The sequence below is a fragment of the Pseudochaenichthys georgianus genome, chromosome 13, assembly GCF_902827115.2.
Source record: "Pseudochaenichthys georgianus chromosome 13, fPseGeo1.2, whole genome shotgun sequence".
Taxonomy (NCBI): Eukaryota; Metazoa; Chordata; class Actinopteri; order Perciformes; family Channichthyidae; genus Pseudochaenichthys; species Pseudochaenichthys georgianus.
In genome coordinates this window covers 14,653,035-14,941,392 of record NC_047515.1, presented here as the reverse complement: position 1 = coordinate 14,941,392, position 288,358 = coordinate 14,653,035, and the positions used below count along the sequence as shown (strand labels likewise).

At 41.1% G+C, this 288,358-nt stretch overlaps 8 protein-coding genes across 14 annotated transcripts in view; 6 read left to right on the top strand and 2 right to left on the bottom strand.

Annotated features, from left to right (window-relative positions):
* Positions 1-119,933, top strand: part of tenm4 (teneurin transmembrane protein 4) — a 154,334-nt gene extending 34,401 nt beyond the window's left edge. The window contains exons 2-32 of one of the 5 annotated variants that reach the window (XM_034097618.1): positions 5,012-5,298; positions 6,336-6,608; positions 30,060-30,275; positions 38,166-38,409; positions 41,586-41,660; positions 41,873-41,971; positions 42,905-43,140; positions 49,296-49,460; positions 51,337-51,551; positions 52,615-52,825; positions 57,653-57,754; positions 58,375-58,569; positions 59,843-60,043; positions 63,797-63,982; positions 68,307-68,453; positions 69,332-69,548; positions 73,735-73,854; positions 78,742-79,003; positions 80,398-80,665; positions 80,769-80,912; positions 83,746-83,995; positions 84,405-84,425; positions 88,295-88,527; positions 89,361-89,515; positions 94,477-95,354; positions 99,444-99,616; positions 102,564-102,799; positions 107,071-107,367; positions 109,401-111,015; positions 113,491-113,633; positions 116,950-119,933. In XM_034097618.1, the coding sequence (XP_033953509.1) occupies positions 5,076-5,298; positions 6,336-6,608; positions 30,060-30,275; positions 38,166-38,409; positions 41,586-41,660; positions 41,873-41,971; positions 42,905-43,140; positions 49,296-49,460; positions 51,337-51,551; positions 52,615-52,825; positions 57,653-57,754; positions 58,375-58,569; positions 59,843-60,043; positions 63,797-63,982; positions 68,307-68,453; positions 69,332-69,548; positions 73,735-73,854; positions 78,742-79,003; positions 80,398-80,665; positions 80,769-80,912; positions 83,746-83,995; positions 84,405-84,425; positions 88,295-88,527; positions 89,361-89,515; positions 94,477-95,354; positions 99,444-99,616; positions 102,564-102,799; positions 107,071-107,367; positions 109,401-111,015; positions 113,491-113,633; positions 116,950-117,708 (8,559 nt within the window). In that variant the 5' untranslated portion in view covers positions 5,012-5,075 and the 3' untranslated portion in view covers positions 117,709-119,933. The remainder of the gene's footprint in view (positions 1-5,011; positions 5,299-6,335; positions 6,609-30,059; positions 30,276-38,165; positions 38,410-41,585; positions 41,661-41,872; positions 41,972-42,904; positions 43,141-49,295; positions 49,461-51,336; positions 51,552-52,614; positions 52,826-57,652; positions 57,755-58,374; positions 58,570-59,842; positions 60,044-63,796; positions 63,983-68,306; positions 68,454-69,331; positions 69,549-73,734; positions 73,855-78,741; positions 79,004-80,397; positions 80,666-80,768; positions 80,913-83,745; positions 83,996-84,404; positions 84,426-88,294; positions 88,528-89,360; positions 89,516-94,476; positions 95,355-99,443; positions 99,617-102,563; positions 102,800-107,070; positions 107,368-109,400; positions 111,016-113,490; positions 113,634-116,949) is intronic. The other 4 variants (XM_034097614.1, XM_034097616.1, XM_034097617.1 and 1 more) reach the window with 4 other exon arrangements.
* A 14,781-nt stretch (positions 119,934-134,714) lies between these two features.
* On the top strand, positions 134,715-139,679 carry nars2 (asparaginyl-tRNA synthetase 2, mitochondrial). The gene is given in 15 exon segments (XM_034097023.1): positions 134,715-135,039; positions 135,964-136,073; positions 136,184-136,304; positions 136,482-136,622; positions 136,700-136,780; positions 137,312-137,406; positions 137,542-137,566; positions 137,568-137,675; positions 138,179-138,277; positions 138,378-138,415; positions 138,511-138,577; positions 138,693-138,830; positions 138,960-139,057; positions 139,339-139,365; positions 139,455-139,679. Coding segments are annotated over 15 exon segments (1,488 nt in total). The 5' UTR covers positions 134,715-134,844; the 3' UTR covers positions 139,600-139,679.
* A 687-nt stretch (positions 139,680-140,366) lies between these two features.
* gab2 (GRB2-associated binding protein 2) lies at positions 140,367-176,637 on the top strand. The gene is made up of 10 exons (XM_034097022.2): positions 140,367-140,800; positions 154,001-154,301; positions 166,878-167,106; positions 169,887-170,479; positions 171,632-171,729; positions 171,866-172,145; positions 172,283-172,373; positions 172,618-172,720; positions 172,837-172,959; positions 173,629-176,637. Exons 1-10 carry the CDS (start codon positions 140,729-140,731, stop codon positions 173,770-173,772), a joined length of 2,034 nt encoding a protein of 677 aa, XP_033952913.1. The 5' UTR covers positions 140,367-140,728; the 3' UTR covers positions 173,773-176,637.
* Positions 176,638-179,195: 2,558 nt separating this feature from the next.
* maml2 (mastermind like transcriptional coactivator 2) lies at positions 179,196-213,621 on the top strand. The gene is given in 6 exon segments (XM_034097553.1): positions 179,196-180,094; positions 180,097-180,519; positions 205,984-207,189; positions 211,681-211,845; positions 211,968-212,076; positions 212,166-213,621. Coding segments are annotated over 6 exon segments (2,793 nt in total). The 5' UTR covers positions 179,196-180,037; the 3' UTR covers positions 212,999-213,621.
* Positions 213,622-217,013: 3,392 nt separating this feature from the next.
* On the bottom strand, positions 217,014-239,848 carry yap1 (Yes1 associated transcriptional regulator). Of its 2 annotated transcripts, XM_034097379.1 has the most exons (8): positions 239,122-239,848; positions 237,623-237,858; positions 228,374-228,492; positions 227,123-227,236; positions 221,941-222,098; positions 219,917-220,044; positions 218,729-218,841; positions 217,014-217,854 (listed from the first exon to the last, which is right to left on the bottom strand). In XM_034097379.1, the coding sequence occupies exons 1-8, from the start codon at positions 239,320-239,322 to the stop codon at positions 217,619-217,621; spliced, it is 1,305 nt and encodes a 434-aa protein (XP_033953270.1). In that variant the 5' UTR covers positions 239,323-239,848; the 3' UTR covers positions 217,014-217,618. The 2 variants fall into 2 exon arrangements, with proteins under 2 accessions (XP_033953270.1, XP_033953271.1); XM_034097380.1 differs by lacking the exon at positions 227,123-227,236.
* Positions 239,849-244,709: 4,861 nt separating this feature from the next.
* On the bottom strand, positions 244,710-255,467 carry cep126 (centrosomal protein 126). 2 transcript variants are annotated; one of them, XM_034096813.1, is made up of 11 exons: positions 255,160-255,467; positions 254,512-254,622; positions 252,714-252,859; positions 252,509-252,620; positions 252,159-252,330; positions 248,180-250,085; positions 246,478-246,587; positions 246,055-246,124; positions 245,561-245,764; positions 245,384-245,448; positions 244,710-245,312 (listed from the first exon to the last, which is right to left on the bottom strand). In XM_034096813.1, the coding sequence occupies exons 1-11, from the start codon at positions 255,192-255,194 to the stop codon at positions 245,229-245,231; spliced, it is 3,015 nt and encodes a 1,004-aa protein (XP_033952704.1). In that variant the 5' UTR covers positions 255,195-255,467; the 3' UTR covers positions 244,710-245,228. The 2 variants fall into 2 exon arrangements, with proteins under 2 accessions (XP_033952704.1, XP_033952706.1); XM_034096815.1 differs by having other exon boundaries at positions 252,159-252,327.
* Positions 255,468-256,290: 823 nt separating this feature from the next.
* Positions 256,291-268,881, top strand: trpc6b (transient receptor potential cation channel, subfamily C, member 6b). The gene is made up of 13 exons (XM_034097223.2): positions 256,291-256,563; positions 257,000-257,064; positions 257,967-258,735; positions 259,585-259,770; positions 259,933-260,097; positions 260,777-260,993; positions 261,485-261,712; positions 266,007-266,271; positions 266,424-266,619; positions 266,804-267,004; positions 267,646-267,702; positions 267,973-268,048; positions 268,120-268,881. The coding sequence occupies exons 2-13, from the start codon at positions 257,009-257,011 to the stop codon at positions 268,284-268,286; spliced, it is 2,583 nt and encodes an 860-aa protein (XP_033953114.1). The 5' UTR covers positions 256,291-256,563; positions 257,000-257,008; the 3' UTR covers positions 268,287-268,881.
* A 1,406-nt stretch (positions 268,882-270,287) lies between these two features.
* pgr (progesterone receptor) lies at positions 270,288-287,283 on the top strand. The gene is made up of 8 exons (XM_034097224.2): positions 270,288-271,430; positions 272,360-272,469; positions 273,242-273,358; positions 273,536-273,841; positions 285,485-285,629; positions 285,742-285,872; positions 286,385-286,542; positions 286,639-287,283. The coding sequence occupies exons 1-8, from the start codon at positions 270,703-270,705 to the stop codon at positions 286,792-286,794; spliced, it is 1,851 nt and encodes a 616-aa protein (XP_033953115.1). The 5' UTR covers positions 270,288-270,702; the 3' UTR covers positions 286,795-287,283.
* The last annotated feature ends 1,075 nt before the right edge of the window (positions 287,284-288,358 follow it).

The window sequence follows — 288,358 nt, the reverse complement described above, 5'->3', positions numbered from 1 at the left end:
GATTAGTAGCAGGGAGCGTGCTGCAGCAGCGGTCCCAGGCTACTTTTGTTTATGTTAAGGCTTTTACGCATTCTGTTTAACTCGCTGGCTGGGCTCGCTTTTGATCCCGGAAGGAGGCGGCAGCTGATACCCCCCCCCTTACCCAAACGATACTCCCCCCTCTCCTCCCCTGCATACATTAGTACTACAGAATTCAGATCTATTTGGCAAGCTGTTCAGCCCCCCCCCCACCCCCTCTACCCAAGTCCTTTTCCCTCGGTTGAAAACACACCTTTCTGTTGGCCGAGGACTCTTTTCTTTAGAGCCCAGGCATGTGAAATATTTCTAGAAAGGAAGTAAGTGGTGCCTGTATGGAGCTCTCCTTGCTCTCAATGGACCCTGTAGACAATGTTCTTGATATTTGCCCAAATGTCCTCCTGATGCTGCTTTTGTGTGTGGATGTTTGTCTAATGAATTGCGAGCAAACTGTCATTAATCCTTTTACTACGTGACAAGGTTAGATAAAACAAAACAAAAAGGAAATGTAGCAAACCAATCGCACATTTCAAAATGTTTTTAATCTATTTACTTTTACATTTTTGCTACATTTTAAATTGGGATTCTGGTTGGATTTACTGAATCATTTTCCCATTTATATTTTTATTAACATTGATGCTAAATTTAAATTGTAGGTATGTCTCATTAACTGAAAAGCTATAATCCTCCAAAAGATATTCAGCTCATGCACTGTGTATCAGCAGTCGTTTGTCTAAAAATGTCATCACTAATCAGCCACACATTATGTCTCAATCTTAGTGATAGTAATTAGTAATAATACTAAGTAATTAAGTGGTTTCACAGACAAGTAATCTGTAATCATTTTAGATTATACTCCAAGGGATTTGCCAGACATTGTGCACGAGTGTTACTTTTCAGTTCTCTGTGTTGCCCATGAATGTCAGTTGGTGTTTAGTCTTGGAATTTGCATGGGAAATCTGACATGTAAAGAGCAGCAAGCGGTTAATTATCATGGAAAGCAGGGCTGTGTGCAGATTGAAGGCCAGATTTATATGCAGCAGCACTGAATAGCGGTTCTCAGCACAGTGCTAATTGTTTGATGGATAGTACAGATCCATTTGCATTTATATTGTACCCCGTACGCCTCCCACATATTTAGATCCCATTTTTAACCAACTCTTGACACTGGAGCAACGGTCACAACGATATGCCCAGCACAAACCTGAAAGACTGTTTAACAGAGGCCGCCGCCCTCACTGCGGGTGGGTTGTTTTATGGGTTGGTGAAGATAAACAATTATCATTCTACCAACATTTGTATGGCTTTAAAGGTGCATTATTTAGCTATATTTGTTTCCAGGTAATTAAGAATCCAAAACTAATTAACACAATCATAAAACACCCAGTTTTACACAGGGGTGTGTGTGTGGATAGACGTTATACTAACACGTGCACTTAATTTCAAGCACATATAATATAACTGAATTGTCTTTCATCGCAATTGGAATATCTTTGTTTTGTTTAATGTCAGATAAAATAATTTCAAGATGAAACCGTGGCCTCTGGGAAGTCATAAAAAGCGTTAATAACTACCTATTTCTTGAGTTACCCTACTGATTGATAATTCAAATAAACCTTTGTTGCAGCTCTAAAAACTGTGCTTGTAAATCCTTTTAGTGTGTGTTTATGAGCCGCACCACTGTTAGACTGCTAAGATCAATAGTGAGTGAACAAAAGATAAAAAAAAATTGCACCACATTGTCACAACAGTAAAACACGATGCAAATAATAGCCCAAGTGTGTATGTGGATGAAGGCTGATGTTGTATATACAACTACTGGCAGCATGTTTACGTTTTTCACTGCAGCAGCATAAGCTCCGCCTTCTGTCTGAGACTATTAAACTATTTTCAATCTATGATCATAGGCGGTAAAATCATGCACACAGCAGTTACCTGTCAGCAGCAGACACATGCCATGTTACTGATCATGCTGTCTGTAGCTATCTGACTATGTGGTATACATGATGGTATTCTGTATGAACTGTGTGTGCACTCTCCTGTCACCGAAACTGACTGATCTGTGATGTCCTATTGAGAACATTGATCGGCTGACCATGTGTCTTTCTTTGTTGATGGATGCACCCTAAAGACGAAGAAGATGGTGACTTCTATCATGGCCAACTTTTCTCATGTTATTCACACATTGACTTTAGACATTGTTGTCCGGTTGCATTTCTGTTGATGATGCTTTTCGTATTCATGAGGCTGCACTCACTCCCTCCATATTTACATTTCAATACCCAACAAGGATCTTATGCAACGTGACTGTATCTGATGACACCAATTGACACTATTCATTATTCACTGCTCCCTGCATCACTTTCTCTGCAGAACCACATCATGTTTTCTGCTTACAGCTGCTATACATTTGCTTTACAAGCGCGGACAAACCTGACTCTACCGTGGCCAATTGTAGACAATGCAGTTGAAAAGTGTAGAGTGTGCACATGTTTTAGAGGGAAAACAGAAAATCCATCATTTCCTTTGTCTATCCAGAAAGACCTCAATTGATTTTGGATCATTGCATAGATATGCAGTTGGCTTCCTTTTGGCACTCTGCATGCTCTGCAGCTCTACAAAAACGTTGTCTTTGAAATGAAAGCATGTGATGGTTATCTTAGTTTCAGAGATTTCAATCCATGACAGTCGTTTTTCACCGGTCTTTGTAAATAACTTTTTCCTCTGTGAATGTACCCTCATTAACCTTCCTCTTCCGTATGTAACGCTGCTTCCCTTGTGTCTCACTATGAGATAATAACACTTTAAAAATAGTCCTCTTATCATGTCTTACTGTTTAGACATCTTCTGTTTATTATCTTCTAGTATATCAAACTATTACAACGGTGGCATTTTCTCTTTCTTTGGCTCCTTCTCCCAGGATTTAGACCTTGACAGATGAACAAGTAAAACAGCTTTTCTCTCTGGCGCTGAAACACAATGATAATGCCAGATGTAGCCTATTTAAAAAAAGAACAACGCGGTTACATTTTACAGTATGCTTTGTGTGAAAAGCCTGACAGGTGCACTTAAGGTGGAAACGTTTTGAGGAACATGTGCATCCCACATCATCTGTCATTGGGTAAGGCCTGTTGTTATTTTTTTATTTGAAAAAACTCCTCTGGGTTTCCCATGGCCTCAAAGGTACATCTCATTGCATACCAGCCGATTATTAATGAGGAGGAAGGGCTGAGGAGTGAGATGGCCAGAGCCCTGAGCCTAGCGCTTTGGAAACAAAAACAATGCACTTTAAAGAACATTCTTGAAACTTTAGAAAGCTGCTTGTTCTACACACTCACATTTACATAGCAACAAGGATCTTGAGCAAAAAGGTAAAAATTAGCAACTCATACAAGCTGCATCTGAAATCTTGGGGGCAGCTGAAGTGCTCTTGCGGCTGCAGAGTGGAAGCACCCCCCCGCCCCCCCATGTGGGGAAGGCCCCAAGTCATTAATCACCAGGATCTTTTCAGCTGTCAATACAAACAAAAAGAAACCCCCAAACCCAACAATGGTGTCTTCATTGAGACGTTTTCTTTTAAAAGCAGGGGCAAATATAGTTCACTAGGGATTATTTGTTATTGTTCTGTCTGGCATACATCTCATACAGTATTCATAAAGAGCTTATATTGTGGACAAATCCTTGTCTGAACAACATAGGCATACTGACAGTAAATCAGTAGTTTATATATTTTTTTCAAAGTGCCGCGTTCTCTTATCCACTGACTTATCCCATTTTGCTTATAGTGAAATACACTTTCCAGTATAGGAGCAAGTAATATGGAATCCTCCGGCTCACTATTGACGTTTCAATATGACATTGCATTAGGAAGAAGCAGGAACATGGATTATGTTGCTATTTTTGGCACACTTCTTCCATATGTTCTGCAATTGAGTTTCAAAATCAACAGGGACTAAGCTTTTAATCAAGTCCATATCCACATTGACATTTGCTAATCCAGTTCAATATCTCAACCACGTGAAACCTTTTGGTGTCATGGAGTGATTTCGCACCTGTAGGAGTGAGACAAATACATTGTTGCGTTACATTGTTAATAATAATAATTCCTTACATTTATTATAGCGCTTTTTCAATGACTCAAAGCGCTTTACATATACACACATTACACATATATCATACATGCAATGGTCAGAAACTGTGGACAATACCCACAGGAGCAAGTTCAGGTGAAGTGTCTTGCCCAAGGACACACCGGCTTTACAGACACAGCAGCGGCCTTTCATCAGTTTTAACAGCTTTAAATAGATTAAGAGCAGTACGTTCGTGCATACATTTTACCTTGGGTTACATATGCCTAAATAGGTTATACACTATACATATTCAAGCATAATTTTACTTCAATGTTTTGTCCTTCAAGGGAAGAAAATAAAGTATGACAAATGAATGAATAAAATCTCTCCTCCCTCTATTGATCCAGTACTCGGTGTGCTATTTGACAGTTGTGGTTTTATGTTACAGATTTTAATCATCTCTGGCTCCGTCTAGTCCGAGATTTGTTTGGCCCCTCAGTTTGCAACTTGTGATTTGCAGCTTATAAACAACACAATTCATGGAAGGACACCTGCCAGTTTTTCAGATGCTGGAGGCCCGACGTTTCTATACAACACATAAAAGGGAATATTTGTGGGAGACTTGCACCGTAAACTTTATCGGTGCAAGATTTGTTGTGCTGTATTTTATTAAATCTAATTCTAGTGGTTCTACGTGCTCCCCTGTGTGTGCTGAGCCACACATTGAGGTTGCAAATGAGCATTTTATTCCACAGTTACACTTGTGCCCGTGGTCTGTGACTTCTACTTTTGTTTTAATACGTGATCTGGCATTATGCATATATCGGACCGTATTTGATGACACATTTAAAAATCAACACAGCTGTCAAGGATTTTTTATATATCAACTATCCTAATTCCCCTTTCTTTTTGCTTTTCCTCTACAGAATCACTCATACTAAACAGGCAGTGTAACCCACATTTGATGTTGAAAATAGTGTGGAGGCAGCCATGGAAGTGAAGGAACGTAGACCCTACCGCTCGCTCACTGCCCGGCAGGACACAGAGCGCCGCTACACCAGCTCCTCTGCAGACAGCGAGGACGGAAAACCCAACCCCAAATCCTACAGCTCCAGCGAAACACTCAAGGCCTTCGACCATGACTCCAGGATGGCCTACGGGAGCCGTGTCAAGGAAATGGTTCATCACGAAGTGGACGAGTTCAGCCGGCAAGGTGGGTCTCAGCTGTGCCAATGTTATGAAATGCTTTAATGTCAATATAGGAGAATGTCATTTATATCAGTACACCTCATCCAGCAGTGCACAAAGACATACAACGGGCCTGTTATTAGGTTATAGGCATGGTACTGCCTGGTCTCAATATATGCTTCATTGCTTTTTAATGAGAAGTCTCCCGGTAATTCACATTCTGTCGCTGTAGAGGCCACACCACATAGCTGGACTATTAACCGAGGTGGCCAGGAATTGAATTCACCATGCAAGTGTTAAAAACTGCATGGAAGACATGCAAACCTTAACCTGCTCCTACAGATGTATAATTGATCGTCAAAGTTCAAATCAGATGTGCTTGCACTCTCGAAGAAGCCTTGAATCGAACTGGAGCTCAAGTCTACATTTTATAACTAAATACATGTGAGTATTTCCTGATAGACAGTTTCCTTAAAGTGGTGCACTGAAGGAAAGAAAAAAAAAGCATTTTTCTTGTCTTGGATTTTATTTTCAGCAGTTACAGATCTAATCATCAAGGACTGCTTTGCAAGTCTCCTGACTTGCGTGGTAATGCTAAGGACCTTAGAGGAAAACTCAGGAGAGGAAATGGAAGACAGATGTCTCAGTTTTCCAATACAAGATTTACATACATGAGAGATTGAAATTTGGTATTGGAACATTTTGTATTATGACAAAAGCCTAATGCAAAGCATCGACTGGATTTACTGAGCTCAAATGTTTAGGATAGTGTAGAAACCAGACTCGTATCTTGCATCAGGACACTGACATGAACACATTTTACATTTGAGGTATGCTAATGATGCTGTATAGGTGCTTAACTGTAAATACTAAATGTACCTGCATCCTAATTTCCACAAGCATTACCTGTGGAACCTTTGCCTTTTAATGATGACTGCACCTCTCAAGGGCAGGATATTGCTGTCATCTTTTTTTCGGTAATGAATACAGTTCATTATGTTGAGTGATGCAGTTAGTAGCAGAATGAATTACCACTGCTTTGTGTTTATTGCTTTGCTGCAGGGGCAGACTTTTCCCTTCGGAACCTCGGCTTTGGAGAGGGCCTCCCGTCCCACGTAGCCACTTACAGGACTGACATGGGAATGCCGCACCGCGAGTACTCAGTCAGTGTGGGCTCAGACGCCGACACCGAGACGGACGGCATCATGTCGCCGGAGCACGCAGTCAGGCTATGGGGCCGCAGCAACACCAAGTCAGGCCGCAGCTCGTGCCTCTCCAGCAGGGCCAACTCTAATCTGACTCTCACTGACACTGAGCACGACAACACAGAAAACGGTAAGGCTCTTTTTTCTCATACTTTTTCTGCCAGTCCTTATCAGGCAAGCTCATTTTACTCTGTGTACTTTGCCATGTGGATTTGATTTTGATGTCTTAGTGGGATAAGGTTGTGAGTAGTACTTCATGCCATGTCTTTGAGAGAAAAAAAAGCTCGGCTGGTCTGGGTGGTACAGTCTAAAGGATGATTTTGTTGGTTTGGATATGTTTTGTTTTTGACACTGCTCGACTAGATTATACAGCTTGAGTTGCATCTTTTCTTCCTTTGTTAATGTAATGGTGCGTTTGACCCTCTGGAACAATTTCAGTCCCACCAAACTAAAGTTTTTAATTAAGCTTTTGTTTGTATTTTTAGAATTTGGCAAAAGACCAACATATTTAGGATTATTTTTATGGAAGAGAAACAATTAACAGTGTTTCTGCACCGCCAGAAATCTTGAATAACTTTACATCTGCCCTTCATCAATTCATTTTGTTCTTCTGTTGTGGCAGTGTGTGAATCACTGTATTATGTGTGGACTTAGATATGAAATGGTTTGGCAGGTTTCTCGGTGAAATCAGTGCCAGGACTTGGGAAGTCAAATGTATTATTCTGTGGCCTGGTGTTTCCCCCTGCGGCCGGATGAGCCTGTGTGTTTGCTCAGAAGGTCACGAGAGCTCAGGGAATATGTAGCGATGAAACACAGCAAGTGCCGAAATATGCCAGAAAATAACAGCAGTTCCTCTTTCAAATTGTAGATCACTGTGCTATAATGTCATGATATTGCATGAAATGCTCTTGGAAGCAGACCTATAATTCGTACACCCAGCTCAGTCCCAGAAGTGCTCACAGTATTTATTGGTAGCTCAGTTACAACTTATTAATTTCTTGGATATTGTATACACAGAACAAACATCCTTTGAATCCAGTTCTGTGTGGAGGCACTACCTTACCTCACACCCTTTTTGTGTCCATAATTCCATCTCATTGCTGCAAATACCTGCATTTTTGCCAAGCTGGCTTCTTTTCCTGTATTTTGATCAGAAGGTGCTATGTGATGGAATTTGGTTCCTTTTTCACATGCAGAGTTTAACACAAAACTAAATCATTCATTTGAACTGGCAGATTTATGATACTGTTCCCAGGACACTTCACAGATAGAGGAACTCATCACGGGGCTAGCGGCCGGCAACATTGTAATTGCCCCTGCACAGCCTTGGCGAGAACCTTGTGAATAGTTTTGCATTTCAGAGTGTGTCACATTATGTATTAGCTCCTTATTATAACTGGCAGAAATTACTCTTGGAAGTGGAATCCATTTGCCCGAAATGACTCAGGGAGAGAACCTGGCCTCCCTCTGCTTGATCATATGAGATGCTAGAGGACTTAAAATGTGGCTGTCCTGTACATAATTAACGAGAATCTCCTTGGATGGCTGTTTAGGGCTTGGTTCGCTGGAATGTATTCCACCCGTTGCTGCAGCATCATGCTTCATCTGTGAGACGCAATTGAGATTCTAAGTAGCTTTTTATTCAACTCACCCAAGCAGAAAGAGCACTTGTATTCAGCATTTCATTTAGTAATGCCTGATAACATACCATTTATATGGCAAGTTAATTAAAATCCATCAAGCAGGCCTTGCTGTGCTTGTGTGTGCTTTAATCTCTTTAAATCAACAAACCATTTACTCTGCTTTAATGTATTCAAGCCGCCGGGCAGTTCTCCCCCTCTTCACATGTGACATACTTGACCCTGGTTTTAATGCATGCAAATAAGCGATTGCGATTTCAGAAACATTTTCTTAAGCTCAAGTGATTCTGAGGCAGGATGCTGATAATGACAAGGTATACTCAGATTCATTGCAGCTGTGATGTGATAATACAATTATTTATTTTGTGTCCAACCTACTTCATTAAGGGTAGTGACTGATCACTTACATTTTTTGAGTTTTGAGTTTTGTAATTACGCAATTATGTGCATGGGATTGTTAATGCGTGTACATGTGTGTCATGTCAACATGGCTAATAGATTTGCAGGCTACGCGGAAGCCCTGTCTATAAAGAAAAATATATTACAAAATCTATTGAAAATGCAAATAAATAAATAAAATAAATGTATTTGATAATAATAATAATAATTTGCATTTTATTAGTCCTGCTGGGGAAGATTGATTTTTACTCTGTTGGTTTTTTCACAATTGTCACACACATACCTGAATAACATGCCTACAAAGCACCATGAGACATGCATTAATGTAGAGAGATGTCAGAGTGATGGTGCTGTATCACAGTGTCCAGAACAGTTAAGGTGGTTGCCTTGCTCAAGGGCACCTCGGCATCGCCAATAAAGTGGATTTGCACCTCCCCAGTCCCCACCCTCTACCGACTGCATGGTGCTATATTTGAACCGGCTCCCCTCCAATTCCTAACCCCCCACAAGAGACTGATACCACCACTTGTGTATGGGCTGGTTAGCGTTTAAAGTGCATTCATGCAGTGTGTACAGGTATGCGTGTCTCCTAATCAGCATGCCTCTAGTCCCTGGGGAGCCCCTCCAGGACCCCTCCAGCAGCGATGACTGCTGAGTCACTGCACATCCTACTGAGGCTGAGCAGCCCAACACGCTGCGTTTGGGAGAAGACTGCTGCTCTCGGGTTTTACCCTTATACATCTTATCCAGATGTGTGCTCTAGTCCCAACCTTCCCCCTCTGCCATGGATAGAAGATTACGTTTCTGTAACCATAAGAACGGACACAGCAGATAGCCAGGATAGCCTGCTGAGTGACTGTTGTTGTTCATATGTTCCATAACCTGCGGAGAAAAAAAGAATGTGTCACAGGTCTACACAGCTCCTGTTGATGGAAAAATGATTGTGTGACTGACTCGGGCATTTTTCTACAAACAAAAGGTCATTTACGGTGCAAGACACCACAGCGTTTTACAAAACACAACAGCATTTTAGAAAACGCCGCAGCATTTCACAAAACGCCACAGCATTTCACATTGGACTGAAATGGTATTCCTTTAGGGAGAACACTTCTTGTTTGTGATTGGACAGAGCCAGCCAGAGAAGCACTGCTATGATTGGTTGTTTTAGCTGCCAGTCAAGAAATGACGCTTCGTGATTGGTCAGCACCCGACAGCATAATATGTCTTAGGTTTTTTGGCATCGCTCTAATCGCTCAAGTTTCACCGTGGATGTCAGATGTGTTTACTCCTGTCATTCAAACAAGACGCGCTGGAGAGGGGGCGGGGCGTGTCTCAAAGTAAATCCTATCGGAATCGGATCGATCAGGCTAAACTAACCTGTAGCTGCTCAGTCCACACTCACAACAACGTCATACAGACATAAATAAAGCAGCGACTGTATTCACCATGACATAGACAGTGTGTGGTTTGTACATGTTTAACTTTTGTCCAGTTTCTGAACAGATATGAGGAGCTGTGAGATCTGAGTGTGTGCCTACAGCTAACGGCTGATGTGTTGGGTTGGGACCATAGACTGTGGTTGGGACAAGTTGCTGTCGGGTGCTGACCAATCACGAAGTGTCAGTTCTTGACTGGCTGCAAAAACAACCAATCACAGCAGTGCTTCTCTAGCTGGCTCTGTCCAATCACAAACAAGAAGTGTTCTCCCTAAAGGAATACCCTCTCCGTCCAATGTGAAATGCTGTGGTGTTTTTTCTGTGGTGTTTTCTAAAATGCTGTTGTGTCTTGCACTTCAGGGCCACCGTAGTAATTAGTTCCAGTGGGCGGTTAGTTGTGTACTGGTTTGGCTTTTCCTTTTCCTACATCCTCCTGGGAGAGCTGTTCTAAATTGATTAAGGATATATAACTTATGTTTCAACTGTTGATCTCTATCTAAAGTGTGATTCCTGCATTCTCATATTATTCAGAGCAAAGTAGTTTTATTTTAATAAGTCTTTTTAAGAATACATTTTCTTTATGCCAATGAAAATCACACAGGACTGTGATATCTAGTTTATGGAGTTAATGCTCATTACTCAAACACTGGTAGCTGTTCTGTAGGCATTGCTTCAGGGCAAAGCCTTTAGCAACTCCAGTGAAAGAATCTTGTTAAAATGTCCTTACACAACCTTTCAGGTGCAGTTTGATTATCTGCAGTACTGAGAACTGCTGGAGGATTCTTTTGAGATCTCCACCCACTTCAGAATTCATCAAATCGGCTTTTATTTTTGTATAACTACTTGGAATTTTATGAAACAGCCTTGACATTCTGGCTTTACTTTAACTACAGTACAACAACATCATCACTTTGGTAGCGGTATTACCATCAGTATTACTACTACTATGACTGTTGTTATTATTATTAGTAGAATTTACCTGCTTTTTAAAGTGCTTTTATGTGCTTTTCAAACAGAATATGAAATAAAAACAGCTAATATTGCAATTTAAGAAGTCCCGATGTTACCTCTTCATCACATCTGAAGTGTATAATGGTACATAACAAGCATATTGGCAATGTTTGAGTTCTGGACACAGATCCAGCTGTTTAGTCTTATTCAGAAATGTTTTCTGAAATGTCTTGTTCCTGCACTTTGACTGAGCTGAAGAGTTGGTATTAAAGTGGGTTGGATGTAACAAACCTACAAATGAAAATGTCCTATTTCATTTTGAGAAGTGGACCAATTTGATATTTTAGTTTTTGTATTTTACCTTTATTTTACCAGGACAGGTCTCATTGAGATACAAAAAAATCCCCTTTTCAATAGAGTCCTGGCCCAAGATAGGTAGCAGCACAGTTACAGACCATTTTAAAACACACTATCACAACACAATCATACAACCACATTTTATAATTTCTCCTAAACTGAAATAAGCAGTAGAAAACAAAGAAAACAAAAACTATGACAAATATAAAACATATAGTAGTTTTTTCTTTTTTTATATTCACGCTGTCTGCTTGATGAGTAGTTTAGCATACTGTGTTAGAAAAGTGTTATCTCACTGAGCAAGTATGGGAACAACACAGTTGTGAGGCTCCCTCCACTGACGATTTGAATAGCAAGCAAAATATCCTTGAAGATGAATGATGGTCGGGATTCTTAATTGAATTCTGTTATTTGTTCTACATGATTAAATACGAGTCATCAATCAGCATTTTTACCTTCAAAGTGCAGTGGTTAAAGTGCTGATGTGATCACGCTGTTAGCCGGGGTTGGAGCAATATGTATTGATGTTGAGCTGTCAGATGAAAAGTCAAATCTTTTCATGTGGACTTACCATGTGCAGTCTATGTTCTGCATTTCCATACAGATCTGTTCGAAGCTGTCCAGATTACTTATTTTTTTGCTCTTGATGCTTCTGATGAATCTTACATTTTCGTAATGAGATTTAAAGTGCCTTACTCAGGTTGTGGTATGTTAATGAAGCCGGTGTTATTTGCACATAATTACACAGATCCTAAATGTGCAATTATGAATAATAGCTATGAAGTAGTATTCTATGAAAAACAAATAAACTCCAATTTCTGCGATTTCTTTCTTCTAATCTTGGTCACAACCTATTCTACTATTATGACTAGGGTTACAAATAAAAACAAATGTATTAGAATCATAGAAATTGCATTGCTTTTCTTAACTGAGTTTAAAAACAGACTTCTAAACCAACAACTCTCAAGGGAAATTCAAACCCCTCACTGACAATGATGTATTCCCTCGCTCGCAGCATCAGATACTTGTTAAAAGGTTCTAAACTCTGGGGAAACTTTGAACTGTGAGAGATTGAGGTTAAGAGCTCCAGGGCCGCACTTAGGTTCTGAATCTTTGAACATACCAAGACTGTCTTTGAGGGACCGGTGTTCCCCGTACACGTCACACCTCCAAAAGACAGAGGGGCTTTGAAATCTCTTACAAATTTGAATGTCATTCTTATTTGCCCCAGCCACATTTCTCCTGCATAGAAAGGCACCTACTACGAATGATGGTCCCGTTCAATTTCATTATTGGTCTTTTTGTTTTTGTGAAATTGACCCAGGCAAGGAAAACCCAGTGTGTGACTATAACATTAACGAACATTCCTCTGCACCTCCTCCTCTACAGTCCAGTAACAAATCATTGTGTTCTAGTTGGGAAGTGTTGGTCATTATTCACTCGACTACAGATGAGATACGACGGATGAATACAAATGTAAGAAATAGACTCTCTGGGTAATGATTCTAGTAATATCTTATAGTAAGAACATAACAAGTAGCATGCCCATTAATCTTGCACCTCCTAGATTGTGCATCCTGAAATACCAATGCTGTTGGTCACATCCTCCTGAAGTGAATCAGCACATTTCTTTGATATACACTCCGGTTTTAAGATGTGTTTTTATCTTTGAACTGATTCCCCGGAGCTTTGCCCCCACGCTGGGAGCCTGTGGGGGGAAGTGGAATCAGACGTCCAATTAGACAAGAAGTTTCCTGTATTACAGGGCAGGATTCATTAGGGCATGTTTTACAGCAGTGTGGTAGGACCACAGAGATGGGGTTTCTTATCGTGACCTTGGAACCAAAGTGGCACATTTTCATGTGTTCGCTCACACACTCATGATATGGCACATATGCAGAGCAGGCAGGAAAAATAACGATCATATGTGAGAGCAAGCAATATTTTTAAAAGTTCATGATTGTTCTTCTCTTATGGTCATTAAAGCCTTTCTCTTTTCGGTCATTTTTGTTTTTATATAGACATTTATTTGTCTTATTTATTATTATGAAAAAAAAAACATTCATTATAATTTGACATGAAACCTAACTGTGCATTCCAACTTTGTGCAAAATGAAAATAAACAAATGAAACATTTAAAAAGTGCTGGCTTACCAGTCTATATAGATTGATTATTCTTGGCTGCCCGACAGGTTTTTAGTATGAATCACATTCTCTGCTTGTAATTCTCTGTATACAGAATATTCTGTAAGATCACTTATATATAATTTCAGTACTTACATTAAGATCAATCTGCTAGTGTATTCCTGTATGTGTCGGAGGAAGCAACATTGAAAAGAAACAGATTGAAATTTGAGAATGTATGCACAATACTCTTTATACCTGTTTATTTGTAACAACTAATGTATGACACACAAATTAAAATCATTTCCCGCTATCTGTAAAAAAGCTGTTAATAAATGATGTATTCTTTAACTATTTCCTCCCAAATTATAGGTTGAATTTTTAAATGCATTCTTTATTGTCAAAGCGGATTTGTATTCATTTTACATTGCAACTTTTCATTTAAAATAACTAAGATCAAAGAGTATATCAGTAAGAGCTATTTATGCATACTGTACACTAATTCGCTCTCAAGACATGTTTTTAATATTCATTTATCTGTTAAGTTATGAAAGAAGTGGCAAATGTGCTCAGAATGTTGTGTTTTAAATAACCAGAGAAACAATTACACCATTTATACACTTGAATTTCTGTAGAGACAAATATAATCGCTTTTGTACTTTAATGCATCGTGGCCTTTTGGCATCTTTGCTACTCTGAGACTGTGATCATTTTCTTCGGGGGGGAAAGTGTTTTCTGTAATATTGGTATCTGTAATTTCACTGTGTCCACATCGAGCAGAACATGGAAGCTTGTTCCAAGTCAGAGCAGCAGAATATCAGGCACAATTATGCATCAAATAAATCACTAGTGGTTTCCCAGCTCACAGCCGCGCTCATTTCCACCCCCACTATTTCTTGTGAAGTTATTTACTTGTTTACTTTTTTGGCAGAGTCTCGGCTCAGATCATGGATTAGTGGAGATATTCTCTGGCTCATTTGCAGGCTAATTTGCTGGGTTTTAGAGGCCCTTGTGGACAGTTTTGGCCTGTTATCTGTGGAGTTGCATGCCCGCTCCCTGCCAGTTCCTCTGACAGTCTAAACCAACAGGACATCGGGGCCCATCTTACCACCAAGGCTCCGGGGCCTCAGTGCAGCTCAAAGCACGACATGGAGCAGGATGAGCCGTCCTCCATGGAGGATCATCCTAACCCAGTCTCACAACTTCTGTCCCAGCAAGGCTCATAATACATACAGCCAATTATCTATGTTTGTGTCATACTAATGTATGTTGAGAAAGTACATTCACTGCTTAGAGCAGGATACAAATAGCAAGGCATATGTTTCATATGCTGTATCTGTATCGATGCATATACTAAAGAGATCGCATATCAGCCAGATGCATTCTTCCCACATAAATACAGATTCTTTAAGTATTTATTATTTACAACACTATAATACATATTTTTAACAACTCTAAAACACATTAACAAACACTTCCACTTGTACAGTATGAACAGTTGTGTGTAGTTAAGAGTCCATTTCTACCTTTTTGAGGTACATTTTATTGTTGTATGTAGAAGTCAAATGTATTTGTATTGTTAATATCATTGTTGTCAGAATTATTATGTTATTATATTTATAATTATTCTAAGTAATGCACATAATACTTATAATTATGTATTTGTATCCCCTCATAACCCATTGCATGAGCACACATTGCAAGACAAAATAGTATCATGTCTTATCACATCAAACTGATCATCTCTTACCATATTTCCTTTTTAAGCGTTTTGCAAACATTGTGTGTCATCGTCTTGCACTAAAACTCCACATTGCTCAGAACAACCAGTTATCTCTGCTGAAAGCAATTAGCGTTTTTTATTAGGGCCATGGAGCAGAGATCATAACAGTAGCTTTCCTACTGTGAGAGAGAAATAATTACACTTCCATACTGAGATTCTCTCCTTACCTGTTATCCTCTGATAACTATACACCACTGATACCAATCAGTTTCACGATTTATAGGCTTGCTAAATAAAATAAAAAGATTAGTTAGTTAACAGCTCTATAATGTAAATGCTTAAAGGGGACCTATCATGCAAAATGCACTCTTGTACGTCTTTTATACATGAATATGTGTCCCCGGGGTGTCAGGGAACTCACCAAGTGTCAGAAAATACAACCCTCTCTCTTTTCCTCTATACCCAAATCTCTAAAAAAGAGGCTGTTACGGATCTGATACAGACTGATCCAGATTTGAATTATTTTCTACGTCACAAAAGGGGTGCTCCGCATAGTGGTCAATTCTCCACCTATCAGGGGAATGAGAGGTTGGCTCAAAAGCGCTGGAGACGCTGTAGTACATATGCCAGGCCTGTAAGTGGCGCTGTAGTCTGCCACAAAAGCAGCGAAGAAGACTTCTTCCCTTGCATGGTTGCCATGGTTGCCCTTCTGTTTATTCTCCGCTGTGGCTCTTTTTCTCCCTCCCCGAGGCAAGCGTTTGAGCCTCCTGCTTTAAAACAAATGAATAATGACTCTATATAATCATATGTAAGGGATAATGTGCAGTGACGCGTTTTATGCAATGTGCACATTATCCCGCTTATTACACGGCCACATTCTCAACAAAGTAACAATATGACTCTCAATATTAATTGGAATGCTTTTATGGATTTAGAAAATTATTTTATTGATTTAAAATAGTTGTATTGATTTAAATTGACATGCATCCGCTAAGAAAAGTAGTCCGTTGTTACTGGTTGAACTAACGTAGCAACGGCAGGAACTGCTTCGATAGCGTTTTTGAGGAGCTTTTTGATTACAGATTTGAAAACATCGCTGCTTGCTTTAAAAGTAGCACAATTCATTTTGTCAAACCTTGGAAAGTATCTAGATATCCCTGCCCTAATGCCAAAGTAACTGCACACTGAATATGTGTCGCCGTTTGATGTCTATGTCTGGACCGCTGCGTAAAAAGGAGGGTTTCTGCCCCATTACTTCTCTTCTTACTTCTATAAGAATAAAACACGAAGGACGGAGATCTCTTTTTGTCCCCCTCTTCTGACAGCCCAGCAGCAGATCTCAGAGCACGCTCCCCTCTCCTGCAGGGGGGCGTGGTCAGCTGCAGCTCACATAATCAGCCCCCTGCAAAACAGCGCTGGAAAGAGCAAATAGAGCGAAATGAGGCATGGCTAAAATGCAGGATCTGTTTCGTATTTTGAAAAAAGAACTATATTTATATACTTTATATAGGTATGGCCCTACAATATATTATTCAAATGACACGTCCCCTTTAAACTCTATTTGGCAACGTCATCTTCCAAAATTATAATACTTACATAAATACATGTGAAAACATATTTGTAATCATTGTTGTACACATTATCTTTGCATGTGCAGAATATTAAAATGCATTAAAGTAAAACAAATAAAACTACACATAACGAGAACATCAAAGTGTGTGCATGAAAACACACACTGACAGTTATCTCTATTTATTTACTTGAGAATAAGAACCTTAAACCACATACAATGAACAGAATAGTGTCTGTTTTATTTCTATACTAAATAATAGATATTTTGCAACATAAGAATAGGGATGTAGCACACTTCAGATTTCCACACACATTAAGATCCTGCAGTTCTAAAACCATGTTGTGCTGGCCGGCTCAGATTCCCCCTGGATTTCTCCTCTCCCAGTGAAACAGCTAGGCACGGTAATATTTCACAGAATGTGCATGTTGAATAAAATAGCTCAGGACATAAGCTTTAGATTTCTCCCCTTTTTTGCTTTCACCGGTTCCCTAAAGTACTGCTGTCACACTGAAAACACAAGTCTTATCTCAGCTGTGAGAATTGCCAGCCTCTGCAGCGGGTCACACTCTCTGTGTCTTCAAACCTCCGTGCTGGCACTCAGTGAAAGACTACGTATAGATAGAGACACTTTGAGCTATTGAAAACATTTAAACTGACTTATTACTAGCAGAGCACTTAAACTGGAGTACAATCAGTTGGATGTGTAACAGTTTAAGCTATTTTATTCAGTGCCAATTGTCCAGGAACATTTTTTTTTTCAAATGTCAAGTGAGACAACTTCATTCGGAAAATAGAAGATAAGGGAACTGCTGTCTGTCAGATAAGAAGGTTAAATAACATACATGCATTTGCTGTATTACTTAAAATAATATGAATATTGCTCTGAATACGCTTTACTGTGATGACCCTGGAAGTGAGGACATTTCTTGACTTCGTTTGAATTACATTTTTCAACAGCCTTACAATTGTTTGTTTTCAAGTCTGATCGATGATCCTGATGTCCCTGATTTCCCTAAAGTCTCCGGAGTAATTTTGGCTTTGCTGAAGTTTAAAAGTATTATCTCTTTATATTTCACAGAGCAAGAGGCTGCAGGTTACAGCTTGTAAGCCTGCCACTAATTGGATCCTTGGCTGTTTTCGATTTTGTCCGAGACTTGAATGTTGTGATTCTGTAATTGTTGCCATTGTAATGGATCACATTGTCTTTTTGATGTCAATATTGCTGGAAAGAAAATAAAAGAGTCTTATTTAGCTTAAGACTAATCCTGTAAAGATGTATTGAACACTTTTTGAAAACTTGAATAGTTGCAATTGCATAGCGATACAAAGTGATTTAATTAAGGGCTGAAAAATGCTACTGGGCAAGGATTTATTCATTTATTTGTTGCATCTCTATTTCACAGGGTGGTCCCATGAGAGATGTTGACTGTTGCGTGGGTGCCCTGTGTACACAGTACAATAAAGCAGAAGTCTTACATTCTGCATTTACGAGTGCAAACAAGACCAGCAAGACATATATTAAAACATGAAAAGGCATAATTAAAATGTAATATGAAAAAGGATAAAAGTGGGATAAAAATGATTTATTCTGGCTTGCCCACACTGTGCACATCCAAGAGAATTGTAAAATAATATAGCATTTTTAATGACAGAAAAAAACAACTTTGATTAGTCTCTCTGATAGGCAGACTACAATCCTTTCTAGGCATTCAGGAAAAATGCCTTAATTTCTTTAAAAAGACAACATTGTGTATAATGGGTGACAATGCACACCACAGCTGGAGGGGGATGAACAAAGAATTGAAAATGGTTCAGGCTTCATACAGCTGCTAACAATCAATTCAAATTGATCGGCCTCAATCGTGATCCTGCAGATCAGCTCAGGACATCCCGAGCACAGCTTTTATTTAGAAAAAGATCCAAAATATTGACACAAATTGGATGAAATTGATCGACTGAAGTCAAACATATATCTGCAGAGGGATACATTGTTTACCCGGACTGTCCTATTTATTTTTTGAATACTGTTTATAAAATAGTGAATGAAGCATATTGTTGCTTGCGACTACTGTCACCATTAATACAATTGTTAAAGAATGAATGTCCAGGGTTCAGCAATACAAATATATTTCTTTTAAATGTGCTCTCTGATTTAGCCCTGGTCTCAGTTTGGATGTTCACGTTGCCTCCCAACTCCAGTTGCTATGACATCCGCCCCAGGCAACTTGATTTCTATTTAACAACTCAATGGAAATCTAAAATTGAAATCTTCTACAATTACACTCCGGGAAAGGTATTTTCTGTCTTCATATGATACTGTTTTACTATTATATTCCTGCCACTCCGACTGTGTTAAATGCTTATTTATTCAGCTAATACGTTTCAGAAAGGAGATTTTCAAATGTTAATTAGATCAAGATTGCTATTTATTGTCCAGCCTTATCTTACCATTCTGTTCTTAAACTACCTCTATAATAAACACAGTTCATTTGCTCTTTTGTAAACTCTCAGTGGCTTTAGTTGACCATGGTATAAATGATATAAACACTTAGAAAACACAATCCGCTTGATAGCATGTACAGTATTTTAGATAACCCTTTGAACTGTCACACACTCAGTGAGAGCTGGGAGGCAAACACAAATCAAGTCTTTAACGGACAAACTGTCTGAAATGAAAAAACAGTGGGCTTTTATACAAGTTATCTGGAGAGCACGACGAGAAGAGGACATGGTTTTAGGATAGAAGTATGCACCTTTAGCTTGAAATTATCTATATTACTATGCAAATCTGCCTTAATACACAAATGTGGCAGCACAGAAGAAAGTTTGGAAAGTCTGAAGGATTGAACTTTTTTTAAGGTTGTGCTTAAACTCTTTACTGTCTCTTTATTGGATGTGTTTCTGTTTCTTATGGGTATACTTTAAAGTGTTATTAGGCCAGATCTAGAGTGCGCTGAGGAATGACAGGACGGGGATGGTGCCATCTTTGTTCAGCGAGGCCCCAGGCAAGCCACATGTAACCCTAATGAGTCGCTTACAATTTCAGGCTCCGCTTGCTCTCAAACACCAAAAGTAAACTTTTGTCTTTTCCCCCTCACTATTCGGGGACCTTAAGAGGATTGTGGGGTCATTATTTATTCATGCCATTGTGTTTATTCACCAGCCTCTGTGTGTAACGGGAGAGGGAATAGAGCAGCTAGCGCAGACGGAGTAAAGCTGATAATTATCCTCTATTAGCATTGTTTTTTCAGCCAAGCTTTAAGTCAGCTCAGTTGAAGATCGAGCTATGATAGAGGTCCAGAAACAGATTACCATGTGCACATCTTTGAAGTCTGGAATCCTCTGCAGAGGACTTGCCAGAGGGGTGTGGATGAATGTATAAGCCTGGGCCTGTTTTTCTTGGCTGTTAGAGAAGATATGCTGTCACCATGTCAGTAACAAACACTCGTGTTGACCAGAAGATCCTTAAGAGCAGCTATCACATGCCTGCAGCATGTTGTTAACAGCTAGAGGTGAGGAGATCGGAACCTTTACATTTTTATCCCAGAACAAAGAAAGCCCCAGGGAGCCTGCATGGAGGGATTTAGCAATGTCAGAGCACATTGAGTCAAAAGACTAGTGACATTTTAACTTGGAATGTAAACACTAAGGAGGATTGCAAATGGATGAATTGGTTATTAGTTCCAAAAGAACTGTTAGAAAACATTGTGTTCTCCCATTGAATTGGTCGTCCATGTGTATTTATTCTGGGTAATACTTAAACAGTTGCTCCTCGGGGACTTTTCTTTGAAGGGTTAGTGCAGCAGTAGTACATTTCTCCTCCCACAGAAGAAAGTTGAGTTGATTTCCAGTCTGATTAAGTCTTGTGTTTGTCACAGAGAAGTCGTAACAGATGGCGTGCTTCGGCGTGATTGCAGGGCACACTGTTTCTCCAACCCACAGAAATAGAGTGGACTGGATGGATGAGAGTGGCATAAGCCAGGCCGGGCTGTGTGTGGAGGATGATCTGGGGAGTGTGCTTTCTCTCGTCTCAGCCACTCTTGCTGCATTTCATCTTCCTAGGTGATACTCTGCAAAGCCACCGGCATCAGTACTAGTGGTTGGATATGTTCCTCCTCCATGCTGAGGAGGAGTGCGGGTTAGAGAGGTTTGATCTATCTGTGGCTCATGGTCTGTGAGCATCAACAACGTTTATGGGAGTGGTGATAACTGCTCATTTGATATTAATAACTTATTTACAACTATTTCTAACATCCAAACGGATCTGCTGGCAAGGTTTTGCAAAGTCTGCATTAATGACCAATGATTTGTTTTGCCTGTTTTCTGAATGTATTCAAACCCTCCATTTGTAATTTGGCATTCGATATCTCTTAAAGAGCATATGGAGTTGTAAGTAATGGGTTTAGAGTGCTGATATAAATGTTGTGCCTTCTGTGGTAATGCTTTTTTATCACACAAATATCATTTCCATTTCCTCAGTAATAGTCATGTCTATAAAAAAAACATTTATGGGTATTTACAATTCGTTTTCAACCTTATTATGCATTATGTTCACTCTCTGTTATTATAGTATTGATTCCTAGTAGGTAAACGGCACCGTCAGAGTATTTTTAATTATTTTTCCAATGTTGGTTCATAAAAGCTCTTTTCCCACTTCCTCTGCAAATTTGTCTGTGTCCGTTTGCGTTGTTCTTGTTGTGTAGTTCAGCGTTGGGTGTTAGACTAGTATATAGTGTAGTGCCCTGCACAATTACAGTTTGCCTGAAAAACTAATAAAACTGCATCACCTGGGGAAATCATGGTAATATTGCAGCAGGCATGCTTTTAGCATAACCTTGGGTAGACGTGTAAAATCAACAAATACCTTGATTTTGCTTAATTAAAAAGGTGAAAACCCAAACTCTGCAGATGACACATATAATTACAATGCAGGGTATCTCTTGCATTTGCAGCGTTAGGCTTATGACTCTTTCAAAACTGTCCCTCTGAGCTTTGTCTCATTTTATTTATTTTATTGTGAGATGAGATCACCTATCAAGTGGTAATTTCATAAAAGGCTAGTTATGGCTTACAGCTGTGCAATAGAAAACAATGTCAATTTGGGAATCATAATGCAACAATGAAAATGAAGCAATCTTGTTTGTACTGCCTGGAGAGATCTGATATGTATAATTATTACCGGAACACATACAGCTATAACTTGTGATGACAAAATATAGCAGTCAATTAGAACATGACATTTATCTTATACTGTACATATCTGGCAATATAGTGACTTTAGATGATTTTACAGCATCATTTCCTTTTTGTTAAGCCTCATAATGATAACTTACAGTCTGATATGTAAATCCTTTTGAAGTCCTTTTCCTTTATTGATCAGGTCATATCTTACAAAGAGTGTGAAAAGTATGCTCTGAGCCTAATGTAAAGGCATTACATTATATTTGTACTGGATAGTTGAACATGTTTTGTCTAACACTAAGGAGACCTTCAGATTTATAGTCACTCAGTTTCTGTATAGTTGTTTTGGCAGAAGTGTTATTATATATATTTTTTGATCAAATGTTTAATATATTTCAAATTCCAGGCTCATAGTTCACATCATGTACAACATTGAGTGACTTAAACCAACCCATTTGAGAGACGCTGTATTTATATTCTAATATAGTCCTATTGGCTGTCCTGTTGGGCTAGATAACCAGTACTATCTCAAAACTGAGGATTACAACTTCGAAAATGTTTCTTGAAATGTGTCTGAAACATTATTTAAAGATACAAAACAGATGAGAACCATTAAATGAAATACCTGAACATTCACGGTACTAAATGTACTACATGAATTACTAAATTACTGCCTTGCCCTCAATGGATATACTACATATCCTAATATCACATATGTATTTCGCAACCTTGTCCATCCTGACCTAATAGAAATTAGATTTTCAGATTTTAATATTGTTTTTTTAAGTATACTGTCTATCATCATCAACAATTCCTAGCCATTTTGTTGGTCTGTAATACTATTCCCATCTTACATTACAGGAATGTCACGAAAGGGCTTTTTTTCCTTCAGTCCCAAAGACGTAGAATTTCTAAGGCTGTCAGTGACACAAAGGCAGGACTTACCCTGCCTTGCCAGAGACTTTGAAGTTCAATCCGAACCAAGAGCAGTGATATAGAAGGCAAGAGGGCACATTTAATCAGTCATGGCAGAGCTCAAATACCGCCAGCCAGTTAGGAAAAAAAATCAAAAATAGCATCAAACCTCCTTTCATGGGTTTAGCAGCTCTAAAGCCTTTGTATCGCACAACATTTCTAGGACAACATGCTTCCCACTAGTGAACATGTGTGTTGGAAACTGTAAATACATGGCCTCCAGAACAGGACATCATTAGCAGGACAAAGTTGAAATTCTGAAAAGGGAATTGATGATGCTCAGGTAATTTAAAAGCTATTAGATATCCAATGAAGGCACGCTGTCAGCTAAAGTACCTTGTAGGCCCATATAACTCAATTAAATGGCCATTATTTGTATTAGGTTTGGCGTAATAGGCTTATTTAGAAAACCAACTGTTCTTTTCCCCTTTTCAAAGGACGTACAATACATCCTTAATGCTTGCTACAGTGTGAACTAGTTATTATGACTTTGTGTTCAAGACTAAGCAACTTGAAAACTCATGGCCCATTTTCACTGAGAACTACTAAAGTGCACTCTGCTCATGATTCATTATAATTGCTTTCCCGGTTTTACCCAATCAGTTAATATTACATGTTTAAAATGCGAACAAATAAGTGACCAATTTAAACAGCACGTGCACACAGAAAGTTGTGTGTCAGTACTAAAATGAGTCACTGGAGAAGGAACACCTACCCGTCTCCTCCAGACGTCTCTAAAGAGAGTTATTCAACTGAAAGAAGGCCTTCATACGTGAAAGCTGTCGTTTCTGACAGATGCTGGTAAGAATCAGACATTAATCTTAAACCTGCCTACCTGACATCGCTCTCATTATCTCCTTTTTTTTAAATCTGTGCAATTAGATGTCTGCTGATTAGAGAACGTATAATGAAAGTGAAGCACACTTAAAAGGCGTCTGATTTTTGTTGAGTAAGTCGAGTGAGGAACAAAGCCTCAAAGAAATACCATCATGTTCAATGTGCCCACACCAAATTACAGCCCTTCATTTCTCTTTGACGTCCACATGCCAATACAATGATAACAGTTAGAACAGGAATGCACAGCCAGGCCTTCGATGGCGCTGGGAACAGTCAGTACAAAAATCAACACAATCTAACAATCTGAAAATATAACAAAAGCTTTAAATATCCCATCTGGGAGTGAATTCCACTCCACCTACACTGTATAACAAAACTGGTACCAGGAGCAAGTTACGCAACATTTTACTGCTCTGCCAAACTGCCAACCTTTCACACACCCCTGACGGATGCTACTACGCAGCTGTCAGTGTAGTGTTACAGATTCTGTTGTTTGCCCTGGTGTCATTGTGGAATATTTAGTTTTGAATGTAGCATTTGCATCTAATAATGATACCGGTATATCTTGAATGCGTAAGTCCTTTGCAGACTGCCGTGCGCTTTGATAAAATAAAGATTCAATGCAATCTGCATTTTAAAACAAGAGTAGCTGTTTGATGATGACACTCAGCCCCCCCTGAGACTCTGAGTCATTCCTCTGCGTCCTGTGTGCTTTCAGTTGACGGTATAGGACAGGCACCGAAGATGTTTGTTTTTTTCTTCACCACTCGTCTGCAAATAAAGTACATATTTTATAGATGCTGCCTGCAGCTGTAGTCCTTAAGCAAACAGATAATTCCTGTTGTCACTGTGGAGTCGCACATCTGCTTCATCTTGCTCTCTGTTGTGGGTGTGCAGTGCATTTAAGAAGCTATGCGTAGACTTTATTTACAAGGTTGTGTTTTTGAAGAACTTTTCTCTCCTTGAGTATGTATATTGATTTCTATGTATAGCTTCGGAATGTAAAGCAATTGGATGCCAAATTAAAAAGATTAGCTAGGTTTAGGTAGGCAAAGAGAGGGGACTCTCCAGATGAAAGATGTTGACTCTTCTTACTCAATTCTCTTTTCACTTGACTTCATCCTTTCTCCAAATGATATTCTCTATTTACCTCGCTTAATTGACTCTCCCTATGCCTGACAACCATGCTCAAATAAAGGCATTATTTAAACATACCTCTGTATATTGGTGCAGTGATGAAGACGGATTCTGCCTCTCATATAGAAAACTGGATCACTGAGATTAGGCTTATAGTTCCGATGCGTGATCCTACATTAACAGGCAATTCTACATTAATGATTTCAGTTAGTGTGGGCGTGTATATATTAAACAACTGCACTGATGTTCCCTCCTGCCTCCACTGTTAGTCAACAGATGAACACGAGCAGAAGCACACAGACATGCATACGCAGATTGATCACATTAACATAATATACAGCGGCTGTCAGACCTATTTTGGAGCACAAGGTGTATCAACAAATCCTTGTGAAGTTTCTAATTATTTATTGACTTTAGCACTGAAACACTTACGGTAGGTGCTAAATTGATTATTTGACTGACAGAAAATAAATAACATATTTGAAGTTATTAAGCTTTTTAAAATGGGAGGATTTGCCTTTCCCTGTCTTTCTATAATTGTAAATCAAATATTTTTGTGGTTTAGACTCTTAGTCTGACACAGTCTAAGCCATTTGGACAAGTTGTCATTGCCAATATTGTTTATATTTATTCGTATAAATGACCGGGTAACTACAAGTTAAGCTATATTATTACTACTCAAGTGATACTGACACTGTAGATTAAAAAAATAGTTTGAAGACAAACTGTAGAAGCAAACTTAGATGAGAATGTGCCTTGACATGGTTTAAAGGCATAACTGTTACGATGTGTGAAGCAGGTAGGACCCAAATGCAGATTAAAGTAAAAATAATTCCTTTATTCCAAAGCTATACACAGACAGAACAGAACACTCACCGAGGACAAGTCAAATCACAAAACGAACCGACACTGAACACTGGGAGACAGGGGGATTTAAACACAGGGTGACTAGACACAGGTGGGAACAATCAGGGGCGGGGCCAACACTGATGAGCACAGGAGACACACAAGGAGTGACAGGTGAAAACAATCAGACAACTAGACACACCAGGGAACTAATGACGGGAGGAAAAACACAGGGAAAAAGACCAGACAAAATACAAGGAGGAAAATACCCATAACCAGACATACAAAACTACAAACGTGACAAAACATGAGAATCCTGACAATAAAATGTTTTATATTAATGCTTATCTTACCTCATAGTTTGCAAACATTCAATACTCTCTGACATGATTTTTCACTATGCAGCTTCACTGACGCAGCTTCAGGCTACCTTGGGACGTTTTAAATGTGTGAACCGGTATATCTTTATTTAATATGTTTCCCGTAAGCTGTCAATGTAATATATGTATTTGTTGTGTAGGACCGTACGATATGCTGCAAATCAATAAACAGGACTGTTTCCTGGATATATTGGATTTCCAGGATTTTTGCATGTGTGTAAACATTTCGGTCTGCTTATATTAGATCCAAATTGAATTCACAGAAAATGTACTATATTGCTATTTATTGCCACAATAATTCATTTTGATAAAAAAATGATATTTCTGAAATCAAATATATGTTTGTCATACTGCCCACCCACAGTTTAGGCTTACTCCCTTAGTTGCTTTGCAGTCAGTGTCTAGCTAAAAGCTCAGGGTGGTCCCATAGCAGGAGACCCCACCCTGGATCTCACGCTGTATCTCTGCAACAGCCGCTGTCTGCCTGTCAAAATGCATGTCTCCTCAAAGTTGTTGAGTACAGCATAAAACACCTAGTTGCTTATTTATTGGAAGTTGTCGCGATGATAACAACACATCTATTGATGCATAGCTGTCCGCCCACATGTTTCTGCTGCTCTTCTGCACCTGTCTCTCACACGACTACCACACTGTTATCGGTTCTCCCTTGTTAATAAATGTCACTCTTTGAACTAGGGTTTTGATGTAAGGTTTACATCTGGCACCTGAACCACTTTTGTTATGTTTTACAAAGTACAGCGTGGAAATGTTGAATGAATTTGGTTTATGATATCTGAATCCTTAGGAATTTCACTTAAATCACAGTTTATTACCAGGTAGGTTGACACGTACAAGGAATTTGATTTGGTGTTGTGGTGCATACATAAAAGTAAATCAAAAATTACTATTTTAAGAAAACTATAATAATATGACAAAATATAAAAAAATACAGTAAAAGATTGCAGTATTTACATTGAGATAGAATTGGAATAAAATATGTGCAGTAATGAAAAACAAGATATTGTGTACATTGTGTGCTTTAATGTAATGCATAGGGTCTATGATGTGGCTGAGGTACAGTGTCAGTGTCTCATTGGAACATCATGTATATTCCAACATGTTTTTGAGACATGCACTGTATTATTTGCTGTTATCCTAACATATCACAGGCACCAAGGTGTTTTACTGGGTCGCAGCTGAGTTAATTAAGACCTTTAATGCACTGGGTGGGGGTCTGTGTTTGCAGTCAGGTCAAACCAGGCAGTGATTGGCACTGAGACTGTCAGGAACTTAAGCACTGGCGCATGGTCCAGGGGCTCCTACGTAAAGGTCCCCTTTTGCTGCTGTAAAGTAGTGAGTGAAGGCAAAGGCAATGAACTCTGGCAGCCCGAGAAAGTTCTCTGGCCGTGTCAGGCTGCGGCACCTCGTCTGTAGAAGCCCTGTCTGTGGCTGCAGGTGTCTTAGGCATACCGAACAGTATTCATTTAACACAGCCAGACAGTAAAACCTCTGTGAGCAAGACTAATGGCTGCTGGGCATGAATACCTTGACCTCATTTAGGTTATGACATTGACCATTTTTAAATCTTCTCTTGTCTCATTGACGACATCTCTCTTTGCTGCTACATTCAGTCCAAGACGTGGTGCAGCTCATTTTAATTTCCGCACAGCTTTCCAATTTTCATATCAATACAGCACATATTTCATTTGATCATTTAAAATAGTTGTTATACTTGTTTTACCACTAACCCTGTCGCTCTTACAATTTATATTCTTTAACCTGTTAAGCACTGAGCCTGTTTTTCAGGTCTCAGGCTCGAAAATGACATTTCCAGAACAAATGACCATAACTACATTTCTAAAAGGGGAACATTAATACTCTTTTTTCTCAAAGTAAGTCAGAATCAATATAGATGTTTTTTATTTTAAAGAAAATTCAGATTGAACATAGTAAAAAACTGTAAATTATAGTGTCCGTCCAACAATTATCTTTTACTTATAGTGAAAACTAACCTTGGATGATGGTAAGGTAGACTAAAAGCTTTAGGAATCCAAAGAACAACATATAATAAGTACCCTGTAACAAGATTGATGCAAAACAAGTGACATTTGACCTTTTTAGAGAGGTTTAGCAAAAAAAACTCCACCTCTGAGGTGATTTGGGTGGAAATGGCCGTTTTTACCGTTTCTCTGGAACTCATTGGTCGATTTTGGTGATTGACATCTCTTTCGGACCGTTAGAGCCAATATAATCGAAGGGGAATTTCCACATACACACACACCTTACCATTGAGAAATGAGAGCTATGTGCATGCAGTTTTGCATGAGAGCGAACCTATCTCTCGCTCTGACATCTGGAAACGGAAAAGCAGGTTTATTGCTTATGGATGATCAGAAATCATTTCAAAGGGACACAGACACATTGGATTAACCTGTGTTTATATTTGCACCATATACACCAAGGAAAATTCCTCGTATGTGTAAACTTACTTTAAACCAGTTTTTGATACGGATATCTGATTTTATCTTTCATCTGAACAACTCTGGTGTATGGTTACTCTGTTCAGCAGAGTGTTGTTGTATGGAACACGCTAAATGTAGTTTCTTGGATCTATTAGAGGGATTATTGGAACAACTGTAATAATGCTCTTTTCAGCAGCTCTTCCTCTCCTGGTAGTACATTGCAAGCACAACAGTGTGAGGGTCATTAACCCCCAGCATGGCCACTGCACCTCTGCACCCATGATCTGCACCGGATTGGCAGAGAAATGAAGTGTGTGGTGTGTAATATATAGAAAGCACAAACGGTGACTCTCCGGGGCGGTGGGCAGTCTCTGCTAGTGTAGGGCTGTGCCTTAATATTACTAATTGTTTCCTAATTAGATGCGAGTCAGTGAGTCATATTTTAATACTCTTCAGGGATCATTACAGAGCGAGAGGAAATGTATCTCTACTGATGGATGGGGGTCCAGTCAGCAGGAATGTCGACACGGAGAACGACGGAGCGATGAGAAAATGGAGCGAGCCCCAAACCGATGGCTTTGTTCGCTGCAGTCATGTTACTTAAGTACTCAATTTTCGGCGTGGCGCAGAGCTGCATCAAAAGTTAATCACACATTAATAGGAGCTCTGTGGAGATTTAACATTCCATGACAGCATGGGGAATGGAGCCAATAAGCCCTGAAAGAAGAAATTGTATGATATTCATATGCAAGAATTAGGGTTGCATATTAAGGAGCTATAAATAATCACAATTGTAAAGTATTCAGATGCTGCTGTTAAGGTGAGCGGCCAGGCTGATCCTTTGCTATTTTAAATGACTGACAAGTAGCAGAGATGGACAGGGAAGAAATAGGAAGGATGATGCGGGTTGGATTAATTTCTTGGCTGGCAGGGGTTATATTGTTTCCACGGGAGGAGGCATTATTACCCAACCCCCATGTGGGAACATATTTGTCATGTTCCTTCTGTGCGGTCCACATTTCAATCTGCTTGTATAATTGTTGTAGATTGTTGAAGGGCAGTTCTGTTAGATTGTGTGTTTTGTTAGGGGTACTTTGGTAAATGTTTCTGATTCAACAAGCTCCTAAACTGTTTCTACAAACTGTATGCGTACACAATAACTGAAAAGCTCTGTTTCTTTTCTTCTTCTTTTTTAAAATTCAAGCATTTAACCTGGGATTGTTCTCCTTTTTTTTATTTAAAAAAACCCCAAAAGGTGTTTTGTTGTTTTTATTTCTCTAAACCAGTGCGTGGTGTTTTCCTTTTCTATTCTTTCTCGCAAAGTCATTTTAGTTGTTTGTATTGTTCTTCCCAGCTAGGGTAAGGTGTCAGAGACAAAGGCAGATGTTTGTTTTTGAAGTGTCAGAGCGAAGTCTTGCGTGTGTGTGTGTGTGTGTGTGTGTGTGTGTGTGTGTGTGTGTGTGTGTGTGTGTGTGTGTGTGTTGCCTCTTATGTGATGTTGCCTGTGTTTGGGTGTGTTTCATTCCCCCCCCATGTGTTGTCTCTGTTTGTGGTCCACAGGTCCTCCGCTGCATTGTTCATCCGCCTCCTCCTCCCCTGTTGAGCAGCTCCCATACCCTCCCCCTTCCATTGCAGCCAATGAGAGCCAGAGAGGGTTGCTAGGTAACTGTGCGGCTCAGCCAGCCCAGGACTCTGACTCTGAGGATGAGTTTGGCCCCAATTCATTCTTAGTTAAAACTGGCTCAGGGAACCTGTATGCTCCTGCAACTGCTGATGGTGAGTTGCTTTTCAAACTACTGTTGCTTTCTGGAGGTTAGCCTTCCCCTGCTCCCGGACATGTTGTGTTGTAGGTTATGCAGATGGCTATGGGCAAAAATATGTCCCATTTTTTCTTTCTTTTTCTGAGAAACATGAGAGAGTTGAAACTTTTGAGTCGATATGTAGCCTCAGGAAATGAACAGAACTCTCTGAAGTGAGGTCTTCAAAGTTCAGAGCCTCGCTCAAAGAGATGGACGATTTTGGTTCAGTAGGAGATATTTGTCACTGATATTTCTCTGCAGTTTCAAAGTGTGCTGGTGGGAGTAACCATCTATCATCCCTCTATAGAATTTTCAGAAGCAACAGCCTACGTGCATCCTCCGCACCTCAGATAGGAAGTTAGCAAGAAAGAAACACTTTATACCAGATGCAAGCCCCTGCTTTATTAACATATATCACAAGTATATATCACACATATTAAAAATAAAAACAATTCTGTCATTTTTATGTTGTCATTTAACAATGTTCTCCTGAGATTCATTAGTTTTGAAACGACGTGGTTTCTCATTAATTAATGTCAGCTTCTTATTGCTTTCTATAACAATCAGTGTTTCCTGCTGTAGAACACACACTCATTCAGACTGACGCTCACACTGCAAACATGCTGTCGACAGTTGAGAAAAAACCCACTAAGTTAGCAGTTAAAGTATGCTCTTTATCAGATAACATACTTATACATTTATTTATTGTGAAGATTTTATTTTGAATGTAGCTATCGCCACTTGTTTGGTTGCTCTATGGGTAAATGTGTGTTTGTTGCTGTCTAACCTGTTGCTATATATTCATAAACATCCTGTGGTATCATCACTGGCTTTGAAGACCTTTAAGCACACTTACATACTTTACCACAAACACTCACTGCATGGCACATGCAAAGTTCATGGGCATAAAACAAGTGTTTTTTCTCAAGGAAACTATTATGGTCACATGTTCACACTCGGATGTGTTGCAAGTCATATATTCCTGTTTATGATCCATCTACATGAAAATACCAAATGTTGTCATTCAAACTCAGCAATGTATGCCACATATTTCCCATAAGTCATCAATTTGCATGCTGAATAGGGTATTTCTTGATATTTGAATGCTAAAGCCTTTCAACTACAGCAGCTACTTGCTTCTCCCAACGGCACAGCCAACAAAAAACAAAATAAAATGGTCTAAATAATTGATCAAGCTTCAAAGTTAACTACCCAAAGGGTTGAATTACATCAAACTGTGCCCCTGCTGCCTGTTCACAAAACCTGGAAAATGAGTTATTAATCCCGTCGCAAATCTCCCCCTAATTCCACAGGAGCAACACGCCGGGCACCAACAGACACATGACTGTGCTTTGGGGACATGGGTGGAGGGAATGGCCTTCACCACAGCAGATTTGTCTCACAACAATGACACTGATTTGCATAGGTTAGCCTCAGGCGGTCAGAAAGCAGTAGGAGAGGACTCTGCAGTAGTTTTCACCTTAGTCATGCACAGGCTTTAAGATTCCTTTATAGTATAGCATGTTTCTGCTCGTGGGTGCAACGTCTTTACATCTCTTGTAAACTGCACAGACCTTTCACCATGTTGTAGTTGTGTCTAAAATAATAGACACAACTACTAAAATAAGTAGTTAATTGTGCAAAATACGTTTTAAATTGAGGTTCCTGCATTCTTCATCATGTAATTAAAGAGCACATCTGACAGTAAGGAGCCAATTACATAAGGAGGACATAAGACCCTCGACTGTTTGTTCACTTAAACCACCTAATGAGCCATGTAAGCTTGCTCTTTGCCTTCTTGCACATTTTCCACATCACATCCAAATACTTTATAAGCTTGCAGATTGTGTTTATTGAAATCTGCTTATTTTGCGTTTTTGCTTAAAATGTATTTGACTCTTCCACTCCAGTGAGCAACACAATGTGCTCCAATTTGCTGTTCTTTGAAACTCCAGCTCAAACGTAATGGAAAAGTGACTAATGCAGTTCATTCCTTAAACAAAATGCTTGTTGCATGGTTAATCCTGATTTATATTATATATTGTCTTGTATTTTTTTAGTATTTGTTCTTTTCTTTTCAAAGGAGTGATTTACAATGGCTCTAAATATTTCCAGCCCCACTGCTTTTGAGGCAAATAATAATATAAGACCTAATTCCTCAACTCAGGCTGCTTTCATCATTTCAGGAAATGGTACTCGTGTTAAAAGTGTAGTGAGACTGTTCCCTTCAGCCGCATGAACCTCATGTTCTCAAGGTGACAACATTAGAGTGAGCCAGGTAGGTTGTCTTGTAGATGTGGAATACAGAACCGGGCTAACCGCATAGCCAATGGGATTAAACCAAAGATCACACATTTCCTGAGTTGTCTCATCACATTTCTAGAAAAGGAATTCAAATGTTTCCTTTTTTATTTAGAGGTTGGAATTGAAAGAGGTAATGTTGCCAAATGCAGTCTTATCTGGAATGAAGTATGCAGCTCAGGTTTTCTGTGAGAATTACATGAGCCAAAAAAGGAAATGTAAAAGCCATCATTGTAGAAAAAAGAAGAGTGGAGTATCATATCAGATCTCTTTGAAATATTCAAATTCATAGTTGACACGGTGCAGGACAAATTGACTTTTTTACCGCCGGTAAACAACCATGTATCCTTAAAATAATTGGCTCACAGTGGATGTGTTGCACTGGAAAACAGGTGGCTTTCTATCACTTCAGATTGCATTTGCTCAAGGTCATATCCGAGCCTACGTACAAGACTTGAAATGTTATGCTGGATTTTGAACAAGTGAATGTTCTCAGCACAATATCGTTAATCACATTTAATAGCCTCCAAGGCTGGAGCATTTTATTTCTATTTTTCCGGATCTTGTTTTCATTTGGACGGACACTGAGCCAGAGTTCCTGTAAGGCTGACGAAGCTGCTCGCTGAAGCCTGCAGTCCTTTTGTGTTGCATGTGTTTCTCCGTGGCCCTGGGCTTTCTCTGAGGGGCATGGTCCTGGGGAGACTGCCAGTGGGAGCCCGCTGCCATGCTGAGACGCAAGATCTGAGACCCTGCAACCTCCCGGCATTAGCATGTCTTAATGCAAAACAGCATGGGGTCGGCCAGTGTTGGCTTTCAGTGCGGCCGGAGTCCCTGGTGAAAGGGCCCGCACACCACCACCTCACAGCTGACCAAGCAGGAATGCTAGGAGCCTCGGGGACGTGGTTGTGTGTGAATTTAAATAAGTCTTCATTTGAACTGCTTAATCATCCCCCCGTGTCTGCAAGGACGGGCGAAACGTGGTTAAAAGAGGTCACTCCACAAAGTAATTCATCCACCACTAGACACCATGTGGACTGAACTATTGGCGGCTGAATACTAATTGAGTGATTAGCACATGGCTTGCCCCTGTTTTTTTTTCTCTGAATAGTTGGTGTTTGGGTTGACATGTCAGAAAGGATCGGTTCCTCTTGATTCCGATGTGGAGTTATCAATGAACTGGAGCCAACAGACAATTTGTCCAGATCCATTCCACTTGCTGTTCGTCAGTGCACAGAGACCATGGGTGATGCATGTGGCATACCTACATATCTTCTTTTCATTGACATAAATTGAGATGCATTACTTTCATTCCTTGATAATTGCAGACCATCTGTGCCCTCTAACAAAATCTTCAACCGCTTGATGGATATGCAGCAGAGTGACACACAGAGCAGAGCACACATAACCACTTGTCTTGTTCTTGCTAAGACAGCTCAAAGAATGACAGAAAATCCATTTGATCTCAGAAAGGGAGAGAGGAGCCAGGACTAGTCCTAATGGATGAGGTTCCAATCATTGGTAAACCCCAGATGTCTTTTTTAAATTGTTTTTTATAAAAAGAACACTTTCATTCTGCCATTTCATATTTGTATGTTTGAATTCAGTTTTGCAATACCATTTGTCTTAACATATGCATTAGATATCTCGTATAAAAGTAGTTTTGTCTAGTTTCAGACTGTACCTCATTTGGTGTCCTCAGTGAAGGCTGGTGACAGGATGTTATTTGCAACAGCAGGTTGTTCTTCTTCTCTTAATGAAGGGGAGCTTATATTGTGATTCCAGAAGGTCTTTTCCCTTATTACCATGAGAGCCAGTCAGGAGCTGAGCGTACAGCTCGCCATGTGTTGTTTGTGATACCTGTTACCTCTCAAATGAGTCCGGGAAAGACAGCTAGTATTCCCGCATGGCTCTTCCCTTCAGACCTTCTCTAATGGTGCAGCAGGTCCGGCAGAGAGAACCAGCTTCAGGGATCTGAGAGAGAGTGAGGCTTCACTGCCTTCATGACAAATTCTATTAGTTTTTTTTATAGACAAATGCTACTCAACTGGAAATGTTGCTCCTATGATTAGCCGTAGGGGATGTGGCAGTAAGCAAGATGTAATGATTTATCTGGGCAGGGATAGCTTTTGATTAATTCTGTATCGAATGGTTCACACCTCAGTGCTTTGACCGGGTGTCCGCGGCATGTCATATAACTTTATTTCATCAGGTGTGACCATCGGTGCTGTGGATTTAATCCACTGTCCTTGTACAGAAATAGACATTTTCCCTGGACACCTCTCAGTGGAAAATTCTATCTGAATCCAGTGTTATCAAATGGGGCAAAGATGATGTCAGTGAAATGTTATTCACATGTAGATACCAATGCATGATGCTTCTCTTTTAGATATTGGCATCTTTAATTATCTCTTTTCTTGATTTCATCAGCTTTCATTACAAGTCTCTGAGAATCCACGCTGCAATTTGCATATCATTAATAAATGTAATAATCACTGAACTGTATAGGGAGCACGCAGGTAGCACATCTACCACACCTTTAGAATCCTCTAAAGTTGTCATTTTAATAATATAAGATATTTTTCAATGTTTATTCTTAAATACCCACTATCATGACATTCATCTGCTAGATCTTTTACATTGAATAATTCATCATGAGGTAATAGTGAACACACTCAGTATTTATTTCCATGCAAATTTGATAACAAATTCTTCTTTAAATCTCAGATTGAAAAGATTTAAAATTGAAATGTATTTTAGACTTTATTTTATAGTGCAGATATTGTATACCTCCCAAGTTGGTCAGTTGTCTCCCCACAATTATACATCTTAAAATAATTCAGACACATGTTATCTCGCATGGTAGGGGTTGAGGTCCCAGCTAATGAAGTGGATTTCCTTTCATTACCTAAAGTCTAGAATGGCGTCAGGAGGCTTTAACCAGCGCTTACATCTGTTCGGAAGAAAAATGAAAACCCACAGTCCCCGACTGAATGGATATCTTGTGGCTTCAGTTCTGAATGCCATCTGAAAGTTTAGCCATTGTAAGAAAGTCCTCCTTCTCTGTCTCTCTGATAACAAATGAATCTCCTTTTCGTTGTGCAAAGCCGGTCAATAGAAAGCCATTTATTTTTTCTGTCCTTTTGATAGTAGTGAGTAATTGTTGCTGAATCACCACATCTGCGGGGGTCGTCTTGCTTCTCGTCTTTCTGTTTATCTCTACAAGAATAACAGTGACTACTTACCTGCCTGTTGAAGGGTCATTGGTCGGGCAAGGGGAAAACATGCCTGCAGTCAGGTAGTTAATTTAAATCATGATGCATTGCTTGTCTAGTTCTGTACAACATGTTCTACAATGCATTGAAATGCCAAGACTTTTATGCAAATAGGCGAGTTTACAATAGTAACACTTTTGTGTAGACTTAATAGTATTTGGAGGGAACTAGATATACAGACTTCTCTTAAATGCTTTATAATAGTTAATGGGGAAAGTATTACGTAACAATTTATCTGTTTCTCTGTTCCAAATAATAAAATATCTCTAGCTTAAAGTAAATATTCCAGCAGATGATAGAAACAAAACTTGACTTGATCCTTAATCCGCTTTGAAACCTGAAATGGATTAGATTGTAAATTGATATTTGGGAACATTTTGTTACAACTGAGCAAACCTGTATAGCACTTATATGTTAAAATAACAACAGAGGAGTCTAAAATATGAATTTCCATACATTTTCAAGTAAAATATCTTGCTTTTTTTATCCAGTTTAATTTAAAATGAATTAATACTAATTATTTTTATTATTGCTCAAATGACATTGTTATATCTGACTATTGCACAAATTGTCTAGACCTGCTCAAATCACCAAACATTAGACAATAGAAGAGTTAATTAACAGTATATTAAGAGGCCACATACACGTGCAGTAAATAGTACTTTATTTTTGGGATCTATTTTGAGGTCTTAGCTTAGCCTTAAAATACATATTACAAATGTTCACTCGGTACCGCACTTTTGCTTGATCCTCATGGGAAGTAAAGTATTTGTTTACCGAGCAGTAAATGCATTCCAGAGCAGCAAAGCATTTGTCCTCGTGATATATTTCTCTGCAAACGTCTGTGCTGTCCCTGTATCGAATTAGCATAACCGTATTAATGGCTTTAGAGATCAGCTACATTACTGCGCAGGAGGGAGGTGATCAACAACTGTGTGGATCCACCTCATACCAGTCTATTGTTCATCGGGACCGCGGAGCGCCTCTCTCTCGGCGGCTCGGCTAATTACGAGGGCACCATTGTGCAAAAGTGCGCACAGTATGGAGCCATCCATCAGCGCGGCAGATTCATGATGTCACACTCAGTTTCTGTCAGGTTCCTCCTATAGAACAAGTGTATGGCAACGAGGCAGAATTAAAGTAGGTTGTGAAGGTGAAGACTTTGTTGTGAAGGGCTAATGAAACAAAAATAAAACTGTGCTAAAACACTACAAGGTGTGGAACCGGCAGACTTCCTGTGAAGCACATGCCTTCAAGGCAGAGATGTTAGCATATGCTAGACACTTGCAACATGATACTTTTGTGTCTTGTTCTTGCCCGCCGAGCCATTCGTTAGCACATTACCTGAGAACACAATAGGCTCTCTTTCCATGTTCCTAAAATGCCTCTTGCACTAAGGCTTAATGCTACTTTGTTCGCGGCAGAGACAGTTTTGTACCTCAACAGTTTGTCCATCCATCTATCTTGAGTGACACATTGCTGATAAAGCAGCCTCATGTTCCGACCCCTAGAAAATCTGATGTGACACAAAGCTTTTTCTCAGTATCGCTTTAATAAAGGATCTGATTATACACAATAAGCCACCGGTGTGTCTCTATTCCACTCTCTCTGCTGTAAATTGGCAATTTAGTGTTGTGGATATCTGTGAAATAAAGGAGGCTTTCTGCCTTAGAAAATCCACTCTTTCACTCGGTGTATAGCCGGCAGTTCATTGATTGATGAATGGCTTAACAGATGTGGAAATAAATGGATACACAAGGACATTGGTCTTCTGTCTTGTTGACAGAGTAGTGCATTCAGGACCACTGGGTACAATCTGTACTATAGTCTCTATTTCTAATATTTTCAAATTCCCATCATTTGTTTATTTTGAGCTGCTAAAAGCTCTGCTACCAAAATCATTGACCTGCATCTAATAATGGCAACCTTTTTATAAAACAAGTAATGATGTTACTGTGTGTTTATTTAAAGAAGACTAGTCCTGTCTCAAACACCCTTCCTCTGATAAATAACTGTTGGTCGTAAGGGCGCTGCAGCTCATCATTGAAATAAATCTTAAGGTGTTAATGTATCTTCGGGTGAAACTAGCTCATCATTCATCAGTCATAACGTCGCAGCTTAGGTAGTTAAAATAACTCCATGAGGCTCTTCTTACTCTGCTAGCACACTCACTCACACACTTTCAAAATAGAAATTAGAAAATGCATCCTCAGTGGATCTGCAGTAGTTTTGAAGCTCTGTATTTTTCTTATTCTCTAAAGTGTTCTCTTCTTTTCTTTCATTTTTGCCTCCAGACGGAGCCTTTCAAAACCATTCCCGGCTGCGGACGCCCCCTCTCCCGCTCTCTCACTCCCACTCACCCAATCATCAGCACCATGCGGCCTCCATTAACTCCTTGAACAGGGGCAACTACACACCGCGGAGTAACCCAAGTCCCGCACCGACAGACAGCTCTGCCCCTCCTGAGGGTCCGGCCAGTGGGCAAGACTGCACACAGGACAACTGGCTACTCAACAGCAACATCCCCTTGGAAACCAGGTACTGTACAACCCGTCTCCCTGACGATGTATAGAGATGTTGGTGAGAATGAGCTGGTGCTATTGCATTGAACCCAGGTTTTCATGTTGTCCTGCTCCGTATTAAATTACCACACTGCTATCGAGAAGAAAAGCAATATTATGTAACATAACCTGCTGGGGGCAAAGGCTTACATTTGTGATGAACATGATTTTGTGGCAGACAAGAGAAAAGTGCTGCTTTTGGGTCTGCGTCCTATGTTGGAGGCTATTGAGTTTAAACTGACATTCAGGCTCCTGTGATCAGGCTTCATCGTCCTCCACTTCAGCCCCAAGATGTATTTATTTCATATTAATCAGTACTTAGCACATTTCGCGATAGGAGGCCCTTGTGTGAAGTAGATCTGTCAAGTGTTATTGTAACAAATGGAATATCTGTTGGTATTTCTTTGGTTGGTCTTATTGCAAGTCGGTAGGAAATCAAGGAAACAAGGCTTGTTATTCGTACCCTCACAATTACCATATTACACAGCTTACAGTTGAAATACTGTACTTCTCTGTGTGATCAGGTTGCCTGCTGAGGAAATCAAAAATCGTACTAAACTAAAATGGAGTCTGTGTGTCCTTGTTCTTCGAGACACACTTTATTTCAATCCATTTCACAATTGGTATGTGTGCTGCTGAGGACCCAAGGACGTGCGGTGTTGTGTGAGAGCTCTCCAGATCTATGGGACATATTTGTTAGTAGTGAACCCCTAATAACAGTTTGTTATACTACCAAACGGCATGCTGTGCTCAGCTCCCCGTTGCCACATTAAGAAACAGAAAACAGTGAGACCAAACATCTACGAGAAATATTCATAAGTAAGTTTCACAGAAACCGTTAATTTGTTTGACTTAACATTTTGCGGACATATTGCTTAGGAATTGCAGCGTAGATGGCTAAGTTGTTTGAATGGTTCTCGAGACAGCTTCATGAGGAACATTTGAATAAAAAGCCATTGTGTAGCCGTGATTTCAAGAAGATTATTATAGATTCCTTTATTTAAAACTCTTCAATTAGATGTTTTCATTATCAGGACCTTTTGAAAGAATCCAGGGAGAAAAAGTTGGACCTCACTGTTTCATAGTATAGGATATATAGTAAACACCATGCCATGAATGAAACTGTTGTTGACAGGAGAATAGCTAACAGCTAATTTGGCATTGCGAAACACCAGCCATGAATTGAATTACTGTCTCTTCCTTCAGTTTTTGTGAGACGGTTCAGTCAACAGGAAAATGAGCATTAATTTTAGCAAGTAGAAGGACAGTTAGTAGTATAATGAATGATTACATGGCATCCAGCTCCAACGTTAATTCTGCACAGGTATTCCCTGTGGAGGGGAAGACAGATGGTAAGGCGAGTGAATGTACAACAGGCAAGAATGCTGCTTGAACCAGATTCAAAGTCTTTATGACGTATAGTCTTGAAAAATGGGCGACTACTAAAATTCCAATAACTCAATTGAAACTATGACTAAAATCCACAAGGACACACACATATTACGCCTCACCTTTGCTTTGGTAATAGTGTTACAATGACCCTCATTGTCACTTTTGTGAATTTCATTTTGTTAATTTAAATGGCCCTGATAAATACTGCACCGCCACTGGATGCCAGCAGCTGGATGGCACCATCCAGCCTCACAATTTCCTTTAGAATTTCTGCCAAGCATCTCTTTCTCTCTTCATTAAAAGTTGCATTCTTCCGCATAACACTAGCTTGAGCAGGGCCGGACTGGAACAATAAGTCAGGCCGGGAATTATACACCCAGCCGGGCCACTACCAGTTTTTTGTGCCATTTTGCTGGATTTATTTGTCAATATTTACAGCGTTGCTGCCCGTAGTGATAGCCCTCTAAATATACTACCCAAAAATAAACATATGGACATGGGTTACTATTTAAACAAATGTTCAAATTTATTTAGGAACCTATGTGAACATATTTTAAGTGGGGGTGGACCTCAAATCCTATAGGGGGGTCCGGTTTAAATGTTGGACTTAAATGCATCAATCTGGTGCATTTTGAGGGGGAAATAAAGAGACTACACCCATATGAAACATAACTCTACATTTAAATAATCATAAAATCATAAGAACATGGCCATAACCAATAACATCCCATATCCAATATGAAAAAACATTGAAACTTGTTTATTTATTTGTTTTTGGTTCATTTATAGTTGTGAGTGTGTCTGTGCTCCTGAACCAGCCTCTCCTGTCTCCCTCCTCTCCCCCCTGCTCCTCTTTGAGGCAGCAGCAAAGACTAGTTTTAATAGTGTATCTTACCTTTTTTCACCTAGTTAACATTTTTTTTTTTATTATTCATGCATATTTTACTAATCACTCCCCCCTCAAATGGAAATATGTGTTTACATAAATGGTGACCAAACCGTTTGAGACCCACAGAGAACTTAGACTAAGTTAACTATCTAAGCACTCTGAGAGTCCTTTACCTCACCTGAGCTGTAGTTATCAGTCTCTCAGTCTGACTGGAGAGGACTCTCCTCCACCTTGTTGTTGAAACAGCTCCTTATATCCGTTAGCGCAGCTAGCGAGCACCAGATGCTAACAACAACAATACACGTAACCGGTGCGCGTGCTTTATCTCACTCGCTCGCGCCACACATAACACACACCCTCCCGAGCTTGAATGACACACAGAGACCAATCGAGGGTATTAGTATGATCGGTATGAAAGTTGCGTTCACAATACATACGTATACAAAAAAAATTCTTGAGAGACCATGAACAAACTGACCTCGTAGGGGCAGTGCTCAAAAACAAGGCTTTTCTCTTGTACCACAGAACGTGTTCAGCCTGCCCATTGCATGTGCTCAGTTCATTTCTCCATTGCAGTGCTGCAGTATTTCCTTATGGAACAGAGCTCTCATCGGGGGAGTGCATTATGGGAGAAATGAGACATGCGTCTCTAGAAACTTTGCAATGAACTGAAAATGCTTGTTTTTTTTTAGTGCTGCAACCTTTAAATAGATCTCAAAAAACTGTATTTAATGAAATTATCCAGTGTAAGAACTTCAGTGACAAGCTTATTTGTCATAAGAAAAAGTGTTTTGTTTGAGACAAAGTGTTAGAAACCTTAAGGTTCTCATTTGTAAGTGATGTATTGTTTTCTTCCAATCACAACCTTAAAGGAGCCAGAATACTCTAATGTTTATTAGAGAAGAGCAAGCCGCTTGCAGAGAAGGGCAGGGCTCGTACAAAACAAGGTAACGAGGGGAACAAGAGAGCTAGATGTTATTTGTCTCACACTGTAGTAGAAGTAGTTCCATAAGGGCCTTGGTTTCTTTTCCCCACACTGTCCGTCCTGATCTCCATTTGTTTTTGATGTTGCTTGGTGATCACATTCTGTATTGGCATTTCTGTGTTTTGCACGCACATCTCACACTAGCTTCATATCCATCTTTTCACCTGTATGTAGAAACATAGCAAAGCAGACATTCCTAGAGACTTTACAGGACAACCTCATTGAGATGGACATTCTGGCATCAGCACGCCGCGATGCCTCGTACAACGACGGGTATGTTGCATGTTTGCTATCTGGCTCACACTACTGTCACAATCTGCTTTGCCATGAGCACAATAGTGATGCCTGCACTATTTTTCCATCGACCATCCTCTATTTAAAATGCTGTCAATCATCTGTGTATGTCCCCTGCAGCGCTAGAATCGCTGCTGTATGTGTCCCCTACCTGTTTGATACAACTAACAATCTACATTTAGTCACATTGTTGGGTTGTATTACTTTGATTAATGTTAAGCATGGCCGCTTTATGAAACACAGCTGCCCATGTATTCTCCTATTGAGAATAGGATCTGTCTGAGTTTTGTCCTGATATTCATAAACACAATATGGTCCCAGTGACTTTCCACATCACACATTGTAATGTTACATTCAATCACTTTCATGTCGCTGTCGCTCAGGAGCTTCTTGTAAACTAGTCGGTAACACAGCCTTGACGACAGTGCCTCAGCCACTGACTCTGTGATGGGCCGATGATACAGCTTTTGGATATGCAGCTACACATGTTTTCTGAGATAGCCAGCCATGCTCTTCAAGGGCGAATAAATCTGCTCCACTCCATGCTGCAACCTTACATACGGTATCTCTCATGTGGACAGCCCTGACACATAGTTATTGGGAATTACTCTTCACCATGCTGGCATGAATACGTAAACAAGAGCCAGCTGCGGTCACTAGTCCTGTAAATTAGATTTAATATTGATTCACAGTGTCGACTGAGCAAAAGCCAGTGTGCTTTAGCATGCCCACTAATCTAACAGAAGCGTGACTATGGTAACGGTATTAAAGATGCTTGGAAACAGAGATACTTACCAGTAGAAGGGACTGCACTTTGATACACAGTAACCCACAGTAATATGACGATAGAGATCCCTGAGAAATTTGCATTTTCTGTTCAGACTAACAGAAGAAATATGTTTTTTTCCCCAGGCACTTCCTGTTCAAACCAGGTGGAACATCACCAATGTATTGCACAACATCACCAGGATACCCTTTGACCTCCAGCACGGTGTACTCGCCCCCCCCTCGGCCCCTGCCTCGGAACACCTTCTCTCGACCTGCCTTCAGCCTGAAGAAGTCCTATAAGCACTGCAACTGGAAATGTGCTGCTCTCAGTGCCATCCTCATCTCAGTAACACTGCTCTTCCTGCTAGCCTACTTCATTGGTGAGTCACCTCTGATGCTCCTACACACGGGGGTGAGCACCTCCACCTCCACTCCCGGCCCCACCCCCACCCCTTACTTAACTGCAGACACAGTATGAGTCCATGGCCATTGTGCTCCCTCTATCATCCGTTTTAATAGCGTAGAATCCGCACACTGCGGCTCATATGAGCGTAGTTATAAAGCGACTCGTATATCGACTCCTCGCCCACAGACCACGTCCAAAATAACATTATCATTCATAGATTGGGTTGACTGAATCTGCAGGAAGACCTTTTATTGCTCTTGTGAATAGGTCAGATAGGAAATGAATTAAAAAGACATCAGCCATCACACAAGAGAGGATTTAGATTATTCATTTTATTTGGTGTAATATTTCCTGAACAGCATACCCAGGTCCCAGCTGGGCGAGGACTATGAGCTGTGATGTGTGAGTTAAGCTATTCAATCAGTGCTGCTCTTTTTGCCTGCCTCAGGGAATGATATTCATATTTGATGATATCTGAGCTCTTACTCGTCCGTGTGATCTATATACAAGACTGTTTACACTGAAGTGCACTTGTAAACGGTCAGAAGAAGCAGTTATAAGGACACAAAATAAAAATAGAAACTAGAAACGGATGTTCCTGCAAGTGGATTCTGAGAGTAATTGCTGTGATGTTTTTTTTTGTTTTACTGTATTTCTTGGAGATCACGTATTAAGCTGTGTTCTTATTGGATTTCATTTCAATGTTCTTTCTGGTAGCTTTACACATCCTGGCTATTACAACTAATGACTGCTACACTAATCCGAGCATGCTGTTGCTCTTTCAGTATTAGTTGTAGAGTATTTTGTGTAGCTTTTACAAAGGTTGAATCACTATTAGTAAATTGGTCAGTAAAAACATAACAAAACACAAATTTGTTTGTTACGTGGATGAAATTTTTAAAAAAAGGATACAAGAAAGTTTATCATTCATTTATGGCTACCAACAATAACAGCAGCATCTGCAGTAACAGTGCAGTCAGGTACAGTAGAAAAAGGGATGGGAAACAGTGAGGATTGTGGGTAAGTCAACGGTCAAGTAAATATCAAAAGGTGTAGGGTTGTTTGCATTTAGGATAAATAGAAACAGGCTTAGGGGTAAGCGTGGGGTTAAAGAAGTCAACCTAATTGGGGCTATGAAGGATTGGGACGAGGATATGAGGAGCAAGACCAGAGTAGGAAGGAGGAATAACACTGAGAATATTTTTAAAGGAATGAGTGACAGGTTTCAAGACAAAGGGTTCCTGTAGTGCGGGGAACGGAGAGCAGACAAGTTAAGATTCTGTACATGCAAAGTCAAACAGGGATGTTCAAGGTCTGGATTAAAATATTGTTTGACATCTTTGTCATTTTGATTGGCAGAAGTCCCATAGATTTGGTAGTCGACATGACAAGCGAGCCTCACCTTTTTTACGTGAATACAGCCTGATTTGTGGGAGTTGATTCCCACACTTCTTTTTTAATATATTTTTCCAATATGATATTCATTACATCTGATTGGCTGTTTTACATATAAATGGTTACAGTGAAGGATGGTAAGAATATTGTAGTTCATATGAATAAAGTCGGTGAAAGAATATCCATATCCTTCAGCACGGTCCTCATCAGTGAGATAAATGAATTCTTCATTGAAGACATTTGTTATAGATTTGCATTTTGCCGTAACAATCAAGAAAGCAATCGGTTCTTCTACTTCTCCTTGAGGCCAAACGAACTCAAATCTGATTATTCATTTTTTTTCACCAGAGCCATTTAAATTGTTTAATTTGAAATTCAGAAGAGTGCTGGAATAAAAAGAATCAGCTGGTTTCTGCTCATGATGATTATCTCCATATCGAGCAATTTGAGGGTAGGAGTGAGAAAGTTCTATTTTGGCCTGTTTAGGGAATCAGCTGTGTGGTTTAGCTGCAGAAGCACAGATACAGTCGTGTCTACAGCAGTTTACTGCTTTGACTTGGCCTAAAGCCAGAAAGCCCCATCAACCTGACAGTCTTTAATCAGGCTGTGTAATTATACCCTGCAAAACTCCGTCCATATCCCGATGCCCCACAAGTAAACATGTTGGAGACCAAGCCTCACCCTAAGATCGGAATTTCCAATCAAGAACGAGGTCCATATTTAATTAAAGGCTGATGAGAAAATACATTTAATTTCAAGTGCAATTCATTATTGAGGCCTGTAATTGGGAACTCTGGGTGGGATGTCTAATGAACCCAATTAAACATCATGACAGATGTTTTGACATGAAGCGTGGTTTTATTTTGTCAGAACTTTTAAAAATGGCAAATTTTGAGATTAAAAAAAGGTCAAAGTTTTAAGATGCCACTACTTTCTGTGTGGTCGCTCGCTCATTAGCACATTGTTATATATTCCTCATTTTAAGGTCATCAGTATCCTCCTGTGTTCACTTCTTTCCACCATGGGTGTGAAGCCAAGGACAAAGAGGTTGGGCCTTAGAAAAGATGTAACTGCATTATAATCCAACCCCAAAAGATCTTCTCTGAAACACAGGTTTATTTAGTTGATCTGTCTTTAAGTACCTCAGGATAATACTGCGTTGTTTGACTGAGGCTTTGTACTACACCTATGTGATATTTGCAGTTTATAGATTTGTCAACACTTATGTTACTCTGAATGTGGAACATTGCTCAGTTGGCTTAAGGAAATAAACACAGACATTTCATATAATGTGAAATCAATCATAAATATCACCTAAATGCAAATCTCATTAATGCAATGATTTACTTTAATGGCCAAGAAAAACACTTTTTATTGAAAACACTTTTTATTTATTTCAATTCTGCAATACTTACTATTTATTGGAAATGCTGCAATCTCATTTCATGATTTAATAAGAGTAATATTTATGCAGGCTAATGTGAGATCAAATGTTTTCCCACTAATGTGCCAACAGAACTTCATTATATCTATGCAGAACAAGTGGACCCAATGTGTGCTCTTGTGTCACCAGCACATAGACAGAGAGTTGTTAACAGCATCAACTCTAGTCAATTATGCTAAAAGTGTTGTGTTTAAAGCCAGAAACTGATTAATTTTCTACAACTATTTACATGGAAATATATCATTTCTTCCGTTTGATTATTTGCTGAAACTCTCAGTTGGTATCCAAGTCAGTCGCTACTATATTTACATTGTATTTATTCAGTGCATTATTGTAATAATGTGACGATGGAAAGACGGTTAGCTGTAAAAGCTATTTACCACAACAATGTAACTCTACATTTGCATTGTGTGCAAATGTATTCAGTGAGGATGAGCGGTGATTCACGCCTGAGACTGTGAAAGTAAGAGAGCTGTAAATATAGTCGGGTAACAAATGAGCAACCGATGCCTGCCATGTGTAACACCTTTCTTGAAGAAATTAATTGACCATATGGTTAAAAGATTTTTAAATCCAAGGTGTGTAGGAGACTTTATCTTTGCTGGCTCAAACCTAGAGATAGCTTGGCTTTTTTTAGATGCAGAAAGTATTTGATGATTTTGACTAGTAAGATGAGAAAAAATGAGTCTTCTCATCATAGCTTCCCTTGAATTGTGCACGAGTTGGAAAGTGCTCATCAGATCAAAAGATAGAAGCAAAGGAATGCTGGCAGATGACCCACAGCAATAAGTGCTGACTGCCTCAGCCTGACTACAGTAGCGCTGTTCCCTAATTGGCACATGACGTGACCTAACTTCCTGCCAAGAGATAAGCGAAAGGAGGGCACAAAACGTGCTCAGGACAAAATGGGCGATGCTACGAAGTGCAGTATTCTTGACAGGTCAGTGGCATCGCTGGAACACAGACACAGCTTGTCTCTGCCGGTGGCCATCTCATTAGAAGTGCCTGTTATTCCACAACCTGTCTTCCTTTCGCAGCCAATTGCGGCAATTTCCGAAGTGACATTCCATGATGTTTGCAAAGTTAGAAATGCAAGCAAAACAAAATCAGGGGGCTCCTCACTGGCTCGTGTCCAATACTCTGCATATCACAGATACCAAGAAGGCGTTGAAGTAAATCTCTGGATTTAGAAAGGGAGGGGGAGGCCTCTTCAACCATTTTCCATTAGAGGCCTCAGGGATGGATGGGATGAAGAATGGGGCTCACAAAGACGTGATTACTAGGACACTTGGAATGACACCGTGCTTGGTGACTTTGCGTTAGTTCTGCCAGCAACATGCACTGACTCTTTTTCCATTTCGCCAGCCGATGTAGAGCTACAAATCAAAAGGAATGTCTTTCTGGAGCTTACAAAATGACAAACATAGCCATCTGTCTCTTCACTGGTTGTCCTCTACTGACACAGTCATTTTCACCGCCACCAGACGGACACAGAACAGATGCTGGTATTGCTGTTGAACTTTCATCATCTCAGGGACTGTTTGCGTTGGGTTTAGCCTGATAAATACACTGTTTCTAGTGTTCTTCTTTCACAAACTATCTATTTCACTAAATATGCAGTACTTTGACTATGTTGACTATAAAGTTTTGTGGACAATGATCTTAATGTTAGGCCATCAAACGTATAGAGATCCTAATGGAGGAACCAGGCAGGATGGTGTTCTCTAATGGATCTACGTTTGATGCCGTTTCCTCTGGGAAGGACCCAATGTATTCCGTTCATCAGACACTATACCTTGGTTTAATATTCAACTTGTCACGTTCATGTGGGAATTTCTGTCAATTTAAAGTGAATAGCTGAGTCTGAGCAAGTAAACCTCCTCTTATTCTTAGGGGATCACTTTGATTTAGAAGTGGGGAGATATAATATGGTATATTGCGTAATTCAGCGATATACGGTCAGTATGGTATATGACTATTAATAAAGCCTGTTTTAGACTAATGAAGACACAGTAGTGTTGAAACATTGCACTATTAAAAGGATGCAAATCAATCAGTGTGTCCCAGTCCTTTCTCTCATCTGAAGTGTGCTGACCTTGCTCTGAGAAGCACCTGATTCTGCTGCACACTACTGAAAGATGAACAAAGAACACTTTTTTGTCATTTTCAAGTGTTTTTGTGAAAAAGTTGCAGTTTGGTGCAACATATTTTGGTTATAAAACTAATAATAACAGCATCATAATAAAAGATGACAGTTAAAGCGTTGATTTTCCCAGCCAAGATTTTAAAGAAATACAAATCTTGTGGGATGGTAAACAAGACCACATTCTGTTCATTTCACTTTTGTTTTGTATATGATCAATTGCACAATGGACCTAAATGAATCAAATACAAATAGTAAAAACGACTTTTGCTTTTCATGCAAGGAACTGATAATGATGGAAAAGTCATACTCGGTGTTCTCCGAACAGTCCCCGACCGCTTATTGGTGACATAATATAGATAAAGCGCCCTATAAAAGGAGAAAAAAACCATATTGAGAGGACTGGAGAGGTCTTATTCTCAGCTTCGGACTACGACTGGCAGATCATTTCACTCTTTATAATTGGATTGCGTGGTTATTTACTTGAGGAGCTTAAAAGAACCAACAAACCAATAAAATAGCTATATTGAGTCTCCGGGCTCTTTCTGCTGACGGATGACTTCCAAGGTGGCTTTTGCCTTGCTAAGTTTGTCTTGTCCATTTTCTTATTGGTGATCTGTCATGGTCAGCCCCTCCTCCTCTGTCCTGCACTCTGCTGCCATTGTTCCAGAGGACATTTATTTAGTCGACCTTGTAAAATATCACTACGCTCCCTCCACTGTGTTCACATTGAAACACCCTCGTGTCTCCGTGCTGATGTTTTTTTTTCTTTTGTCCCCTAGTTTTGCAAGGGAATGGAAAGGTAATGGAGTTGAGAAATGACAGGGCACTGGGGATGGTCCATGTCGATGTTGGGGTGGGGAGACAGATGTTGTCCCATGAGGTCAGGGGACCATTCATCTCCTGATCGCACTGCTCAGCACTTTTAAACAAAATGCTATTAACCATTAAACCACGTATTGTTCTTTGTTCTTTGGGATTTACTTCCTGTGCCTCTATCCCAGCTGTCACCTTTGGATAAGAACCTTTCCCCTTTAAAAATAATTTAGTTAGTTTAATTTAGAGAACATCACTTTTTGAATTGAATGCATCTGAAGTCACTTTTATATAAATCCATTCTGAGCTTGTCTTCTGTTGAACATTTCAGCCATGCACCTTTTTGGATTAAACTGGCACCTGCAGCCCATGCAGAGACAGATGTACCAGCTGTCAGAGGACAATACAAGTGGCCTACCTTTACCCACGGACCTGAGCTTGCCCCCCCTAGGCAACACAGGATTGGGATTACCTGATCGCAGAGGAAAAGATGAGAGTAAGTGCTTTTTTTTTTATATAGACAATGTCCTATTTTAAATGCATTATATTCTTTTGCAATGTATGCTTACATAACCCAAACTAAATAGTGATGTGATGTTTTTGGGGATGATTTTGTATGAATCTCAATTTGCTGGGGTATTCTGCACCAAATCGGAAAATAAACTGCATTGCGCAAGGACGCAAAATAAAAGTTGTTCAAATCTTAAAGTTTACAGATGACATTTTGGAGCTCAAGCAAGTTTATTATTGTGTCATCCAGTTTCACATTGTGTTCACTCGTCTCCATGGTATGCAAAGAGATCTGCATTGTAATCCTATGAAAGTTGTTGTAAGTGGGAAAGTGTTATTTGTTCCTGGAGGGAGAAAATGGGGCAGCTTAAGGGACTGAGTATCCAGGGGCTAGAGGGGGATTAGCCACTCTGTCCTCCTCAGAACGGATGTGATCCTTTCATCTCCTAGTCCGGGCTGCCTTTCCTGGCAGCCAAAGAAAGCATGCGCTCACCCCTCGGTACCAAGTGCTCGACTCCAGGAAACTTTGCTCTGTTCCATTCTCCAACAAATGGGCCCAGATTTAGCCATGCGATGTGTCGCTGGCAGATGACAATAGGTAGAAGATGGGGTCATTACCATATAGATGGATCCAGGGGTTGTCTTTTTCATTTACCAGACAGCAGAAAGTGTGTTTAGCTAACAACAAGCATGACTCCAGCTGAGCTGAGAGCCTGCGTGGCAGCTGTTGCTGATAGGAAATCAATAGCCATAGTTTTCTAAATAAGTCTTATTCTGCACTGCTGTCACCAGAAACACTGATGAGCTATCTCATGTTTTATCAAAGGGATGCAGAAGTGTACTCTGTTAACATTCAGTCAAGTTTACGTCTTTCTATGAGATGGCTTTCCTTCAACACATTATGCTGTAGTTAAGCTTGCAGAACAACATCCATTTATTTAACCACGAGGCCCATTATCACTGTTCTCGGCTTATGATTTATTTAAACAGCCTGATGAGTATGCCATTACTGTGTGGCATAAATTCAAGCACAGCCCAACATGTGGAAAATGAGTCTGTGTCGTCGCATTATGTAAAGCCCAGATCCTCAGACGGGGAGCGTGCCATGTTTACTCTGATAAAAACCGTTGCCATTGATGGACTTTTGAGAACACCGCCATCTGCCGTGCCACGTGTAACCTCAGTCCTGGGGGCAGTTTGTATGGACGTCTGCTTTAATAGACATCGGTGCGGAAATAGCTCATCTACATGGGCAAGCAGATGTTTCCATTTCCACATAGTCCAATGCAAGGTGTATTATAGAGCATATGGACACGTTTTGGCAGTGAATGTGCTATCACCTGAGCTGGGACTATCATAAGAGATCCCTAATTACAATTCTCACTTTACCAGTTTAAATTCACATGGAGATGTATTTAATCACAGCGTTTAAGCTGTTGCAATTTTCTCTATTTCTATCACTATGTATCACTCCATATGTTCACCATTAACGACTTTGATGAACTCTATTTATGATTAATGATTGATTTACTCAAATGCACCAGGTATGAAAGATTCCCGAGTATTACATTATTTTATTTTGAACCCAATGGTTGTGTTTGGCATGTCAGAAGAGTTGACAACACCTGAGCATATAACTGGAATTGTTTTTGAACCCCAGACTGATGTTCAATATTCTTCGTTAGTCCCCCCAGAATTGCTGCCAATCGTCAGAGGGGTCATTCATAATGTTTTTGTTCTTCTTCTAACTGTCAGGGATGTGATTGAATATCTGTGATATGGTCAGACTGACTCCCTCTGCCCTCCACATCCTGGATTAATGGTGTGATCTCTTTGACCGATTTGCTTTGTGTGCATTGCAGGCAAATTGGACAGCTTGTTCCCCGATGACAGCTATATAGATATGGGGGAGATTGACGTTGGGCGCAAGGTCGTGCAGCAGATTCCTCCTGGTATATTCTGGAGGGCCCAGGTCTTCATTGATCATCCCATGTACCTGAAGTTTAATGTGTCCCTGAGCAAAGATGCCTTAGTGGGAGTCTACGGGAGAAGAGGCCTACCTCCATCGCACACGCAGGTGGGAGATATTTGAATGTCACTGACATAGATGAATGTGTTACTAGTCTTTTCTGTTTTTAAATCTAAATGTTTTCAGGGTTTAATTGTCTTACCACTTAGGAATCTGTATTTTGTTGGTGAAAAACTATAGTAAATTGTAAATGAGAGTGTGTTAAATAATTTACAATCGATGTCTTCTAAGTATAGGGATTTAGCTCCTTTTTCCATTGTTGCCCTGCCACCAAATATAAATTGGGATATTGTTTGAAAAAATCTATCCAACCATATAGGAGTGTTTCATGAATACCAACCAATTCATAAATCTCTATATTATATTACGATTGACTTGCATAAGGGATTTATGGCACATTTCTTTTAGGTTCAATATCACCAATGAATCACACCACGACGCGGGCTCAGCAGGGGCCAAGAAAGGCAGCTTTTCCTCTACACTAATTGTCCATCTATGTGCAACACAGTCAGATATATAATGTTAGTAATCACAACTGACTGTTGCTTCACAGAGTTTAGATTCCTGCTCTAAATGCAACTGTAGTTCAACGATTTGTTCATGCCCGGATTCTTCTTAGCATTAATGTCCAATGCAAAGTATATTTCAGTCAGAAGATCATGCTGTCTCTTCTCTCTACTTTGACTTTGAAGAAAATATCCTGTGCTGCGTCAGATTGCACGAAGAGTAGCAGCTGAGTAAAAACTGTCTTCCTTATGGAGATGAAAATAATATGCCGGGTCATTGATATGCATCGAATCACTACTGATGTGAAGCAAATGGTTGCAGATGTTATTTAGTAAACTTACATTTCCCCCCATGTCTTCCCTCTTTTCACTTTAATACTTTCAAACAAGGCTTTCATATAAGATGTGTGGAGTAAGACATTATCTCAGCCCATCCAGCCGCCAAGATTAACTCAAGCTCTCCTCGAATGATGAGTTATTCATGCAGACCAAATGATGCTCTGCTTTAAAGAGGGCTGAAAGCACTCAAGTCTCATGTGTCACTCTAATGGCGTGTCTGCGGTCCGTCCATCAGTCTTTCTCACTTTCTGTGTGTCTGTCCACAGTTTGACTTTGTGGAGCTTCTGGATGGGCGGCGGCTCCTGGCCCAGGACGTCCGAGGTCTGGAGGGTTCCGTGGTTATGCAGAGGAGCCTGGCCCCCATCACCACACACGACACAGGCTTTATCCAGTACATGGACTCGGGCATCTGGCACCTCGCCATCTACAACGATGGAAAAGACACGGAAACTGTCTCCTACCTCACCACCGCCATAGGTGAGCGCCCCGGGCATGACCTGCTGCAGAAACCTGTAATAGCAATCCACATAATCCCTATAATACCAACCAGCAGCACTCTACCGAAAAACTTGGGGCATAAGTCAGTGACAATTTTTGGCAGATTTCAGTAACCAAGGAAAGTGCGGGTTAATCAAGGTGAAGTTTGAGTATGACAAAAATCAGGACATCAGTGCTATCCTGCCATGCCCCTGAGTGGGGCATTGAGAGATCATAATATCCTCATTAGCCTGAGTGTCTTCCGCAGAATCAGGGGTCCAGCTTCTGGGATCCATTTGCATACAATTCAAAGTATGATTGTACCCTCCTGCTAGTGCCATTTTTTTATCACGATTTGCTCCAATCTCCATCTACTTTCCATATATCAAAGTAGCAAAGATATTTCCCCTCCTCTGACTAAGTGTGTGTGGCACACTTAGTGTTCTCACATACGTCCTATGAGGAGGTGATTTTCGTTTTGTACGCTCCTCTTTGTTCCCCCTAAAGTGCCTTTGATTGGCACTGCTGAATCAGGCAAGGTGTGAGAGGGCCCGAGGTGTCGACTTTCACAGGGATGGCAGCTGGGAGCTGTTCTCACATGCTCTTTAATTAAAAGCTCCTGGGCCAGAGTCCATCTGTGACGAGGGGCTGTGCCAGGCAGCAGATCGATGAGGAGCTGTCCTCAACACCAATGTAACACCAAGTGGAGACAGGCAAGACACAGAGAGGGGGAGTCAGGGCAGCATGTTTAGTGTTGCTTATTTCTTCTCGACTGGGTGTGCACGAGGGCCTCCTGCGGTTCATATTTGAGAAAACACAACTAAATCAGGTATTGTGGGCAACACATGGGAACGGGGCGGGATGGGGTGTGGCAGAGTTAGTCAGCGCTATGTTCTGCCTCTGTTCATTTGTATCAGAGCTGATCTGCCCACAGGATCTCAGAGGGAGGCAGAGGGGCCCTTTCTAAAATGGGTCACCGGTTAAGTGCCCTTCAGCAGAAATTGAATCTCACCAACTGCCTGAATTGTATTGAGCCATGGAGGGATAGAGTTGACCTTCAGACAGCACAGCCCAGCCATATAAATATATGTGAACAATAACTAGAACAGGCGCTCTGAGAGACCATGCGGCATTGTTTATAAGACACTAACAGTAAAATTATTTTAGTGCTTCTGACAGTGTTGGAAGGAAAAGATGTCTCATTTTACTGTCAGCGAGGCCCGTTGTGCTCTTCGCATTCATTAAATAAAAGGTTTGCTTGTAGCAAATAACCATGCTATAATACATCTGGGGGGGTGGAGCGTCCCTGTGTTTAATGCTCCTCCTCATTACTTGGCGGTGGCTCCATGGCAATGTGAAATGTGTCCCCCTGAATGTTTTGTATCACAGCCCTCTGGAGCATGAAGCCATGTGTCCCTTGCTGCCTGGTGCCAGACATGTTTCAACCCAGACATGGCTTCCTTTACAGGCCAAGCAAAGCAAAGGGAATCAAAATGCCAGCCCCAACGTCTTATTCTATAATCCTGTCTCATTATATAGCCCAGGCTCTCTCTGTACACAACCACCCATCATTCCAAGGTGCTGAGCATCCTCTCAGAGTATGGCAAGGCGCTGATTAAACCTGCTGCCTGCTGCACGCTTCTCCGTCCTCACCCGCCGGAGAGACTCGCACAATAGTTAGCTCCCCTGATGTGAAAGGGTAATGAATTTCAATGAAGCTCTGCTTGAATCCATGATTTATGCGTTGGCCTATGTCGAGTATGTGGCTAAGAGATATTCATGGCCTTCCCTTCCTGCTCTCAGAGGAAACACGCCCAATAGACATGGGAACTGCGCAATCTACCAAACTGCGTCAGCGAGGGAGCACGGCAGTTCACTATAACTCAATTAAATACATTCTATTTGACGGTTTGTTGATCACTAAAAGAAATACCCGTGATGGATAAAGATAAGATAACCTATAATTAGAGACACATTCATGAATGCCTGCCCCCTTAATATGTCAGTAGATTGCAGATTAAGTTTGATCTTTCACTTCACTGACTTGGTTTAGTGAACAGTAAATTACAACCCTGCTTAGTTGTACTGTCCCTTTATACGTGAGCTGTAAAATTAAAAGCAAGAATCTCTCCTGAATAATTCTGCTTCTGGGAGGCATTTTAATGGCCACACATACTGGAGTCTTACTGTAGGTCAGGGGTGCCCAACCAGTCGATCACGAGATGTGTCTAAAAATAGAACAACAATATTCTGTTTTATCGTTAATGTCCTATAACATAATCTTCCTGTGCCAGAATAATGCACTTGATCGCATCAAAGCTTTGTGATTGGCCGGCGTGACCCCATGTGTCGGGGCGTGGCTAGTGGGCAGTGCACTAATTCACTAACGTTGTCCGTCAACAACAGGAGTGACAGTCCATGGTGACAGTCCGCACACAAACAAGACCGCAATTATGGCAGAAGCAAAACATATATAATTTTCACTCCGAGTGGGAGGATGATTATTTTTGTATCTATTCCAATTCAAAGTCCATCTGTCTCATCTGTAATGCGAGCGTAGCTTTATCGAAGAAGGGTAATTTAGGAGCGGCATTTCAAAACAGTGCACAAATGCTACGAGACGGAATTCCCTCCTAATTCTGCCCTACGCTCCCAAAAGGGGAGGGGCCTGAACGGACAGCTAAATGCACAGCAGTGCATTTTCACCCGGCCCAACAACCAGAGCAAGGCTGCTACCATAGCATCGTATCGTGTCAGTCACGTTCTTGCGAAACACATGAAGTCTTTCAAAGACGGCGAAGTTGTGAAAGAAGCATTCCTGGAGGCTGCCGATGCGCTTTTGGGGGACAGTAAAAAAATAAAAACTCAAGTTAGATACCGTTATTTATTAATCAGTTGTAAGTTTTAGTTTGTTTGAACTTATGCATTATAATTATTGTACAAAATGGTATAATAGTTGGCAGACTGGCAACTTTAAAAGTAGCTCTCGGTTCAAAAAAGGTTGGGCACCCCTGCTGTAGGTAGATATTCTTGTTAGAATCCATCTAAAACCCACCAACATGGGGATTTTCCTCCACCACCCTGGAGGAAAGTCTCCCCAGCATCCCCTCACTAACCCAACATGGCAGCACAGAAAGCATCAGCAGCATTTATATTTATATTTTCTTCTCTGCCTCCATCTCTTTCTCTCTTTGTCTCTTCTCTCTGTCTTGCGTTGCACCCTCACTGATGATTGACTCTCCAGAGTAAAGGGAAGCTGAATCCATGGCTCACATTTCTAGCCCTTTGTGGAGCACAAGAGAGTCTTTGTTCAGTAAGTTTTGCCTCAGAGCCCCGGCTGCCTGAAGGCAATGGACAAGATTGAATATTTGTCAGCACCATTGCAGGCCTAATTTAGTGAGCATCGTGTTTCAGAGCTTTGCTGCAGAGCACCTCAGTGGTCACTCTCATTTATAATAAAAGCCAGAACATGGTAGTAGAAATAATTATTTTGCAGATCTATTTGATTTAGTTAGAAGGATCAATAAAGAAAATAATGTGTTGTGCTGATTGTTGGCATCTCACAGAACTGCAGGAGAAAGAAAGATAATAATATGCCACATAATCAATGTGAGGCAATACATGAACACCATGAGGCTAAATGGAGTAAAACTGCGCTTTCAAAGGAATTGGCTTATCTTTATATGCAAAATATACTTATATACAAAATATATTTATAAAAGGGGGAGATATATATGCAATTAGTACATGATATTCTTGAAATGTCAGAGATAAAAATGTTTTAAAGTTGAGTTTACTGTAAAAGAATGTACACATTACAGTCACATTAAGATTTAAATAGTTCCAGCAATTCTTCATCATGTCTACATCACGGGCATCTTGTACGTACAATTTCATTTGAAAGATATATTTGTTTTGGTCTCATGGTTGCAATTGTCTCCCAAGCTTCTATTCATAAGGACATGTCAAAAGATAGCACTTGTATGTGTTGCATAGTGGCTGTTCTGTGATCATGGTGAGGTGTGCAGAGTCTGCTTTTTGGATCAGAGGGAATGACTGAGAGTCTGTGATCAAACCCCACATCATTTGATTTGAGCCCATCTACATTTAGATGAGATGCCAACATTCTTTTTCAACAACGCAGTGTTATTTTCCATTGTTATATTTATTTATTTATTTTTGAAAACAGAACTGGTTGTCAGATTTTTTTTTAAAAGCCCAATTGATGAAAAACAACTGTTGTCAATAACCAACAAAAGGGCATTCAACACTGTACATCACTATTATTAAGACCACACAACAGAAAAGGTAGATACAAAAGAAGTGTGATGAATAGACAAAACAGGAGCACAAAGCAGTCTCCCTGTCTGCTCTGGTACTGCCAATACCGAGAGCAGGCTAACCACAGTAGGTGGGAGTAGTGGGAAAAGGCAGTTTCCAGTGCTGCTGATGCTTCCAATCGCCCGGTTGCAGTGTGCCATAAAAGCATCAAATTGGGTTTGTCTAATGATGCATGCCACTTATCACATGCAGTGAGTTCTGGGATTCTGAGAATTAATTTTCTTTGTGACTTTTTAGTAGAAGCCCTGATGATCAGAAGTTGTTTACTCTTTTAGTTTCTCCCACCAATTGAGAGGGGGGGGGGGGGGGCATTAGTAACACTCCAAAATGTTTTTTGCACTTAAATAGAAATGTTTACAGGACCAGAGCCTCTGCTTATCACTGTCATTAGCAAAGGGGTAATCATCAGCCAAAAGAAAATGAGTGGGAGGAAAATTGTTTTTCAAAGCACATTACTCAGAAAGGCTCCTGATTGCTCTCTTGCAGAGTCTATTGATGACTGTCCCAGTAACTGCTTTGGGAACGGGGACTGTGTGGCTGGAACATGCCACTGCTTTTTAGGATTCAAAGGACCGGACTGTGGGCGAGGTGAGTCCATTTTCATTATGTATTTATCGATTCATGTCAGTCATACATTTGTTTTATTGGATATCGACCAAATGATGTTCACCAGGACCAGAACAAAGCCATTTTAATAACTTTGTATTATATTTCTCAAATTAGGTTAAGCAGTACTACTTCCGATGATTCATCTCAACCTCTCCTAATGAACTATTGCTTAAAATATATCTTGAAAAGTATATAGAGAAGTGAGATTTAAATTACAGAGGCTAGGCTCCTCGGCTGCATTTTTTCTCAGCAAATCACAAAAACGACTTTAGGAAATGTGTTTAAATGCTCGTCATTTCCGTGGACATATTTGAACACATACTGCCATCTGGTATCCATCTGCACAGATTTTTGTATTTGTATTCTCAACCGCCATTGTGCAGATATCTGTTGGTTGGTTTTGTGAGTCACATCTGCACTGGATGACAAAGTGCAGTAATGTGTGCTGCAAATTGTACCCTCCCTAGAAAGGAAACCTTTTACCATTTAGCTCAGAAGCTCATTGTCAGACGGAGACTTTCGCACACACTCACTATTCTTTGAAGCTATGGTTGAAGGGGTCCATTCAAATGGATGTATGCTGTCTGCTCTTTTCAAAGCTGCCTGTCCAGTGCTGTGCAGTGGGAATGGTCAATACCTTAAAGGTCGCTGCATGTGTCACAGCGGCTGGAAGGGCTCCGAGTGTGACGTTCCCACCAACCAGTGCATTGACATCACATGCAGCAGCCATGGGACGTGCATCGTGGGAACCTGTATCTGCAACCCGGGCTACAAGGGTGAAAACTGTGAAGAAGGTGATTGTTTTGATAAGTCATGGTAATGTATCCTACACGCATAAAGTCCTACACATAACGGCTGTTGTTACTGCCATCTTAACTCGTTAGTGCTTGACATTTTAATAAAATACTAACGGGTCATTCTTTATGAAGATCGTTATAGCTAGTTATTAACACTTCACAATATGGTGACTTCTCCTGTATAAATCATGGATATAAGGCATGAGGTTAATCGGAACGGCCCATTTATTGCCTGAAATTCACACGCAAAGTCTGATGTTAATCCATTGGGAAACTCCGCATTCATGATGCTGGATACAGCTTGACCAGATAACATCGAAGGAGCCATTGTGTTTGCCAGCTCTTGAAGGCTCTCAATTCAAGATGAAAAATGGGGGTTTGTGACATCCATAGGGGCCCATTCTATTTTGGGTGGAGCCATAAGGAGTGGAGGGGGAATGTGGACGAGGACCCTTTAACATTTTTACCTTTCTTCCGTGCGACCTTCAGCCACAATGATTAATTGCCAGGAGCGACTCTCTTGTCAGTTAGCCTATGATCTTTGTGCCTTGTGCCCAAACCATCTGCTAAGAGGCAACAGATCCTGTTTGTCTTCCTATGACGGCCTTTACACCCATTTATGTCATGGTAAAGGGGAGCTGCCGTGGCGCGGCCTGCTGCTCTCCGTGGCTAGACATTGCTCCTGCTCGGGGCCCATTGGCCATCTGTGTGTACCATGCTTGCTAGAAAGAATGTCATTATTTTAACTACTTGCTCCCACAACTCTTGTGCCTTACAAAGTAAGCGCTCATTTAGCAAGATGTCAAGGGAAGGGATGCCATAGAACCAGGTATTAATTAGATATTTGCATACTAATTAAACTCCACCAACAAGCAGAAGAGAGACAGTGTTCTTCAGATAGTGTGTAAACTAGAGTGCAGTGGCCCCAGGCCTTCCCTAAGTTACCCTGTTTTTTTCCAGCATTAAAGCACCCTCCCTCTTTTGAAGCGATTTTCAATATGAGTTGATGGAGCTGTGCCAGCAGGAGCGTTGGTAGTACCTGTTGTTTGATACCATAAGCCCTCGTGCCATTACATTAGTTTGACTGTAAATCTTGTCTCCAGTTTAAAGAAAGTAGGCCTCCTTGTGTCATTCTCTGTGTGCAGCTGAGCTATGGCCCACTGCACTTGTCATTCAGCTCGGCCTCAAAAAGAGACGCCAGGTTGCCTCTGAAAGAGGGAAACAGCAGGTGATTGGTGTGTCTGACACTGTCTCTTTGGAACCCTTTTAGTGGACTGCATGGATCCAACATGCTCAGGCCGAGGGGTATGTGTCCAGGGAGAATGCCACTGCTTTGTGGGCTGGGGCGGGCCAGGCTGTGAGAGCCCCCGGGCCTCCTGCATGGACCAGTGCTCCGGACACGGGGCATTCCTGGCAGACACCGGAACCTGCAGCTGTGATCCCAACTGGACGGGCCACGACTGCTCTACAGGTGAGTGCTTCCCTCTGGTCAGAGCAAACATGGGCAGGATTCCCCTTCACAGATCAGGGCTGATTTAGCTGTGATTACCAAATATAAAAAACAATGTATTCAGAGAAAATAGGGCATTCTCCTAATTAAATTAGCTTTTTAATAAACTTAATAATAAATCATTCAGCAGGTTATTAAAGATGGATTGTAATTTTACCAGTTTAAGATTAGGCTCTTAGATTCAATTAAATAAAAACCCCAGTCATAGCTTTATTTTGAGTAATACACTTCTAAAATTGTGTTATCTCTTAGACTTATCCTCAACAACTGCCAAATACTCCCCAAATCAGTACATATGTGTCAGTATCACTTAACTCTGAAGGCTTGCAAGTTTAATTGAATACCTCACAACTGACAAACTGCGACAACATGTAATAACATCTGGGTCAGTTTATCTCTGATAAAATCCTGGTCTATTTGTCGGAATGTTTCTTCCCTGCTTGACTCAATATAATAGATAATTGCTAGGCTCCTCACAGAAGTAAACAGTTGTGACTATGTTCAAATACAAATTGCTCACATACAAAAGCATCAATTATACACATCAGTGATTATTTAGAAGCCCACATCGAGCAATCACACTCTGGTAGATGTTGCTGTAAATACATTTCTTAACGAATGGTTTTATTCTCATGCTGCATGTGGTGAGCCAGAGAAAAGAGGGAAACGCTCATAGCAGGGATATTGTCAGAGGCATGATTTAATGCAAGTTAATGCTCTTTCTTGAGTTCTGGCTTTCTTTGCGTTGGCACAAGGCTTACAGCTGATGATAGCTCTTTCTGCTCCAGAGGATTGTTCCCATTGTGTTCATTTTGTCAATGGGGAATTTTCTCTCTTGGTAGTCAAGAATAGGCTGAGCAGAAGATACACTTTCACCGCTAGAATATACCTTCTTTAGGCGCTGAGGATAAAAAAAAGTCCCATACAATTTTGTTCAGCTCAGACAGCCATCTGTCTGCTCACATTTATCAGGGAAGTATTTTACTACAAAACCACAGTGCACTCTGTAGCGTATTGTTAAAGAGCTGTCAAGTATACTGTAGGTATCTAACATTACTTACTCTGTGTTGGCAGATTTAAAACTTCCATATATTTCATTTAAGTGTAGCCAACCCCAGAACTGTATATACGCTTACCAGGGCTGCGCAATATCAATAGTGATTTTGTAATAGGGGTCTTACATTTTGGATATCGTAATACCGCATCAGTATCTTTTCCTGGTTTTTAAGGCAGACTTTTTATAATAAATGTTTAATTTGTTTAAAGTTTCAGACATTATAACCACATTACAGCTGATTATTTAAAAAGTTATTTATGTAAATGTTTCGTGAAATCCCTGATAGTCAACCCTAAAATATCCTTCATCCCTTCATATGAGTGTATTTCATCAGAAATGTCATGATATTTGATTATATCACCCAGCACTATTACCTACACATATGAATGCTCTTATGAGAGCTATTCTCATGTTGGTTATTCCCTGGCAGAACAAAGCTGTAGCTCAGTTTGAACAGGCCTCTGATGTGGTGATAATCAGTACATCAGCTCTGATTCACTAGAAACTGATACAGTTGCTGCATTCAGCTGCTTTCCTTTGGACAACATAATTTGTATTCTCATCAAATATGTCTGAAATGAATCCAGCAGTCACTTGGATCCAGGAATCCTCTCATATTCCAAGCAGACACAATGACCTATTAGGTAATCCCCGGGATTTAGAGGGAAATGGGCAGTTAGTCTGAGTTTGCCTCGCAGAGAAAGAGCTCTGTAAATGATGATGAGTTGGCTCCTTATCCTCCTTCATCCCGCTCATTGTACAGCTTTCTGTGCTCTAATACTACACTAAGCCTGCTTGTGGGGTGCCTGTAACCTTGCTGTCTGGGGGGTGAACAAAAAGATGGCAAGCTTTCAATATATCTTTCAAGATTCTTGAACCCCCCACTCCCTGTATAGTTTTAGGGCAGACACTCATGTTCTCATGTGGCTGTGGAACTGTGAAACCTGTGTGTGCACAGTTGGTAGTAATGCGATTACAAACCATAAAACAATGCCCGAGGTTTATGTCCTTTAGTATGTGTGTTTTCTTATGCCATTCTCCCACCCAGAGGAAAGTTTGTTTACACGGCCCTTTAGTGCAAATGGTAACAGCCATCATGGGGATGGGGGTATTTCTCACTGCGGACTCCTCTGGCCACGGATAATGAGGGTTTGCCTTCGGGCTGTAATTGCATCTTTTTCACGTTAAAGGTTTCTCCTTTGTTCCGAGTGAGCAGTTGTCTCGCATTCAGTTTGAGTCTATTTTCTCTTACCAGTACAGTATGTATGCTAGAAATTCCGAGACAGGACCTAGCAGTGTCAGATTTAGCATTTTGTTTTTTCAACTTAATGAGATCACTCAAAGGGTTCATTGTATTCATTAGCGCCTCCTATTTATCTGTGTTAATATTGTCTTTAGAGGATAACTCAGAGTGGCATAGTTCAACAATAAATAATTACAAGAAATCGACTGATGAGAGGAATCCTGATATCCTGTGTTTGCATATGTACGGTTTTTTGTTTGTGTGTGTTTAAGCATTCATAAGGGGCACTGATTGAAACACTGCTAAAATAGTGATCCTCTAAATCAAAAGTCAGATGTAACATTAGCATTTGCATAGTTTAACAAAGTGCTGAGCTCTAATTAGCATTAGATTTTTTAAACGCTCTTTAAAAAACACTAAAATTAGATCGGTAGCAGTGACAAAATACCCGCTGTATATGCAGTAATTGACTTATTGAAAGATTTGACCTTCAGTCTTGTCCCCTGTGGTCATATTTAAATGGCTTGGCCAATAAGTCATGGATACAGGGCTATTGTTCCTCCTGCTAAGCCCCCCTCTTTTACATAATTCTTAATTAAGAGGTTAACATTTCAATGGGATTCATAATAAATATGTCATTGTTTAATTTATTTAAGCTTCCGTCATGTCATACTCGCTTTCGAGTCCATGAGACGGGGGTAATGTCCCAGTCTGTATCGCAGCCTGTCAGGGAGGTCTTTCAGCTGCCACACAAAAGCGCCGGCCAGGCTTTAATGTGCTTTCTCTGCCTCTCAGTTTTTCTCCATTCCATTAATGTAATTCTTCCTCTGGTACACAGCACTTAGGTAGAATAAAAACAGCATATTTTCATCTGAGGCCTTTAATCATGCCTTGAATAACTCTGTAGAGCTTGATGTCCTGCCTGTATCCCATATACATTTAACAAAGCAATGAACACAGCACGTACAACAAAGACACTATTTCGTTGTATAGTTTCATCAAAATGCTAGTGCTGATTTTTCAATTGTATTGAAAAAGAAGTTCCAGCTGTGTATGCTTTCCTATTTCCCCCTTGTGTGCCAGAAAGAGGTGAATTTACTAAAAGGAAACAAGGAGAAGAATAAGTCTGCTAAGGTCACCACAATCCATGTCTTCTCTTTATAATGGACTTATTAGATTTGTATTGTCAAACAGAATTGCCCCTTATGAGGTGCAGGAATTTCTTTTCAGCTGCCATTAGACAAGGTAGTGGAGCGTGGCCGCCTTGCCTTGACAATAACTCTTGGATTTGTCTTTTCTTCACCCTTGCTGCCTCGTCTTCCCTTTACATCCCACCTCCACCCCCCCTTTCTTCTTTCTGTCTGTCTTCCCCCACTCTCTTTTTTGTCTTTTTCTGTGTCCCTGTCTCCCACAGAGATTTGTGCAGCGGACTGTGGTGGTCATGGCATGTGTGTGTCGGGCACCTGTCGCTGTGACGACGGCTGGATGGACACCGGGTGTGACCAGAGGGCGTGTCACCCTCGCTGCAACGAACATGGCACTTGCACGGACGGCAAATGTGAATGCAGTCCGGGGTGGAACGGAGAGCACTGCACTATTGGTAGGGTGGGAAGAGGTTTTGGTTTGGGTGGTGGACATTGTGTGTGTGTGTGTGTGTGTGTGTGTGTGTGTGTGTGTGTGTGTGGTGTGTGTGTGTGTGTGTGTGTGTGTGTGTGTGTGTGTGTGTGTGTGTGTGTGTGTGTGTGTGTGTGTGTGTGTGTGTGTGTGTGTGTGTGTGTGTGTGTTTGGAGGGCCAACAAAGGCGTAGGCAGTCTGTATGTGTGTGTATGCAGCGCTGGGTGTGAGGGGAATGGGTCCAGTTTGAGAAGAGAGGGGAAAGCATGCTTAATTGAATTTGTGCAACTCAGTAAAGCATGAACAGGTTTACTCAAGGATCTGAGGCTTGCCTTCATGCATTTTAATGTGGGAATGTGCTAAGGTGTCCTTTTCCTCATCTCTCTCTTTTCTCCCTTTTCATTTGCTATGTATGTGGGTCATCATCACTTTTAGCGCTTTGTTTATCATGCTATCAATAATGCTCTTCTGTAAACGCTTGCAGGAGTTAAGTTTAAAAGACCTGGACAGAATGGCAAGAGTTTCTTACTAACCGTGGCTTATTTAAACCTACATCTGTTTGTCTGTGTGTGACCTCTCTCTACTGTTCATAACTCACTGACCAAGGAAGGAGTTCTGAAGTTTGACATTATTATTGATGAAGTGTAACTTGAGCTCATTAATAGGAGTGTCTGAGCTTCATAGCATGTGATGCCAGGACTGTCAGGAGGACATGCTATATGATGCCTGCTTTGCAAGAATTCAACTCTACCATTATTCCCCGTATTTCATCAATTCCCTTCTCTTCTCTCTGTTGTTCTTTACTTTGTTCTACTGCTATACAAAACATGTGGCAATCATGTAACATGTGATGCATTCATCTAAGTGGAACTACCCAGCCACTACTTTATTGACACTTGCCACCTAACGTATAGCTTACTCATTGTTATTCTAGGATGAAACACTCAAGCATTAAATACAAACGATGGCCCTTCTTCCCCTCTGCCACAGCATTTCAATGAGCAGAAATGTACAACTCCAACGCATATAAGTCACTATGGAGATGGGACAATCTGAAAATGCTAGTCTTATAGATGAAAACTGTATTCCATATTCAAATAGATAAAGATAATTTACCCTCACAGAATTCTCATGCATATCTCGGGGCAAAGCTGCAGAGCCTCGACTCAGTCTTGTGAATGTTTCATATGCCGGCCTTACATTATTGATGGGCCTTTTATAAGTGCCATATTGAGATCGCCACTCCCTCGGCAAGAATATTCCTCAGTGTCGTCCATTAAGAAGCCAAAGATCTCAATTTAAATCAATTGTCATTATCGAGAGCTCTGTGTTGGCCCGCAGCCCCGAGCTGTGGAGCAGCCGAATGCTGACCTCATTGCCCGTAGAGGTGTTTCAAGATTAAAAGAGCTTTTTGTTGAACATCCTGATCCCCTGCACGATATTGCTGGAGATTTAAGGGCGGTAATATGTGCATCAATCACGTTGCTTTTGAAATACTAATACTAATAAGATATGCCGACGATCCTGGCAGTTGATAAATGTGGACAGATTAAAATGTTCTGTCTGAACATAATACGTTGTTACTCTCTTTCTTTATGTCTTTCTCAGTGTTCCACCATCCCACCCCCCCCCCTTAGTTTTTCTCCCATCTCATCCCTCTCCCTCTGTGTTGGATCGTATTTGTTGTGTTGCTTGTAATGCATGACTTTGCTTCATGGCTGCACCTTTTTTGTTGTTGTTGTATTTCCCTCTTGTAATGTAAACTAACACCGTGCCCTGCTGTCTTGTCATGGAAGTGGCACTGTTCAAACCTCCCTTATATGTCCTGTCTTTTATCTCCCAAGCTCACTATCTGGATAAGGTAGTGAAAGGTATGGCATTCCTCCTTCCTTCTATTTTTGCCCTCCTTCCATTGTAACTCCAGCCAGCATTAACAAACCATGCACACACGCCATGCTCTTCCCCTACATTGACATATGCAAACACTATGCACCTCTTCTCGCCTCAAACAGCTCATTTGAAAGATCCCCACCTCCCATCAACTTTGTTTTGCCATATTGTCACACAGTAATCTCCACTTAGCACTTTCGCACCTGGTGAGTCAAGTAGTGCACCTCTCTATACGTGTTGAGTATTTGGTCTGTGTGCGGCCTTGCTTTCTCAATAGGGGGGTGTCGGGAGAGGGGGTTTCATAACCTGCGCTATGCATTATGGATGAGTCTGCAGCTGTGAGCAGGGCCTGATAGGTGCTGAGGCCGCATCCTCTCTAATTAAGAGGGTTCATGGTCTGGTTGGTGCAGGGCAAGCAGGGGGTGGAGGCTCTGCAGCAACCCTGCCTTTCTGCCTTCAGCACCCTCCCTCACTCTCACTGTGTCCTTGGTAATGGACCACCTGGCAACGGAGCGTCTGCCAGAGGAGTCCTTGGAACACTTGCAGCCTCACGTTCGGAGCTGTTGCAGGGGCTCAGCAGGGGCTCCTCTCTGAAAAGGCCTGCCAATTAAGTTGAACCGGTGCCAACAGAGAGCGGATCTTTATTTATCCTTGTAATAAAAATGATGAGCTTACTAATCATCCATCGCCACTGGTCTGACCAGAGTTCCTTTGTCCATGTCCTCCATAAAAGGAAGGCTAATGTCCAAAACGTGTCCAGGAGGCAGGACACTTTCTAATGGTATTAGCATTCAACTGTGAGCCCCTTTCCTCGGGGAGACAGCGAAAACAAAAATGAAATATAATTATTTATTTTTCGTACAATTTCTTAAATAGCCTAGAATTGAACATTATTCAATAGTGCAGCAGACTCCCATACAATCCCATGCTATGCGTCATACACGTTAATAAAAGGAAACGATTGAGTTTGCACAATTGCCATCTGCCATTTGTTCATTCTTGGACAAGGACCATCATGGCTACAAGCTTTACTCTCTCTATTATTTAGCTCAAGTCAAATATGATGAAGTGGCTTTTCCATATTAGAAAAACAGGATAAGTTTGGTTATATTTGGCAATATTTTGTCAAAGTTATTCCAACATATACAAATGTAGTTCTGATTCATCTTTTTAAAACCCCAATCTTTTATCCATAAACGTGCATGTATGTTGACTCATGCCATTATACTGTGCTTCAGCTGTATTGCGACAACCACAATGCGACTTCAGCTAACCATGTGATCTAAAACGCCAATCTATTCTTAGCACGTCTTCTACCTTTTAGCTTACTTAATACTTAAAGACACATATCTGTTTCATTCCCGTCACTCTTTCTCTCTTGATCTGATGTTTCTCACTTGAACACACCGCTCCCTTCCTCTTCCCGCTCTCTCATTCTCACAGTCCTGTTCTCCCTGTGTGATATAAGAGCTTTGAGACAGCCGCGCCGGTCTCTTTAGTTGATCAAATGGGTCAGCTTAGCATTCTCTCTATCAAGGCACAACTACGCAAACGGTGACAGTCGTGCGTTTGATATCTTGAGATGTTACCCTCTGCCTCTGCTTCAGCGAGGGGATACGAATAACAAGGCAGCAGATAAATGCCAAACAGCCCTAGCAAAATGGGGCAGATAATCCTCTGTTCTAGGCCCTTGTGAAGACCGGAGAGAACCAGAGAGATGTTTCACCTGTCGGTCTGCTACAGCCCGCTTTTATCTCCCCGGGGTCACATGCATAACAGTATTGTCCTCCTACTGTTTTATGTTCTACTTCCCTTAATGGCAGGACACGCACTCCCCCTGATGAAGGGATAATGTTATTGATTACCAAAGATATCTTGGAGACAACTTGGTAAAAGAAAAAAAAGAAAATAATGACAGAGCTTTATTCAATGCTGTTTGTTACACCCCATTCGTCTTTTGCAGACAACTTTAACAGTAACGCTTTCATCATAATGGCGGTCACATTTGAAAATCACATAAACAGTTCTTATTATGTGCAGGAATGCCATGTGCTCTCATTATCCAGATGTAGTAGCAAATATACAGGAGGCCAATCTACTGTAGTAATGAGTGAATATTGATTTAGAAAGATCCCTCTTTATCTGATTGTACTGCACAGGATATTAGAAGCTTCACAAAAGGTGTATTCAATTAATCAACTTCAGCCGAGAGTCATTATAGCCACCCTCGCCCATTTAAAATCCTCACATAATTTGAGTCTGTTGCTGTCAGAGAAACAGAAGCCACAATCAAGCCCACATTGTAGTCATTGTGTTATGGTTGGTGCGTGTTTACATACCGTATTTATCTGTTTCCCACTAAGCCTGCTTTAATAAGTATTCTGTGCTGACGTCTGTCTTTGTCCTTTGTTGCTTCGCAGAGGGCTGCCCTGGTTTGTGCAATGGAAATGGTAGGTGCACTCTGGGTAACAATGGCTGGTTCTGTGTGTGCCAGCTGGGCTGGAGGGGCAATGGCTGTGACACCTCAATGGAAACTGCCTGCAGTGATGTCAAGGACAACGATGGAGGTAAAATCACAAACAACACACACAGCAATGCCTTCTTACACTGGCCAATAATCAACAGGGACTCTTTACTGGACATGATTTGACTAAATAATACACTTTTTGTGCTTGAGAATATACTGTCCCTGCTCTATGCTTTCCAGGCTCAGTTGTACAATTATGCAGGGGTGGTGAGGATGAGGAAGGTTTGCAGTCAATCACCTGGACAACAGGTTTTTTATTAAAAAGCAGAGTAGTAGCCTGCAGCCCTGAGCAGGCGCTGACCCCAGGAGGAAGTCTCTGCTATGCCTTCTAGCTCGCCCCGAGCAGAGCCAGGCACACACATAAAGCCAGCCAGGGGGGTTGCACCTCTCTGGGGGCCAAGTGGAAGACGTGTCTTTCTTTCTTCCAGACCTCATTTTTGGGCTTGAGCTATGTGCTAGCATCCCTTATTCATGTAGAGACTGTGTCCCCCCCCCATCCCTGTGCAGGAACTACAAGCCCTTCACTGGCAAACAAGGGGTGCTGCTGGGGAGTTGACTGACTCCTGACAGCAGGGGTTATTTTTATCACCCATCTGGCCAGATAGGTCCCTGAAAGCAAAGGGTAGCGAGTCCAATGACCCACTTTAGCAAAGTAAAGTGAATTGCACAGCAGCTCTTTCTGTCTCTTGTAATTTCATCGAAATTAAAGACAGAGAACCTCAAGCCGTTCTAGAGGTGTTCAAGTATTCTCCAGGATGAGATGTTCATAATGTGGCTTTACTCCTGTAATAAAAGAGCAGTCAAAATGAATAATGCCCCAGTGGCTCAAACATATACGCTTAGGTTATTTTTGCCAGGTGTGTGTCCAGGCTGTTGTATAATTACAGAGTGTGTGTGGGACTTGTTTGACCTTGTCAGATGGCCTAGTGGACTGCATGGATCCAGACTGCTGTCTGCAGGCAACCTGTCACACCACCTCTCTGTGCGTTGGCTCGCCGGACCCCCTGGACATCATCCAGGAGACACAGATGTCCTCTACACAGAGCAACCTGCAGACTTTCTACGACCGGGTGCACTTCCTGGTGGGCAGAGACAGCACCCACATCATCCCTGGTGCCAACCCCTTCGACGGCAAGTGAGTGACTCGTGCTTTTCTCTCCCCAGACACCACGCAGTGCTACATCCTGTAGGACAAATCTGTTTTCTCCTGTCATGTGTCAGTTTGAAAATGAATTCAGCTTCTCGGAGTGCTCGACTTTGATTCTACTGTATACACTCATTTCAATTAGATTAAACAGTGATTCCGTCTGAATTTGTATTATGGCTAACATTTGTTTTAAGCAATGACATTTCAGCTGCAAGCAAATATCAATCAGTGGCTTTTATTATGTATGTAGGCCAGTGCAATTAAGATGCTAAGGTTATCTCACAGCAAATGGCAGAAAACGTAGGAAAAACCCCAAACTAATATGTCTGCGATATTGGCAGTTGAGGCTGAAATAGGCAGTGACTGTTGGTGTGAATGGGTAGTAGGATGATGGACAGATGACGATAGACAAACATAGAATATGGCAAAAGGCAGATAGCATTCCTTTCCTTGAAAGGCATCTCATATTCATGTATTGTGATTACTTTTAGTGTAATCCATCTGAGGCCCACTCCCAGAGGCAGAGCCCTCGACACCCTAGCTATGGAATCTGAGGCGCTTTCATATCAGGCAGGATGGCTGTCAGGGTCCCATAAGACTCCCCTGCCTCTTTTTCCTTTGTCTCCTTCTCTTTTCATCTTTAATCGCTTGTGATTCTGTGTCACCTTATTTGCATTCCACTTGCTTATGGATCTCTCTCATCTCGGCGTATTATGCTCCTGTGAAACAAACAGAAAACAGTCAGAACAAAAATAAAGAGAATTTTTTTGAGAACATTTCACATTTTGTCTCAGGTAGAAAATGTGTCAAATGTCAAAACCAGTGGACATATCAAACAAATTCACCAGCATAGAGATGGTACTTTAAGTGTTTGTGTTATGTTTTTCAAATTGATGGCACAGGTTATTGTTGCAGACATTCCTATTTTTAGTCCAGCAGAGCTGTTGCTTTGTTGTTGAAGGGAAAATAGATTTGCAATTATCTTTGCAAGATCATTTCCATTAGTAGATTTAGCTAAGCAGCATATCTTTGTATTGAATTCTTTTTCAAATGTGTGGATAAATGTGTGCTACTACCCCAATGGGGCCCATCTTACCTCTCTGTTTGCAGTAAAACATGTTTTTATCTCTGAAATTACATATTCAGCATGTGGTACCTTAGTCATCAGACCGAAATCACCCAGTTCGCAGTGAGATTAAAAAAAAAAAGGGATTACTTCAACTGTCATCAAATTCTGCCCGATCCTGAACTATTTGCCGTGTGTCAGCCCATACTTGTAACACACTTTGTGACATTTTGCCTCATTGACATTTCTCTGGCTCTCGAGAACCACTCAACATTTTGCAGTTCTTCACTGGACAGAGGACGAGGCGCAGAGGGTTGAGTAATACTCCCATCGCTCTCACAAGAAGATGCAGCCATAAATAAGTAAAGTCAAGAATCCAGAGATGAGCTGCAAGATTGGAGGCCTCAGCTCACCTAAAAATATCAGTGATAATCTATTATTCATGCTGGGTATTCATTCCCCACCCACTGACAGATATGTGCGATTATGACAGGGTGCTCTAGGCTTCAGATGAGCCTTACAGGCACGCTTTCAGCATCTTCCTGATATGCCTGCCCTGGTCACCTGATCATCTTTTGATTGATCCATTAACCACTTCCTCATGCTAGTAGACATGTTGGAGTGCTATTTCTGATGTTTCCCACCACAAAAAGCTGCAAAGGTGCCACTGAATAAAGCATCTGCCTCTGCATAAAACGTCTCGACTCTCCACCATGACACATAATACAAGAGACTGCCGAGGCCCAGCAGCGGATGCTGGCTTGAATAGTAAACAGGGACTTGTCTATGGAACAATTTGGCCTAAGATTTATAGCTGGCTTTTAGCAGCATGCAGAGCTGTTCGCTTCATTTACAGGCTTGCTCTTTTATTGTTATTTTATTTAGAGCTCTTTTATTAACATTAGGCCATTAGTTTCAGGAAACTTGTTTGTTTACTTCTCGGTGTTTGCTAGGCCTTTCAGCAGCGTTACAATTTGGAGAGCTAAAAATTGACGACGACGTCTCCTAATTTGACCTTACTCCTCGGTGTGCTTGGTAACATACAAGGCGGGGAAAGAGTGCGGCGGTAACATTTGCATAAGGGTTTACCCTACAATCAGGTCATCAGCGTAGATAATTATGTTTTTGTTTGCTGGGATGGTATTCATCATTTAAAGTTATCTCTACTTAGGCCTGGCATGCATTTTTTATTCTGTCTGAAAGCCTACTGAGCAGCGTAGCTCTTTAACAACTACACGCTAATGTGAACTGCTGTATGTCTTTGAAGCTTATTTGTGAAATGATCTTCGTACCAAAGGTCGTTCAATTTCATAAAAAAATCATTTATTTTCGTTTTTGCTTATTGTGAAATTGATTGAGTCAGTTCGGAACAGCTTGTTCGAATGATGCAAATTCATCATGTCAAAAGTATGTGAAGCGATGAGGGGTATCAGCTTCATGCATTCACATAACTTACATGACATCGATGATCAAATCCGAGGACTTGGCTAGAATAAGACTTGTTATCCATAATACTCCTTCTTTAAAAAAACATAAACTAGAGATGATTTCCAGCTGAGTTAATTTTCCACAGCGTGTCCTCACGTTGCCCTCTGCGGATGATGTATGATAGACTGGAGGTTGGAGATACCGTGAAGTCCCTTTTGACTTTGTGAATGCTCTCGGACTTGTGACATCTCATACGGAGGGGAAGTTTCTGCAGCGAGCGCTTCACGCTTCCTTTGCTGCCCTTTCTCTCTGTTCTATTTGATGTCAATATTTAAATCATTTGTCTTGACAGCGAGGAATCATCTCCCCATGTGGTTCACAGAAGCAGGAAGGAGATAGTTCCACTTACCCAGCTCCATCTGAAGAAAATGTGGATGATTGCCTCTTCAAACAAGACTCTAAAATAAACTGTCAGCATGAATGATTAATCTCAAACAGCAAGGCGAGTGCTGGGTTAACTCTAGTAGTAGTTTTTTTGTCTAAAGGTATTTTTGGGCCAGCGGGCGTTTATTGGAGATCTTAAGAGTCCTTCCACAGCGGGCGTTTATTGGAGATCTTAAGAGTCCTTCTACAGCGGGCGTTTATTGGAGATCTTAAGAGTCCTTCTACAGCGGGCGTTTAGTGGAGATCTTAAGAGTCTTTCTACAGCGGGCGTTTAGTGGAGATCTTAAGAGTTGAAAGGGGGAGACAGAGTGGAGGACTTTTAGTAAGAGATTCGAACCGGCGTAATGTGCAACTCTAGTAGTAATTCTAAGGAAATGCATCCTGAAAGATCTTCGGGTGTGATTCCAAAGATTTAGAGCAGTATCTCCTTGCTTGTTTACAGTGCAGTGGTGGACATCCAAGGTCTTCTGAAGGGGATCTGGCCTAATTAACATAAAAGTGGGTTTCTGGGGACCATGATAGTTTGGGGTGAATGATCTTGCCTCTGGTAAGGACATGTTGAGGGCAGCTACTAACACGCTAGTGTTAATTGTTTCCAGTACGTGGCAGTGTTTAAGACCCAGATGTATTAAAAATAGCCATGGTCTAATGACAAAGTGGCAGTAAGGCATTTGTTAGGGGACTGATTTTTTGCAAACGACTACAGAAACGGTTGCTGACCATGAGTTGGGCCTTTGCTAATGACACGGGCAGAATTCGATAAGGGGGGGCGTGACACAGCAAGGTCTCCACTCATCAGTTCAGTAAGATTAGGAGGTGAATTTGGAAGACTTCCCACTATTGATTGGTGGGGACTGATGATCAGATGTAATTTATGCAGCTAGAGACCTGGTGTCAGTCTGGAAATCTGTCAAGGTCTTGATAACCAGCCAAGCAAGTCTTGCAATCTGCAGTCCTATTATTTCCCTCTCCGCCTTCTGTAATGGAAAAGATAAATGCTCTTTTTTGAATTTGTGAAAAAGCAAAGGAAAGCCTACTTATCTCATTATCCGTTTATTCTGGATATAAAAACCGTTGGAGACTTCCTAGGAGGTGTAAGTGTGGTATGCTTCTGTTATGACTATTTGCTTTCTTGTATACAGTATTTACTTTAGATAACATCCATCCATGTATTTTCGTTTTTTCTTTACTTTTCTGTAAATATGTAACCATTGTGTTGCTCTTTCTCCCATGCAGCCATGCTTGTGTCATTCGTGGACAAGTGGTGACCTCAGACGGAACACCGCTGGTTGGTGTCAACATCAGTTTCATCAACAACCCGTCCTATGGATACACAATCACTAGACAGGATGGAAGGTAAGGGCCCTTATACTCACACACAGACACACACACACACACCAAAACAATGGATGGTATGCAACTATGCATTGCCTAAAGATGATGGTATTTATATTATTGTCATATATACTGTTGTTTGACTGTGCTGAGTTGAAGTTCTAATTATGGGAGGGAAAAACACAGTTGCCACAGCAAACTGTACCGCCATTGATCTGCTTTGTGCTTTCATTTGGTCTAATTTTGGAGTTCTCGGCTCAATTCCCAGAGAAATCAAACAAAGCCCGTCTGGTACACTCATAAGTTATGCTTCAGTAGCAGCAGGGAGGGAAAATAATAAAATATGCCAATTCAAATCAGCTCAGTGGGCCTATATAGTGCCGATGGACATTATTCATTTGACAATTGAAGCTTTAGAGAATTAAGTGAGATATTAAGGTTCAAGCCACAGACCTGCAATTAATTTTTGCTTTGTGGAGCTTAATAATATATTGTTGCTATAGATGGTATGGTGGAAAATGAATCCTAACCTTATTAAATTGTGTGGTAGTTTTAAATCTATGTAAATTAAACAAACAAATGCATGTTCACCAACATGTCCACTATTCTCGTTGTACGATTCCACATATATGTTCTGTAAGAAATAGGAAACCTTGTATCTAAACTCAGTGCAGTACTGTACCACCAAAAACCCTCGAGTGAAAGTGTCGAAATATTCGAATGAAAGAAGTAAAAAGAAAAGTCTGAGTTCCCTGGCTTTCTTTGAGCCATTCTTTGCCAGCTGCTTTGGCACCAGTAGAGTTTGTCAGAAAAAATCCAAACAAAAACCACAGACTGGTTTAGATGCGCTTCTTGGAGTGAACAAGAGAACATTGGGTAACATTGTCTCCATGAATTTTTTTTCTTTTTCTGAATAATGTTTTTGGATCACATTGCGCACAGTCACAACCTCAAATCCCTCTCTATCTGTTGCAGTAATGTTATAAGTCCTAGTGGCACACCCTGCCCCCCCATCACAGCGGAGCATGTCTTGGTGTTTGCTCTCCAAGCCCCACTTCCTCCCGACACTTTTATCAGTCACTGACACTCTAAAGGCCCACATCTTTGCCGCCTGTTTGATTTGAATCATTCTTGTCTCCCCTCATTTCATTCCATCTTCTTGTCAGTCTCCTTTTTTTTTTACAAAAATCTTTCATCTACACACCTTACTCACTTATTTATCTGCTCTCCATCCCTTCACGCTATCTATCCTTCCTCCAATCTCCTACTGCCCTTGAGCCTTTCTTTCTGGGCAATACTCTTTTACTTTTCCCTACAGTATATGTTCCTTGAACCCTAGGTCTCATGTCCTTTCCACTGCACTGCCTTCGCTTCATCTCTATCCTTTCCCCCTTTATGCGTATCCCGTTTTTCTTATGCCTCATTCCTTTTCTACCCTTTGCAAAAGCTCTATACTGTTGTTCTCCCTTCCAGCATACAGTATGTGCAAACACTACTCCATCCCCAAGGTTTGCCTGTAAACATGCCCAGTCTCCTGCAACTCCCCTCCAATCACTGTAAACCGGCTCAGTGCAGCGTGAAATCAGAAATGCACCTGTTCAGCCACTTAGAAATGGGAAAGCTGTCTCAACTCATTTTTATGATGTGTTCTTTATTGTCCAAGGGCTTAGCTTTTAAATTACCTTTTCCACTATCTTGAAAAGTTTCTGGCCTAAACAAAAGAGGTTGAGCATCGTTTCTTTACAGCCGCATAGCCATTTTCTGACTGGCCGATCATTGAGAAACACGCGTTGCCTTTTAAGCTATTCTCCAATAATGACAAGAATGCTGACGTGGATTCCAGCTTATTAAATGATTATGTGCTTGGAAGAACATAAGAGACATGATATAAATGGGAAAATCAGTATACAATTGGCCCCTTGGCAGTTTGTAAAAACATATCCCACAAAGGGTGCTGTGATGTCCACATCTCACATGTACTTATAATATCCTTTTTATGTGTTTTGTCCTTACATTTTGTATGTAGACAATGGGCACCCTTGACAAAAGGGATGCTTATGTGTTATATTAGTTTATAAGTGCACACGAATATTGTATTTGAGGCTACACTAGAGCTTAATACTGTCTTTATTCACTTGTACTAAACGTATGTGTCCTTGGTTCACGTTAACATCAAGTAGATCGTGTCCATCCCAGTATAATTGTACACTGGCTGAGAAATTATCAGCTGTAATTTGTATAAGCCGCGCCAAATTCATTGGCAGGGTTAACTCCTTGAGCCTGATGCATTCCCTGAGGGCACAAGTGAGCAAGGCTGTCGTAGGTAGCTTTATACGTTACGGAGGAGGAGGAGGAGGAGGAGGAGGAGGAGGAGTCAAAGGATTGTGCCAAACAAAAGAAACAAGCATAACAAAACCAGGCCTATCTCTACAACTATCCTTTGAAACCAAACTCACCTCCACCTCTCAACACACACATTAACAAAGTTCAGATTATTCAAAGAGCTTTAGTTGCTAAACACAGCCATGTTCCTTCCTCAGCAACAGGCCCAGAGTGAGAGAGAGAAGACTTCCTGGGTGCCTCCTTTATGGTCGGCCCTGGTTGCTGATAGGCCAGCTGAGGGTGAGAGGATCCAATCAGCCATCAGACTCAGGTGCACAGGCAGATACCGATCAGCTGCTGATTAGCTGTGCAGAAGACAGGGAGAAGAGAGAAACACAGGAGGGAAGGAAAACCACACATGTACAGCCTGCCTGGCACGTAACACCCCCACACATATAAATCCAAACAGTATGTTTGGCCCTTACAATGAACCTTCTATTTACATAGCACGAGATAGTGCATCGGCAAGAACATTATCGGACCCCTTTTTATGGCTTATGTCAAGGTTGTAGTTCTGGACAATCAACGACCAACGCATAAGGCGTTGATTGTGGTTGTACATCCTTGAAAGAAAAACCAGCGGATTGTGATCAGTGTATACCTTAATAGGTTTTACACTGGAGCCAAGATACACCTCAAAGTGCTGCAAGGCAAACAATAGAGCTAAAGCTTCTTTCTCAATAGTAGAGTACTTCAACTGATGTTTGTTGAACTTTCGGGAGAAGTAGCTCACGGGGTGATCGATAGCCTGTGCATCTTCTTGTAGAAGAACAGCCCCTGTCCCAACTCCACTGGCATCGACCTCGAGCTTGAATGGCTTCGAAAAGTCTGGTGCAGAAAGAACAGGAGTACAACACAGAATACCTTTTAGGCTCTCAAATGACTGCTGACACTCACCGGACCAAACGAAAGACTTTGAGGGACTGGTCAACGTAGTGAGTGGGGCCGCCACCGATGAGAAGTTTCTGCAGAAACGGCGATAGTACCCTGCCATTCCTAGGAAGCGGCGAAGTTCCCTCCTGGTGGATGGCACTGGGAGGGAGGCAATTGCCCTGATCTTTGCATCAGCAGGGCACACCTTCCCCCGACCAACCTGCTGACCAAGGTAGAGAACGGTACCTTTTCCAAACTCACATTTGGCAAGGTTAAGCGTTAGGGATGCGGCCGACAAGCACTTAAAAACTTCTCTTAAGGTAGACATGTGGCTAGACCAGTCCTTAGAATAGACAACAATGTCGTCCAGATATGCCTTACAGTCTGGAACATGTCCTAATACAAGATTTACAAGCCTCTGAAAGGTGGCAGGTGCGTTACACATACCGAAAGGCATCACAGTATACTGAAGGAAACTGTCAGGTGTCACAAAGGCCGAGATGTCAGAAGCCCCAGTGATAACAGCCAGTGAATCCCTGCATCGATTGGCCACGATGTCCATGGCTATCTGTACAGAAGTGTTATGAGCGTGCGTAGCCTAAGCCTGCCAGGTGTCATGCAGACTAACCGGCTGCAGGTGTACGGCTCCTGACGGATCATGGTTACACAAGCGAATGACTGTCACGACCCCTACCCTGTCTGCGCCACCCCGCTAGTGGAACCTCACACCCAGTCAAGGGCAAAACAAAAATAGCCAATCAGATGTTTAGCCTTAACGCAGGTTAGACTTGGAAGCTTATTTAAAATAATTAAAAATGTGGTTCTTTTCCCTGTCATTTGGTAAAAAAGACTTCCTGTGTGCGATGCAGCCCTGTGCCAGGGGCCTGTAGGTGACCAGGTGCTAATTGGCTCTTAGAAAGAAGTGACAAGAAGTGCAGAAACTGGGCACAGGTGCAGGCATGCTGTTATAGCCAGGCAGCAGTTACAGATGATGAAATGGCCAGAGGAGGCTGTTTACTGAGACTCTCTCAAGTCAGACCAGAGGCAGAGGCCCTTAAATTCAACAGTGGAGGGGATTGCATTGCAGGGCTTTTAGACTGATGTTAGAGTGGACAGCCTTCATCTATGGGATCGATAGAAAAGTGGCGGCTGCCTCCCTCCTGCAGCACAAATCTCTTTCTCTCACATATATAAATGTGAGCACAGGCGCAGTGCATTACACACAGATGGGGGTGAAACAGCCATGTCTGGATTTATAGCAGACATCTACTATTTTCCATTCAGCAAAGAAAATCTACAGATTATGAGATGTATTAAGTAATGCAGGTCGAACATTGTGATTAATCCCATTGTATTTTTAGCTATTGTCTGCCTAAAAGATGCTATATACTGGAATACAAATCCTTTCAAAGCATTAATTTAATAAAACATGGAATGTATTAAGGTTTGATCTGTTATAACTACCGTTAATTAGAAAACAGTCATTATATTCACAGTAAATTGTTGCATGGCTTAATCCTCAACACACAGCAGATTACACGCATTGCTAATGGAAATTGTCAGTGTATTTATTAGAAAGATATATAATCCATCTTCTCTGTATGCGAGTCAACATTTATCCTCTCTGACACTGTGTGCACATCTGTGTTCCAGTTTTGACTTGGTGACCAATGGGGGCATAGCCATAGCCCTGCACTTTGAGCGCTCTCCATTCATCACCCAGGAGCACACTCTCTGGTTGCCATGGGGACGCTTCTTTGTCATGGATACCATTGTCATGCGGCATGAGGAAAATGATATCCCTAGCTGTGACCTGAGCAGCTTCACCAGGCCGAGCCCCGTGGTTTCCCCGGCGCCGCTCACCGCGTTCGCTGGCTCCTGCACCGAGAGGCGGACCGTCGTACCCGAAATCCAGGTAACTGCCCCCCCACACCCCCCCCCTCTTCACTGCCCTGCAGGATGTGATCTACATGGGTCTGTCCACCAAATGATTCATGACACACATCTGGGGGAGCCCCCTAAAGACTGTTCATCAAGTACAAGTGTAATAGTAACTGTGGCTCATGGCAGTGCTGTGATTTTGTCTCTCCGGTGTAGTTGGTCTGCGGAACTTGGGCAATTTACAATGTGCATTGTGCGGAGTGATGATGATTACCTGACTCACAGAACACAGCCTGGACATTTTTAATTTCTCCTGGGTTGTAATCTACTAGACTAGGCATACAAGTACCAGTGTAAATGATTTGCTTTTGTCTTTTTTAACTTTATATATTTTTATATTTGTCTATGTGTTGAGCCTCTGTGTGCAGGTGAAAGTGTGGCTACTGTATCTCTAGCAGGCATCTCTGTGCCCTTCTAATTACTTTGTCTCCAACTTTGTTTCATATGATTTATGGCATATCAGTGAATTTACTATGCAGTCCTGTCTATTTATGGAAGCCCTGTATTTGCTATCCCAAGAGCTGTAGGAACATCATAAAGGAGCATCACCCAATGCAAGCCTGTCCTTATGAAAGGGAATTCTAATTAATTAACCAGGCATGGCCACACTCTGTGAACATTTAAAAAGAAACATGTCATAAGTGACGTGTCCTCTGACCGATTGATAAATTAGCTATTTAAATGTTTACTTTACATTTTATTCTGAGGAGACGAACAGAGGTCACTAAATCAAAGCAGTGTTGTTCAATCAAACCCTTGCTGTCGACTCTTGATCCTAAATATGAGCAATGTACAACAGCTGCTGACCTACTGTTGTATCATCAGGAGGTTGTAGGTCTTACATTAGGACAACTCCCAAGGCCACCACGTATCTCCCAGTCTAACTGTATTACTCTATATATAACCGGACTGCACAAGCTCCGGGCCCAAGGGCATCTTGTAAGGCCATTGTCATATGGATTGCAGGGAAGACTGTTGTCCTAATGAAGGGCTTACTATTAATAATTCAATAATGAAATACTCACTGGAGTACATAATGAAGAAATCCTTCAATGGATTCCTTGTAATGCATGGAAATAATTGTCCTCTAATTGACGCTCTTATCTTCTCATGGAGCCATATATTTGGTGGGAGGCAATGACAAATATGTGAAAAAAGGTTGTAGTGGCCACTGACCAAAGGATAGACAAATTGATAATCTGCGTTGAAAAAAAGGACACACAAAGGCCTGTTATTAATCCTGACACACCAACACTGAAGAAAATAGATTTCTAAGCTCTTTAGGATATACAATTCCTTTCAGCTGGCTTAAGGATTTATGTTTTCATTCCGTCACTTATAAGCTTTGTTTTTTTGTTTCATCCATAGTCTCTGCAGGAGGAAGTCCCCATACCAGGGACGGATATTCATCTTGGGTATTTAAGCAGCAGGACTCCAGGTTACAAGTCAATACTGAGAGTGACTCTCAGCCACACCTCAATCCCTTTCAACTTGATGAAGGTTCATCTGATGGTGGCTGTGGAAGGCAGGCTCTTCAGAAAGTGCTTTCCTGCAGCTCCAAACCTCTTGTATTACTTTGTTTGGGACAAGGCTGACGTCTACAGCCAGAAGGTCTATGGCCTGTCTGAAGCTTTTGGTAAGGCTTCAAGTGTATATTACATGGAATTCATGTATATTAATTTGTATCCAGGACATTTGTGGTTTACTAATGCTAATGTTATCCTTGCTTCTTTCTCTAGTATCTGTGGGATTTGAGTATGAGTCATGTCCAGACCTTATTCTCTGGGAGAAGAGGACTGCTGTTCTTCAGGGCTACGAAACCATTGCCTCCAAACTGGGCGGATGGACTATTGACAAGCACCACGCTTTAAATATCCAGAGTGGTGAGTCAGCTACTTTTTTTTTTTCCAATTCTATTCACAACCACTCATTAAAAACTGTAGAAAATAATATATTTTTCTACACATTATTTATTAAAACTGTTCAATTTTAGAATCAGAGTAAGGAAAATACGTGTGTGTACCAGGAATGTGTCTCACTCCTACTGTACATTAATACAAGTACACATTTCTAATAAATAATTACATTTTATTTGTTTTATTAAAATGTCATTTAACTAACAGGGATTATTTTAGTTGTATGTAGTGGTGAAAAGTAACTAATTATATTTATTCAACTGTACTTTTATAAGATGTTGAAGTGCTTGTACTTTTCTTGAGTATTTCTATTTAAAGTAACTTTAGAGTTTTACTCCACTTTATTTAAAAGGGAAACTAGCCTTTTGGCTAATTCGAGTACTTTTACATGTTTTTAATATGTTGATTAATGTACACTGTCCCTTGTTTTAAATAAATCAATTAAATTCAAAATAATTTAATGTAACTCCACTGCATTGATTAAATCCTGGATTATTTAATAACTTTAAGTGACTTTTCAGATTAAGATGTTAAACTACTTTAAGGTATATGAAAGTAAATACATTACAAACAGTTCTTGAAATCCTTCATTTGTGTATCAAAACTTTGTTTGTCGACAACAGTCAAATGCTACTTGATGCAACAATAATAATAAAAATCCAATAATGTAATACATATAGTAATATATCACATATGGAGGAAATGTTTCTGCAGAATTAGTACTTGTAGGACTTTAACTTGTAATGAAGCATTGTGACATTACTGTATTGCTACTTTTACTTAAGTAAAGGATCTGAGTATTTCTATCACCTTTGATCATAATCCAGTCATTTCATATATGATTCTGAAATGGGCCTTTAGGCATAACAACTACTTTTAGTTGCATTTGTCAGTATAATTTGATGCTGATACTTTTGTACTTTTACTTAAGTAAGATTTTGAATGCAATACTTTTACTTCTAATAAAGAAATGTAGATAAGTACCACCTTGTCCGCTCAGTGCCTAAGACGGTGCGTTTAGTGTAACATTGAATTGTTCTTCCTGTCTGTTGCCTTTGTGAGGCTTTTCCAATTCAGCTGTGTCATGTTGCATCAGATAGATCTGACTTTTTTATTACAGCTCTCCACTTTTAGGCGAGCAGGGTCAATTTAGTTATTGCCATCAAATTACTCCGGAAAGGCAGGAGTGTGAATGAAGAGAGAAAAAAGTTATGGGCTAGCTGTCAGTAGCTAGGCTTCACAGTCTGTTTGTGTCTGGAAGGGCTCATCAGAGGAGATGAAGCATACTTATAAGAAAAGTGCCCAGGAAGGTGGCACTTGGATCTGTCATACTGAACCTGCTGATTCTGGATGTGCTGTCTGTGTGAGGCAGAGAGCTGCTACTTGCCCCCTCACCACCTGCACTGCCAGTTCCTCCACCCGACTCCCCCGTTTTGGCACCTCCATGTCTTGTTCATGCCCAGCATTTTTAGAATCATTCCTAATTAAATTGCTGTCAGTCTGCTACTCCCAGCAGCAGCAGCCCCTAAGATTAAATCAAGTCCCAGGAACGAGATGCTTGGCTGAGCTTTTCTAATAGACCACATGTTGTGCTGCTCAAAAAACTCAGGTCACCATCAGAAGCATAAAACCACCAGAGACATGCAGATGCTGAATTTCAAATATGATTACATTGATTGGACAGCGGGAACATCTTTAAATTAATATATTTGAACATTTTCCAAGAGTATATTGGCAAAACTAATGGAAACATAGTGTGTATGTGTGTGTGGGTACATGCCTGAAGGATTGCACATGAACTGAACTGGTACGGCTCCATTTATATTCATGTGGAGTTAGAAAGGGAGGCACAATGCCATTTTAATCGGGGCAAGTCAATTTTGTCGTTATTGTGACTGGGTGGTAATTTTCTAGCTCGAAGGTATTCCTCTTTTGCCAAAGGGCTTTTTGGTACCCATTTGGCGTGAAATTGTATTTCCACCCGTTAAAACAGATGATAGAGTAGACTTAGTGCAAACACTGGCACACAGATTCATTTGATGGCTCCAGTTGTGGCGGAGTTGCACTCACAGACCTCAAAATGTTCATCATCTGTACTTTTTAAACTGCAATAAACAATCTTTGGTCACCAGGAGAAAATGACAAGCAGCATAATAGCATTACATTGTTTTATTTCAGCAAAACTCCAAACAGTATTGTATCATTTGTATGATCCAAACTTATATTGTGTGAACATAATTATGTAGGAACTTTTAGCTTATACAATAAAGTGTATTTTCTTAACAATTTAGAATTGTATACATGCACGTAGACTAACCGAACCTAGCTAATTCGGAGCAACCTTTACGATCACTGTAGTGAAATGACAGTCAACAGTTGCTAAAGGTGCCATATTTCATTTTTGTTTTGTGTATTACTGTCTGTGTGACTATACTTTTGTATAGTTTGGTGAATTACACATGGGATTAAACCCCCCTTGAAACGATCTCTGGCATTGATCACATAATAAAGGTGCTGCATCATTAAGCCTCTTGAATAATTGTTTTTCTTGGAGGGAACTAACCTGAATGCCTTACATGGCGTATTTAGAAACACTGCTACATGACAAAGAATATAAAAAACTTGATTTAACCGTCAAATGTTCAAGCCCCCCTCTGGTTACATAAATTGCAATACCTGTATCTTCTATGTCACATCTGTTTTCAATTATCCACAAGTCAGCACTTGCATTTATGCCTCAAATAGGCTCGACCTAAACAGATTGCCGGTTTAACGTTTTTCTTTCCTGTGCCCTCATCAGGTATTCTTCACATGGGCAATGGGGAGAACGTGTTCATCTCCCAGCAGCCCCCTGTGATCGGCAGTGTGATGGGGAACGGGCGCAGGCGCAGCATCTCCTGCCCCAGCTGTAATGGCCTCGCTGACGGAAACAAGCTGCTGGCTCCTGTGGCTCTGGCCTGTGGCTCGGATGGAAGTCTGTATGTGGGCGACTTCAACTATGTGAGGAGGATTTTCAACACGGGGAATGTCACCAGCGTCCTGGAGCTCAGGTAATGGAGGAATAGCCTGCTAACATTCACTGAGGACCATGAGCTCAGCTTGCACACAGGTCATAAAGCACAGAGGCTGATAGAGATAGACAGAACAGCTCTAAAGGCCCAGGATTGATGGTCCTGCCTGTCTCCTCCACCTGTATCAGCTGGAGGAGTTGGCCCTTATAGGGATGATGACGATGTAATGGGTTCCTAACAGAGCAGGAAAAAGATACATGTGTTTTTAAATGTCAGCAAAGAAGGTTTGACTTATAGATACAGAATATGATGTGTTGTTATGATTCTCTTATAATTAATTCTGTCCACTAACAAATGTTATTTTGTTATTTTCTATCTCTTCAACTAACATTTTCAACTAACATTTTAACTCCTTTCTCTCTCAATTTCTGCTGCTCTTGGCAAACAGAAATAAAGACTTCAGGCATAGGTAAGACTCAGTATTTGCTTAAATGAATATAGAAAAGGGTACAGTCCACATACTTGATGTCGAAGTGCCCTTTCAAACTAATTTTAGACGCACACTTTTGAGCAGCGAGAATATCATATCGTAAAATACTGACTGGCTTACTGCATAATTTTCAGCTCCTTAAAGCTTGGATTTAGTAGTGTATTATTGGTTTTTGAGCTTTCTTTATCTCTAGATTCAATGCCTTGTGTTTTTGCATCTGTAAGTGTGAATTTAAAGAGCAAATGCAATGGATTGGTCGCTCAGTAGAGGCACTTTCCCTTAGGATTAAAAACAACATTAATAATAATAATAATGAATTTTATTTATGGGTGCCTTTCAAAGCTCTCAAGGACACTTTCCAGAGCATAATTAAAAACAAGCAACAGCAAACAGTAATTCAAGACTTCAAAAACAAAGATTTAAAAACAACAATCAGTTTAGAAGAATTAAGATATTTAATAGGCTAGTTTAAAACGTTTTTTTTTTTATGATGTCAAAAAAACATTGACATCATTATGTTTACAGGAATTCTTTTTGAGGGATTTTTTTAATTATGGCACGAAATGCAACCCTACAGAGCCTCTGAGAAAAAGAAAATGTGCTCACGAGTTAGTTTCTCGTGTGCACCAGTAACTTGTGCGTGAAAGTTATTGCAAGAAACCCAGCCATTATAAAACACATCGGTCTTTGTTTTTCTTGTCAGAGGTTTTAAAGTATTGTACAGTCATTTGGAGACAGCGCTTTATGGTGTTGGTTTATACTTAAAAGCAAATGTTGCCCCGATAGTTGAATTGCACTGCATACGACAGGTAAACAAGAATACAGGTTTAAATCAACACCTTTCTGACATTTAAATAGAAAGCCTAAAAAAATGATGTCAGATGAAAATAATAAAATGGTAACTCAGTGTAGATGTTCTCATTGGCGTAAGATATAAAGATACAACCTCATTTTCTTTAGCAGGTGGCATGTGGTCGTTTGATACCATGCATGACTTCAGCTGAGGAACATTGCAGTCACACTGAGGATGAAAAGTGATGCTGGTCACTGACCTCTATTTTCAAAGGACCACAAAAGAAAACCCTCTATTGCTTTTTACGCAATATCTTAATCTTATATTTCTGCAGAACAAAATTATTTGTGTGTTCAATAACTAAAGAAACATCCTCATAGCAAACGCAAAGAACCTCTAACGCTCTGCCCCTTCGCTCGCAATACCCAAATGCATTTGCATAATAAAAAGATAAATGTGTAGGAACACACAGCATATGTGTGTATGAAATGGGTGGCTGCCTGCTGTTCATGCGTGAGCTAGCGATAGGATGGTGAGGTTGGTGATCTCACTGCAATGTTCATTGACCCCCTACTAAGGATGTCCCATCCACTCCAACCATGCTCCCCCCGTTGCCACGCCAGCATGCAGCGAAATCCAATTATCTTCTACAAACTAGATGTTGTCAGTGAATATAGATGGAGTATATGGCCGTAGCTCAAGGTCAGGGAATAACGCCTCATAGTTTCAAACACTATGGGGGACAAACACGGTTCTACATGCGACTGGAAGCTGATAAGCTATCAGCTGATTGCACATGGCAGATAGAATGCAAAGTAGTATCCAGTTATTGAGGCTTGCTACTGAGCCACTCTGTGACAGCAGTGGTTTCTCTCAGACATTCAGCTGTACCTGGAATGTACTGTAGGCCATCATATCAGTCAGCTGGGTCAGTGGGCTGTTTGTGACATGTGTGCCTGAGGTGTGCTGCAGTGCCCTGTCATCACTGATTCATTGAAGGTCAATTGTCATTTAAAATTACGTATCAGAGTTGACAATTCCACAGACCCACTAGTCTTTCTTCTTGTTGTATTATAAAAAACATAAGCTTTGGCACTGTCATGCAGAACATAAGCCCTAAAGAACCCTCAAGGTTATAGTTGAAATTCTATCTTAATCCACTTTGAATGGCACCCTGCTGACAGGTTTCTCTGTAATGCTCATCAGGTCTGGCAGAACTGAGCTCCAGCCTGCCCTGATGACTCTGGTCTGGTTAAGGTGGTGCTAAACACTACACTGCTTAGCAACAAAAGGGAGAAGCTGAACATATTTGTTCAGGTGGAACCAGCAAATGGCTGCAACGTTTTTTCACGGATTATTTCTAAATAATTTTATAATTTATTATATTAATATGATGTCATATAGGGGGCAATGTAGATAACACGACAAATAAATGTGGGCAAAGGGGGAACATACCTCCAACATTTGATCTTTCTTTTCGAAGTTAACAAATTGCTTCACTTTGCAAAGTTGATCAAGCCCATCACACCACAGATGCATAGTGCATCGTGTGGAATGCCACACAGATGCTAATTACAATATGTTGATTCCGGGCTAAAATCCAGCTATTTCATTATGGCTCAACCGGATTACAAGGTATCATTTGGTTAGTAAATCCAACCTTGCAAAGTCAAGCATGTGGTGGACAAGAGCATTTTCTCCCGAAATTTTGACTTCAAAATATCATAGATTATGTAATTTGTTTTTACAGTCAGAGTTCTTTATTGGAATAAAACCTCCCCTAATTTCGTATGTATTTATTTTAACCCACAATGGCCCTTGTAGATTTGCCAAATTGTTGATAATACAATTCTGACGTTCAGTTACTCAACTAAAGGTCCGCTGTGTTTGATGTCTGGAAGAACATGTGTCCAAGTACAATGTGTTCTATGTACTGTAGTAATGGGCACACTGAAAACTGTCAAATCTGTCAGTCATATCAGGCGGATATAAAATAAGATTTGACCTGCCTAGAGTCAATAGCATCCAGCAGTGTATGGTACCAGTGGGCTTGGAAGTTTTACTTACAATCTGTCATGGATTGATTTTTCAGTAGGAGATAATGTTTTGTATTCTATTCAGTTAAGATGTTTTTGTGAACAAAATAGTCCTCTGTGTCACTTCATTTATACAACTATGGATTTTTCTTCAGACATCTTTGTTTTCTGTGTATTCTGACAGGAGATTGCTAATAGATTGTGTGCATCACCACCACAGCAGGATTGGTTATATGTGTCTCTATGTCTGACAGGTTGGGCAACCTCCTGTGGATATGAGGGATTACTTTGCTGACTTAGTTGGAAGTTTAAAAGTATATTATTTCCTACACTAGAATATCTACCTCATGGATGCATGGTGTGTTTGGAATGATGCTTCAGCTTTGGATTTGTTTCTGTAGAGAAAGTCCCATGGGAGACAGAAAATATACTTGTCTGTGCTCCTTCTAGCAATAACTAGGCAACTGCTGCTAAAGTATATGACAGATCTATCACAATGATTCTTTTGGTCAGCGATGGGGGAGTAATTAGGATCTCTATAAAGAATCCAATGTTCCCCAATGACGTAGTCCCAATAGACCCTTGTTTGTCTTTGTCTTCCTTACTCTTTATAACCCCCAGCATTGCTATTGTTCCAGTCATTAGAAAGAAACTACACATATGTATGTGTCTACGTATACAGTATTTTCACATATGTCTTCTGTGTATAAATCTATAAGCTACAGGAGTTTTCACCCTCTTTTGACAACAAGGATTTCTAACAAAGCTGACTGTATTGTACATGAGGTCTAAGCTCCACCATTATGTCATGTTTAATCTCATTATCTTTTGCCATGTTTAATCTCATTCTATTTGTTCCCATGTCCGTGGTTTAAACTATAATTGTGCCCAATTGACTCTCTTAATGGCTTTTGAATCCATGTTAATTATATTAAACAATGTTTCTTATTGAAAGCACTGCAGCCCATCCAGCTCTATTGACTTCCATTGGCTTGGTCCTCTCTCCTCCCTCCTCTCAGCAACAGCCCTGCTCACAAGTATTACCTGGCAACAAGTCCAGTGAACGGCGCCGTGTACCTGTCTGACACCAGCAGCAGGAAGGTGTTCAAGGTGAAGTCCCTGAATGTTGTGAAAGATGTGGCAAAGAACCTGGAGCTGGTGGCGGGCACAGGTGACCAGTGTCTGCCGTACGATGACACTCGCTGCGGGGACGGAGGAAAAGCTGCTGAGGCCACTCTCACCAACCCCAGAGGTATTGTTTCCGTTGTTATTATAATCAATGTAGAGTGACATCCCAAGTCAGTTGTCTTGCTTCCTTTTTTAATTAGACTAGATTGCTGGATAATTAAAGACAGTATTCCCGAAGGCTAAATCAATACACTTCAGGATTCATGCCGTAAACAATCATACCTCCATCTTAATGCTGGACACATGGACCTAACTAGCTTCGGTTACTTTTAAAACAGAACATACATTTTTGATGGCATGCTTTCCCGTTTCCTGGGGTCTTCTTTGTCTTGATGCTTCCATATTTGGATGATGCATTAGTCACCAGATCACATGCTTACTTGTTGTCCTCCATGGGGATGACATTGTGATTCATATGCACTGAAATAACACTCAAGTCCTTCTGAAATGTGCATCACATATAGTCCGTTGTACAAATAGAAAATGTTGCCGTGAGTACTCAAGACTAGATGTTTCATAGCTACTTGAATATCGTGTGACACACCCTGAAGTAATACAAAAATACAGAGATTTGCATGTAGTTCTTTCAGCTCCATTGTTGTTTTGGGCTGAGGGAACATGAGATAAAGGGACTATATCGATGAAATTATAGGTTTAATTGAATCAATAAAAACAGTACTCTTCATATACTTCATGTCTATTGTTCTCTAATATTGATTAAAAAAAATCAATCTTCGCATTAGCTTTCATTGCAGTGATTATTCTTTCATTTGTATTGCAGTGAATAGCACTTACTTGTCATTTAGTGGTTCTCTGTCCTCACTTTAAGTCTAAGATAAACAAAACAACTGATGAATATTTTCCTCTTCTGTCCTTTGGGGGGCTTTTTATCTGCAGGCATTACTGTGGATAAGTACGGTGTTATCTTCTTTGTGGATGGGACCATGATTCGCAGGATTGATCAGAATGGTATCATCTCTACTGTACTGGGCTTCAATGACCTGACCTCTGCCCGACCTCTCAGCTGCGATGCTGTGATGGACATCTCTCAGGTACGACCTCTCTGACCTGGCCAGCAGAATGTGTTTTCTCCTGTCTCTCAACATACTCCCATCTCCTTGAATAACCCCAGTCAGGCGGCTGACATCCCTATATGGGCTTAGTTCCGATTCCCATTTGTTTATCGTCTCCATGAGGCCAGCTTTTCAAATACTCCGGACTTAAACAATATACTGAGTTAGGCAGTTAGAGCCTGCGGGCATCTAGCATTTTGTTTGGATTCCACTGCCAGTAATAGTTGGGCTCAGATTTGTAATACTCCGCAAGAGGAGGTTTGCTAGCAAGACGGTTTAAAACATAAAAACCCAATGTGACAACAGAAGATGTAAATACACAAAAAATACAATAAACTGTGTCATTTATAAGGAATATATTGTATATTTGAAATACATGTGTTTATTGCACATCTTATCTTAACAGGATTCAGCTATTTTTTGCAAAACTTTGATCATTCACGTGAGTAGGGTCAGACCAAGGATTGTATGGATTTGCTCAAATCAATGCTACAAAAAATGATGAATTTAGGGATGCAACCCCAAACACAGCTGTGCCCTCCTGGTATATGACAAACATTTATAATATATATAAAATATAATTACAAGCAAATACACGTTCTTGATACACACAGAAGCTGGAATAAACATAGCACTGGCATATAGAGCCATGCTGAAATCAGAGGTGGCACTGTAGTCCCGGAGCTCACATGTACGTGTCAAGTGGCCACACAGCACCAAATGCAAAGGCCGTTGACCTATAGCTGTAGGGGGATGATGAGGGTGACCTGTGACCTGTAACCTCAGTGGCTCTAGATTCACCCACACATGTTCACTGATGCACACATATGTAGCAGACTGCTACCTCAGACAGAGCACATTCCCCAGGCAAGGACACTGCTCCGAGGTCACATCGCTCTCTAGCTCAGTGACTTGCTTTGGTGGTGAAGATACTTTGCATACCCCAGCAGCCTTTGCATGGCTGCTTTTCCTGAAACATCTTTTTTTCAATGCAAGTACATAGGAGTTGTTGGGATATACCTGCCATACTGTAGTAGTCATTTATAATAAAACTCCATACTTGTTTTAGATTTGCTCCCATGAGATGAGCATTCCTGGGCCTTAATGGTCAAATGTGATTTACAATCCACTAGTTTGTTTCAGCCCCATGGTGTTTGTTATTGAGTAAGACTAGCAAACAGGTCCTAGGGCGCTTCAGATGTCAGTGCAGAGAAGCTTTCTGTGTGTCTGTGAAATGATGTATTCAGGAGAGGGAGCAAAGCCTCCAGCTGCCCATTTCCAGCCCCGGGGGAAGCTCCACCCCCCCTCCTGACCTGTGCTTGCTGCTCCCTTACCCCCCTGCGCACAGGCAAACACAAGCGCGTATAGATGCTCACCATCCAGCAGCCAGGACACAAGCAGACTGACTGCAGCTGTACAACGATGACAAATCGCACCAGCACTGCCAGAGACACCCAGACAGTAAAAAGCATCCATTAAAGATTCATCCAGGGCACGTAGCTTCCTACTTCAAACACTCCCCTATCCCTCACTTAGGACCAGAGTTTCTCTGGAGAAAGCTCATGGCAGTGGTCATTACTTCTGTACCTCACCTGTTCCAGGCATGACATAATGTCACAATTCCTGCTCTCCTCTGATGAGGTTGTTGTTATCTTGCAGTGCCATCTGTGCAGAGAGCGTACTGTAGAAGTCCTTTCTTATTCAACGTGCACCTCTGTAATCTTGCTTTATTTTAACTTTGTATTATCATGAAAGGGCACAAGTGTGTGCAAATCCTGGCAAAAAGATTTGTCCCTAGCCTGAGCTCAAAATGTTGCCATGCAACAAAGACAAAAATAATACGTTTTCTTCTGAGCTTACTGTGTGCACACTCCCTACAGTATGTGCCATGTTCAGCTTTGTATTATCATGCAATAGGACAAGAGTTTGACCTATTTCGACAATCTCTTAATTTGTTTATACCAAAGTCTTTGCCCTTGCAGTTTTTAAAACGAGTCTGCTCTATTGTATGTTTCTCTTGTAAATCGTCCTTGCATTTCCCCGCTGAATTCAAACTTAAACAGAGGGAGACCATGTATTGAAACAAGATCACTTTAAAATATTTCAAGTGTATTAGCAGCTTCAGAGGGCTTCATCAAGCCTCTGACTGTGCTAACTCACTCACTCACTCACTCAGCATCATCAAAGTTATCTTTTAGGAATATGAGCACGTCCACATTTCCAGGTAGAAGCTGGGATGTTTGGGCGTTTGCAATATCCCCTGCTGTGGAAAAAACTCTCTTGCTTGGTACTGATGTTGCTGGGACAGAGAGATATGCTTTGGCCATGGGTGACAGCAGTGGTCAAAACTGTGCATTGTCTCTCCACCACTTCAAAAACAATACAGTTTTTGCCAAGAAGGTGAGGCTTATTGACAGGGCGAGATATTAATATACTGTTGGTACTTGTCAATGTCTCTAGGTATGTACATTTAGCCCTGTAAGTACGATGTCCTTTTGTGTTATCTGTTGTTTTATGTTCATGTTGTAACCTACTTGCTGCCATGTTGGACACGTCTCCCTTGAAAAAGAGATTGATGATCTCAATGGGACCATCTGGTTGAATAAAGGTTTAAAAAAAAAAATATTAAAAAAAAAAATCGCGGTATATTTTGTCAGTCTCATGACGGTATTGAGACATTTATTTACCGCGATATTCGATATATCGTTACATCCCTAGCAAATAGTGAAGAGACTGCTAATGGAAAAGGACACTATGGTGCTACACTGCTCCTAGTACTAGACTCCTGGTACTAGGATGGGTTAAATGCGGAGAACAAATGTCACTGTGTGCTGTGTGCTCTGCATGTGTGACCATTAAAGAGGGTTTCATCCCTCCAATTCTATCTATATCCATCTAATACATGTTCAAATACATTTAAAAATAACTGTTGTGTCGGTGCAAATCCATGACGTGCTTCCTTGGCTAATAAGCACATTTTGTGTTTTTTTGCTGGAGGCTGCTGTGTCAGACAGGCATTACTGACAGCTGCCCCACTGTATAACGGGGAGGGTATGATCGGGTTACAGCATATGGGACAGCAGCTCGGGAAACATCCCCTCATCAGTCAGAGTGGCGTGAAAACCTCCTTACAGGCAGCTCCTCCGAGCCACTCCACACTCTGGCTCATGAAATATTTAACCACCAGTGTTGACAAGGAATAGGTTTTAAGGAATTTAAAGTCTCCCCTTCATGTCCCAAGTAAATGCATGTTCTGCTCACTGAAAGATGACATGTATCCACTGCCTGTCCCCTGTTTGTTGTACTGTATGTGGCCCAAGATATGTCCCGTTATATAAACCTCATTCGTTGTGTGGGGGGGGGGGTGGGAGGTTTATGGGATTCGGGATTTTTTATTGAAAGTGGTCAACTACTATGCTGGTAAAGAGTGTCAGGGATTCAAACACATGACAATGCCAGGAGTTAAATAATCACCTTCAGAGAAACATTTGTCATATTCAGATTAAATAAAAGACAATCTATGGCATGAAAGCTTTTGGCTTTTAGCAACCTGCGTGCTTTACTGAATTTAATATTTCGCATGTTATCACCCCTGTGTTTCGTGCCATGTAATGTAGAGTAGCATGTCAACATAAGTTAAATGTAATGAGTCAGTCTTGACTGTTTTCCCAAATTATTCAATGAAAACATTTTTTTTTCAAAGCCTTGTAATCCTCAAGCTCTTGAATTTGCAAGTAAGAAACCTTCCTTTTTATTTAAAGGCTTTTGGTGAATTTATTGTTTAGTTTTTTGTTTACTATTACTTTATTTTCCAAGAAGTACAGCCTAATCAAATACATAGCAAAGCTTAATAAAAAAGAGAAAGAAAGAAAGAATGTATTATTTAACCACAGTAGGTAATCTCTATTGTCCTCACAGATGAACTCAGCATGTTGCATTTGTCTATTTCTTTAAGATAAGATGGTACTTTATTGATCCCAATTTGGGAAATTGTTTAAAGACTACTACTCATACAACTTTTGTTTATAAGAGTATAATATGATCCTCAAAGTACACATGACCTGATGCTCAGGAGATTTCCCAGTTCCCTGTAGTTGCATTTCCAGGTCATTATGACAAATGACCACAGTAACATTCATTCACCTTCACATCACCCACTTCTATTACAAAGTATCCAAAACAATGCTAAGGCCGCTCTTTTTTAATGGCTTGCCAAATCTGAACCTGCCTTTGTTTTTGCCTCCAGGCTTCTATTGAAATATGGCACTTCATATTCTCTTCCCAAGGGGTCCTTTGCGATCATAAGAGAGAGGGAGGCTGGTAAATTGGATGAATCCAATCATTTCAATTTGTTAAAAGCCTGATAGATTGTTAGCATAACAATAGGTCATAATTTAAGAGGCCAAAGGCAGGATGTACTTTCATTTGGTAAGTGTGCTCCACTTTCTTTTTAAGGACTCATGCTATCTCTTGTCATCACAAAATGAATAACCCAGAGCAAAGGAAAAATAGTGACCGGGTGGAGGGAAAAGATACAGTCCTGTGTGTACAGAGTTCTCACCATCAGTTACGGTGTGATTTCTGTAGGTTAATCTGATGTTTTGGTAGATCTCTTCCTGTGATGCGCTCCCTCAGCACCACTGCTATCATCTTTGATCTTAAAAATTATGTTGTGTGCTCCCCTTTTAGTAGTACCGCAGCCGCTGTGTTCCTCCTTATCAGATAATAAATCGTTTCAAGTAATGTTTTTTCTTCCAGCGTAAGCTATGAGATAGCCCACCTTTTCCACAGCAGCCTATCTTTTTTGTAAGCACTTTGCAATGATTGTTCCCTCAAGGGACTGTTATGTCTGATAAAGTGAAAACTGTGTGGATCAATAAGAGTATGGTCTGTTTTTCTGACCTAAAGCTGATATTCTTGTTGTGTTGTCTTGCTCTTAGGTACGTCTTGAGTGGCCCACAGACCTGGCAGTGAGTCCCATGGACAACTCCCTGTTCGTCCTGGACAACAATGTAGTACTCCAGATCTCAGAAAACCATCAAGTCCGTATTGTTGCAGGCCGGCCCATGCACTGCCAAGTGCCTGGTATTGACCATTTCCTCCTGAGCAAAGTGGCCGTACATGCCACCCTGGAGTCCGCCAATGCCCTAGCAGTGTCCCACACTGGTGTTTTGTACATCGCTGAGTCAGATGAAAAGAAAATAAACAGAGTACGACAAGTGTCCACCAATGGAGAGATCTCTCTGGTTGCAGGGGCACCGAGTGGCTGTGACTGCAAGAATGATGCCAACTGTGACTGTTACTTTGGAGACGAAGGCTATGCCAAGGATGCTAAGCTGAATGCACCGTCGTCTCTCGCGGTGTGTCCGGATGGAGAGCTATACATTGCAGATCTGGGCAACATCCGTATCCGCTTTGTGCGCAAAAACAAGCCCTATCTGAATCCCCTCAGCATGTATGAAGTGTCCTCTCCCATTCACGATGAACTCTATCTGTTCGACTCCAACGGCAGCCACATTTTCACTCAAAGTCTGACAACAGGAGACCACCTCTACAATCTGACCTACACAGGCGCAGGAGATCTGAGTAGCATTACTGACAAGAATAAAAACATAGTGAACATTCGGCGAGACACGACGGGCATGCCTCTGTGGCTGATGGCCCCCGATGGACAGACATTCTGGTTCACCATTGGCACGAACAATGCCCTTAAATCAGTGGCTGCACAGGGTCAAGAGCTGGCTGTGATGACCTACCACGGAAGCTCAGGACTCCTTGCAACTAAGACGAATGAAAATGGATGGACATCTTTCTTTGAGTAAGTAATATTAAGAAACATTGTAAAACACTGTGATAATCTTTTGAGAGTCTGGTTGCCAGTTGAGCTGATTATAGATTCACCCCACAGAGCAACTTAATAGATCTGTTCAATTCAATATAGAGTTGGAATATCTGAACAGAAATCTGTCTCGATATGTATGGTAGGTTTGAGTGTCTATTTAGAGTTGAAGTGCTTTTTGACATCTGAGTTTGGTGTCTGGGCACATGATCTACCTTCTACCGTCTATTTCACTTACAATACAAGGCATGTGGAAATATGGGTATAATCCTATTTGCTCTTATCATACCAAATAGGATTACTGGATGATGTGTTACTCATCTGCACCCAAGCTTGCAGTGACCGACTGCAGACCATTGCTTGTTTGGAGTTGTTAGGCACTGGAACAACATATATCTGCTGGAAGGCACATTTACCCGTAGGACTATATAAGCATAATATAATTGCCAGAGGTAGTAATTGATTGAGGCGCACCACTTATTGTGAGAGAACAACCGAAGACATAGGATTTCATGTTCTTGTGGTTTCTATGGAGCAATCTGTCCCTTAGCTTAATATACTGTACCCAGGGATACTGTGCTAACTGGATGTCATTCCAAAAAGTGTGATTAAGCTGGTCAGACATCTCTTACACCTCGCTTGAGGAATATAACACTCTGACACATAATCAGACGCTCTGTTTAATCTGAGCAGACATTTATCACCTGTTTGATTTGGTTGTCCCCGGAGACGGTTGCATAGGCATTTCTCAGAGTATAGGGAATTGCCTAAGGCTTCGACAAACCAAGTGGGTGGTTGGTATTCTGAATTATTTCTCTTTGACTTCCTGTGAAATGTCTGATGTTAGTATCAGGGTTAAGAATAGACTCAAAGTAAAGTTGCCTTATTTAGAGAAAAGACAAACATATTTTATTTATGATTTCTTTCCTTTTTTCCAACACAAAATGAACAAATAGATGGGACGAAATAACAAACATAAAACACACTGCCAGCTGATAGATAATCAGCATGTCAATCCCGAGGATGAATTAAATATACACAAAGATTAAAGTCTGGAGCCACAACCTAGGGAGGTCAAGTAAAGCACAAGATCTTGGAAACTGGAATCCAGGCTGTTCAAAGCACAATGCAAGACTGTTGTGCAGTACAGTACAAATAATACTGTCCCATACTCTTATCTTCCAAGATGTCCAGCCTTCAAAAGCTTTTTTAAAGATGAAATACAAATGATGGGTGTTCAGGATTTCCTAAATGTCTCACCAACCTTACCTATACCTAAGGACCAAAACTATTTCAGCATTTGCAAGCTGTTTGAATTGTATTTAGTAACATCAAAGAGCTTTAAGAAATAGGGATAATGTGCATACAGATCATTCTAAAACGGTACTATCATCAAGATCTGTAATGAAAGAACTAAAGTATGTATTTTAAATGTTGTAAATATGAAACACTGCATGGTATTTTAGCCGGTAGTAAATGCAATATATTGCTAGAGGCTTGTTTTCTCTATTTACTGCTAAATTATTGTACCAACAACAGACGCACATGACGGCATTACAACCTACGCTATCTCAAAAACATGCATATTTCATTTAGAAATATCTAACGTTAAAATAAAGAAAAGTAATTCTTCCTGTTTCTCTCTTTCAAATGAAACAATGACATCATGTTACCTATGAGCATCATCCATGTTTAAATTAAACCCAATAAAGAGTGTTTGTTTTTCTTCAATAATAAGCATTGAAGGTCACTCCATACCTGAGGGGATAAGCCTTACTTTGCCATCGTCTGAATGAGCATTCATCTCTGCTCAGCAAAGTGCACTGCTAAACATTTTTACCAATATTAATGAATATGTACTTACGTCCTGCAGCCTATACGGTACAATCAATTATGCTGAATGCAGAAACTAAACACAAAGGGACTGTCTGTCTTGTGAACAAAAGACCGCTGCTATAATGTCTTCCTGCTGTAACCCTTGGCAACCTCATTTTCTCTGTCGCTTACTGTATACGCAGATGCTCCGCTGACCTCCTAATGTTTTTGTTGTATGATAAGTGCTCATGCTTGAGGCATGCCGTAAATCTAGTAAATCATGCAGCATTCTGAAGGATGCCTAATTATTCTCTTGGCCCTCTAATTAACAGGCCAGTAATGCATCTAGTCACTGGGTCCAAGCAAATATTCTTGGCTTGATTATAGATCATTTATAGCAGCTAAATCATGTAAAACAAGTTGTTTTGAATCAATCACAAGGCTGTTGCCCTTATTTCATATGTAGAGTCATTAGCCACATGTGTTATGAAATTCTCACGCAGCAAGAGGAAGAAATCAGCGTTAGACTGAAGCTAGGTGTGCCAGAGGCGACGCTGATATGAAGAGTCCGGGCTATTGTTGGGCCCCAGCGTGAAAGGTCATAGAGCTAGCATGTGACACAGAGGTGATGCAATCTGAATGGACTTGTGGCCATCCAGTTGGAAAGCAGTCCTCTCCTTCTGATGAGCAGCCTGCCCCTGCATGCCCCTCTTGTCCAGAGAAAGCAAGCTAATAGGCAGCTGATTTGAAGCAGGCCAGAGCCATTAGAGCTCAGCGGTGATGCCCGAGGAATTGCTCTAGCTCTAGGGCCTAATTGAGACGGAGAGAGTTTGGGTCAGTGATCAAACTGGGGACGGCAGCGGAATGACATTTCTGTCTTGTGGACTCTGTCTTTTGTGCGGAGGTTAAGGAAAACAAGAGCGCACTCTTTGTCCAATGAAGTGAACAGTTAAAAGTGGTCCAGCACAGATAATGTGCAACTTCTGTGAGATGAACACAGGGAGAATATCTTGCTTGATAAAATATAAGCAGTATCAGAATATATGAATAAGATATGAATTACTCTGCTATTTAGTATTTCCTAAAGTGGTAAGACTTTGGGTTGTAAATGCATCTATGAGTCCCGGTCCCTCGTGCAGTTGAGATCAGATAACATTTATCTCTAGGAGATGATTCCTCTCCCACTCTTCCTTTCCATATTGGATATTTGAGATGGCAGCGCTGAGGAAATATCCGTAAACCAGCACCCGCCGTCTCATTTATTAGAGGCTTTATTATAGCAGGCAGCACCATTGAAGAGGGCTTTCCAATCTGTATTCAGTGCGCAGATAAAAGTCTTCATTTTAAGTAATGTACCGTTCACTAACACCTATTCTGGAACACTGGCAATCTGAAATATTTCAAATTGTGCTATGCTGATTTGCTCTCTGAGCGAAATGAAACAATCTGGCCACTCATGTTCCTGTCTGTGATGAACTGACTGATTTGTAGGCAGGGGAGATGTTGCATCTCTTGGAGGACTCTCACCTCACTGCTTCTATTTCATAGACTGTATAATGAGATTAGGGTGATATCCCTAATCTTTTAAGCTAATAAACACAATTCCAAATGTGAAAAGGTGTGTGCTTTCTCATCTTGGCCATGACAGTTTTCCTCGTCAAAAGTTCAGGTTTTTTTTTTTTTTAAATGTGCTTCCAGCCTTTGAAAGTTATTTACAAACTGAGAAGCATTTGTATTGATGGCACATTCCCATTCTCATGCAAAAGCTTGTTGGTGCACCTACTTTGTATTCATGAAACGCTAACTGCTGTGGACTTTGCTCACAGTTTAGAAGTTGTGTTGGTTGTGCTTCAGTGATTAAAGCTGATGGTTCTGAGTTGTATTACCTCAGACTGCCACCATTGAAGATTTGACTGCGGTGTTTACTGCCTGTGTTGACACATTTCTACAATGTGTGACACCAAGAGGAAAATATTGGCCACCCATTTCCTACTTGTAATTTAATTACCACTGAGACAGTATATCCTTGAAAGCAACTCACCATTAGTCACATTTACTGTATGTTGCTGCATGTATGCTTACCCTACCTACAGCTGATTGCTTCCTTATGATTTAAAAGATCTCAACAAGGCTCAGAAAATGTCTCATGACAGCCCTGTTTATGATTCTGCTGCAGTGACTGTTTATCCACAGTCACAAACAACATGCCCTCCCTTTGCCTTCTCTGGCTGACATTAATGTGTTTCTTTGTAGGTATGACATTTACGGGCGTCTGACTAATGTCACTTACCCCACGGGCCAAGTGAGCAGCTACCGCACAGCCTCCGACAGCTCCGTCCGCATCCAGACAGAGGGCTCCAACAAAGAAGATATCACCATCACCACCAACCTGTCAGCCTCCGGCACCTTCTACACACTCATGCAGGGTAAGTGTATTTTACTGTAGTTCACAAATGGAACCGGTAACTTAAAAGTATTTTGTGTCAAACAAAGTGCCAAAACCACATTTTCAGTCAGATACCTCTCTATAAAGTTATTATTCATTCATTGGTAAGATATATCAACTATTCTTGACTCAGAAGGTGTGTCGGTCCAACAAAAAACTGTCCCTGTGCTATCTAAAATAACCACAACATCATGTCTCGACTCTAGGGTTGCCCACTAAAAGTGAACTGAACCTTAACCGGCTAAAAAAGTCTTAGTCAACCAATTTTTCATTAGTTTCAGAAAACAACTTTTTTGTATGTTGTCGTCAGCCGGAAAACACCTCCCACTTTATTGGGGAGCTGCGCCTGGTTCATGTGTCGGGCAGAAAGTGTGGGATCATTCAGAGTTCAGAGCGTGTAAAGGACAACCATGACAAGGTGAAAGGACAACCATGACAAGGTGAAAGGAAAACTGTGCAAGCAAAAATGTGCCTTCCACATCTCAGCCGGCTTAATTGACAGGGAGCTCACCTGACAACAAGTTTCAAGTAAATGGGATTGAAGGAAAAAGCAGCAGTGAGTGACAGTGAGTCAGCCCTAGCCTAATATCATTATATTTAGATAGATAATATAGAATAATTCTGACCTCAGAAAACATTTATTTAAAGTTTCGAATTCATGATCAGGGCTTAATGCACGTATATATTTTTTACCAAGATGTTACTCATAACGTATTTTCTCAACCTTGAAACTAAAACCAGTAAAGCCAATACAATGATTAACATTATTTATCATAAAGTAAACCAGTAGTAATTGTCGACTACTGGTTTACTAAAAATATATTTGGTCAAAGGCAACCCTACTTGACAGATTTCATTTATTTTATCTATTATAGTGCAACTCTCATTTAATCAAATGGAAACACACTATACATTGACTTTCTGTCATGACACACATTTCATAAGGCACAATGCTGGGGGCCCATACCAAATGCTCCAGGTTGAGTAAGAGAGAAGCAGGCAGAGGGTGGACTAACGGTGTGTCTTAGTTCACCTGATTTGTCTTACACATTTATGGATTCCAATATCATGTTTTGTACCCGTTGATAGCTTTGAACTTTTCTACCTTCATTCCTCAAAGTACTGCGCCACCTCCACCTTTTCCCACTCTAACATTTGATTCAACATTTAAAAGTGTGCTCCACTCACTGACTCACTGCAATACTGAAACAGGAGATGACAATCTCTGGTTTCTCACCGTTGCTCAATGGAGTGGTCACCTCCGCGTTGTGACCTTGTCCTAGACATCTGCTGGTGAGAGGAGCGGCGCCAGGAACTCTGCTGTTAATTAATTCACTATTGTCTGCTTTGTAAGCCCTGCAACTGGGTGATCACATAACACATGAATGCACCGCCTTCATGATTCCATTCTGCTCATCTGGTTGTTTTTGTCCTTTTCTTTGTGCGCTTCAACACACCTCATGGTTGTTAATCACATTGTCATTATATGTATCTGATTACTGAAATATTTGAAGAAGTTATAGTGTAATTGTCTTTAAAAAGGACCTTTTATGAGCTAATTATAACTAACTGTTGCTTTATTAGTTAATTGTATTAACCAAATAGGCTCATTGTGATCTTACACTTCAGCATCCTTATTGATAACTGAACATGTTGAGCCCTAGCATCAGGTGTAGTGCTGCATTATTAGTTTGGTTTAAAGCAATCCAAAGCCCCTTTAGTGTCGGCGTAAAGGTAAATCCCTCCCATTCCGAACTGTTTGCATGCATTCCTGTAAACTGTCCAATTCAGCAGTATTTCCAGCTTCATCTGGTATTAGTGGCCCCCTTTTGGTAGGGTCGGCCCCAGAGACTGCTGGTCAACCCCTGAAGTGTCTGTATGATTTAGCGAGGTAAGAGCCAGTGCAAGGTCAGCCCTGCCTCCTCTGCCCATTTCTCTTGCCTCAGCAGCACAACACATCCTGTGGCTCCCTGTAAAAGAAATACCAAACTATAATCTTCTCACAGGCTGTTTATTATATTGTTTGCTGTACAAAATCAAGACATTTTTAACCTGACATGTCACCATGTAGAAATTACAGTGTGTGTGCTTCTGTCTGTTAAATTAATTCAACTAATTAATGTAGTGTTTGACAAGCCATTATTTGTCCACAGTTTTTAATGAGAATAATATTCATCCCGGTCGCTGTCAGTCGACTGACAGGAGGCTAGAAGGAGTCATTCTCTTATGAATGTACATGAGATGCTCAATGAAAACATTAGTCACTGGTCTGGAGCTGCAACACAGGCTATCGTCACCTAGGGGACAGTAACAGACAGGCTCAGATTTATCCCACGTGTGTGTGTGTGTGTGTGTGTGTGTGTGTGTGTGTGTGTGTGTGTGTGTGTGTGTGTGTGTGTGTGTGTGTGTGTGTGTGTGTGTGTGTGTGTGTGTGTGTGTGTGTGTGTGTGTGTGTGTGTGTGTGTGTGTGTGTGTGTGTGTGTGTGTGTGTGTGTGTGTGTGTGTGTGTGTGTGTGTGTGTGTGTGTGTGTGTGTGTGTACTGTGTGTGTACTGTGTGTGTACTGTGTGTGTGTTCACCCTCCTTTCTCTGTGGCCACAGGCAAGCCCGCAGCTTTGATAGTTTTCATTCCCCCATATCCTCGAGGCTGCTGCAACAGCTGTAAAACTTTACTTTACTGGCGCTGTGAAACCTCTCACTATTGATCTTTGTTGTCACAGACCCAAGATTATCGCAGTGGTTCAGTTAAATACTGCTGCTAAAGGCTTTCTTTTTGCTGAGCAGCGTTTTTAGGTCATTATGTTTGTGTCTCGCTGAGATGAATATTAGATTTAGTCCTCTTATATCAGCTTAAAGAAGCACTGAATGTTTGTTTTTTTTCTTTTTTTTTCTAATCCTAATCGTTTCCACCTATCTCTACATCCTCAGATCAAGTCCGGAACAGCTATTACATTGGTCTGGATGGCTCGCTGCGGCTGGTGTTGGCCAATGGTATGGAGGTGTCGCTGCACACAGAGCCCCACTCGCTGTCCGGCACCGTCAATCCAACAGTGAGCAAGAGGAACGTAACACTGGCCCTCGACAATGGCCTCAACCTGGTGGAGTGGAGGCAGAGGAAGGAGCAGGCTCGTGGCCAGGTCACTGTGTATGGCCGCAGATTAAGGGTAAACTTGCCGCCTTGCAAGGAGTGACTCATGCTCACACACACACACACACACACACACACACACACACACACACACACACACACACACACACACACACACACACAAAACCACAATGTGATAAGGATGGCTGGCTGCGAGGAGGAATTCTATCTCGCTCAAAATGGCCTTGGATTTCACCCTCTTCCTTCACATGTCTCCACATACTGTGAAATGTAGCCCTGACTGAAAACCCTCTGCATTACTCAGTGTGAGTCGTAGGTGTATGCTAACGAATAGCAGCCATGTTCACTGGAACACAGTTTGAAGGCTAGGTTCAGACGAACATTAGCACTGTGTCAAAAAGCCTAGAGGCCAGACCTGGGTCATGTTGAGAAAAATAAATGACCTGGCTCAACCTTTGCTAGAATGAAATCTGAGCTAACTTTGCAGAGCTGAAACAATCCCTCACATAACAAATAAAGTATTTTTTTCATGAAGAATTCTACATCCAAGAATAAATCATAAAGCATCTAATGACCCACTAGACCAGGAGTGGGGAACCTCCGGCCATTTGGTGTGGCCCTCGAGGTAATTTATAAACACACGCAAAAAAGAAAAAAAATTAAGAAATCTAGACCGCAAAATAATTAAACAAGTGAGTGCCTGTTTTTCCTGGCCAAGGTCAGGGTCCTTGAACACAACACAAGCCTAACATGTCATCACGTGGTATCTCTGACAGGGGTGTAGTTCTGACGGGGAGCACCAGAACGCAGCTCTGCTCCGGCACTTCCAAAAATTGCAGTACCCATAAGGAGCCGTACACATGCCGCAGTTTGTGCGTGGCTGTGTTTTAGTTGAAAGCCCAGTGGCGATCTGTTCATCTGTCATACTACTGATCATACAGTCAATATCTTTGTTGTTATTAGCATCTGGTTAGCTAGCTATGCTAACGAATATAAGAATATTTTTCTACAACCAGTGAGGTAAAGGCACATCTTTATATGATCATTATAGTTATAAAAAAAATAAGAGAATAAAGTAAACAGGTATAAAATACTATATGACAGTAAAAAAAAAGTTGTTATTAATAAACAAGAATACAGTTTGAAAGGGGAGTGATTTGTCAAATATTCATAAAGAAAAATAAATCTGCTTCCAGTTCTGTTTCATATGGGTGTTGAGAGATGTATCCATAGATCTCCTAATTGTGATCTCAAAGTGCACCAGATTGATGCTTTTAACTTCAACATTTAAAAACAAATCTTCCCGGGGGAGCATGCCCCCCAGACCCACCTAGAGGAGGTTAGGTCCCCCCCCACTTAAATCATGTTCACATGGATAGGAAACTAAATACATTTGCACACATCTTGTGTCCATATCTTTCTGTTTTGGTGGTCACGCCACAACCGTGCACGTGAATGCATACGTGAGTCATGGCAAGATATCTGGATTAAGAGGTTGCTTTTTCTTTGCACAGCATGAAAGAAAGGCGAAATGAATGGGCTGTGATTTTAGTTTTTTGAAGCAGAGGTCAATAATTTGTACGGCCCTCGGAGGATGTTGAAAACATTGAAATGGCCCTTGAGAGGAAAAAGGTTCCCCACCCCTGCACTAGACATTAGTAGGAACACAGAGCACCTAGAACAAAATGTACCCTCATGTATTGGCTTTTTCTCAGATTCGTACAACAAATAAAATAAACATTGCTTAAGTTGTCTTTTCACATTCTCTGTAAGGCGACACAGCTAATGAGGAGGGGTGCCACTTTGTCTGTCGTTGGCTGTTCATTTAATGGCCCGCCGTCCCTTTGGAAGTGAAAGCTACTAATGTATGTTACAGACAATGGCCCCAGGGGTGAGATAGGAAATGGGAGCAGCCTAATGGCAAGAACAGAGGGGATGAACAGAGCTGGAATCATTGAGCGACCTTGAGTCACATGTCAAGTGATATTACGTGGGTGGCTGGATGAGTGTGTGGCATTGTGTCGGGGATGGGGGGGGGCACAGAGATGCATGAGAAAAGAAACACGAGAGGCAGTGTGACTTCACAGATCTTTGTTGTGCTAGGAATAAGAGAAGGTGACAGAGAAAAAGCAAAAGTGTTTGTGTTGTGGCTTTTCTTTTTCTTCCTGTGTGTCTCAGACTGGATTTTTTTCACTGTGGAACTACAAGTCTTTGTTGCATTGTGCTTCTCATGTCTTAAGGCTAAATGGGTCATTGATGCTGATCAGCCCCTCCCAGCCACCGTCATGATTTATGTTTGCCGAAACACTGCAGACCTTTCACTCTCCACAGAAACAAACCCTGCTCTCAAACTGAGTACCTTGTACATGTACAGCAATGAGAGCACCCTTGTGGCTACAACTCTGCCATAGGAAGCATCTGCAACCCCTTTAATGTTGATTGCATAAGAGAATCCAAGCTGAAATCTCTGTATTAGCATTTTGGAGTTTGTTCAAAAGAAATACCAGATGGAAGTAAATAAAAATACCACAATGTGTTGTCTTTGATTGCAGTTCGAGAATAAACATTCTATTGAGGAAGAGAGAGTACATTTTGAATTAAACATGTGAACTAATGAAAGGTATTTTTACTTGTGAAACAACAGATAGATGTTTGTCATTTGACACACAAGTCATTGATATCGATTGAGGGATCAGAAGTTGCCGCAGTGTTTCATGTTAAAAACAGCTTGAAATTGAACGCTGTCGGTCTAATGTACTGATATAGTTTCTCTTCTGTTTCTACACAGCAACTTACTTTGAGAATACCCTTTAAGAGGCAATGTCCAATTTAAAATAATAGTTTCCCTTCTCTTGGGATCTCGGCTCTACAAGTTTTGTACACCCTGTTGAGTCTTCGGTGAAACAAATCCTGGCACGAAGAACTTGATCTCTTCTTATACCTTATATCTTGTTGGAAATCCAAATAAAATTGTGTTGGAAATAATTCAGGCCTCTGCTACCTATGAAGGTCTGAAACACGTCTACCAATGCGGGAGCAGGAGGGGTCTCAGTCTTTGATATCAAGTCACTTATCTTTAACAATCTTGGCGGTTTAAATCTAAATGCTGTCCAAATGTCATTTTTGCCAGTGGCGTCTGGTATGCACATGTTATAACAGTAAGAGTAGATAAGAACATAACAAATGTGTTCCCCAGCCAACCTATTCTCAAATTACCACTGCTTTTAGTGTAAAGTAATCCTCTCAAAAAGGGATCAGTGACATTAATTGCCTATGGTGTAAACGTCCCTTCACAGATGAGAGGCCTTAGCATGTTTTTCTTTGTAAGATAAAAAGCAAGCCCCCTGCGACCGGCTCTGTTGGACATTTGCCAGAAGCAGTTTTCTTTGCCAAGCATTTTACCAAGCCAAACTGTAAGACATCTGAAGAGAAACTATGTACAGTAATAAAAAGACGTAATAAATTGAGGGCTAGTTTTATTTAATACCAAAGATCCATGGCCATATTTTCCTAAATCTTCCAGATGGTTTTTAAAGCAGTGGTTTGTGTGGGCATGTATTCTGACCTGCATCTAAGGCCCTTTTCTCCTGATGATTTGATTCCTTTCTCCTCTGTAGCTTCTGCTCACAGAGGTTGCTGACTGAGAAGTGTATTGGTCGGCTGTTTGGGGATCTTTTTGGCTGCAGCACAGGCGCTGACTGGCAGCGAGTTCATCTCTGTTGACCTGGACATAGTTTTAAGGCTTAACTCTTCCGAGCGGTGTCTTTCTGCTCTGATCACAGTGAAGCCAAGAGTCACTGTCTTCCTCACACATTCAAAAGAAGAAACAATGTTCCGAGTCACACAGGAGAAGAATTGATTTTTGTCTCCTCTTTTCCAATTTACGGAAATAGCTAAATAAAATGAGTCATCCTGGTCCTGGTAATTATTTTCAGTAAGCACTGGAAATGAATTCAATGATCAATGTGGCCCTAATGTTTCTTGCATGAATAGGCATACTCCCACTTAGACTCTACAGAATGTTTTGTACAAACAAAGAAATATGGTAAATCTTATAATTTCATCACTTCAATGGCTCCTGCAGTCCTGAGATACAGCTCCTCCATTGTAATTAAAAGCTGTGAAAAGAAGAATATAACATAATTACATTGTGATTATAGCTTTCTTCTAAAGGTTTCACCTCAGAAGAGCAGTGCAACAATTCCTATCTATCATTTCAACATTTCATCATTTCAACATTTCAACTTCCAAACATGGGTATTCCCACCTGATTGAGCTGCTGTGTTCAAATGCACAGTTTCTAACTTCCTGCTTTCTTTCCTATAGGTTCATAACAGGAACCTACTTTCATTGGACTTCGATCGAATCACCAGGACCGAAAAGGTTTACGATGACCACAGAAAGTTTACATTACGGATCCATTACGACCAGGCTGGCCGGCCCACTCTCTGGGCGCCAAGCAGTCGTCTGAATGGAGTCAATGTGACCTATTCACCTGGAGGGCATGTGGCAGGTATCCAAAGAGGAACCATGTCTGTACGCATGGAGTATGACCAGAATGGAAGAATCACCTCCCAGATATTCGCTGATGGAAAATCATGGACTTACACTTACCTTGAGAAGGTGCGTTTTCTTAGTGCTGCAGTAATGATTAAATGGTTTGGAGATTAAAATGTAATATAAAACAGTTGGAACATGTCATACAGATAAATTCTGTAGGTGTGTTTGTGTAAGAACTTCGACGGTGGATTTTCAACAGGAGTTAAAAGTGCACTTTGTGGCGGTACAGCTATGACTTGAACGGCAACTTACAACTCCTCAGCCCCGGAAACAGCGCGCGGCTCACGCCCCTACGTTATGATATCAGAGACCGCATCACTCGCTTGGGAGATTTCCAGTACAGAATGGATGAGGACGGTTTCCTCAAGCAAAGAGGGAACGACTACTTTGAGTACAACTCAGCGGGCCTGCTGGTTAAGGTGTACAACAAAGTGGCCGGCTGGAACATCAAATACCGTTACGATGGCCTGGGCAGGAGGGTGTCCAGCAGAAGTAGCACGGGCCACCACCTGCAGTTCTTCTATGCTGACCTATCCAGCCCCACCAGGGTCACCCATATGTACAATCACTCCAGCTCGGAGATCACGTCGCTCTACTACGACTTGCAGGGACACTTGTTTGCCATGGAGCTAAAAAAAAGTGCACTTCTAAAACTCCAGCAGTGTTTGTGCAGCATTATCAGACTCCAGCGCAGTTATCAGCACAAATGTAATTAAAACCTGTCTGCTGAACCACAGATGTTGTACTTTGTTACCACAGTCTGACAGCAGAGTTCAACCTGAAATAGCTCTGATGAGAAGAACACGGTAAAATGTCACTTTCTTCTAACTTCTTCTAATTGAAGGAAAGATTGTTGATGTGAAGGTGAAGAGATGCTGCACTGCATCTTAGACGTAACGTGAACATGGAAGCCAATCACCTTGATACTAGTTTCAGCAACCTCTAAGTGCTGAGATACTCCCAGCTTGTTGTGACAGCATTAGAACTGATTCAAAGATATTATTTATTGGTCCAAGATAGGTGCTAATGGGTTTGCCGGAGCAGCTTGTTCATCTCTTAAAGCTGGGGGAGGCAGTTTATTTTTGGCAATGGGCAGAATTCCACAATAACCTTTCAGCATTGTATATTTCGAGTGTTACTACAGGGTAGGCACTTGCTGTAGAGGCGAAGGAAAATAAATGAAAATACAGCCTTTATCCTGCAGCTCAGCCCTCTTTGTCCTAAGGCTATAAACCATTGGGCCTGTAAAACCCTTAGAAATGACATGCTGTGATTCAACATTAGCAAAGCATTCATGAGATCAAGAAAATGGTGGTGGGAGTGGTAAAGCTTTGGCTACAGTTAGCATAATGCTTAAGCTAGCACTTACAACACTCCGAAACACTTTAGTTATAATATTAGACTGTTGGTCAAATTGCATTGCAATGTAGGGCAGTTTTTGCCAAGGCTGAAATGACAATGTTTCCTGCAAGATATTCCACATTGAATCAGGCTTTCCCCATAGGAACACCCTCCTTCTGAAAGGCCCTTGGCATGATTGGTCTCTCTCGTCATGGCTAGATTTTCTAAAGCCCGTAAACAGAGACAAGAGGAGGTGCAGGAGTCTAGTCTTCTCTCCGACCACTTGAATCAGATAATGCTGAAAGGTTATTATGGAACTTTTGCCCCATGATGCCAGAAATAAACTGCCTACCCCAGCTTTAGGAACGATTCTTAATGTCAGATGGATAAAAAAACAACTCCACATTCAAGATGGGAATTAGATTCAGTCTCAACCTGATTTGCATGCATAATATGGAATTGCTTTTGAAATGTTTCTTGTACCTTTGTGGCATACCAGCGCACTTTCTTGTATTCCAAACTTACATTTAGTGACATGTAGTATGTAGGTAATGTTAGGAATAGATTCAAATAAAAAATGTTGTATTATAATTTATTTATACTATTCCCAAATATTTGTGTAATTGGAATAAGTGGAGCTTATATCCTGTTTCAATTTAATTTTGAAAAATGTAAATATACAAAATATAATGAATCTTTTACTGTATTTCAATTCCACCAATAATGCTCTGACTGTTTCCTCCTCTCTTCTACAGTCCATGGTACTGCTGCTCTACAGCCAGAGGCAGTATATCTTTGAATTTGACAAGAACGACAGACTATTCTCTGTGACCATGCCCAACGTGGCACGGCAGACCCTAGAGACCTCCCGCTCCATTGGTTACTACAGAAACACCTACCGGCCCCCTGAAGGTAACGCTTCAGTGCTCCAGGACTACAGCGAGGAGGGCCATTTGCTGCAGACCACCTACCTGGGCACAGGCCGCAGGGTCATCTACAAATACGGCAAGCTTTCCAAGCTGCTCGAAATCCTCTATGACACCACGCGCATCGGTTTCTCCTACGACGAGGTGGCCGGCATGCTGAAGACGGTCAACCTGCAGAGTGAGGGCTTCACCTGCACCATCCGCTACCGGCAGATAGGCCCGCTGATAGACAGACAGATTTTCAGATTCAGTGAAGAGGGCATGGTCAATGCCAGGTTTGACTACGTCTACGACAACAGTTTCCGCGTCACTAGCATGCAGGCTGTCATTAATGAAACACCACTGCCAATCGACCTGTATCGCTATGACGATGTGTCCGGCAAAACAGAACAGTTTGGCAAATTTGGAGTTATCTATTATGACATCAATCAAATTATCACCACAGCAGTGATGACCCACACTAAACACTTTGATGCCTATGGCCGAGTGAAGGAGGTCCAGTATGAGATATTTCGCTCCCTCATGTACTGGATGATGGTGCAGTACGACAACATGGGTAGAGTGGTTGCCAAGGAGCTAAAGGTCGGGCCTTACGCCAACACCACACGCTACACATACGAGTATGATGCCGACGGTCAGCTCCAGGTGGTCTCCATCAACGACAAGCCTCTGTGGCGGTACAGCTATGACTTGAACGGCAACTTACACCTCCTCAGCCCCGGAAACAGCGCGCGGCTCACGCCCCTACGTTATGATATCAGAGACCGCATCACTCGCTTGGGAGATTTCCAGTACAGAATGGATGAGGACGGTTTCCTCAAGCAAAGAGGGAACGACTACTTTGAGTACAACTCAGCGGGCCTGCTGGTTAAGGTGTACAACAAAGTGGCCGGCTGGAACATCAAATACCGTTACGATGGCCTGGGCAGGAGGGTGTCCAGCAGAAGTAGCACGGGCCACCACCTGCAGTTCTTCTATGCTGACCTATCCAGCCCCACCAGGGTCACCCATATGTACAATCACTCCAGCTCGGAGATCACGTCGCTCTACTACGACTTGCAGGGACACTTGTTTGCCATGGAGCTAAGCAGCGGGGATGAGTTCTATGTAGCTTGTGATAACATAGGCACACCTCTGGCTGTGTTCAGTGGCTCAGGCCTCATGATCAAACAAATCCTCCACACAGCCTTTGGAGAGGTTTACCTCGACACCAACCACAGCTTCCAGCTCATTATCGGCTACCAAGGAGGCCTGTACGAGCCGCTGAGCAGACTGGTCCACATGGGCACACGGGACTACGATGTCCTCGCCGGCCGCTGGACAACACCTAACCATGACATCTGGAAACGGCTCAACAGCAACCACATTGTGCCGTTCAACTTGTACATGTTCAAGAACAACAATCCTCTCAGCAACAATAAGGCCATAAAGTGCTACATGACCGGTGAGTTCAGTTAACACATATATGTTTATAGACTCGTGAAAATGCTCATAACCCTGATTTGTAGAGGATGTTAAACAATGATACATGTGTTACAAAGACTTAAATCCATATAAAATGCCCTACCCTGCAACATAGCAAGATGAAAACTGTACATTTTTCCAAAAAGCAAGAATGTAATGTAATTATTCACAGAAACGTTGTGTAATTAGCAAGTAACAGGTGTTAAGTGAGTCCTACTAGAGCAATCAGTAATGCATATCACCTTGTTATGGTGTTACAATGACATGTGTGGAGGGGGTAGATAGTCATTCCTGTGTGAAATTGCTATTTTTGCAGTTCTTCAAACCATACTCATTCTCGGTTGTTTTTTTATCAAATTTGTTGGATTTTATTCTAAACAACAAGCCACAAATGGAAGAACAGACCCAGCTAAAATGAAATTGAAAAGCAGTGTGCTAGAGAGGCTTTTTACGAGCTTGTTTTTCTGCTCTGGCGTGCTCGCTAGTGTGTGTGTGTGTGTGTGTGTGTGTGTGTGTGTGTGTGTGTGTGTGTGTGTGTGTGTGTGTGTGTGTGTGTGTGTGTGTGTGTGTGTGTGTGTGTGTGTGTGTGTGTGTGTGTGTGTGTGTGTGTGTGTGTGTGTGTGTGTGTGTGTGTGTGTGTGTGTGTGCGTGCGTACGTACATGTGTGTGTGCGTGTGCCCAGTAGCTATCGTTTTGAAAGTGCTCGAAGGAACAATGCTGTACGGCAAAGCCCCCTCTGTTGTTGAACACTCAGGTCCCTTCCCAGAAATATCACATCGTTTTGTGTTGCTTTGTGGCAGGGAGGAGGTACATGGCAGTGAAAGCACCCCGGTGGAGAAGGGGAGCACAATAGGTCCATAGAAACCTTAGCCAGGGCTGGTTGTATCAGCCTCTTTGGCTGGAAGGGAAACAACATTTTTAAGGATTGTCTTTAAATACTCTTTACTACGGTAAAACCAATCGGCTTCAGCCAGATTTCATTCACAAATGCGAGATTAAATCCTCATGTTCGTTCTGCATTATATTTAGTCAATATACGTATGTTGACTATCAACATTTTTTTATTTTCCTACAGATGATACAGAGAGGAAAAATAGTCACTTATTGTTCAAGTGGAGTCCAAGTTTCTACTTCTTTCTGCTGAACAAAGCCATTTAGCCGCCTGCCAAACAGAAAGGCGTTCAGCCTCACAATCCACCATTAGGGGCTGACTGGCATTTGAATGTTAAGCAGACTGTTAGATATACTTTAGTGGGTCTGCCTCAATTGTGATTGATGGTGCTGACATTTCCATTCCTTTCATTAAATTATCAGGGTCCTTTCATTGTCCTCAAACAAATTCTTATTTAAAAAAGCTTTATCAGGTGCAACAATGTGGCAGTGCCAATCTGTGACAAACGTTCCCCCCAAGTGTCACAGCAATGATTCTGCTGTCCATAACAAACACATCGAAAGGGCCGGGAAACAAAAGGCTCAGATTGAACAGGTTTCCCTTCCAGTCATATCTGCAGCCTTCTCTGTGATTTTTCAGAATGAATGACGACTTGGGATTCCAGCAGCACCTATGACCACGGCGCTGGTGGCTTCTATTAGACGAAGCACATTATGATGATTACACGGATTTGAATCCTAGACACGTCACTTTCCTCAGCATCTCGTTAGGGAAAAGATGATCGCTGAAGAAGCCGCTGAGTCTTCAACATATCTAGTGTGCTAAGTCTAAGGCTGCCTTGGAGATGACATGAAATTACAGTATATAATGATCAGCATAGCAGACACTCTCAGATATCTCTTGGCTTTTTGTGGGCCCCAGCTGTGTGTCATTAGTGCGGCACCTGCAGGAGTGGACATGAATCACTGCCACCATTCTCGAGTGTTTATTATCGCTTGTCCACTTTCACAAACAAATCAAGTGTTCAGGCCGAAGGACGAGTATTTCAAGAAGACAGCCACTTGATCGCAGAATGCCAACTGTTAATAATGAATCAATCAATTCCTAGTTTTTTTATGGTTTCTCGAGAGCCAGAGTTATTGTGCCTAGTGAGATGCGGTAAATCATTGATATAAAGTTCACTTCTTCATGTCTTTTATACATAAGTATGTATGTCCTCTGTGTAAAGAGTTTCTGAAAGTTTCAGGAAAAAAGACCCCCTCTCTTTTTGTCTTGATCTCGTTTACATCTCCTCCTCGAGCACCATTGTGTTATTTGTAACCAAATATCTCAGAGGGGCGTGGGGAGTGGCGCCTTATTTTCATCTAAAGTAAAAGACAGAGAATCAGCACTTTGAAACAGTGCTGAAACAGAGGGGATTATCGGATGCTACAATGGGTGATCTCTTTGGTATTTGGAGCCAAACACTTCAGAGACATGTTTTGTATAAAACTGAGAACTATAATATATTGATGAAAAAGAGTATAATAGTGGACCTTTAATGTTTTGATCTATCCTCTGCAGATGTGAACAGCTGGTTGGTGACCTTCGGCTTCCAACTGTACAACGTCATCCCCGGCTATCGCAAACCGAACACAGAGGCCATGGAGCCGTCCTACGAGTTAGTGCGCACCCAGATCAAGACACAGGAGTGGGATAGCAGTAAGGTAAAGCTGTCACCTATCCCACCTCTCACCCTTACCACACACCACCCTCTCCTCACTCTGCTTTCCAACATCATTAGCAGGAAGACATGCTCTGTGTAGCCACACTCCCAGAGGAGCTGCCAGCCATCAGGCCCCGAACACAGCCCAGTGAGCCGGGCCCCTGCCCCCAGTCCTCATCTCGGGAATGGGGTCAGGCTCAACAGCTCTTGTAATTGTCCTGCCATTAGGGAAATTCACTCTCCATTCCCTCCACCACTGCCCATTGATTTCATCTCAGCCTTACACCGTTAGCCAAGGTCTGAGAGTAGTAGACATGCTCGGATTCACGCGTTTATCAGCCCCTTTTAAGTTGCCGCCAACTCACCTGAATTATTGAACAGGCCACTGTTGTCCTGGGTTTGGTTACAGTGAATGCCACCCATCAGGAGGCCAGATTCATGTTGAGTAACACTCTGGCTGCGACCCTAACATAGTGGGTATTTGTTATAAAACATTTGTTAGCCTAAAAGCTACTGGTTCAACCAACCATAATAAGCAGGCACCCCAACCAGGCATGATAAACAGATACATCAGTAATGTGTGACTGTGTTGATAAAGTATCCACTGCTGGACTGGCATTTAAAATAAGAATTAAAAACACAGACAAGTAAATGGTTCAAAGTTTAAATCCTCAACTATTTCATGTGACATTACTGTTGTTGGTACATTTGGTTTCCCTTTTTCTATATATATATATATATATATATATATATATATATTTGTGTGTGTTGAGCCTAAACTCTGCTGAGTATATCTGAGCTGGGATACTAGTCTACAAATTAGTTGCAAAAGAATATGCAATTTAATCCACAGACTCCCTAGCTGTTCCAATTTAAAATATCTGAGATATGATGGAATAGTGTTTCGTATAAAGATTATTAAATGAAACACTTGTTTTTTTAGACATGCAGTTGCAATTATAAATATGTAAGTATTCACCTCAGACCTCACACATGAATTCAACATTTTTTAAATGCCAAGAAACCATTTATCAACAGGCATTTTAAGCCTTTTTTTCCCAATGATCTAATAGATTTTAATTGCTAACGAAGTCATGATGGTTCAGATGGAGCCTTTTAAGTAAAAGTCATTAACCATACTTTCAGAGAGGGCAACAGATTGCTTCCATTTTTACCATGAGTTTCTTGGAAGCACTCTTCATAACTAATACATTAAATGAATCTTGTGTTTTACCCTCAGTGACTCAAACTGAAGTCCATTTGACACATAATACCATTAGGCTAATTATTCATCTACAACCCAGCTAAGTATATAATTACCCATGACAAAAACCCATGGCTTATAACACCCTATATCTGCAGGTTTACCTCGTGTTTGTGGGAGTATATACCCTGGAGTATATACTGTAAATGATATGTAAGGAAAGATTGAGATCATTCCTCTCTACTATGTGTATGAGCTGAGGCATGATATTCTTATCTAGAATTCCTGCTTGGAAAATGGTGATCTGAGCCTGTAAATGCCACGCTGATCCTCACCCAGATGGGTAGACCAGCCTAATTAAATGAAGGGTTCTTTGAAGCATGAATATAGCTTTAAAACTACACATGGTACATCCTTGGCATTTCATTTTACACCGAAGCTTGCCTGCCTTCCTCTATCTCTGTTCATTTAAGCCCCTATTTCGCCATGCTGCTGAATCCGTGCACAGATTGAAAAATGCCGTGAGGGGCCAGACAGATGAGGTTTCCTGCCGCACCAGGCTTGATCTCTCATTTTGGGCTGTGCTGGAGGCTGATTGCACCCCACACTACATGAATGATGCCTCTCTGGGTGTGTCCCATGAGGGTGTTTCAGTAAAGTGGAGGACATTGCCCCCCCCCCACGGCCCCTGGGACGGCTGACCGGGTCACACTGTTGGCACGGTAAACAAACATGGAGTGGCATGGTGTGATGTGTCCCCCCAGGCCATCTCTCCCGAGGGGCCCATCTGCACAGCTGCACCACCCCCTCAGATTGTCCCTCTTCATGTAGGATCTGATGCAGTGTCACGTCAAAGAGCGGGGCACATATGCAGGTCAGTGAATGCCCCTCGCTCGCCCGCCCCACCCACTCCCCAGCCTTTAGTCGCCCTCTAACGCAGAGACATAATTAGAATCTGGCAGCAGGACCTTGGATGTGACTGGTCTCACAGATTCTTCTCTTCAGGGATCGCAAGAAGGAACAGAGTTTGAGAGCCTTTTCATTGCTGCTAAGATGCGTTCAGGCGACTGTCTCGCTGTGCGTTGGCCGGCGTCCATTTCACATCACTTCCCTCGTTTCAATGTTTCTTTTCCTTCGCCGGGAGCTTTCTCTTGTCAAGTAGTATAAGGACAAAGTATTAATTTTGTCTCAAGGGAATGCGGTATCTATACAAAGTGTTAATTCCCTAAAGGAAAGATCAAAATAAATATACATATACACACTAGTTAGCAACCGATTTCTGCTTCATATTTGGCACAGCATGGCTGTCACAACGCAGCTATTCCACCCTTTTTTAAAATATCATGCCTGTCACAGACGATCAGAAAGATTTGCACTCGCTAACAAACACCTCTGCCCCTACCTTGACTTTGTTGGCTATATTCACAGCGTGGCAGCAGCAGGGATTTGTTTGGTGTTGATAATATATGTGTAGCACTGGCATCATTATTTAAAAACATCATGTTTTAAAGATGTTTTAATCAAATGAGAATGTGGGATCAGTGTGATGTGTTCTATCTATACAACCTGTGAGCCCTTATTTTTACACCCTTCAATTTATTGCTAACACATGTGTTGACACCTTGTTGTTTTATTTCTAGACCAGAGCGAAATACTTTAATTAAAGAATGTTTGATAAAACATTCTCAAACTAGTTCTTAATGCAATCTGCTTCTAACCTTTGATGCTCACTTTTATTTGTTCATTTCCATCACATTAATACACGTAAATATTACAAAAGGTGTCAAATCAACCTCACTTAGTCATATCTGTTAGAAAATATGGTTTATAGTCATATCTTTGGAAAATGTAATGTTTGAGGTGTTAATGTAGCAAAATATATCTATCTTTTGAAAAACAGAGCGACAGTGCCAGTTATTCCCATCTCAAATCCCTCACCCTTGAATAAAGGTTACAATGTGTGATATCAAATATCTAGAAGAACGTCTCCTCCAAGCAATTGTATGATATTGTGCAAACCCTTGTCTTGCTTAGCTGACAAAGCATTTCACTGTTTATGTAGATGCTGTTTATTTAGGCCTGCGTGACTAACCGCGTTCTCTTTGTTTTGCAGTCTCTGCTGGGTGTTCAGTGTGAAGTTCAGAGGCAGCTGAAGGCCTTTGTGAAGCTCGAGCGTTTTGGTCAGATCTACAGAGCCAAAAGTGCCGGATGTCCTCAGACGGAGGACAAGAAGATCTTTGCCTCTGGTGGCTCCATCTTCGGAAAGGGGGTGAAATTCGCTATCCGAGACGGTCGCATCAGCACAGATATCGTCAGTTTAGCCAATGAGGACGGGCGGCGCATGGCAGCAGTGCTGAACGACGCCTTCTACCTGGAAGAGCTCCACTTCACTATCGCCGGGATGGACACGCACTACTTCATCAAAGTGGACTCGGTAGAGGGAGACCTGTCGCTCATCGGCATGACGGTGGGCCGGCGCACGCTGGAGACCGGCGTCAACGTGACCGTGTCTCAGGTCAACACTGTTCTGAACGGCAGGACTAGGCGCATCACGGACATCCAGCTGCAGTACGGCGCTCTGTGTTTGAACACGCGTTACGGCAGCAGCGTGGACGAGGAGAAAGCTCGCGTGCTGGAGCTGGCCCGGCAGAGGTCCGTGACCCAGGCGTGGGCCCGGGAGCGCCAGAGATTGAGGGACGGAGAGGAGGGGTCCCGCACCTGGACCGAGGGAGAGAAGCAGCAGCTCCTGGGCTCGGGCAAGGTGCAGGGCTACGACGGATACTACGTGGTGTCAGTGGACCAGTACCCCGAGCTGGCAGACAGTGTCAACAACATTCATTTCATGAGACAGAGCGAAATGGGCCGAAGGTGACATGAAAACAAGGCTCCAGAGTCACAGTCTCAGATGTAGGACATGGGACTTCTTGCCAAAGACAGTTGTGTACATGACCACCAGTTTGTTTTTCTCCTTCGACTGTGCTCAACTTGGTTTTTAATATACTGTAAAAAGAGAAAAAAAAGGAAAAAAACATGGTTGCAATCAGTTGCACTGTATTAATAGAAGAGTGCCCTTCTCCTTTTGAAGATACTTTAACAGTCTTTGCCCTCCAAGTGCGGCTGCTAGAGGATGAACATTTGCGATGTCTGTGACTTATTTTTGTGACTCCATTTCCTCGTCCCTGTTGGTGATTCTGTTCAAAGAAACCCGAGAGGAGTATTGGTAATGCATTATGTTCACCGGCTAACTCTGCAGCCAGACTTGCAGATTGTTATTCACAAGCTTGCTCTATTCTGCCTCAGCCAAGGAGATTCCTTCTCTTTTAGTCACTTATTTTTTATACTTGAAACCCCTCATCGCCCCAGTCACCCATAAATAATGAGAGAGATTTCTGTTGGCGGTAGAGCCCTTCATCAAAACCCCAGCTGAACTCAAAGCACCTTCATTTGTGTGATGCCTCGTACTTTTTCAGAGGACGATTGATACTCATCTGAAGCTCCCTGACTGTGCATGTCCATGCCTTCTTTATGAACTACAAAACAAGCTAGACTGCTTAATCAAGCTGCAATGTTATACATGTAGTAAGGCCAACACAGGGGTACAAGGTCACTCTTTATTTTCTGTGTATTTTATTTTTTTAAGTGGAATTTTTTCGTCATAGGAAAAAAAAGGAAGACATTGAATAAATTATTCTCTGGTCCCTTTTATTTGACTGTGGTCAAACTCGATTATGGAAAAATAGCTAAGAGCCATCCCTGTAAGAAGCTACTGTGGAATTAATGTCTGTGTTAAACAACAAAAGGTATTTTACAGGAATGGGTTTGAATTACATTTTAGTTTTGTTTTATAAATAGCTATATGAATTAACAGTATAACAAATGTGAATTTAAAAAATAATGTGAACTATTGTCCCTTTTATTGTTAATTGTTGTACTTGAACAATACTTAAGGGTGTTTCAACACATGGAATAAACTATGGAAGGTGGTTTAGTTTAATCAATTACTGTCTGTTTCATGAAACCGACTACATTTGACTGATCTTCATTTGCATTTGAAAGGCAGTGTTTGTTTATGAATGAGCTTAAGTCAGTATTCCTCAACACAGTGTCGAATCATGTAAAGCTTGGGATGAGAATATTTTTAAAAAGAAAGACTACCCATTGTCATCAGTGATACGTACCACGTTAACATACTAGCTGCTGAGAGGGAGAGGCTTCACATTGTGCTGTTGGTGAGATGAAAGAAACAAATTGCCTTTGCCCGAAGGGCTGCCCGCAGGTCAGCATCCAGAGTGCTTTCATTCTCCGGAATAAGACTCCACTTGGTCCCCTGGCTGCGTTAGACCTGCAGGTGTACTAGTGCCCGTTTACAGACTAAAGGTCGTCCATACACGCCAACCTTGGACATAACCCACATGGACACATTCTAGCTCCCATTTGTCCGTGTCCTCCTCAGTGGAAACCGCAAAGGACAATTCTGCTCATTCGGAAAATGTCATTACTCAAGAGGAATCAAGACTATTTTGGAAATTGTGACATTGATTTTACATCTGGTACTTTTTGAACTATGCCAATCCACTACACACTATGATTCTCTTATCATTTTGCAACAGGATATGTGTGTGTAGGGGACGGGGTGGTGGGAGCATGATTGAGCGTCTCAGTCTGTAAACAAAGTATACCGTTATTATTTGTTCTGCTGCTAGTTGATTCAGTGACGTTTTGTTTCCAAAAAAATATGTATGTTCAACATTATATGAATGAAGGATATTTGCATTGTGGAATATTGCACTGAGAACTGTCGCGTCATAAGACTGTATCTTTTTCTAAAGTTTTGGACTCATTTTGAGTTTTAGTTTGTTCTCAACACTGTGTTTTTAGCGCTTCTCTTTGATCATGTAAATACGAAGACATCCAAGTAAGCTGTAAATAAAATGCAAATGTAGATACCTCTTAGAGCTACATCAGTGACCCTGTGTAGTCTTAAGGTAGAAAAAAAATAAAGGGAATATTTTGTGTTTAATTTTGGTGTTTTGTATGCTGTATATTCTACATACTACAGAAACATATATTTCCAAAGCTTTATCTCAAACTAAGACGCAGAGAAATATCTGAGGGATTATCCTACTGTCACTTGATTACCACAGTTAATGTTAACTGGATACCCGCGGACCCTCATAAAGTCCCAAAGACATTGAATTTAAAGATGAATTCATAAATATGGCTTTAGTTGGTATAAAAGAAACCGATAATGCTGTATCTTTCCTGTAGTGTGTTATATGGGTTATTGTACATGTAAATGGTCGGCAAAGGCTAAAATCCCAAAGTCCCCCCCCCCCTCCAAAACTCCTCCATTGGAATCCTTTGTTTAGTTCTGTAACATAATGGCATCACTATGTAATACTCACGCTTCTATTGGCTAGCGCTCCAACACATTGTACATGAGGCTATGGGGCGGGACATCTTTAAGCAGTTGACCAATCACTACAGGGCTGCCTAGCTAACCAATCAGAGCAGACTGAGCTCTGGTTTCAGACTGAGGGTGTTTCTCAATCTCGAGTAAAGCTGCTCCAGAGCCACTATGTCAAGCATACTACATCATCAAGTGCCGCCGAAGTACTGTTCCAATGTCCAGCATACTTGGAAATCTACCGAGCCCGGCGTACTTAGTTTGGAGAAATTTCAAGGCTGCACATGTGTAGACTCCGCGGTCTTAAAATCCCCACAATGCTTTGCGCACGGACCAATTTCCCCAAATCTGTGGTGGAAAATGTAAGGCGGGGCCTCTCATATGAAGCACACTTGCTCGCCTGTTCCATTCTTCGTTTTCCGAGGCTAGGAAGGATTCTTGCCTCGCTTCTGAAGCAAGTGACTCGGAAGACATGTGCTACCAAGCAAGCGTACTCGACATTGAGAAACACCCAGAGGGTGAAAAGCGGCGCTGTAGTATGAGAAAAGAGCTTTTTGAACATTAAAGCATGTAAACATGTCACAGTAGAGGCACTAAATATGAACCTGAAAATGAGCATAGGGCCACTTTTACTCTTTTTAAAGTCCTAAAAATGCTAAAACCTAGAAAGTGTGGTTTTATGAATCGTTTTTATCAGAAAATTCCAAATATAAATCCCCCAAAACATTTATGAAATGCACACGGTTAAGGATTTTGATTCTAACAAGCAACAATAAACATTCTGGTAATGGCCCTATCCCTAACTAATTCAAGCCATGCTTTAAATCAATGTTGCCTTTTGGCAATAAATACGTCCTAAAAGGAACCCTGGTTAATATACTACACAGTTAAGAAATTCCAGACACGTTTTAATGTTCATCTGCACCTCAAGTTTATTACACATTAATTCTCACCCTAACACATTTCATAAAAATTAAATGAGGCTAATTTAATGCAATATGATAATGCAGTATTGCACCATGTTCCATTAATAAGTTAAGCATGCACTAGCACCTGTTAAACTCAAATATATTAGATCCTCACATGACGTGAACATGTGGCTAGATCACCACTACATGAAATACAGACTTAATAAAAACATCTTTACAGTAAATGCATTTGCCTCGAGGGATGCTTTTGCCTGTTAATTAACCTGTCAATGTCAAGGTCCAATTCTTTGATGTTACAAAAGCCACCAGGAGACGGTGTGTTTTTGAAATTGATAACTTTGTTGAAACAATCGGAGCTCAGGGACTAATCCTGTTAGCAGGCTGAGTTGGCTGCCAGTATGTGGTGCAGCAAGGGATCCTGGGGTATTTACACTCGCTGCATGCAGTGCTGAGCTCCGTGCCCAGAAGAAAACATGAGGTTTTTTACCCAGTACTCTCATTTGTTCTTCTCCACTTCGCATTAACATAATGCCGCTGATCTCTGTGCTGATCTCTCATGCATCATAGGAACTATCAGACTCTAATATTTGCTTTAGCTAATTTAACTACACAGGTTATTTTGTAAAGTACATTTCAAATAGATGGCTCATCTCTTTCTTGATAGCCTGAGCCTGGAGCCCTTACACGACTCCTGTAAAGAGGATGAACAGGGGACGGAAAGTCTGAGCAGAATGAATTCCACTGCAGAGGCAACATGTCCTTTAGCCTGGAGGACTGAAGTCTTCTGATAGGGTCTTAATAACAGTAAATTAAAGTTGCCAAAAATAGGACATTTCTTCTATGTAACTTAATAAGGTCTAATTAAGTTCAGCATTTGGTATGACTTAATTTATTTTGGAAATGATGGAGCATCGACAGCTTTTCACATAGCTCACTAAGCCACATGTTTTACACACACTAATTAGTGTAGTGCAAATAACATGTTATTTATGGGTAAATAAAAGATATCATTCTGCAGAAACTGTTATGTTTTGCTTTGAACAGAGTGTTCTGTGATGCTGATACTTTGCACATACAGCGGCACCGTGCTCTGTCAGTGAGTGGATGAACGGAGGGTGAGGGGAAGTGTATGTGCCAGAGAGCAGAGGGAGTAATGGCTGATTCACTCGTATTGATCTTTATACATACAGCTTTTGATGTGCCGCCTTATTAAAACCTCGTAAATGTACTGTTTTGTTATATGTGTCTGCGGGGTAATGAGAATTATTTTGAATTTCTCTTTCAGTCAATAAAAGCATCACATCAGTATGGCTACAAATAACACCTTTTCTTTAATCCTAATGTAATTCCTATTACCGGTACACACAAAACAGACAAGTGAATAAAAGATGTTCATATCATAATACATAAGACAGAATCATGTTTTTATGTAACAGTCAGTTGCATGCAGCCAAACTTTGAATTTGATCTCATATTCACTTACCACCACAGCTACATTCATATTTGACTAACCAGTTCCAGATATTCATGAGAGAGGACCCTAGTTTTAGCATCAGGAGAAACTTTTCTCTGAGATTCATGCATGAACTATTTCCCATGACCTGTGCCGAAGAGTCTGATACGAAGAGATACCTTCATGTTGCCTTCACACTCCATCTGTTTCCCCTTACTGATCATTTAAACTCTCTTAGTGTTTGATACACACTGAAAAAGGTATTTGCTGTTCAAATCAGCAAAAGGTAGATTTCTCCTGAGGCCCAGCCATCCATTCCCTCAATGAATGATGTACATATCGTCTGTAAATAACCTCTGAAATAAAACACCTGTTGCTTCTCGTTTTTTGTCAAACTTTGTCAAAAGGTACAGTCATTACATGTCTGTGAGTTGCATTTATTTCAGAGCAAATGAGCGAAGATGTTGGTAAAAAGCAAACCCCTTTCCCCACTATTACAATTCTAAGCATCACAGGCTGGCTAAACTTGTTCCTGTTTTCCCAACAGCTGTAACTGGTTGGTGTGATGGTCCACAGCTATAGTCTGATAACACCTCAGATTCTGTCTTTAATCATTCAGCTCCACATTCCCCTCGCAACCAGTTATGCAAATGGTGGACCAATCATAAAAGCTAATGGGGCAGGGAATGATAAACCAACTGGCCATAGAAAGAGAGGTGAGGCTGAATTTCTCCTCAAGGTGCAGGTCTCATGTGGATGCCCATTGTGATGACAAAACACAGCAGCAACACAAGCACTAGGAAAAGTGCAAGCCTCGGAAATGAAACTCAGGTGATGGTTTCCCAAAGTGTCATATTTCTACAGTTCATTCAAAGGCCAGCGTTGCCTCTCATACGACTGACCTGCGCAGGGAAAATGGAAAATGTGCAGTACCAGCACCCTAAGCAGTACAATGCTGCATGCCTGTAATGTGAGAGGCATTATTCTCCAAAAATGGGACTTAAGAGCCCGATGACAGAGCCTGCACTCCCCCATTTTGGAGTGGTGACCTCTGTTCTCGCAGGAGAGTGGCTCATTACATGGCTTTCAGTGTTTTTGTGTCATTTTCACTGAGATAGACATCGCTAGTCTATAATCTGTAAAGTCACATCAAAGCCCCAACATCCAGCGCCGTCCCTCCCTACAGGCCGTTCATGCAGACTGCGTGGGGCCTCAATTTACGGAGGGGGCCTCAACTGAGCCAAAAAGGCGGCGCAAAGTGTGGCACGGCACGGTTTCGCTGCTGCGAGGCTCCACTAGCTCGCGAAACAGAGGGCCTCATGTTGGCCAACATCACAGTCTGTATATCTTTCGGGAAGTTATTCACTGTAATCGCCAGAGGATCACAACGTTTTAGTGTTGTACCTCTTTTGCGAATGCATTACAAAAATACACATTGTGACAAAAGTAATTTGCATATTTTGAAAAACCTTTTTTACACTCCTGTTTTGAGATTGAAATGAATGCAGCATGTTTTCTCCTCAGCTGCCTCACCTTTACCTGAGAAGCTTGTCAATTATCTTTCTGTTCTCACACTGATCACAATGGATTATGTTGGAATTGACGCTGTAAGAAATGTATCTGTCAACACAAGGTGAAATTATGTTCTGCTTTCTCGAAATACATACTGTGTGTGTGTGTCTGTCTGTCTGTCTGTCTGTCTGTCTGTCTGTGTGTGTGTGTGTGTGTGTGTGTGTGTGTGTGTGTGTGTGTGTGTGTGTGTGTGTGTGTGTGTGTGTGTGTGTGTGTGTGTGTGTGTGTGTGTGTGTGTGTGTGTGTGTGTGTGTGTGTGTGTGTGTGTGTGTGTGTGTGTGTGTGTGTGTGTGTGTGTGTGTGTGTGTGTGTGTGTCTGTGTGTGTGTGTGTGTGTGTGTCTGTGTGGTTGGTGTGGGGCGGACTCCAGCGGGGTCATCTTGATGGACTCACTGGAGGCGGGGGCCGCAGCTGCAGCTGCCGGCTCCGTCACATTTTCCCTGACAGGTGTGAACAAAGGCCCCCGAGAAATGTCACTGCGGCGTTATTCACCGCTTGCATTCTGGAATAAAACTGCCTTCACACATTATGCAAATCATATTGACAGCATATCTAATGCTTTTATTAGGCTAATTATGCCTAAGGTCAAATCTTTCCAATATCAGTATACCCACACAAACCAAGTGTCTGAAAATGTTAACAAATGCTTAATATCTTAGGACAGCTTAGCATGTAGCACTTTATGTCCATGAAAAAATAGGTGTTATTGATTTCTGCCCATTATGTTTAGCACGACAGCAGTGATGAATAGCAAATATATGGAAAGATGTGTCTTTGAATTTTTTTTCCATCACATTTAGGAGACAAACTTGATGATTGAACACATCTCTCCATCATGTGAGAGTGTGATGAAAGAGAGAAGACGTTGATCACAGACGGGGTTTGTCCTCAGTCGAGATTTGCTGTTGTCCAAGTTCAAACAAGGCATGTATATTTAATAGGCTTGAGATACTGCAAAGTAGTCTATTTAACAGCAGGCCGTATACAAAATATATAAAGCAGAATAAAAGGTTGTGTATTCTTTAAATTAGTCAGCTTTGTTCAGGTCAAAAGGTTACATTTCTGTAAGGATGTCAAACCCCTCTAGTCAGCTTTGTATAAATTACTGAAGCTATTTTGTTTCCGAGAATGAACCTCATATGAACTGAGGTGATTTAAAAGGGATATATTTTGCACATTTTAATGTTTTTAGTCTAAAAAGCCCTGTGTTAGCGGCTTCTCTTTAAGCCCTCTGGTGCACTTTTTATGGTGGAGATTCGGAGATCGGGTGTGAATTATTCTATGGGCCTGCATATGCCATAGGAGAGGGAGACAAATATAAATAGCTTGTCGGATCCTGTACTTTCTTTGAGCCCACAACAAATCTGACTGGATTGTATTAATTTACAGCACAAGCTCAGAATGTGAGTTTACTTCTCATATTTGTCTTTAAAAGGATTTTAAAAAGGGTCACAAACCTTTCACGGAGAAATAATTGAGTCCGTTTGTGCAAGCTTGTCTCAACTTCAAAGAGTTAATAAAGAACAGTAAGGGAAGTGCAGGACTTCATAAATGTAATACGTTACCTTTCATAATGTGGAAAATGTTATAATTTATGATGCGTGGCAATATAGTGAAGCATATATTGCCCCCCCCCCCCCCCCCCCCCGCCTTCTGGAGTGGGGCAAAATCCCCTAAGTGCTCATTGCCACAGGCATATTCTTATAGCCTTTGGCACTATAACTAAAAACATATATATTCGTGTTGGCAGTGACATCTCTAATACAACTCCATTGCCAACCCGCCTGCACCTTCTGTAAACTTTATCGCATGTTTAAAACATGTTGAAATCAAGTTAAATTCAAAACATTTAATTTTTCAAATGTACTTTCTAAGGAACTTCTGAGTTTTCGATGGTCAACAATAGGTACATCTGAGAGGTAGTGATTAGATAAACACTGTGTGATTGATATTGCTTTAGACAATAGAATGTGCTTCTGTCTGAACGAAGCCTTTCCAAAGGACTTCAGAAATACAGCAGAGAGTTTGTTTCCTTTGTCCTCGTAGAATCCTGCAGCTGTGTGTGTTTTCAGTCTGACATACAAAGCCTGAAAACGGCCTGACAGAATTATTTTGGTTACAGAACCTCTGTGCCCATTATGAATACTATTATGTAGATCAGCCTTGGGAAATGTATTTCCACGTTGTGCATCTGGATCAGGACACGGATGGCCTCTCATTTCATTTACCCATACAAATAAGCCAGCCAATCCAAATGCTTTTAACTTGTGGAGATTTTTGTTTGTTGCATATTTCCAAGAAAGATTTGTCTTCTTTCATATTTTCTCCAACCAAAAAAACTGATATAATTTCCCCCCCAGACACCGACTGACACACACCACCAGACCGCTGGCAAAGCATGAAAACACAATGACTATTGCAGTCAGGGCAAAACATATTTAACCTCAGGTTTTCATATCACTTCCTATTTAAAAATTCCTTTTGGAAGAGCTTGAATGCTGCAGTTGTTTGGCATACTGAATCTCATTTGGATTTAACACAGGAAGACAAAGACAGACACAAACAAAACCCCTTTTATTGGATGACTCACATTCCTATGATCCCTCCTGGCTTAAGTGGAGTTGTATACACTGTTGTATACATGTGCAAATCCATTGTTTATTGGCAAAAAACGTCAGACCAATACACGTGCATGCAGTGGAGCAGAATAAAAATGATAATTCTAATGCACACTAGCTTTCACTGCGGCGTTGATTTGGCTACCGCACTTGCAAAATGAAAAAAAGAATTATAATATACATCTTTTTAAGTCACTTCAATACAATGCCGCTGATTTTTGGCAGCAGTTAAACAATGGAAAAGAAAAGTAATAGCTCTCAGCTTTGATAAGTGACGTCCCAGTGCAGCAAATACAGCTTTTATTGGGGATGGTGGATGTTGTAAAAAATAATTAAATCTGCATAAAACGTCCTACATGGAAGGAAGAAGAAGTAACTTTCAAGAGCAGCAGCCGGTTTTTTTTTTTAACTCAGCTTGAATGATAAACATTAACGACCTGACAGGAACAATAGGAAATATTTTGTGAAATAAAGAAATCGATAAATAACAGTTGACATTTTAAAAATATAATTTGCTCTCATAAGAGTTTGATCAGAAAACAGAGCTTGTTGAACACTAGCTCTTTTCATCATGACATTATGTTTCAGGAGTAGCGCAGCTATACTGCCTGCCAACTCCCAGCTAAAACTGCATGTTTTGTTTTATCATATAAATCAAAAGATGATATTTCAGTCTCTGTCACCACAAAGGCGCTTGGATGGGAATTGACTGCATGAAATAAATCCGATGCAGCTGGAGGGACAGGGTTATGCTGTAACAATGGAAATCGTTTTTTAAATAATTTTGTTTTAAAAAAAGATATGTGTGATATGTTGTCATTATGTTCACACAATTTACAGTTCTCAGCTTTAGATGTTTAAATACGGCTCCTTAGTTTTGAGGGATAGTGCAGGCCGGTCCTAATTGTTCTATAATGAACACAACAGCATATGGGCAGAGGCCTTTGTTTTCTTAAATACACTGAAACATTAAAAACACTTTGGTTGAGTACCCATATCTTCAGTTTGATGCAGGAAGCGAGTGCCCGCATGGACACCTAAGACATCCCCATTCATTGTTTGGCTAATTAGAGGGTAGTTGGTGTGTCTGAATAAACTAAAGTAATTAGTCATAGATTTATGGTTGGAGGTCTGCTGAGACAACACTCACATCTAATGAAAGGGATTATTGTCTTTATAAGGAAGGGGAGACTGCTTTTAAATTAGATTTAATGAAATATCTTCAGTACAAACAGAATTCAGTACAAACAGAATTGTTAGAACATGACATTATTTTTCAAACTGCCCTCGACAAAGACACTGCCCCAGGTGTATCCCACCAGTAGCTTCTGCTCTTTTGTGATTACACATACATGTCTCAGAAATTCTTGTCTACAGAGAAGTGCATGTCAAACTGGATCTGCTGAAGTTTCCCAATTTAAATAACACTGTGTGTCAAGGCCAATGTGTTCTTTTTGTTCCACTGCAATAGTGTTTTGTCATCGGGGATGTAACTAGTTATCATTCACTTATCATCAGAGCGTTCCTGCTTAAACAGGGGAGGTAAATGAGATAAATCAGCAGGGGTAGGACACAGTAATGATAGGGCTGTAGGAATGCTCCAACGCAAATAGAAAAGAGCTGCTCTCACTGCTAATTTGTAGTTTGGCGGTAAGTAAATTGTTGATAATTCTAATGGGATTCTTGAAATAGGACAGGCTGTTAATTCAATGAAACATATTCAATAGAATGCAGAATTATTTAGTCAGTTACTAAAAAGCAGGTTATTTTTGATTATTCAGCACAAAAAGAGTTATAGCAGTATTAGCACATTCAGAGAGACATACAGAGAGATTCAAGAAAGACTGATGGGTATGATACACGTAACCTTACTGGCGGAGGTAAAAACGATATATGTGGTTCAGATAATGTGCACTTCACAGCAGTTTCAGCAATGTAAGGCAGTTAAAAATGTCCTGAAAGAGTTGTAAAATCTTCAAGTGGAGCGACAGATCATGAAAATCCCATGGCAGGCATTTCCCCTCGCCAGGCCTCTGGAAATAGATGAGATAAGGACATTTTAATGAGAACAATATTATGAGCTGAATGTTTTCAAACTAATCTCAGTGGTATTCCAGATCCAGACCGGCAAAGCACGATGTAGAGAAAAATACAATTTCAAAGTCTTTCAGGTGTTTTTTGAACAGGTCATTTCTAGGGATTTCATGTTTAATATTGACAACAACAAGTAAGCAACAGATGTTGATTGTAAACGTGTATTCTACATGTACGCCTTTCAAGGAAAGAAAATAAATTGCATTTTTATATGAGTGACCGAGATATAACTATAATTCTTGCATAACAATAAAGAGTTTAGGATAATTTGTGCAAATGATTCTGTAAATTAGGATATGAAAGCTTAATCATTACATTACATGGACCAGAGGAAATAAAGCCCACACTGTAACCTCAGTAACCTAAAGACGTCAGTGACAAGTGAAGCTGCTGCAAAGGACAAAGTGAAGACTAGGATTCATTCTTTCATTTGACTGTGGCCTGTGTGTGTGCAGGGGGAAATTACACTGTGTTATGATGAGGTACAATGCTTTGATATCACTGTGTTTCATCATCTATTCTTAGCCAACTCAGGAGAGTGTTGTCTTTGACTACATCCAGTGGAAGAAAGGAAAGGGTTCAGGTGCCAAACTGTTGTGACATGTTTAAGGTTGAAGCTGTGGTATTATATATAGTTGCTCTGAATAGTATGACTCTATCTCCTCAGCACATGAAGGGAGATCTTTTCTGTGTGAAATTGAAGCATGACAAAATACCCCAAATCTGTCACTGTGTTTTGATTGACTCTGAAAGTGTGAACGGTATTTCATCAGTGCCCTGTTTTTGATGGAAGCTTAAATAACTCAGGCTAACTAACAGATATCAGGTTAAACTAAAACTACATGTTGTCCTTAGTTAGCAGTTTAAGGACTGCATTTTTAAAAAGATGTATTAAGTAACATGAAACCCTTATTTGGAAATAACAGCATTCATTAAATGGACTGAATCTACATGTTTCCTCATTTAAAATATTACAATTATTTTACTGATAAAGTGAGTAATTTGAACCAGTTTCATCCCATCATATTGTCAGAACTTTTTAAAACAGTATTGTTAAGATTGTCTTCTAGACGTCTTGAGGTAATACCAACAATGTATTAAAAGTAAAAGGAATCTTTTGTGCTCTGTCTGCTTTCAGATTTCAACAGTCCCTTGTCAAATGGCTGTATCTCAGAATTGTTTTTAAAATTGCTTGTGTAATCAATGCGAGAAAAAACCTGGGCTGGATCCCTCTTGCCCTTAAAACGATTGATCATGATTATTCCAAGATATCTTTAATATCAACATTTCTAGAAAAAAAATAGTGTCCAAGAGATTTCTCTCTGCAATGAATAACAAACACATTTGTTCTGTATCTCAGCACTGCCATCCTCAAGGTTACCAACAACAATGTAATGGCTGTTGATGATGGAACATGCTCAGTCCTTGTACACCTGGACCTTAACGCAGCATTTCGCGCAATCGATCACAGCATCCTGTTAGACTGACTGAGGCCCTGGCTGGGGATATCTGGAACACCCTCACAATGGGTTTCACCTTCCTGTCGAATAGGATGTTCTAGCTGTGTTAACATACAATCATAGCCTTCTATTCATACAAAGGAGTAAGACATTTTGACGATGAGAAATTAGCTTTCTAAACATATTCAACCATACCAAAATGCACTGCAACTCTTCAGACTGTCCAATGATGGCAATCAAGGCAGCCAGTTTTAATAATTTACTGTAGGATAAAATAATTACGAATGATGGTGAGTGCGGTTAAGGTACAGTTAAGAGGAAAAACACTGGAGCTCACATTTAAAATGCACTGTAGAAAAACCAATGAACAGTCTGCTGGTAATGGTATTCTTAATTTAGTAGGCAGTATACAGGACATACAGACTGATTATGTAATGTGCAATTTCAAACACGCCCTCTGTGTCTCTTCATTTACTTTCTGTTAAATATGGTGTGCCTCAGGGATCGGCTTTGGGACCAAGTTTATTTCTTCCATACAAGCTTCCTTTGGGGAACATTAATCATCGTTTTATAGACTCCAGACTGTACAGAGTTGAGCGGCTTGGCTTTTAATCAAAGAACCTGCTTTATCCAAAAAATCTAAACACATCATTTCTCTTTTAGCTTCTGTACATTGGCTCCCAGTATGTGCAGAATAGATTTTCAGATTTTACCGATTACCTTAAGGCTCTTTATGCCCTCTCTCCCTGATGTGTATCTGACCTATCAGTACTTTAAGACTTCAATATCCTGAGCAGAGGTCTTTTGTCTGTTCCAGAGGCTGAATACTAAACAAGAGCATTTGCTGTCAGAGCCCCAAAACGGGCTTTTCTCAGAGCTCCTTTGCTTATATATATATTTGTGTTTACCTTTTAACTATTATTATTTCCTTAATTAAACAATCTTCCCCAATTCTTACCTTTTATTCACTATGTTGATATGAGATACTAGGTTTTTTTTTTTTGCCGTTTTCTTTTAAACCTGATAATTGATTTACGACTTGTTTGTTTTATTGTGCCGCCTTTGTGAAGCACTTTTTGGAATGTGACTTATGCTCCATACTAACTTGTCAACCTAATTTTCGAACAAGCATTTGTCATTTTTTTTGCAATTTTCCAATCAGAGTGTGAAAAACAAATATATATTTTAGAGTGCCCTGCAAATTAATCTGTACACATAATGGTTCCAACCAATGACCACTTTCATTATTGATTTATCTGACAATTAGTGTTACAATCAATACAGTTAGCCACTTAAATGACATTAAATAGTGAACATTTTCAGGAGATCAATGTGAAATTCACTTTTTTATTTTTATTTTGACTAACAATCCAAAAATAAAAAAATATATACAATGTAAAACATATTTACCTGTAGGCCTACTGGTTGAACATCATCATCATTTCCAAACAGTAAAAGTCTTGAGCACTGTTAATGGATATTTTCTCTAGACTATTGAAGCTGGTCCATTAGATATCAACCCACACCAACACAAGACTCTGATATTAACTGCAGCGGCCTAAATCTATTTCAGTAATGGTTGTTAGTTCCTTTTGATTTGTTTTTGGCCGCCTGTCACCCAAACCCATTCCCTGAAATCACATCACTATAATGGTCTAATCAGCGCTTAACGAGCCATGTAACATAAAATCAATGCACCTTTTCTTTCGAGAATGCAGAATATTTGGAGGCGCTGATGAAGGAGTGTGGAAGGTGCAGGAGATGCTGTCGATACGGTGCTGTCGTGGGTGGACCGGGGGGGCCTGCTGAGAGCAGAGGATGCACTTGCCCTTTAAGTTCAGTGATCCTCCTGAGATCCAAGCTTTTACAGCAAAATCCTTTGTTTTGCTGACTAATCGGGTATTGATTTTAACAAGTTGTTACGCCCAAATAAGGTTGTCAGGACACTGCCAAACATCTATTCTACCTGTAGAGGCTCCAAGAACAGAGAGCTATATCTCCCATTGCAAGTACCATTTGACTTCTCTTCTTGGTTGTTATCTGAGAAGTTATCAGGATGACACTTCGTTATTTTAGACGTTTTACATATTTGTATTCAGACATACTGTTTGTTGCATGTGGTTCCTGGGAGTTTGTCTGTGGATATGTTAACACGTGCAATATGCAATCAAGCATCACTCCCACATGCAAGATGTAACTGAATGTATCAAGCCTTAAAAAAAGGGAAACATACAAATCAGGTTATAGGTCAACCCTATGGAGATCTCAACCTTGCTGCTCCTGTTGATGTGTAGGAAACAGTTCCGAGATGCTACCTGAATTTACTGCTGCACTGGACTACCTGCTGCCAATGAAATCGAGCAGGTCCTTTGCACTATTCTTGATAGAACTGCAGAGAGAACATAACAAAGCCAGCTTGTTTCCATTTGAGTAGACCTTGGAGCTGCAAATGAATAATATATTGGAGGAAACTCAGGGTAAATGAATACATCTGTCTTAGATGGGGATTTTAAAGGAGTGAATTGTGTCATAGAGCTACATCACCACCTTGCGGTAAAGTAAGATATTGCAAGTTATGATGGAGGAACAGCAGGAAAGCAGATTTTAGCAGTATAACAATCAGATTATACACAAAATATCGACACATTTCCTTAAAAAGTGTGTATTTTTTATGTATATTTTAACCTATTCTATCCGTCAAAGGTTTGTTGTTTTATTGCAGTAAATTAAAGATAACTGTTTCCTGATTGTTGTATCAAAAGGTCTGATAGTCACCATCTTTCATCTTGAACTTTCAAGACAAAGAAACATGTGATACAGACATCATGACCTCTGCTAATTCCCCATTGTATTTTGTACTCAATGAATTGGAAAATAGATTTGTTCTGCTACCCATTAAGATGAGACCATGTGCATAATTGCTCCATCCACGCAGGAGATAATTAATATCAATGACCCCGCTGACTTTTCAGATGCATCATGTTGGGTTTAATGATGATGTGTCATAAGCAGCCGGAGGTGGAGACATCTAGCTCTGTGTTTGCTGGCAGTCCCAGACCAGGGGCTCCAGAGCTGACAGGCGAGTCCAGGTGAATAATTGTCCATGGCATCTTATTACATTGCTGGCATGATCTGATTTACCCCAGCAGCAAATGGTGGGAATAGACCCAGTGTCGTTCTGGGTATTGGATTAACGAGGTTTACGCAGAAATGGACCTCACACTGACGGCAGATACATCATGGAAGATTAAAGAGGATTTCCATGCGGTTGTAATAGCTGTTCTGCTTGCTTCATTACACTTTTGAATCTCTCCATGTGTTATGCTTTGGTGTTCAAAATATATATTATTTGTTCCACTGTATGTAGAAAATGACACTGGTGGATGGTCATTTGAATTAGGATTGGATCAGGATATTTGTCACAATTTTACATCAAGAAACATTGCTTGCCTTAAAACAAATGAATCACTATTATACTGCTAATGGACAGCAACTGGGATATTGATATGTAAATGCTTTTTAAAAAGCAGCAGAAATGTATAATATTTAGATTTTTGTGTCGTTTTCTGAGGTTATATTCAGCCTAATTTACTGAATAACTGAAACCACCATGTTTTTGTAATGCTTTTTAAAACCGATTGTATTTATGTATAACTTCTAGTTCGTACATGTGATTGTATCATCTGAATCCTGCTTTTCCATTACAATTATAATAATACCTGATTGAAATGTATAGCTGGTCTTTACAGACTCATAAGAAATTGAATAGAAATACATAAATTGTTATCCTAAACTTCTAACATCCATGAGAATTATATTAAAGCATGAGGATTTTACATGGATTTTAACAAGACATCTATTGACTCAGAAGAACACTACAAATCCCTGGAGCAATAAAATGACTGCTGTGAGACATCGCTATCTGATTTGGATTACCGTAATCCACGTGGCTGAATTAGACGAATGGTGAAAGACCCAAACAGGGGGATTAAACTCATCACTGCATCTGATTGGAAAACTGGCAATTGTGATGGTTGCCAACAATCAGAGACAATACAGTATGTTTTAGCTGCCCGGAATATACTTGGCAAAGACTCATTCTGAAAACTGCACTGGAACAATTTAACATCAAGGACATGGATTTCAAGGCAATGTTCGCAAGTAACTCAAGAAATCAAGTAAACAAGCTGATCTTCAAGTTTCTCAAAAACACTGGTTTGAGGACAAGGATTTAACATGAAGATTACATAAATCAACAGTAGGTGGCGATATATGCTCCAAGTGGAAGCGATTCGCCATTAAAGCAAAGAAGAAAAATAATAATAATAAGAAGAAGAAGACCCAAACAGGAAGTGTGTCTCTGCCACACAAGTGACACAGCGTGAAAGTCAAGTGTTAGAAAAACGTTTAAAAATACCGTTAAAATTGATGTTTTTTTAACCTTTAAGTTGTCGCAACATGTTGTGCTTTTAGCGGATGGTTGTGCATCAAAGTGCAGCGTTTGTTACGATGTTACAAGCTGCAGCTAAAACGCTTTCTGTTGCCACAACCACCTCAGTATCTCGGGGAATATTGTTAAGTATTCGACATTATTGTAAGAAAACACAAGCAAAACTAAGAGTGTCCGAAGCGGTTTCAGGTGCTGAGTTGGGAGCTAATGTCAAAGTACAGGTAATATTCACGCATGCTTTTATCACACGATATGTTCTGCTAATCTGTGCTAACAATTATCCTCCAGTAGCATGCAGTTTACCCAAACTGACGTGACTTTATTATCATGAATTTAATACATATTACCTTATAATAAACCTTAATGTTCTTTATATTATTTAGTTACATTTATTTACAAAGCAATTTCTCGCAAATGTTTATTACAGAACATATCACAACATTTATTGTGATTGTTTTTGTTATGTTATTGATATACTTGAAAGGATATGGAGTCAAAGTCAGCATTTTTGAAAATGTGGGAAAGCCTTTGCGTTATTCAAAATGTCCTCCATATAAAACATAGTTTTTACACTGCATGTGTGTGCGGGTTCAAATACCAAATGTTGCTCCTCTGGTAATTTTTTTGTTGGATACATAATACTAAAATAAGTGTTTAAGCACAAAGGGCTGATGTTTTTCTCCTAAAATATAATTTAATATGAAAGAAAGAAAAAAGCAATATCTCATGCGCCCAATATTGTGTGTTAAAATAGTTATACAATAGCCTAATCCTTTCAATAACTTAAAAAGCTTGCAGTTTTATTTGCTAATAATGCAAGGATACACATAACTCTACACATACTAAAAACTGCATGTATATACTTTATATGGCGACTTGCTAAACCACCGTCCAGTCAAATATATGCTTTTAAAAATTCACTGGAATTCTAGCTAGTGTCTAAACTATGACAAAGGACACTTCTAGTATAACTGTATATTGATATCACATTATATACATGTAGTTGACATTAAGTTGAGAAATATTAAGGGTGAAAATATGAAATAACCAACATTAGGGTTTATGAACTTAACTTGCAAACAAAACATTTTTTTCTTCTGTATTACCAGAATGCACTGTTTATTCTTTATTTGTTTTACTTGTAGGGATGGGTTCGCTCTGTTAGAGCTCAGAAGTCACATCTCTTCCTGCATGTGAACGATGGAAGCTCTTTGCAATCACTGCAGGTCGTCGCCAGTTCAGAGCTGAATGATCCGTAAGCCCTTCAGTTTTACTTCCTTTACTTAATCATTGACAATGTAGTTTCAGGTATATAGGGTGCAGTTATACAGTTATAATCCTCCATTGTCTTCTCCTAATACAAAGCTTGCTCACATTTGGAAGTGCTGTTGAAGTCACCGGTACTCTTAAGAAAAGCCCAAACCAAAAACAGCTATTTGAACTGGAAGCAGAGCAAATCCATATCGTAGGAAAATGCAACCCTTTGGTACGTTTTCTTAAACACCACACACACACACTTTGATGGCTTAATGTGCTAGCTTGAAATTCAACTTAATCTATGTTATAACAGAATTGTGTTACGCACTTATTGTAAGTCGCTTTGGATAAAAGCGTCAGCTAAATGCAATGTAATGTAATGTGTTGCTTTGTCTTTTTGCTTCAGGAGTTTCCATTCAAAATCAAAAAACGACACAGCCTTGAGTATATTCGACAGTTTCCTCATCTCAGGTGTAGAACAAATGCCTTTAGCTCCCTGTTGAGAATACGAAGTGAGGCCACAACAGCTGTTCACTCGTATTTCAAGGTGAGACCATCAGTGGATGAGTTTTTAATAGAACGCAGTAAGACTATGTGTTTATTTGTATATATTTCGTTTTCCAGGAAAATGGCTTTTTGCAGATTCACACTCCAGTCATCACCTCAAATGACTGTGAAGGGGCAGGGGAGCTCTTCAAAATTGTGGTTAGTATCTATCTACTAGATGTGTTTTAAATGTTTTTAAAGTAAAAGTGTGTATCAATTCCTCACCCTGTGACCCTGAATTAAAAAAAATGTTTTTTGGGAATTTTCTCGCAAGAATAAAAACACTTGGGCAGGCATCTATGATTTATAGAAATGAGGAGTGTTTTCTCAAAGTCCGAATTATTTAAAGCACTTTCACATCAAATGTCTTACATTTGTGTAAGTATGACGTTACTTTATTATTCTTTTGTGAAAATGCATTTGTTTGGGGAAGTAGTGAGATTTATTCGAGAATTAAAAGTGACATGGGTTAATTGATATTTACTCAAATGGTAATTTTGAGTGAAATAATATTTTATGAGTAATAAAATATTATGAACATGTCTGTAATTTAGCTTTCTGTGTGTCTTACTAGTCTTATATCGTATGTGTTGTCACCTCCAGTGTGCAATTGTGAATCAAAGCCCTGATGTGAACATAAGTATTAATGATATTGTTTTAAACATCAAAATCCTCTGATTTGATTCCTAGCCCTCAGGCCCAGACTATGAAGAAGAAGAGCACTTCTTCTCTGTCCCAGCCTTCCTCACTGTGTCTGGTCAGCTTCACTTGGAACTGATGTCAGGGTGAGATCAACTATATGGATTTATCTTCTGGTGATCACATCTACCTGCTTGTATGTTCCACCTCAGAAAGTAAGAGATACACTTTGGCACTGAAGAGCTTTTTTAATTATGCCATGTCACTCATATTTGTTCCAGGGCTTTTTCTAAGGTTTACACATTTGGGGCCAACTTTTCGTGCTGAGAACTCCCAGAGCAGACGGCACCTGGCTGAGTTTTACATGGTGGAGGCCGAGGTCTCCTTCGCTCAGTCCTTAGAGGATCTCACCAAGGTACACTGTCACGGTCCTCAAATACTTTGCTCTGTGTTATCTGTTTTTCACTTTACATATTTCGGTGCGTACAACAGAGTGATTTATTTCCTTTCCAAAAGCACATTTTTACTATTCAATTAAGCCTGTTATAAAAAATAACTGCATTGATATACATATATATATTGAAAAATAAACTCCTTGGATTTGAACTGCATTGGTATTTGTTTTTGGCAAAGTTTTATAATGTGTCATCCTATTTTATCTGAAAGGGGGGGGACCACTTTTATGAAGGAGAGAAGTAACCTTTACTCTTTCCCGTGACTTTTTTATGAATCATAGTCGTCACAGACTGGCTAATGCATAAAACATGAGGATCTTGGATGACGTGAACCTATGTCACACCACATCCATTTACGTCTGCTGAAGTTTAAACTTTACACTTGCCTTTTGTGACTTTTAAAGTTTCCCTTATGCGCAGTTATTCAGAAATGCTTTAATTATTAAACCGGCCCCGCTCACAGGTCATGGAGGGCATGTTCAGATCTGCCACGGAGCATGTCTTGGCTCACTGCGCTGAGGATGTGGATTTGTTTCACAAGCATGTGACTCCTGGACACAGAGTGAGTCCTGAAGGACACTTATTTAACTTGGCTACATAACCTAGCTCCTTATACCAACCAGACACAACTGCATCTCACTGTATTATAATCTCAATTACAGGAAATGGTAGAAGCTATGCTGAAAAACGGATTCCCTACGTAAGTCTTTGTTATTTTAAACATGGAAGTTATAAAGAATGAAGAAAGAATGAAGTCTAAGGCATTTAATCAACAGTATCTGAATCTACTTTTAGGATTACCTACAGTGAGGCTATTAACATCCTAAACCGCAGCTCTGAGAATTTCGCCTTCCCAACACATGTAAGCGCAACATAATAATTTTCTCCTTGATGAGCATACTTCATATCTACATCTGTATATTTGATACTATCATTCCACTGAGCTCCTCTTTGACCTTAGCTCTTCTTTTCCACAGTGGGGCTGTGACCTTCAGACGGAACACGAGAAGTACCTGGTGAAACATTGCGGCAACATTCCAGTGTTCGTCACTGATTATCCTTATGATCTCAAGCCTTTTTATGCAAGAGACAACCAGGATCATCCTGAGCATACAGTAAGACGTAGTTCTGCTGTGAAAAACACAAAGCCAATAAATGATTTAACCGCTCCGTTCCAACCTTGTATTGTCCCTTGGGTTATCGCAGTGATTTGCATTTCTGCGCTGACTGCTGTTTGTGTGCAGGCAGCTGCAGTGGACCTTCTTGTGCCAGGAGTTGGAGAGCTCTGTGGGGGCTCGCTGAGGGAGGAGAGGCTGGATCTACTGAGAGCTCGGCTCCAACAGTATGTACATGAACTCCAGGTTTATTAGAAGCCTCATGGCATTCCCAATATTCGCGTAGTTGCGTCAAATGTATATGTATTTAAATTGAGATCAAGCATAATCCCAGTAGTGTCCCACTGTGCTAGCTGGCCTGCAGTGGCTGATCATTTGGATATCATGACAGCCCTTAAAGACACTATAATCTATATATGTTTTTTATTATTCCTGACTCACCACCCATGTCACGTTGTATGAAAACTAAATTACACCTGACATTAACCCTACGTGTATTTTTTTCCAGGGCTGGATTAGAAGACACCTACAGCTGGTAAAAAAAAACACATTTATACTAACAACATTCTAAAAGAAACACCCATACACACCGAAGAACTGTAATGACGTTTTATTTATTTGCAGGTATCTGGATTTGAGGCGTTTTGGCTCCGTGCCTCATGGTGGATTTGGAATGGGATTTGAGAGATACTTGCTATGCATCCTCGGTGTTGACAACATCAAAGATGTGATCCCCTTCCCTAGGTTTTCACATTCATGTGTTCTATGAAACTGTTTCAGCCTTGTAGAGCTTTTAATGACAGGATTGGTTGTCTGCCTAACGACAAATAAAAATGATTTTAACTTATACTTGCTTGTCATAGTTATTTTTTGGTTTATTGGTATTTAGATATCATTATTTATTTTATTTATAATGTATCTGCTCCTGAAATATAAAAACAATGACCATTGGTATTTGAAATTACTGTTAATATGGAATTAATTTGTAATCAACTGTAAATTATTTCCCAACAATAAGAAATTCTTAATGAAGTATATTTTTCACCACATATCAGGGAAGTGTTAAGTAAAATGTAAGTACCTTTTTTATACATGCATAAACTTCCAAATATATATATATATTATTATTTTCAAAGCAACTGACAGTATTTCCACTAGATGGTGCTTTTTCCCAGGCCATCCAGTGGATCAAATAATTTACTCAGACAGTAACAGCAGATTCTGACTCTTACTTTGACCTTTTGTTTCAAACACATATCACCGTTACAATAGGTTAGCTGTTACTGATACTTAACTATTTGGTTAGGCATTCAAAACACTTTTGATGCAATAATGTGCAATCAGATTCGTTTCCGTATTCGAAATAAAACAAACATTTGTTGTTTATCAACCTTAAAGATGGTATATCATAAATCGATCGGTTCCTCAATTATTTACACTCCTTTTGGGATCTTGGAGCTACTTTGTGGCCGGCCGTGCTTCCATCCTGTTCATCCCAGCGCAGCCCATCCCTCTCTCGGCTCGGTGGGCGTGGTATGAGTTGGGAAAACAAACTGCAGACACTCTACGATACTTCCTCACCCTGCATCAGTTGAGTTTCCCCGCGGCTCCTCGTCAGCTGGCCGTGCGTAAATCCCCAAGAGTCGAGTTGCGCCTTTCTATCTTTCCTCCCCAAGTGTGGCTTTGCGGGGCGGTCGTTGCGCACGGTTCCACCAGGAGCGACTGGCAACATCCCGAACAGCATAACTTTGATTTGTATCAAATGGAGGGAGCGGACTGCACCAGCACTGAGAGCCAAACGCCGACAGCACTTTGAACAGACAAGCGATCAGGAGCCGTCATGTTCTAGTGACAGACGGCAGTTGTAGAGCAATAAGAGACAGCACACCCTGGCAAATATGAGCGGCGGTGAAATCATCTTCCAAGGCTGGCTGAGGAAGTCACCTCCGGAGAAAAAGCTGAGGAGATATGTGAGTGATCTTCACTTTCACTTAGTTTTGCTATGTTTATGAGTTTAGCTGAAACAGCAGTGTGCGAGTTTCCTCTCAGTCAAATTGCTGCTTTGTTCATATCTGCATCAGAGTCAAGTGGTGTCAAACTCCAATATTTAGAGCCCAGTTGGAGCAGGTGCACCCCACTACCATCTGGACCTCTCCTCTCTTTTATAACCCATGGGAGAAAAACATGTTATCCTGGTTTCTGAAATAGGCCTACAGCCTCAATCCAATATCATTTAGAAATGTGTGTTATCATGAAAATGCAGTTGCCAGGTTTTACATAGCCCCCGCTGTGAGGTCCAGTGACAACATGGTAGTAAGCCTGTGTAATACCCGGCAGCTGTCTATAATTTTGACTAAATCAGACACACATATACACACACAAACTGTCATTTGGCTTGGTCTGATCATTATGAGGTAATGTCTAATCAAGCATGGAGGTGCAGTTTTCATCTAATGTCACAGCAATAGTAATAACTGCACAGCTCTGGAGTGTCTTGATAAGGCTTCATAAGCCAAAGCTGCTCATCTCTTGCTGGGTGCTGGCAGGGAAATGCTACAAATCAGATAATAGGATGTATGCAGGCAGATAGAACCATGAGACAATCTCCTATAAATACAGCTGTCCACTGTTTATGTATGGTGTTGCATTACCAGGCCTCTCTCTCCATGTTCCTACTAGCTGATTTTGCCATGATGTCATCTCTCCGTTTCATCTGGAAATCCATCCTTGGATGTCTTCAAATGTAGCCCCCCCATTGTCCTGTCATTTCCTCATTGTCTTCCACTTAAAGCTGGCTAATGTTTACACAGAGGCCACCGTGGTCCGTATGGAACGGCAGCTGCAGTGGTACAGAGGAAAAAACTTGCTTGGTTCATAACAGTACTGTATAAACAACGAGAGAAAATGCTCACAAGGCATATTGGTGCTAAATAATGGCCTTCCTCAGGCAAGAGAGCAGGCTCTCAGCCCCTTCTCACCCTGAGCGATAACCTATAAACAACTGCATACACACAAAACACAGTTTGAGCCAGAAACAGTGTCATGAGATGGAGTGTACAGAACAGGCAGACTTGTGAATGCGATAATCTGTCCATCTGAAATTCCTTCCACTTAAGTCAGGCTATGGACAATCGGGGCCATTTACTCGTCACCAGTATTGCTGTCATCTGATAGAGTTGACGTCCTATTGCAGAGGGATATTTTCAGATACTACTTTCACATACCCGCAGACATTCCAGCCTGAAGGTGTGTTTATCAGAGTACTTGGTAGCAAGTTTGATTGGTCATTATATTGGAATGAGCTGAGGAGGTGTAAGGAATGTATTGTTTCAGAGCTCCAATGTTAAACGCTCAAGTTCACTATTGGGCCTCTTTTGGGAGATTATTTGCTACAATTGTGTGTGTTTTAATCCTTAACAAGTTCTTCCCTGTCAATATTCCACCACTTTTTTTTTTTTATTACCAAAAAAGTCCTCCCTAAGCCAGATGAGGCCTGTGTTTGTTAATCAGTAGTTGTTGTTGAAATAATTGCTCATTGGTCTCTAACAAATGTGGCACATGCCTGGTTAGAAGAGAGTCAAAACTGGTCCTACCACCACAGGTCAGGCATGTAAATGATATGCAAAATCAGCGAGAAAACTTATGGCAGTTGAAGCCTCAATGCCTCTGTGGATGAAGACATGAGAAAACATGCTATGCTTAGTAACAAGTATGGCTAGTCTTGGTTAAATGTTTGCTAATTTATTTACCAAAGCCATTAACTCTCAGCAGTGACTCACTCTTTCTACATCAGCTCTTTGCTGGACAAACATCACTAGACGAGTGTAAACTCTTCATGCCCCCCCCCTAAACATGTGACACGGCATAGCAGACGTGTGTAGCCCCTTTCACACACGCTGCATCTTCACAAGGAAAACAGTCGCGCTCTAATGTCCCAGTGCTGCTAAATGATTCACTTGGTTGAAGTGTATCTCGTCTCAGGGGCTGATGGAGGCTTCAGAGGTGGGCCGTGTTTTATGGGCAGGTGGGAGTGGCCTGGTTGCTTTTGTTGAACAATGTCCAGAATAAGCAAAAGGAACATGAAAACAACTGACTAATCCAGCACTTACCTAATGCCTCTTACACAGTTTTGTCGTGGTTATTTTACACATCACTCAGCATTCAGATCATATGCTTCAAAATGTCTCCTACAAACTATTTTATTTGTAGTCGCTGCTTGATCAAAAATACTTGATCTGTTATAAACAAATGAATGCTCACATTTAACCTTACCTAACATCCAATGACGACATATGCACAATATCAAGCACGTATGAATAGTAATTTGCCTGCTCAACATGCTGCGTGTCATTCTGTAAACAAATTAATTCCTGTTCTCAGGTCAGGATCAGTGGCTAGACCCTCCCATTTGCCGTTGTTGTATCTGACATCACAAAACGTGTCTGTTCACATACAGTAAAGCATTGCCACATTCCACACGGATCATATCGGCAAGGTGATAGCTGCAGCTACAGCTCTCTGGATCTGCCAGTGTCTACGGGCTTTACCACCTTGCCCTTGCGGATGGTACAGAGGAAGAGAGGTGGGGGGGAGGCAGTGAGTTTTTAAGGCGGACATGGTGTGTCCCACTGTCAGCTGCCGGGTCTGCTGTTGTTTTGCTTTGCAGAGGGGCTTTGGGAAGTCCTTGCCCTCTGAGGTCAACGGAGAACGCCTCCAAGTTCCTGCTCTGACAGACACCCAGCGCTCACAAAGACATTTTCCTTGTTCCACTTTATCTGTGGGACCTCGACAGGGCCTTTGCCCACAAACTACACAACTGGGGTGGCACTATGTGACTGCGATATCAAAGTCAGATTAGTGTATCATTGTTGGATATGTACGGCTAACAGATTCCTTGTGATGGTCATAAAGCTGAAGCCATCGATCATTTTCATTGTTGGTTAATCTGTTGACTGTTTTTTAAAAACATTAAAGATCTCTTATAAACATTTAATCATGTTCCATGTTTAAGAGGCAGGGAACAGAGAATGTATTAAAGTTTTTATTGAGCTTAATTATGATCTCTTATCAAATGTGTTGCTAATAAGTTTTCTGAAGATCAACAGCGGTGACATTCATAACAAATGAATGCATACAAGTCAAAGTTGTTTGTCACAATTATGCTTTACTCCACCTTTTGACATCCATTCTTTCACATTCATTGTGAAAATCCCAGGGTGGCCTTGTTTGAACCTTTGTCAAAATATCCTGTCCTTTGCCATGAACTCTGGTTTAGCGTGTGTGTTGTTTTCTGCCCAAAAATTAATTATTGCAGCACTAGCAGATGCCAGACTTCCTCTGGATGGTACCTACAGGAAGTGTTGTGACAGAGGCCCCATGACAGGGAAAGAAACTTAATTGGTTTGTGAGTATATACATGTATTTTCATCTAACAAACTTTATCAGCTGAGTTTACAAATCTGCTGTTCTGAAGGAAATTAGATCCCATTGATTTTTCTCTTTGACCAGCAGCAGAGATAGTTCTTTTTGTCTCAGGAAGTTCACTATCACATCAAATAAACGAGTCATTCTACAACTACATGGGTTGAAAACCTCCGACCGAAATAACTTCTGGGATTATTCCATTCCTGTTTGAAACCCTCTGCTGATACACATGATTACAGCCCAGCAGAGCATTGCATGAGGGAGACCCTAAACCAGGGGTGTCAAACTCAATTTCATCACGGGCCACATTAGCATTATGGTTGCACTCAAAGGGCCGGTTGTTACTATCTAAATATACATATATATAAATATATAAAATAATGTATTATATTATAGCCTCTGAATTGGATTATTATCAGATAGGGTAATAACTAACTACGTTTGAAAGCAGAAGTCCAGGGCAAATAATTGCAAGTCTCTTCAGTGCGCATGTCACAAAACGAGATGCATTGTGTGACATGTAGTTTATGGGCAACATACTTACATGTAGTAAAGTGACATGTAACCGTATAATAAACGTATTATATTCTTTGAAAGCTCTTGCGGGCCACATTAAATGAAGTCGCGGGCCAGATTTGGCCCCCGGGCCTTGAGTTTGACACCCCTGCCCTAAACAAATAGTTGGCATCTACAACATGTCGTTTGATAATATCCTGACTAACAGCAGTATAACATGCTTACTGATTATAGACACAGTATGTTATGTCCTCCCAATTCCGGCTGTTTTTGTAACCCAAGCAACATAATCTAAGTGTAGTACCATTAGTTTGTTGCACTGTTTCTTCTGCATGAAGATACATCTAGTCTCTGCACGGTTGATAAGGTAAGAAACAAGCAATCATTTAGGAATCACACTACCAGCTTGTACATGTTAGTGGCTTATGTCATGTAACTTTCATTGGATTTGCCCACTGATGGAATGGGCTTTGAAATTGTGATGTCAGTCAGTATACATGCCTTTTGGCCTTCCACACAGCAGCATGCAAAGAAATAAACGTGAGAAAGGTACCAGAAATATTCAGAAATATGAATACTAGCTGTGTTGAAAGCTAACTAATTTTCCTTTTTTTGCATTCATTTAGTGGTTTGCTTAGCACACTTGCTCTATTTGACCAGCGTCCTGCTCTACACTGGAGACAGTTGCTCACGCCATGCCTCTCTGATGGCCCTAAGCAAGGAGCAGGTTCAGTTTAGATGCAGCATGATAGTGGATGTTAAATAACAGGAAACTCTGGTGTTTTTATAGCTTATATACACCTACAAATACAATTAAGATAAACAAACGTTTGCACATTCCATTTACATAACGTAGTTTGCAATAACCCCTGAAATTTGAGAATGTTATTTCCTTATTACAGCATATACAGTAGGCAGGGATATTTCTAGAAGGGTCTGCGGCACCTTTAGTGGGGACTATTTTCTTCTGGTCATGCTGTTAGTGTTTTGTGAAGCAGGACTTTGATTAAACCTGATAATGTCTTGCTTGGTGATACATGGGGATTCCTTAAGGTACCACTTATAGGGGAAGTAGGTTATTCATGGATACAAATAACTTGTTTTTGCACCTTAGGAAATATACTATTTGACCTTGCTCAATACCCCAAGACACATATTTCAAGTGCATTGGGAGTTAATTGTCTGGGCCTGTTTGGTACAAGCCATGGTGGAAAATGATTTTAACACAAGTAGGTGAATCACTTGCCTTGTTGCAACAGTCTGTAGGAGTTGGAAATGTGTAAGCAAAGTGCTCTCCAGCTAAGGTTGTGGTAAAGGTTGCAACATTAGTCAGAAGGAAAACAGCTACAAGCAAGCACATGCTTGAAATGTAGCCCAGCTAAAGAAAGTGAATTGCATCTCCATCATTTGAATATGTGTTGGATCACTTAGCTCCTTTACATGCTTAATTTCTTTTAATATTGACACAGCTCAGACTCTTCTTTCTCTGAACATCCAGACAGTGATGAGTCATTACTGCCCAGATATAGGAATTGAAATGCCCTACTACTGAAACTCAGATAAGAATAAAGTCTGTGTAATGTAGCTAGCGTACAAATAAAGACTTCAGTGGAACAAAGTGAGACAAAATAAGACAAATGTCACCTAAGTTTAGAAGAGACAGAGTTGCAGATCACGGATCTGTGTGTATAGTTGCATTCACTGACAGGCACCATCGAGGTACAAATCCCAAACATATCCACAGTTGAAGTGTTGGTCATTAAGTGATCTCAATATAGTCTAATGCAAGCCTCCAATAATCACTCAAACACATACATGTGATTGTGTTGAGTCATGACAAACAAATATCCTTTGTAATGTTGGATCATTCTTTGAGCCATTCAAATGTTTGCATTCATGTAGAATCAGAAAGAGATTCTGGGTATGCAGTGACATTTAAACAAACAACAGCATGGGAACGGTGTATGAAGAGAGGATACATGTACTTAGTTACACTGTTAAGTACAGAAAGCATGGACGCTAATGTCTTTCATCCTGTTTAGCATTGACATGTGTTCACTAGCCACCAAAAAGAATCAACTACTCCTGAACAATACCCCTGCAATGATCCGACCACTTACCTCGACTAAAGCAATGATTGCTATTGCAGTGTGCCACTTACACGATTAGAATTAAGTTAGTTGCCTTTAATCCTAATTGACATAATGATCAACATAAGTACAGATGTCAATTAAGTGTGCCAATTATTGATTTCACTTAATTGAACAATGACAAAACTAATAATAAATACATTTGTAAATTAGTTCAATATAATATTTCAAATGACTACACTACAGTGATGGATACATTAATAGTGTGTGCATGTAGATATATGACAACTCTGTGTGCCTGATACGCTCCTGGTACCTGTTATATGTTCCACTGTATTTAGCTGACATCCACACAAGACCCTGAATGCAGCAGCGGCTGACTTAACGATGCACACAGGTTGGTGTGGCTCTGTGATGTGCCGGGTCGATTGGTGCGACACATATAAGGTCCAACCTTTACCTTGAATCTATACATGTCTACACTGTGGTCCTGAAGAGGCTGTTTCAGAGACTTTACTCCCGATGTAATGATTGTGTTTTGCACCCAAAGCCACCTTGGTAGCAGTCAGAGAGACGAGGAGATGCTCACAGCGCGTCCTCCACACACAGACATGTATGAGTCGCAGCAGATGGCGGAGGCAGGGGAAGTAACACAAAGAGTTCTGATTAAAGATAATGCTCCCCGTTAGTCAAACTGTCAGGGCGGGCTCACACTAAATAAGCCAAGCTTTTTCACCGGTGCGGAGACATGGCGAGAGATTACTCATTTTCCTAATGATGGAAGTGTTCGACTGCACATTGAGGCTGATTATATCTACTGAGACTTTTGAGAGGTTGTTTTTCATAGGAGGCACATTTTGCTCATGATGAACTGATTGAAGGAGCACTGCAGTTACCAAATGCAGCATCCCTCTTTATCTTCATCGCACCTGTAGGATGGAGCTTTCCATTACAGGCATATGATGGCATTGTATGTGGAGTCGTGTTTCCTATAATGCTATGAAAGCTGAACCAAATGAGGCTCTATTCTACATGCACTAAAGGGGTTTGCAAAGCTGCTGTCTTATAGAGAAGTATACGCATGAGGGAAACATAAGGAGTGTTCCTACTATGGCTGCCTTGGCGCTCCATGGCTAACCTCTCACCTTCTTTATTAACACACACGGATTTATGGGCCTGTTAGGGTCTTATCTGCATGTGTTATGTCTTGCAGCTGCCGGCCTTCCAAGGTCAGTGTTTTGACTATTGGGAAACCTGAGCAGGTTGATTTAAATGGCAACTGTGCCTTGAACAATCCGTTGGATTGAAATGGCTATAGTTTAAAACTCTCACCAATCAATCCTGTTTAACATATTTTTTACGTTCACTTCTCCGGGTACACGGATGGGACAGAGTCATGTGCGACCCGGGAGCATCTGGATCTCCTCACCACTGGAGACAGAGACTGGGCTGGAGCTGCTGAAAATGCAAAACGGCCACACATTGCTGGCACACTGTCGGACTCCTGTTTTGTTTGTGAGCTGAATTGATTGTAAAGGCTTCAGAACCGTGTGTTATAAACCTTGTCTGGGACAGCTGTCTGCTTAACATCTCGCTGCGAGCCCAGATGCGGAGCCCCGTGTAAACTGTAGGACTTTCAAGGACATGCTGCATGCTCTCTCATGTCCATTTGGAGTTTATTTAAGCTCTCTGTTACATAAACCGATGTCACGTAAATACTGATTCATGACACCCGTCAAGCACACAGAAGAAGGCAAGCATATCACCAGTTGATTAGCTCAGGAACGCCTTGAAGGAATGTCTTCAAATTTGGTACAAACAGAAATTGGTTGCAAACCGCAAGGCGCTAATCAGGTCAGGGAACGCTTCAAAAGCATTACGATGCAAATGGGAAACTCCCATCTGTTCATGGAATGTTGGCTGACGTTAGACCCGCCATTGATCAGGACCACGTAATCGGGTCTCTGTCGTTATTGTCTGCTGCAGCGCGTCAAGCTTTGTCCTCTCTCACCTTTAACAATGATCACAAGTGTTAAGGCGCTCACTCATACGATCATGGCTGTTATTGCACTCCTACTTATGAATTATTGCACAGCAACGAGGTCCTTCTTGCTGCTGTTCTTTTGTTGTGAGGTGTTGTTTTGTAAAGATGAAATTCTAATCTTATTCAGACACCAGAAGGGACAAAGAAAAAGTCACTTATGTGCTAAATATTCCTCTTTTGTTCTCCGCTAACTTTGAGAAGCTAGGAAACAGCACCCACATAGAATAGATGTGGGGTGAATGCATTACAGGGAAATCTTGTAGGTGGGCTACTGTATGTCTGCTGTCCTTATTTAGAACCAGTAATTATCCCGTATGTGTGAAATGAAAAGCTATACGATGCTAACTTATGAGCAGTTGGTCCTCTCTTAGACTTATTGATAATAACGTGTATTGTATAACCTTCTAAAACGTGTTACCGGGGAAAGTCAAGATATAAACATTGTAGGTCATTCATATCTTGCTTGAGGGATACTAGCACGTTTTTTTCTTAAAAAATAGCTTTTTTTAATTTGACGAATGATGCAGAACTCATAGCTCTTGAGTTGTACATATTTGTTAATAAACACAGCCAGCTTTAAAAGAACAAAATCAAAAGATAAAAGATGGATAAAGATTATGGAGCTTCAAAATATATGAAAGATAATAGTGGGAGTCCAATTTGGCTGAAATGGGATACTACCTCCCCAACCACTTTTCCTCCCCCTCTTATTTTCCCTGATGCTCAGTGCCGTCCCTTAGTAGCCCACCGGTGGGACCGCTGAGAACACTGATCGGCTCCCTCTGACTTCACCTTTTACTATCATTACGCCGTAATGATAGTAAAAGGAGTCTCATCACAGTGTTGTTAGTGTGTGTGTGTGTGTGTGTGTGTGTGTGTGTGTGTGTGTGTGTGTGTGTGTGTGTGTGTGTGTGTGTGTGTGTGTGTGTGTGTGTGTGTGTGTGTGTGTGTGTGTGTGTGTGTGTGTGTGTGTGTGTGTGTGTGTGTGTGTGTGTGTGTGTGTGTGCGCCCAAGGCCTCCATTCCGACGGCAGCCAAGCATTCAGTGTCACAAAAGGTAAATCGCCCTGCCGCAACACATGACCTTTACAAAAATGATGGTAATATGAAAAAAGATGTACACAAGCAGTAAGGCAGCCTCACAGTGTCAGTGTTTGTGCAGCTGTGTGGTGTGTGTCCTGCTGCAGGAGGAGGCGGAGTCACACACAACTACCTGCTGTCTCCTCCTCTCCTGCTCTAGGAGGAGAGGTAAACAAGACTATTCTAACCTTTATGATGATAGCATACGTGTCTAGTTTGGATGTTTGCTCATGCACATTCAAAAACATGTGGACTGATGCTTATCAGCCAGCCTGTTGACACAGCCTACTCCTACCCACACACTGTGTGTTGCTCGATTGCCGTGAAAGGCACACCTTGGATAATTGTTTAGGCCACAACCATCCCCAACTTCATTATGCAGTGTTACTAGGAGAGCAGAGTGATGAGTGGTGTTGGAAGACACGAGACTGGGCTTGTTTTTACGTTGTGTTGGATTAGATATATGTGCAGTGAATGACTGCCGTGACTTATCAGCTGTTGCTGTGTATTTATCTCCTAAACTGTTGTGTTGAGCCTCGGAGAACTATCAACACACACCAGACAATTGTGTCCCCTTTGTATGATTGTTTGTTTTCCCAGTATCATTGTTTTGAAGTCAAAAATAGAAGGAAATATGTCTCCTTCTCAACATGCAAAGAAACAAAAGGAATTGGCAAGAAAAAACGTTTTGATCCTATTTTTAGAAGTGAACTTGCTCAAAAGGTTTTTGTGTGAGGATTTGTTATTAGAGGTTTTCCTTCCCAGTCATCTGAAATAGATGCCGACGTGTTCTCCTTTGTGCTCCACTGTAGCCTCTCTGTATCTGTAGCATGGCTGCCATCAGCACAGGACAAGGGAGACAGTTAGAACAAGGTGAGATCAAGCCTTTGGGCTGATTGGATAAGACTGAAGGAACGAAACACTCACAGACACACAGACACGGGTGGCTGCTCTTCTTCTTGGAGAGCTTCAAGCGCTGGCACACCATTTATTCCACAGTTTAGACCCTGACAATGTAAAAAGCAGAGTTTAACAAAAACACATCTGAGGAAGTCTACAAGACTTTGTTGTTGTTGTATAGGGTATAGGGTATTGCATAGGTTTTTTGCTTAATGAGGTTATAGTTTCTTTCTGCTCAGATTTGACCTTTATTTGACTTTGACCTCGGAACATGATGAGCAAATAATAATAAAGCTTTATTTATACAACACATGCAGCTCAAAGTGCTTAAAACAAACAACAAGACATTCCCCTCAGATTGTTTGTTAAGAACTTTAAAGGTACATGCAGCAAAATATAGCATTTGATCAGGTTAATAGACACAAGGAGGTAAAATGTATGATAATAAAATAAATAAATAATGGTTTCTCTCTGACAGATAAGACACAAGATGACTGAGTCGATGCAACAATATATAAATAGCAGGGAGTTCCAACACGCCCTGTGATACTGCAGTAAACAGCTCGTAACAATCATATGGTATTAGGGTGTGATTGGTGCTCACGGCTCCGTCAGTGGTTCAATGAACTGTCGTGTCCAGTTGTTATTAGGGGCAGTGTGCCTCTCAGCTGAGCCCCCCCCCCCCCCCCCATAGAAAAGTGATGCTGCTTAAACCAAAGCTATGAGGGGGAGGGGAAAGTTGGAGAGCCGGGAGAGTTCAGCCTAGTTTCACAGCTTCAGCGCTCACTTCCCAGCGCTCAGACAGTGATCGATGGGCTTAGACATGCTCTGTAGGACAGGCGGTGGGTGGGTAAGCTCATTTTGTTGTGTCCTCCTCCCCCATGATCTACTTCGCCTGGGAAGTTTGCTCGCATTTGAAAGAGTTCATGAGAGAGAAAGAGAGTGATAGAGGGAGTCGAGGCTGCGATGCCAGTTGAAAAGCTTGGCAGAAAGTGTGACAAAAGGAAACATTATTCAAACCTCTTATTCAAAGACCAAGCTGGAAATTAATTTGTTCCCAAATTAGGCGGTAACTGCATTTCCCTTGGAAACTAAGCATGCTATTTTTAGAGTGATAAGGCCTCCTAAATTATTTGTCTTTGCTCCGCGGTGGAGAGCTGTGGCTGTCCTGGGTTAATTCGCTGGCCGCAGTTGAAGGATGCCAGGAATAACCCAGCAGGGTCACACTGACCTCTTGAAAGCCGGGCAGCGCTCCAGGTCTCAATTAAGTGATGCTCTGTCCTTCCAGAAAAGGCAACAATATTTAAATGGGGTTTGCAAGAGTTATAGTTGTGCATGGTGTAATGGCACAGAACCAAAGAGCTTTACAGACCCGATGGGGGGAATGCAGTTTCTTTTGAGGCGTAAGATGACTGTACTGTACATTTATGAAATAAGGAAGTTCACACTCAGATAGAATCACCGGTCCTAGAAGGAAGCTTAAATACTTGAAATATTTTCTCTCACATCCTTTAGCAGTACAAACTGCAACATTAATAGCAACCTCCCATAGTGAGAAATGGCCTCGTATATCTGCACAGCTCATCAGATAGGGCTGTAGTGGTAGATATATATACACTGCCTCCGGCTTTTATCAGCCTATCGTTCTCACAGAAAATAAAAATGAAAAAGTCATATACCACATGGAGCTCTTCAACTACACAGGAGATAAGATCACAATCTGCACTTCCTGGGGAAAAAAGAGAAAACATGTTGCTGCTTTTTTTCTTTTTACCTCTGTTGACTTCTCAGAGGATACATAAACACTTTAGAAGTGCGTACAAATGTCACAGATATCCATATTAGTGTGCCAGAGAGCCAGTGTGCGCAGTACAAGGACATTGAAACCTAAACAGCGAATTCAGCCATCATTCATTGTATCCCTGAAATAGCTTATAAGAAAATGATGTATGTATATATCTGAAGAAGATTAGAAATACCTCATTTGAAAAGCACAGGAGAGATGCAATGAAATCCATGTTCTGCCCTGTGTGTATGCATCTGTCTGCTTTGAGGGGGTGTGGGGCAGCTAGCCTTGCAGCAGTGTCTGTGTTGATGGAGAGAGGGGGCCTGCAGGATCCTGTGTGTCAGCAGCCTGCATGTGAGAGACATTGCCTGGCGGAAGTGCATCACTGGCAGATGTCCAAAACCCCCCTTTACTCCCCCTCTCCCTTCCTGGTCTATCTTCCTCTTTTGTCTCTGAGCACGGAGAACACAGAGGCCCTTTAAGACAGTTACTGGGAAAACATATGGAGGCCACTGTCCTTCCTTTATGCTGTTTCCAGTTGACAAACGCAACAGTGGTTTTGTGTTTGTGAAATCAACATGTTACTTTTGGTGGTTTTGCTCTTGCATAATTGTGGGTATTGTTGGACTGCTGCTGCCTTTCATCTGGTTATGACAAGCAGTGTTTATTTACAGTCTTAGAGGCAACTTCAGTGACACGGTCACACGCAGCTATGGCTCAGTGTTGATTGGAGCAACACAGTGTCATTCACCACTTCTGGAAGAGGGCGGGGCCTGCAGTCTCATAATGAAGTTGTCATGGAGGAGATCTGCTTCTGTCTTAGCTCACAGAGGGATCTCAGCACAGGAAATACGTTGGGAGGGAGTAAGCACCTGCTGCCTCCCCCCCACAACCTCCAACACACACACACACACACACACACACACACACACACACACACACACACACACACACACACACACACACACACACACACACACACACACACACACACACACACACACACACACACACACACACACACACACACACACACACACACACACACACACACACACACCAACCACATGCATGCCAAAGCACAGCATCCTCCTCAAGTAGGCAGACTTTAGTTTCCCTGCTTGATAAAACAGTTAACATCACAACCCAGTTCAGCGGTTGAGTGCGTTGCCACGGTAACATTCTGCATCACATAGAGTAGGGAATTAAACAGAACTATTGTTCAGTATTTTAAATGCCGATAAAAGTATAATTCTCCATCAACATATATGATGTTGCTGTTCTGGCTCACAGGGTCAGTCTTGTACTTACATTTTATTCCCATTTCCCAGGCATGGAAGAAACGCTGGTTCATACTCCGCAGCGGCCGCATGAGTGGTGACCCTGATGTTCTCGAGTACTACAAGAACGACCACTCCAAGAAACCCATCAGGGTCATCGACCTGCACTGCTGCGAGCAGGTTGACGCCGGCCTGACCTTTAAGAGGAAGGAGTTCCAGGACAGCTTCGTGTTTGACATCAAGACCTCAGACCGCACTTTTTATCTCGTAGCTGAGACTGAGGAGGAGATGAACAAGTGGGTCCGTTCCATCTGTCAGCTGTGTGGGTTCAACCAGTCAGACGACAACCACGGTAGGAAAGCCTGACCTGTGCTTGCTGCTCTATCCACTTGCCACTGATTTCATTTAAGTCTCCACCATCTCCCTGTTTAAAACACAATGAAACCTAACAAGTCAATTCATTAAGATTTTTTTTATTTTTAGGAATCTTTGTGTCATGTTGGCTTATTGATCTGCTTTTGTGTTTACTGCTGTTACTGTTACTATGTCAATTTTACATTTCAGACAATTTAGTTTGTAAAGTATAAAATCTGCTTCCAATATGATGATAAGTAGTACTAAAAGGACAAGTTAATTACATTATTCTTTGTCCAACAGTAAATAAGGGACACAATTGATAAACAATTAGTTACGCAAGTCTAGAAAAATCCTTGCTGGCTATGTTTACCATTATAAATGATTATCTTTTCATTAAATGTATAATTCAAGTTTTTTAAAATGTAAAAACCAATAGACGAAAAAATAAACATTCAATTCGTAGACAGAAATCAATTGCATATCAATTTGTAGAATGATTACAAAGTACAATAGGATGATAGTATGATTTGTGAAAAAACACATGTGTTTTGGTGTTTAAGGCATGCAAGCAGTACAAAACAACATCTAATAACTCCTTCCTTCTCTAAGTCTCCTATTGTGCTTTTTGTGGTGTTATTTGGAACAGCTTGCGTCTTAGTTTTCACAAAATGTGCAGCAGAGGTCCAGCCACATGATATCATTAGCAATTGTTTTTTTTTCCATCTTTGTTATTTGAGAGAGTGGAATGGGAACATCCCTGCCAAATAAATGGACACAGTGCCGGAGAGTGTTATTGATTTTTCTCTTCATTTGTTATGTTAAGGAAAGGGTCCGCTCTCTGCCTCTTGTTTCCAGGATGGTGGGAATTCTTATTCTTGATTTTGGCCATTATAAAACTTAGTGGCAGATACAGAGGGGGCAGTTTTGCCACAGCTTCTCTTTTAAATATGTTGCGCTTGAGAAAGGCTTGTTTTCCTCTTGGATTGCTAATGATAAAAAAAAAAAAGCTCGACTAATCATTGTGGTTCTGCTGAATATTGGTGGTAATGTCTGATCTAAAGATGCATCGACGCTCCAAGCTCTCACACCTCAGATGCCATGAGCTAAAGTAACAATAACTAACACAACACATTCAGCTCACTATTATAGCAGGTCTTTGATCAATCCACCCAGAAAATGAGTCTGACATCTGAAAACATTGGGTTCACCCACACTGGGTAAAGACCTCACTTACTGCTGCTTAGAGGGAGAGGTGTTTGCATTACTATCATTTATTTTCTTTCAAAGACATAAGAACATTACTGCATAAACATGATGTCATTTGCATGAGTTTTCTATTCGGCACTTTAATTCAACAAGCTTTTTTTTTTTATCATTAGCAATCCAAGAGGAAAACAAGCCTTTCTCAAGCGCAACATATTTAAAAGAGAAGCTGTGGCAAAACTGCCCCCTCTGTATCTGCCACTAAGTTTTATAATGGCCAAAATCAAGAATAAGAATTCCCACCATCCTGGAAACAAGAGGCAGAGAGCGGACCCTTTCCTTAACATAACAAATGAAGAGAAAAATCAATAACACTCTCCGGCACTGTGTCCATTTATTTGGCAGGCCCCTTTAATCTTAAGTATTTTGCAGAACTTTTAGGAAATAGTTTTCAGCCTCTCTAATATGCAGTTTTCCTGCTATTTTCAGGTTATACATAATAAGCTGACTTTCTTGGATCTTGGGTATTTAAAGACCCCTCTTTTGACAATTGTATAGACCAAACTATGAACCGAGAAACAAATAAGCAGATTAATCAATAATGAAAAACATAATTAGTTGCACCCCATATATTCAGGACAGTTTGTGTTATCGTGAGTTTGTAAAATATACTCTCCTCATATTCTTCTTCCATCCAGATTGAGCTCATGATGTTGTTTTCCCACCATCTGGCAGCTGGTGGACGTTAATCTTGGTGCACTTGGTTGATCATCTGCAACATGCAATATGTCCAGGTGTTAAATAAAAACAGCTGTCTTATTTTTCTCACATCAGGAGGGAATCCCCCTGCTCCAAGTTCAACAACTAGCGAGGTCCTGTTACGAATCTCAAACTGTATAAGCTGTAGCCAGCGGGGTGTGGCTGGGAGAACGGGTGGGGGGACTGAGAGGGTTTATGTCATCACAGCTGCATTAGTGACACCATTTTTTGATCTAGAAACTTCACTTAAATGTGTTTTGGAGAAATCCGTATCTAGATCTATTTTGCTTCCAAATTCACACTATATTTTAGTATGGGTGCATCATAACAGGAAGTTAGTATTTGTTATTACCCCGTTGTGCTATCTTATTTTATGAAAAACCACTTGCAGCTTATTACTAGCAAAATCATGATTCCTAGCCTTCTTCAAATGTTTCAATGCTCTAGAAAGGCATGAAAATCTTATGCTACTACCAAGCTACCAAGCTTCCCTTGATCCTATGCAACTTCATGTATTTAGATGCTTTAGTAGTAGTAGTAGTAGTAGTAGTAGTAGTAGTAGTTTTGAATTCCATGTGTGCAGCTGAATAGTGAACTAATCAAGTGGAAATGTAGATGTTATTTATATATATTTGTTCCCCAAGGGCATTGCTGCTTGATTTACCACTGGTTCTCTATTGAGTCATTACTGAAGTCTACATTATGTGAAAAAGCAAGGACTTTATTGAGAGACAGCCGTGAATTTGAGTTGGTTAATAAATCCATTCAGAGCTGACCCACTGCTGATCTGAAACAAGCTGATTGTGTTTGTTCACTGGTGCTCACACACACGGCTTCTTCTTGCTGGTGTCTGCTTGTTTCTGCTTTCCATCTTAAACAAACTACATGCACATTTTAAGATTCACGTACCTTCAATGCAAAAGCATTTTTGCATGACAGGCATTTAAGGCAGTGTCTTTCCGAGACATACGTTGTTGACTGTTATGCATTTCCATGCAGCTCTCCCTCCAAAGACCGTAACTCTTGCCTCACTTTTCACACAAGTGGAATAATACAAAGCTGAAATTACCTATTGTATAATAATTCAAAAAGTACCTTTCATGATTACAAGAGCAAGATATTTTTGTCTTAGAGCCAAACACCTCAAATTAGCCTAGAATGGATTAACAATGTGTATAATACACAACATCCTCTAGCTGTTGTGACTAGGATAGATGCTCAGGGAACCAACTGAAATAATTCAATGGTAGCTTAATACAAAATGTTAGATTGTTGCACAGTTGTAAATACTATAGAATATATTCTTCCGTTTATTTCATTGCTGAATAGCCTGATGGATTAGTTATTTTGTTTTCTAAGGATCAACTCATCAAGTGACCAACCAAGCATTAAGCGTTATTTTAGTGTGTTGAACAAAGCAGTTTACATTTCTGAGAGAGACAAAACATACTGCAGTCACATGGAAACAAATTCAATTGTTGAGAACACAAACATTTGTTCAGTCAGAAAAAGCTTTATGCCAATGTAACCTGAAGAAACAACCAGACCTGTGAATAACAATGTGTATTGAGGCTGACATTGATTTCACTGAGCATCTGTGTGACTGTAAGATAGAGAAATAAGGGTGTGTGAGGAGGCAACTCCCTGCGTGAATCAGTATTCCTAACGCAACATCTCTGATCTTGCTCTTTGAGCCTGTGAACACATAGCGCTCGTGGAGCAGAGCCACAGTTTCACACCAGCAACACATTAACTGTAACACACTGAGCCTTTATCAGTTGATACAGAATCCTATACTTGTGGGTTAAGTGATTTTAGTTTGATGAAGTGACTCAGACACCCGCATAGTATTCAGAGCAAACAGAGGATAACTGTTCACAAAGATCTTTGAGAAGGTAAATATATTTTGTTGTTGGTTTATTTTCTGGCAGACATCTGCCGATCTGTGCCAGTGTGTCACCTAACAGACTGGGAATTCCCTTTCAGGAAGAAAACAAACCATGTTCTGAAAAACATGAGAAGTTACTTCCTCTTATGGAAAGTACTCGAGCAGACTGAGACAAACAGAAGACGACACACACATGGCAAGTTAGGCAGATATAATGTTAGTTTTCATAAAAAGCCAGACAGGAGGTGCAAACCAGACTACTGGGTGTCTGAAATTCATATTGATTTTATTACGCAGTTTTACATACTCTACACTGTGTCATATGTTTTGTTCTAACACATCTGCAGTGCCAATGGGAAGCCTAACATGACAGTGAATGGGATCAACCAGGCTTGGCTAGACAATAGTGACTCTTCGAAAGGAGTGTTTGTGTTCCTCAGATGGTTTTGTTGAGACTCCGCCTGCATTAGTTATATCTGCACCTTAATCTGAACCTACCTTTTGTCAGTCTGTCTTTGAGGAAGGTTGGCCAAGTACATGACAGCAGCTCATTGTTACACAACCGAGCAAGGGCAACGTTCCCTTTTTATAATACAACTTTTATATTTGATTATATCTGATGAGGTTTCACAATGCCCCACACATTCTCACACTCAGTGACCATTTTACTTTTTACATCCTTACAGCTACTTACATTTTTCTGGTGGCCATGACAATAATTTGGTTTTGGTTTGTCCTCATACAGTTACAAGGTACAACTGAGAAACGGCAGCTTGTTTTGCAGAAGGTCTTCTGTCACTCCAGATAATCCCAGAACAAACTGTAAACTGTACAATGTCTTCAGTAGAGAGTAGTTCCTGTATTACTGTTCTCAATGAGGTCTGTGTATTATCAAAAGTGAACGGGACATAGTTTCCTCTTGCTTCCCCAAATGTCTTTCTTTTTGGTGTCTATATACGCCAGGATCCGGAGTCATGGATGATCCTGCGGTCCTGTGTCCTGCATTGCGAGCCCTGGATCTTGAGTCGTGGCTGTGGTCCTGGATCATAGGTCCTGGATGGATATCCTCGTGGATTCATCTTCCTATTATACACACATGCATTTCCAAACATTTGGACTACCTATGTTGCAAATGTATTATCTTTTCAATTTACACACGGCATCTATTGCACGTCTGTCCGTCCTGGGAGAGGGATCCCTCCTCTGTTGCTCTCCCTGAGGTTTCTCTCATGTTCCCCTTAAAACTGTGGGTTTTCTTCGGAAGTTTTTCCTTGTACGATGTGAGGGTCAAAGGACAGAGGGTGTCGTATTGTCATACTGATATTCTGTACACACTGTGAAGACCACTGAGACAAATGTAACATTTGTGATATTGGGCTATATAAATAAACATTGATTGATTGATTGATTGATTCTTGATAGAAAGATTATAATGGAGTTTTAAGTCAAATATTCAATGCTTTGAGCAGCACACAGTCAGCTCCATCCACCCTGCTGCAATGTGTTGACGAAGGTCTGAGAAAAGAATATCACACATTATGAGCAGAAAATACACACATGCTTAATAAATGGGCCAAGTAGACATTTTTTTATATATTTGGGTGTCTGCTTGGAGAGTCCCATTTTATGCCGATCGTTTTGGCTTGATTAAAATAAATAGGCCAGTGTTGTAGCCTACAACATATTTTATACATATTTACAGGCACACACAGTACATACAAACATACTTCCCTCTTCATTGGCTACACATCTGCCTCTCCCCTCCCAAAGTGCCCTTTGTGTGCATTGATTTTTTTGTTGGAACAATGAGACTCCATGGCACTGGAAGGTCAGGTTTCTGCTGTCTGAGGTCGGTTTGCTACTGCTGCCACTGCTGTGCATCCCACAATAACACTAGCAACATCTGAAACACTTGCTGGAGACTTGAGAATACATTGTGCACGCCCATCATCAAGTTTGTCAAAGAAGTATGTAAAAAGAGATTGATGTATGAATCCTGAATCACTTGTAACAATATGAATACAAAAATATGTTTTAAATGATATGTGTGCTTGTCACTCATCTTATTTTGAAAAATGCTGATAATAAAAGGCACAAGATTAATCAGAAATTGGACAGTAACCAGTCAATATAACACCTTTTACACATGTTTTTCTTATTGTCACAATCTGCTGATGGGTGTTAGCACTGTTGTTGTCAGATAGTGACGGCTGGGTGTGTGGCGTGTGTCTGCTCCCAGGGAGACCCACCCCGAGCACAATCTAATGAATGGAACATCATCTCGTCAATCATGGGCTTTGTTCTGCTCTCCCTCAGCTGTTTGAACTTCGAGATGAGGATAATCTCAACTAAAGGATGAGGTTTTTACTTGTCAGCAAACCTCTTTTTTTTTGTTCCCTGTTTTACATGACAGCTCCCACTCTTTTTTGTTTTTCCTCCTCGTCGTTTTGTCTGTTCCCCTGTCTATCTCTGGGGGGGAAATACAAACGTCAGTATTGTTTTTCAGTTAAACTGTTGCATGGCCTTAAGATGGTGAGAAATTGAAAAAAGAATAACTACTAAATCAGCAAGTAAAGCAGCAGCCTCATCAGTTTTTTTTATCAAAAAAGGTGTTGAAAGGGGATTTGTTTTTTTCAAAGGCGGTTTATATTAAAGCCCCTGTGTCAGGACAGATTGATGATTTGTTGACTGCAGATATACATCTCAGACAGAATGATTCATTAATGACATTATTAAACTTCATGATGACCATGCCATTTCATTGAAGTTTTCAAAATGTAACTTTTGAGGAAAGTGTTTTCTTACACAATTAACACTTATAGTTTCAGAGTCAAACTAGCTTATTGGTTATGAACAAGACTTCACTTTAAAATAGGGAACATTCTTAGATATAAATACCTAATTTTGAGTTATTTAGACACAATTAACACTTATAGTTTCATGTCTTGTTACCTAGAATCGACCATATAAGTGTTATTATGGGATAATTACTATTCTTGTGGTACTACTGCCTTATTAGGCCCATATTGAGCAGAGCATATTAAGACCCAAACTCATGTACAACAACTTCCTTACTTGCAACAAATAAGCACTAATTAGAGGGTTATTGAGGAAAAACTCTCAACTAATGGCTTATTACTTGTAGAATATGGTCATGTAGAATAAGGCATTAGTAAGTGTTTTATAATGACTAATAAAGAGCCAATAAACTGCTAATATGCATGTTAATTAACAACTAGTTGATGGTTAATTTGTGTACCTTAATATAAAGTGTTACCCATTTTGTTAATAATGCCGCTGCTCTCTTTTATCCCTTTTATTGCATTTTCTTAAACATTTTTTAACCCAGACCAAACAGGGCTTTTTTAACCTTTATTGGTTTTACTACAGGAGTTTTTAAATAGGTTTTTAAACAAAACATATTTACCAGAGAGCCCGTGCACCACGCGGCGCTCCTATGGAGCGCCGCACATTCCCAGAACCCTATCCATTGGAGGCCATTGCCAAACCTTAACCTTTCAAGGTTGATGTCTAGTCCTAACCATATCTCAAGGGTTGGGTTACCTGCTTGACACGACCAGTATCAGTGGTTCAATGTTGTAGTCCAATCTGCCAGCGCATTATGCTATGGAGTTGAAAATATCACTGTAATCTTTCAGTTTATTTAATTATTTATTTTGTCAGACACCATAAAATGATATATTTGTGTTCTATTTAAAAAATAAATAACCTGGGTTCTTACTCAACATTCTCTTTTCTAGAATTGTTAACAGGCAACCAAGCTGTATAAACACAATCAAAGGGATTTGATTCATCCCATAATCCAATGTATTCACCCTTAAAAAATGCACTTAAGGTGTTTGCAGTGATTGTATAAAACATCAACACTACAAGTGGAAAGTGTTTTGTAATTGAGAGCATACACAATAAAAACCGTTTCCATTCCGAGTGACATCAGTGTTTCCACACCAAGCATGTCCCCATATTGAAATGCACTCTATTGTCAGAGCACATTATCCTTTTCGCTTACAGATTATTTTGCTGACATGCACAGTCCTTCCCCGGTAAATATTGCATTTGTTCCTGTGAAACTATGAAAACCAACACTCAAACTCCGCCAGCTGCTATTTAAGACTTTAGCCAAACTCTGTATTTAGCCCCAGACAAGCCTGAGCCTTTTAGGTGAATTGATCGGGCCAGTGTTTTGGAGCGAATTGATGTCGCAGTGTAGTGGAGGGGGCGGTGCTCACATGATGCTGTGGTGCGGGGCAGGCACAGAGGAGTAATGTAATCAGGGACCTGTGTGTCTGCTCTGCTTAATACTCTTCGGAGTTGTTTTCAAAGTAGAATGAAACAGCCATGTCTCTTCGTTGACTTCAGACTAACTAGCAAGGACGCCATTTTCCCTCTCCCTGCTGAGCGTCACACTCCCCCAGTGCTAACAACTGTCCGCTGTGTCAACTAACCCATCTCTGCTGAAGCTAGCATGTCCCCCCCCCCCCCCCACACACCCATAGCCCCACGTGCAAATGGTCCCACTATGTGGGCTCCTGCGACAGTGTTGCTTTTAAAGAGTCACTGAGCTGGAAGATCCAATCACGGCAACACATTATGTATCTATATTCGTGGAATCACCAGTGAAAAGGAATCAGTTTCACACTGAAGTAGGGCTGCATCCTACACTAGGGTCTTTTTTTACATTCAAAGCTTGAGGTTTTGGAAATAAGCTATGATTGTCTGTCCTCATATTTGATGTCATCACATAAAACAGAATATTTAAAACCTCATACTAAATCCTCAAATTTGAATCTACAAAAATAGTGTAATACCAATAATATTGTAGTGTAACTGAATCTGTATCTGCAACTGTTTAGAAATACTTGGTTTAAACGTCATGAATAGAGTTGAAAAAAAAGAAAAATCATGTTAGATTTAGAACTTGGAATTCAATTTTGAAGTATTCTGCACATACTATACTGTACTCAGGTCATTAAGCCAGTGCTCTCTTTTTAGATTGATTTAAACCGACGTGAACAGGTAGAGGCCTTTTCAAGGGCATTTTGACAGGACCCATGGGGGATCAAACCTTTGTCTGACCCTTGTGTCACAAGATGCCCCCCCCCCCCCTTCCTCCACCAGCAGCAAAGCCATATTTTAGGTTCATTTGCAACACTCCTTGTAACTGCATGGCCCTGAGGTCATATTTTTAAGTGCAATCTCATATGAAACCATTAAGTAAATTGTATTTTTCTTGCAGTGAAATTGACAAGATGACAAGATGTACTTGAGATAATTATGTTGTTTGGAATATTAAAGAGATTATTGTAATCCTGATGTTGACAACATTTAAATATTTCATTTTTGTTCATGTTTCCATTAGAACCCCTTTCAATTCAATGGGTTACAGTGGTATTTTCTATTTTAGATTTTTCTCATTTGAGATTAGATTATCAGATGTCCTCGTCTAAATCTAGCTGGACTGAGAGGAAATGAGCACCCTACAAAGACGCTCTTGTCCTTAGTGATCCAGCTCGGTTCTAATTTTGGCCTCCTGAGACCAGCAGCCGGTTTCTATTAGATTATAGCCACGGAGCAGATGAGACACTAGGTGATGTATTATAGAGAATAATTGGAAAATTGCTCGTGAACTTAGGAGCTCTTTGACCCAGAATAGCCATATGTCGTTCACCAACCCAAAGGGTCTTTTAATGCATTGCTGTTGATAGTCTGATGTTTGTTTCACGCTAAGGAATGTCATGGGATGAACTCTTTTCTCTCTTTTAACTGGCCTGTTTGATGTTGCGGTTTCAGCTGAGTCGTCAAGTAAACCGTCTCTGCTAATGACATTAGAGGGGACCGTGCTTTCTCTGCTGCCGCCCCTAAACTGTGGAAGGACCTGCCCTTGTTAATCAGACAGGCTCCCACACTGTCTGTTTTTAAATCCTGTCTTAAAACCCACCTTTTCTCCTTAGCATTCGTAAACAAGTAGATTGTTGCTTTTATTTGCTTTCAGTGGTCTATTGTTTTTATTATATGGCTGTTTTTTATTTTGTAATTGTTACATTTATTCTGGTTTGTTTTGTGTTTGTATCTTTTATTTTAAATGTATTTATTTTATGTTTTGTGAGCTGAACTGTGTGATTTTATATTTTATATATCTCTCTGTACAGCACTTTGGTCTGGAGGTTTTAAAGGGCTACATAAATAAAGTTGGATTGGATTGGATTAGGCTCTTAACTTAAAAAGCTATAATAAGCCTCTATTTTACTGGTGCCAGTCCCTCCCAGTTTTATGATTTTCTTTGTAAGATGTATTATGATATATTTCTTTTCACTTTGGTTAATAAGCTTCTCGCCATCTTTATATTGATGGTCACAGTACTGTACATTAGTTGTGGGAATATTACTAGAAGCATCTAGGGGACACTTTCAGCATTTATATTTTCTTCTATTTTCTCTATGTCTGTGTTGTGTAGCGACTTGATGGAATTGCTTCCCAGTGGTAACATACATCATCAGACCCATTAGTGTCAATGATGAGCCATGTCTGCTGTTCCATCAGCAGACATGGACAAGTCGTACTTATTCTCCTTCTGACAGTCGAGTCAGTTCATAAAAAAATAATTTAAGGCACACACAAAAACATGCTCTTGTGCACACACACTTTTGAAGTTGCGTCGTAAGTATTTGCGTCATTGCATGTGTTTTTCCATGCAGCTCACCACTGTAGTAGGAGGGGGAGGAGCTGTCTTTCTACAACAAATCAATATATCTACCCATGTTAGTACTCACCACAGTAGATGGAAGCTTTTACAAAGCTTTTTGTGGAGAAGGAAGATGATGCCTAACCAGCCTAGGGAGAGTGGAATCGCTCAGAACAATGGCATAATTGAGGATCATGAGGGGGAGTCCCTGCCTGTGTGCCTGTGTGGCTGTGGGCCTGGGCATCTCACTGATGTCCACTGGCCTGGAGACCCCACAGCAGAGGCCTTTTCCCCCTAAGGCATGGATGTGACCTCATTCAGCTAACTGGGCTTCAAAATACCCCCGCCCTCCCACCACCCAACATGCATACACGCATGCTCACACACCACACTTGTGTGTTTTCGGTTTTTCACTGTGGCTGTGTTCCTCTGTATGGTCAGCTCACATTATGACTCACATGACATTGCCCTCTTCTTAAAGGGCAGTTTGACCCATAACATGCTCAGTAAAGGTCTGATAGAAGAGGGGGAGAATGGTGGAGGATAAGAAAAAGCATGTGTGTCTGTTAGAAAGAAGTGGGAAGTGATTTGTGCCTTGTAATTTCTGTTGAAGTGATTTGATCAGATATGATTTATATTAGAGCAATTTATAATTTTCTGAATTGTCTTGATGTCCTTAAGCTTATGATTGCATCTGATCAATTATATCTATATAACAGATAGTATATATATATATATATTTGTACATTCATTAATATAAACAAAATGTCTGTAATAGGCTGCCTGGTCAAAGGTGTTGTCTTTAAATGCCTTGTTATGTCATTGTGAAACCGAAACATTACTCTAAAGGTGAAAAAACAGATCAAATCAAGAAATCTCCATGTCTGCATTTTTGACTGAATTTATTTTTAAACAATTCATCGATTATCAAAGTTGGCAGTTTGTTTCTGTTAATCAATTATTGTTGATTAGTTGATTTATTGTTGCAGCTCTAGTTGATTGACAGATTAGGTGATTAAAGAATATCACCTATTTAGATTTTATGTAATTGATAGTCATTCATTTAACAAAAAATACCTAATACACACTGATTCAAGCTCCCATCATGAAGAAGAATGTAATAAACTGAGGGTTGGAGACTTCTTCTTCGACCAAAAATACAATTCTAAACATTACCAAAGTCCTTTGAATGTTGTATTGGGCATTTTTATTTTTCATAAAACAAACAAATCAAAAACGTAGCAATATATTATCAATATTTTTAATAACCAACCCAATTTTAAATAGATGAATCTCGTTGCTCTTGTATAAATATGATCATACAAAACCTTGTGTACAGTGAAAGAGAGAGAGAACCCGATTGGTGGAGTTTTTTTCCCTCTCTGCCATCAGCTAGAGTTGCACACAGCACCATGGGTCGATGGATCAGTGGGCCGCCCACTCTCCACTCCTACAGCCCAGTGTGCGCCTCCTCATTTTGGCTCCCTGCCTAGTCTATTTGCAGCATCTCCTTCTCAGATTTGTCTTTTCTTTGTAGCCTTTCAATGCAGATATCAGGGATATCACACATACACAAAAAGACTGTATGACCATGTTGTTCACACAGTGCTGCTGTGCAGAATGATGCAACTCAATAAAATCAAAGAAAGCACACTGGCACTGGTCGAAAAGGATAGCTTGGATCATGTGCTGGTGAATCACACGCACCCTGCAGCCCAGAAAAGCAGAAGGATTCTGTGTTCTCTGCTCCCTTGAGACAGATCCCTCTTCTCTATTGATCAGTGCATACTGAAAGCTACTGAGTACAAGACAAAGCAAGGTCATGTTAAGGCTTAAACCCATCAAATGAATTACACACTACCCTTTGACTCAAGTATTGTGACTTCAGAAGAAAAATGGTTTAGGGATGTTTACTTACTTTAATCTGCATACAAGTGCTTTAAACTTCTTATATAGGCCTGAAAAGAAAACATGTTATGGGTTAAACAATCAATACGTCGCCTTTCCCCTGTCTGCAGATGGCAGGTTGCACCATATGCCCCGTTCTGTGGGAGCAGATGTCAGCGGCTCAATGGCTCCCCTGACCGGAGATCGCAAGCCGTCGGCCCCCATCCACTCCAGCCAGCCAGTGCTCTTCACCTTTGATGTGCCTGTGCGCCACTCACACCACGGCTCCCTGTCCAACAGTGCTCCCCAGGACTACCTCCTCCTCCACCAGTGCATGAGCAGGAAGACAGAGAGTGCACGGTAAAGGTCACGACCCTCAGGCGTCCTGTGTCAGTTTCCTGTTATCCATTGATGCAGGTCAACGTACAGGTTTAGGACGTTTCCTCAGCTTAGAAGCCTCTAAGGGATAAAACTACTGTTTGTGTGTGTGTGTGTGTGTGTGTGTGTGTGTGTGTGTGTGTGTGTGTGTGTGTGTGTGTGTGTGTGTGTGTGTGTGTGTGTGTGTGTGTGTGTGTGTGTGTGTGTGTGTGTGTGTGTGTGTGTGTGTGTGTGTGTGTGTGTGTGTGTGTGTGTGTGTGTGTGTGTGTGTGTGTGTGTGTGTGTGTGTGTGTTTACATGTGATAAAGCATTGTGGAAATGCTATATGTCCTGTAAAAGTGCTCTGGTTGAGGAAGTCTCTTAAAAATAACATATTACATTTTAAAGATAAATGCCCTCTGAAATGAAAAATTGGTAATCTTAAAGGTATTAGTGTGGCAGATGAAAACATGTTTAAACAAATAAGGTTTGTGTTATTTTCTAGCTTTACATTTGATTTAAAATGATTACATACTGTAGATAGTTGAAGATAGGTAACATAGATTTGAATTGTATGTTATGTTATTTTCCTTCAAGGAAAATATAAAATATGTATAAAGTACATGTAAACAACCCGGTATCACGGCAAGACGTGAACATGTGACGATTTACCATGCTGGGAGACGTGAAGATGTCGCGATTTCGTCCCTTCAAACGTGACAGTTACATGGTATTGTTAACCAGTGGAGAAATACCCGGAAATGCCAAGCAAATGCTACCCCGACGGCGTAATCGAGTGTGACTATTACAAAATAAATCATTATTATATTAATATTGACAATAACAACCGACCGTCGGGGTAGCATTTGCTTGGCATTTCCGGGTATTTCTCCACTGGTTAACAATATCGTGTAACTGTCACGTTTGAAGGGACGAAATCGTGACATATTCACATCTCCCAGCATGGTAAATCGTCACATGTTCACGTCTTGCCGTGATACCGGGTTGCATGTAAAATGCATCACTACAGATTATACATAGGACACACTTTTATTTTAGTGCTTTAATATTTTCTAAATTTAATTGTTTTATGTTCTATTATTTTTTTCGATTTCATGATATCAATAACTTCCATAGAGTGGCTTATATTTAACACTTAAAGTGTCACTACACTAGACACATAGGACACATCTATTCAAATTAGATTTCAGTGCTTTTTTTATTTAAATTAATATTTTATGTAAAATGTAATATTCATCACTCACAATTCATTTTTTATAACTCCCATGTAATATGACCCAAAGACTTATAATAATATTTAGGGATACTCCACTGTATAAGAAAGAAGAACATTGACGGTATTGCATTGCAAAACTCCTGTAAATAAATATTTAACAGAGTTTATACAATTTTCAGTATATTTCACATTAAAACAATAACATAGAAACACATGTCAGATGTTGGAAGTACTGTATATGTATAAGTATATATATATATATATATATATATCAGCTACATGCTGAGCAGGAGAACAAAAAACGGTGTTATATTAAATGCACTCCTGAGTTTTCCATTCACCTCACCTCCTGCTGCCATCATGCCCGCTTCCACGAATCAGAAGGCAGCTTCAATAATGATGCCATTCACCAGATAGCCCGGCACAGTAGATGATCAATGAGGCCGAAGCTGCAATTCATCACTCCTAGGTTTAGACTCACACAGGGGAGAACTGCCCTCTCAGCCACACCATTTGCACATAAATCTGCTGTGTTGGACCTCTGTGAAAACCAGGAAATGAAACCTCACAATCCATCTCATCAGCTTTATGCAGATATATCTGTCACTCCCTCCCCAGCTTCTGCTCTGTGGGTCTGCTAATTACGGCGGGCATCTGGTGTCTGGGTATGATTTACGTCAGAATGAAGCTCTGCTGCTCTGAAGACCAGTGTATGAATTAATCTACGTAAAAAGCCCCATGATGTCAGGCAGGAGTGATGAACAGTATTATTGATTAATGATTTTAACTCCTGACAAGAAAGCCGAAGAATTGATGAAACGCAGTCATAGAGACAGGGAGAGCAAAATGATATGTCAATATTAATTATATTACTTTGAAATGGTTACATTTATAAGCAAGATTGAACGTTACCATTAAAAACCTGCAGTGTAGCTAACAAATTATGCATAACTTCTCAAGAGAGATGGATTCAGACATAAAGAAACGACTCATTGAGGATAACTTATCTTTGCATTGGCCAACTAAGTCGGACCATTGCTCACCTAACTGGCTAGAAATGTCTAAGCTGTAGGTTTGCTCGAGTTAGCACTCAAGGTCAAGTTCTACTAAGGAGCCAGAATAAATGAGGCATGTCCCTCGGGTAAGACATGGCATTTTCCTGCTTAACATGGATGCCCTCGCCCTGCCAACATACAGAAAACATGAGAACAAATCAGCTTCTCAAGGAAACTAAAATTGAATGTGTCTGCTACAGTAAAGCTTTATCAAGGGGCTCAGACCCTGATGGCAAGGTGTGTTGTTTTTTTGAAACTGTGCTAAGACCAAGAGTGCGACAGTGCCATCTAGTGGCTTTAGGGGTAATAGCGTTGGACTTTATATACTACTGTAAAAGAGACATGTCTTAGACATTTGCCATTGTTTAGGATTGGAATTGGAGCCAGATGTCTGCTTCAAGAAAGTATTTCGGTACTTTGGAAAGTGGGGAGAATAAAAAATGAATTTGTGCATTTGTTTATTTGTGTGCATGTCTTTGTCTATGTTGCAGGAGTGCCAGTTTCTCCCAGGCCACAAGAAGTAATCTGTTTATGGGGAGTGACACTGCGGTGCAGAAACTCTCCCATGGCTTCTCCCACTGTCTGAACGGCATGGGTGCTCAGCTGCACGGCTTCTACAGCCTGCCAAAGCCAGGCAAACACCAGTTACCGGGACATGAGGACTCTGAGGAGGCATGTTACGTGCTTCCTCGAGGTTTCAGCTCCGAGGCACCGGCTCACAGCGGACTGGATGAGCCGGACCTGGAGAATGAGGAGCTTTATACCTTCAAAACGCCCTGCAATGCACTTGCCACCATGCACAGCAACGAACGTGCACATGACAATTATGACCTCCCCACAACACCTGGCTCCTTTTACCAGATCCCTCGGACGTTTGATAAGAATCACAATGCCTTGACACCCTCCAGCTCGGAGTCCTCCTGCGCTCCTCCTCCCAGGCCCCCTAAACCTAGCCAGGGGTCAGAGGGGCCATTTGGGAGCCCCCACTCAGTAGGTAGCCAGAACGGAGATGTGACGACTGCAGTGTCGGTTATCCCTCGCAGGAATACTCTTCCTGCTGTCGAGAACATCAGGCTGCACCGAGGTACATTCAATGCAATGTGTGATTTATTCCTTCCCTAATGTGTTCTTCCTGAATGCTACTTTTTAAAAAGGGGATATATAATGCTAATGTTCAGATCATACTCGTGTTTTGTTTTTCTACAATGATATGTTGACATGGTTTGATTTTACAAAACATTATTTTTCTCATACTGTTTGTCTGAGCATCCCTTTCTTTACCCTCTCTCGATTTACCCGCTACTTTTTAGTGCCTGATTCTTTAACCCACTTTCCATGTTTGCTTGCAAGAAAAGTATGACCCACCTTTGCAAAGGGTATTCTGAAGCGAGAAGGTGAAATCATCAGATGTGGGGAAGTTTTTGTTTATGAATCTGCATGTTAAATAGGAAGGTCAGCCAAATCTGAATGGCTTGTTGAATCCTATGTTCAAGGCAGCCCACAAAAACCTGACTAGGTTGTCCTATTTGACACTCTGTGAGTTGGTAGGCAAATGCAAATCACAACCTCTCAAAAAGAGAGTTTTTCATTATGTGTCCCCTTTAAACACAATCTCCGTTGACTCATAAGGATCTTTAGAAATCTCACATTTCACCTGTTTCCTGTTTTTCAAATGCAAGTCAGACTTGATCAGTCTGTTCCCTTGTGGTATGGCAGTGACTTTGTGCTTCCTCTTCCTCCCCCTCGTTCTCTCACTCTTTCTCTATCTCTCTTTTTACTGATTTAACGCGAGCAGCTGAGCAGAAACAAACGGGCCAGTCTAGCAGACACTGCTCTGTTGAGACGCTAATGAAATTCAAGCCATACAGCTTGCTCCAGAATGCCTCGTTCCAGGCTGATAAGCCATGAAAAAAAAAAACAGTCGCAAACACATTGCAGTGCCTCTTATTATGCTGTGTTCTCTGCTCCACTCGGGCCGTGTATAGCCAGAGACAAGAAATGACCGGCGACCCTTGTTAGTGAGGCTACAGGCTGTTCACACACCTGTGCTGCAAAGTCTAATTATAACCCAGTGAAGCATCTAATGAAATGTCACTTTTGTTTCACTAGAAACACAGGTTATCTCCTTGAAATGTCTTTTTTTTTTATTGAAATCAGCTGTTTTTACATCATAATATTTCACTTGAGAAGCTTTTAGAGTTTTTGCAGTGGTAAATATTGATTTCTCTCTCCACAGGCTCCTCGTTTGAAACTAACAGCCATCACCGTCCCATTCATTTCAACAACACAGGCCAGTCTGTGGAGTCTGTCAATGATGGGTTCAGCTCCTACCTGGTGAGTCACTCTCTCAGACAGATGCTGCTAGTGTGAACACAACTGAAGAGAGAGCCAAAACACTTCCACTTTATCCACAATTTGGAGAACGACGAGTTTAAAAGAGTCATGTGCCCTCTGTTTCTTCCGACACCAGAGAACCAAAGCGCCTCTGACTCGCTCAGACAGCGGCAACTCGGATGACAACTATGTGCCCATGAACCCCGGCTCCTCGCCACTCAGCGCTGCCCAAGCTGACAGTCCTAAGAATAACTACATCCCAATGAGCCCGGGGCCACATCACTTTGATTTCCCAGGATTCTCTGCAACGTTACCTGCCCGTAAGGGGAGCAGCGCCTCCCTGTGTCACCGGCCCAGTCGCCTCAGTGATGTCACACCACCACCCGTCAACCGCAACCTCAAACCTAACAGGAAATGTGAGTTTTTGAAAGCAAAGTTCTCATCAAGAATTATAGGCATTTGTGGCTTTGAATCAGCTCAAAATGTGTTGTTGTTAATTGTTTTTAAAAAGACACAAGTTAATGTTGACAGTGTCTGCTCTTGTTTTCCACAGCGAAGCCAACACCTCTTGATTTGAAGAACAATGGGATCATTGATGAGCTGCCATTTAAGAGCCCAGTCACCATGTCCTGGACACGGCCCATGTGAGTCTCATATCAGTCATTCAAGCTGGGTTACACAAGGCCCCACACACACACACACACACACACACACACACACACACACACACACACACACACACACACACACACACACACACACACACACACACACACACACACACACACACACACACACACGGTTTGATGGTACAGATTGCTGCTGTATTTGGTTTCTGCCTGAGGTCAGAAGGTAGAAGCACTCACAGTCCTGTCTGCTTTGCTTTAGGCCTGCTATGAACTCTATGTCCTCCCAGCATTGTCGACCTATCTCTACACAAAGCATCACCAGCACTGACTCTGCAGACAGTGAGGAGAATTATGTGGCTATGGTGAGTCTCAAAAGCTGGAGGGGAGATCAGGAGAGCACATTTTGTTCCTTGTTGTAATGATCTACTTGACCTGTGTGAGTGAAACCTCCCTCTTGTCTCCCTCTTGTCCCCATTAGCAGAACCCAGCGTCTACCTCCCCTGCCGTGAGCGGCACCAGCAGCCCGGCCCTTAGGAAGTGTGGCAACGTGGACTACTTAGCGTTGGACTTCCAGCCTGGATCACCCAGCCCACACAGAAAAGTAAACAATTGATATTTCTTTCGATAGCTAACGGGCATTGGTCTATTAATATTTTCAAAACTCTTGACATACTGTAGTCTGCGAAAGAGAAGTCCAAGATGTGTTCATTGATTGACACAAAAAACATTCAATGACCACCTTTCATACTCGTACATTTTTCAAACACCAACATACTTTTTTCAAAATTGTTAAAAACACATTCACAACAGAACAATGGCACATTTCTGTAGTAACTTTACTCAAATAAAAATAAAAACTTGGCATATCAGCATATACTGTAGCATTTCTGCCAAAAGACTGAAAGGGGTTCTGTTTTATATACTATATTTTAAAGATATTTTACAAGCTCAAGTTAAAAGGTCATCATTTATATAATGCTTAATTTTGTTATTTTTTAATTCAGGGTGTTAAAGGGGACAATGTGTGCTTTTTTTGTTGGAATTGTTGCAAGTGTTATGTTTAAACTAGCTCATTTTGTGACAGCATTTTGAAGGTTTGAGTGAGTTTTGAGTTTAAATAGTTTGGCTAAAATGCATTTTGGCAATGGCAATTTTCACTACAATTAAGAAAAACAAGTACAATTTGCATCAGCATTTGTTTTTATTTCCATCTGACTGCATTGCGCCCTCAAGCCAGATTCTCACTCCTGCCTTATTTATCATTCTGCAGCCCTCTACATCCTCCGTGACCTCTGATGAGAAGGTGGACTACGTGCAGGTGGATAAGGAGAAGACCCAGGCGCTGCAGAGCACCATGCAAGAGTGGACCGATGTGCGGCAGTCTACTGAACCTGCTAAAGGGGTCAAGTCCTGACACTGACCTGTACAAAACAATAACAACAAAATGAAACAAAAACCCAACCTTAAGTCAAGCATCTCTAGTATCGCATTTCTCACCATGAGCTCTGGTTGGGCTTGTTTAAGACTGAAACATTTGGACAGAAAGCCATAACCTATCCTATGCCTGTTCTCTGTGATGATTTTGTACTGCAATGCACTGCTAACACGCAGGATATCAGGCCATACAGTTGAAGCTCTGCCAAAGCTCTTCATGCAGACTGTTGTACAGCGGTCTACGGATATTTGATAATGTATATACAAAATGTCATCCTTACTCATGGGGTGTTCCATCAAAGCTGTCTCACCCTCTGCAAACAGTTTGCATCTAGCAGGTCATTTACCTAATTGCTGCCATTTTAAAGAGTAGCAGAGGCTAACTGGTCGATAACCATATTAATACGCTTACTGGTCTCAGGAATGCCAAGATGCACTCCAATTTTGGCATGCAGGCTGACTCTCTCTTTTCACTTCAATCTATCATTTGTGCTGAGTCTTGCAGAAGCAGCGAAGAGATTATTTTCACTGCGGGCAATCATTTCAGCGTAGCAGTGCATGTCTGGTAAGGAGAAGGGGGGGAAATATAGCCCTGCAAATACGTAAAGGCCTGTGTCAGAAGCCCTAATGATGACTGTAAAAGGCTGTTGCCTGGGTTTCAATTAGGCATGTGCCCAAACCATGTTTAAAAGCTGGCAGGCCAATTATTTCAATGCAGGTACATAGTCAGTAATGCACTGAATGAAAAGGCAAGACCGGAGAAAATAAGCAGTCTCTTTGACTTTAAGTTCGATTCAGGTAATATTCTAATGCATTTTGTTGTAAATGTGCACTGACCAAGAACATTATTGAGTAAGATGAAGTAAAAGTAAAGCAGGAGATGTATTTCCAATAGTTCAGATATCCCCTATTTCTCTATCTCTCCCTAGAGACCATAAATACAAGCTGAGCAGAAGGATACTAGCTTATTTATGTTTTCCCATAATTCACAATCTTTCACTGATGTATGTCTCCGGTCTTTGATATTCCACACACTACAGATATGTCTCTGAGGAATAATTGTTTCCTGTATGTAAATTATTAATAGAATGACATATTTGCAGCACATCTTGTTGACTGTTTGATGCACTTGTCTGAGACAAAAGGTGCGCTTCAGTAATGTTACATTGTGCTTTTCCTGCCACCTGCCACCATGAAGATTTGCCAGGGATCAGTCACTTAAAGAAAATAGTTTAGGAAAGAATGTTTTTTTCTTAATTTCCTAAACTCTTTTATTTGTTAAATTTGCCTTACATTTTCATTTCAGTTTTGACTGTACATTTTGCCTTGGAGAAATTGAATTGTTCACAATATTATTCAATTGAGAGCCATATTGTATTTAGGGCAACTGAATGATCAGTTGGTAGTTCAACTTAAGTCCAGTATTTCATTGTGGGCTGGAACCACTGAAGGGTTAATAACCTGTTTGATCTTTTTATGAAAATTGTGGCCATGCAGTGCTGGATGGTATTATTGATTATTTCATTAAGATTCACTTCTTAATGTTTTTCTACCATTTTTACTGCTTTTTGTATTCTTTTTATCATCATTTTTTTACTGATACGTGTAAAGCAAGTGACATTAATGAGGATGGGGTCAGGCTAAATTAAGCTAAATTTGTTACAGTGTTTTTTTTCTTTTTTATTCCCAACATTGAATTCTTATGATCTATACATGAAATGGGGAGGCTGGCAGTTTGAGTTGCACTGGCAGAGGCCTTGCCTGGTGAGCTGTGATTCACAAAGAGCGAAAGCGAGAGAGGAAAACAAAGACTGAAGAAAAGCCTGTCTCCCTGTCAGTCTCTGAAGTGAAATGGTTGTGTAATTTATTATCTAGAGATACCCGTTGTAAGCCGAAGAGCTGTGTATGTGTTGTGATAGATTGTGAGTTGTAGTATGTTAAATGACATCCTGACTGGGCGAGATTGAAATCACTGCTCAGATCTACTGTCAGACTGTCACTGGGTGGACGTACTGTACTTGTAGAGATCGTTTTTTAACCACTGTTATTGCTACTACTGTAAAGCATTTGCAGATTGCTTGTGTGTTAATTTATTAATTTATTGTGCATTTTGCTGTCGACACTTGTAAAGAAGAAAGAAAACAACCAAACAAGGAAACCCTCTCTCTACTAACATTGATGTATGCAAACTGTCTTGATTTTGTGAAGCAATATGACAGACGATGCCAGTGTCATGGTGATGTGGTACAGTTCGTTTGGGATACAACACTGTTATTCCTGTATTACGGTAGACCTTAACTGTTGACATAGAATAAATCAAGAAGTGAAAGTTTGGCGTTTTGGTTTCTCTTTAAACATGAACCAAAACACTGTTTTCTGGCAGCCAATGATGCCATTACTCATCTCTTACCCATACATTCCCAATTGGTGCTGTAATGCTCAGATGTTGAATGTCTGCTGCCCCCTGTTGTGTAGGACAGCAGTTGCATTAATAAAGTACATTGATAAATGGATAAAGGTTTGTGGAATCTGATATACATACCAGTGGTTTCAGTTAGGATATATGAATTTTTACTTACCAAAAACGTACACATATGCAATGCCATGCCTAACATTTTTGTCTCGGCATGCTGGAAATGTGAACAAAACTGTATTTTGACTTCAATTGGAAAATGATACATTTAATGTATAATATCTCAACAATAAATCAAACAAAAATATGTTTTCCTTCAGGATGCGTTGAACTCATGCACGTGTTAATTGAATGCATGTGCTTCGTGACATGACTTTGCATTTCCGGTAATGCCCAATGACTAATATCTCATTTAACCATGGACAAAAAAAAGATGACAAATCGGCTAGAAATGTCAACCAAGACCGCAATAACAGATTGACTAAAGAGAGGCAGCTGGAAAAAAAGTTAGTTTCAAAGATAAGATTTCTTCTACTACCTTTCTTTGATATAAATGTTTATATGCAATGCATTTTTGGCGTTTTATGTATTTGTTTTCTCCTTTTATTGGCTGCAGCAGCAACAAAAACATCACTTATAAAATAAGATTCTCTCTCATTATCAGTGATTATGCTACAACATTGCGTTTATATGGGTCGTTAAATAATCTCTGGCTCTGTGAAGTAGCAGGGTAGAGTGTTTCTCGATGTCTCATGTATTTTATTCAAATTTGTATTTGAAAATAAAGGATCTACTGGGGACTTAAATAAGGAAACAACAGCATTACCACAATCTAGAGATTGATTCTAGCAGAGGCAGTTATTAATATATAAAAAAGTCCGATGTCGTTAAATCATTGCTGGAGTACCAAAAAGCCAGGAAGGGCAATGTGAAATCTGCAATCAAGTCATTACTAACATTTTAGCTCTAACATAATAAAACATAAACCTTTTCTCAGTTATTTAGCAGTTCTGCGGTGTCCTCCTGCAATACAATGCATTCATGGTGCTCTTAAGTATCCCTGCTGGCTGTCAACTTCTATTAAAATCCCAATGTGTTTACGATGATGGTCATTTAATGACTCCTAGACTGATAACTGGGTGACATCCAACAGTAAAGAATAAACTGAAACCCGAGCTGTAGTTATTGCTTCAGTAGCCTTGGAGGTCAGTTTAATGAATCTGGTGTCTGACAGGTTGATCCCTCCAGGTCAGTATGGTGGTCTGAGTGTCATAAGCTGTTGTCTCATGCCTGTATAGTCAACAGTTTGGGGATTGCAATAGCTAGTTTTCTTCCCTTGTCGAAGCAGCCTGATGCTAAAGGATGTTAAACCGTTACTATTTTTACAATAATATGTTATACTTTTTATTATTTTCAAGTGTTGCTGGATCACTTTACTCTCTGGATCTGGATCGAATAAGGCTGGGCTGAAGTCTCCGAACCAACCAGCCCAATAGCTCTCTTTTGCTGAGCTAACCCTCTGGAGTAAATTACAAAATAAAAGTGTTTTGCTGTTGTGGTTGCATAGATAAGTGTACTCAATAAATGCTTCAGTCAGACCACATTTAATTACCGTAACCAAGCTTGTATTAATTTTTGATAGTCCTGCCTCCATAAAGACTGAGATGGGCGGGCCTTCCCAGAGAAGTACAAACTAAAAAGTCCTGTCATGTAACACTGTAGCATCCAGACTTGTTGGTTTTTACGGACTTGATGAAAAATGAATGGTATAAGAAATGTAATTCCCTTGGAATACCAATCTCCACAAATGTTATTAAGGTATAAACCATTAACAGATAATACAAAAAATAGTATTAAAGGGAAGGGAGCAAAAGGCAAATGTAGACATAAATGCAGGGAAATAAAAGATGCATTTTTATTTTCCCTCCACTAATGTTAACTTACACTTATGATGAAATGTTTTATTTAGATGTCATTCGTCTTTAACATTTAAAACAGTTTACAATGTTATAATTAATTTGTATCACTAGAACTTTGCCTGTTCTACCTATCTGTGTGTTTTTTCCTCTAAACTATAGGTAAGTCAGCAGTCATCTTACCCACAGGTGTTGCTTTAGTAAATTATCTACACAAAAACCAACTAAAACTACCGTTCACTTTAGAACGGTACTAATTTTCTGCAAACACTGCTTAACATGTTTAGGCACAGCAGCAGTCCTTACTTTCTGGAAATGAAAGACCCATTCTGACAGAATACATCCATGATACAAGCATGTCTGGAACCAATCAGCGATATGTTTTATGAGGTATTAATCATCTTTTATAGGAGGCTATGTGCGTCACTTAATATGTAAGTATGCTTCATACTGTATGTGCCCTCGCAGACTAGCAAACAGTGCCAGATGTTAACTGACCGACAACTTGAAATGTGACTATTTTCCTAATAGTACATTGACATACATTTGCAGTCTTATGTTTATACGTCTGGTCAGAATTCTATGAGTTTAACGCTACGTTTCAACAAATAGCAACTTTCTTTGTATACATTTTGTTCTCTCTTGAGATTAAATCAATGCTGTCTGTATTTGTGGTGTTGTATTGATACCCTGGCCAAGGTCTAATAGTATCACTGTCACTAATTAAGTTTATGTTGTGGGTTTTAATCTAGTTAATTGCTGAGGTATAGGGATATTATTCTAGAAACCACACACTTAATGTAACATTTCAAGCCTTAAATACTGTAGGCCTTAACCTAAAGTAGTAGGATATTATAGGGTGCTAGTAAAGAAATCTTAAACACCATCACAAAAGATATTTAAAAATATGTATATTATGCTTTGGCATGTACTATCTTCAAATGTGATGTTTAGTGCCTTTAAGAAACATTATTAAGCTTTCTTCCTTTGTCCATGGTTGCAGGACAGTTTCCCCTTCAGTCCACTAGAGTGTGCATTTGCACCCCGCCACATCTGAGTGTATAATGTCAAAGGAGGAATGTTCATACAATGAGGGTCTGTGTATTGTAGTTCCGCTATTGCCTCGGTGCACCACACGGACAAACGATTGTCAATGGACTATTTGAGACGGATCTCAATCGGTTTATGCAACGGCTCCCTGCGTCTCGGCTGCGTGGTTTTCCTGACTTGTAATTTACAACCAGATCCTTTTATCCGGAAGGAAAGAGCGAGGCAGAGAAAAAGGACTAATTTCCAAACAAAAATGCCGTGAGTCTTGGAAGTTTAGTGGCTTTTGTGTGGCGGCTGCTATTTTGGCGACCGATCGCTCACTTTTAATTTATACTTGGCACTCTTACTCTCTTTTACTTGGACTATTTAATAAGTGTGCCACATGTGAGATAAAGTAATGCCATTATACCGGAGATCTAGTCATCGATGGAAGTTGTGCGTGCTATGGTTATGAATCATCCAAGGGATTCATATTGAATATAATTTATCTGTGAGCAGAGGTCGATCGTTAAGCAAAAGTGGATTCATCCCAGCTGTGTGTGAATCCACGAGCTGTTTGTGCTTATACATCGTTTCGGTTTTAATTATTAGCTGACGTAGTGACACCCCTGAGGAGGAAATCACTAATATAATTCTGCAACATTTGGACTTTTGAATACCTCTGTAGGGCATAGTGTGAGTTTGTAGCTTATTCTACTCCACAGGCAAGTGTATTCCAGTCATTTACACCACTATACCATTGATTAAGGTTGTGCAACGTATCTTTCTACGACATCGTAATTCTCTCAAGTGACTTTGTGCGTGCCGTGTAGTATTTCTCTTTCCACATGGGATCCTAGCTGAGTCCATACATCCTGTTTTCTTCCATGCCCGTACTGTGGTCCATTATCAGCTCAGTGGACCTCAGTCTCTACAAACTTGTCGGGGACCTGCGGGCATGGGAGAAGCGACCCCTGCTCATTCTGCTGCAGGGGCTTTCGTACCCATGTTGGGGGTCGGTTTAGGAACTATGCCCGGGGGGGTCGGTAACGGACCGGTGGTGGCGGGCTCCAGGGGCTCCGCGGTCCCACAGCTGCACAACGCCATAGTGGAGCGTTTGCGCGCCCGCATCGAGCTGTGCAGGAGGCACCACTCCACCTGCGAGAACCGCTACCAGAGGGGCCAGGCCGAGACCACGGACCGGGAGCACGAGAGCACGCTTCACCTGCTCAACATTGTCCAACAAGGGCCCGGGAACAGAAAGGCGAAGGGCAGCCGGGGATCGAACCAACAACCACCAGAGTACAGCAGGGCCAACGGAGAGCAAAAGGGCACGGAGGGAGACCAGAAGATCTCCACGCGCATAGCGGTGAGTTGCATAGGTTATTGGATTTAACAGTTGGTGATGGTGGTAACAATGCAGCCTGAGAGATTAGTGTAGTGACCCTGCACTATGCATTATGCAGGGTCACTCATTGATCAAGAGTGATAACAGCCAACTGTTTTCATAATCGATCAATCACAAATATCTTTGGGACTTCACACTGACATTGTATTGACCTACACATTATTAAAGAAAAACAAATCCATTTTATTTGATAACCAAATTATAGTTAATTGAGGCCCTACTCATCATTATTGCACTGGTACTGATGGCAATGATAATGATACAGCTTGTGTTAAAGATGATCACATGGTGAACATAGTTATCAGGGTTGTGATGGTGAGGATTTCGTTGGTGAGCAAACAGTTACAGTTCTGTCCAAACTTACAGGACAACATAAATCAGCCCACTTTCTTTTCTCTGCATGCTAATATGAGCAAGGTGCCGCTGCTCAGCTGAGAGCTGTAGTTTGTTCAGCCATAATGTATTTGGTAATGTTTCCACATGGATAACAATCCTGCTTTGACTCTTGGTGAACAAACAGTTTTGGCTTTGTGCAACTTTAAAAGACAAACAAATCCAGACCCACTGGCACACCACTCAAGCAAGGTTTCCAAACAACTTGAAACAAGAGTAATACACTTGGTTTCTAGTTTTGCTGATTAAAGGTGTCCTTGAAATAGATGGGATAATAAAGGATCACCAAAATGATTTGAAAAGCAATCTATTCAGAGGAAATAGTTTTGGGGTCATTAGGTCATGGGGATGTTTTGCATTTACTGCAAACCCATGTCAGCATCTACTGCGCAGCTCATCCAAACAGAGGGATGCAGATGCACATGTTGTGCTTATTCGACCCATTTAGTTTGCACCATTATAGCATTTTCCAGTACAGAAAATGCAGTTTCTTCTGGGTCACATACATTCTTGAGAGAATACTTCCTGTCATTTAAGAGGGTTTCTCAACGTGTGTCTTAAGAAGAGGTTTTGTTTGTTTCTAATGGATCCTGTATCATATTATCTAAATATATCTTATTTGGAGTAGTTTTTCGAACGATATCGAGAATAAAGGACAGTATATTTTTCATTTTCCCTCAACAGCAGGGGACAGGGTAAGGGAACTTGACTGAGACACAGCAGGGCTTTCTGTGTGTCTGCTAGTGCTGATAGCACTGACTTCCTGTAGGCATCTGTTAAGGGCACAGCCAGCGATATGTAAGATTTATTTAGTTGTTTTCTTTCATTGGGCATGGGGGGGGAGTTCAGCATCTAGACTATGAATTATTTCCCAAGCAGCATTTCAGTATGATGTCAAAAGGGTGAAAGCTTGCAGATGTTCCTGCTCTAGATTAGCTTGAGATGCTGGATGGAAAAATAAACAATGTCATGTTTTTTTCCAGTAAAGCCATAAAAGGGCAACGATGATTGTTCTGTCAGTTCATTTATTGTCATCACTGGAATTGAGCACGGGGTAGCCTCTGCGACTGTATTTGCTTAAGCCATGATAGAGACGTTCACATGCAAGAAAAGTAGATTTTCCATGATTTATCGAGCTAATAAAGTGCAGTTAAGCCTTCTAGCTTTTCACATATAATTCAGTTTTATGCCGTGAAACAAGTAGAGAGGCAAGACACAACAACACCATGGATTATATTGACTGTCTAAAAGAGGTCAGGGAGGATCATTATCATGTACCGTTTCATTTTTACTGATGTTGACTCTGGAGTAGCGTGTTCTACATAAAACTGATGAGTGCAGCAGGATGGTGAGGAGGAAATGAAGTCCTGGCGTACATGTTTATATCAACCCTGAGGTTAATATGTTTCTCACAACTCGTGATGATTCGGTGAAGCAGAACAACAGCCAGTGCAGAAATTCCCCTTGATGCATTTGAACGGAATCTATCCAGCATCAATACTGCAGAGAGTTCTTTCTTGCTATTATTCAAATTGAGTCAAGTGTAGAATAGCTCGCCTCTTGCAACTAAATACATGAATTCAATTTTTCTTTAAATATCTAGCTATAAAGAAAGTAACATTTGTGTTTCAAATATTTCCTGGAGTAGTTCACATACTACATGTTTCTGGATTGAAAAGTAAGGCTTTTACAATAGCCACATCTGTGCATGATATTGACTGTTCACATTGGAATTTGCGATGGAAATGAACACCAAGTGAGGGGCAAACAACACAATGGATTATGACTGGCTGGGAGTGCAGAGTGAGCAGCACTTAACAACGGTGCTCATTGAGACCAGATTAACAAAGGATATTCTTTTAGGAGAAATGGGGAAGAAGAAGAGAGTAGAGCTTACCACCGACTCAGGAAAATGATTTTCCATAATGCTTGCGTGAACTCATCGAAAGCTTTTCGGATATTCCTAGATTCATTTAATTATGTGAATCAATTTTTTTCCCTTTTTATACCTGCGTCAGTAAATATATTCAGCATGGAAATGGGCAGAGCTTACACAACATTATTAGTCCTGTATTACAATGTACAGACATTACGTTTCATCAGATCAGTGTTCAGCCACCATCTTACATCTGTCAACGATGCCGTTCCAGTACACAAACTAACGGATTAACAACAGCTTCACTGCGTGGAGCATGCCATGCATTGTCATACCCCATTATCATGCCTTTAACAAGTAGCTCACTAAGCACCTTCTTGAAAGATGTCCTGGCCATGAAACTGTTTAAAGAACAAGGCCCCCCATATAAATGTTTAGAGCCACTGAATACATTTCCTGCACGTGTTTACTTAGAGTCAAACAGGCCTTGAAAAAGCAGTAGGCGAAGGAGGCCTGGTGATTAACAGTGCTGTGTGCACTGGGAGCATTTTGTTATTTCCCAGTCTTGTTCTAGTGACAGATCTGGGAAGGCCTAGAGCAGCAAGCACTCATAGAGCAAGTGCTTTGTGCGCTTGTGTGTTTGCCTGCTGTGTTTGCCCCTTTGTGTCCACCCCACGGCAGCAGCTCTTCTTTTTTTTTAAGCTGGAACATGAAGCGTCTAGGCATCTATTGCTCTAAAACAAAACCACAGAACCGTAACATCGCCAGTGTGACCAAATAACGTTGTCCTCCTCCCCTCTCGCCTGTTGTTACTTGTCACTATCTACTGTCCAAACAAGATGCATTGCTTAAATAATAAGCTTTATGTTTTTGGCCCAATTGCAACACCCCGTAGAAAAAGTCAACATTGGCAATCGTCGTCAGTTGTGCTTTTGTTGAGAGATCAGATGTTTCCATGTTGGGGTCGCAAGATAAATCTGATCTGTTGCAATATTCTAAACAGGATAGGAATCAGACAAAACAACAAAATAATTTTTCCGGTGTGGAGGTTGCAAAACCACTACACAATGGCGTTTGTTGCAGAATATGGTCGATCAAGACAAATATGGCAACATTCATTGATAAGACATCATTTCAAATAACAATAGAAAATGTATCACATCCTATAGCTCTTCCTATGATAGTATTGTACTACTTATTCTATGTACACCTTTTTGTATAATACATTTCAAGAACATTTTGTTGAGCAAACACAGCAATGAAAACACAACAACCACACTTCTTAATTCCTCATCACTGAGCTACTGATGGGTAGATTGACAGCTTTCTACCATAGCATGGAGAAAAAGTAATTTCTTGTTCTCTCCTGTGGTCATGTATGGTGGATGAAGAGTGTGTGTGTTAGTGTGGGGCGGGGTGTGCACTGTAAGTGCTTCCTGGCATGCCCTGTGTGGCTGTTGAACTGCCTGAATCGGAGCCGCCGGTGGTCTGATCTCAGCCAGGCTCGCTGTGATGTGAAACAATTAGCCCAGGTCCATGGGGGCCACCCACAGTGGAGCCCGCAGCTAAACCCAGCCCTGTGGATGCAGCAAGGATCCATGTTCATCCCACAGATCACTCCCATGTTGTCATGGGAAAGCTAACATTTTTCTTTTAGGAGTAGCAGGCCGTCAGTTGGTCTGAACACTGAATTACTTTTAAGTCCCCTTTAGTGAGGACTGAAATCGCTGCGAGTGCTGTTTATTGACAGCCCTACTACACTGTAAGCCTGATGTGATTAAGCTTGTCTCATTGTATAGACTGTGGCTGTCTGTGAGATGAGTGGAGCAGCTCATAGTTTTCTGATGAAAAGACATTAAGATAGGCCTGCATATACTGTAGTAAAGCCATCTGTTAACCTCCTCCCTCTATTTGGGATTAGTGCCCATTCCAAGATATGTTTTAACACTGCCACAATCCAATTCTACTTATGCAAAGTGCATTTGTGGGTGTGGGATATGTGTTTAAAATGTCTTCTATTATTCAAATGTGAGTGTTGTGTAGCAAAAAACCTTTACAGCATGTGTTCATGATGTTCTCGGAAATACTTAATACTGATGGAAAGTAGCTGAGTCAAAAGTTCACAATAGTGTTACCTAACGATTTTATAATGATAATAATTTGGCAAACTTGTCAGATTGACAGATTTGAGTAAACCAAACTAACAATTGATGCCTTATCCTCCATTTATGATCTGTTATAGATTTATTTTAGGTGTGCTATACAAGCTGATTTAAGTGAGGACTCATTTGAGGAAATTAGCCTCTTAAATTGTTATTTTTATACTCGTCTGCTCAATTATTTCCAGATTAATTTCAAGTAATAACTTGTTTCCAATGTGGATATTATGACATCTTAATCCAACATGTCTGTGTTATATCTTCTGACTGACACAACATAAACACAAGGGATCATTATTACATTTTGCTCAGTGAAACTTTTTGAACTGATACACACCAGCCAGATTTACCGACTTGTGCAATAAAAGTTAGGACCATGTAACATTATGTTCTGGACATTCCACAGCCATACCCGAGGCCAGTTCATAAATGTTTACTACCAACTAGATCTACGTGAGTACAGCTTGTCCCTAAGGAAGGGGGAAGTTGTAGCTTAATATTGCACACAAAGCTAATGCTGTAGCTTGTCAGATTCCAGGAAGTGATTGCCTCTGGATGACATTTGTTTGGACACTATGTTGATTCTTACTTGGTTAATAGCCTCAGGATCATCTTCCGGCTAAATTGTGCATGAAATGAAAGTCTCTAGTAAACATAGTGTCATGACTGCATCAGCATACATGTGTTCTCAACAACTTAGCTACACATACATTTGTGTTCATGATTGCTTTGTCCTCAAGGGAGAGCGGGGTACAAGCTTCAACAAGCTTCTCTTTCGGTAGCCAACCCAGAGACCAGATTATTTGGTGTCGCTGAGCAAAGTTCACTGATGAATAACATTTCTCAGAGGGGCTTTATTTTCAATCCTTTTGAGTTAATGACTGCATTTACTAAACTTATTATAGAGACTAAATGTTTCCAATTTTACAAACTGGAGCTTTATTAATCTTACCAAAAGTCATGATGGCACAGGTCAGGATCTTCAATAAGTCATTAGTTTCAGTGTGATGATGTCAAATGACATTTTAAGCTGTTGTCCAAAATATTCCCTTTTTTATTTATTTAAAGGCTATCTTGAGGACTTAGCAGTCGTTGAGGCTCTTTTTCCTATGGTAGCTGTTGCTGACTATTCCAGACAACGTTAATGCCAGAACACATGTATCACCTCCTGTGCACCGCTGGGTTTTCCTGGAAAAGACATACGAGACATTATGTACGGTAAACGCTTACATGAGTGTACAGTAGGTTACGGTGGAGAACAGGTACATGTTGTATAACTTAAATGCTGTTACTGCAGATGTTGTTTGTTGTTGCAAACAACAGTGATTAATCGCGCATAAGATTAGCTCAGCAAAACAGATTAGCTCAGCAAAACAGATTAGAGGTGTGATAAGAGCTGCAGTTTTCAGTTTTACTATTATTATAATAAAGTCCTTGTGAGTTCCGGTGTCCTTGTCCTAATCCCTTTATACTATAATACTTGAGGACCATTTTCATAAAAGGAGTGGATATAACTTATGTGAAAATGTTGCCATATTCTGCTGGATAATACATGTAATGTTATCTCTGTAGCAAAATAAAGTAAAATTCACTAACATTAGTCTAAAACAGACAGCTTCAGCAAATGTGTTGTCATGCCAATGCAGCAGCAGCGTGTAAGAAACAGTGCTCTGCGAATCTGGGACATCTCTGTACACCTGGCAAGATTTGCAATCTGAAATGAGCACGCTTTCTATCTTTTCTCAATTTCTGGACTCATTTAGATGTTGTGAACGTTGAAGTTCTTTGCCACCAAAAAGCACATATAGAAAAAAAACACAACGAAACAAAGGAAAAATATATAAATCAGTGAAGCCTCCAGCTGCCAAACAAGCAGCGGGGCAGTGAGGATGTGTGTCAAATCAAAGGCATGCATGGATCATCTGTTATATGTCTAGTAGTGGTGTCTTAAAAAAACGTATTCTCCTTCCCTCTTTCTCTCTTTACTCAACCACCCTCCCACCCATCTCACACACGACCCACCCTGCCGCACACGCCTCATGTTTTATTCAGCAGCCTATGGGAAGGCTGAATATCTCTTTGAAGAGGTCTGCTGAAATTGTGTAGTAGACCCATCTCATCCTCAGTCTTCAAGGGATGATACAATATAAGTGGGTACATGCTCAGAGGAACGTAGGCCTCTGACAGTCCAGGTGGGCCAGGTCTGCTCTGCTTCTTTAAGAGGTATACAACAGCCTGGGCTTTAGGGTACATTTAGCCTCGAGTTGTACTGGAACTGCTGCATGTCGGGTTAAAAGCCTTTCCTCCATAGACATCTGGTTGCAGTCCTTGGCTGTGGGCCCTGGCCTCTAGCAGAGCCTGCAAGGTAACAACTGTACCTTCAGACACGGCGGTAGCATTGTAGAAAATACATGATCAGCATCAACCTTGCTACATCTCCTCCTGGGTGGTCTATGTTGTGTTTTGTGTGTGTCCACTCTGCTAATTTACACCCAGTGCAGTGATAAACAAAAGGTCATGTATATGTGTTTGGCATTCCTACATGATGAATAACAAGTGTAACGTTATGCACCCAGGCCTGACAGAATGAATCAATAAATCATATAGTTGATCAGTAGGAGTACTAAGTCCATTTTCATAATCGTTTGATAGTTATTGGCGTTTATCAATGAAACCTATAAGCATCTATTGGTTTTATATTCTTAAGTGCGATGGTTTTTTTGCTGTTCCCAGTTAGAGTTTATTGGTAATCGGAATATTTTGTGGGTTTGGACTGTTTGTCCGAAAAACTATTTGCAGTCTCTCGGGCGTTTTTAAATTATTTCTGACATTTTCTACCACTGATCTCATTTCTTACTGTAATAGAAAACAAAACACTCCATTAGTCAAAAAAGAAATACAAGTGATGTGTAGGCGTTCATGTGACAGTATGATATTTATCTAATACTCTATCCTGCAATCTGTTAAGCGCACCGTTTCAACAGACAGTGGCATAGACTCTTGTGAATATGCGGGGATACTTGTTTCATGTTTTGAATATGAATTACCCGACTATTCAGTGTTTCATCCAAGTGCACATTTCACTGAGTTGAAATACCTCCAGTCCCAAGGGGTTTGGATTAGAGTCCCCACTGTATCCCTTTGTTGCTGATGTGCGCTTTCAGCATGCTTCCCATTGTTGCCGGCACTTTGTTGTGAACCTGAAGACACACACAAAATCTCATCTGTGCCACTGAAGTCAATAGGGAATTTTAGGAGGACTAATATATTAGTGCTCTATCTCAGCTATTACATACATTTGACTTTGGAAACATGTTTTTCCATGGCTATTAATCATCTGGAATTTATATATCAAAATATGTGTGAAGCTTGGGGCCTTCACTTAGCTAGAGAGGACTGTGTTTATGTACATCTATATCTTCAGAGGGGCCTTGTCGAGGTAGCAGTTCATGCCTGATGTGATTTATTCTGCTGAGAGAGCTCCTTGAGGTTTGTCAGGTTTTTCCTGCTTGACTTAATTGAAGAGAGGGCAGGATTGTGTGTGTGAGGGGGAAAAAGGGAAAAGGAGGGGCGGTGTAGGGTAGTGCCTTGGAGTGTCTTTCCACAAGTGCTTTGCTACCCAGTGCTGAAACTGGAACCCTGTGGGAACAAGCATGTTCAGGTGTATTGTATGTGCAGTGCATGGAAGGTGTTTGAGGGGACGAAATGCATGCGAAAGGAAAGTTGGAACACAAGCAGTATTTTGCTTCTTTATTTACAACAAGGCCTTAACATAGACCTTTTTTTAACCATGCCTTTAATGGTTTCTGTTCGTTTTTGGCTGTCATATTGTGTACCGACTTCAAGGTTTTGTTTTTCACACTTATCTCCCAATCAGCTACCTGATATGTCAGTTTCCTGGACTTGCTCCTGTAAACAGATCTGATTATCGCAGAGCCTGCACTGGAAAACAGGGTGTGGATGTCCACTAATGTGTTACCATGTTAACATAATGTCCTCACCTTGTTGTAATTTTTCCCTCCAGCCTTACAGTACATGGCTTTTATAGTTTCACAACAGGATTTATTTATCAGAAGAAACCATTTGCAGCCCAAATGTAATCAGCCACTTCGCTTCTCTGGAGAAGAACAATTGGGTTCAGTGCAAGGCAGCTTTTTTTTGCGGGACTTCAAACAGCCTCTTCTCCCCAGGGTCATTACCCCCGCTCAGGAAATGAGAAAGTGGGCTCCTGATGTCACTGGCAAACCCCTTGCACAGAATTCCGGGTTAAACCGGGAGTGGGGGAGGGGAGGGCCATGCTAGATCAGAGTTCAGACATGTTTACATTACAGCTCAGGATATTTCTCAGAGCCCGGCCAAGCTGCTGAAGTTCCCAGGCTCCAGAGTCGCAGAGTGCTGAAAAGAAGCACAAGCATTCACTTTTTCTTCTCTCCTCTTCCTCCCGCTTCACTACTCTGGAGTCTAAGTCATAGTTCAAGTCCATTTGCATAGAAGTAATGTTCTGTTCTTTGATACAGTTGTCCTTTGGGGAATATTATAGATGTGAAATACTTGAAAGGTGAAAGTCACCAAAGCAGTTGACATAGACAATGTTTGAAATGTCTGAAAGGATGTTGTGACATTGTTAAGACATGAATGTTGGGAACTAATGGCAAACTCAGCTCAAGCATACATTGTTCAATTATTATTCTTTTTTGTCAGTCCTTTTCTTCAGCTTCACGTCCTCTGAAGAAGAAGTTTTTTTAATATGCATACCCCTTTATTATTCTCAGCACTGAAAATGTGGCCAAATGCAACACTTTAATTCTGTCCTATCTTTAGAAATGAGATTTGTACTTAAGTCAACAAACTGAGCTTAGATGTTTAATTGGATACCTTTATCAGTGTTGATACAGCGTGGTGTAGATTCAGGCTTGACTGCAGCATAAAACTATCGTTTAATTGATTATGGCTGTGCATTGTGATGGAATATTATCTAGGAGCCTCACGGACCGCACTACTGCCTCACCCGATGGATCTGCCATTCTGTTTCAACAATATAATTAGTTTGAGTGTCAGTGGAGAATTTGAGAGGATTTCCCCGTTTTTATTTGAACATTTTAGATCAAATTGTTCATAGTTTTGGTCATTGTTTCTATTATTGGTTTGATAATATTTTACTTACCCGGATAATTGCTGATTGCTGGGAAGATGACATCATTTGCAAATGTCCCCTCTGTGAGACTAATAAAGGTATTCTGATTTCCATAAAGGGGCAGACAGGGCAAACAATGTGAATGTTCAGCATCAGACATGTTTACAACACACCGCAGGTTAGCCAATTTATTTAGGAGGCGACAAAGGAAAACTTAATTACCCGAACTATCAGTTGCTTTAACCTACTGTACTCGCAGTGTGCACACACAGTTTTCCCGAGCAATAAGTGTTTACCTTTTGGCATTACCTCCAAACAAAGCTAACAATCATGTTAAAAAAGAAAGCTTTAATAAAATGGAATTCTCTCTTGATCGTATCAATTACAGACGAGTATTCTTTTCTAAATATCCTCTGCTTAAAAGAAGGTATTGGTGCTATATCAGCCTTCAAAATCCCACAGCTGTCGAGTCGTAATTCGAATGCCTCAGACTGCCTCCCCAGCCTGTCTGGAGCATCAGATCCGGAGGAACATAGATGGTCTTGTTTCTCGCCGCGGCTCTGCCAGGAAGGCTGAGAAGTGGCAGCTGGAATGTTTGTGTTAGTGCTGGGCTGTGGTGAGGTGTCACGGTGCTGAGCTGTGCTCTGGCGCCTGCTCTCCCTCCACCTTACCTAGAGGCACACAGACACTGCTGTTAAATCTACGGCACACGGGAGGTGAAAGCAGGGGAGGATCTCTGGTCTTTATCTGCCCCGTCCAATCATCTACACGCTGGTTTTAACGGGAAGCAGGCTTACATTGACGGGACTGCTGCCTCTGCTACGAACTTAATTATGTAGCTTTAATTAAATGTTTTCGGCTTCAGTTGAATAAATGGCTCAAATGTTTTTCTGTTCTCTTTTGTTGTTGTCACAGTACATTTTGACTGGTCAAAATCAGCAGTGCCTCTAATTCTAATAATGCCACAGCTGATTCTACTGCTGAAAATCAATGAAACGTGCATGATGGTGTAGAATGTTAACGCTTTGTGACCTTTGCATGACAAGTTGGAGAAATCTGTTTTCTTGCCGTGTTGGGATTACATGTAGGGGTAATGAGCACGGAGCAGTAAAATGGAGTCTCACTCTGGATTCGTGTTGCAGACAGAGTAGAGAGTCTTGTCTGGATGTTGGGTGGGTGGATGTGTTTGCCTGCAGCGTCTAGGTTTTACTTTAGGTTTTTCCTTAATGTCAGCCAAATAGTTTAGGTTGTGTAAACATAACTGTAACCTTTATCTAGACTTCATGTTGTGTGATTTGTCTAGCAATTATGACAGCTAGGAGACTGTGATGCTGAAGTTTAAGTATCAAATAAATACTCTGTGGTGTTATACCGGATTACATCACAGGGTACAGGCATTTCTACGGTTATTACGTTCATTTCATCTTGAAGAGAAAGAAAGGGAAGTTCAAGGAGGGGATTCCTACAATGTCTGTAAGGCTTTTTTTTCACCTTAAAGACTTTGCACACTAACGGTTCCTAGTTCTCCTAAATTGTTGTATCTGTAACTTAAACATACACAGTCAATGCACAGATTAATTCATCTGGTAAAGCCTGTGGTAGTGGTTGCCTCTATTCGATGGGAATGACTTAAGGAGATGAACATGACAACTACATGGGAGATGCTTTTAAGCGGACTTGGGCCTTGATCAAATTTGTTCTGTGTCATTTTAGAAAGTTGTTGCTAGCTCATCATTCAATACGAGTGTAAACGTTATCTTAAAACTAACCAAAAACTCTAAAGTTCCTCCAGGCAGTGTTCAGATCATGGTACAGTTGGCAAAGTCATAGTCTGTGTGTCCAGCAACTTGAAGCATTCATGGAGTTCCTGCAAAAAAGTGAAACCCATCGATTCGAAAGATACAGGTGCTCAGCAATGCAAAAGTCTGCTTGTAGGCCTCCCATGGCCTCTACACCAAAACCCACTTTAAACGTATGCTAGCTAAGTGAACCCTTAAAAGTACCATTTAGGACTATATCAGGCACAAGGAGTGATGTATGTGTTCGGTGAAGTGGTGCCTCCCAGGGATCATTAATCAATTAATTATTCAACCCTTCTCCATCTATTCTCCGCTGTCCCTCCAAAGAACAGCATGCAGCACTGGATGTTAAATGAGAGAATATGATTGATGTCATTGTTTGCTCTTGATGTCTGAGATATCTAAAACACACTTAACCACGCATTGTAAGCACACAGTCAGAGGGAATGATTTCTGTAACGGGGCCTCTTTACATTTTGTCTGGCTTGGATTGTTCTTTTGAATGGATGGCAAACGATCATTAAGCATGTAACGGCTGCATTCTTTTCATAGCTGTTAGTGAGAAAGTGGGGTTATTATGTGTGTGTGTGTGTGTGTATGCATGATAACAAGAGGGAGAAAGAGAGTGAAGGGAACATTCCTTTCTCACTCCCACTCTCCACCACCACACCCCCATCGCTACTCACTGCCACCCCACCCCCAGTTTCCTTCCTGTGCTTTTTTTAGAGTCTATTGGATGTTTTTCCCACATCCGGCAACAAAGCCAGCCTTTTCATGCCATAACCTAACAGCATGGTGTTCTGTGGCTAAACTACACAGACATAGTCAAATGTGATAAATTCATTGACTCTACTCTCTTTTCTAACTTCACTTCCTTGTTCACTTCACTTGGCAGATTGCTTAGAGTCTTGTTGGGAGGGGTGTGTCCTTGAAGAGCCGAACCAGTTTCCATCATTACTGTACAGTATTTTCTGTAAACACTAAACAGTGTCCTGTTACTAGGGCTAGGCTTAAGTGGCAAAATGTTCTATCACGATATTGGTAATTTAATATTTGAAAAGGTGTATATATAATAAATAAATAGTATATGAAATAACCCCATGGTGAAAGCTATTTTTGCATAGTCTGTGTGATTAACTACCTGAAAAGTACTGGGTAGTTTCTTATTAAATTCACCTAAATGCATAATAAACATAACACTAATTTTAATTTAAATGTAACACAAACTGTATTTACATGCATACGCACAATTCACAGCTACCAGATTAAGACACTAGCTTGATTATTTAATTGAGAGTAATGTAGAACAAAGGAAGATGTACTGTATTTTATTACAACATAATTATATTGAGATAGGCGGTAAATTATCATATTGATAACACCTGCAATACTTGCAACAGGGAAATATACTGGCTAACACGTAGATGTAAATTGCTTGTCAATATCTTACACTTTAACCTCATAACTGAGACTGCAGGCTCATTAGTTTAATGTGAGTTTGGAATCTTTTAGATGAGTTATTAGTTATTCCAAAAGTGTAGTACTTGAGAGAATGGTGCTACTGCTTGAGGTCTGGAAAGAATATACTATGTGGCTCACATTTTGTATAATCAAATTCACTCATCATTGAGCAGCCTGTTTATTCTTCGCAAGGGAAACTCTTATGAAAAGTAGGACGTAGAAGAATAGTAATAGCAGTTCAGAGTCAGACAAAGATGAGCAAAACCTTCATGGTTAAGAAAAAACAAACTTATAAAAATAATTGTTTCTTGTATTGTATTATATGAATTTACTGTACAACAGTTGTATAACCTTGGTCCAACAGGGACATTTCTTATTGGGCTACAAGGTTTTGTGTGTGTTGCAGAGCCATGGTTAGTCACTAAACAATCGACAGCCAGGCTGAGTTGAAGCCCTTCACCCAGCTCACATTAGTGATGCTATCTATTACAGGCAATGTTGTTGCACTTTTACCACCTGCACCACCTAGAGGTGAGTGTCAGAGCTGCAGTTGTTCCTGTCTGGCAGATAGGTGCCACTAGTTAAAACTGCAGTGCAAGGTCTACAGGTCTGAATCCGACCCTGCCATTGGATAATAGCTTGGTATTATGTTCTTTACATCAATGGTAATGTGTGTCCTTGTGACGGTAAAATAGGGTATTTGTTTACCATAAATGTAGAGAAATAGATCACAGAACATTCATTTTAAATATATGATTTAATACCCAATTAAAATGTAACAGTCATCTTAAGAATGTTATATTTAAATCATTTTAGCATATAGCTTCTTTCAATGGTTAGTACATTAAACTGACTGAATAACTTTTCAAAGCACCGACTACATTACTGACACTTGTGATTATCAGGGTCTGTCCTCATTGTCATTCCAGTGAATTAATACCCTTGGTAAGGGGGAATTGTCCCCTCTATTATGCTGCCTTGGCTGAGTTTGAATCACCAAGATCATCTGTTTTGCCTAAAGTAGTCAAAGCGAGGGGAAAAAACAGCTGTCTAGTCGGTGAAGGGATGCCAGTTGAGCTGTGAAATCCACACAAGCAAGCAGGATAATCGCTTCCACCTAGACCATATCCTGGGATGGAAATGCAGATAGTTCCATGAACACATCCCCGACCTAACAGGGTGTAATTTAATGTGACAGTAGCTTAGTGTATAATGCGGTATCCCAAAACATTGACATTGGCACTAATGTTGCTTTTTCGTGAAAGGGATTTTTTTTACCAGCAGTAGGCAATGTCATAGCATGCTTCATTTTTAAACAAATATTAAAGGTGGGGTGGGTAATTTTGGAGAAACCAGCTCGAGTGCGCTAGAATTTGAAAATACACAACCGGAGAATATCTGCCACTTCCTTACAGAGCCCCTCCTCCAACACACACGAACGCGCACATGACCGAGTGGCGAAGTCCCTCCCTTTCCGGTGGAGCTCCATGGGACCTTATTTTGGAAAAATCATGTATTGAAGTCAATGGAGAGAGAAAGATTATCTTTTGACCCCGTTTGAATTGTGCAACGAATTACACATATAATGTTTGTCAATTTAAAAGATAATTTTGCAAGTCAAAAAAATAAAAATGTGTCCTAAAATTGTGAAGTAACACATTTTTTTGTGTGAAGCGCTCAATGAACTACAACTCTGGTCTTGCAGTCACCAACACCAAGATGGCCGTCACGTTAGCACATTTCACCTCTTTCTTTCAGAATTAAGTGAAAAGTATTAAAATAGGTGAAAATCACTACAAGTCTGGCCATGTTGAGAACTGTACATACACACAAGGGGAGTTAGTCGGTTCCGTAAGAGCCAGCATGCGGGACCGGCTTTACAAGGTTTTGGTGAGTAACACGAGTGTAATGTGTAACGTTAATGTACGACTCTGGGATTTGTAGTCTTTCTAGTTGCGTATTTTTTATAGTCTTATATTTCAACAGTTTTAAGACAAACTGTGACTTTTTTGACATGGAAATTATTTTTTAAGATTGACAAACATCATATAATATAATTCATGGCACAATTCAAACGGGATCGAAAGATACGTTTTCTCTCTCCATTGACTTCAATACATAATTTTTCAGAAATAAGGTCGCATGGGGCGTGACCATGGGGGCGTGACTTCGCCACTCTGAGGGCACGAGATAAGTTTGTGCACAGATGGAAGGCTGACAGGCAGGTAGGCCATCCAGTTATTTTAGCCGGGCCGGCTAAAATGATTGGTCGTGCTTTTTACAGCGCTACGGCTTCCACAGATGACATTTTGTTATGGATTTTTTGTCAGAGCGCTTAAGATATTCATTGCTATCGGGATGTTAAGAGCATTCCATGGAATATAACAAAAAGTGTATCTCGAGCCGGTTTCTCAAACTTACCTACCCCACCTTTAACTTTACTTATTTTTGGACAAAATGTTCAGATTTACACAGCCTCCAGAAATAAAACATAATGCTAGCTGGCGAATTAGCAGAAATTGATAAACTTGTATTTCCACTTCCTAATCCAATTCTTCCAACTTGTACCATCAGTGCTATCTGCCCGTTTATCTTCCATGTGGCAGCCTCTGTCCGGTCAGGTTATTGTTGTTGTACAGCACATTGCTACAGACTGGGCAAAGGAAGCATGGCCAGATTCTGTGCTTCCCCCTTTAGCAGATGCTGTGGCAAAAGTCCCTCCCCTTAGCAGCTTTCTGTGCGTTCAGGGTTCACTGTCCATTTACTTGTGTTATACCAAGGATACAAACATATATCTTTTTATTACAAAACATTTTTTTATTTAATTTAGCATGTGTATTGAGTTATAAAGCATTTAGATAAGTTGGTTGCTGTATGTCTTTACAGTAGTGTGTAACTTGGCCTTTTAACCACTGACAGTAAGCTCACCATGAAAAACAGTTTTCTTGTTTATTTGACTAAACGCCACTGTAGCTACAGAGGACCTGCCTTTCATTTCTATGGACTTTTTTTTGATGAGATATGAGATCATTTGTCTTTATCAGCACAAATCCTCTTAATCCGTTTGATATCACAAAGGTTGCAACATTTTTTCCCTTTACTTTGAATGAATCACCTCATGGGAAAGTAGTTTTTTCCACTTGAGCAGATTACCTGAGAGCACTCTGTGTCTCTCCCACCAGCTGCGACATGTAAAAAGATCTACAGCATTAATTCACAAGGCCCACTTAGACACACACAAGAGCCTCCTGCATGCAGAAACTTGCTCTGAGACACAGGCTCTGCCGCAACCTTGAACTCTCCCTGCCACTGAGAGCCACCGTCACCCCACAGTGGTGAGCTCAGAACCTGAAGGCCTTTATGGGTGGGGGGCAATGTGGGCAAACCTTGGGATCAAATCCTTTCAAATTATTTTAATTTGATGAAATATGTATACAAAATGATTGAATTAAAAAACACTACACAACACTCATTTATTAAATCAAAATGCTGTTAATTGACACTTTTCTAGGATTTATTGGTATTTAGGTGCAAATCAGACAGTTACCTCATGCCAACAGGTTCAAGGTACCAACAATTAAGTAGTCTATACCGATATCAGTGACGTTTTACGATTCTCAATATACCATTTCCATACCACCATAAAGAAATAGGAGAAAACATTCAAACAACAACTAGTGTTTGCATACTGGTTTTTGTCAGGAAGCTAAACAAATCTATCTTAAATGCTATGGAAACTGTATTTATTGAAGTTTCTCGCTAAAAACTACCACATTTTTCAAGACTGCATCGTAACACTTCATGGCAACGATATCATTTACCTTGGCCCAATGTTACTGTAAAGAGCATTGAATCACCCTGCATGGAACTTCCGTCTTTCTACATGGATTTGTTGTGAGGTAACTGCGCTTCAAACACCTCTTCTATCATCCGTGAAAGCCAATAGTTTCAGGCTCAGACAGTACTCAGAACTGTACTGTAGGAAAACGAGTGCCATCACAGATTACGAATGTTGTCGTCGACTTGGTACAAAATGATCGGTTCTCATGACATGCCTGACCAATACTGCATAAAGTTATGTAGTATAGTTTTATGTTTTCTTCTCTAGCTCATGCGTTCTTTAGGTTTCATTTTGTTGTGCCAGGTAAACATGATCCAAATATGTTAACCCGTCAAAACAGCCTGAAAAACTGTCGTTCTCTAGTCCAGGACACTTCTATCTGGAATCAAGGCCAATAGTTTAACTTAATCGTTTATTTTCATGGATGATGGTATCTAACTAATATCTAAGATATATCTGTATCATGTGATGTTGTGTTTTTGTCCTTCTGGGAAATGTCATGCTGATGATACATATTTTCTGCACCATGATCCCCAATGCTCCCCCCGCACACCACACCCACTTTCCCCTTGGTTAGAGTCTGTGAGAGCTCTGCAGTGTGTTCTGTGTCCGTCTCTGCCAGCACCGGTCTGCACAGACCTTATTTGGAATGTCAGAACTGATAGGAGTGGGAGTCAAACAAAGCTTCCCACTCATTTATTTTTTCTTCTTACTTTCTAGCTTCAGCAGTCCCTTTTCCAATCCATAGCACTGGATTGTTTTCGAGCATGAGAGTGGTGTGACTGCTTCTCCCTGTCTAATATGTGTTTGTAATATTAGTGAAAGCTGAGTGAGATGACAACTCAACAAGTATACCCTTTGCAACTTTCCAAGCTTTCTCCATTGAAGCGGTTTAAACCACTAAATGTGTTTCCCCTCTCTAAAAGCATACGGCTTATCAAGACCTGGCTGAGTGAGGCAGCATTAGCACAGCATTAACCACTCAGCCCAGGTTTCCCACGGGATGTCAAATGGATCCTTGTTTCATTGGGAAATCGCCACAGCAATGCTACTAAATCACTTTGCTGCAATCACACCCGATATTGACAAATATTGTTTCATGATTTGGAACTGCAGCAATTCAGCAATCCAAGCAATTCATAATTCAAATTGAGTGATACGACATAAACTGCTCATAAGTTCTGAACAAGATGATCTCATCAATGGCTGCAGCACTTTCTAAATAATGCACACGAGAGGGATGCCTGGCGTTGGGCTAGTGGAGCTAGATGATTATTTCTCGTGGCCAGAGATATGACTGGAAAGGCTCTGGACTGTGTTGCTCAACTCAGCAGTGGCACTGTTGGCTCTCACCGTGCCGCAGCTGCATACCGAAGAGCAGCCAGATGTTGGAGATGGTGAAATGAGCCCAGCGAGCAGGAAACGGCTCTGCATGCCATAGGACTCGTCTTTGAAAACAGGAAGGGGAACATGTTCCCTGCTTATGGGCCTTTTCCTGTGGCATGACCGGAGGCAAGGCCTTGTGTTTGACAGTTACTGGGAAAAGGTACTTGTGGTTGAATGGCAATGACCCTTTTAAGGGTACACACATTCTCGGACAGCTTTCAACCTGTCGGACCTGTTGGATTTGTTTTAGCAGAAGAATGAACACTTTAGATTTTCCATTATTTTATGTGGCCTTATTTTCCCATGTTATTCTCACCTCTGAATTCAATACATTGTTGAGTACTGTGATTAAAAACACACAACCACCTATGGAACTTGAATGTGTTAACCCATGTCTTGTAACTCCACATAAATACCCATTCTTTTAGTGCTGTTATTACCTTCTATATTGTTGTATATTATATAAGTATTTATAACATCCAACGTATTTGCTTGAGGATGACATTGTTCACAGTGACCTCTAGTGTCTGCAGGGATTGATATCTCACCCCGAAGCCTTTGCTGTTAAGAATCATTTCATGTTATGCTTTATGTTAACCTCCTCACACCCTCAAGCAGTTTCCCAGCCTAGAAATAGTTAATCTTATGCCACTGGCATGTAAGTGCGCATGCAGTACACCAATTTAAAGAAACATGTCATCATGGTAGACTCAGCGTGTCCTTTAATTTTCAGTGTAGCACTTTAGATGTGGATTGGAATGGTGAGAGCTGAAAGAGGGTGTTTCCAGCTGATAGGTAATGCAGGAATGAGCGTTTTAAGCTAACTGAATAAACCCACAGCGTTACAGTGGCAGCTTAGTCTATTATGCAGTTGGAAGGAAGGAGCTGTACGGTAATGTGTGACTCGCTCTGGGCTTGTTAAATGGTGGGGCGTCTTCCTGTCCATTGCGTTTCTCTCTCAAAAGATGACTAAGTGAAGACAAAGCTGTCTTCAATAGGACAAATGATGCGGTGTCTAAAGATCAGGATGTGGCAGTTAAACCCTGGAAAAGACTTTTCAGTGGCTCAACATGTTCGGGCCAGTGCATGCGAACACGTCCTGTAGTTTTCCCACTTTAAATCACTTATTGAAGGGATCCCTTTTACTGAAGGAGCCACGGTGATGCGTGCTGCATGGGATTGCTCCAGAGTCCAGGGAGCCCCCCCTCAGCCCTCCACGGTAGATGTCTCTGTGGTTAAGAATGACACGCGGATGGGAGGCGACGGCAGTGTCAGGAGCTCTGTGAGCCACATGGCCGTGGGTGATGGGATGTGACGGCTTGTCACTGCGATGTTGGTGACCTGTGGTAGGTCTGCAGTGGCGTGGCCTAGCTGGTGCTGCGGTGATGCCTTGACAGAGCTGGCCTACCCCCCCCTACACACACACTCACACACCCCATATTTGTTCCCAGGATCACTTCACTGCTATCATGTCATCCTAGGTATTTGAGGGCCTGCAGGAGCCGCAGCTCTTGAACTCCCCCTGACATGATGACACGATTATACTCAATTTACAATTGGCCATTCAATATCTGACCATCAATAATCATTTGGGTTTTCAGATATTAACAGTGGGGCGGGGGTCAAGTTGTAAACAGTTGTCAACAGTTGTCAAGCTGTTTTGAAATAATTACTCCATGAAAAGACTACATCACATTCACATATGCTAAATTATAAGATTTTAAATACAAAGAAATACAAAATATATGGGGGAAGGTCATTAAATATATGAATGAAGAAGACCAATACTCGTTTGTGGCTATGATTTTTCTCAATAGTATACACAATATTATGCAATACAATATTTGGAATTGTTGCTATTTAACCATTATTATCCTTCGACCTGTCCTGAATTATTTGCATAAATGTGAATAATATAAAAACAAAAATAAAACCACTGTTTAAAAAAAGTAGATTAAAATCAGTTTTTCTAATGAATCAAACAATCCGACAGCAGTGTACCGTCAGTGTTGTAATGGGTGTGCAGTGAGGGGCCCTACATATTTTCTTCTGGGGTCCATGCATATTTTCGGGGCAGCTTCCTCCTGCCTCCCTCAGCCCCGAGGACATCACATTAAACTCATCTGCTTGACTCAGAACAAAGCACATGCCAAAGCCAGAGCTGATTGGAATGCCAGCTTTTACACTTTACATTTGGATAATGGAGAGCTGATATTTGAACGGGAAGTGTCTCCAACAGGATTTGTTTCTTTGTGTGCAAGCTGCGTTTTATTCAAATAGCAAGTTTCTCCATGGAATGTCGGAGCTGAGCTACATTAGCTGTTAAAAAAATCTGCCTTCAGTAAACATAATGGATGATTTCTCTTCAAAGGAGCTCTTATCATCTCTTCCCATTTCCCAGAGGCTGCCACAAAGCTGCTTCTCTTTTTTTCTCCCTGCTGCCGCCGCTGCTGCTCATCCTTCTCTCCTGCCTGCTCTCTGGAGGGCAGCCTCAATCTAATACAACTGTGTCAGGAACTGCGGGGATGCAAAGTGCTGATGAGCCAAAAGTAGCCCACCTCTGCAGTGTGCTGCTTTGTCCCAACCCGCGCCAGCCTGATTAGGGAAGCACACCATGAACCTTGCCTTGCATCCCTGTGCAACCTTATGGCACTTGCCCAATAGAAACAGATTAAATATGTGTCATTTGTTAGATGTCCCAGTGTTTTCAGTTATAAACGCTTTTTTTAATAATTGACTTATAAAGGCTACCAATGGTATCCTTTTGTCAGACATTAATCATCCACCAAAACCTTACAAAGATATTTAAATGTAATGCCAAAAGTAGCTGCCAAGATTTCCATGAGGCAGCTATCTAATATCTCTGCCACACATTGCTTCAATAGATATCTAGTTCAGTATTTCCTGCTGGATTATTAAAAAAACACACCTTATATATGCTGGTGTGGCACTTTTTTACAGACACGTTCAGCTGTTTGTTGCTGCCTTAGTGTTCAGTTATTCTTAGTGCAAGGCAAATATAGTCTTTATATTATAACTTCAAGGCAAAACATATGAAAGCTCTGTTTGAACTAGAACTAGAATGCTGTTTGTATAGCATCTAATCTTGATTATTCGTGTTGTGTCGTCCATCTCTCTCTTACCTGAAATTAAAGCCATGACTTGGTAACAAACGGGGATTCAGAAGCAATAATCAGGGATACAGGAACGACTAAGCAGAATCTGTCAGCCGCCCTGACCTGATTCAACTGGAACTATACTTTGCCTTGTGAATGAACATACTGTATCACAGCCTCAGCTTAATTAAACATTTCAAGTTATCCAGGATGTTTTAATTCAATTTCTCTGGATATAATATAATCGCTCACAGCTTAAGACGGCTAGTAGAGACCCTTTAATTAAAATGAGCCCTTTACACTTTCTCAGCATTCTGGTCTGAGGGCTCTTGTTTCTTATCTGGCAATAAAGAGCTGAAACCCCCTCTCGCAACAGTATACAACCTGCAGAACCACATAAATATTATGTCTCCCTAGGAACACAATAGTCGTATTTATTCCTTTTATTTTTGGGGGCTGTTTTTCCCATGTCAAATGCCTCGAGGAGGGTTTCTAACTCTCGCTGGAGCGAAATGCAACATGTTTCAGGGCTCTGGTGAATAGATTAAAGGCTGGTGAGCTCGTTCTTTTGGTGAGTCACACTCAAACACAAAACCTTCGAACACTTGTAAACCTATACCCTTCAAGTATGCTAGGCTCGGAGGACTGTGCCACCGGACTGACAGATGGTACCAAGAGGCCTGGTGTTGCGTCCCTGTGATGGCTCACCCGGAGCCCCATCCACAGTGCTCAGCATCACCACACTGCTCAGCTTGACACAAGCTAGCAGCCCTCCAGCTCCCAGGAATAGATAGCCTCTGTTGACAGGGCCAAGGTCAGGTTCCTCACTGCCACAGTCAAAGAGCATCGATAAGCAGCATCCAAATGGTTATGCTCAAAAGTGAAATCCATTCTGGTTTTATTAAGCTTATTTTCTCGGAAATTGTCCACAGTAAAATAGCACACAGTTTGGATGGCTTCCAAAAAAAGTTGCACCTCGTTAAAATCTGTAAAACACTGTGTTATTGTTCTCGTTCTTGTAGCCGTGAGATTATTTTTGTTGGCTTTGGTTTTGTAATAATAAAAACATATTTGAATGAAAGTTCTGCTTACTGCAAATTGAACCCCGATAGTAGGGAAGTTGCGTATTAACAGCACAGAAAACCAGCAGTAATTCCTCCATCTCTAAGAATATTAGTATATAACACATATGTTTAAACCTCTCATGCAGCAGGAGTCACTTTCAAAGTGATTCAGAGCTTCTAAGCTCATTAAATGTTAATCAGAAAATCTATTTTCAGATCACATGGAGATCTGTCAAGAGGATTTCAGGCCAGCTAAGAGGCCACTGCTTCTGAGTGCTGCGTGATCAGGATGGTCCTTTATTTGAGAAATAATTTAAATCTAAAAAGTATATGTTTTTTGGTACCTAAATGAAGTTTACACACATGACATTGATCTAACCTTGACAAAACCATGATTTCACTCCTTTAAAAGCTTTTGAATTTCAACGAAGAACTGCTCTTGACTTGAGTCCGTTTCTATGGCACACAGGCAGTAGTGAGGCAACCCAGCCTCTCAATGGCTTTTTGCAACGCATCCACTGTCCTCTGCATAATTCATGATGTGTTTTCTCAGACAGTGCCTTGAACCACGAGGAGTGCTCCTGTCTGTCTTCCACAGAAAGAGCCCTCTGGTAGGGGAGAGTGTGTGCATGAGCTGCACACACTGGAGGGCCTGTTTTCATCTGCATTGGGAGGAAAACAGATGTCCAGTAGCCTATAGAGACGCACAATGTTTAATGGTCTGGATCTCAGTGAAAATGGTGAAAAGGAGCTAGAGAACGAGACCTTTTGTAATGAAATCGTGGACCATCTCCAAGTTAAAATTGTATGTGTCTCTTTAATACTCCGTATAAGCTTGGCCTCGTCTATCCAGTCATTACATCATCTGACAAGATTTCTGTCTTTTGAGTCTCTTGTAAGAACTTTTTTCGACTGAGGCAAACTTTAGTGGCAGAGTACTTTTAAAATCAAAATACAAGTTGCTTCTCTGCAAGTAATGCATTGTCCACTTAATTTTTCATAAACAAAATGCTAACTAAGCTTATATGAAAAGAATGTCAAAGACAGAGTAACACTACACTAAAATAACCATATCCTTTTATTTATTTGTTAGCCCATTGATAACATATAATGTTACTAATATGTGTTTCAAATAGGGTTGGATCAAAATGAAATATTGTGCATTTTTGATTAATAGTTAATCGATAAAGTATACATGGAAAACGATGTATTTCCATGCATTTCAGTATTTGTTAGGTCAAAGTCTTGAGTAAGGTGATTTATAACAAATCATTTGTCAACTTTGTTTTGTTTGGTAAAAAGTAATTCTCTACATATTATAACACAGTTGTAAAAAAAGGGACTATTTTAAGAGTAACATGTAATTAAGATGATTTGGTCGAGGGACCTTTAATGCACCATCTAGAGTGTTGAAACTGGGTTCTCCTCCAGCTGCAGTACTACAGGGGCAACATATTCTGGAGTTGACAAACGCGTTGGTCACCCTTGCTTGACTTTGACATTATTCACACACTCCAGCTCTCTCTTTTTCTTCCATGAACGTAATCTTTTTCTTCTACCGTCACACATGTTGTTGTAAAGCTCCAGAAAGTACCAAGTGCAAACATATAGATATATTTCCAGGTTACCATTCATGTATTAAGTGCATGCATAAAAAAACAGCAACTCAAGATAATGCTTTAGAAAATGTTCTGCACTAATGAGAAGTACAACAGCTTCTACTTACCGTGCTACATGCAAAGCCACTGCTGTGATGCTCTGAATAGAATTGATCAATTTAGTATCCCTCCCACTCTCAGTACAACACCACCATCAACATAATCATCCACATCCATTCGATACGTGGAAAAGCATACACACTTATTAGCTTGGTGAATCACAGATGTGTTTGTATGTATGATTAAAATGTGAAGATATATCTCTGAACAATTGATCGGAGCATTAGCAGCAGTAATACAGACGCAAACCGAGTGGAAATGTAGTGAACTGCAGGACACACTCCAAACCCTCAGGCTATGAATCATCTTAACGTAATGTGTGCCAGCAGGTGGAAATGACTCAAATGTGTTCCCACTGTGAAATATGCAACACACTCCTCTCCTGTCTGTGCTCAGGTTGGTGTGCAATCCAAGCCTTTGAGTTTCCATGCAGGCGCTACGTTAAAAGATAGTCAGATAATCAGCCTTTTCTATATGTACACAACCCTGTGCCTGTAATTAATACCAGCGAGAACATGTCTAAGGACTTCTAGACTCGCGCGGAGGAAAAACCTCCTTTGTTTTGTTGACATGACAATCTGCTCCTCAATGTATAAATAATCTATGTTTCATATAATAACATGCACATTTTGTTACGTGTGTTTAATGCTTCAGTTTTTTGGTTAGTGAGTGGTTACAGCTTTGAGTCATGTGGATATGCTCATTACCTTAAATGAAGACAACCAGATAGGACACAAGGAAGTCAGGTTTCTGCAGCAGCATGTTAAGCAGAATCTCAGCCACAAAGGAGAAACTCCGCTATCTAACGAAGCACAATGGAAGAAAAAAAATGATGTATGCAAATGAGGGAAACAAAGACCCTATTCTTCTCTGCAGTCTGTCGACTGTATTAGATTCCTACTTATCTTTACAGCCCATCCTCTGCACACCATCTACATTCTATCAAAACACTTTACCTCATCCATGCATGGGAAGTGTTTCAATACAACTATATATTAAATGTAAAGTATTATTTGAATAATTTTTACAATGTAACACGACTCTGTGATTTATGTCAGAATAAAGCATTTTAGACATCACTGTTTTAAAATCAAAATGTATTCCACATAAAAAAACACTGTCTATTAATAAAAGTAATCTTCCTAAATGTCCCAAGCGGGCCTAGTATGCAGCATCTTTAGGCCCGGGGAGCACATTGTGAAATTGAATGAATTTACATGGTGATGTCAAATGTAATGCATCCACTCTATCACCACAATTCAAATTGGCTCACGAGACAGCTTTTGAATAAAGTGGAGAAATTAAAAACCTTGTTAGGAAAATGTTTTCTTGTGGGTAAGTCTTCTATTGAAATTCAGACTCCATTACCGTTGAGATATTTTTTAGAAAAACACTTACCCTGTAAATAATATATTAATGAAATGAATATGAGGTGTTTCTGAAGTGTTTTTAAATCTCCATTCTGTTGTGTCTTTCAGCTTCAAGGATCTTTGCGCAGGAAGATTGAGGGCCATGCACCAGCACACGCATCAAAGCAGAATGGGCTCTCGTGTGGTTTCTCTGGATCTGACTTTAAGCGAGTCCGTATGGATACGGGTGGCCTGGGACATGGACCCTGTAACCATAACTTAACCCAGTCTCATTCCCTGCAAGGCTCCTCAACCATGGGCATGCAGAGGAAGAATTACATGATGCCCCATGGAGTGGGGTCAGACATATTCAACATGACCCTGAAAGAAATGAAAAAAGAGCCCATTGAGGTGCAGTCTTGTGGCCAGTCAAACGCAGAGATGATCTTTGACTTCAAAGATGAAGGCGGTGGTCAGATTGACCCAGACCTCCAGGATCTTTTTGACGAGCTGACAAAGACAGTTCCAACGTTGAATGACCTGGAGTTTGAGAAGATGCTGAAGCAGGATGATACATTCGGTTTGGACCTTGGTCGGCCGAGCTCGGCGGGAACAGCCAGGAATCTGTGTCCCCCATTGGATAGGCCCATAAAGATGGAGCACTCCCCAGACTTTGGCCCAATTCACGGTGGCTCGCCACAGCTTCGACCAGCCTCAGCGGGACCCTCTTTCACGTTGACCAGCACCCCTACTACCACCTCGTCGCAGAAAGCTAACAATCAGGCAGGACACCCGAGAGCTCTGCCCTGCTGGCCAGAGATATCCCACGCAGAGCAGCTGAAGCAGATGGCAGCAAACCAGCAACAGCCAAGCACTCTGCTCCATCACCACCATCAAACACCACCTGCAGGATTGACCAACTGGGCTCCTGCCATGAGTACCAACTCCTCCACCAGCGCCTTCCCCCAGGACAAGGTCTCCAGCCCGGCCCAGCTCAACCAGCAGAGGATTGGCCCTCAAAGTAAAGGGATCAACAACTGCCTCTTCAAGTCAAATGGCCACAACGGCTCCCATCATTTGGACATGAAGATTCTCAGCACCAAACCCACCTTGCACTTCAGCCCTAAAGCACCCCATTCTGCCAGCCAACCGATGCCCATTATGGGGAACTCTGTGAACAAGGCACAGCCGCAACAGTCGCTGTCAACCGTCCAGAATCAGCCCCATCCATCCCTCCACTTTCAGAACCAGCAGATCTCCACGGCAGGGACTCTCTGCCTGCCGCCCAAGCCGGTTCCCTCAGGGCTGCCCTTCAAACTAGCACAACAGCGACAGGTAAGACAAGTACACTCTTGCTCTCAGGTGAACATCTCCAAATGTTGACTGAGCAATTTTGACCATGCCCAAAACTAAAGAGGAGCACGGAATTACAGTCCCTGAATTTAAGCTGCAAAGCCTTCTAAAGACATACTTTACATCTAACTTTATATATGAGTTTATCATATATATGGCATTAGAGTCGCAAGGATTTCGGAATACATGTGCCACCATCACGCTTTATAATAAAATACAACAGAGGTAGTGTAGTTAAGTTATTAGGTACATTAAGGGCAGTAACCAAAATCTTAAGTGTCCTAATACAGTGCAATGACTTAAAGGTACATTTTGTATAATTACAAATGTCCTGTCTGGTTTTATTTCTAACTGGGTTGTGGGATCTTGTTACGCCCTATATACCAAGTAAATAGTATCACTTGTTTACTGAAGGTATAGTAACATGATGCAGTGCAGTCAAGCTCACTTTGTTCCCTCATCAATCGGTTCCCTCAGTTTCCCCGCAGCAGCCAAGCTGCCGTCTGAACAGTAACAATGCATCGCTGTTTGTTTTGGGATCTTATTGTCATTGTTCGAGCTGCTTGACTGTGCCTTTGCTGTTGTGACTCCCTTGAATATATTTCCCCTGGAAGTGTTGCGACGATGACACAGATTGCCAGAGCATGGTAGATTAACATGCAGGACTTCTAATGTCTCTGCTTGTCATGGTGGCTCCCCGTCAGCGCACAGATATGCACAGCAGGATTTGCTAATTGGAGGTTGTTAGCTACAAGGGACAAGTGGTGGGAAATGACAGTAATCTGCTTAGCCTAGTGCCGGAGGTTGAGCCACTGATTTGTTATGATTGTGTAGATTTAGACCGTCCCCTCTTTCCTTTTTGCTCTAACAGTATCTGCGGCTGTCTTTGTGTGAAATGATAATGCGAGCCACACGAGAGAGCTCTCATAACCTTTACAGATCAAGGGAAGTGCTTGAGTGACTGGGAGGAGGGGGAGAAGAAGGGAGTTATTCAGAGATGGAAGTAAACAAGGTAGGAAGGCAAACACATCATCACACACGGTTAAAACAGAGCCGGTTTTACCACTACGGTGTCAGAGAGCCACTTACACTCTCAACAAAACATGTCCCTTTTTAAAAATCTACATTATCACAAGTTTTCTATCCATGTGGGAAAAATCAAAAATGTTGTATATACACCATACATACACATGAGTACTAGCAATAGTGATGAAATAATAATGTATCAGTGGTAATATGTTTGTGCTTTTTAACCGAATATAACACGTTTAATAAACAAGTGATAAGCATTAAAGAAAACAGCATTTCATAGTTAACCTTTTCAGAGACGTAGAAGAGCTGGATATGAATTGAAAAGCTTTAAATTGATTTTGATAAATTATTAAAACACTTTTTCAAAGCGTACATTTCCTGAAAGTAAAAGCTCAGTTTGTTGGAACACATAATATATGAAAACATAAACCTAGCATAGGAATTGTGAAGAAGAGCCCTCTTATAATCTTAGAACAAGTCTTTAAAAAAGCTGATTGTGTGTGTCTTTTGCAGTCGGCATGGACGGGGTTAAAAGTCTAGGTAATGAGGAAGGGACAGCTCACTGAGAGGAGCGAGGAGTGGAGTCTCTTCCCACAGTGAATTGAATTAGTAATGCCAGGGAAATAAAGGTCCTGAAAGAGTGCCTTGAATCCCCTGTGTAACGCTAGCAACGAGCAGTGGGCTCCCTCTCACTCTGTGAAGCTGAGGACATTCTCTTTTAAAAACCAGCCAGAGATGTGGGCTTTAGTGCTTGTTTGAAGCTACTGCTGTTTAATAATCGGTTGCTGAGTCAAACATGTCAACATTCAAATACACCACTCTGCAACTTTCTAGCTGTGAGGTCACACACGTCACACGTCACACACACACACACACGACACACACACACACACATACAAAAACATTCTCTGGCAGCTTACAGGAGAGGACACTAATGCATTATGAAACCTGAGTTACTGTGGTTGGTTGGCAATGCTATTTCAAGGACACAATTTAGCTAGTCACATCAGTATAGCTGTGTTGTGCGTTTAATATAAAGAAAGACAACTTGTGTGGGTTCCATGACATGGCAGCGACAGCAATCCTGGTGTTGTGAAATTCTTTACAGTTATTTGGTATTTATAACGTCTGAAATAAAATCAGAAACATATTGGTTTACTCAAAAAAATTCTAAAATCTGTATGGACTTGTAGGCGATTGATTGCAATACAGCATATATTAAAAACAGTCTTTGTTTTCTAGCATAAATGGAGGTTTTTACCCCTTTTCACCAAAAATTATTTTATAATTTACATTTTTACAATGGGGATTAGACCTGTTATATGGAACGGCCTCCATAATATATGGATATTCAATCAATGTGTTATCTAATTACTTGAATAATTGTAATAATATATGTATTCTGATCAATGCGAGACCTAATAAGAGGTTTACCTTTTTCCATATTTGACTTTCAGTGCCATTAAAGCTGTACACTGTGTATACTCGTCTTGATAGATTCATACACATTTTCTACAGACTTGTATCCAGAGTGACTTCTACTTCTGTGAAGACAGGCATTTGGCAGCAATTTCATCATCCAGTGAATAGCTTCAGCTAATACAGATTCCCCTGTAAGGCTGCACAAGAGTATGCACTTTCCTTGTCTGCAGAAGAGAGTGCTTTCCTTACTCACAACACAGAACCCCAAATTACAACTTAAGAAAAGGCTTGCTCGCAGTAAATAATGACTCCTCAGCTTTTGTTGATAATCTTGTGGCACCACATCCCTCAGTTAGGATAAGAGTGGGGCCAAGGGGGTTTAGCCTACCGGGTCACTCCGGCAGTGCTGTGAAGGGAGTGCTTGTTTCCTGGGAAAGGGAACCGCGGCCAAGTCCAGATGCCGAGGCGGTCCCCAGGGACAGCGTCCTGAGTCCAGGCTGGAGGAAGTGCAGTGTGAGAGCCGGCAAGGCTGGGCCTGGATCACTGTCAGCTGCCTGCGCTGCCGCAGGATGGGAGACTATATCACTCCGCTCCTTCCATGAGGCTGGAGCCACATGTGGTATTCATTAACAACAAGCTTGTGAAGAACGAGAGGGGGGGAAAACATGGAAAACAGCTTTATGACACATCGGGATGACAGAGAGTATTGTACACGCTAAAACACCCCTCATTGGGTTTTTCTCACAACAAAGATGGAATAAACTCCCTCTATTGCGACTCTGCGGGGGAAATGTGTGTGATACTCACCATTTCTCATCGTCTCCATAACTGGATACAGGGAATCAAAGCCAGTAACAGGAGAAACCACTGTTTTGATGTTTTAGTCCCTGTGTAACCTCATTGCCATGCTCGGTTTGCTGTGTGGGTTGAAACTCGACGAGAAGGCGAATATTAGCTCATGTGAAATGGCTTGTGACTCCTGATGAGTTTCAACTTCCCTTCACACGTACACGCACATATACATTTACTTCCCTCTCTTTTTTTCTGTTTTCCTCCCCGGGACCACAGAGTCACCTCCCTGTAGGGATTCACCCTGCAAAGAATCTTTCTTCTAAGTAATAGCTCCTGCTAAATGCACCGTTACATTTCTAATCCATTTCACCCTGGGAAACATTTTAAGTCAACACAATGACTGACATGTATACACAGGGTGTGTTGACTTGGATTTGGTGCACATTACCCTCCTTCATGACAAATGCTTGCACTTGGGTGAAGCTTGAGCGTTATGAGTGTCCTTGTGTCCACAAGAAGGATAGGTTTTACTTGCAGTGCAGGGATGGTGCGTACAGCCGCCTAAAAACGCTACGACAATATACATTACAAGGACATATAACATCTCAAACAGAGCAATGGTGAAAGCTTATCTGCAATAGCATATGTTCAGGAAAAGACTTCAAACAAAACACTAGTTCTCAATTTTATTTGAGTGCTGCGGACTACAACATTTTAATCAGTGTGATCGTGTCAGTAGCCAAATGGATTTCTAGTGGATGGAATGCCTCCGTGCCAAACACAACACCGTGATCAGAAAAGGAGAGCTTATTAAATGGAGGTAGTCATGGTGCTGGCGCTTAACTCCCCATTGGCACACATTTCTTGCTGTCTCAGGGATTCTTTCCACTCTCTTTAAACACAATTATCAAGGGAGAAGCAGGCCTTGAGGAGGGCTCATACTCCCCCTTCCAAAAAAAGCCTCTCTCCAAAGTCTCCCTTTTTCATCTGCAGAGGGAGTAGCCTTGACCACATTCTGGAGGTTGAATAGCATCTTTGACACTGGTCTAAGATGTCTTGTAGAGTTTTGCCCTCTAGTGGACAACTTGTAGTATTGCTATGTTTTGGTTTTTGTGTTTTCCAACAGATTTCATAGTACTTGGCTCCAATTACCAGGCAAAAATACATATATAAAGAAGTACGTGTATTCACCCTAATTTTAAAACAATGTGTGTTATTTTCTTTTAGGGGGTTCCTCCTGGTCCGAGGCTGCCCACCAATGGAAGTTTAGGAGTCATGTCAGCCCAGACGCAGCCACGGCCCCCGGTGCCCATTAACCAGCTAAAAGGCGCTGCCAAAACTCAGGCCATGCAGAGACAGCTTGCTCAACAACAGCTCACTATTAGCAATTCAGTAAGAGGCCTCTTACATCACACTGCTTTGACTAATTAATAAGCACTTCAGACTTTGAGAGAATTCGGCAGAATTGATTAATCACATAATAAGTATTCACAACTTTGTCTTTCCTTTTTCAGGATAAGGACAATGCACATGATCAGTTTAATCGTCATCTTACAAGACCGCCACCTGATTACAAGCAGTCAAGAAGTATGGTGGGAGTTCAGCAAGGAAACCTCTTCACAGGTAATGTGCAGTTTTCATTAGTGGGAAGGGTTTGAATTAAAAATAAGCAACCATAAATATAATCAGTTTTTCTTAATATATCTTTCTAGGTCAAAACTCCTCCCAGTCTTCCAGCAATGGGCCTGAGAATGACCTACAGTCTATGTCCTGTCACCTCCCAAATGGGCCCGGCCCGAAGATGAGTCAGCCACCATCGGACCGCAGGTTTGGTATCGGGACTGACCTTCGTCCGAATCCCTGTATTGGTCAATTCCAGCAGCATAACAATCAGAATCGAATTGGACTCAATCAAAATAAAGCTAGGTTCTTGGGGCCAAGCACACACGGAAATTCTTTTGGGATGAACAATGTAGCAGGTGTACAGCAGCCGAGAACAGCTGACCTGCATTCCTCAGGGGTCCCAGGACAGGCCCTCGGAGGCTTGATGAAAAATGTTAACATGGGCTGGGGCTCAGCCAACAAGCAAGTGACAACTGGACTTGTTAGACGGTTACCCAATCCCCTCCAGTCTCAGGGTGGGCAGCTGGACATGCCAACCCACCCCTACCAACAGAGGCACATCGGCCCTCAAAACCAGGTAGCACCAGACATTGGGATGCTCCCTCTTAACCCTTTGCTAAGAGACACAGTTCCAAGACCAAACCAGCCGATGATGGGATCTCCATCAACAATGGGGACCCTGAACCAGGCCTCTCCTGAACAGAGGGTACCAGCAGGGAACTTTGCAGAGCCCGGCTCTAGCAGCTACCAGAATAACCGGGCCAACCGTCTGACCTTTGACTTCCTCCCTGAGGGAGACAACACAGTTCCAGGGATCAACACAGACTCAGACTTCATAGACTCTCTGCTCAAGTCTGGCTCAGGCAATGATGATTGGATGAAAGATATAAATTTGGATGAGATTCTGGGCAGTCACTCGTGAATTTGGGTCACAGATTGCTATCAACCCGCAGCTCAGAGTATAGAGATTATGGGTGTTAGGGGGAACATTTGTAAATAATGTTTAAATGGAATTTTATAAACTCATATTATTTGTTATCCAAGTATACTGTATTGTTTTGTATGGTAATAACTGTGAAAGGAATTTGTGTTCTGTCCTTAGTACTCCTGCATATTTTATTCCTGGTATATCAAGAAACTACTTTTCTATTCAGTCACTGTTTTTATGGTTTGTCATATTCATGCCGTAGTGCTGTGGTAAAGGATAACATATCAATTCACACTGTGAAAAAAAACATTGCTGTGTTGCTTTCAAGTTCATCTTGGTATTCCAAGTTAAGTTTCTAAATCTGCATCCACTATTTAGCATGACGTTATTTACCTTCAGAAGTTTTGCTCAGTCATGCACACGGAGAACCTTGCCACAACAAATGTTTTCTTAGTTATTGTTTATGTTTTTTCATCTGTGGTAGTTTTCGATGCAGTTTAAGTAATGTAACCCTTCATCTTTTCATGTGATATTTAATAAGTATTGGGATAGTAATGAGACATTATAATACATGTAATTAATCAAATTGATTTGAATAAACAAATATATAAAATGTGCTTATTTGGTTCACGTTTTGCCTTTTGGGATGCCTGTCTCTTAAATATCGTTTTTCAATCAAAGTAATAATTTTCTAAAGTGATAGTAATATGAATCTTAGAAAAGTCATAACCATCAAATATTTCTTAAATAAGTCGTTAAGTTTGTAAAAATAAAAAATCCTAGTATGCCATAAAAAATGTATAGCATAGTATATCCAAAAATAGGATAGTATGTGATTACAATGTATACCTATTCAAAATATAGTATGTTATACAAAAGACGCAAATAAAATGTGGATCTTAAAGAAGTCATAGTATAGTATTCCATAAACAGATTCATGAAGATGAACTCAATAGTGTCATTAAAAAGATATTTTAAATGTTTTTGTCTATAAAATGTCATGAAGAAATCCTAGTATTGTATGTCAAAATGGACATGGTAAAGTACGTCATAGAATTATGATTACATATGTCTAAAGAATTATAGTATAGTATGTTATAAAAAGTAAAAGTCATAGTAATTAGTCATAAAAACGCATACTTTAGGACGTCACAAAAAGTAATCACATAGTATATAATATAACGCATACAAAACTCTAGTATAGTATGTCATTAAAAAGTATTGCAGAGTAAGTCATAAAAAGATATTAAAACAACTAATATGTCTTAAAAATCATAGTACAGTCTGTCATGAGAAAGTGATACAAAAAGTCATGGTATAGTACAAAAAAAGTCGTGAGATAGTATTTCATAAAAAAGTCATCACATAGTATGTAATTAAAAAGTAATTAAACAGCCATAGAATATCAATTAAAGAGCAATTAACAACAGAATACTATAATATGTCAGAAGAAAATCTGGTATAGTGCTATAAAACAACTATAAGATAGTTTTCCATAAAGTAGGGGGAAAAAAGCATATAAAAAACCATACAATTCATAATCAGTCATACGGTAGGTCGGACAGAAATGTTGTATAGAACTTTTTTTTGTTTAAATATGTATGCATTAGACACTTTTTTACACACATTAAAAATGTAATAAAGAAATGTTATAACGTAGTATGCCATAATCAATTTCATAATATAGTGCAAGAACATATTTGCGATGATGGTCAAAGCTAAAGACAACATAAATACTTAAGTACATGAGTAATATGTTTATAATGAATGTGGCAGTTTTAAAATCAATTGAGAACTTGCAGGTTTATTTTTTTGATTCTAGGTCACATAATGTAATGTAAAATATAAGAAACAGCAGTTTTACGATATCACAGTGAGCACAACAAAAGCTTAAACAGTAGCTGGGTAGCTTCCATATATAACTCATTTTAGAAAATACAAACACACACATTAATCGATAGAAGAAATACCACACAAATAAAATATTACCACAAAGTATATACTTTATTTCAGGCCAATTTCAAAGTATTATTATGAAGCACGATATAATGTAACAGAATTTATTTTTCTAAAACACATGCACATATCTATCAAAAAAATGAACAGATCATACTGAATATAAATTCATTTCATGTGCATTTAGAAAACTCTAAATACAAAATCCTTTAACTTGTTTGATTAGTTCTACTGCTACAATGACAGTCAACAGCTAATATGCTCTGACAATTACACACTAAGTAAGCATAAAATCAGGTCTGTGTGACAAAATGTGTCATTGCATCAAAATGAAACTCTGTAGCCGTGCAATACAAGCACTGTAGTGTACCACTCATTTTAGTTGCATTGTTCTCACCAACACTGTTTATCCGTCTTTAATCCATCATCAACAAATGATTTAATGATCAGTAAAATCAAAACTAAAAAGAGGCTTCTCACACAGGATTAAAAAAAAGTGTTCATGATCTCTGATCTAAAACAACATCAATATTGTTTCATCAAGTTAATGCTTTCAATTAAGCATTGGTTGGCAAAAATCAGTGTGACACCCTCCAAGGCTTCAACCCAGGGCATGTACGGCAGGCTGATCATTCAAAACGTACTGCTGTCATGCGAATATGTAGCCATGATGTAAACATCAAAAATATTGTGATAATGAATAATTGTTGGTGTGATGTCTAGTTACTTAGAGAAAATGTAAACATGTGAGCGCTTCAAGAAGAATCACTTACTTCTCTGTTTTTAAACCTCATCTTTAAATGTCTGGGTTAGTCACTCAAAACAACCATCTTGCCTAAAAAGTAAAAAAAAAAAAAAAAAATGAATCTCTCAGCTAGACCTATTCAGACATGTCCATTAACACTTTCAACCTACATCATTTTCTCATTAGCTTATACAGTGTGTTCATACAGAGGCTGATTGACAAATCATACCATTTCTGGACTGTGTGAAAATGGAGGCAACAAGTGTTTGCGTCATTACAAAAAAAACATCTTTGGAATCTGCCACAACAATTCCCGACTGAGATAATAACTGATTGTTTCTTAATTATTTCACCAAAAAAAAAAAAAAAAAAAAGACAACAATCCGTGTAACTCACCGCCATCAGTCAAACCCTGGCCTTCTACACTACCCCTCAACATGACTCTGAAACCTGCTTAAACTCTTCCTAGCTGTTTTCTATAAACCCCTCATTTCAACACACAGCGTCGCACAGAGGGGCCCCGCTCCCTCCTCAGGAAGACCACACATTTTATCTCTCGTATACTGTATTTGTCACAAGGTTTAATTGACCAAAGAGCTCTAGATTCTTTTTAGCCAAGAGATCTGACTTTTTTTGGTTAATTTTTTCATAGAGATACTATAAGCTGCATGTGAACAAAAAATACACAATAACACTAATATGTATATAGTAAATCAGAGACAGGATGAAAATCAGCGAAATGGTTAAAAAAACAACCCAAACTGAATCATTCTGTGTCTTGGGAGACTTCGGCACCACTTTGTGACATGGTGTGCTGTGATAACAGTAGACCCTGTTAAAAATGTATTAATTCATCTATAAAAGAAATTAAAAACAACAAGCAAAATGCCATTTTGATCTAAGCTATTATACATATGTAGTAAACTAAAAATAAAATAATACCTAAATGATAAAACAAAGAATGAATCATGAATTAGGCTTGGATAAGACTGAGATACTTAGAAGCTAGGATTTAAAAACCAAAATAAATCCCTAAATCCCCCTTATAATGTGTTTATAAAACAAAAATAAAATTCTGATTATTGAACATTAGATAGAGGAAAGTGTTGCTGATGTAAATTCATACAGTCTAATGCGTATTGCTGTGGTACAGAAACTGAGTATTTGTTCGTGTTGCTCGCGTCTTAAAGAATACAACTGAAGGCACTTGATCTATCAAAGGTTTAACTTAGACTTGCTGGCACAGCCAAGCAGCAATGTAGTCGGTCCCCAGGCTCCAACCCCCCCACCCCCCACCCTCACCCCCACCCCACAGCAAGCCAACATGCTCAAACTGGGCCTAACATTACCTTTACTCCAAATCAGTATTGTTCCATATGCTTCGAATACATCATTTTTGGTTTCTCAGGCTCGTTAAAAACAAACAAACACAAGAATAAAAATGTACAAGGCCAAATATAAAGCTACTTAAGCTAGATGCAATAGTCCCAAACGCAGTTAAGTAGTTCTGCTTCATGCTATATTGCAAGAAAAGAGGCACCATAGAGTCCAGGTGATAACTGATGTCAGCAGTTCTTGCAGAAGAGTTCATGCACCTGCCCAGCTCAGCCATGAGGGGGAGAGACAAGGAGGAAGGTAAAGATGTCCTGAATTCATTGACAGATCTGTGAATGATTTTGGGGACCCTTGCGTTATTGTCTGTTCATGGGCCAGCCTTGAAGACACAGACAAAATAAAGAGATAACACACCAGTGAAAAGAAAAGAACAATACTGCCTCAAAATAGGTTGGCTTTACACGCCGAGACAGAAGTTCAGAGAGGCTCGCTGAAATGTCTTGTAAAAGCATCTATGACTCCTTCACAGATCAGAGCAAGCAGCAGTTCAGAGTGTGAGGAGAGGAGTGTGTGATCTTCTATAACCACGTGAGGAAGCTCTCCTTGTCGATCTTGGTAGCTGCCAGCACTGTCTCCATGTCATTGAGGATGTCAGAGCTCAGGGCCTCCTGGAGACTGGGCATCAGCTCCTCGCCCTCCACCGCCATGCTCTCACTCTCCAGGGTGCCCAGGTCCACGTCTGTACCCGGGATGGCATCCAGGTAGTCGGGGAAGCGGCTGGGCTGTGATGCCATGGAGGGTGGAAGAGAATCCCCTAATGGACAGGAAAATATTTCATTTAATAATTTGACAAAGCAAGCTAGAGAGTGTTGGGTGGGCTTTACAGTAATGATAGAACTGAAACACATCTCTTATAATCTTTTTTTCAGACCCTGATTATGATGTGAGAAGAAAAAATATCTTAAAATAGTTGTTGTTTCAGTTTTTCATAATCTAATTATGAAAGGCTAATTCATCATTGTGTCCAGGGAATGTGTCCTAATGATATTTGTTACCTGGATAGGTCCAAAGTATATATATGTTTTCAAATTGTTATGTTTCTACTTGTAATACTACTAGAGCTTACATTAGCAGAGCACAGCACATCTAGCTTGCTAGCTAGCTAGCATCGGGCAGTAGCATATTCTATCTAGCTAGCTAGGTAATTGAACTGTGTAGCCAGCAATACTGAGTCATCTGTAGGCTTTAGGTTCTTTACTTTTTACCATTTCTAATCGCATTTTAGTCAGTTTGAAATTGTGCATATGTCCTTCAAACTCACATAAAGCAAAGTAGGATTTTGGGAGAAGACCGCTATGACGTTACACATATAGTAGAAAGACTATCAACGAGCCAAGGCTGGTAAAAGGCCACTGTCATCATCGCTAGATTATTTAAAGAAAATCTACTATTAATGGCACTAGAGCAGCTTTTTATATGCAGAAGGCCTAGACTAGAGTTACAGGTAAATGTTGGATGTTGGAACAGGATATCCATCCTATTCAGCCAACATAAATACAATGTGGCGTTTGATTAAACTAATTTGAGGGAAATAAAAAAACAGGGCATCAAACAGCAAAAGTTCAGCTAGTCTTTGCGAAAGGATCTAATACTACAGATCACCCCGTTCCTTTTGTTTCCAGCCTCACCTGTGTCCATCTCATCCACACTGTTGAGGAAGTCGTCTGGAGTGCGAGGGACGCTGTAACTGCTCATACTCAAGCCGCTGTCTGTGCTCTCATCCCTGGAGTGATAGGTCCCGCTGAAAATACACAAATCTTGATTATTCACTCTGTAAAATGCTATAAAATATTATTTTGTTGCGCTCAAGGAAATAAAAAGCTTTTTTGGTCTCAGCAGAGTTTTGTGGATGACCTTAATGACCTTCACTTAACTACTGGGAAACTGAACTGCGTGAATCTAATTAACTGATCCGACAAAGCAAACACACTCAGTTATTAAAAGCACACAGGCTGCAAAGTAACAGTGACTTAATTCCCTCGGGGACCTTCCACATACATCCGCGTTTCAGCAGTTATCTGTTTGAACGACCAGGCTGAATAATCCACAGATTCACTTTTTTGTCCTCTATTGCAGAATATTGCAAAAAGAGCAATGACGAATGGCGCAAACGGAGAGACAAAGAGGTAGAGAGAAGACATTTGACAAGCCTATACTAATTAGCAGAGGAAAAATATGTAGGCAGAGTATGGCAGAGGCAGGATGAATGAGGCCATTGTGAGAGCAGGGGAGTTGAGGCAACAGGGGGAGGAGGGGAGATTAGGTTGGCCTGTCTACTGACTGGACCACATGTTCTCATGGCCTGCTTGCTATTCAGATCCCTCCTCACTTCATCCGCTCACAGAAGAACTAGAGCTTGAATTGTGAGGAATAATATTCAAGAATACCATGGAGCAGAATTCACAGATAGTCCGAAAAAACGCCTGTCCCTTTTCTTATCGCTGCTTTTTTAAGACCTAGTTTCAGACCATCTGGTTTCCTTTAATTAAAATTAGGTTTTTTTTCCACCATTACGGTTATGATTGCCTTCATTGCACTAGTTGTACACCAGAGGTCATCATTGTGCAATGAACTGCTGCTCTAAATTAGACATTACCATGTGAGGAGGGTTAAGCCCATAGACTGGCCTTCTGTGTTTTACTACTTGTGTAACTCAGGAAAGCTCTCACTGGAGCTCAAACAGTCCAGCACACAGATTCCCTCAAACAGGATACATGTAAGGGTTAGGGTTAGGTAAGTAAGACAAACTGAGCCAGGATGGAAGACCCCACCCCATGTGCAAGACATATGAGTCTACTCCTGCGTATCAAACCAACCTGTTGAGGAATGGGTCGGAGCTGTTGGCAGTCATGATGCGGGCATCTTGGGCCATAGGGGAGGACACAGGGTTTGTAATGCCATCTTGATCCATACTGGTGGGCAGCTGGTTCCTTATGGCCAGCTCCTGTGGAAAATAAAGCACAAATCCCATGAGCGACACAATCAACCTCACACAATAAATAACCTAATGTCACAAATGCCTTTGCTGCTGTGTTGCATTACATGTTAACTTAAGGGAATGTACAGACTGCCAACATGGCGCCCTCCATTTCTCCCCATACAGAGTGTCAAATTACATGAGGGGCCGACAACAGTTTGAGACAATTGTTTCCTACACATGCTCAGATAACGCTCTGATCAGATAAGTCTCCGGATATGAAGTCATGTTGTTCTTTTTCAACTCCTTGCCCTATAATAGGACCTTGAACGTGAAGGTGAAGTGACCATTTTGAAATGTAAACTTACCACCTTGAGTGTTATAGCTGTTATTGGAAATATTTAAGGGAAATGGAAACACTCCATGAGGCAAAACAATTGTTATAAATAAAGTATATGTTTATCCTGCCCTTCCCTTTTTTTTTTGCAGCAGTGCTTGAAGATGTTTTTACTTTTCCAACAACAAAATGTTATCACAAAATTCCTTGCATTCTGAGTTTGATTGAAAAGGATTACATTTATTTTATTGGCTCTCTTTTTGGCCATGGCTGAGCAGCATCAGCACTGGACTGCCACCAGCAAGTTGCATACATCGCCACCCGTTCTCCATCATAGTTTTGCCATGTGGAATCCATTTGGGTGTGGCAAGTATTGCCCCAAAGTTGAACTCCCTACACAAGAATATAGTATGCACAATTGCCCAATTTCCTACTATAATCACGCTCTCCTATTTTTGCAAAAACAGTATGGCCTCTGTTCGTATTCCAAACATCTGAAGAAAGTTACGGAAATATGGGGGTTACTGTCAATAGTCTGATAGAGGAGCTCTTGGAATGTATACAGTCTGCAAGCCATTTGCACAATTTTATTTTCCATTACACTTTAACTGTAAAGTGTTGGTTTCAGAGGTGTTTTGAATGGTTGAGCTGTTCACGTGTCATGATCATATTCAATATTTTACCTGCAAAAATAATACATTTTGGATTTATCACTACACATACATGCACCAAAACCAGGAGAAATAAGTATGAAAGCCAGGAAATAACTAAAGCATGCACTGATATGACCTGGCTAGTTTAACCTTGTGTAAAGAAGTGTAGAAAAGTTAAAAACCAGTTAAGGCTTTGACATGGTAAAAGATCTGTATTCTCCATCTGAAATCTATCAGTGCTTACCATGTTTTTATAATCCCCACCCCACGTTAGGCAAACCAGATTTTTCCTTCACATGACTTTTAAGAAAATCCACAATAACCAGGTTATTCAAGCATGGAGGGCTATGCTCTGTGGACTTGCAGTAAGGACACATCTTTTTTTCTTTTAACCTCCACAGCCTGTTCATATTCAGGTCACTTCCTACACAGTGAACTTTCAACAACCCAGGGGAATGGCATTGTAAACAACAAGTCACCAGCACCCTCATTCATAATAATAAAGCTCTGTTTCTGTTGGTGTGACACGGCCTCGAGTAAACTCCTGGACTGCTTTGCACCACCCTGTGTGGGCGGCACGGTGACACATTGCGGTTAGGAAGTGATAAAATTACCGCAGATGACTCACAAGACTTCATTGCAGGGTGGTTAAACAATAAAGCCGACTCAAAGGGGCTTAAGATCCAACGCTATACCTACGAATTATGACTCATATTTAAAGGCCTCTGAAGATAGTGTGTTTCACTACGTAAATATTTTGCAGATGCCTCATTCAAACAGCCAGCAGTTGGCGGTCAAGTGTCTTGCTACCACCCTAACTGTCTTTCACTCATTGAAAGTATGAAACGCGTTACTTATTCGTCCATGAGGCCAAAGACTGTTTTCCAAAGGCCTTTGAATATTTGTTTTAATACTTTATCTCCGATTCCTGACCTGTGGTCTCTGCCGAAGCAGCTCCTGTTGCTTCAGTCTCATCCTCTCCTTCTCGATCTGCTGCAGTCTCATCTGGTTGTTGCCTCCCATGAATTGTGGGGGTTGCGGCCCTCCCTGCTTCACTGGAGCGCTCTGAGTGATCCTCTGCTGGTTCAAGCCTGCAAAAGAGAGATGAAGCGGTTCAGAAATGCTACTACTGTATAATATGTAGCGTTCATTTTTAACATGCATACAACATGTCTTTGGGGCAAACGGGGAATATCTACTGGGTTTCAAAAAGAGGGACGGGACAACATTTGTCTTTTGCATCCCCCATTGTGTCTTTAGACTGATAGGACATGAGCAGCTTTATGTTTAAATAATGAATGAAGAAGGTGTGTGATTCTGAGTTCTAATAGTTTGTTACATAAATACAATTGTTGGATTCAAGCTAGCTGTTTTTTTTTTCACAGGAAATCACCAATTTACAAAACAAATTGAACACACAATAATACTGTAAGACTTGTATTTTGTGTGAGTATTCAATAAATCACACATTAATGCTTGACAAAACTTGAATATGTGTGAAGGATGACTAGGTACTTTAGTATAGAAAATGTTTTTAAAATCAACTTTGAATCTTGATGCCTACATGAATAAATGTGTGTTCCCATACACCTGCTATGCAGGATCTCCAGCTAACCACAAATACACTCTACAACTACACCTTTTAATGCCTAGCTGCATTTAAACGCTGCATAACAAGACTGGCTGCTTGAGCGTTTTATATACAAGGGGGAAAAAAGAGTGGAGCCAGTGCAGCAGGTTGTGTAGGACAAGGGAATTCCCAACATGCGTTTTCCGCCTAGTGTCTGAAACAACCACTATTCCTGTAAGACCAGATCCCCTCCCACTCACTGACTAAGACAGGCTTTGTTAGTTTTGTACATTGCATCAGTTATGACTTATCCTTTCATTGTGCTTTTTGTTTCCTTCAAAACAAATCACAGATTATCCCTCAAGACTGACTGGCTCCTTTCTCTGACCTTAGACAAATTCATGTAAAAAGACCTACATCACTGTGCCACTTTACTTTCAAAGTTCTTTCACTCAACAAATGTAAGCCTAATTGCATTGTGCACCAACTCCATGTTTACATTATCCGAAACAAATGTGTGTATTGAAAACACAGCTGTTCCCCTGGGAAATCTTTGTTATTCTTTACTCTAGCGAGGGTGGGTCTAATAAACATGAGGATAAAAGCAGAGCACAGCAATCTATGCATGCAAAGTAGGTCACGCATTTTACCACTATAGTAGAGAAAGAGAAGCAAATGTGCCTGACCACGACGGGTGTAACAGTAATGGAACCAATGAGGAGAGTTGTTTGCTTATACGCTTGAAGCACCAACCAAAACAAAGCCTTGACGGGGGCGCAATTTTCATGCGGGGCTGCCTCCCTGTGCTGTCCTGCCCGCCCAGGCACCTTTCTCATCACCATTCAATCACTGTCTGTTTACACTATCTCAGGAGATGAATGAACCGTGGCTCAGGGCTCTCCCTGGGAAGCTCTGCAACGCTCCGCCCTGCCCTGCCGTCTCTCTCCCTCCCCTCCCTCTGTCCACGCTGCCTCCCCCAACAACCCCACCCCAGCAGCAGATACACATTCCCACAAACACACAGTCACGGAGCCGCCTCCTCCTCTCTCCCACACACAACTGAAGCCATGGGAGAGTGTGTTACTTCTCTCCCCTTCTTATCTCTTACAGATACTGAAGCCTTTTGTGGTTGGAATTCTCCACCATAGGGGCACTGTTAACTGTTAACTGTTCTCAAGACAAATTATGCACACAGGCTAGATTTACCAATAGATTAAAAAAATACTTGGTCTTGTTAGAACATATTTTCTATCGATAATAACAATTTTCTCATGTAATATCACTGATAGGCAGCCAGACATAGTGACCACTTTTGATCATATATCTAAATCTATTGGAAGGAAAAAGAGAAGACTTGCTGTAAAATTATTAACCTAACTGTTCATTTCCAACCACCAGAGTTTACAGATTATCATGTTTAACTTTGAGCATACTTTCCATAACTTTCAGCAGTTGGCTTGTGTCCAATTATCTGTCTGGTTTTTTTCAAAACTGAGTTTAAATGTATGGATTGATGTTGAATACAGTAACATGTTAATGCAATTTAAATTTAAATTAACTGGAAGTTGTGTATTGTTAAAGAAAGTATGCATAAATAAGCGAGCAGGGCACATGACACACTATACCGTATGTTGACAAATGCAATCTTACAGCTGAGATTTTTCCTGAAGCACTAAGTCAAGGACTCCTTCACAGACCAAACAGCTAACAGAAAGCAATGCTACTCTAGGAACTATGCAAAAACAATGACAATATCGAAAGCAGGAATTACATCTGTGAGTGGTATAAGAGCGAAGGACAGGTTCAGTTCAGGGCCAGACTGATAGCATATAAAAGGAGAAGACGGTGTGTGAGTGTGTGTGGTTTTTGGAGGTTGTGGTTGAAGTCAGCAGCACATTGGGGCTGTGATAGCTGGTGGGCCATGAAGATAAGAGACAAGTTAATGCCGTCTGCCTTTTGTCTTCTTCACGCACCCCTGCAACACAACGAGCCAGCAACACAAGCCCTTATCAGCAAAATCTCACAGCCAGGCATAATACACCACCAGATCACCTGGAGGCAGGTAGGGACCAGGGTGTGCCAGCTGTGGGAAGTTCTCTATGTGGCCAGGGCTTAGCCCCTTTAAAGGGTTTGGTAAATATTTGTCTGCTTTTGATTCAACAGGTTTCAAAAAAGTCTTGGGAAGGTGTTCTAGGGTCCAGATAAGCAAAGTGGAGCAACAGTCTGGATGTGATAGAAACACAACATTATGGTCTGAGTAAAGCTAGTCTGTGTTGACCTGGTGCTGCATGTCAAGGAGATGGAAGGTAAAAGAGTATTAGGCAATTATGTCACTACAAAACAAGTTAAAATAAAAAGGTCTGTTGGATTTACTTGTTGATTAAATTACAGTCATTATAAAAAATATAACAAAACTGTTCAAAGAAACTGAAATAAACAAATATTCCAAATCAATAATTTTTTTCACTATTCCTGCAACTTCTCTAAGAAGGGGTTAAAGGGTCTGATCCGCAAATGAATCAAAAGACACTTTTAGGATAACATAAATGTTACTGTTCAAATCAAGGTCAGTGGGGTAACCCAATGTAAAAAAAACGAATTGCTGTTTTCTAATGCTTTTTGCAGCACAAAATAAGTTCACCACCAAAGAAATTGCAGATATCCAAGATGTTGTAATAAAATAAAATCAATCCGCAGATAAAACCAACACTGTCCAGCCTGCCAACTCTCGTGGTGAAGTACTCCGAGAGCAGAGGCAGAAAAACATCACATGACAGATAATGCAGCAATGTGTTGGACAAACGGCTTTACATTAAGGCTTCAAAGCAAAACATTAAACTCCCAGAGGAAATCTGTGTATTTGTGCACCCCACTTTCCTCCCAGTATGTTTTTCCCTGCTGTTTCTCCAGAGTAGTATGTACAGAAAACAACATGTCCACACACAGAGGCCAGCCCTCCTTTAGAACCCAGCCACAGTGCACTCATGGCTTGTTCCCTGTTCACCACCTTCTTGGATCTTAAAGAGGATGCATGCTTATCCCGTCGGCATTTTCCCTCTGTTCCTGTGTTTTTCTTTCTTCCCCTTTCGCCTTGCCTCTCCCTGCCCCCCACCTCCCCTCTCACATTGGAGTTCTTTGACTGAAAAGGTCTGGAACAGATTAAGAGTTGGACCACAGAATAAAGAGGCCTGGCAGAGATTCAAGTCTGTCTGGAGCTCAAGCAGAATGGGGCTGTGCCTGCAGTGGGCCTCACGCAGGGGAAAGCCAGCCGGCAACAACCCTCAGTTAAAGGCGCTCTGCTGCTTTTCTTCTCAAAGCTCAAATTAGCCTTCATTATCAAGGCAGCTGGCTTGTGATTGGAGACCTACATAGCAGCAGTATATGTTTCTGAAGCTGAGGAGCCCATTTCTGTGCACACATGTGAACACATGTGACCAACAAGCACACACAAAAACATTTAGGTCACACTTATCAATTAAATAAGTTATTTCAAGTGCCTACTTATGTATTTTTGGGGATTTCTAAAGTCTCTAAGATCAAAAAGTATTATCAACAGCAGCTTATTACACAAGGTATACATGTGAGCATTTAGTTTTACCAAGTACAATAAGTATTGTATCAAATGAGGAGCAACACAATGTTTTTTAATGGCACATAACGAGTTAACATGATCTCTTTCTCCCTCTCACTCGCTTTCAGGCGCCCAGCAGCCTTGTGTGTTCAAGACTTATAAATCTTCAAAGAGTTTGCCGATCAGAGCCGCCATTTTTTCCCAGCTGCCCCACTCCCCTTACAACTCTGTTTTGAACTGTTCCGGCCTGCCTTCAGAGGGGACTAACAACTGCTTACAGAAGAAAACAAAACTGCCCTTTAAATGCAGGCTTGATAAAAACAGAAAAAAGTAAAGGTACAATTAAAAACAGGAAAACAGGCTGCGTGCTGATTTACACATGTTGCCTTTGTGAACCGGGGTGAGATTCCCTGGAATGCAGCTGTAATGTAGGGATGGCACCTGAAGCATACATGAGTCAGAGTGACATAAGCAGGAACCTTCATCTCTGGAAGTCTTCCTTTGCAAAGGAGGATTAGCTCATTCCCATGGCGACCGAGAGATCTCTACACATGTACCAGGCCCTGTCACTGATTCACCGACCCTTTGGCCACCACACTCTGAAAGCTAACTGTCAAACTTAAACTCGGACTGGGGGATTAATGGCCAACTCAGCTGTTGCTCCAACACTAAAATGGCAGACAAAAGGTTAGGTGTGGATTTTGAGAGTGGGGGTTTGGTGGAAATCTAGTTTCAATGGATAGTCACTCCAAAGCAATGTAGTGCGGTGAAATGAACAATGAATCATACATATCTGAACTCACACAATGTGGTGATACATCTTGTATGGATTAGCCAAAGCTTTCTACTGGGGAAAGTAAATGGCTGTCGCAAAAACCACACGTTTGAGAAAACTTTTACTATAGAGTCAGTTCTTTGGGTGCTTCATAATACATTGTACATTACATTGTATTTTGCTTTAATCGTAAACTCACCGAAGCGCGGGTCAAGTCGTGGGTCAAGCCAGGATGTGCTCTTGTTCTTGTGGTTGATGTAGTAAATTTCTCCCTCTGATGTAATAGCTTGTTCCCAGGCCTCAGGGAGAGGACCTGAGGGATAACAGGCAAAAATAATGTTTGAGAGATGATGATGATCTAATGGGTTAAGGTCAATTCCCTTTAAGCCTTGCTTTTACAAATGTTGTCTGAAAATGAAGGCTCAATGTATAGTGCAAAAGGAAGTGTGTAAACAAAAGGTTGGGCCTTTTGCTCTTCCTGTTAGCTGTCCTCAGTTACCAAAGAGTATTAATGTAAGTCTTTTGCAGTTACTTTCCCCAGTAGTGGAAACGGTAGTCAGTAGAAAGACTGAAGTAGCGGTGGAAAACAAAAGGCAGTGTGTCAAGTGCAGTGTTTACAACTGTTTCCCAATGAAGGTAGATAACACTACCTCTAAAAGACGCTATAAATCACCAGATGACATCATATGCTAATTTGCATATGGGTGAAATGCAATAGGAAAAACCCAGAGACCCCCTGCAGCATTGAGATGAAACTATAATATAATAGAATATATTTCTTGCTTTTTCCATGATTGCCTAAATAAGTTACTAAATGTGTACACTCGGTGGGTGAAAGTTATATAAGTCTATTGCCACTTTAACTACAATACATCATTGGGCATAGTTACAGAATTAGCATACATCATAAGCTAATGTACTTGATGTTCAGGACAAATAGCTGCTTGTTCTTTTTTAATCTTTGAGAATGTAATAAATCCTTGTCATTCTTTACAGAAAAAAAGCCTGTTTGTAAACATTGAGGACTATTCTTTCTTTTTTTAGGGTTTACTTACGGGTTATCTAATGGTAGCTGCAAGGACTTGAGAATACAGAGAGCCTTCATCTCCAAACTCTGTGAGTCACGGAGCTCCCAAACATGTCAGACAGGACCTGTCACGTTCTATCTGCGTCTTACCTCACCTAGGGCAAATTCCATCTGCATGGCCAGAACTGAGGTACACATAGTCTTAGTGACATGTAGGAACTCGACTGCTCCTGCTACTAATGTATGTGCAATGAAAGTAAGAAAATGCCTCGAAATAACCAAGGAAATAATCAAACAATCAAGGAAATATAGTTTTGTGTTAAATGCTGAAAGCCCTACCATTTGCTAAGCATTATCTGTAATTCGAGTCATGTGCTGCTTTGCAGGGTAACACAGAATATAACTAAATCAACATGTACATACCACTGGCTGGGTTCATAATGTTCTGCTGCTGGACTGGCACAGAGCTGGGGGGTGCAGCCTGGTTCATCTGGAGCAGGGCCTTGCGAGGATCCTGCCAAGTGGTGGTTTGATCAATGTGGCTGTAAGGAGAAGAGAAGGCAACATAAATAAGTGAACAAAATAGAAGTATCAACCAGTGTTTAGGTGTTAAGTTAAAGCCAGGGGCCATATCAATGCAAAACAGCAGATCACATGCAGGAACCGATGACTCAGATTCAACAAGCTCTTTGATTAAAACGCTGAACGTAACCCCTGCTTTCTGTAAACAATGTTCGCCCAAAAATGTTACAGGAAGTCAGCTGTGGCTGTTTGGACCCAGTCTGAACCCACAATTCAATATAAGACTGAGATATTTTTCACTATAAGTCACCTAAATCTGTACGCCAGAAGCGAAATGGAGGAACAACACCTTGTTTTAAATTTTAAAAAAAAAGTAAAAAAACAATAAGAAAAAACTATAGATAATTTAAAAATAAATCATGTCAAACCAATGTGTCTGTAGGTAGGCTTAACAATTAATTGTGAATGTCTAAGAGGCTATGATTGGTTTCAAAATAACTATTGTAATGACAGACAATGTTGCTCCATCTATTTTACGGCCCGTCTCTGCCGGGGGACAGGAGCGGGGGTCTGGGGGGGGCAAGGGGGGGCGGGGGGAGGTGGAGGGGGGCATTGTGTTTCATTCTGTGAAGGCATTGATAATTAGTGCTTTGTTGGTACTTGTTGCTTGATTAAGATGGAAAGCTAATACAGGAAGCCCTCCTCTCCCGAGCAGGACCCTCTCTATTGAGGGAGGGTCAGTCCCAGGGCTCAACGCAGGGGGTCCTTTTTCCTGGAAGTGTCTCGGACACTGTGGAGTGTCAGGGGCTTTAACAATCTGGCGCCACATTTACAAAGCTTTCACCTGCTTGACAAAGGCACAGACTGAGCTACGACCTAAAACCCGACTATTCACTTGTTCTTTTTTTTTGTTTTTCTGAAACATCCCATTTAAAAAGACCCCCCTCACCTCAAACAAATAACTTCTTTATGCCACACCGCAACTCTTTTGTTTTTTAATATAGCAGAATCATTTGGTACAAAGGACAAAACGAAGTGTAATGCGATTGAAAAACACCCTCTGTATTCTATTATATGTTGCTATAATTGTGTCTCTCCACCCTCTGAGATTCTTTACGACCCGCTGTTAATTTGATACCCATGCGCCATCAGCCCAGATTTTGGAACAGCTGGGCGAAGTGAGAGATTCAGAGAGTTTCTCTTGGCCTCTGCGGTAATCCCAGCCTGCCTGTCTGCTCTCTATCCCAGGCCGAAGAGCGAGAGGGCCTGACTCAGCACTCCCCCCTACACACACACACACAATGCAACCCATTTTGAAGCCCCCTCTTGTTTATGCTTTACTGATCAAAGGAGCTGCCAAATCCCCTACCAAACCCTCCCCCCAGCCCTCACACACACAAACACCACAAACCAAGCAAAATAGCTGGAACTGCTCAGATTGGAGGGGCCCCTTGAGAAAGAGGGGTCACAGGGAGCGGGGTGAGACAACTACAGAAAAGAAAAAAAAAGGGATTGAAAGAGGGAAAAAAACCTCTACGGAAGCAATCCCTCTGAATTTCATTGGCTGCATGAGTTGCTGTGGTCCTGTTACACTCGGAGCGCCCGCCCTCCCCCTTCACTGCCTCCGAGTCCTTCCCACTCTGGAAACTATGACATTTATTATAAAGGGGAGGGGAGAACAGGGGAGGAGGCTCGGAGAGGAGCACTGGGATAAGGGAGGGCTTATCGTAAATGAGAGGCCTGCACATCCTGGTACACCAATCCCGAACGAATGTGCAACAAGTGGAAAACACTGATGGAAATAAACAACCTCGAAGCTTCCAACAACGCTGATCATAAATTATTCTTCGCTCCCCCCCAACGTGTGCTCCTCTTAGCACAGATGAAAATACAAACATTGAATTTGCTTTCAAAGCCCAGCCTGCGAGGTTAGTGTCTGTAGCTGAAATCAATCATAAGACATGTCAACAAAGCTTCAGTTTAAACAGAGGAGATTACAATCTTAGACCTTGTGATAATCTCCACACACTGCGAGAGCTTCCAAGTCAGCACAGCACTGTATTCAAAGTGCCTGCACGTGGGGACTGGTAAATAAGTTACCAAGAGCCAGTAATTCATCACCAGATTTGAAAACTAAAAGATAATCCATTCACTAAACCTGCCTCGAACCCTATATGGCCAGGGCTATACCCTGCTTCCTGTCGGTGAAACATAAAACAAAACAATGTCATGGCAACTGTTGGGACGGCTGGAGGCCACCAGTTGCTGTTAGGAATTGCTGATGATCTGCAACCTCCACAGTCACAACTGCTAGGTGTTGTCTTTACATGTCTCTGACACCATGGCGAGCTCAGCAGGACCACCACACCCTCCCCCCACCTCCATCCCCGGGGCAGGGCAGGGGACACAAACTAGTGGTGGGTCAGGCTTTGTCCCCACTACTGCAGCTACATTGGAAAACAATGTTTACATGTTTGAGGTTTACCAACCACAATGCTGTTTTTAAAATCTGTTTTTAAAGGGTTGTTGTCCAAACTGAGACACCAAAACATCAAGCGAATATATCAAGTGAATCTTCATGAAGATCTGTGGCTTTGGTCACATGATATTATAATCTTTCAAGCACTGCAACTCTAAACTTATCTAGATAATAAACGTAAATGTCTGAATAGTTTGGAGCAGACATCACACGGACTTCACCCTGCCAGCTCCCTTAGTACAAAGTGTGTGTAACTTCTGATTGAGACCATGTGTGAATGGACCAGGCATGCTGATGACGTGCATCGAGCAGCTGGTGCAAAATGGGAAGAAAACAAACATCAGAGGGTGAAGAAGGGGGTCAGATGCATTAAGACCCACCGGAAAGGCCAAACTGAAAGACGACAAGATTGAAAATGTCTGTCTTTAAAGTCTAACGCAAACATATTTGGTTGATTATAACAACATTACAAACTGGCTATTGGACCGCGTTGTATCCATGTCATGTCCTTTTCATTCAAATCTGTAGTCGATGATTTGATTTCATACTAGTCGGTACTGGTTATGTTAATGATGAGAACACTATTTTGTATACAAACACATTTCAAGCTTTTAGATGAAAGGGCAGATTTATAACATTTCAAGTTTCAAAGCATTGTTTGTTGAATCTCTCCATTCTCTTTATAATCAAACATGTTCTAATGTTTGTATTGGGGATAACCGGTCAACATAGCAACACAAATGTAATGTATCTGCATTTTTGTGGACATGTCCAGAGACTATTTTAAGTGGTATTCTGTTGGGAATCACTTAAGACCAAACATAACTCATAATTATCTTACTAATAAAACAAACTGTAAATGGCCAGGTAGTGCATTTAAAAAGAGGGCAATGTGGTTCAAGCGCGACCCGTGATCAAGTTGGTCGCCCGTAGTGAAGTGCTTCACTTGCTCATTTTTGCTCAAGCTATCATCATGGTCGACTGTGGCTGAGAAAGGCAATAAGTAGGACTCTTGATCCACCCCGGCACTTGACATCTCCTTGACTGATGGCCCAATTATCAAGGTGGCGTTTATTGTGCCCGTGTTATTTATAATTTGTGTTGCTGAGAAAGAAGGAGGGTGATCTTTCGCATCGAGGCTAAACTTGACTTTGCTTTGCTTATTTGGCGTACAACTTTTCTGTCCGGTGCAATTGACATCAAAGAAGGTCAGTAACAACTTCTTTCTATACTGAAAATCAGTCAAAATCAAATGTATCAGGATCAGTAAAGACCAAATCAAAAATATTTAACAGGATTTAAAGAGTAACTTTGCAGAAGCTCAACACTTGAAAATCCGAACGAAGAAGTCTGAATGTTGCACTTGTTTCAGAGACCTCATCTGTTTACAGTACTATGACAAACTTCCTAACACAGATTGCCTGTTTACATCCTTCAAATCTGTGGCGCTTACATCTGGCTTTGGGGAGACCGTTCTATCCAAAAATAAGTGTGCTCCGTGGTTTCACATTCTCCGAATAAGGTCTGCTACCTGCCAACGCAGCAGATCAAAGCTCGATGCGAGGCCAGATTGACTGTTTATTCCACTAACATGATCTCTCTTCATAACTATGTCAAAAGCTGTTTTTCACTGGCGTGAAACAAGGCAGGGAAGCTATTGGGAGGGCAGCAATGATGAAACGCACCCAACAGCTGAGTTGTCAAATGTTAAAAATGGGATCCTCCACGCTGGGAGAGTAAATGCTTGGAAGGTGGTTGAAGCGGAATGACTAAAGAAGTGCACTGAGGGAGGCCAGATGTAATAAGGCCACTAAGATGGGGATGACCACCTCTACTCTGGTTGACTGGGGATGCCTGGCTGCCTCTCTATCAGCAGGACATCATCAAGAGAGATTATTGGGGCAACCTCTGTGACCCTATTGTGGCTTTAAGTTTCCCTTTGAAGGAGGGTTTGTATCACCATACTTCCTAACGAAGCAACTAATTCACAAAGTGCCCGGATGAATGGAGCTTTGAAGGTTCAGTTTGACTGTTGTTTATTTTCAAAGAGTAATCAAAAAGAAACATGCAATTAAGTGTCACTTTAGTGAGATTTAAAGGAGTTTTAGCAAAAACTGTGTTGACAGCAACAGAATGAACAAATGAATCGACTCCCATGCAATATCACACGTGTTATACATACATTATAAAAGTACAAATAGTTTGCAACTGAATGCAACTGAAAATCGACACCTTTTCATTTCTTCCAAGCACTATTCCACGAGGTGCTATGGTCTGAGTCGTTTTGGGAACTCTATAAAACCCCACCTGAGAGGGTCTACTTCTCAGATACTACATGTGTGTGGAGATGCCCTCAGCGACAGTGCACGCATTGATGTCTGGAACAGAGGTGTTACATCAAGACTTTGGTAAACACTAGCCTGACTTTCTCACAGTCCCATTTGTGTACTGAGCTGACAGGCCCCAGTGGAACAGGAAGGGCCTTGTCTGTGTGTGGTCAATAAACCAGAAGTTTGTCAAACACAAAGTTGCTCCAAATGAGGGCTCCAGGCAGGCTGACAGCCAGGTCTTCCCAGCACCATTTGTGACCGCCCGAGTGGCCTCGCTTCCGAACAGCTTAGTAAGAAACCCAATTTGCGTACTTATCACATCAGGCTATCATAGAACAGATGGTACTGAAAAGGTCATGGTTTTATATTTGATGTTGCCGAGTATGAAATCAGTGTGGGTCTCTCTCAATGGACTGTGGGTAATTTAATATTCAAATACTAAATATACATGTGTTCCTTTCCAAACAAAGTCAAATCCTTTTTTCGTATGAACTTTAAATGTATAGTATCCTGAAATATTACTATGGAAGTACATTAGTGTGGAGGAAATCCAAATATGATCTCATGGACCAAATCCACACTACACAGATATACAATGAGAGCATAAGGTCAACACAAACACTTTGGTCTTTCCTGCTCTAATGGGGGGTTCCTTTGACTCGTATGTGGTGCAACAGATGTTCAGGAAACCCCATATAGTGCTGCTTGACTAGTTTTCAGTCGGTTTAGTGTTCCTGGTTTAGTGTTTCTGTTCCATCAGGATAGTGCAGCCAAGCAGTGGAAAAAAATACAGAAAAAAACAAGTTAAAACCTATGATAAAGTGTGGAAGTTATACATTAGCATATCTGGTCACTGTAATGTTTTGATAAAGTTAAGTTAAATTTGGAAAGACATTGTGGTTGTGGGAACCCAGACTCATCAAAACAGTTTTAAATCCAATTGAGAAAAGACAAAAGTGTCCATCAACACTCAGCGCTACCTGCCCCTGAGGGCACAATGGCTGCTCCCCCAAAGCTTCCCTCTGCTTAGGGCTGACTTCCCACGGACTAAAAGCTCATTCAAAGCTGCATTTAATAAGCGCCCGGAAACAGTGATTACCCCTCCTAGTTTACCGGTGTGTCTAAATTAGAAACCTTCATTAGTTTATGACCCAGCCCTGGAGACCGGCCCTGCCCCCACCCCAGCACCCAGCAAGGTGACTCCACCTCCCTGCCGTCATAAATCAAAGGCCACAGCAAACTGCTGGAAGAAAGAGGAGGAAAGGTCAACAGACTTTGTTGACATTCTCCCAGTCTTCTCCCAGCTTAAGCTTTTTTGTTATTTGTGTTCTAATCACAACAAATTGAGATTTTCTGAAGGAGATTGCTCAGATCTTAATCCCATTTTCATAAGGGTTACAACTGTCAATTCATTTAATAATTAAATTGTTGATGTTTTTATTATTTAAAAAAGCTATGACAGAGCTCGGCTGACATTTTAAGGTTCCATAATTATATAGATAGGAATCGGAGAACGGCAAAAACTCCTCACAATTGAGAAGCTTACAAAATATATATTTCAGCATTTGTTCTAAAAAGTAAATGATTTGAATGATTTATCACCATTAATCTTACGAGGCGTGACTAATCAAATGATCTACTAATTAATCCAGAACTTCTGTTTCACTCGCACTAAGTCCATGATTTACTGTCATCTCCTAGCTTGACAAGAGCTGGACCTTTAAGATGTGAAGAACACGGTGAACAAGGTGAAACCCTCTGCCCTCTCTCACTGCCATCTTTAAACTTCATGTCAACCATTTGTCTATTTCGGGAAGGCTCACATGAGTCTCAACAGGCCTGTGGTCTGAATAAAGATCACTGTTTCACTGTTGGGACAAAGGGAGGGCCGCCGTTTCTCTTGGCCCCTCTTCTAGTCATCTCCACATGGCTGCCATTTAACTCCATTGACACAAAAGAGGCACCATCACAGCGCCACGGCTCCATTCATACCAAAGCGGAGCCGGGGTTTTAAAGGGAGTGGGACATCGGCAGCACTGCTATGACTCACAGAGGCAACCCCTCACGGTATGATCCTATAGTGTACAAGTAAACAACAGAAGTGGAGAAGCAGATGATTATAAAAAACAACTTTCGCCCCGAGTTGATTTATCTCTCAGGACAACAGCGGTCACCTGAGTGAAATGTGAGCCCCCGCTCTCTCTCTCTCTCTCTGCTAGCTGGTGACAGGCTCCCCACCCCCACCCGTCCATCCAACCCACCCACCCACCCACCCACACTCTCTCGCTCTGCTTCACTCCTTCTGCAACATGTCTCGGTCAGACAACCCCTGTTTATAAATAGGGGAGTGTCTTCTCCAGCAGCTCTGCCGAGGCCGCCTGTATTCCAGATCAAATATCTGCACTTTGATGTGCGGCGTATGGAAGACGTCTCCTGGAGTTTTCCTTACTTGAACACAAACACGGTGTACTACTCTTCCTACAGTAACACGCCCGTCAAAACAAAGCTCCTAACATGGCGATTCAACCATTTTTCCAAAGCCAGAAAAAGAAAGGGGCTCTGGCTTTGGATAAGACTTGTAAACACGTTTAAGAAGAGACTTGTTATCTAAAACCCATATATCTAAAACCCATATATTTTAGCATTAACTTTTAGAAAAACAGGATAATGTTTAATATTCAGGGTTTAGAGTGCATTTTATTTGAGAAGGATGGCCTTGTTGACATTGGTACAAATGTAAATAGAGAATAGTTGTCTTGATATGTGTCATTGTGCCGTTATCACTGATAACTAAATAAACCAGAGGCAATATTTGCTATCTGCAGTACTGTTTTGATTTCAAAATAAAAACAGGAGGAACACTTAAACTTTGCCAGTTATGCAACTGTAATACAATAGGAGGGGGATCAGATTGTTTCAATTTAAAAAAGAAACTTGACTTAATATATATATATACACAACCGGCAACAAAATGTAATATTGAAACAAGCGTTTGAAGTTATACAAGGTTGGACTTTGCAAGCTCAACTTCACTGTCTGGAGGCGCAGTAGATGCAGTGGTCCTGGAAAGGTCTCTGGGAATAGTGTTTTCTCTCTCCTACCCCCCCAGTCCTTTTGTACAATTTTAGAGGAGCCTCCTTACAACGGTCCAGATGTTCTCCAGATGTGAGACCTTAAAACATCTGGTACTGAAAGCTCTTTTCGGATCCAAGTTAATGTGAGGCTATCATGTTTGTCCAGATTCTCTGTCAGAGTGTTATATTTCCTACAGCTGACAACAGTTTGCCTTTAAAAGCAGCACGAATGAAGACTTTTGAAGTAAACATGTGCTATTCAGAAGACTGTGGAACATTTAAAAATGAGCAGATTAGCTTAACACAAATTATTGACAAGGATGCCACTTTGATAACTAGTTCAATCCTTATTTTCTTAGCACTACAGAGCATAAAGTCAAATACATAAGAAAGTCATTAAGAATAAGAAGATCCACTATACCAAAAAGCAACTATTTAAGACTGTGGATCATCAGTGAGGAGATCTGCTCCTTAGTGGATGAGTTTTGCAGAGATGTCTGTCCTTTGCCGTCTAGGGCGGCTACAATGATCCATTGTTTCTACTGAAACCTGAGCCCAAGAAAAGGAACACTACATACAGCAGCAGTCCCTCAAAAGACTTCTCTCTTGTTTGCAGAGGCCACCAAATGTAATAACCTACAATTCAACTATTACAATTGTCTCTTTTTGAGCACATTGGCCAGCATTGTGCACTGTAGCAGATTTGCAAATTATTGTCAGCATATTGTACTGAACAGAGCTGTACTATGCAAGTCCGATCTCAAGACGACTTCTCTGGAAACTTGGAGTCTTCTTGACCGTAAGTAGAAGATCAAATATTCCCTTCTTTTCAAAACTGAATGTAAAATACGCTCTCAATATGTGCTTGTAATGCTGCATACTTAGCACATTGAAAGGTTCAATTACATGCACGTTGAACCTCAAAATACTGAAATATTATGAAATGTTTACAAAGTTTCTGATGAATAACATGGTTTGTTTAGTCAACATAATGGATAAGATGGTTGGGTGGTTGACATTAGATATAACAGATGCCTAATTTCTTACTCCTAATATGGTGAGGTGATAAAGACTTCATCAGGATGCAATGTAGGAACAGTAGCACATGAAGATGTCTAGAGGGCTGGGATATATAGCAATATAACTGTTTATCTACTTTTTATCCTTTCATTTTTGAAAACAAATGATTTTAAGTTGCAAACCTTTTACGTTTTTCAAGGACTGTATTGCAAGACACAGTGTTTACGCTTTTTGCAAATATACTTACTTGAGGAAGTATCGCTGGCCAGAGCCTGTTTTGGCCATCTCCCACCCTGGGGGCAGAGGCACGTCATCAGGAATCTCATAGGAAGACTGACGGAGATGTTGAGGGGAAGCACCTGGAGGGGGCATGCCAGACATGGAGCCACCGCCAACAACTCCCAACTGCAGGGAGGCCGGGGACGAGTGTGCACGGACATGGTGGGGGGTGAGAACTCCTCCGCTCCCAGCATCAGTGCTGGCCTGTGATGGGTGAGAGGAAAACCAGTATGAATGCAGTCCCATAGATTTGAAAACATGGGATTTCCTCATAGCGAAATTTTTATTATAATGTGTTTATTTATATTCTTATGAAGCTAAATGAATGTGTCTAACACTAAAAGCTGTTTCAATATTTGTAGTGAAAATAGTTATTGTTAAAGAACTATATATATATATATATCTTAGAATATATGAATATGTCATGTGTGAGATTATAAATGTATTGATGAAAGGACAACATCAGCACAGATTTTGATCTTGAATAGAAAATACCATCGTGTATTTAAGGCCAATACTAACAGAAAAGGTGATTTTTCTACAGTACCCTGATTGAACATTTCAGTGACTTATTACACGTTATAATTACTTCTCTGCATGTTAGGACGTTCTATGCATGTGTAGGCAAGTTTGAGAGTTGTTTAAGGACGGGGGGGGGGGGGTTCCGAGGCCTGGGTGGGACAGAGGAGAGCGCAGACTCGCTGCACAACAACGCATGCGCACTGACGACAAAACTCCACAGAGACCACAAGCAACAGTTGTGTGGGGGACGGTAGAGGGGGAGGGATAAGGGGGTTAATAGGACGAATTCAACAATCGCATATGTTCTAAATGGCTCATCATCTTGATGACAAATCTCTGTTTTTGAAGACACCATGAGATTGTGTCAATATAAGTGCTACCCTTCTGTAAATATACAAAGGAATCTAAACCAAACAGTTACACTTATGTGCAAGTTCACTTGCACTGTGAAGGTCCAGCCAATCTGACAACTCAATTGAAGTGTAATAAAATTATTTCAGCAGATATCTTCACTAATATGGCCAACCACTGAAGAAAAACAAATAGATTTGAGAATACTTTGGTTAGTGTTTAACTTTTACGCACAGGCCCCTAAGGCCTTTTCCCTGCAGTGATTTTTTTCCGAGCTAGTTCCAACTTGTTGAAACATGTAAAGCTCAATGAACTGCAAAAAACATGTAAAAGAATGTGGGGTAAATTTACGTTTTAAGTGCAAATAACCATTAAATATATAAAAATGCAGTTATATCCTACAATGTATGATGTGCACTTTGAATAGAATCTCCATGCACAGTTGTCAAAGTCTACAAACGAAACGACTTCACAGTAGGATAAAGTAACTTTAACTGGCTGTAGGCTTCCAGTCACGCACCGAGGGCCCCCACAGACTGGGCCTGGCTCTAGCGTAATTTCTGGGAAGGGGCAGAGGAGACAGGGCGGGCTTACTTGTCTGGAATGAGACTTTGGTTCAGGGGGTTTGAAGAAGGAGTCTGGCAGTTTCCTCATCCTCATGGGCACACACGGGGGCACGATAGTGTTTTTCGGGTTCATCACAGCGTTAAAGAGAGCCTCCAGGTCGGTCTCAGAGTCACCCCGTACATGGACGATCTGGTGTCCGGCGGGAGGGTTGTGCTGGCTCGGATCCATTCTCCCAAAGCAGTCGGCAAACTTTATGTGTCCGAAAAAGTCGCGTTGAGAAACTCACAAAAAACAAGTTTGAGCCAATCCCAAACTTTTTTTTTTCTTTAACACAGCAGGAAATATCGACGACACTCAGTAAAAGTTACCCCGAGTCATTCTAAAGTTTAACAGTCGGGTGGTTTATTTTCTTCCAAAGTGTGTTAGCTGTCGAAATCTGCAGTGAAAGACAGCGCTTTCCTGTTGTTTCTTGCTGGCATACTTGTGAATGTAACAAAGCGCATATCTACTCCACACTGGAATCTGTGTTGTCGTCCCGGCCCAACTTTTCCAAAAAAAAAAGAAAAAAGCAGACGCAGCCACAGCCACAAAAGACGAAAAAGGCAACAAACGCTTGGCTTGATAGGTCCTTCTTGTTCAGCCAAGTTGAAGCTGTTAGTGTATATTCTTACAGGAAAGATTCATAGTTCGTACAACAAATCTCCGCAGCTCACATTCTAGAAAAAACTTTTGCTCCAGTCGGGTCTAAACTTTGGGCAGGACATCAAACTTTATGACTCATGGGACGTCTCCTCCGGAGGCGGGGCTTGGCTTTAATTGGGACGAGAGTCTTTAAAGGTACAGTCAGTGTAGCCCAGGGGCCCGAGTGGGACCAAGGGCCTCCACATGTATGCAAAACATTTACCTTCATTTACAACAAAACACGAGCTTCAAATGATATAAACCAAAAATAAATGTTGTGCGATTAATGTCACAACTTTTAATGTGAAAATCCTCTTACTTCAATTTCTCAGGATTTGACAGTATCCACATGGTAACTTTTGTTATTGTTTTATTGAATAATGGATTACCTAATATAGTCATGTTTACACATTAATTTCATAATCGGGTATTTGTAAGTTTTTATTTGTTGGCAACCTGTTGAATTCAACAAGGCCCCCCTGCTGGTGCCAACTGGAACCCATTTGGGAAAACATTGAATTATGACTGTGCCAGAGTGCTAAGTAAATACTGTAAAAAACAAAAAAACATGCACGTTTCATAATTTGTACTGATATACTTAACCTACACTTTACCTAACTTTTACATCAACAGAACTCTGCCATTCCAAATAGGTATAAACATTGCTTCAACAGTATTTCATTTGTACAGGATTATTTACCTTTAGTGATTTGAGGGCTTGTTTAAAATGCTTACAATATTTTATTTTTTATTTTTTTTACATTTTCACTACTTTTCAAAATGTGTTTTGTGTTCTTATATTTAGAAAAGGCCATAGTGTATAACTTAAGGCTCTTTGTTGTTAAAATATAAATTATTTTATCATTTATTATGGTTTTGGATGATGACGCAACATTTTCACAACTCAATGATTTTAACAATAATTGAAAACCACTCTCTCTCCCATCAGTGTACACAGTGTTAGCCTACTATTTTTCTCTTTTTTTTACAGTGCTCATGAAAAGTAGATCCATGCAGTTCCCACAATTGTTATGCTAATGAGGCCCCTCTTCCATTGAGAAATCATTTTGTCAAGATCCACTCTCTTTGGATACAGAGGCTCTGTTTCAACTCTTTTTCCCATACATCCACTGAATGAATGATTATGAAGCCCTATTAAATACCCGCAGACACTGTAAAGCCTCGATGAACAGATTAAAGAGCTTTGCTCTGCCACTCACGCACATGCTCGGATGCAGGTCTCAAGTTGTATTTGTTATTAATTGAAGTTATTATATTTGATTTGATTCCAAACATTTAAGATGAGCAATATAAAAGTGATGAACATATCAGCATGCACTTTCACCATGCTTCACATAATTATTCAGTCCTGCATAAATACATATAAATGTATTTTATTAATTTATATACCTCCTTTTATTCTTAATATCTCCACTCAAGGCGCATTCATAAATCCCCACACCTCACTTTTTAAGTCTACAAATGACTTATTAATATTTATACAAGCCTCACATATTTTCATGTATGAATGATAACTTCTGCACACATGCTGCCAGTCAAGAGATGTCCATTGTTTGAGTGAAAGTGGTCATTTTCACATCATTGTAATGCACTCAGACACATTAAAGAGATGGACTGCAGTGTCCCGGCAGCCCGAGGGGAGGGGACCACCCACCACGCAGTTTGGTCACTTTTTGGTCTCTTCATGTCTCTCACCCTGACTGTTGTTTGGTTGGATGTTGCGAGATATCAGCAGAACCTTTACTCAATTCCAATTAATGTTATGAAAGTTATGGCGGATGGGAAAGTCCTCCCTGTTTAAAACGCGTTGGTCTGCTCTTATTATGGGATATAGTGACGCACCGTGTTGCTACAGACAGCTGGGCAGATGGGGGCTTGAGTGCCCCCTACAGTCTTTAATCGGAAAATACAATATATAAGATAATCAAAACAAGCAGCCTTGTTCCCTGCCCGTCTCCCACAATTTCAATTTGCTTTATTGGAATGAATCTGTGTTGCCAACGCAAAGGAAAGTACTAGCAAAAGCAAAAGGAAATAAGAAACATAAGCGGAAAACTGATAATAACCTTCACACTCACATTCCATATCCAGACACACAATGTCATAATTTAAGTACAATCACAATAGTGATTGTCAGCACCACAGTGGAAATAAATCCTGTAGAATAGTTTTTATTTTTCAATTTTATACATAAAATATTATTTTGTTTCTATACTTTCTCATCTCTTTGTAAAACCAGTTAGAATGTGTAATATGTATAAGGTTTAATGTGTAAGTACAATTGAACACACCAGTTGAAAAGGCTGTAACCTATTATCAAGTATGTTTGAACTTTTTACAAGCATGCAATTATAATTTAGTTTTACAGAAACTGGGCCAGACCAGACAGTCATGCATTGCATGTTAAATGGACTGTAAAAAACATGAGATTAAGCTTCAGAACAGACAAAAGATCAAGCCTGAACTTGCATCTGTAGAAATGTCTCCCCTTATATTTCGGTCTTGTTGAGTTTCTGGGTGTTGTGCTGGTTAAGGCTTTAATGTCATTAGGCCCGCCTTTCTATGGTATAATAATAACTCTAAACATCATGGGAACAGATTTCACAGAAAACCTGCAGCAAAGTATTCGGAGTGATGGTCACTTTTGGTATTCACTAACAGATGCAAAAAAGTGTTCTAATTTGATATTGTTCTTTTATATGAATATAGTATATCATTCTGAAATGCAATTGATGGATTCAAGGATTCAAAGGCTTTAATGTCATTATGCACATTATACTGTGAAGAAATGGCAATGCAAATCTTAAGTCCTGAGCTCCTCCAACAATACAACATAGTTATATAAGACATAAAACAATACAAACAAATAAAAAAATAGTGCAAGAAGAAACAGAGGAGAATATAATAGTGTAAGTAATGCAGATGAAGATGAAGTAAATATATATATGTCAGGAAAATTAAAAAAATAAGCCAAATAATGCAGAGAATGTTATAAGAGACCAAGTAAATGCAGGAGTCTATATGTAAATAGAATATGATATAAACAAGAACATAATGTAAAATACAAAAATACTGTTTATTACAGTGATAACTATTTGATAAATCAATTGCAAGATACAAACAGATTTGGAGGCTTTATGGAGGCACTTAACAGAGTTCAGGTGTTTAATAGTATTATGGCCTGTGGGATGAAACTGTCCCTGAGTCTGGTGGTTTTAGTCCGGATGCTGCGGTAGCGCCTGCCAGACGGCAGCAGACAGAACAGTTTGTGGCTGGGGTGATGGGGTCTTTTGTAATCCTGAGGGCTTTCTTCCTGAGGCGCTGGGAGTAAAGGTCCTCCATGGATGGCAGCTCCGTCCTGGTGATGTTCTGTGCAGTCTTCACCACCCTCTGTAAAGCCTTACGATTGAGGGCGGTGCAGCTGCCGTATCCAGACCGTGATGCAGCCAGTCAGGATACTCTCTATGGTGCACCTGTAGAAGTTGCAGAGTATCCTGGAGTCCATGTTGAACCTCCGCAGCCGGCAGAGGAAGAAGAGCCGTGTTGAGCTGTTTTGCTGATGGTAATTGTATGAGGAGTCCATGGCAGGTCCTCAGTGATGTGGACACCGAGGAACCTGAAGCTGCTGACTCTCCCCACAAAATAGTCCCATTCCTGTAATCCACAATCAGCTCCTTGGTTTTGCTGACGTTGAGATGGAGGTTGTTATCCTGGCACCAATATATCAGGGTTCTGACCTCCTCTCTGTGGGCCGTCTCGTCGCCTTCGGTGATCAGGCCGATAACCGTCGTGTCATTGGCAAACTTTACGATGGTGTTGGAGCTGTGTGTTGACACGCAGTTTTGTGTGAGCAGGGGGTATAGGAGAGGGCTGAGCACGCAGCCTTGAGGGGCTCCGGTGATAAGAAAGGAGGACACAAGGCCTGGTTGCTTCTACTGGGCACATTTTGGTTTTAGTGACACTTAAATATCAGGACTGACATGTCCAAATGAAGTGTCAGTGTTTTCCTCTCTCTGTTTTCATCACCTAATACCCACTGGCTTAGAAATGCCACAAGAGTCCCTCCTCAAATAACCACAGTTCTTTTGTCCTTTTTTACTAGGGAATCTTTCTGCACACAGCTCCTCAAAAGGCCTCCCTCTGCTGCTGCAGGCATCACCATACACCAAAGCGGAGCATATATCTATCGTTGTGTCTGTTCCTAGTATTTTGTGTAAGATGAAGCATGACTCTATATGGCAGCACATTCACATGACTGTTTACATCTCCTTGTAGAAATGCTCAAGAATGTATGCATAGGAAACACAAGAAACCTGTAGTTAAACCACAACAATGTCATCACTGATGGGATAGGGACTCTTTAAATGAGCTATTGGGCTTCCTCCACCGTTTGGAGCAAGTCCCAGCAGGTTGACTGAACAGCAACACCAGACATGCCCGAGAAAGAGGGGCAACTGAACTCACATCAATAATCCCTAGAGCTTTTTTCCCCTAGTCTTTGGCAAGAGAGATAAAAACACATTTAATTAATAACAGTTTGATTGCAGTAGCCAGCGACTAATACGTAATAAAAATATGATCTACAGGCTTTTCTCTTATTCAAGGACACTATGTAATGAAATAGGACCTAAAGCAAGAGTTCAGAGTAGAGTCAACTTCAACCAAAAGCTGGAAGGCCTCTGGCTCACCTTGTTTAGCCAGTAGGTTGAGTCTACTGCACAAGATATAATCGTCCTTTCTGCAGCCATCAAAGAAAGACAAACACACCTTCAGCGTTGCGACACTGCTCTCTATAAACCGTTTCCGGTCCCCAGTTCTATTTACGAACTGCCTTGTGTGTCACTGATGAAATACTCACACTGAAGTTGCTGAACACACTGCACCCAGTCAGTTTATCAGTAGGTTGACAAGAAGCTTTATTTCATTCACTGTCAGGCACAGAAAGTTATAGTTTTACTATATCAAATAAATACAGAATGAGATAGCTTTAAAAATAAAATCTAATCTTGTACAAGGACTATTTTGAGGTAAACTTTGACCATGTGTCAATTATATGAAGGGATTTATTTTGATTAGTAAAGAAAAAAAATTGGAAGCTACAATAATTTTCAAAGGCACATAGAATCCATTGCTTATAGTATGCTGCTCAATAAATATATATGTTTTATCCACAAGTTTTTGTCGAAGGAAGATGGAAAAATTAAAATCTAAATGCATCTCTCTAACTTAATAGTTACGTTTAGTCTAGTTTCTCTGATACCGTCCTTTGCATTCCCTAGATCCAGAATACTCAAGCAGTTATACATATATTGAGTTTTAAACAGACTAAACGTATTGAACAGAGTAATAAAGTCTGGTGGTGCAGTATGACAGGGCATGTATATAATGCACAGAAGGGAGGGTAGACCACCGTGGATCACGCATGCTGTCAGTCAGAGTTTCTTCTGGTTTCGAGAGCGGTTGTTTGCTGAGGATGAGCGATTCTTGTGATGGGTTGTGAGTTTCCCTTCCCTCGTCTGAAAACAGTAGAAGAAGGTTAGCGCACTAACATGTTTGACGAATTATGCGTTGAGTAATTCACACTCACAGGGGGAGCATCAAGAAGTACGAGGCCACGCGTGCCAGCATTACCACCAATTTGCTCCCGCACACCTACACACAGAAACACACAGGAGGGTTATTACTGAATAGAATGACCCAGATCACAATCATGTGTAGTGAACAACATCTGCTCTCACACGAACAGCCTTTTTGAAGTGCTTACAGTACAGCTGGTGGTTGAGTCTGTCCAGAGAGAGGAGGATTTTCTGCTCCTCCAGAGAAATGTTGTTTGGTCCCTGCTGCTGGCTGTGCTGCTGCACTGTGCCAGGCCTCTGTGTTTGGGCTGTTTCCATGGCAGCCACGAGATCTGTTTCTGCCAGAAGTTGTCCAGCGTGTGCCAGGTGTAACTGGGCTGCACTCAACAAACCTGAGAGAAGAGTCAAAGTCACACTGCTGGCATGAAATCACACTTATTCTCTTTTTTAATGCATTTATGTGAAAAGTGCAGCTGTCTTTCTCGAGGTCTGGTGTTCTTTTTGTACCCGAAACATTTGGCTTACAATACTAGTACATTTGGAAACTTTGGGTTATTTTTGGTTATACATTTACACATGCAGGAGAAATTCATATTACCAAAGGTTTTTGTAATACTGCTGATTATAGACATTGAAAAGTGAGATTGAACACTCATAAAAACGTCTCCAAAGGACAAAGTACCTTCTTCTGCAAAGCCCAGGTTATTAGTGAAGGAAAATGGTCTGAGAGGCTCTGTGGTCCCCTTTGTTGGCTGCAACAAACAAACAAAACAAATATAAGTCTCAGATTAACTTTAAGTAAAGTTAAGTAGCCTATATTACACAGCAAGCCCTCAAGGTGATGTGAATAAACTCCAAAACAGGTAGAGCAAGTTGTAAACAAAAACATTATGCATCAACGCTTATTATTTGGAAAACGCTGACGACTCAAGTCCATCCAGAAAGACTCGTCTCGAGAAGCATGAATCGTGTCAGTTTTACCAACAGCAAAGGGCAGCATGAAAGGGACTGCATGAGTGATTTAACAAGTTCAAACACACCCTTTAACTGATCTTTAGCAATGATTCTCTCCCTTCCTCCCCACAGGGCAGCTGCATGCATGTACCTGAGGAAGCCTTCTGTTCCCTGAGCCAGGAGGCGCTCTGCTCGGCTCCACGCAGGGCTTCCTCACACCTCGCCCACTGTCCAACGCCTGTTTTCGGAGCTTGTTTTTTTCTGAAAGTAGACGTATTTGCTTAAATTATTTAAATAGCAGTAACATAAATACGTCAACACAACTGATGTTAATTGGTATGTTGTGAGCCCAGGCTCTGGGGTTCTCTAAAGAGGATACATAACTAAATAGTTTCCATCTTTAGCCTGCAATAAATAAGATGAGTGAAACCACAAAAGATAGGCTTACATCCTAACCCCAATATCTATGCAACAACATTTATAGGGTTGGCAATCGGTGGTTTCACAATCATGTTTAGAAAATTAGAAAAAGACACCACTTTACTGTAATGCAGCCATTAAAACCAGGAAATAATAACTTGTATATCACATTACGGATATAATATCGATATATTGCACAGCTCTATTTAAGCTTGTGAAAAACAACTCATGTGTGCAGCATTTTTCCTTAATATGCAAGAAAAGATACCACTTCATAACACAGCACTGCAACTGTTGTGCTCTGTTGCGTTAGAGCTTTCGCTTCACGTGTCAAAAGTGATATTGCAAGCTGAACTGAAAACATGTTGCGAGTTCATGGCTACTGTAGACAACGTTCGTGTTGCTCTGTGTTGCGTTGTTAATGAGTGAGACACACCGGAGTTGAGGATCTGTGGGGTTTATTCTCCCAAGAATATAATTTACAATTTAGGCATTTAGCAGACGCCTTATTCCAAAGCGACTTACAATGACCAATTACAGGGACGTTCTCCCTGCAGTAACTGAGGGCTAAGTGCCTTACTCTAGGGCACACTAGTAGTGGTGTTCCAGGCGGGATTTGAACTCGCAACCTTCCGATCATCAGCCCACCTCACTATCCTATTAGACCACCAACATTTTTTAAATTATTATTATTTTCTTTTTTATGAGAACCATTTGTGGCGGACGATATTTAATTGTGGCAGCCCGCCACAAATAAATCAATGTATGGGAAACACTGAACACGTTATAAGTACATTCTTAAAAGCATGCTTATTTATTGGGCAAATCTGGCTCTGATCTAATGTCTGATCTCAGAAGTAGACGAGGTAATAAAGAAGCCCCGTACTTCTGATAACTCTGATAGTAACCTGGGTCAGATTGGCACTGGCTGGACGCAGACAACACGCCATTGTGAGGCAGGAAGCTTTTAGGGTCGACTAAGTCCACTTTTCCGGAATTACTGGCTTCCTTTTCTCTGGAAAGGTTAGTAAGACTTTAGGGACTTTAATTTCAAAACATGCGATGACGCAAATATAACAGTATGTCTGTTATTATAAGGATCATTTTCATTAATTGTAGCACATAACGAGTGGCAAAGCAGACCCGGCCGATGATGCAGCCATGAGACATAGCTTTCTCGTACAGTAGAAGAGGATTTATTGGGAGTCTGTTACAAATTGGCAGTGACACAACCATCATGCAGTGAATCCACTGTTCCTTTTATATGTGGAAAGGAGATTGGTTGCAGATGAAAAGAGTGATTCAATTAATCACTGTTTTTTTTGTTGTGTTAGAGTTGAGGGGAAACTGCATGTTAATAAATGACACATCTCTGTAGACATACACACCTAGCCTAAGCTGCTTGTGAGGCTGTCAGCCAAAATACACATTACCTTCCTTGGTGGCTAAGGCCGTGCGGACACTGTGCCAGAGCTGTGAGATCTCCTCATCTGTGGGAGTGCAATCTAAACACAGGCCTTTCTCATTGTACACCATCCCTCTTCTCCTGCTGCAGCCCTGCGCCTCCTGGGGAGCCGAGTTCATCGGGCCCTTCGTGTTGCCCTTTGAGACGGGGTAGGTATACGAGGGGGGCATCGGTGTGTACGCAACAGTGCTTTCTGCTCTAATAACACCATGTGTGTGAGGGGAGAGAAAGCCTTCCGAGTTGTCCTGGGCCTGCTCTACAGCTTGTTTACAGTTGACACCAGCCTGATCCATGCCATATGGAGTCTTAGCGAGGCACAACGACTTTTCTTCCACTGATTCCATCCTCGGAGGTGGGCGGGGCATCATGATCTTCCCTTGGGTTTTGGCAATCTGACTCACCTCGGTGGCAGATTGAGGTCGTATGACGGTGCCCTTTCTGGCTCGAGAGGAAACAGGACCCGCTGCGGCCCTGGAGGAGCGCTCTCTCCGAGGGACCTTGGGGCCACCGGTCCTGGTGCTGCTCCGCAGCGCCTTGACCTCCTCCGCTCGTTCCTGGGCCAAGCTGACTTGAACCCCAACATCTGCCCACGCTTGTTTTGTAAAGTGATAACTAGTGGAGGCTGCAGGGGTCATCCCGGGTCCAGGCTTGGAAGCCCCTGAGACTGAGCTGAGGCTTAGCTGGTGGTCCTCGGAGTTGTTATATGACGGACGAAGATTTGATTTGCCTTTCATCTGTTTCATTATGTGCCCCTCTTTGTCCTGTGTGTCCACATGCACCTCATCAAACCAACGAAGCTTCTTTTTGACACCGTTGTTGCCCTCTTCATCTTTAGTTTTTGACCTGGTCAATTCAACACTATCTCTGATCGCTAAAGCTACTTGTTTTGTAAACATCACATGACCGGAGCCTAATGCACACGCTGGATCTCCTGACATATACTTAGACTGCTTTTTAAGGATTCCTTTAATGAATCTGACTGAACGAGATGAAACAGGACATTTGTGTGCTTCCACTTCAGGACATTTAAGGCACTTCATGTCTGATTGAATGTTGGACAAGCATGCGTGTTGCAGCGATGCTGCATTCATGAGCTTCTGAGTTCTGGGCTCTTGGTTTAAAACCTTATTGAGGTTGTTTATGGAAGCACTAGACGGTTTCTGGGAAGAATGATTTTGGCGTTCTTTTCCTGTTTGCTGAAGTATCTCTTCTTGCGAGGCATTATCTGTTGTGCTATCGTTTAAGTACATATTGGGCTTTGGGAGAGCCCCAAACAAAGAGTCTTTGCTGTTGCCACTTTTGGCAGGCACAATCATTTCTGTAGCTGATGGATGTTTGAAGTGTCTGTCATCATGGACTTCCTTCTGCCTGAGATCCAACAGGGCCTCTTGTTTAGGACAGGAAGTATCAAGTGCCGTGTTGCCAGGAGCGTCTCTCTTTGTAAGGATGATGTTGTCACTGGGACTGTTTTGAGAGGAGCCTCCCTTAAAGTGCTCTGGGTCGGCACTAATCATTTCACAAAGAGTTAATAAGTTAGAGTTGTGCCGAGCAGACTCCGTTTTTGATGTTCGCTCGTCAGATGTGAACCCCCATGAAGTTCTAGAAAAGTGCATCTGATTATCAGGCCCTCCAGAGTCATCATCTTGTTTGTGCTGATATTGATGAAGATCACCAAGATGCATCGTTTTTGAGAATGACGTTGGGTCAGAATTTGGTAACAAATCATTTTGTTTGTTTTGGTCTGGATGCGGCTTCTCTGATTCAAGGAAGAAAGACGGATAGGAATATTTCGTGCTGTGGTTGGGGTCTTCATTCTCCAAACTGTCCTTACTGGAAATGCTGTCAGAATTAGCGCTATTAGAGAGTTGGCTGTCCTGGAATATGGAAGCAAGAGAGAGGTAGAAGAGAGATTAGATATGAAATTATTTACATTTTACAATCTAGTAAAAGCTGTTTGTGTTTCCATGATAGAGCTAATGTACATCTTAATAGGCATTGTCAAGGCTAAGGTACACATTTGTATCCACTGTTCTAATTTTGAATCATCTCACAGAAAGGTTTTGCAGGTTTACTTTCGTTCAGATGTTGTTTTTCAAAGAGGATAAACACTTTATTAAATCCTCTGTTTGTCTTTTATATTCCTCACATGTCTGTGCAAATAAAGGGAATGTTCCTTTTACACCTAAACTGTGCCACATGATTTAAAGTGCAATAATTCTATCATTCGAAACAGAAAAGCGATTGAAAGTGATTATGTTGGAGTCTGTACATTTGTTGGGCTGTAGTTTCTGTGTTTATACATTGTTTGTGTCAAACAGTGAACATATCTAAATGGAAAGACTTGTAAACCTGTCGAATAAACCGACGGGTTCAGATTGTGATATACTTACAAACGGTCATTTAAGGGCAGGCGTCTGATGTAAAATGTGCACTATGAACAAGGTTTGGTGCAAATATCTGTAATCTTTTAAAACATAGATACTACTTTCTGCATATACATTCAAGTCCCACTCTAACAAACATCAGCCCTGTGTTGCCTCTTTATAATGAAAGCAGATACTATTTAACAAAAGCAAATTGTGAATCTCTGTCACAAATAGAACAACTATTTTAACATTTCACCAGAGGGTGCTGAAGGCAGCAGCAAACTGGTGTTCCTGGTGCCGAACAGGGACACTGCTGCCCCCTAGGGGTCTTATTGGGAGATAGAAAAGGCCTTTGTGTTGCCCAAAATGGTAGTCAATCAAATGGTCAATAATAAACATTCATAAATTGCAGTGTGGTTATAAAATGGGTTATATCACAAATAATTACTTCACAATGGTCAGCCCATTGAAATAATAATAATAATAATAATAATACATTTTATTTCGAGGCACCTTTCAGGAAACCCAAGGTCGCCTTACAGTGCATTTAAAAGTGTTAAAACAGCTAAAACAAAAACGGAACACAATTTAATCGAACCGACAAGGCAATACAGCAGCATAAAAGCATAAAACAGGCAAGACAAGAGTGTGGAGTGATGGAGTGAGAGGGGGATCTGTGAAAGCAGGTTGAATGTGTTTTAGAGTGAGTAGGCCAGTTTAAACAGGTGGGTTTTGAGGTGGGATTTGAATGTCGTGATGGAGTCAGACTGTTTGATGTGTGGAGGCAGAGAGTTCCAGAGCCTGGGCGCGGTGCAGCTAAAAGCCCTGGCTCCCATGGTGCTAAGGCGGGAGGTGGGGACAGTCAGGAGTCCGGCTGAGGATGAGCGCAGGGAGCGGGAGGGGGTGTATTCCTGGAGGAGGTTTGAGAGATAGGTGGGGGTGAGGTTGTTGAGGGCTTTGTATGTAAGCAGAAGGTTTTTGTAGACAATCCGGTGCTGAACAGGGAGCCAGTGAAGTTGGATGAGGATGGGGGTGATGTGGTCAGACGATTTGGTACAGGTAATGATCCGGGCAGCCGAGTTTTGAATGATTTGGAGTCTGTTCAGTAGTTTTGTGGGTAGGCCAGAGAGGATAGCATTACAGTAGTCAATCCGGGATGTGACAAATGCATTAACCAGGATTTCGGTGCTGGATTGTGAAAGGGATGGGCGGAGTCTGGAAATGTTGCGGATATGGAAGAAGGCAGTCCGGGTGATGTTTTTTATGTGGGGTGCAAACGAAAGGGTGCTGTCCAGGATGACGCCAAGGCTTTTGACTTGGCTGGTGAAGGATACAGGGAAGCCGTCGATCATGATGCTTGGGGGTGGGGTGGTTAGGATTTTGGAGAGGGTGTTTTTTGAGCCGATGAAATACAGTATTAGTCGGTGTTTGTGTGTTACAGTATCAAAAATAACCCAACATTTTTTTGGGGTAATACAAATTGGATTGTCTTATAATAACCAAGGGTTACTTACACTTATTCTGTAAGATGCCAGCCATGATGTATGTGTTTCCTCCACAGTCAAATAGTAAGTAACATACCTGAGGGCTGAGATCTTGCTGCTTCTCTGGTGACTTCTCAGTTTGTGGGCTGTCCTTGAAGCAAGTCATGCTCTGCTCCTGAAGCAGTTTAGTGTAGGCCTCCACAGCAGAGAGGGCTTTGCGGTGGGAGGATTTAAACACTGTGGGGGGCTTCGGGGAGGGAGAGCAGCTTCTTGAAGAGAAACAAAACAACATTAATACATTATATTCAAGCCATTAAAAAAGGACTACATTACAAGTAAAATGTCGCCATCATTTCACAGTATGAAGTTTAAATCCAACAGCAGTGTCTGGGCTATTGACATGTAGGACACATTAGATTTATATAATTATTAATCTAACTTTTTTACCTGCTAATGTTAGAGTTGCTGGACAGGAAAGAGGACTGCCGGGTGTATGAACTCAACGCGCCTTGGATTTCATTGAGTGCATCTTCAATATTCGGGATATTTCTTCTGAAAGCTTAAACATCACAAAAAGGAAAACATTACAAAAGCATGCATCAAGGCTGTTATTCCTGTATTCTAAGATATATCTGTAAGACCCATCACTAACATTGTCTGCGTCTCTGTGAGGGAGGTAAATGGGCTCTTTGGAAGCGCTCAGTTGCGTCCTGCACTCGCTGTCTGCGTTGCTTCAGGATGTTCTCGATCAGCCGTTGCTCCTGCGCGTCCCGCTGCTTCCGTCTGTCCTCCAGAGCCCTGAGCCGTGACAAAGAGCGGAGCATGAAGACGAGGTGTATTTTAAGTGATTAAATGGTCATGTTTTGGACACAGAAAGATGAGTCTGTTCATGGAGATATGTTTTCGACAGTCATTAATAAATTAAAGATATCACTCACTACTGGGTTTACAGAGCAAGACAATCAAAAACATCAACAGGGTCAACTGAGGTCAGCATTTTGTTTTTCTCTCAGTAGGTACAAATGTTTGGAGGTCCATTTCAACAGGAAGTGGACATTTTAAGAGAGCGAGAATTAAAAAAAAGCTTTTAGTTGACATATTAAATGTTCTAAAAAAGTAAACATACTCTTTATTATGCTTTATTTATTATATAATACACATTTTTAATGCAGCTTATTAGTACTTTAAAGTGGAAACCCCTACATTATGAACAATGTGGAATTGAATGTGATACTAATAAGACATGAGTGTGCGCTGTAAAATAACTTGTCCTTATAATTTAAAATATGCATAACTATGATATTCCTCCTGGTTAAACTGGAATGAAATTGGGCAAGCAAATATTGGCTTTAAAATGGAGCTGTCAGAATATCACATGTTAACTATATAGATGATTGTGGCCAAAATAATGCATGGTAACAATATTATACTATAGAACATTTGAATAAATAATAAATATTACTATCTGTCATTTCCACCCTTAACTTTGTCTATTGTGTGTTGTCTCTATTTTGGAAACATTAATTACACCAAACATACGAGTGCTGAGTGGGGAAGAGAGAGTCTGAAAGCATAACCGTGCAAAAGAACAATCACACAAATGGACAGGGAAAAGGCAACCAGGCGAACTGATAAACAGAGATCCACAGGGCTAAAGATTGTATTGAAGCAGTAAGGTATTATTTAGGTTCCCAGCATCAGCATGCTATAGTTGTTAGACAATATATGATATTTAATACTATATTCATCCGAAAGTCTGTAAAAGTTCGCTCAGTGCATACTTAAATAGTTTTTTAAAAGTTAAGACAAAAACAAGTTAATGTATTTTTTAAAGAGATAGTTTGTTTAGACCGATTCATATGTCCCTCCTTTAAATTGAACAAATATAATATGTGGGTCATTTTGTTCTTGTACAGACATGTGTTAAGCTCTTTAACGGCACTGTAATTATGTAAAGGCATTATGATCACCTGAATATTAAATAAATTAAAATAAATCCGACCTCCACCTACAGCTCTCCTCGCATTAACCCACTATTGCAAGCTCCTAGTTTAAAGACAGCAACATTCACTTTTAGCTTCTGTTATGGAAGCACACATTTAGAAAGTTATTAATATCTGTTAGGGATTTTAGCCTCACGCGGTGCTCAGTTTAGCAGGTTTAGCTGTCAGAGGGGGGACGCTGCAGTCACTGCTATGGCCCACAGTTACCCGCTGTGCCCATAGATCTATTTCCAGGTCTAGACTGCAAAAGCCTGTCAACACCATCCATCCTGCAAAGGTGCTTAGCCCAGGACAGAACCATAAGCTGTCCAGGGGGTGCACTCTAGGCCACTCCAAAAAAAAGAAGTGTCTGCTTGGGCAGGTCTGGGTTGCAGAATGCACACAAGTTTGACCTGAGAGGACATCAAATTAAAACAGAAATGCATAGTTAGTATACAATAAACTGACTTCCTTCGTCGGTTGGTTTCTGTGGAGAACTTGCGAGATCTGGATCTGCATAACTTCTGCTCTTCAACCAAGAGTTGTCTCTCATCTTCGAGGCCTCCCAACCTCGAATTTCTGGAAGTACAAAGTTAAGGGGACGTTTGAAATACCAGAGTGTACATGTCTTACCTGAATGTAACCTTCAGCTTGAGAGAATTAGCTGACTGTAACACATAACACGGTTTAATCGACTACATTTATTTGAGTTGGTTTAAATTATTAATACAACATTAAAAATCGAATAAATGGTGATGATATTATACCGTTTTCTTTAACCTATAGGCCTACGCCTATAGTAAAAAATAAAACCTAATATTGTACAGCTGCAACATAAAAGTATCACATTAATTCATCAATATATCTATATGGACCTGCATTACCTCTTAAATTAACTATTCTGCATGCTGTTTACTTTTGGTACTCTTTATTAATGTTATACTAAATAAAGTTACATTTTGAATGCAGGACTTTTATTTTAAAACGTGTTAACGTGAGGCTGTTGCTACTTTTACTAAGCGTCTTTACATTTACACAGGTTTATCTAAGGTAGACAAGTAAAACACATTTCTAAAATAACTCTGCAGCGTAAATAACTTAATGTTTAAAGGATACGAGTGGTATAAGAAGTTGCCCTGAACAACTTGCATCCTCCGAGGCTGCTGCAGCTTGTTGACGCCTGACAGACATGCAGGTTAGCTGCTAGCTGCTAACTTGGCTTCTTGGGTCTTGTTTAGATAACGTCAGCAGTACTCCGTTCAAACTCCTTCAACCATTTTCAGGGCGAAGATAAACATGCAGAGGAAATGTTCGACCCCACATTGCACTAACTTTTCGTGAATGGTCGTTTAAAAAAAACTCAGAAATAATTCGGCTTAGCTGTCACTTGTATAGTGTCTGTCTGTGTGTACAGTCCCTCCATGATAGCAACCGAGGACGCAGTTCCTTGACAACGGGGAGAGTGGAGGGTATTTACCATAGACTGTATATTTACCCGCCATGGCCAGCAGAGGGCTGATGGTTGCATTCAAGTACACCTGGAAGTATCGTAAAATGTACATATCAACAACAGCAAGTATGAGAACAGAGATAAATATAACAACAAAGCTACATTGGAACATCCCATCATTGGTTTCAGCTCCTTACCGACCTAATTGGACAAAAACTATTCTCTGCCCTCTCATATTCAGGCTAAATCGGCATTACAATTCAGTAACATACGTTACTGTACAAAATAACATATACAGCCTAAATATAGGCCTATAATGAAATAAAATCTGAACGTTTTTCAGCGATATTTCATATGTTCTAGCTACATGCTTATTTACGAAATGACACATATTTATTTATCATAATTGTTTTTGCATAGCGCTATTTGCTTGGAGAAAATGCCTAGCCTAATAGGCTAAGGATGTGTTGTTTTTACATGTAATAGCACAATGAATCAAGAGGATCTAGGAAAGCTTTTTTACAGATTGTTTATGCTGACCTATAGACATAAACCACGTAGCCTACTGCTTTAAAAAATAATCCATTGTCAGAGGGGACCAACACCAGAGTATTAGGAGTGGTCTCGCCTGCAGCCGGCACATTGATAGTCTCTTCACTTCATCCTCAAATTATGGCACTGCCCGTTAGGTCAGTGGATTTCTGCTGTTCCAAAATCCTCTATTAGTTTGACAAAGTGCTTTAATATCTTGGTTTAGACGGCTTAACGGGAAAATTTATGGAAAATAAAGGAATTAAACAGTTTATATAATATTCAGCACAGTTCCCACATTTGCTAATATCCTGTAGTAGAAAACACACAGTAAAGCTAGAAAACCGCCCACTGGGCGTGCAGAGGCAGCACGGTCAGCAGAAAGACCCAAGGTGGGACGCAGTCAGTCGGACAGGTGGTCAAGAGGCAGACAGGAACCGGGGATGCAGGAGCAGATGGACACTTTTGGTCGTAGTTTCGGGTTGTAATGTCTTGATGTAGTGAAACTGAAGGCATTTGGCGCATAAGTCTCCTGTGAGGTGAGTAAATCATCCTGTTAGAGTTTTTATTTGATATTCATGTGACGCATATTAGATGCACACTGACATTTCGTGCTTTATTTCCAAAAATCAATTGAGACATGTTGGAGTTTGTTTAGACTTCTAAGGTAAAGCTTCAGGCCCATGATATTCCTATAAGGACAAACAGAGTGAGACAGCTCTCATCTTGCAGTGTCTCATTCTTTAAATCTCCTTATGTGTATGTCCTTGTCACTGATGTCCTCTGGCTTCTCCGCATGAGGAAGTAGACATGACAGGAAATCTTTTTTTTCTTTCAGTTTCTACAAATGTTTAGTGATGATATCATATGCAAAACACACATCTCAGCCAGCAATGCAGAATAATCTCATATATTTGAAATTGTATCACTAAAGTTTGTGCATTTTGTTTGTTTTCCATCTCCCTTATCACCCAGTTGCCTGTCATGATGAGGAAGAGCAGCAGCACAAATAAACAAGGGATTCTCAGAAACTCAGGCAGGTAAATGCACATTGAGCAGCTGCTTGTACCATTTTAAAGGATAAAACGACTACAGCAGACGTGTTATTTTGAAATATCCTATCAATCAATTTTCGTTGTGATTTCCGCACCTTCTCTGGCTGAACAGCCTGACACCACTTTATTTTATTCCACCTCAGCTGATATAGATGCAAACTATAAATAATTTGTCTGTATAACAACCAATTATGTATAAATGGCATGCACTCATCAAATTGCTCAGTTATGTAAGATCTTAATAACACTAATTATGATTGAATGAAGGGAAGTTGTCCTCATCTATCATTATCTTTGTTAAAGCAATTAGTTTTGGAGATAATCACGTTATTCAAATGCATTTACTGAATGTAAAGTACATTTACTAATTGGACCAAGACACAAAATACAATTAGTGTAAGTGATGGTCACTTTAATAATGTGGTGTGGTTATATCGCTAAGTAAACATCATACTTGAACATATTACAAGTTTATCACTGACGATCCACATTGGTGACATTATTGTATAATATTCCGGAAATGCCAAATAGATTTAATCAACTCTCTGGCAGAGGGTGAGTAGATGGACAGTGCGAGACTATGAGATGAAGGAGAGCAGATGATGGATCTGTGGGAGATGTCACACGTGTAGTGTGAGTTATAGCTCAGCTGAGACCAGCTGTCCATCCATTTAGCTCCGTGCTGTCTCAGTCCCAAGGACATTTTTGGTCAAATAGATTTACCTTAAGGCTATTTACAAAAAACAGAAGACTCATTAATAATAGTAAAATCTTACACATCAAAAATACGTGTGATTTATATTAAGGGGGGAAATGGTAGAATGTTAGGCATACATTAATGAATGTACACAGATAAGGTATTGAGCCATTTGTTTACCTGTGTTCAGGCGGAGCAATGATCAGAGAGCCATGACGATGCAGCATGTCGTGCACAAACCCCGGAAGCAGGTATTACGGGGAGCTGGTTACCTGTATCGTGCAGAGTCCTCCTTCTGCCTTTCCATGGCAGAGGAGCTTTTCTTAGATGCTGCAGAATATGGAAATATTCCTGAAGTGAGGCGGATGTTAGAGGAGCAGCCAGATCTCAACATCAACTGTGTGAACTACATGGGCCAGAATGCATTGCAGCTAGCAGTTGCAAATGAGCATTTTGAAGTCACTAAGCTCCTGCTAAGGAGGAAAGACCTGGCTCGAATTGGAGATGCTCTACTGTTAGCCATCAGTAAAGGCTACATCCGTATAGTGGAAGCTTTACTGGGCCATGAGGCCTTTGCAGACGGACAGAGGCTGACCAACAGTCCCAGCCAGGTGGACCCACATGATGACTTCTTCGCCTATGATGAGGATGGCACACGTTTCTCTCATGACATCACCCCCATCATACTGGCTTCCCAGTGCCACGAGTATGAAATTGTGCATATACTTCTTATGAAGGGATCCCGTGTAGAACGCCCCCATGACTACTTCTGCCAGTGTAGGACCTGCAGCGAGCATCAGAGGCACGACTCATTCAGACATTCACAATCACGCATCAATGCATATAAATGTCTGGCCAGTCCTGCTTATCTGTCCCTCTCCAATGAAGACCCGGTGATGGCGGCTTTGGAGATGAGCAATGAGCTTGAAGTTCTATCCAATATTGAGAAGGAGTTTAAGGTAAAATATTTAATAACATATCAGGGAGAGCAGCTTCGTGCCGATTAAAGGGACCCTATTATGCACATTTTCCGGTTTGTGTTTGTATTTTGTGCATCTACTGTGACATGTTTACATTATTCTTACATCCTCATATTGCATAGCTCTTTTCACCCTCTGTCTGAAACCAGAGCCCAGTCTGCTCTGATTGGTTAGCTGGCTGGCTCTGTTGTGATTGGTCAACCGCTTAGATATGTCCCGCCACTTACGCTATCATGTGTTGGAGCGCTAGCTAGACATTGACATCAGGACAGCAGAAAGCCTGGACATCTTCCAGCGCAGACTGAAAACTCATCTCTTTCGACTCCACCTCGAGCGATAGAATTACTAACAAAGAACTGCTAATAGAGCACTTCTATACTAATAAAGGACTGGCTTATCTATAGCCAGTTGAGTAGCACTTGAAATGTTTGGCTCTATGAAACCTGATGTACTTATATGATTCTGTTTTCTTCAAGGTTGTGTCTTCCTGGTCGAATGTACTTATTGAAAGTCGCTTTGGATAAAAGTGTCGGCTAAATGTAATGTAGACAATAGAAACGTGAGTGTAACATAGTGATGTCACTATGTCACTAAAGTTAACAAAGGAGTCCAAAGGAGAGAAACTCGCACTGCAGGGACCTTTGGATTTTAGCCTTTGTAGACCATTTGCATGCACAAAAACCTACATAGGAAAGGGAAAACCCCCAAAAGCATAATAAGGCCTCTTTAAAAGATTGCATGCTGCAGTCATGAAAGGAATTTATGTTTTATAGTTTGTTTTTATGCCATTCATCAAAGTGCTATAAATGTTTCCTCTGTCCGTTATAGAATGATTACAAGAAGCTATCCATGCAGTGTAAAGATTTTGTGGTGGGACTGCTGGATTTGTGTCGAAACACAGAGGAAGTGAAGGCCATCTTAAACGGGGACACTGAATCATGTCCAAGCCCAGAGACCTTGGGCAGACAAAACCTAATCAGGTTAAAACTTGCAATAAAGTATGAAGTTAAAAAGGTAAGCATGTGAGAAAAGCACTCGCATGTTTTGTTTTGTAACTGATGCACATGTTTTACATTTGATCTTGTTGGTTTTATGGAGTCTGCTGTCCCTAAATAATCCTTCTCAATTACTCTCCCTTTCTCTCACACACAAACACAAATGCCACCAATGGGGCAGTTTGTGGCACATCCAAACTGCCAACAGCAACTCCTCTCTATCTGGTACGAGAACTTGTCCGGATTACGTCAGCAGACCACAGCAGTTAAAATCCTTCTGGTTCTTGGTGTAGCGTTTGGACTGCCAATCCTGTCCTTTTTGTATTGGATAGCACCATCAAGTAAGGTCAGTTCCAAAAATTCATACTTAGTTTTAACTTAAAAGTTCTTATTCTGTAATCATTGTTTTACATTACTGTAATATTGCTCCATGACTGTTGGCTGTTTTATTAGTCCAATGTTGCTAACACATCAGCCACAGAAACATTATACGTTTTTCTGTGGAGTGGCATTATTATTGCAGATTCAAAATTTCGCTTTGAATGATATCAGCCAATAAATGGCCGTTATCAACGATGATCAGCATCCTTGTCATGTATTAGAAGGGGCATGCATATGAGGTTCAGAATGTTATTATCCTCCATTCAACCTAATGCAACTAAAAGTGGAACTTAACACAAACCGTACCCATAATGTTGGACATACATCTTCTGGCCTACTGGTGGGTGCAGTTTTCCCCTTTTGAAATACCAGATTGTTAGTGAAAACAACCGATAAAGACCATTTAATAGCATGATTACATTTTAAACAGGTATCTTTAACACATTTTATTTAGTTGAATTTAAACTGATAACTGTTGCTGGTGGTTAGTCTGTGTTTCAACATACATGCTGACCTTTGCTTTACAGACAGTTTGATGTTTTGTTCTTGATTAGGTTTATATTTTGCCAGAGGCTGTACAGATAACACTTGCAATTCAATTGGGACACTTTTTTTTCTGTTTTCCATTCCCTGACTTGTGTCAGTTAGGGAAACTCATGCGTGGACCTTTCCTGAAGTTCGTGGCCCATGCAGCCTCCTTTATGATATTTCTTTGCCTGCTGGTCCTGAACGCAGCAGACCGCTTTGGGGGAACATCACTGCTGCCCAACATGACCACCCACGATCACCCCTCTCAACTGTTTCGTATGAAGACCACCCCCTTCACCTGGATGGAGATTCTCATCATATCCTGGGTCATAGGTCATAAGTGAAAACACACTCCCCCCGCCCCACACCATATCCCTTCCACATTCATGTTTAAAATAACTATCTGCCAAAAAAAATGCAGTGACATTAGTTTATATATTTTAGTTGTGTGTATTTGTCCCTCTCCCATCGCTCTTAAAAATGTCTACAATACCATAATTCTGCTAAACATGCAGGTCATGGATTCTGTCATTATAGGGTAATACATCCCCAAACATCTAAATCGCTGATATAGACAATTATGTATTCTTACCAGATGGTCTACATGAATTATTCTGGTACTGACTTTCCAAAGGCACAAGGCAAGGTGACTCTTTCACTAATCTCTGCAGACGATACTTTGGAGCCTTATCACACACTTTATAACAGCATACAGCATCACTAAACCCTTTGTGATTTAACTCACAACTCAATTAATTATATCCTTGATTTATGTTTATGTGAGACAGAAACAGTGCGATTAAACTTTTTTTTCTCTCTTACAGGAAAGATCTGGAAAGAATGTAAAGATATTTGGTCGCAGGACATCAGGGAATACATCTCAGAGCCCTGGAACCTTCTTGACTTTAGTATCTTGGCCATTTTTATGACATCTTTCATTGCCAGATTAATGGCTTTCTGGCATGCATATTCTGCCCAGTGTTATGTTGACAAGCACTACACTGACCTGTCCAACATGACCTTGCCATTTGAGATACAGTATTTCCAGCTGGGTAAGTATCCAAATAATTCCTATAAAATAAGTAGTTAATAATTAGTTTTCATATACATGTGCAACTAACCTATAAAGTGGAGGCTATCACGATAACAGGTACAGATCAGAACCCAATAGCACGACTCGGATACAACCAGTGTATAGCAATGTTCAGTTTATTCAGGTCAGGGACAGGCAGGGTCAAAACCAGGAAATCCGTCAGACAGGCAACCAAAACCAGACAGGGAGCAGGCAGGAACTCGAGATCCGTAAACAGGCAGGCAAGGATCAAAAACCGGGCAGGACAAAAATCTAGGCTAGAGAACAACACTCACTGGAGAGCTTGGCGGAAACGACAAGACAATCTGGCAAAGGACAAGTGATAGTGAGGTGGTATAAATACTGTGGAGTGATGAGGGAATGAGTAACAGGTGAGGGGAAGGGCTGGGGAGGCCAGGTGAGGGAAGTGAGCTGATTACAAGGGCCTGGAGGAAGGCGGGATCTGAAATGACAGGAGAGTTTAGATGAGCCACCAAACAAACAATAATGGAAGTGTCTAACTTGTGACAGAGGGTTAGTGTTCTGCAGGAAGTTGTGTATACTGTATGAACTCAACACCCAAACAAATACAGTCCTCCGTCAGTGCTCTTTTAGAATGTTAACATATGTGAGATTTACCATCCTTCTCGCTTCCAGTGCTTTTCTCCTATCCAGGCTGGAAAAGCATTGGCTTGTTTGGTTAAAAAAAAAAAAAATCCATTAACCGAGCCCAGGCTGTGTACGAACACGAAGCATGGGCACTGAGGAGATATTTGCTGAATTGGACATAAAGTGTATTGGGTGATTCAAACTTTAAAAGGACAGTTTGTTCAAAACATATTGTATCCCTGTAGTGCTATTTATTAACTACATTGTTTTGATGTGAGTTGACAAGTTTTGGAGAAAGTTGTAAAGATATCAGACGTCTAATAATGACAGAAATGTCTCCTTCCAGAAATCCTGACCAGGTTACGCAAGATGATTCACAGACCTTGTTAGATATCTTTTTATTTTAATTGTTTTATTATTTTCTCCTTATAGCTTTGTGAAGCACCTTGAGATGACGTTGTTTTTAAAGTGTGCTATAAATCAAATGTATTATTATTATTATTATTATTATTATTGTTGTGAGCAGTTTCACATAGAAACTATTTTCTTTCTACTAAGCTACACCCGCCAATGAGTGAGCACGAGGCTATTGTCCATGAGTGCACATTTCCCTTTTCCACAATGATGCAGTTGTAAGAAAATTGTTCCTCTGTGGATTATATCTTGTGTAACCATGTAATTATTTCTGATGAGAAACATTGCTCTTGAGTTTTACAATGTATTTTTCTAATTGCTTTAAACACCACAGCCGAGTACCATCGAGTTCAATTACACTGAACAAAAATATAAATGCAACACTTTTGTTTTTGCTTCAATTTTTCATGAGATGAACTCAAATATCTAAAACATTTTCTATATACACAAAATAACCATTTCTCTCAAATATTGTTCACAAATCTGGAAAAATGATGTGAGTGAGTGATAGTGAGCACTTCTCCTTTGCCGAGATAATCCATCCCACCTCACAGGTGTGGCATATCAAGATGCTGATTAGCAGAGATGGGGTCGTTACTAAAAAAAAGCAATATATTACATATTACTTAAAAAAGTAATATATTACACTACTTCGTTACTCTCTACATAAAACTCGTTACTTTACTCGTTACTTTACTCGCAGGGCCGGCCCGCCCCTCCCTACAGGCAGATCACGCAGACTGTGGCGCACCTACAGTGTAAGCGCGCCACAGTTTTGCCTATGCGAGACTCCACTTGCACCCCCAATTACTATTGCATTAAGGAAGACATAACACAAGTCTTTCTTTTTATATGCTCTAAAATAGGCTACTAGCCTACCACAACAAGCTAACAGTCTGTGAAACGTCAAGACACTAATTAATGAAACCAGTTCAAGACGCATTATTCTTATCATTCTTTATGAGCGCAGTAACGTAAGGTATATCTAATTACTTATTTATTTAGTATTCCATAACTTAGTAACAGAGATGGTCAAACTAAAGTGGTAGAGACATGGCAGAATTCCTACAATAAAGCGGGACATTGAACTGTTCACCCGTGAGAGGGTGATCAACAAAAGAGAGCGAGCGGCCCCGTTGAGGAAGTTTACAGATGAAAAGACTCAGCCATGTTTATGCAGCACTGCACGTGGAGATGTGGTCTCGCAAATCGCGCAGATTACATAGGCCTACATGTATATAAACCTGCGGCGGAAACCCCTCTTGTCTGTCAGTGAGTGTGATTATTTTATAAAAGTAACGAAGTAACGCGTGTCGGGGCAATGTTTGTAACTGTAGTGTGATTACTGAATTATAAAAGTAACGCGTTACACTACTCCGTTACCGACAAAAGTAATATTAACACCCAACTCTGCTGATTAGACAGCATGATTATTGCACAGGTGTGCCTTAGGCTGGCCACAATAAAAGGCTACTCTGAAACGTGCAGTTTTGCTTTATTGGGAGGGTCTGGGGGGGTCCGAAAACCAGTCAGTATCTGGTGTTACCACCATTTGCCTCACGCAGTGCAACACATCTCCTTCGCATAGAGTTGATCAGGTTGTTGATTGTGGCCTGTGGAATGTTGGTCCACTCCTCTTCAATGGCTGTGCGAAGTTGCTGGATATTGGCAGGAACTGGAACACGCTGTCGTATACGCCGATCCAGAGCATCCCAAACATGCTCAATGGGTGACATGTTCGGTGAGTATGCTGGCCATGCAAGAACTGGGATGTTTTCAGCCTCCAGGAATTGTGTACAGATCCTTGCAACATGGGGCCGTGCATTATCATGCTGCAACATGAGGTGATGGTTGTGGATGAATGGCACAACAATGGGCCTCAGGATCTCGTCACGGTATCTCTGTGCATTCACAATGCCATCAATAAAATGCACCTGTGTTCGTCGTCCATAACATACGCCTGCCCATACCATAACCCCACCACCACCGTGGGCCACTCGATTCACAACATTGACATCAGAAAACCGCTCACCCACACGACGCCACACACGCTGTCTGCCATCTGCCTTGAACAGTGAAAACCGGGATTCATCCGTGAAGAGAACACCTCTCCAACGTGCCAGACGCCATCGGATGTGAGCATTTGCCCACTCAAGTCGGTTACGACGACGAACCGGAGTCAGGTCGAGACCCCGATGAGGACGACGAGCATGCAGATGAGCTTCCCCGAGACGGTTTCTGACAGTTTGTGCAGAAATTCTTTGGTTATGCGAACCGATTGTTGCAGCAGCTGTCCGAGTGGCTGGTCTCAGACGATCTTGGAGGTGAACATGCTGGATGTGGAGGTCCTGGGCTGGTGTGGTAACACGTAGTCTGCGGTTGTGAGGCCGGTTAGATGTACTGCCAAATTCTCTGAAACGCCTTTGGAGACGGCTTATGGTAGAGAAATGAACATTCAATTCACGGGCAACAGCTCTGGTGGACATTCCTGCTGTCAGCATGCCAATTGCACGCTCCCTCAAAACTTGCGACATCTGTGGCATTGTGCTGTGTGATAAAACTGCACGTTTCAGAGTGGCCTTTTATTGTGGCCAGCCTAAGGCACACCTGTGCAATAATCATGCTGTCTAATCAGCATCTTGATATGCCACACCTGTGAGGTGGGATGGATTATCTCGGCAAAGGAGAAGTGCTCACTATCACAGATTTTTTCAGATTTGTGAACAATATTTGAGATAAATGGTTATTTTGTGTATATAGAAAATGTTTTAGATCTTTGAGTTCATCTCATGAAAAATGGGAGCAAAAACAAAAGTGTTGCGTTTATATTTTTGTTCAGTGTATATGAGAGAAGGCAAACATCTCTACGGCTAATATCACCAACACCAACACAATCTAAATGTATAAATAGCACTACAGGAAATATTGTATTAATTTAGATGATTTACTGATTCAGACTTAAAATGTAGGTTGCATTTGTTCTTACTCCATATTTATATATATTTATTTAATTAAGGTGTTGATCTGATAGGTGGATATCTAAAGTTTTAGTTTTCTCCACCAATTTTGAGACATAGGACAGGGAAAATCATTTGAAAAATGCTTTTTCCACTAAGATGTGTTAATTATCATCAGAGTCATGATTGCGCAATTTCTAGTATCAACAAACCCAGGCTAAATCTTAACCCTATGAGTATACACTGGAACAGCAATCTAAATGGAGTGAAAGTATATGGCATGTTTATTTTCAGCTCGTATCAACTGGATGCCATCGGACCCACAGCTTATCTCTGAAGGCCTCTATGCAATTGCAGTTGTGCTGAGTTTCTCTCGCATTGCATACATCCTACCTGCCAACGAGAGCTTTGGGCCTTTACAGATCTCTTTAGGAAGAACAGTTAAAGACCTCTTTAAGTTCATGGTGATCTTCATAACAGTCTTTCTGGCTTTCATGGTGGGAATGTTCAATCTGTACTCGTACTACCTCGGGGCCAAATACAACGATGCCTTCACAACGTAAGTATCAACTATAGACAGTAATGCAATTGCCTGAAAAAGCCTTGAAAACGTTGATATTTCATTTGTGCCATGAGATTAAATCTGTGTTGAATTGATATGATTTAGAACCATCCCGTTGCACTAAACTTCCCATTTCTCTTCTTTTCTAGGCTCGAAGAGAGTTTTAAAACGCTATTTTGGGCCATCTTTGGCTTGTCAGAAGTAAAATCAGTGGTCATCAACATCGACCATAAATTCATTGAGAATATTGGCTATGTTCTGTATGGGGTGTACAACATCATCATGGTGATTGTGTTGCTGAATATGCTCATTGCCATGTTCAACAGCTCCTTCCAAGAAATTGAGGTAAGTCATAACCATCCATAAAGTGATCTATCTAGTGATATTGAGCATTTTGACAGAAATTCCGTCTAGTTTTGTATACGTAATGGTTTCAATGCTTTCCATTAACACGATGAAAATCAAATTGCACATTTTTGTTGCTCATTAAATGTTTAAACTGGCTCCTACCTCTTCTTCTCTGGTGCAGGATGATTCTGATGTTGAGTGGAAGTTTGCCAGAGCTAAGCTGTGGTTCTCGTACTTTGAGCACGGCGGCACCCTGTCCGTGCCCTTCAACCTCGTACCCAGCCCCAAGTCTGTCCTTTCCCTCTTGCTTGGGATAAGGGAACTTCTTTGGGATGGACCTAAAGGCAAAGGAAATTCAAATGATGAGATGGAGCTTAATAAGGTAATAATAATATTGCATGCAACAGAATGACCAAATATTGTTGAATATAAATGAATGGCGAGAGACACTTTTTACTGTCTGGCCTTTCCTGTAGTGTGTTATATAGGTTTTTGTGCATGTTAATGGTCTGCAAAGGCTACAATCCCAAAGTTCACTCCGACACACTCCCCACCTGCCTTAAACACCTCAATTGGACTCCTTTGTTTACTTCCAGCGACATAGTGACATCACTACATAACATGTCTATTGGCTAGCGTTCAAACACATTGTATGTGATAGGCTAAGGTGCTGGACATCTCTAATCAGTTGACCAATTACAAGAGACCCTGTCAGCTTAGTAATCAGAGCAGACTGGGCTCTGGTTTCAGACAGAGGGTGAAAATAGGTTTTCTAATGCAGCAAAAGCAGAATTAGACAAATAAAGACCTTTGTGAACATTTGAACACGTCACATTAGAGGCACACAATTAGGAAACCCTTCAAATTAGCATAAGAGTGTCCCTTTAAAGTTGACCTATATTCTTTAAAACAGCTCTGCAGAGCCCTCTTGTGTCGCATTTATAGATTGCTGCTTTAAAAGTGTAACTTAAAGGCATGGTTCAAGTGTTGACAGTGCTTCTTCTTTGTTGTTTTTATTCTTAGTTGAGGCAGCAGTCAGATCTGAGTGTGGATGCATCGCTTTGTCCAACGCGTCACCAAGTAAAGCACTTTTCATTTCCTACTGCTGATTATCCTGTGAATAACTGAACTGTACAGTCTTACACTTAGAGATGTAAACATCAATAATGCAATGTTAGTAATGTATTTAAGTAATTCACATCTAGAGGACATTAAGGTACTGAAAAGAAGACTTGCATATTAGCACATTATGATCAAAAATGCTCACTGAAACAAATTGTCAGCTGTTCTTGTTTTATTTATACTGTTTTTTTAAGGAACAATCATTGCTTATTCAATTCTTAATTGCAGAGTATAATGAATCGCCTCGTCAAAAGATACATAGTAAAAGCACAGCGAGATAAAGAAAATGACGAAATTAATGAAGGTGAGTTCTACAGGCTTTCTGGATACATTTTTTTTTTTTGTCGATCACTAAATTACAAAACATGTCCACAGGTGAGCTGAAAGAAATCAAACAGGACATCTCCAGTCTCCGCTATGAGCTGCTGGAAAGGGCCAACCAGGACGTGGAGACAGTGACAAAACTCATCAGGCAACTGGGAGAAGTCATGCATGTTCAGCAGAAAGAAGAGCAGAAGAATGATATCTCTTTCATTTATTAAAATATGTAAAGAATAGAGATGTGTTTACTGGGTGAAGTCCTCTAAATGAGGCGTTCAGTCTGGGTCAAAGAGCTCTTAGACAGATTTTTGGACAAAAACAACTAACAGAAAAAGATATTCTGTACTTAAAATATGAAAAACATATATTTAATTTCTGCTTTTGTGTCAATTGAGCCCCTTGGGAGGTAACTCACCAAATCCTCTTTGTCCCTGTCCTTTTATCTGTACAGTTAATCACACTGTGGCACTAATGTAACTTATTCTTGCACAGGCTATGTTACACTATTATGCAATACTGACTGCTAACATATGATGGTGCTGTCGGTTACCTGCTGTTTATATGGTTTGATTCAGTGGCCATTTTCTCTCTGGAGTAGCAAAGCTCCAAAAAAAAAGAAAAAGCATATGGTTGAATGTGGCACGGTTATACTGTAAGTCCGATATGAAAGCTTGATAATTACCGCTCTTTCCTCTGAGAATTACCGATTTATTTTCTTGCAATGTAATCTTTAAATCAATAAGCAGGATGCTGATGTATATTTTCTGGACATTAACTTTAAGATGTTTTAATGTAGTGTTCAAGAAATGTTGATCACTTAAGCATACTATTAAATAATTGAATTCAAATATGTTTTGATTATCTTCAGCTAATTGGTTACAGAGAGTCTATGGGTTATTGAAAGTGTTGCAGCAGATGCTGCTGTGCTCTCTGATTAATGTTGTGCAGCAAAACACAATGTGGAGAACAGGCTGACCTGTGTCAGGTAGACAAACAGCTTATCTCCATCAGTCGGGCGCGCAAAAGCTACCACCAGATTTAAGCTACTGTGAAACATTTCAAGAAAGAATCAGGGGCGAACATGGCAGCTATTACATCAAAACTGACAACATAATTACAGTTTATTTTAGAGCTTGATAAAATCCATTTACTCCAAGTGTTAAAGTTGAAATCTGTTTAAAAAAAGGATACAGATTAGGTTGCATAAAACTTGTTGCTGGTTGTTGTCAAGATAAGCGTAACATCTACACATAAAAGCCTCGTCTGAAAAGTAGGCCATTACAGCATTTGAAGAACACATCATGTAGATTTGAATGCGAAACAGTTATCCAATAATCATGTGGTCCACTATGAGAATCCCCTCTGATTATCGTCTGACATATGACGTAGGAGATTGGGGCCAAGGCCTATGTGTGCATCATTAGCACGTTAATCAGCAACATCCTCACTCAGCTGATTAACTTGAATAGTGAAATGTTATCCAAACCAAGAAATTATCTTACCAAGATAACAGAAATATAAATTAAAATTAAATCACAACTAAGAAAAATAATGTGGCCTACATTAATAATTAACAAAAACATATTAAAAGCATTGTATTAATGATGCAAACGTTTAAATGTCAAACCATTAACTGGAAATGGAAAAAGTAACCTGAATTGACAGTTTAACCGCTGATTTATTAATATCTTCCTTTTAGATATGTTTTATATTTTGTAGAATTATTAGTTGTAGCATAACGCTGTTGTATTGAATTCATTACAGACTTTTTTTCTAACCCTCAATAATTTACTTTAATAGTTCTGTCACTGAGATTGGAAGATGTACCAAAGTGGTAAATACAACTGTAAACCAAAATCTGATGTGATTTTGTGTTACTATTCTCCAACCTGTTCACCTGCCAACATTACCCAACAATTAAGAGATCTACATAACCTATTAAAATGGACAACATATATCTGGGTCTTGACTTTCAAAGGATGATTATGAGGGAGATTTTGAGGGTTTTAACTCATGATTTAAAAGAGCCATTCTCTCCTCTTCGGAAGGCACCCAGTCTCAATAGTTTCTTATTTGGCCAACAATATCCTAGCGTCTACCTTATCCATGAACAGTGGGGTGGAGACTGTTGGCCCTTGACATTGAAGTGATCCATTCTCATTGGCTGGCTATTTTACTTTAGGTCGGCTGTAAGGGTTGTGTAACTGCATACATCTCCAACACATCTGATGCATTGACTCTTCCTCTGGCTTCCTTTGAAGGAATAACTATTTAATTGTGAGGAAGGCTATTGGAGATCTATTTAAAGGACACGTATATTCAGCTTTGAAACATGACACCTTAAACCAGAACAAGGAATTATATTTGAATTTGACTTAAATATGGGTTCAATTAATGTAAAGGTTTACAATCTCTCTGCTGATCCCTCATCATCAAAAGGATAAGAGTTGGTTTTTTTATCTGTTTCTGAAGCGTAGTTAAATTGCATGGAATAGGCTCCCATGTGAGAAAAAGACGTGGCCAGAGCCTTTTTCGACGGGGAGGAGGATTACAGGAGAGTCTCTAAGCAGCTTTTCATCACACATCATCCAACCTCCGGGCACACCAGTCTCTGCTGCGCGCTCCCAGGATCAGAACATGGACAATAACACACACGGAAGAATGAGCACCATCACTACGATGGCTGATTCCTTTCCATTTCCATTACTCGATGGTTCAATTGCGGGAAAACATTTTTATGACCGTAGCAGTGACTATCTGAAGTGTGACACTGTGCAGTGGGACGTTCAGAGGACACATGTGGCCACAACGGAAACTTTACCAGGCGCAAATGTAAGCTTCTCTACATCAACAGGAGCATTTAAATTCATCAAAGATGAAAAAGAGCCTTCTGTGATTATGAACAGCCCCATTCCCAACTTCGACACATCACCGGAGATTCCTGATCTGGACACCTGCTGTGACGCCGACGGGAAGCAGCAGCTGAGGCTCAGTGACGGGGAGTCCGCGAGCTTCTCCCCGGCTGCAGCGAGGCCGAGGCTGGAGGGGTCTCCAAACTTCCTGATGGACCTGAACCAGCCAGATCAGCTTCCGGCGCACATCCAGGTGAGGGCCGACTCCAGGTGCGGTGTGTCCGGGAAGGCTGTTGGAAACTTTGATGCCATTACGCACGCAGCCCAGCAGCCACTGACCATGTGCAAGAGCGAAGTTCCCCATTGGCAGATGCAGCCGTCTGCGCCTGAGACCCAGTACTGGTGCCAGTCCGTGGGGATGAACGATGACCAGTTCACACAAAACGGCTATGAGGGGATCCAGAACCAGGCCATGATTCGAAGGAACCCATCACCATATTCCGCGTACCCCGGGTAATTATGACTACAAAACACTCAACTTGACGTAGGCTAGATAGAAAAACTAAGTACCACCTGACCGTTAACAAAAAGAAAAAACTGAGTCAACCATGAATGTTAAAAATAAGTTTGCATAATGGTTAGGTGATAGTTCAAGTGATATATAAATAGTTTTTTCAGCAACAATTCTGCAAAAAAATACATTCTACTTTTTTAACTTGATAAAAGAGCATGGACAGTTTTGCAATAGCTTTGACAAATTTGGCCTATATGCACATAATTTGATGATCATTAAAGAATCCAATTATAGGACATGATGGGGGATGGGTTTTTATGGTTTTTCCACAGCACAATGACATGTTTATCAGTCGGTCCGGCCATTGCCGTGGCAGAGAAAGTGGAATAAAACAACTCTAAAACTCTTCATTTCTAAAACGAATCTAACATCTCATGAAAAGGTTTCAATCGTTTTAAAAACAAGTAAAAGTAAATGAAAATATCTAATCCTATTCGGTCGAATTTGAGTTATTTTTACTTTGAGATAGACATTTTTTTTAAACCATCTTTTTCTTTTTACCCACCTCTATGCACACAATTGGTCCTTAATGGTCCTTAAGTCTTATACCTTACTTTGCAAATATACAAAGAGGACTCTTTAATTAGCTTAAAATACCCTCAAGGGTTAAACATACCATCCATTAAGGCAAGTGTGAATGTCTAATTAAAACAACATTTAGTTATTGCCTTTAAATGAATTAGGGTTGGCTCAGATGATGTATCCCTTTATGTGACTTCATTACAATATATTGTACATTTTACCCAAATGTTTAAATGGAGATAAAATTAGGTTGTTCTGCTCAAAAACAGAATGGTAATTTTTGCAATTTTTATATACATTTAGTTCATGTGAGTTCATTAATGTATGCATTTCTTCCTTATTTCAGAAGACCACCTCAGAGACAGTGTGTGATCTGTGCGGATGAGGCGTCTGGTTGCCACTATGGAGTCTTAACCTGCGGGAGCTGTAAAGTATTTTTTAAAAGAGCAGTTGAAGGTGAGCAGAGCATTTTTTTTTTAACTACTTCAGGACATTTTATGTTCAAAATTCAAATAATTTCAACCACAAATCCGTTTTCATCTCCTTTTGTTCACATATTCCATCAATCCTGTAGAGCTGGAGAGGGGAAACCTATCAGCTCTACAGCAGATTTTCCCCCCAGCCTTTATACTGTTAGTACCAGTGTATTTAGATTGTTGATATTACATAATACATGTTGTATAATACAACTTGATTTGTATGGTTCCTGCAAATGAAAATGTGTCCACCATGCCAACTGCCAACTGTTGATCAGTTGGAAGAGTTCCTCGGGAAAAAAAATCCAAGATAAAACATTTAATAAAAAACACTCAGGAAATCTAATCTGTGATGTGTGATGTCTCCAGTAAATGATAATTATAGGGAGTTACCACATCAATTTTTACTGACCTTCTATGGCAGTTTTTTTTACAGTATCACATTGACCATGTGTTCACCGTGTTCCTTGCTTGGACTTGTTTTTCTTGTTATCTTGCAACGCGAGATACATAAGAGCCACTATGTCTCACCATGGCCATGTCACTCTGTCCTCACAGCCTTGCCTCTATCTCATTTTCTTCTTTAGATCTCTCCTCAGAACATTGATTCCGTGTGGATGGAGTAGCCATGTTAATAGTCAAGAGCACTTCAAGACCTTTCCTCCCCTCATTATGCCTCTACCCCTCGCTGCTTATTTTAAGATCAAGTCCTCATAAAATTGTGTTCTTGTTTGTATCCTTTCACTCAACAGGCCATCACAGCTATCTCTGCGCTGGGCGAAACGACTGCATTGTGGACAAAATTCGGAGGAAAAATTGCCCTGCATGTCGCCTCCGGAAGTGCTACCAAGCGGGAATGATGCTAGGAGGTAACGAGTGGTTGAATTGATTTTCCCAGATATGAAACTGAACAGTAATTCAGAATTCATGGTTAGCATCAAAGAGGATGTTAAGATTGATGAATTAACTTGGCTCTCTGGTGTTGTATGGGCACAACTTGTGCTCTTTGTCCCTAAATCTAACCAGGCCTTGCACTTCTGTCACAGGCAGGAAGCTGAAGCGTTTCGGGGCCTTGAAAGCCTTCAGTTTGGCCCCGTCCCTGATGTTCCAGTCACACTTTGCCATATCCAACGAAAATCACGCCTTGACCTCCATGTCGTGCATACCAGGCATCCGCGAGGAGCAGCTCTCCCAACAGATCCTCAGTATCCTGGAAAACATCGAACCAGAGATCATGTACTCCGGATTCGAAAGCGCCCAGACCGACGGGCCCCACATTCTGCTCAACAGCCTCAACCAGCTGTGTGAGAAACAGCTGGTGTGGATCGTCAAGTGGTCCAAGTCCCTCCCAGGTAACGTCTCTCTGCAGCTCAGGGTCACCACTGTGGTCGCCATGGGGATGCACTGGCAGCCCACGCCAAAGGCTTTGCACAGGTTTTTTTTTTAGCAATAAGGCTGTAAGTGGATATAAATTGTGTTAAAAAACCAAAGTGGATCACCATTGGGTATGTTTTAGGGCTGTTTTCACTTTACAATTATCTTGGTCAAAAGCAGTCACAAAAAGGCTATTATTGGGATGTCTTTAGGAATAAAATACTGTAATGCTTTCTGTTCAATTCAGAAACTGTGATTTTTTTTCTTATGTCTCACTTTTAGAAAAACCATTTATTAATTTGTGTGTGGGGAATTGGGGGAGACAAAAGGAGAGCAGCAAAACAACAATTTTAAGATGCGTAATATTTACAAAAGATTAGCAAGACTGTTTTCCTGACATAATATCAATATTTGCATTTTTTTATCTAGGTTATCTTCAATGCCAGTTTATCACAATACCCCTATCAGGAGCGCACTGATGCTTGGTTATGAAATTAGATCCATTGTAGACAAATGCAAAAATAAGACTTCGACTGATAGTGATGGGATCGACATGACAATAGTGAAAATGACTATTGACTGTATAATTAAACCGCTAAGCTACATCTTTAATCTTTCATTTCAGACAGGTATTTTTCCAGATAGCATGAAAAAAGCAAAAGTTATCCCACTTTTTAAAACAGGGGACAAAGGCCAATGTACTAACTACAGACCAGTGTCCTTGCTTTCACAATTTTCCAAGGTCCTTGAAAAATTGTTTGTCCAAAAATGTGATAATTTTATTGAAAAAATGGGTTATTGAGTGAGAGTCAGTATGGATTTAGGAAAAATCGATCTACAGCTTTAGCTTTAATGAAAATAACCAAATAAATTACAACAGCTATAGAAATAAATAAATAAACAATAGCTGTATTTATTGACTCAAAAAAGGCATTTGACACCATAGACCATAACCTATTAATTTCGAAATGACATAGATATGATCTGAGAGGAGTAGTTCTAGATTGGTTAAAAAGTTATTTAGATAACAGACAACAATTTGCTGGTAGCACATCGGAGTGTATGAATATAGAATGGGGTGTCCCACAGGGCTTGGTTTTAGGGCCTAAACTTTTTATTTTGTACATCAATGACTATGTGAAACGTCAACATTATTGCAATTTGTGTTGTTTTCAGATGACACCAATTCAGGAGATGATTTAAACATTTTAGCAAAGTGTATTGTACATGAAATAGTCAAACTTAAAAGATGGTTTGATGAAAATAAGTTAAACCTAGATTTGAATAAAACGAAGTTTATGGTTTTTGCTAATAGAAAAAAAGATGAAAACATTTCACTGTCCATTGATGGAGTTTTTATTGAAAGGGTTTCTGAATTTCAATGTGTAGGTGTGGCACTGGATGATAACCTGACATGGAAATCACAAATAGCACATGTTAAAACAAAAGTGTCTAGGAATATTTCTGTTTTAAACAAGGCAAAGTACTTGTTAGATTACAAGGGATTGAGAATGTTGTACTGTTCACTTATTTTGAGATTTTATATTTATTGTATAGAAGTTTGGGGCAACACGTATATGACCAACATAAAGCCATTGTCAATATTACAGAAAAGGGCAGTACGAATAATTCATAAAGCTGATTCAAGGGAACACACCAACAGACTGTTTTTTAAGTCAGGACTCTTGAAACTCAAAGACATAACTGAGCTGCAGACATTATCAGTAATGCTCAGGGCAAAAAGCAGAATGTTACCAGTATATTTACAACAGTTGTTTGTTTTTGGATCAGACAAGAAAGACCACAGAAGGAAATTACATTTTAAGCATCCTTATGCAAGGACTACTCTAAAGCAAATGTGTATTTCGGTGGTTGGTGTAAAATTGTGGAATTCTCAACAGAAGGATCTAAAGAATTGTATATGTATTTTTCAGTTAAAGAAATTGTATAAATTAAGAAAAATGGGACTGAGCAGAATGTGAATAAGTCTACAGTATGTACTCTGGTCCTGCATTGGTAAATATTGGTAAATATTCACTAGCAGGAACCACGCCACAACAATGTGATGTTTGTAAGTTTATTGAAGTAACATGTGAATGATATGAGGGGGGTGAAGAGATGATCTGGGAGGACGAGCTGTGGTCCGTGTAGTGGGAGACTCAGAGTAATAATAATAATAATAATAATACATTTTATTTTTAGGCGCCTTTCATGACACCCAAGGACACCGTACATTTAAAAAAAATAAATAAATAAATAACTAAATAAAAATAAATAAAATAAAAGCTACACTACAGTGAGTAAGCAGATTTGAACAGGTGGGTTTTTAATTGGGATTTGAATAAGGTGATTGTGTCTGACTGTCGGATGTGCGGGGGGAGGGAGTTCCAGAGTCTGGGAGCAGTGCAGCTAAAAGCCCGAGCACCCATGGTGACGAGGCGTGGGGACGGTCAGCAGACCAGCAGAGGAGGAGCGGAGGGAGCGAGAGGGAGGTTCCGTCTCCGGCATGATCTGCGTGGGCTGATTACGGGCCCCCCAGACAATACCTGGAATTAAAATGTTAGTATATGCAGTATATAAATATGCACAGTTTAAATATAAATGTTGACTGGCAGAGGATGTTGGGATGGAGGGATGAGGGATGGAGGGATGAAGGGATGAAGGGATGTAGGGATGTAGGGATGTAGGGATGAAGGGATGTAGGGATGTTGGGATGAAGGGATGTAGTGATGTAGTGATGTAGTGATGTAGTGATGTAGAGATGTAGTGATGTAGTGATGTAGTGATGTAGTGATGTAGTGATGTAGTGATGTAGTGATGTAGTGATGTAGTGATGTAGTGATGTAGTGATGTAGTGATGTAGTGATGTAGAGATGTAGTGATGTAGTGATGTAGAGATGTAGTGATGTAGAGATGGAGGGATGAAGGGATGTAGGGATGAAGGGATGTAGGGATGTTGGGATGGAGGGATGAGGGATGAGGGATGTAGGATGGAGGGATGAAGGGATGTAGGGATAAGGGATGAGGGATGAAGGGATGAGGGGCTGTAGGGATGTTGAGGGAGGGAAGAAGGGATGGATGGATGTATCGCTCGGTGTGAGTCGGAAGGGGAACTGTATGGGTAGAAAGGGAGAGGGAGGGTAGGTTGAAAGGATGGAGACGAGCAGTGGCCGGAAGTGTTGCCGGATATAAATAGTGGTGGCCGTGGTTCGAGGCGGAGTTTTAGGCGTGGCCATGCTCCTGAACCTATGTTAACAATTTAACCTCATTTCACTAGCAGGAACCACGCCACAACAATGTGATGTTTGTAAGTTTATTGAAGTAACATGTGAATGATATGAGGGGGGTGAAGAGATGATCTGGGAGGACGAGCTGTGGTCCGTGCAGTGGGAGACTCAGAGTGGGGGTTCCGTCTCCGGCATGATCTGCGTGGGCTGATTACGGGCCCCCAAAAGAGTCGGATTAAAGCAGCTGACTTAAGCGTGTGCATGTCTGACCTCGTTTAGATTGTTGCGGATGTAAGCGTGATACGCTTGGATGACGAGCGGCCGAGGGCCTAGATGGTTGGATAAGAGATGCCCGGTCTAGCTGCTGTGGACGCTGCGCCGGTGCGGGAGAAATGGCTTTAATAATGTTCTGAGAATGCCCCCAAAATGTGCGGGATGTTCTGAAAGTGTTTCTGGACCAGAAACATGTGGCTTGAAAATAACATGCCCGGAACGAATGACTACATCTTCACTTCTAAATCCAACTAAACATTACCTGGAGGAGTTAGAATGATGCGCACGCGGTTTGCCCAGCACCAGGCCTCCGTTACACTCTAAAGGGAAAATACGTTTATGCCTTAAATGTTAGGTTGGGTTGTGGGGGCGGGTGCTCCTGATGTGAGCGACGCCGCGGAAAGAGCGGATGTGAATTAGGCGGCAATTAGAGAGAAAGCAGCCTAGCTCATTGAATTTATTACTCCTTACTGCCTCCCTGCGGGTGATAGACGGTTAAAGTCTGAGGCGTTGCATGATGGAGAGGAAAGTGAGTGAGGTGTTTGAGGTGGTGGAGTGCTGACTATGCATGCTGAGGCCGGGTGGGAGGGGGCTCCGCATACTTGGCAAGAGAGGGATGCGCATGCTGCAAAGATGCGGCAGTAAAGCTCGGCGTCCAGAGCGCCCCAGTATGTTCCCTGATTGAACTGCTTGATGCGGCCGGCGGCTTGGCTAGCGAAGTGGACATGGTAGGTGTAAAACACTGAGCCTCCGAAGCGTAAGGCCATGTCGAGCTCAATGCGAAGATACTCATCTAACTCGGTTCTGCGTGTGGGGTAGGCTGAGCATATGACGTCGCGGTAAAGGGAGAAAGCTAGGGCGAACTCTGCTGGGGTTAAGTTCTTGGACCTTGTAGGTGATGGATTTCGCAGCTGGACTAAACCGAAATTGGTCTGTATTTCCCTGGGCTGGCTAGTGTCTGTGATTGATGGCTGTAGTAGCTGAGCCAGGTCTACGTAGTTGCCCAGGAGAATCTGCTGGCGCAAGACGGGGGACACGGGGGAAGGGTGGTAGACTGAGGAGGCTGGCTGGATGGGTTGTGTTGCTGTGGCTAGAGTGTAGCTGATTGCACGGGGAAGAAAAACATTTGGGTGTTGGGGAAGGGATGGGGTAGGGGGAGGGGGAAAGGATAGACCAGTTGGGAAAGAAGGTACTGGGTAAGAGTTGGCTAACTGGTTAGTGTGTAGCATGGCCCCTTGGGTTACTGGGTGGGGCGCTGTTTCTACGGGGTTAGCCGCTGAAGGAGGAAGGTAAGCAGGAGCTAGGTTGCTGTGGGCCGCTGAAGGTAGAGAAAAAGAAGGGATGGAGGGATGAAGGGATGTATGTGCAAGGGGATTTTGTGAAGCCTGTGAGCACAGGGATGAGAGAAAGGTTGACATGAGCTGCGACATGTCGGACACAGAGAGAGCGGGCACAGAGGGCAATAAGACCTGGCCCCCACCAGGGGGTGCTGCTGAGTCGGGCTGTGTCCGTGGAGGAGGACGGCGGCCTGTGACGTCACGACCCGTGGTGCGCGCGCGCCGCATGGTGGTTGGCTCTGGAGCAGTCGTTGCTCTTGCCGTTGTGCTGCTGTAGGCTTTGTAGAGATTGAACAGTCTAGCCTTATTGTCGTTTCGGCGAAAGTGGATGCCGTTTTCTCTCAGGAAATGTTGGAGTTGGGTGACTGTCCACCTACGTAGTTCGGGCTCCGTTTCGGAGCGCGGCTCCGTCCGAGAGGCGTGTCGAATGCGCCGCTGCTAGTGGCTGGGGGCTGCGAATGAGGCAGGCTGCCGGTGGTGGGGAGATTGGAGCTGGCTGTGCCTGTTGTGGCCCCGGTTGTTTGCCCTCGCTGGCGGAGTAGACGAAGCCTGGGACCTGTCTGGAGTTGGAGGTGTCTCTTTGGGGGAGCTTGAGTGGGAGCGGTGGCGGCTGGTGTGTGGGACACTGATTGCCGAGCGCACGCGGCTCCGTTCGGATGCTTGGCATAGATCCAACTGCTGAAACGTGGATGGCGGGTAGCCGATGTCGAAGAGATCTTCGTCTGACTCCGGTGAGTTGATCAGCAGTTCGGAATCCATGGTAAGTTGAATGTTCTCGTGGTAGCGTTTAGCTTGTTTGAACCGTGACGACGCGCGGCGTGAATCACGGTCTGGCTGTCAGTCCTTGAAAGGATGGAGACGAGCAGTGGCCGGAAGTGTTGCCGGATATAAATAGGGGTGGCCGTGGTTCGAGGCGGAGTTTTAGGCGTGGCCATGCTCCTGAACCTATGTTAACAATTTAACCTCATTTGTTGATGTCTTTGATGTGATGTCTGTTCAGGTCCCATTGTTATTGATTTTGTTATTATTATTATTATTATAATAATAATTATGCACCGCTTTCCACCTTCTTCTCCAGTAGGACTCTGCACTTTTCCTTTTCCTTATACATGTGATGTTCTCATTCATAACACTCCGTTCGATGTCTCACTATGGGATGCGCCTCATCGCGGAGCAAACAGAAGCATCAATCTCATTACGCCAATCCTGATTGGCTGGTGATCTTGACGTCAACGTCAGGGGAAATCACCCCCTATAAGTAGCCTGCGCCACGACGCATGCGTCATTCAAACACCTCTTCTCGCTTCAGAGCACATCTCTAATGGTAGCCGGGCTAGCTTAACAGTCCACAGACTGAACCAAAGCTAACTTTCGGTCGACGGGCGTCGGCCGGCTACCCTATTCTGCCTTACAGAAGAGTATGATACTAACACACCAGTTAGTATTATAGTCAACCTCGCCGTTCTTCCTCTGGAAGTAAGGTAAGATTTTGACTTTCAAGTTAGCAACACACCAGTTGCTAGCTTGTGCTTTTTTCCCCTCACTGCCGACACCACGGTAGCGAGGACGTTTTTTCTTTTCTCTTCCCCGGAGGAGAAAAGGATTTAAAGAATATTGCCACACCAGGTAATATTCTTTGAGAGGAAAAGACCCACACTGCCTTTTTTCTCCGGATAAAGGACAGATTGGAGACACTTTTTCTCGACGTACCTGTTAAGAGCGGGTCCTCTCCATGGACGCCTCTCTCCCTCACAGCAGAGGAGTCAGGGACTCGAAGGCTCGGTTCTGCGGCTGCGGGTTGAAGATATCAGGCACAGACTCACACCAGGTCTGCTCGTCCTGCCTCGGGCTGGAACATGCCCAGGAGGCTATCGACAACCCCGGCTCGTGCGGGCATTGTGCCCGCCTCACCATAAAGAGCCTCCGCCGACGGTTAGCATGACAAGCTAGCCTGTCGGGACAGGATCCCCTCATGTCCACTGGTTGGCCGGCTGGCAATCAAGACACGGGGGCGTCCGCCGCAGAGACTGAGTCCCTCACCTTCACGGTCTGGGGCTCATCAACTGCGGCAGCCGCAGAACCGGATTCCCGCGCTATATCAGGCCGGGACCCGGTGGCGGCAAAGGACGCGGGAACGGGGCCCCACGCTATACCAAGCTGGGGCTCCCGGCTGGACCTCACCATGGTTTCACCCGCGGAGGATGTCCTAGAATTGGATTACATGGAGGACGAAGAGGATGCCTCTGAGTTCCTCCTGTCTGATTCGGACGAGCAAGAAGACGACGTCTTCGTGTCACCAGCTCAGGCTGCCGGGAGCGATGGCTGCTCTCCCGGGCGATAGCACACCAGCTTCGCCCTGTCTCAGTATGGACCTACAAGCCGTGTGTCAGCGCGCTGCGGCCAGACTAGACATCCCATGGCCCGAAGTGGCCAAGGAGACCTCCAGGTCCCGTTACGAGGGAAAACATTTTCCCCAAACAACGAGGACAAAGAGGCAACTCCTCCCGGTCTTCCCAGAGATGTTGGATGAGGTGTCGGTCTCGTGGAGAGACCGGCCCTTTAGCAACAAGGCCCCAATCCAGGGTGCCTCCTCCCTTGACTGTGACGGTATGGAACCGCTGGTGGCAGCCCACCTCCTACCGAGGATGGGCCCGTCACCAAGCAGGAACCCCACACTGCCAGCGAAGACGGACCGATTCCAGTCGACCATGACTGAACGGTCCTACAAAGCTGCAGCATTGTCCGCCAGAGCTCTGAACGTTTCCTCGATGCTTCCATGCAGAGGAGGTGCGAGTCGAAAAAGAAGGAAGACGAGGCCCTCCACCTCTGTCTCCCTCGAAGGGTCCAGCCGCTGCCTCCGCAACAGCGGCCCTTCGCCCAAGCTGCTCCGAACCCTGCTGGGTCTAGAGTACCAGATCAGCAGAGGTCGCAGCCCGCCCAGAGTCCCCAGCCCAGGCAGGAGACGAGGGCGAGTTGGCCTAGAAAATCTCCGGTTCCGGCTGCAGCCCAGGCGCAGCCAACCCAGAATTTCGGCCAGCAGTCGAGGAGGAAGAAGCGAGCGGCATGACAGCCCCTCCTTCTCCCCTCTGTGACAGAGCTGGAAGTTCCTTCCCCGGCTCGAAATGTGTTCCCGCTGCCTCGAGAGATGCCTCAACGCCATCCTCAAGTCCGCATAAAACACATGTCACATCCTTATTGTTTGAATAAACCATTTTCCGCTAACGCATCCAGGCTTCGGCCAAGGGCGCAGCTCAAAAAAATGAAAAGAAAAACAATAAACAGTCACCATAAACCATAAATCCCCTTCTGAGAGCAGCTACGGCCTCTCTCAAAAGGCGGATAATAAACGGGTCTGTGAAGGCACCACCGCCACGCGCATGCGCAGTGCCGGTTGGGGCTTTAAGGGCACTACCGTCACGCACACGCACAGTGCCGGCTAGAGCTGTAAAGGACGGCCCGCCAATCCTTCCCCTTTCAAGAGCAGCTACGGCATCTCTCAAAAGACGGATTATTGACGGGTCCGTGAAGCCACCGCCACGTGCGTGCGCAGTGACGGTGGGGACTGTTGAAATGGGGTACCACCGTGTTCAGACACTAGACGGCCCCATAACACAACAAACAGAGTCTCAGAGGGCAAGAGATGTGACATCTCCGCTGGCTCTAAGGAGCATACAGTGGAAGATGCTCACAACATCTGCTTGGGTTTTCAAGACAGTAACACGGGGTTACAGACTCCAATTTGCTGTCACCCCCCCTCGTTTCTCGGGCATTTTGTATTCACAAGCCCGGGGAGAGTCAGCCCATATTCTAGAGAGAGAGATCCTCTAACTTCTAGAAAAGAGGGCTATATCTATTGTACCTGCCGAGCAGAGTCAGAGTGGCTTTTATTCCAAGTACTTCCTCGTCCCCAAACGAGGAGGGAACGGAATCCGGCCGATACTGGATTTGAGGGTTCTGAACAGATATCTAAAAAGATACAAATTCAGAATGCTCACTCACACATCTCTGCTGCGTCTCGTGCGACAAGATGATTGGTTTACATCAGTCGACCTGAAAGATGCGTATTTCCACATCCCAGTATATTATCCACACAGGAAATATCTGAGGTTCGCATTTCAGGGGATCTGTTACGAATACAGAGTACTTCCCTTCGGCCTGTCTCTCAGTCCAAGAGTGTTTGTACGATGTACGGAAGCCGCGATAGCCCCGTTAAGACAACGGGGTATTCGCTTGGCGACCTACCTGGACGACTGGCTGCTTCTCGCACAGTCGGAGCAGGAGGCTGTTACGCAGACAAATGTCCTCGTAAAGCACCTGCTCAACCTGGGGTTCATGATAAACACAGAGAAGAGCATGTTGTGCCCCGCGCAGACTATACTCTTCCTAGGGTTACACCTGAACTCGGTGCCCTTTTCAGCTCGCCTGTCAGCGGAAAGAGTGAAAGCTTTCAGAGCTTGTCTCGCTCTATTCCAGCTGCGCAAACATGTTCTCTTCAGAACATGCCTGCGGTTGATGGGGCTCATGGCGTCAGCCATCCTGGTCGTACGACTAGGACGCTTAAACATGAGGGAGTTTCAGCGCTGGGTAGCCGCCTTAAAACTAAACCCCGCGCGTAATGGCGCGCGGAGGGTAATGGTTTCTGTGAAATGCGTAACGGCACTGCGCCACTGGCTGCACCCGACTTTTCTAGTACGGGGCGTGCCTATGGGTGCTGTCCTTTCACGAAGGGTGGTCACCACGGACGCATGTCTGACAGGTTGGGGAGGTATTTATGAAGGCCGTCCGGTGAGGGGTCTCTGGAGCAGAGACCTCCAGCGGGCACACATAAATTACCTAGAACTTTTAGCGGTGTTCCTCACCCTAAAACGCTTCCTGCCTTTCCTCAGGGGACATCACGTCCTCGTGAGGACAGACAATATGACTACAATATCGTATATAAACCGCCAAGGGGGTTTGCGTTCTCTCCAGTTACACATGCTGGCACGCAAACTGATCTTATGGAGCAGCGGGCGTCTCCTCTCCCTGAGAGCGTAGCACGTACCGGGTGTGTTGAACCTTGGGGAGGATCTGCTGTCCAGAGGTGCACCACTATATGCAGACTGGACTCTACATCCAAGGATTGTGAGCCAGCTGTGGGTGCATTATGCTAGAGCCACGGTGGACCTGTTCGCATCAAAAGAAAATGCTCAATGTCAGCTGTTCTTTTCGATGCACGACTTAAACGCACCGTTAGGCGTGGACGCACTCGCACACGTTTGGCCTTCGGGCCTTCTGTACGCGTTCCCACCCCTGGCTCTGATTCCCCAAACTCTGGCCAGAGTGAGGGAACAACGCCACACACTTATCCTGATAGCTCCGCACTGGCCCGCTATGTACTGGCTGGCGGAGATTTATCAGCTGCTGTGCGGGCAGCCATGGCAGCTCCCACTACGCAGGGACATACTGTCCCAGGCGGGGGGGGGACATTTTTCACCCACACCCAGAGCGCTTGGCCTTATGGGCCTGGCCCGTGAGTGGTACAACCTGAATACAGTGAGACTCCCTCATAGGGTGATAAACACTATTCAGAGTGCGAGAGATTCCTACACCAGGTCTCTCTAACATAGTGCTGTTACTGGCCCTGGCTTCCGCCAGGCGAGCCAGTAATGTTTTCATGCACTGTCTGTACATGTACCCAATGGACATTGAGACATTTCCTCAGCCGCTGGGTCCCTCCGGGGAACAGCAGCGGGATTTGCTGTGTCCAGTTCGTGCTTACGCACCTGTATGGACAGATCAGGGGTACTTGTCATAATGACCAACTCCTGGTGTCCTGGGCTAACCCTTATAAGGGCAAGCCTGTTACTAAGCAACGGCTCTCCCACTGTCTTGTGGAAGCTATTGCTTTGGGGCCCATACGAGTTAGAGTTTGCAGGCACCCTCGGGTCCGCAAGCTCTTTCGACTCAGGGTCTGGCTGCATCCTGGGCTCTGTCCAGGCGAGCTGGTCCTCGCCACTCACTTTTGTCCGCCTCTTAGCAGGCTGGGCGTTCTGCTCCCGGTGTGACTCAAGTAGTGCTGAGCACCTAGTTGAGTCAGAACTCTACCTGTTGAGAGTTCTGGTTGGTTTGGTGATTTCGAGATAAGCTCGTCTGGCAATACGGGAGCTACAATTTCCCATAGTGAGACATCGAACGGAGTGTTATGAATGAGAACTATAGGTTACTTACGTAACCCCAGTACTCAGAGTAACATGAAGTGAGATGTCTCACCAGACGGCCCTTCTTGCTATGGTGAAGCGAGAAGAGGTGCTTATTTTGAATGACGCATGCGTCGTGGCGCAGGCTACTTATAGGGGGTGATTTCCCCTGACGTTGACGTCAAGATCACCAGCCAATCAGGATTGGCGTAATGAGATTGATGCTTCTGTTTGCTCCGCGATGAGGCGCATCCCATAGTGAGACATCTCACTTCATGTTACTCTGAGACTGGGGTTACGTAAGTAACCTATAGTTTTAGTGTTGTTGTTTTTGTTGTTGCTGTGAATAAGTTTGGCTGTGAAAAAGAAATATGAAGGACAGACCATCTATTTCTATTTTTTTTTTTAGAAAGGGGCAGGTAATATAACATTTTTTTCTTCTCCCTGCTCCTTTTTGCTCAATGGTGTGTTTGTCGAGACGTGTTTTGTTGGCCATTATTGTACATTGGGTTTTGGGTACCATTAGCAGAACAAATACAAATGAAATGAAATGGTGGCATGTACTGTGGGAAAATAAATTAATATTGAATTTTCTTTTTTCTTCAAAGGGTTTCGTAATCTTCACATCACGGATCAGATGACCCTCATCCAGTACTCGTGGGTGAACCTGATGGTATTCTCTCTTGGGTGGCGCTCCTATCAGAATGTCACCAATGAATATTTATACTTTGCACCTGATCTGGTTCTCAGTCAGTAAGTAACTATCATTAAACACATTTGTTTCCCAAACTTTAATTATTTTGGATGAAAAATAGGCTCTTGATGGTTCAGAATCGTACATCAGTGGGTTTTTTTTGTCTGTCAGGGATCAAATGAGGAGATCTCCGATTTACGAGCTGTGCCTGGCGATACAGTTCATCCCTCAGGAGTTTGCAAACCTTCAAGTTAGCCGCGAGGAGTTTCTCTGCATGAAAGCCATAATATTACTCAACACAGGTAAAAGCAACAACACTTCCTGCATCAGATGACTCACTTTGTACCCTCATGTTGACCTTCTCGTTTGACTTTACTCAGAATACAATGTTGTAAGAGATGTGAAGCTTCGATGATCATGAGCCGCACAATAAAGGGAGTGTTGTACGGGGGGAGTGGACCTTGAATAGATTTGTGTAGCAGCTGCTAATAAAACCTAGGTTTTCCACTGAAAAACAACAGTCAAGGCTTGGGAAAATGCAGGAATTGAGCAGAAATAACCCATTACGATAGTTTAGAGTAAAATACCAAGTACACACAAAACGTCTGTCCTAAAGCATTTATTAGTTTCTGACTGGGAAAGTGGGAACCATAAAACACACATTTATGCTATTATATTTTAATCTTCAAACAACTAAAGACATTGTGTTTTATTTCCATTCCCTTGGCCAACCCTGCATTAGACTGCTCCCCCTTAGGAAACATCTGTTTTAGAGACATGTTTTTATTTTATTTATATTCCCGTCTGTTCTCAGTGCCTCTGGAGGGACTCAAAAGCCAGGCAGTGTTTGAAGATATGAGACAGAACTACATCCGGGAGCTGACAAAGGCGATACACTTGAGGGAGAAGGGCCTGGTGGCCAGCTCCCAGAGGTTCTACCACCTCACCAAGCTGATGGACGCCATGCATGATGTAAGACCTCTACATATCTGAGCATTGATTCATGTCTTTATCTAACTGCTGTTCTGATGAGCACCAAGACAAACATGCATGTCTCTCTCCTGACAGATAGTGAAAAAGGTCAACCTGTTCTGTCTGAGCACCTTCATCCAGGCGGACGCCATGAAAGTGGAGTTTCCAGAGATGATGACGGAGGTGATCGCCTCCCAGCTTCCCAAGGTCCTGGCAGGCATGGTGAGGCCCCTCACCTTCCACTCCAAGTGAAGATGCCAGCAAACATGTCGCACATCTGCGGAGACATCTTGTGAGGGGGTTATTCATCCCACGATTACTGAATTCTTTGTAGCCTTCATTATTCAAGACAGTCAGTACTTCAGCCTTTTTACTTTATAAGGGCAACAGAGTTCTTTCCACATGTTTTTAAGTACATTTAATATAATCTATTTGAAAAATATGAATTCAGAGGCATGAATGGTTTTGAGAACCATTAGAGATACTGATCTTTGTACTGAAGCTGCAAAAGAGAAACAAAATAATAACAACAAGTTTATAATTGAATGTTCAGGGGAGGAGAACATGGAAGTTAACTATCAGTAAAATATTTGATGAGAAATAATATACTTAATGTGATCTTGAGTGGGTTAAAAATAACGAGGACATTTTCGCAAAGGCTTTTTGCCCTTAGTGTGTTATTTTCATACAGTTACTTATTCTAAAAATGTCTACATTAAAGACATTCAGACAATTGGAGAAGTGTGCCACATTTGAAATGATTGCAGTACGTTCACACATTCAATTCACAATTTCACAATGAAATACTTTTCTGACTCAGCATAAAAACAACTGGTCACTGTCTCCTTGGCACATACTCTTACTCTAAACTAAATACTGACGTTTGTTTTGGAGCTGTAGTTAACAAAAAATGAAAAAGAAATTTTGAATCTGGCGGGGATAATAGAAATGCAAACATATTTTGATATAGCTTTGGATAGGAATGAAAGTATTTCATACTAGGACATACTCTAGTCTAGTTGTAGCTCTTTCAATTGAAAAACATCCCCCTACAAGTGTTAGTGTGCCTCCAACAGTCGACACACTAACAATCCATTCTCACTATTCATCCTGTTGAACATGTTGTAATTAAGGTTTTCTGGCTGCAGTGAGAAGTTAACTGTGACAAAGAAGTTGACAACAGTTTGAATAAATCACGCTGTTTATTTAAAGACATGTTTATGCACCGTCAAGAACAGTAGATGATTGCAAGGAAACAAGCTTGCCATACGGGTGTCGCACGTTACATATTTAGGATATGGAAATAATTTCCCCTGCAAATTCAGACTATAAGGGAGTATTATTCCAGCATGAACGTTCAAGGCCACCTCACATTCTTGAAGTTGACAATGGAAAAGAACATCCTGATCTTGGCAAGCATGGGATCTCAAAAAAACATTACGGCGGTCACCACAGGGGTCTGACTTTGGTATCACTTTTCAGTTTATGTTGTCTATATTTTCTTTTATCTTCTTCTTTCTGACAAAGTATCACAGAAGCTTTGATAATTATGGACTTTGAAACGGTTGTGACAGTAATAGAACATTCAATATTAAATGGTATCTTTAACATATTATAATCTGATACATGTCTAGTTGTCATTACTAGTACACCAGCGTACCAGTAAGCAGTACTACATTAAGGCATTAAAGCTAAAAGCTCCACCTTCATGACTTTATAAAAAACACATTTTTACATACGGCATATATATTTGATGTGATAACTTATAGTAAGAAAAACACAAAGTACATATTTTTGGTTAGCAGTTACTAAAGAG

Excerpts from the sequence above, each read along its gene's own strand:
- trpc6b (XM_034097223.2), top strand. The coding sequence starts at position 257,009 with ATGATGAGGAAGAGCAGCAGCACAAATAAACAAGGGATTCTCAGAAAC. Across the intron at positions 266,272-266,423 it reads TACAACGATGCCTTCACAAC|GCTCGAAGAGAGTTTTAAAA; the intron begins GTAAGTATCAAC and ends CTTCTTTTCTAG. Across the intron at positions 267,703-267,972 it reads TTTGTCCAACGCGTCACCAA|AGTATAATGAATCGCCTCGT; the intron begins GTAAAGCACTTT and ends TCTTAATTGCAG.
- cep126 (XM_034096813.1), bottom strand. The coding sequence starts at position 255,194 with ATGCAAGTTGTTCAGGGCAACTTCTTATACCACTC. Across the intron at positions 252,331-252,508 it reads AGCAACTCTAACATTAGCAG|AAGCTGCTCTCCCTCCCCGA; the intron begins GTAAAAAAGTTA and ends TTTCTCTTCAAG. Across the intron at positions 245,449-245,560 it reads ACTCAACCACCAGCTGTACT|GTGTGCGGGAGCAAATTGGT; the intron begins GTAAGCACTTCA and ends TTCTGTGTGTAG.
- pgr (XM_034097224.2), top strand. The coding sequence starts at position 270,703 with ATGGACAATAACACACACGGAAGAATGAGCACCATCACTACGATGGCT. Across the intron at positions 273,359-273,535 it reads AGCGGGAATGATGCTAGGAG|GCAGGAAGCTGAAGCGTTTC; the intron begins GTAACGAGTGGT and ends CTTCTGTCACAG. Across the intron at positions 285,873-286,384 it reads CATAATATTACTCAACACAG|TGCCTCTGGAGGGACTCAAA; the intron begins GTAAAAGCAACA and ends GTCTGTTCTCAG.
- yap1 (XM_034097379.1), bottom strand. The coding sequence starts at position 239,322 with ATGGATCCGAGCCAGCACAACCCTCCCGCCGGACACCAGATCGTCCAT. Across the intron at positions 218,842-219,916 it reads TCCGACCCATTCCTCAACAG|CGGGACCTATCACTCCAGGG; the intron begins GTTGGTTTGATA and ends GTGTATTTTCAG. Across the intron at positions 217,855-218,728 it reads TGTGGATGAGATGGACACAG|GGGATTCTCTTCCACCCTCC; the intron begins GTGAGGCTGGAA and ends CCTGTCCATTAG.
- gab2 (XM_034097022.2), top strand. The coding sequence starts at position 140,729 with ATGAGCGGCGGTGAAATCATCTTCCAAGGCTGGCTGAGGAAGTCACCT. Across the intron at positions 154,302-166,877 it reads CCAGTCAGACGACAACCACG|ATGGCAGGTTGCACCATATG; the intron begins GTAGGAAAGCCT and ends CCCTGTCTGCAG. Across the intron at positions 172,146-172,282 it reads CCTCAAACCTAACAGGAAAT|CGAAGCCAACACCTCTTGAT; the intron begins GTGAGTTTTTGA and ends TGTTTTCCACAG.